Source organism: Podarcis cretensis, assembly GCF_951804945.1.
Source record: "Podarcis cretensis genome assembly, chromosome: 17".
NCBI classification, from domain to species: Eukaryota; Metazoa; Chordata; class Lepidosauria; order Squamata; family Lacertidae; genus Podarcis; species Podarcis cretensis.
The window spans coordinates 30,024,867-30,233,575 of record NC_137187.1 but is presented as its reverse complement, the minus strand read 5'-3'; the positions used below and the strand labels follow the sequence as shown (position 1 = coordinate 30,233,575).

The 208,709-nt window shown below is 45.7% G+C and overlaps 4 protein-coding genes and 2 long non-coding RNA genes across 11 annotated transcripts; 4 read left to right on the top strand and 2 right to left on the bottom strand.

Moving 5' to 3' along the window:
- Window positions 1-17,512: 17,512 nt before the first annotated feature.
- On the top strand, window positions 17,513-81,011 carry LOC307206363 (histone-arginine methyltransferase CARM1-like; the record flags this gene model as incomplete). 4 transcript variants are annotated; one of them, XM_079959579.1, is made up of 13 exons in its annotated part: window positions 17,513-17,702; window positions 40,462-40,587; window positions 44,064-44,170; window positions 44,350-44,454; window positions 49,142-49,252; window positions 56,909-57,086; window positions 58,978-59,068; window positions 66,881-66,962; window positions 69,810-69,895; window positions 70,548-70,637; window positions 72,039-72,176; window positions 77,826-77,915; window positions 79,566-81,011. In XM_079959579.1, the coding sequence occupies exons 1-13, from the start codon at window positions 17,528-17,530 to the stop codon at window positions 79,573-79,575; spliced, it is 1,389 nt and encodes a 462-aa protein (XP_079815705.1). In that variant the 5' UTR covers window positions 17,513-17,527. The 4 variants fall into 4 exon arrangements, with proteins under 4 accessions (XP_079815705.1, XP_079815703.1, XP_079815706.1 ...); XM_079959577.1 differs by having other exon boundaries at window positions 44,064-44,203; XM_079959580.1 differs by lacking the exon at window positions 79,566-81,011 and having other exon boundaries at window positions 77,826-77,919.
- Window positions 81,012-89,859: 8,848 nt separating this feature from the next.
- Window positions 89,860-122,263, top strand: PUM3 (pumilio RNA binding family member 3). The gene is made up of 17 exons (XM_079959420.1): window positions 89,860-90,042; window positions 92,069-92,251; window positions 94,044-94,179; window positions 95,389-95,464; window positions 96,906-96,999; window positions 97,080-97,146; window positions 99,153-99,327; window positions 102,651-102,754; window positions 103,622-103,700; window positions 104,270-104,368; window positions 106,377-106,430; window positions 107,677-107,757; window positions 109,232-109,374; window positions 111,245-111,467; window positions 112,711-112,798; window positions 114,806-114,896; window positions 120,334-122,263. Exons 1-17 carry the CDS (start codon window positions 89,955-89,957, stop codon window positions 120,467-120,469), a joined length of 1,917 nt encoding a protein of 638 aa, XP_079815546.1. The 5' UTR covers window positions 89,860-89,954; the 3' UTR covers window positions 120,470-122,263.
- A 10,650-nt stretch (window positions 122,264-132,913) lies between these two features.
- On the bottom strand, window positions 132,914-142,920 carry KCNV2 (potassium voltage-gated channel modifier subfamily V member 2). Its single transcript, XM_079959521.1, has 2 exons — window positions 141,104-142,920; window positions 132,914-135,018 (listed from the first exon to the last, which is right to left on the bottom strand). The coding sequence occupies exons 1-2, from the start codon at window positions 142,466-142,468 to the stop codon at window positions 134,737-134,739; spliced, it is 1,647 nt and encodes a 548-aa protein (XP_079815647.1). The 5' UTR covers window positions 142,469-142,920; the 3' UTR covers window positions 132,914-134,736.
- Window positions 140,144-143,480, top strand: LOC307206579. The gene is made up of 2 exons (XR_013834375.1): window positions 140,144-140,945; window positions 143,279-143,480. It is a non-coding gene; the product is annotated as an uncharacterized lncRNA (long non-coding RNA).
- A 9,018-nt stretch (window positions 143,481-152,498) lies between these two features.
- Window positions 152,499-177,474, top strand: LOC307206577. The gene is made up of 3 exons (XR_013834373.1): window positions 152,499-152,695; window positions 168,770-169,049; window positions 176,134-177,474. It is a non-coding gene; the product is annotated as an uncharacterized lncRNA (long non-coding RNA).
- A 1,885-nt stretch (window positions 177,475-179,359) lies between these two features.
- VLDLR (very low density lipoprotein receptor) lies at window positions 179,360-207,922 on the bottom strand. Of its 3 annotated transcripts, none has more exons than XM_079959305.1 (19): window positions 207,515-207,807; window positions 199,874-199,993; window positions 196,896-197,018; window positions 196,070-196,192; window positions 193,484-193,864; window positions 193,263-193,385; window positions 192,364-192,486; window positions 191,557-191,676; window positions 191,350-191,475; window positions 190,779-190,950; window positions 188,687-188,911; window positions 187,233-187,351; window positions 186,707-186,846; window positions 186,080-186,221; window positions 184,827-184,976; window positions 183,957-184,022; window positions 182,193-182,273; window positions 181,640-181,809; window positions 179,360-179,972 (listed from the first exon to the last, which is right to left on the bottom strand). In XM_079959305.1, the coding sequence occupies exons 1-19, from the start codon at window positions 207,588-207,590 to the stop codon at window positions 179,937-179,939; spliced, it is 2,616 nt and encodes an 871-aa protein (XP_079815431.1). In that variant the 5' UTR covers window positions 207,591-207,807; the 3' UTR covers window positions 179,360-179,936. The 3 variants fall into 3 exon arrangements, with proteins under 3 accessions (XP_079815431.1, XP_079815430.1, XP_079815432.1); XM_079959304.1 differs by lacking the exon at window positions 179,360-179,972 and adding an exon at window positions 181,004-181,042 and having other exon boundaries at window positions 181,612-181,809; window positions 207,515-207,922; XM_079959306.1 differs by lacking the exons at window positions 179,360-179,972; window positions 183,957-184,022 and adding an exon at window positions 181,004-181,042 and having other exon boundaries at window positions 181,612-181,809; window positions 207,515-207,922.
- Window positions 207,923-208,709: the final 787 nt, after the last annotated feature.

The following is a 208,709-nucleotide window of genomic DNA, read 5'->3' as shown; positions in this document are numbered from 1 at the left end:
ACATGCAGGAAACCATTCCTTTCAGATGACTTTTTTTATTCCATGTCCTTTTCCCCGTGATAGTTCAATCTGCTGCTCTTGTTAAAGATAGTTTATAGGATGCAAGGAATGTAGCAACCTGCATTGTAACTTTGCTCAAAATAATTCCTGGTTCTTAAGTGGATTTCATTTTATACAAAAATGTTTAAAAGGCAGTGAAACTGGCACATGTCACTTGTACTTATTTCCCAATTGCGTAGAATTTGAATAGGTGGCTAGACGGACCATTGCCATTTAAGAATGTACATCAGGGATCATTGTACCTCGGCTATTACATGGTGCCTTAAACAGAACTGAAGCTAAGATTTTCTTGTTAATAACTCTTGCATTGATTCAGCAAAGTGTGCCTGTCTTCTTTCTTTCTCCCCTCCTCCCCCAAGTCCCCAAACAGTAGAAGGGCAGGTTACATAGTTTTCAAAAATCAAGATTTTCTTTATTTATTTATTAGATACACTATCCCGCTTAGAGTGACGGCATATTTCTTCTTTATAGCTGAATTTCACTTTATTACTAATCAGATTTTCTTGGTGGGGAGGGGAGTGTATGAAAAACAAAACTAGCTTTAACAATGTCAAAGGTCAACAAAATAGGTTAGCCAATTTCCAAACAAGAATTTATATATATTTCTAAACCCTTATCTACTTTTAATTTTTAAAAAGTAAAGTAAGCAAAACTTTTTAAAGCAGCATATAGTTACAATTTGTGCACATGTGGGGGGTCAGTCTGCTGTTTCATTTACTGGTTAAATCATACTATATGTGGGGGTTTTTTGTTTTGCTTTTGTCTAATGACCTGTTACAAGTATAATGGATTAAACATGTCATTGGTTGAAAATATACCTGAATTTCCTTAGTTTGATCAAAACAAACCAAAAATGAAGGAAAGCACAAAGAAAATTCACAGACTCTATAGCGCGAGGCCCATGTCAAATATTCAGAGCCTTGTTTGTCATTTGTCTGAAAGACGATATTTAAGGTTAGAGTCACCATATGCTTGAACAGCAAGGAGAAATTGTTGGTATATTTATAGCACACAAGTTTGATCCTAGGTTTTTCATGTTTCAAGAATTTCTAAAGATTTACTAATTTTTTAATTTAAACATTTATACTTCTAAACCAAGCTTTATGAATTTTCTTAAAGTTGCAGAATTGGAGGCCCACTGGCAGAGCGGCCAGGCAATATCTTATGCCTGGTCATTCCTGCCACATTGTTTAACTTATGCTGATATGATTCCATGATCATTCTGTTTCCTCTGTTTATTTAAATGTGTCCCCCATCCCGCAGCTCAAAATCCATCACGTCTGTACCCCTCACCATTTTTTAAAGAAATCTAAGCTGTGATACTTACTCCCTCTCATTGTGCATTATGAAATGTTTACACTTAAATACAGTGAAATTAAATGTAAAAACAAAGAAACACTTTTCAGCATAGTTTTTTAAGGCTCTAGTAAGGAGATTAGATTTATTTACTGATAATAATCCTTTGAGATGGCAAACTTGTATGTTTTCTAATCATTGTCCTTTTCATTATTGTTGAATTTTGTTCATGCAGCGAAATGACAAAGATGCAAATTTAGTTTTCTGAGAGAGACAGGCCTTGTAAATCCTCTGTAAGTCAACTCTTTTCGCCTTCCCACCTTAGTTGATCACTGTATTCAAGGTGCCAAAAAGATCAATATATAATTTTATCTTATGTCAAGTTTTCTGATTAAAAGGTGACATTCTAGTCTGTAATGGAACCAGGTAAATAAGATGGATCTCTGCAGCCACATATTGCCCCAGATTCATCTAAAAATGCTCTGATAAGTTAATATTTTAAAACAATGGAATACTAGTTTTGATCAATCCAAATGTGCGTATTTTTATCACTTAATTTAGTGGCAGTTGATCATTTCTGCTTTTCTATTTATTGGTCTCACAAATCGGGTGAGTCCTCTGCCCTGCGTTGTCCTCACAGACCCTTCCGCGTAATCATGAAGTCACATCAAGGGAGCTTTCTGACACTCCACTCTTTGTGCCTATATCCTTTCAGCATTCCTTGCAAAATGTGGCTGGGATTCCCAGACTCGCCTGCATGTGCCCAAGTGCAACTGTGCCCCTAACCCAGAGGGCTCCCCTAAGTCCCTCTTCCCACCCTAGATCCTTTGGACCTTAGATTCTGTTGCCCCAGAATCCCCCCAACTTGCTTTGGGGAGGAAACCTCAGACCCATAGAGGGCTTTGAATCTTGGAGATGAATTTAAACAAAATAATCACAATTTAACCATCATTCACAACACAAATATTAATATGTCTTAGCACTGACATTACCAGTACTTTTTTTCTGGGGGGACGCAGGCGTACGCATACCCCCCAACATTTTGTGAATCTAACTTTGGCCTCATTGAGGGGCACTATTTCAATATGAACAGGAAAATGAGAGTACCCCTAAACATTTTTTTTTAGAAAAAAAGAACTGGACATTACTAACTCTTGATGGCATTGCAGGAGAATAGACTCATAGGATTTGTGTGGCTCCTGTCTTTAAAAGTTGGTTTAAGGAATAATAAGTTTTAAAAATAGGACTTTTTGGCTCTTGTAGAAGTAATGCAGTGATCAATGTAGATGCTACTCTGGAAACTTCCTACTCAGAGGCCAGGCCCAGTTTTCATAAGCTCTTCAGGAATGCAAAATAGTTGGTGCTGTCACTTTAAACTTACAAATGTTTGTACTGTCTTGTTGAAATTATTTGCTTTGTGCTTATTTTTGTATTACAACTTGGAATTACGACACTACTTTAGAAATGGATCACCTTTTAAAAAGTTACCAATGTGCAATGTTACCACATTTGGTTCACCGTGCGTGGTGATAATTTAAACAGGACTTGTACTAATGGTACCGTCATTCAGGAATGTACAGATCTACATACAATTTCTTTAATTTAAAACGAGGTATTTTTAAGCATCAGAAACACTTCTCTCAAATTATTTTCAGTAAAACATTAAATAACTGCATAGTTTTCTCAAGACAAATCAGCAAGGAAATACATAAGTTTGACTTTTAATTGCAACCTTGTTTCAGTAATGGAATAATTTTATATAAGGAATACCTATAGGATTTTTTTTAAACTTTCATATAACACTAATTTCGGAATATGTAACACTGATTGGTGAGAGTAGTACCCCTACGTGAAAATTGGGCCCTTATTCCTGCATTACAGGTCAGTCTCTTTTATCTATATGGTTAAAATGAGTTAAGAGGAAGAGGAATGTTAGTACTGTTGCAAGGTTGTTTGGTGACTGAAGAAAACTGGAATAGAAGCATAAATGCAGTGCTTAGTTCTAGTGATAGGAAATTATTTTGATGGTAATGCCTTGCATTAACCCTTTGAGCATTGTAAGCTAATGTGATTGGTACAAATATTTCAGAGACCACTGGCAAGAGGAGGAGTGCCGTGGCCCCAGCCCTAACCATTATCTGAGATAATGAACACCATATGCACAGTTTTGCAGGGGAACAGGTCCCAAGGACTCTAAGAAAATCTAAGGAGTTGTGCCCTACTTCAGAGAACTCTGAATGCTCCCCAAATCCTACTGAAGCAATTACCTTTGGGGGGGTGGATATTTTTATTTTAAATTTTGTCATGCATAGGGTTGAATCTAGCCATAGTCATTCTTCAAGTCAGCCCAGGGAAGTTTGTGGGACTTGATTTCAATAGGTCTGCTTAAAGTATGACTAAGTTAGGATCCAACCCTGGTTTGCACTTAAATAGGTGTGTCATAGGAACATTGGAAGTTGCCTTACACAAAGTCAGACCAGGGGTACACCGAGCTCAGAATTGTCTGTCCCAGGGATCTTCAACCTTGGTCTGTTGCTGGACCACAACTCTCATCATCCTCAGCCAGCTTTGCCTGTGGTCAGGGATGATGGGAGTTGTAGTCTAACAACATCTGGGGACCTGAAGTTGATGAACACTGGTCTACCCAGCAGCTCTCCGGGGTTTGGGGCAGGGAACATTCCCAAGCCTGCCTGGATATGTCAGGGATTGAAACAGACAACTTCTGCATGCAAAGCACATGCTCTGCCACTGAGTTATGGCCCTTCCCTATTAGACATTTTAAGCATCAAAGATCTGGATGCATTGCAAATGTTCTTCACAATTTCAATACTTGAATTTGAGGAGGACATCTCTGCTGAATACATTTAGAATACTGCCTGCAGCAAACTAGCATTTATGCTATTTACTGCCTACAGCAAACTAATATTGCTACTAGTTTAGGGGGAAATTATTTGATCCAAGAAACATGAATTGAAAAGTACCTATATGGTCTTAAAATTAGATACTTAACAAGAAAATAACTTTATTTGAGAATACAGTGGTACCTCGGGTTACAGACGCTTCAGGTTGCAGACTCCACTAACCCAGAAATATTACCTCGGGTTAAGAACTTTGCTTCAGGATGAGAACAGAAATCATGCTCCGGCGGTGTGGCGGCATCAGGAGGCCCCATTAGCTAAAGTGGTGCTTCAGGTTAAGAACAGTTTCAGGTTAAGAACGGACCTCCAGAACAAATTAAGTTCTTAACCCGAGGTACCACTGTAGTGGGGAAATCTTGCTAGGCTAGTACATGAGCATGTGTAAATAGGAAATGTATCTCAGAGACCTGAATTTTATAAGACATTTGTGGTTCAGTTACACATGCCCCCATCCTATAAACCAGGGGGGCTGGCCCATGACCCTCCAGATGTTGGGACCCAAGTCCTATCAGCCCCAGCCACTAGGGGAGTCATTGTCCATCGAAATACGGAGGGCCACAGTTGAGACGGCTGTGCTGTAGACGGTCTCCCCCAGGGTATTGCTGTGACTACAGTCCAAGGAGCCTCTACAGGTGTTCCTGGGAGAGAACTGGGTGGAATTACAGGATTTTGTTTTGCAACCACTGTTCAGCTGAAGGCAGGCTGCATTTTGAGAGTGGAAATGGCTTTCCTCTCCCACATGGTGAGCTCTTGTGGTGCTCAGAGAAGCCTTTGGCTGCGCACACAGTTTTCCCGCTAGGCATGTAGTTTTGTTGAGCTGAAGCCTTGATTCACCCCATTTCCCCATTCCCAAGTCTGTTTGTTACTGAATGCAGAGTGGCATATTTCTAAGGAATTCCAAACTTCAGTCATTGTGCAGATAAAAATAGGCTGTGGGCGATAGAGCAGTAGATGGTTTTTTTTACGTAGTCGCATTTGCCAAACCAGCCCAGTCTCTAAATCCGGCCTGTGACCCCCCAAGTTATGAATCCTGTTGTAGCTGAGGCTCCACCAACCTCCCCTTGTTGCTGCTGGACTAGCCCTGCCCCAGTCACCAGGGTGCGGAGCGCCCAGCAGCTCCCAGGAGGTGGCTGGTGAGCTGCCTTTCTCTTGGAGAGTCTCCAGGAGCGCTGGCCTGCTCTCGAGTTCTGCAAGATTCTTGTCCATTGGTTCAATGCATCATCACTAATAAGCAGTTTGCACTGGAGCTGTGGTTATTCTGGAAGGGACTTGGGAGCGCTACGGTTCTCTGACACAAGCCTCTAACCAGCCTTCCCTTATTCTGACAAGCTATTCAAATTAATGTATAATTAAAAACGAATGCAATACTCAAAGGGTTTATGAATTTATTATTCATAATAATTTTACTGTAAATGCTTCTCAGTTTGCATGCCTTGATCATTGCTGCTAGTGATTTTATGTGCCAGTAGAACTGAGTTTACGTTACCAATTTTACTTAATAGTTAAAGCCACTTACAAAGTGACTGCCTGGGGTCTTTTGATTGAAGTAACATGCCTTGATTTCAAAACAATTTGTGGTTGTTTTTTAAAAATGATTTCTCCTCTTTTTTTTAGTTCCCTCCCTTCTTTTTCTTTTGATATATATATATGAAGCCCTGAGTAATATTTGGTAAGAATTCTCAGTTCAATTGATTATGTAAAATGAAATACACCAGAATACCCACTGAATGCAAACCATCATCCTACTAAGCCTCATCTCTGTACATTTCACCAAGCACTGATGCTGGGCAGCCTTCCATACAAATCACATAGGAAACGAGTTGAAATTGCCCAGCAGCAATGCCTTGTGGATTGTGCCTTCTGTACCTAGACTTAGCGGAAATCAGGGAGATCTGGTTTAACTGCAGTGAGAACGGGATGGGGCAACAGGTTGCGATCCAGAGGGAAGCAAAACTGTCGAGCAAAACAAATGTGTGGTCCTTTCCACTTGGTTGCGTGCCACTTTTGCAACAACCGGTCACCTTTTGTGGCCAGGTAAGAGACAAATCTTCAGCATGCATGCAAGTACTATATAAATAGGAATCATTTCATTTCCAAAATTGAAATTTTAACAAGATATATGGCTTGAATGGGTTGTCCACATTAGGATATACCGTATTTTTTGCTCTATAAGACTCACTTCTTCCCTCCTAAAAAGTAAGGGGAAATGTGTGTGCGTCTTATGGAGCGAATGCAGGCTGCGCAGCTATCCCAGAAGCCAGAACAGCAAGAGGGATTGCTGCTTTCACTGCGCATCGATCCCTCTTGTTGTTCTGGCTTCTGAGATTCAGAATATTTTTTTTCTTGTTTTCCTCCTCCAAAAACTAGGTGTGTCTTATGGTCTGGTGCGTCTTATAGAGCGAAAAATACGGTATGTATTATTGCAAAACAGCATAGGAAGTATGGAACCCAGTATAATACTGATTATAAAGAAGGACCCTATTTAGTACTTCTGTGTTATTTCATTACTACATTCCTATCTCCCTAAGCATCTCACAACAATAAAAGTGAGATTCAGGCCCTGTAATCAGACTTATGAACTAAAAAGACATGACATGCAAGGGAAGCGATCTTCTTGTTCTGCTATGGCTCTTCTTTGCTTGACTCTGGCCGTCGCAGGGCAGCCAGCGAGGGAAGCCGCCTTCTTCCTGTGGAGGGGCCAGGCCGGTCTTCCTCTGGCCCCCAAGTTCCCCCTTGCCCCCCTGGCCAATTTCAGAGATCCTGGAGTTCTGCCTTTGGCTCTGCAGCCTCAGGGCAACTTTCAAAAGCAGCCTATTGAAATTCTGATACAGATTTCTTGCACAAGAAGTACAGTCCCAGGTAGTTTAGGGAATTATACCCTTACATTTTAAATCTTAATTACAGTTTCAAAATAACCAAATAATTTTCAACGTACAGTTATCAAAAACAAAAGTCTAACCAAAGCAGGTTTCTCCTTTTATAACTTAATTTTCCCATTTGAAATTTGACTTTTTTAATAATCGCTAGTGAGGCTGTAAAAAAACAAAACAAACATTTGTGTGCCTTCTTAAAAACTTGGGGAATTTGTGCCTGTCTAATGCGGTTAAATTTAGTTCTTACCATTGCTAACTCTACTATCACTCAGGGCTTTCTTACCTTTGATATAAGTTATTTCATTGTTTTATTTTACAATTTGTTTTTGTTCTTCGTTACGTGCCATCATTTAAATTTCACTTAGTAAGTGGCAGGTCATGCTTTTCAGTCCCACAAGCACAGAAATGCAGGAAACACTCATAGAGCATATTGGATCTTTTTATTTTCAAAATTGACTGAATATATAATGTAAATGAGGTAAGCAACTTTTTGTAGATTGTATGTGTGAGATAATGTAATGTTCTTTTCCAGTTTTTGGATTACAGTTGAATATACTTTTTAATTATTTAAAGAAAACATCTTTACAGAATAACGTGATGGGTTTTGTATAATGTATTTGATTTTGTAAATACGTATTTCCTGATGTGATTTTTGTGAAAATGCTAAATCTTTTAGTATATCATGTCCTCTCAAAATTGGCAGGAGCTAAATAATAGTTTGTGGGCAATTTGTATTGTGTACTGTACAATAACTGGGGAACTTTTATAATTATAAAAATATATATTAACTTTTAGTGTGTTGTTTAAACAAATGACTGGAACATACTAAAGATAGTAGGATTTTTCTGAATATTTCAGACTTGAACTCAGGCTAGCTTTCTTGTGTTTTTCAAAACAAAATTGTGTCTTGTCTTTTAAAATCAATAAATTTGTTTTCTTGTTACAAATATATTTCAAATGTTTCCATTTTTATAGAGGGGTACGGCATCACAATGGTTTATAACAATATAAAAACCTAAAACCAAACTTCGAAATCAAAAATTTAAAACAAGTTAACAAGTTAAAAAAACTAATAATAAAGGAAAGTTAAAAGCAAAAATAAATTTAAAACAAACATTAAATAGACCATGGGGGGCGTGTCATGCTAGTTCTGCTTCAGCAAAACTTGTTCTTCTATATGCTTGGTAATTCTACTTTTAACACTAGTTTTCCCAGAATAGGCATTAAACTAGCAGGTATATAATTCCCCAAATTCCTCCTGGATTGCTTTTAAAAATATTGGTATTACATTCTTACCAGTCCTCAGGTACAGAGGCTGATCTTGGAGACATGTTTTTGTTAGAAGATCACAAATTTTACATTTGAGTTGTTAAGGGTGGATGACATCCCAGCCCCAGTGATTTGTCAGTTTTTAATTTGTCAGGAAGTCTTAGAGCTTGACCTAGTATCTCCATTCAATTGTCCTGTGTCTCAGTTCCTCAGATTCCCTTCCCATGAAAGCGCCACATCTGCTGCTGCGAAGACATATGCAGAGAATTCATGCAGCTTCTCTGCAATCTCCTTTTCCTCATTCAAAGATCCAACCACTCCCTCACTAGTGCAAGTACCATATTTTTCACTCTATAGGACGCACCGGACCATAGGAGGGGGAGAACAGGAAAAAAAAAATCTCCCCCTCTCTGCTCAGCGCCCCTTCAGCGAAGTGGCAGGAGAAACAGAGCCCCTTCCATTTCTCCTCCCGCTTCGCTGAAGGGGCGCTGCGCAGAGAGGGAAAACTGTGCAGCGCCTCTCCAGCAAGGCGAAGCCTGGAGACCAAGAGGGATCGGTGTGCACCGACTTCTCTCACTTTCCAGGCATCAGGCGGCTATCTGCAAGCCTTCGGAGTGCAGCGGGAACTCCTGCTGTGCTCCGAAGGCTTGCGGATAGCTGCCTGAAGCCTCCGGAGCGCAGCGGGAGTTCCTGCTGTGCTCTGGGGACTTCAGGCGGCTTCAGCGAAAGCAACACGAAGCCTCCGGAGCATGGGGGGAGCTCTCCCTCTGCGCTTCGGAGGCTTCGCGTTGCTACCGCTGAAGCCAAGGAGCCTGCATTCGCTCCATAAGACGCACACACATTTCCCCTTAATTTTTGAAGGGGAAAAAGTGCATCTTATAGAGCGAAAAATACGGTATTTAGTTTCTAACATTAATTCGTGCATCAAAGTTAATCCAATATTCTTTTGTATGTGCTCTGTAGGATTATGTTTTACTTTGCCACTTTTCAGCAGTTTATCTCCGACACTGTAGAAATTGGGAAAGTGCCATAATATCTTGTTCTGAGCTCCTACAAGTAATCTAAATGCTAACTGGATCACAGCAAAATAACAGAGCAATCCTTTTCTTGGGCGTGCAGTGTCAGCGCCTTATTCATTGTTATGAAACAGCACTATGAGTAGCACTATGGAGTTGTGAGGTCTTTTGAAGAAGCAAAACACTTGTTAATAGGAATAAAGGTAAAGGTAAAGGTACCCCTGCCCGTACGGGCCAGTCTTGACAGACTCTGGGGTTGTGCGCCCATCTCACTTAAGAGGCCAGGGGCCAGCGCTGTCCGGAGACACTTCCGGGTCACGTGGCCAGCGTGACATCGCTGCTCTGGCCAGAGCCAGAGCCAGAGCCGCACACGGAAACGCCGTTTACCTTCCCGCTAGTAAGCGGTCCCTATTTATCTACTTGCACCCGAGGGTGCTTTCGAACTGCTAGGTTGGCAGGCGCTGGGACCGAACGACGGGAGCGCACCCCGCCACAGGGATTCGAACCGCCGACCTTTCGATCGGCAAGCCCTAGGCACTGAGGCTTTAACCCACAGCGCCACCTGCGTCCCTGTTAATAGGAATATCTGACATGTATTCTTGATCCGCATGGATTAAAGCCACAACTGAAAGTTCAGTCACACAGTCTGCACTACTGCCTATTAAATTTAAGCTTTTGGGAATTTCTAATAAATTCCTAAGAGTATGAAAGATGAATAAATAGGTCTTTTGTAAAATGTTAACAGAAGATGTAGATCTACACAGTCCGTCCATGAATTTTAATAAATGGAAATAACTGCAGCCAGAGTGCTTCGGGTTTAACCCAGTTTAGTACCACTGAAGTGAGCACGTCTAAACTGACTGGTTGCAATCCTGTACAAGCTTAGTGGACATATACCATATTTTTCAATCTGTAAGATGCACCAGACCACAAGACGCACCTAGTTTTTGGAGGAGGAAAACAAGAAAAAAAATATTCTGAATCTCAGAAGCCAGAAGAGCAAGAGGGATCGCTGCACAGTGAAAGCAGCAATCCCTCTTGCTGTTCTGGCTTCTGGGATAGCTGCCTGCATTCGCTCCATAAGATGCACACACATTTCCCCTTACTTTTTAGGAGGGAAAAGTGAATCTTATAGAGCAAAAAATACGGTATTCATCTGAACTCAGTAGAGCTCCCTTCTGCATAAATGTGAATTGGACTAGGCTTCCTACCCCCAGGACTTTAGCCCAGCAGTTGTTTAGTCCTCAGGCATCCTGCTGTGAAGATTAACTGAAGTGTGGAATCAGTCAGTTAGATTTTTAGTTTGTAGCCAATGGCCATTCCAGTGCAAGTCACAAAAACAAGCAAAACAATCCAAGAATAAATCAAACCTGTCAATTTTCAGAAATGCATGCTTTTAAAATATGAAATTGTAAAGTTCTTCAAATTATTTTTATTTTATTTTTTTAAAAAATCTGGACATAAGCAAGCCCTAGTCAATATAGTAGCCCTTAACTTTCTTGCTGCTGGAACATGCAAAGATCTTCTACAGGTGTTGCATTTGTCTTCATTAGATCATCTGCAGCCATCTAAAAGATTCTGAAATGAATAGCAGCCTTATGTGTAAAAGGCAATACCGAATAGGCTGCACAATGTCTTCAACCTGTCCTAATGAAGACTGGTCATTTGTTGGCCTATTAAAGAATTTACTGCTCATATTATGTGGGCATCATTTAAAATCTAAGATGACTAAATGCATGCCTAACAGGGGGAAAATAAATTAATTCCCTCAGATTGGCAGCCCTTTTATAGTCAGATTTTTTAATATACTGAAATGAGAACTTGGAATTCTTCTTATATGCAAATATGTACTCTGTGAATCTCCCACAAAGGGCACGTAGGGATTTATTTTGGATTATATTCAGGGGTTCTTTTCAGCCACAACTCGGTTCCAGCAAGTCTCAGGTGGGTGCCATTGCCATCATGAGAGAACAAGGGAGGCGTTCATGGTGAGTTCCAGCACCTCTTTTTCTACAAAAATTTGTTGTTGTTTAGTCGTGTCTGACTCTTTGTGACCCCATGGAGCAGAGCACGCCAGGCACTCCTGTCTTCCACTGCCTCCCACAGTTTGGTCAAACTCATGCTGGTAGCTTCGAGAACACTGTCCAGCCATCTCGTCCTCTGTCATCCCCTTCTCCTTGTGCCCTCCATCTTTCCCAACATCGGGGTCTTTTCCAGGCAGTCTTCTCTTCTCATGAGGTGACCAACGTATTGGACCCTCAGCTTCATGATCTGTCCTTCCAGTGAGCACTCAGGGCTGATTTCCTCCAGAATGGATAGGATTGATCTTCTTGCAGTCCATGGGACTCTCAAGCGTCTCCTCCAGCACCAGAATTCAAAAGCATCAATTCTTCGGCGATCAGCCTTCTTTATGGTCCAGCTCTCACTTCCATACATCACTACTGGGAAAACCATAGCTTTAACTATGTGGACCTTTGTTGGCAAGGTGATGTCTCTGCTTTTTAAGATGCTGTCTAGGTTTGTCATCGCCCATCTCCCAAGAAGCAGGCGTCTTTTAATTTCGTGACTGCTGTCACCGTCTGCAGTGATCATGGAGCCTAAGAAAGTGAAATCTCTCACTGCCTCCATTTCTTCCCCTTCTATTTGCCAGGAGGTGATGGGATCAGTGCTAGAAAAATAGCACTGATTATATATCCAATTCACCTGTACTAGAGCTACTCCGGATTGCTAACAAGCCAGAGATACTTTTATCCAAAGCTGTCTTCTCAGATGGCAGAAGGCAGCCACTGGCAGAAGCGGAAGGAAGACAGTTTTTGGCAGTTCCCCCTCCCCCTTGCAGCTGCCCATCCCTCCCGAAATCTGCTCCGGGAGAGTTGAGAGACCTTCTGGTGCAGATTGGAGGTGGATGTACAAAGGGCTGCAGTGAGAGGAGGGAAACTGAATTTCTCTCCCTGTTCTGCAGATTGATACAGCACTAGAAGCCAGCCAGCCCATTTCAGGGCATTTGCTGCACCTTCTGCCTGCATCCCTGGCAGCCAGGTGCCTGGATGGCCCCGTTTCTGCCCTCCCTCTACTGAGTCAGACCATTGGTCCATGGAGCTCAGTAGTGCATGCACGGACTGGCAGCGGCATTCTATGGATTCAGTCAGGGAGACATCGGCAGCCCTCCTTGGAGAGGCTGGCGAATGAACTGGACTCTCCTGTGTGCAAAGGCTGCGATAGAAACACCTGCAGCAGCAGCAGCAGAATAGAGCTGTGCTTAGCTGCTGGGAAAAAAGGGTGGCCGTCCTGATTCATGTCATCGTGACACGATGATGTCCTTGAAGAAAATTACAGTTGTGTACTTATCACCATTCAGTTCTTTGTTCTCATGGACAAGTGAGAATAAACTATTGAGCATTTTCAAGCGTGGAACTTGGCTCATGGCTGAGATACTTAGAAATGCTGCTGTGAATTTTAATCTGTTTTAACTTTTTGTATGCTTTACAGTGTTGTGGATTTTTCCAGATTCTTTTTGTAAACTGCTTGGAGGTGTGCTTTTTTAACCCAGCGGTGGTATTATTATTATTATTATTATTATTATTATTATTATTATTATACCCCTCCCATCTGGCTGGGTTTCCCCAGGCACTTTGGGTGGCTTGTAAAAGGTAAAGGGACCCCTGACCATTAGGTCCACTCGTGGCCGACTCTGGGGTTGCGGCGCTCATCTCACTTTACTGGCCGAGGGAGCCGGCGTACAGCTTCCAGGTCATGTGGCCAGCATGACTAAACCACTTCTGGCGAACCAGAGCAGCGCACGGAAACGCTGTTTACCTTCCCGCCAGAGCGGTACCTATTTATCTACTTGCACTTTGACGTGCTTTCGAACTGCTAGGTTGGCAGGAGCTGGGACAGAGCAACGGGAGCTCACCCTGTCACGGGGATTCGAACTGCCGACCTTCTGATCGGCAAGTGCTAGGCTCAGTGGTTTAACCCACAGCGCCACCCGCATCCCATCTGGGTGGCTTACAGCATATCTAAAAACATCATTAAAAAAATTGAGTGGTAAAAACCTCCCAATACAGGGCTGCCTTCAGATGTCTTCTAAAAGTTATGTAATTCTTTATCTCCCTGACATCTGAAGGGAGGTATGGAAATAAATGAATAAATAAAAATCTCATGGTAGTTAAGTCAAATTCATATTTAAAAGGTACATGAGACCTCACATGCATTCCCCCCATCACTCTCACAAGCTGCCACCTCTGGCCCTAACTTTCCCTATGAAAAATTCCACCGCACAGAACTGCAGCTCCTGCATTTCAGGAGAGCCCAGGAGGCTGGTGAGACAAGGACTGGAGCACAATGATCTGCTTTATCAGTGCATGGTGTGAAAAAGGCAAACTGATTATACAGTCCCTCCATGCTAGGGCAGCTTCCCTTCTCATTCTGGTTGTGCCTGCAAGGCCTTCCAGGGGAGATGTCCATGTGCAGTTGCCTGACATGCAGGAATCGCACTGCACCAGTCAGCAGAAGCCAAAAACTTCTCCAAACAGCATTAAGAGGCATTGCCCTTGGATAGGCAGTTTCTCAGTAGAAAACTGCTTGACTAACAGCAGTTAGTCAAGCACAAGTACTTGTTCATTTTTCATTTCACTATTTCCAATTATTATTAGCTGCATAACACATGAATATATATATTTTTACTTGCTATTTAATACAGCATAGCCGGCTGATGCTTCCATGTTAATTTACAAATGCAGATTTTGTATGTTTTTCTTACAGCATTTCATATTATGCATGGAAATAATACCCTGAGCATTTTTTTATGAGGGTATACCCTTGCTCTCAAGAACACTAGGACCCAAAATTACCTTCATAATACTTTAATAGCAAGATGCTCCCTAGATAGTCACTAATTAGGGCTGTTTTGCACTGTAGGTTTTTCCAGTGTGGGTTTTAATAATGTCAGTGCCCCTTCTGGCCTGAAAGATAACTAACCACTTCTAGAACGCTTCACTTAACAGATTTTGTTGTTAGTTCTTTTTTTTAAAGCTACTAGATGAAAACACCTTAACAGTGACATCTCCTGGGCAATTATTTTCATACAGACTGTTTAAGGGAAATGGTCTAAAAGAGATTGCCAAGCACTAGAAAATAAAATTCACCAATTTATACCAAGAATTTAATTGTTTCATTTGAAGTCTAAAAAAAAATGGATTTGGATTTGGGAGGCTTCCAAAACACACACACAGGTTCTTTGTGACTCTTTGTTCCATTTGCTATTGATTTTAGGTGTTATTTATTTTTAATCTGCATGGAAGCATTTTCCAGGGTGATAACTGAAATAATTCCTTCTCCATCTTTTGGAATACAGGGTGGTATTCAACTAAGTTTTATGCAGTGTGGACCCAACAGTGTTGATGGACACGACTACTTTGGGCCCATTAATTTCAAAGGGTCCACGCTCAATAAAACTGTCTTGAATATTAGGGGGGGCATTAAAATAAGTTTAAGGGATTTAGGGCATTCCTTGGTAAATCTGTATGAAACTGGGACCCTTTTATGATCAAAAGCACCCCAGAAGGAATGCCAAGGTGCATTTATAATCTAGCACTTTTAAAAATAGTGTCCTAAGAAAAATAACAGTGTAGATGATTTTATAAGAGGCATGTAAATTCACATTCTCTTACTGATTTTCCCCATCCCCAGACCAAAATGTAGCAATACACACACACACACACAGAGAGAGAGAGAGAGAGAGAGAGAGAGAGAGAGAGACACTGAAGTGCAATCAGGGGTACCAACTTGAATAAAAAAATTGGGGGGGGGAGTCCCACTCTGCATAATCTATAGATGCAGCACATGTCTACCATCTGAATGGTGATGCTCATCAACTTGGGGGCAGAGAGCCCCCCTCAGACATTTTATTGGGGGTCCAGTGGCCCCTGGGAGCTGCTTCTTATGAGTGTATCAGTTGTTCCTCTGCAGAGTCATTCAAGATGTTTCCATCTCCAGGTACAGCAGGTTTGGAGGATACCAGAAGGGGAAAAACTAAAGAGGATGCTATAGACCCCAACTAAGTTTACCAGGGGACGCGGGTGGCACTGTGGGTTAAACCACAGAGCCTAGTACTTGCCGATCAGAAAGTTGGCGGTTCAAATCCCCGTGACGGGGTGAACTCCTGTTGCTTGGTCCCTTCTCCTGCCAACCTAGCAGTTCGAAAGCACGTCAAAGTGCAAGTAGATAAATAGGTACTGCTCTGGCGGGAAGGTATACGGCGTTTCTGTGCGCTGCTCTGACCCGCCATAGCAGCTTAGTTATGCTGGCAACATGACCCGGAAGCTGTACGCCAGCTCCCTCGGCCAATAAAGCGAGATGAACGCCGCAACCCCAGAGTCGTCCGCGACTGGACCTAATGGTCAGGGGTCCCTTTACCTTTAAGTTTACCGGAGGGAAAATGAACCCTGAGGCAGACCTGGAACATTTACTATGTTTGCTTTGCGGAATTTATGGAATGCTTTATGTATTTATTTTCATTCTGGTTTCTGTTGCTCCTCTCCTGCTTTCTTTTGAAGGCGACACGCCAACAAATCAAAGGCGTCTTTTGCATTAGAACTGACTCGGGGGTGGAAGAGCAGGAGCGTCCAGTGGGTTTTGGGGATGAGGCCTCCTGGTCCCAAGGGGCCCCCAGCCAGAGGCAAACCCTTCTTGGCCCCCGGCCTCATTTCTCTCTCCCCCTCCCAATTTTTTTTATTGGTTTTCACAACATTATAAACAAACAAACACATAAGACATACAAACATAAATCATAGCCTTATTGAAAATTACACTTGTTAACATTGTTAAGTGACTTCCTCGCTTCCTCTTGGTTGAATTTCATTGCATGTCCTTTTAATGGTTTTCCAAATCACAGTTCTTATAAAATTTAACTTCAACATTAACATCCTTAGATCTTCACATTATGAAATTAAACATATTAATTCAACACTTAACATAAATAAAATCCTAAGCCAATTAAGTGTCTGCAAGCTGTTTTCAGTTAATTTAACTTGGCATATTTAACTAAGTAATCATTAAATTTAATCCACTCTTCCTGATACTCCTCCTCCTTCTGGTCGCGGACTCTTCCGGTTAGGTCGGCTAGCTCCAAAAAATCCATCATCTTCATCTGCCATTCTTCTATCGTTGGTAATTCCTGGGTTTTCCACTTTTTAGCTAACAGAATACGTGCAGCAGTTGTGGCATACAGAAATAATTTAACATCTTTCTTGGGCAATTCCAAACCTGTTATTCCAAGAAGAAAGGCCTCTGGTTTTTTTACAAATGTATATTTCAACATTTTTTTCCATTCGTTATAAATCTTTTCCCAGAAGTCTTTCACCTTGGGACAGGTCCACCACATATGATAACAGGTTCCTTCCTTTTCTTTACATTTCCAACATAGATTGTCACAGTTGTGATATATCTTTGCTAATTTTACAGGAGTCAAATACCATCTGTACATCATTTTCATTATATTTTCCTTTAACACAGTACATGCCTTGAACTTGACCCCTTTCTTCCACAATCTTTCCCAATCCTCAAACATTATATTATGTCCTCATTTCTCATGCCTCCTTTCTCAAAGCTCAGATGCCAAGGAAAGCCCAAAGGTCAGCTGCCCCTCGTCCTCGCTGCTGCGCCCCGTCCGTCCCCCGAGGGCGCTGCGCGGAGAGGGCCACAGGGCTGCCGCGACCCCCGCCAAGAAGGCGCATCTCCTGCGCGGCTGCAGTCCGGCGGGGCGCACGAGAGCGAGCGAGAGCGCGAGAGCGCGCTTCCCGGGGCTGCCGCCGGGCGTCGCTGCTTGCCAACGCGAAGCTCGACGGAGCGCAACTTGGGCTGCGCTGGACGGGTCGGGCGCGCTCGCGCGCGCTCGTGGCTTCTTAGCTGGGGGGGGGGGAGCGGAGCAGGCTGCTTTGCTTTGCGTGGCCGCGCGAGGCGCCTCCGACGGGGAGCCCGGCCGGCGCGTGGCCGCCAGGCTCGTGCCCGCCAGGCTCGTCCGCCCGCTGCAGCCGCGGGTCTGGCGCGAGGAGGAGCCACGGCCGCCTGGGCTGTGCGCGGGGCAGGAGGCGGCATGGCTGCCCCGGCGGGGTCGGCCTGTCCGACGGCGCCGCGCTTCGCGGTGCAGCTGCGGCTGGTGAGCGAGGAGCAGCTGGCGCAGGGGCCGCTCCTGCTCCGCGCCGGGGCCAAGGCGCTCCGCCTGCAGCTGCAGCCCAGAGACGGAGAAGCCGAGCTGGCCGTGACCGACGGTGAAGTAGCAGCGCGGAGGGGCGCGGAAGGGCGCGCGGGGAGGGAAGGAGGGAAGGAAGGGCTGCAGCAGGGCCAGGCGCGCGGCTCCCTCGTCCCCCGAAGGCACTGGCAAGGGCTGCCTCGCGGGGCACGTCCGAAAGGCGCTCGGAGTAATCAAACGCGTGTCTGGGGAAAGGGGGGGAGCCGTTCACACGTTACGCTTTTCCCGTGGAATGGGCAGTTGGCGAGGAGGAGGGGGAGCTGAGCTCGCACCCGCGGAGTCGCGTCTTCACTCCGGGAAGCTGGGAGGCAGAAGAAGGAAGGGGAGAGCGAAGGAGAGGCAGACTCTCCCCGGAAGCCCTGCTCTGCCATTCCGAATCGGAGAGGGTCCCTCTGCGTTTTGTAACTCCCGGGGACTGAAAGGCAGTCTGCCCATGCTCAGAGATAGCTAGGTGATCTCCGGTGATCTCTTTGCAGTTCTGGCAAATGGTTTAATGTGTTGGAAGCCACCCTGAGTCAGATAGGCAGCATATAAATAAATTATTATTATTATTATTATTATTATTATTATTATTATTATTATCTGACCGAATGGCATGACACAAATGTGCAGGGTTAAAGGAGTCTGTTTGTGGAGCTCCCTCGTGCAGAATGTTCTGGGTTCAAAGCTTAGTGAGTCCTCACTTGGCTTAACCCCTCCTGCAGAAGGATTCCTGCTTGAGTTCTGACATTGAACAGAGAGCTTCTGTCCGAGATGGAGGACTTGCACTTGATTGCTCCTGCATTAAGGAGGCACCTATCTTAACTGCATTTTAAAAAGTGAACAAATAGAGCAATCACAGCAGCTTGGAACAAGAGGAGCACCTGCTTTTGCCTGCTGCAAAGCGGGAGAGAAGGGCAGGGGAAAGGGCAGGCAGCCCAGCCCAAGGGGACTCTGCTGGGGGCTTTTTCCTGGCCATCATGGCTTGCTAAGGATGCCCTGCCTTCTTGACTAGCCAGGAACAGAAGAGAGCAGCTGAATGAGGCCAAAGGTCCACCTAGTTCTGCATTCTGGTCTCACAGTGGCCAGCCAGTTACTCCTGGGAAGCCCATAAGCAAGCTTTGAGCTCAAGTGTGTAGGCCTTGGTGGTGGGTGGGCTGTGGAAGGACCCCCGGGGGGGGGGAGAGCGGGGGGAAAGTGCTGTGTTCTAGTCGACTTCTTAGTTTCTTCTGTCCTCTAGAGCTGAGGTTGGTGGAAACACAGAGCAGGGCCTTTTTTGTGGCAGCACCCCAGCTGTGAATGCCCTACCAAGGCATTTCCTAGACCAGGCATCTCCAACCTTTGGCCCGCCAGGTGTTTTGGACTACAATTCCCATCATCCCTGACCACTGGTCCTGTTAGCTAGGGATCATGGGAGTTGTAGGCCAAAACATCTGGAGGGGCGCAGGTTGGGGATGCCTGTCCTAAACTCCCCCCTACTCTTCCAGGCAGCTTTTACTTGTTTTTAATTGGTGGAGGTTTGATTCCATTCCTCTTGGTCTTAATGTATATGTGTGGGTGGGTTCATGTTCTTTATTTGGTTTGTTGCTTAATTTTCGTATTAGTGTTTTATTTTTTATTTTTTATTTTCGGCTGCTAGGGCCAAAACGTGGCTTATGAGTATATTTTACGAGTGAATGAAAGCAACACAGTTTAGAAGAAGCTACCGTGCCTTTTTCTTAGTGTGTTTCCTTTGCTCTGGACTTCAGCTGTCTGGCAGTCACGGGCCTGAGAACATTCTGGCACATGGGGAACCTGGGCTTTCTCCGTTGTCTAGAGCACAGGGCTTTTGCATTAAGGTACTATAGTGGGTGGGGGACGCAGGTGGCGCTGTGGGTTAAAGCCTCAGCGCCTAGGGCTTGCCGATCGAAAGGTCGGCGGTTCGAATCCCTGCGGCGGGGTGCGCTCCCGTTGCTCGGTCCCAGCGCCTGCCAACCAAGCAGTTCGAAAGCACCTCCGGGTGCAAGTAGATAAATAGGGACCGCTTACCAGCGGGAAGGTAAACGGCGTTTCCGTGTGCGGCTCTGGCTCGCCAGAGCAGCGATGTCACGCTGGCCACGTGACCCGGAAGTGTCTCCGGACAGCGCTGACCCCTGGCCTCTTAAGTGAGATGGGCGCACAACCCCAGAGTCTGTCAAGACTGGCCCGTACGGGCAGGGGTACCTTTACCTTTTACTATAGTGGGTTAGAGATATTTTGTGGATCTTCTGTTCATCGTGTCCCAAGTGGTGCTTGAGCCTCAGAGCCAAGGAGACAAGTGCAGGGGCTAGAAATGGAGTGGACCCCTGGCAAAGGGGGGGGGGACCCTCAAGAGGCACACAGGCAGTGGGAGAAACTCAGATCTATAAGCTAGGCGCCAAAACGGCATGCCTGGTTGCCGTTTGGGGGGGCAGACGGCTCAAAAGTCGTATTTTCCAATGCGACTTTTTGCTTCCTGATTGTGCAGATAAAATATGAGAGTTGGAATTCTACAGGATGCGTTGCTGGGGTGTGAAAACAGTCCAGATCCATGGATCCCCAGGCAGGTGCCTCCAGGCAGGGAAGACATCAGGCACATCCTGTCAGTCAGTCAGTCAGTGTGTCGGGGGGGGGGGGGGGGAGAGAGAGACTGAGTGTTAGAGATCGTGTGTAGAGATAAGGTTGCTGCTAAGAGCAGCTGCAGACACTCTGTGCAGCATTCATTTATGCTTAGACCTATTTAGCTCTGTATATAGTTTTGTATTATAGTTGTAGTTATAGAATAAAAGAACATATTCTACAGAGCTGCTCTCCGAGTCGTGTATACACTGCCAGACTCTGCTATACTCTGCTGTGCGACGACTGTATTGTGGAAGTGAATCCGGTGCTCACAACTCTAAGCTGTGAGTCCACAGCACTTTGACCTGTTGCTGTGTAAAAGGTGGTCTCTGGAAGTGCTACCCAGCCCGCCTAGCCCAGTCGGGGTTGAAGTGCATGAGTCCAGTTGGTGACACTGGCTCAAGGGTGATGCTGACACTGGGTACATCCCTTACGGCCTGCTTGTAACTAGGCCTGGGTGATGCATCAATGTCCAGGACCGGTTTGAGGCCCAGAGCAGGATGAAGCCTTCAGCTGTGAGGCTTGCCTGCTTTCTTCCTGTCCCTGGAGTTGCACAGGAGGTGGAGGTGGAGCTGTGGCAGTTTCACCCCAGAGCCTCGCAGGGCCGGTGTTCCTTCCTTTTCAACATAGCAATGTATCACTATAGCATGATGTTTAGCTGGTGATATAGTGATACACCGTTATTTAAAAGACTGATATCGCTCAGCCATATTCATAACTCAGCTCCATTTATGGCTCCTCTTGTCCAGAGTAGATCCCACTATGCAACAGGGTGAAGCGACCTGATGCAGAGGGCAGAAATCGGATGGGGGAGGGAATCCTTTGGTGGTTAAAGGCAGGTAGGGGTCCCTAAAAGGCGCTGCAAGACTTTCAAAAAGTTTTGACTCAGGTTGAGGAAAACAAGTTCAGTTCAACTTCATGCCACAACTTGTCTTTCCCTGGGGCCGGCACTATCTTCGACTGCTACCGCTGCTGGGGAAATCTTTTTGACTTCTGAAATGTGCGAGAAATAAAATATGTTCCATTACTAATATCAAGATTGTGCTAAAAATATAGCAGAAATGACAGTAGATACTCAAAAGCACTATTAGGGGAACATTAGAGGCTTAAAATAACCATATTGAGCTATACTTGAGTATACAGCAGGATATAAACATTGCAAATAAACGGAATAATATTTTAAGATGTCAGACATTAAAAAGGTAAAATTTCAGCCATGTGTGTTGCATTATCCTTTTAGTTTGAACAAGAAAAATAAGCTGCATGCTCAACACTAGAGCAATTTTTATATGTTGCCAAAGAAGACTGGATTGTTTTCTAAAAAGAATTCTTTTTTTAAGTTGATTCCCTACCAGCATCATGATTTGTACAAAACATTTTATTATATATAAAAAATTAAAATTTCAAAAATGTGGGATAATTTTTGAGAAATGATTGCAGGGGGGATTCGCTTTTTTAAAAATCCTCTGTAGCGAAGGGGATAGCAGCCCTGAGCTGTATTGGAGCAAAGTGCCTTTGGCCAAGGTGGGCTGTTTTTCTGAAGTGCTTAATGGAGGGCCAAACCTAATTTTGTGATCAGTGCAGATGCTCCCTAAGAAGGGGGCTCTTCTCTGTGCTAAGGAAGAAAGCTGAAATGTTTTCTGGATTATTATGTGTGTGTGACTTGGGAAGGTTTTCTTCAAAGGTTCTGGAAACGAACCCCCAAGACCTGCTGATCTAGTCCTTTTCTGCAGAATCTGCCCCTGGGCGGCAGCCAAGGTGTCTCTCCCCGCCTGGCCTGTAGCGGCTTCTCCTGGGATGCTGCTCTGATGCTCAGGATCCGGCCGTGCGGATGCCAAATGCTTTGCCGGCTCTTTCACAGATGATGGAAGCAGTGATCTTACCAGGAAGTGTTTCAGAAAACTTCAGCGCCAGCCTTTCCAAGGCTTTAGGAGAAAACACAGCGGCTGTTTTGTGCTTTTGAGTACTGAATGTGGAGGGGGAGAAAGAGAATTTGTGTCTCAGAGGCAAATATTGATCCTGATGCTGGAGCTCTTGGTTTCGCCTGAATTCATAGGAGCCGTGGGATTCTTCACACAGATGAAGTCTGTTTTAAATTGTTGTCGCTGTCAGGTGGATGAGATATTAATTCGTCTCAAGGGAAAGTTGCGTTGACAATAAAAGCCGTGAGGATGAGATTAAACTATCCTTTAGCAACATTATTTTGATCACGTTGTATATCTGTGTGTTCAGGGACACTCTTGGTGCCTGATCTGTGACATTCCTGTGAACGCAGGGCCCTTTACCTTGGGCTGTCCTAGCAGAGCCAGTGAAAATAATGGGCATTTCTAGCTGAGGCTCGTTCATTTCTCTGGGTCTCCTCTGAGTAGGACTAGCATTGGCTACAAAACCTTGTTTGTAGCATCTGTTTTGTAGTGAATGTATCATTATATCCTTTTCTTAACTGCCTGTCTGGTAAGAATCTTCTTTTGATACTTCCCATTTTAATCTCTGTGCATTTCCCATGAAGAAATAAGCAATAAAAATGGAAATAAATACAAAACTTCTGCTGAGAAAACCAGAATAAATGAACCTTAAGGCAAAATGGCAGTGGCTTATGTCTTTTGCTAATATTCCTGCCCATATATAAAGTATGGTTGTTGTTTATGAGGATCTGGTGTAATTTATCTGTGCTGCTTTACAATGTGGGTATTAAAATTGTATTTATTGCATTTGAAATATTTCAATAAAATTGTAAATTTCTTAGAGATTTATTTGAAATATGAGGAGGTATCTAAATTACCTAAAGTTGTTACAGTAAGTGCCACACTTTTTAACAACAAAATAGTTACCAGTACTGCGTACCATTTAGTACCCCTGAAAAGAAGCCCTGATATCATCATCATCATTATTATTATTTGCCCATCTGACTCGGTTGCCCCAGCCACTCCAGGTGGCTTCCAACAAATTAAACACATTAAGCACCCCGTTGTCCACCCCAGACATGGAGGTCCAGCGCCGAGGGCCTTCTGGCGGTTCCCTCCCTGTGAGAAGTGAGGTTACAGTGAACCAGGCAGGGCCTTCTCAGTACTGGGCCTTCTCGGTGGTGGCGCCCGCCCTGTGGAATGCCCTCCCACCAGATGTCAAGGAAATAAACAACTATCTGACTTTTAGAAGACATCTGAAGGCAGCCCTGTTTAGGGAAGTTTTCAATGTGTGTTTTATTATGTTTCAATATATGCTGTGAGCTGCCCAGAGTTGCTGGGGAAACCCAGCCAGAAGGGTGAGGTATAAACAATAAAATTATTATTATTATTATTATTAAGAACAAAACTGTCATTAAACAGAATGGAAATTATTATTTTGGCAATATTATTTTGAGTTGTAATGTTCAGCCTCATCACTGATTGCCAGCTTAAAACAATTCAGCCAGCACATTAAAAGGTATATTTCAATGCAAAAAATTGAAATAATACTATGTGTTAAGCTGATGTCCTGGAATAAATTCCTTTATGGGCTAACATTCTTCATGTGAGTATTGTACCAACCCATCATATGATTTATTCAAGCATGTGGCTGGTAATAGATGTCTTTCTGCCTACATATGGTTCTCTTCTGAAGAAGAATCACAATGCCCCTCACTCCCAGTGCAGCAAACACATGGAAATTATGTCAGATGCTGTTTGTTTGTTTTCTACACAGTTTAAAACACTTTAAAACTGTTTGGAGAATGGGGGGAGCTAAATTTGTGATGGATACAAAGACCAGCCAATGCACACTATGCAAAAATAGTTTGTGGTGAAGCCCATAAGAAAAAACAAGCTTCTGATCTCAGTTGTACATGGTCTCTGCACAGTGAGCTCATGGCTGATGCTATGTTCACAGACTCTGTGTGTGCAAGAGCAGTTATGACTTGCTCATTCGGCATTCAGTTCTCTTATTTATTTCAAGAAATTTTATATAGGTATAGCAAACAGATCTCCAAGCAATTTACAATTAATTTCAGTAGCAGTAAAAATGCAAACAACATTCAGTAAAATTATCTTTTAAAGTGGATAAAAACAAGATTAAAACCACAGCGTTATATCACAAAAGGAAAGGAAAGCTCGTGCCCAGAAAAGCTTAGGTAAACATAAGTTTTTAAAGGTCATGCCTGTCTCACCTGAATTACTCAGAGTGTGTGTGGGGGGGGGGGCTGTTGGCAAGGTGGTTTGTCACCATCTGTACACAGATGTCCGTATTTATGATTAGATTGTTAGTTTTCCAGGCTAAACATGTGAAAGTGTTTTATCTTCATTGTATAGTATAGTCGAAAACTGTTATTTGCATGTCTCACACAGGACATGTTCACATGCAACATTTTCATCCTCCGCCGATGACTTTCCAAATCATTCTGCTCATTCTCTCTCTTTTTTAAAAAAAATATTTTTATTAGGAATTATCAAAAAACATATCCTTAATTCCCCCCCCCTATTTCCCCCCTCCCCATAAAGTAACCCCCCCCCCCGACTTCCCTCAGCTCCTCTCTCTGGTTTATCAACACATGTTATTCTCTGCATGTTACAAAATTGTATAGATCCTTAATTTACCTGACTGGCTATTATCACTAAAAAGTTTGTGAGTGTTTATTCAAAACCTGCCAAGGAGTCCACTTCATTTTGTTGTTTCTTTAGGTACTTTGTAAAGGGTTCCCATTCTTCCTTAAAATCACAGTTGTCCTTATCACGTAGTTTATATGTCAGTTTCGCCAATTCCGCATAGTCCATCAGTTTCTCTTTGGTCAGGACTTTTTCATTCTTCCATCCCTGTGCTATTAAGACTCTTGCCGCCATTGTCGCACACATGAAAATGTTTTTCACTTTCTTGGCAGGTCTTTTCCTACAATCCCTAACAGAAAGCTTCAGGGTTTTTTTTTAACAAATGTTAATTGGAACATTTTCTTCAGTTCATCCCAATTCATCCCAATTCTTCAATATCATTTCCCATAATTTTTTAATTTTACAGCAATCCTACCACATATGATAAAAGGTCCCTCCTTTTTCCTTACATTTCCAACATATATTTGAAGCAGTTTTGTACGTTCTTCCTATTTGCACTGGTGTTATGTACCATCTGTACATCATTTTCATATAATTTTCTTTCAACAATCTGTAAATTTCAAGTCAGTTTTCCACATTCTTTCCCAGTCTTCAACGTTCTGCTCATTCTCTCTTGATCCCTTGGCAGGGCTGTTGTTCAGGATGCTCTGGAATAATGGTGGGGGTCGCTTTCCTCCCATCCGTGTAAAATATACTTTGTACTTTGTACCCACCAATTAACAGACTTTTCATTTGGGGACGAGATGCAATTAATAACCGTGGGTTCCTCACTCAGTTTAATGTTAGTTGTTATATTTTTACACGGTGTTGTCGTGTTGTCTAGGCTGCTCATAATGTGCAGGACTCAAAATATATACCAAGGAAACAATAGTAACCCCCAGTGATAAAAAAGGTAAAGGTACCCCTGCCCATACGGGCCAGTCTTGACAGACTCTGGGGTTGTGCGCCCATCTCACTCAAGAGGCCAGGGGCCAGCGCTGTCCGGAGACACTTCCGGGTCACGTGGCCAGCGTGACAAAGCTGCTCTGGCGAGCCAGAGCCGCACACGGAAACGCCGTTTACCTTCCCGCTGGTAAGCGGTCCCTATTTATCTACTTGCACCCGGAGGTGCTTTCGAACTGCTAGGTTGGCAGGCGCTGGGACCGAGCAGCGGGAGCGCACCCCGCCGCAGGGATTCGAACCGCCGACCTTTCGATCGGCAAGTCCTAGGCGCTGAGGCTTTAACCCACAGCGCCATCTGCGTCCCTAACCCCCAGTGATACAAAACATTGAAAACAGCTCATTTTGTGCCAGTAGAAAGCCCACAAGGCCTGAGAGGACCAAAAAGTCTCTGTCTGGCAACTGCATTCTTACGGGATTTATGTAGACACCGGTAACACCTTTCAGTGCAATAAAACTAATAAAATGGGGAATCCACAGTAGAAAAATGCAAATGCTAAGAGCTAGGTGATCATAGAATCATAGAGTTGGAAGAGACCACAAGGGCCATCGAGTCCAACCCCCTGCCAAGCATGTGATAACATGAGGGATGCGGGTGGCGCTGTGGGTTAAACCACAGAGCCTAGGACTTGCCGATCAGAAGGTCGGCGGTTCGAATCCCCGTGACGGGGTGAGCTCCCGTTGCTCAGTCCCAGCTCCTGCCAACCTAGCAGTTTGAAAGCACGTCAAAGTGCAAGTAGATAAATAGGTACCGCTCTGGCGGGAAGGTAAACGGCGTTTCCGTGTGCTGCTCTGGTTCGCCAGAAGTGGCTTAGACATGCAGGCCACATGACCCGGAAGCTGTACGCCGGCTCCCTCGGCCAGTAAAGCGAGATGAACGCCGCAACCCCAGAGTCGGCCACGACTGGACCTAATGGTCAGGGGTCCCTTTACCTTTACCTTTAGGTGATAACATAGCAATTGCATGAGCACATAAACAAGGCTTTAGTAAGTGCCTAAAAGCAGTCCAGGGTGGCTGCTTGCCTGACTTCTCCCAGGGCAGAGAAGGCCCTTCCTTTGGGTGTCACCTGAGGGATGAGTGCAGACTGCATAGCAGCTCAGCGAAGGATCTCTGTGAACTGGCCAGCCTAGGCAAGAAAGTGCCTTCTCTTGGCTACATTTAACTAGGTGTTGTCCGATTAAAGTCAATGAAGCAGCGTCTGCATAACTGAGCTGTCAATCTGTTGCAGTGAAAGAAAATCAATTTTAGAGCTATGTGTGGTTGAATTTAGTCAGACTTCAGGAAGGATGTACAGTGGTACCTCAGGTTAAGTACTTAATTCATTCCAGAGGTCCGTACTTAACCTGAAACTGTTCTTAACCTGAAGCACCACTTTAGCTAATGGGGCCTCCTGCTGCTGCCATGCTACCGGAACACAATTTCTGTTCTCATCCTGAAGCAAAGTTCTTAACCTGAAGCACTATTTCTGGGTTAGCGGAGTCTGTAACCTGAAGCGTATGTAACCTGAAGCATATGTAACCCGAGGTACCACTGTAGTTTCCTCTTCTGATGGTATATGAGAATTGTAGGAGAAAATAGATTTTCTTCTTCTTAAAGTATCATAATCTCTTGAAGGGCATAAACGTGCTTTGATCTTTAATATCATAATGAAGAGTAAATAAATGTAAGGGTCAACCGATTCCATGTGCTTCTGTCTTTGGAGCACATATTAATGTTGGCTGAGAACCTTATATTTTCAGAAGAAAAAAAATGATGTACAGAAGTAGACAAAATCAGATAAAGGAAGATCACTTTCAGATCCTATTGAAGTCTTACATGAAATTTGAATAGCAATACACTCTTATTTGTGCCGGCTGAGAAGTTCAACAGAGTCCAGTGGCCTTCACTCCCAGGTCCTGCAATTCTGTGCACATCTGCCTTGAACATCAGCCCTACATGGCATTCAGTGAGACTTTCCCTAGTAAATTGTATATGCTGGGATAGCAGCCATAAAACTCCTAGTTTGTAGCCAACTAGGTTTTACTCAAGAGTAAGGTAAAGGTAAAGGGACCCCTGACCATTAGGTCCAGTCGTGACCAACTCTGGGGTTGCGGCGCTCATCTCGTTTTATTGGCCGAGGGAGCCGGCATACAGCTTCCGGGTCATGTGGCCAGCATGACTAAGCCGCTTCTGGAGAACCAGAGCAGCGCACGGAAATGCCGTTTACCTTCCCGCCAGAGTGGTACCTATTTATCTACTTGCACTTTGACGTGCTTTCGAACTGCTAGATTGGCAGGAACTGGGACTGAGCAAGGGGAGCTCACCCCATCGTGGGGATTCGAACCGCTGACCTTCTGATCAGCAAGCCCTAGGCTCTGTGGTTTAACCCACAGCACCACCCGTGTCTCTACTCAAGAGTAGACCCACTGAAATCAGTGGACCTACAGTAAGTTAGTCTTTTCAGTGGATTGACTCTGAGTAGGACTAGCATTGACTACAGCTCGTCTAAAATGTTCATCCTCCTAACCTAAATTGGATCACAGGAGAAAGAAAACATAATATAAAAATCTGGATGATAGAACTTTGTCTCTCCTATACTGGAAATCTTTCGTCCTGCAGCTTTGTTCTTGCTGCTTGCATACGAGCTGCTAGTTTTTCTGCAGAACCATGCCAAACTTGCCGTGCTGTTGTGCCGCATTTTAGCGTTTATTTTCCTGCATGAAACAGCTTCATCATATTCCTTTGTAAGCAAGAGCTGTGGTGTCTTCAGATTTTTGCAGCAAGACGTGCTCTTCCTGTCGCTGTTTCCTATTTTTGGAGAGCTCCTTTAACACGCTTTCTTGCAAAATCTGCCTAAAGGAAAGTAGGGATTTGATGTGTAACCACAGAGTAGAAGTGCATGTCAAAATCATGCTAATCTAATATAATTGTATCATACCACAAACACCAGTTGTGTCTGGCGAATCCACTGTTTTCTCTGGGCAGAAGCTTTCAATCATTAAAACACCACCAGTGGAGAGTGTTACAAATTTGCTGCTAGTTTTTGTAATGTTTGTCAGAATGTTATTGTGGAAACTAGGGGAAGAAGCAGCCAGTGACACAAACTGGATACATATTTAAGGTTCATTTCAAGATGTACAGTATGGGGTCAAACTAGGAGATATGCAAATACTTGATCTAGTCTTAATTCTTTAAAAAAAAAATACCCAGTGATTGTTGGCATGGCAATTCCGATTGGGCCAGGCTGTGGTGGTTAATCCTTTCCTTCTAAAAGCCCCCAACACACACAGACACAAACACACTGTTGTGGATGCAAATAGCACATTATTTTTAGAGGCACACATTTATTTAACAGTATTCTGCCTTCCAGGACACACATCCTTTCAATGTGGCTTACAAGTGACATAAAAATACATCAGTAATGTCACAATAAGGAAGGGAAAAAAATGTAAGAGAGAGAGAAGTAAATGAAGTCATAGAACATAATGTATATGTGTTAAGCTTTTTATTCTGGTGATGGTAAATTCATCTGTTTATCCCATTGTGTTTGTTGTGGATATATAAAATGAACAAAAAGTTAAACAGACAAACACATTTTTGAAAGCTACAGTTCTTGCAGCTTTGCTATGTTTGGCTGAAATTTTTGTTCTCTTTTGTTGCCCATGTGCATATGGTATTTGTTTAATCACAGTTAAGTCTGCTATAGCACACCTGACATCATAATACATGGAACCCAGAGGAGAGTAAGAGAAATAACCAGTTCTTATTGGAAAATAAAGTGGAGACATGTTTATGGAAGTATAGATCTTGCAGATAAATCTGTTTTTCAAGTAAACAAGCGCAGTCTAGACAGACTTTCAGCAAAGGGATAAAGAGTTTTCATTTCAAATATCATTGAGCTGTGAAAGCAAAGTTAGGCACAACTTATTCCTCAGGAGTTTTGCATTAAGGTTTTTATTACACGCAAACATCAGCATTTAGTATTAATAAAAAAAGTGTCAACTTCAATTTTTAGAAAATGAAGCTGTGTGTTGTGTGTCTTCTTACCCTCCTGTAAGAAAACTGAGCACTGTTGTTGCTGAAACATATGCTCAATTTTTGTACTCTGTGGCTGCAAATATCCCCCTGATTTTTGAATTACTAAATTTGCAGCATAGATCACTGGCACACATCCCCCCTATTAATATATGCCATTTGCAGTGAAGGATATTAAGATACTGCAAATGATGCCATTGCACATTAAAATATATGTTTTTAGCTACTTTTGTGTTTGAATCTGGTAAAGCTAATAACACTGGCAAGCTTTGCTGTCAGGGCCCTGTGCTGGTGGCCTTGCCTTGAGATTCAGGCTGCTCTTACTTATATTTTCTTTTGCCATCGGTGCAGATGAGGCCTGGTGCAGAGCAGATGGATTATTCATTGAACCATCTGAAGCAGACTGTGTTCCTATTCTAAAATTCCACCTTCCCCTTTTCTTCAAATCATTTTTCTTTTTTTGCCTGATCAATGTTTAATTTTAAAACCAGCAATGCATATTCATTGCTTTCTTTTAATCTTGGCCGTCCGACACTGTGCGGCAGGAAGCAGGTGGCGCTTGGGGGCCTCTCTGTCGAGTTTATTACTCCCCACCCCAGCCTTGTAATGATTTCCAGTCTCCTGCCAGACATGGTCCGTAGCTCTTACGCTAAAAGGCTTCTGCCAGTTTTCTCCTGTAAATGAAAGCTCCTTTGGGAGGAAAAGAAGCTCTACTTATTTATTGGGGTTATGCCTTCATGCAAAGGTTAACATGTGCGACTCTACTCTGACAGCACGCCACAGCGCTCCTTGCAGCCCAGGCGCTGCTGGAGTTCTTCCCCATTGGCACCTGACATCCACCAGCCAGGCCTGTGTAGGTTGAGCCAATGTTACAGATGCAGTTAGATATTCACATTCAGCTAATGTGTTCGCAGGTGGGGTTGGCAGTAGCATGTCAACAGCAGAAGCATTGGCCACAAAGGCTGACTGGAGAGATGGTTGGCTGGAGCCTGCCCTACCTGGCCCACGTTCCACCGACTCAGCCAATTGGCTAGGCGGAGAGGGGGTGGAGCAACGGCCAGCAAGCAAACCCAGGCACAGGAAACCCGCACCGGGTTGCAAACCCCGCCCACCGCTTTGATGAGTGATTGGCAGATCCAAGACTTGCTTTGTAATCAGGTTTGGCAGTTCAGATCAGAGACCCAATCTGGGTAGAATCAGCTGCTCTCTAACACGGCATATTATTATACCATGCAGCACAGAGAAAAAACTACAAAATCACATTCTGTTTTGTCCAGCAGCGTTTGAAATTCGCAAGGAGCATTTTGTACCTGGCTATTGTCCACTTGGGGGACGCGGGTGGTGCTGTGGGTTAAACCACAGAGCCTAGGACTTGCCGATCAGAAGGTCGGCAGTTCGAATCCCCGTGACAGGGTGAACTCCTGTTGCTTGGTCCCTGCTCCTGCCAACCTAGCAGTTCGAAAGCACGTCAAAGTGCAAGTAGATAAATAGGTACCGCTCCGGCGGAAAGGTGAATGGCGTTTCTGTGCGCTGCTCTGGTTCGCCAGAAGCGGCTTAGTCATGCTGGCCATATGACCCGGAAGCTGTACTCCGGCTCCCTCAGCCAATAAAGCGAGATGAGCGCTGCAACCCCAGAGTCGGCCATGACTGGACCTAATGGTCAGGGGTCCCCTTACCTTTACCTTTTATTGTCCACTCTGAGATTAATCTACCTTCAATCAAGGAAGCCCAGCACACCGAAGAGAACACTACATCACCTTCAATAAGGAGAACCATCCCCAAGGTGAACTCACCAGGCTCTTGGGACAAGCTGAGGTACCTAGACGAGGCAGAATTAGGCCACAATCAGGTACCGGAAGAATACCTACGGAAAGAGATAACACACTTCAGAGGCCCGGTGACCACTAACGTCAGTACTCAACATTTACCAGCCGAAACTATAGAACCTTTGGCCAGTTTGCCATGCATGGAGAACAATGGGACGGCTCACAAAAGAGTAATCCCTAAAAGTTCCTTGGGAAATAATTGACAACGACCAGACCAGAGGCAAACACCAGCCGGTTCCCTATCTTCGCGGAAATTCGACATCATTAGAAATAAACAGGCTCAATCCTCACCCATAAATCAAGTAAAAGTTGTTCTTCCCTTGAAAGGCGCATCCAACCCACCTCAGAGCCTTAAAATTGTTTCCTGGAATGTTAATGGCTGGGCGACAAAGCAAATGGATCCTGAGGCAATAAACTTTATCTCTTCATTTGACATTGTGTGCCTCCAAGAGACCTGGTCCCAACAAAGTATCGCTCTCCCAAATTATTGTTCCTTTAACTCCTGTGCTCACAAACTAGCCAACAGGGGTCGCCCTCAAGTTGGCCTCGCCTGTCTTATTTCAACCAGCTTATCCCTCACTATTTGCGAGGAACTTAAATCTTCCCCTTTCTTTCTCACTATAAAGATCCACCTTCCAAAGACCAAAAGCCCATGGTTGATAACTACAGTATATCTGCCCCCAGCAACTAATGATTCCGACCGTAATGAAAGGTGGTCTGAACTTTCGTCTTGGCTTCATGATCTTCAAACAACTAACCCAGGACTTCCTCAAATCCTCTTAGGCGACTTTAACGCAAGAATAGGTCCCAATGACGATGCTATATTATCTCCCGCAGCACTCCCCTGCAGCCCCCCTGGGGAAACAGATGCTCTCTTGATCCCATAACAAATGCGTCGGGGAGGCTGATGGCCCAATTGGCCATTGAAAACGATCTCTGCATCGCAAATGTACACGTTAGTCCCTTGTCCTCACAGCAGTTAACGTGCATTTCTTCCCGGGGAGCCAGTGTTGTTGACTACATTCTATTGACGCCGGAGCTATTCTCAATCTCTACAAAAATGGAAGTGGCTGAATACTTTGGTGGCGACCACCTTCCATTGACTCTATTGTTAAACCTAATAGAGCCATTTTCAGTCCCCTCAAACTATAGTTCCACGGCACAAAGCTACCCTGTATACAAAACAAAGAAATGGACAAGCCTCAGTTCCTCTCTTGCTCTGGACATACAAAAATCATTTGATATGCCTGCAGTTCTCTCTGACTCAATTCTGCCCGCTGACCAATACCGGAAATTAATTGATGTTTTTTCAACAACTTTCATAACCACTACCTTGCCTACTCACCAACGCTTTTTCTCTGAATCACCGTGGTTTGACAAGGAATGTAAAGCCCTAAGAAGGCGAATTAGGAAAATGGTCAGAATCATCAAATTTTCCAACGACCCCCAAGCCCATGCAGAGCTTTTAGATACTAAAAGGGCATACAGAAACATGATTCATTGCAAGAAACAGCAACACATCTTTGAGGCTTGGTCCACTCTTCGTTCGGCTGTAGAGAGGCATGACTCCCGCTCCTTCTGGCGCTTAGTTAGGCCTTCGGCACCATTCAATTCAGCTACCTTGATTTCCGCTGACGAATGGATTGCCTATTTTTCAGCCAGTTTCGCTTCTCCAAATCATCTTACAGATCACCTTCAATCCCCGTTGGACCTTTGTTCCTGTTCTCTTAGTCCCACCTCCTCAGTAATCTTCACTTCAACCCGCATCTTCAACATCATAATGTCCATGCGAAGGAATAAGGCCCCCGGCCCAGACATGGTCCCGTTGGACCTTTTCCTGACTGATCCTCTCTGGTGGAGTGAACAGCTGACTCCTGTATTCACCGCTATCTCCTCCGCCTTAGACATCCCTGACTCCTGGAGAGAAGCTACAATAGTTCCGATTTTCAAAGGCGGCCAGCCAAACATCCCTAGGAACTATCGCCCCATCAGCTTATTATCTATTCCGGGGAAAATATTTGCCGCTGTTTTACTGAAAGAACTTCTTTCATGGGTCCATGAGAGGAACATTTTACCACCAGAACAGATTGGCTTCCGAAAGTCAGCATCAACCATGGACCACTGTCTAACTCTTTATCACCTTGCCAGTAAATACACTGCACCAAGGCAAGGCCACCTGTCTGCCGCTTTCATGGACTTGGAGGCCGCCTTTGATTCCATTCCTAGGCAGAGATTATGGTCCAAACTCGTCCATCTGGGAATTGATCCGCACCTCCTCTCCCTAATTATTTCCCTTCATTCAAACACCACAGCTCGTGTCCGATTTGGTCCCAACGGCTCCCTTACCGCTCCATTCCCAACGGCCAGGGGCGTCCGACAAGGTTGTCTCTTGGCCCCTTTACTGTTTAATCTCTATCTTCATGATGCTCTTTCCCCTTTGAAGCTAGCAACTAAGTATCCTCCTCATTTAGCAGGCCACCCCGTTGCTTCCCTTTTCTATGCAGATGATGCCGTCATCTTATCCAGAACAGCTGCGGACCTAGCAAATACAGTTAATGCATTTATCGCCTATTGTAAGGCGGAAGCTCTTAATATTAATTATAAAAAATTGAAAGTCATCCACTTCACTCGTTCCCGCAAACTCAAGCTGGAGCCGCTTAAGATCACAGGTGGCTACTTAGAAAAGGTAAAAGCCTTTAAATATCTAGGCTTAATATTTACCTATAATCTCTCCTGGACCACCCATCTACAATCTGCCTCTCTTGCTGCAACCACGACCTCTAATGCCATTGTCCGATTTTACCACCAGAAGGGCGGCAAACACCTTCCAGCAGCAATTCAAATATTTAATGCTAAAGTTGTCCCTAAATTACTATATGGCTGCGAAGTATGGACTACAGCAATATCAGGTAACTTGGATCGCCCACTTCACATGTTTTTGAGATCTCTTTCCGGTGTCCCGAGATGTGTCTCAGGTGCAGCCCTACGACTTGAGTTCGCCCAGCCCTCAATTGAAAAACGAGCATGGAGTCGAGCCATTTCCTATAGCTCCCACCTATTAGCATCGGATGCTCGAATTAGAGGTGGTTTCTCCAACCTGATCCTAAGAGATATTCATAATTCTCCTTGGAAAACTACAATTAATCTCAAATTCCGCTCTCTTCTCAATCTGACCCGCAAAACTGTTTTTAACTCAGAGTGTATTAGCCCAGCGGCCCTACCTTCAATCAAAAAGAAGTTACAGCAACTTGACTTCTCTAACACAGCTTCCCATGCAAGAGGGCCGTGTTCAGGCTTAGCCCTAGCTATTCCACCCCCTGAAGGGATCCCTCCATACTGCTTTACAATTCCTTCGGAGGCTAAGCGAAGGGCCTTCACCTGTGCCCGTCTCAACTGTTTCCCTACAGCAGTTTTGTCGGGTCGCTATTCCAGAGCTCCCATTGCAAATAGAACATGCCCCTGCAACGACACGGCTCTGGAGACTATGGAACATGTAATGCTCTTCTGTACCAACTTGACAGATGAAAGATCTCGGTTTCTAATTCCTCTCGTGAACAAGCTTCATCTCCCAATCCAGCCCTGGATAGTGTCCCTTCTTCTGCAGGATTCTGACTGTTGGATTACCGAGATGACAGCTAACTTCCTGCTTAGTGTGATGAAGAGGAAAGCGGCACCAACTTCTTCTTTAACACCACAGCCGTAGTCGATATGCCGCACAATCGAACCTGTTTTTGCATTCTCTGTCACTCGATGTTTTAAATCCCCTGTCACTTTTGTTATCCTCGTATTCGCCTTGGACGATATCTACCTTTACCTCCCCCCGTATTTTATGCTGTTATTTCTATGTATATTATGCTATGGCCACACGGCTAATGCAATAATAAAGTTGTATATCTTGTATTGTCCACTTGCAAGCAAGGGAAGATGTCCAGGCACCAGGATTGCACCTGAGGTGCGTGCCTGGGGATCCATGGATCTGGACTGTTTTCACACCCCAGCAACACATCCTGTAGAATTCCAACTCCCATATTTTATCTGCACAATCAGAATGAATTTCAGGAACTAAAAAGTCACATTGAAAAATATAACTTTTGAGCCGCCTGGTCCCAAGATGGCAACTAGATATTCCGTTTTGGCAACTGTAACTCTGGTTTAAGGAGCCATTTGGCACTTAGCTTATAGATAGGAGTTTCTAACACAGTCGGCAGTAATACAGTGGTACCTCGGGTTAAGTACTTAATTCATTTTGGAGGTCCGTTCTTAACCTGAAACTGTTCTTAACCTGAAGCACCACTTTAGCTAATGGGGCCTCCTGCTGCTGCTGCGTCGCCAGAGCACGATTTCTGTTCTCATCCTGAAGCAAAGTTCTTAACCTGAACACTATTTCTGGGTTAGCAGAGTCTGTAACCTGAAGCGTATGTAACCTGAGGTACCACTGTAGATCTTGGTGCTTGCCATCTCATCCTTCTCTTAGGTTAGTTGTAACCTGTTTCCATAGGGCTGCTCTCTTGATCAATAAGTGAGGCTCCTTTTCTGCAGCCTAACCACCCACACAGAAATCTCTGGTTTTCTGTAGCATTTGAACAGGATATCAAAGCTCTAATAGATTTTGAATCCAGACAGACAGTTTGACAGCAACTATGCAAAATATTAGTGTCTTAATCAGATGTCACTTTTGTGCAAAAACTCCTTTTGTCCCCCCTGCTTTTGTGCACCTGGTAAATTAGTGGATATTCAGACAAGTTAATTACATATTCTAGCATTCAACTATGACAGTTCTTTTCCTATAGAATAGGAAAAATAGTTTTTGCATGGTGAACTAAACATATATCTTCTTCTTTCTGCCAAAAATAAGTAAGCAACAAAATGGGTTGCATCTATGGGTCTCAAACTACGTGCTAGTTTTGCATCTTGTAAAACCATTTGCAGATAGTTATAGCTATTATGTCACCGCCCCTTTTATTATGTTGTTGTTTAGTCGTTTAGTCATGTCCGACTCTTTGTGACCCCATGGACCAGAGCACGCCAGGCATTCCTGTCTTCCACTGCCTCCCGCAGTTTGGTCAATCTCATGCCAGTAGCTTCGCGAACACTATCCAACCATCTCGTCCTCTGTCATCCCCTTCTCCTTGTGCCCTCCATCTTTCCCAACATCAGGGTCTTTTCCAGGGAGTCTTCTCTTCTCATGAGGTGGCCAACGTATTGGACCCTCAGCTTCATGATCTGTCCTTCCAGTGAGCACTCAGGGCTGATTTCCTCCAGAATGGATAGGTTTGATCTTCTTGCAGTCCATGGGACTCTCAAGAGTCTCCTCCAGCACCAGAATTCAAAAGCATCAATTCTTCGGCAATCAGCCTTCTTTATGGCCCAGCTCTCACTTCCATACATCACTACTGGGAAAACCATAGCTTTAACTATATGGACCTTTGTTGGCAAGGTGATGTCTCTGCTTTTTTATATTATTATTTTATTATAGTGGTGAGAAAATATCAGTAGATTTTATGACCATATGCATTCACTAAGCAAGATTGAGAAAAAGACCTGTGAATTATGTCTTGTCGTATTATTGTCCCATGAAGACCAAATCATGAGTGCAATGTTGAGCTTCTTTTTTGAAGAAGTTGTTCCTTCTTCTGGTGGTTGGGGGGAGGCAGAAACTTTTACAATATTCTGGAGCAGCAGCTCCATGTTGATGGAAGAAAGGAGCTGACCTTTAAAGCCCTAAACGGCCTCGGTCCAGTATATCTGAAGGAGCATCTCCACCCCCATCGTTCTGCCCGGACACTGAGGTCCAGCGCCGAGGGCCTTCTGGCGGTTCCCTCACTGCGAGAAGCCAAGTTACAGGGAACCAGGCAGAGGGCCTTCTCGGTGGTGGCACCCGCCCTGTGGAACGCCCTCCCACCAGATGTCAAAGAGGAAAACAACTACCAGATGTTTAGAAGACATCTGAAGGCAGCCCTTTTTAGGGAAGTTTTTAATGTTTGATGCATCGCTGTATTTTAATATTTTTTTGGAAGCCACCCAGAGTGGCTGGGGAGGCCCGGCCAGATGGGTGAGGTATAAATAAATTATTATTATTATTAAATGAACTGCAGGACAACAAATGGCAGTTTTATTATTAGAAAAGTACCAGGGGGAAGAAAAGCAGCATAGATGGCAAGTAGTTAGATGACAGTGTTTCAGATTAGACATTTCTCATGATGTGCCATGAAGGATTAAAACAGCTGTAATAATAATAATAATAATAATAATAATAATAATAATAATAATAATTTATTTATATCCCGCCCTCCCCAGCCGAAGCCGGGCTCAGAGCAGCTAACAACAGTAAAATGATACAACATTCTAAAATCATTTCATTATAAAATCATTTCAAATCAGATTAATGGCAACCATTGGGCTCTGTGAGGATTGCCAAAGGAGGGGGTCAGACTGTGCCTTGGCCAAAGGCCTGGTGGAACAGCTCTGTCTTGCAGGCCCTGCGGAAAGATGTCAAGTCCTGCAGGCCCCTAGTCTCTTGTGACAGAGCGTTCCACCAGATCGGAGCCACAGCCGAAAAAGCCCTGGCTCTGGGTGACGCCAGCCTAACCTCTCTGTGGCCAGGGACCTCCAAGATATTTTTGTCTGAAGAACGTAATGATGTGTCAAAGAATTACAAATTCCAGTGAGAAGGAATCACATTGGCACCACTTGCAGAAACTAATTAAGGAGTTTCGTATGGTGTGTTTCTCCTAATGGAAAAATTATTGGTGTGGTTGCTCTGAGTTCGGATGGAATTCAGGGAGAATGTTTCTCCATTAAGCAGAAGAAATACAGCAGATCAGGAATGTTAACTTCATCTACATTTTGAGGGAATTATGTGCTTTTCGAGAAGGTTGCTTCTTTGCAATGATGCCCAGGGTTTTCCGATGTGCTGTTACAGCAGTTCAATCCTGTGCTGCACCTTGATGTTTGATTCTCCCTTTTGTGGCAGAGAATTGAAGACGAGAATGTCATGTCATTTGCCTGATTCAAAGAATGTCCTCACTTGGTTCAGCCCAGATCTGAACAGACTGTCTCCTTATTCCCACGCCTGTGATTATTTCCTCAGAAAATGCTACATAAACACGCTCTGTGCAGTTGTACCACCTTGTCTTGCGCGGGAGAGATTGCTTCTTTGAATGGGCCTCCACATCTAAAGATGCTCAAAGAAACATTTTTCTCATTTTGGGGGAAGGTACTTCAGAAAGAGGGACGCAGGTGGCACTAATGGACACAGGTGGCATTGTGGGTTAAACCACAGAGCCTAGGACTTGCCGATCAGAAGGTCGGTGGTTCGAATCCCCGCAACGGGGTGAGCTCCTGTTGCTTGGTCCCTGCTCCTGCCAACCTAGCAGTTCGAAAGCACGTCAAAGTGCAAGTAGATAAATAGGTACCACTCCGGCGGGAAGGTAAATGGCGTTTCCGTGTGCTGCTCTGGTTTGCCAGAAGCGGCTTAGTCATGCTGGCCACATGACCCAGAAGCTGTATGCTAGCTCCTTTGGCCAATAAAGCAAGGTGAGCGCCGCAACCTCAGAGTCGGCCACAAGTGGACCTAATGGTCAGGGGTCCGGTCCATTTACCTTTACTTACTTCAGAAAGAAAGAAGAAGAAGCCCCTCAAAAGCACAGGTTAAGCTGGCTGCCACCCGAGTCCATATTAATAGGAACCTCAAGGAGGGAAACGTGAATAAACCACTTGCATTCCTCCTTCTCCTGCAGGAAAATAACACCCCTAGTGATGCTTCCCCTTTAAAAGGTTTCCTGGCCCTCTGAAAAGAACCCTTCTATGCTGCATTTTATTTTTATCTATTCCACAATTCTTTCATTACTATTTTATTTTCTGTCTGCTGCACATAATTTAGTCCCGCCCGCAATTCCTTCAACATATAATATCTCCAGATGCCCAAATTGGGAGTTTATTCTTCCAAATCCAATTCATCACTTAAACTCTTCTTTGCTGCTATGTTTGCTGTGTCCACGTAGATTTTAAAAATAGTTCTTATTTGGTTGATAATTCCTTCTCCTGGCTGCTGATCTACATACATCCAGAGATTAACCCTCTTCTTTAAAACATCCATTCTTGTTGTTTTCCACACCTCTGAGCATTGGGGGGGGGGGGAGAGGTGAAACTTCCTTAAAGGTAAAGGGACCCCTGACCATTAGGTCCAGCCATGGCCAACTCTGGGGTTGCGGTGCTCATCTCACTTTATCGGCCAAGGGAGCCGGCGTACAGCTTCTGGGTCATGTGGCCAGCATAACTAAGTCGCTTTTGGCGAACCAGAGCAGCGCACGGAAACGCCATTTACCTTCCCGCTGGAGCGGTACCTATTTATCTACTTGCACTTTGACGTGCTTTCGAACTGCTAGGTTGTCAGGAGCAGGGACCGAACAATGGGAGCTCACCCCATCGCGGGGATTCAAACCGCCGACCTTCTGATCGGCAAGTCCTAGGCTCTGTGGTTTAATCCACAGCGCCACCCGCATCCGGAAACTTCCTTAGAGACTTCCTAAAGGAGAACATTGTCCTTTCCTGAGGCAATTGCACCAGGAAGAGCTCCGAGCTGGTGCTTTACAGTACTTCTTTTACAGAGAACTTTTGCATTCCCAAAACAATTAGGTAAAGATGGAGCTCTTGGCATGAATTCAAAACAAAACAAGGGGCAGATAAATAATGAGAAATATATCTGAATTAAAAATGCCACCCACCAAGGCAAGCTGTGGATCATCCGCCAGTAATATATACATATGTATGTACCTGTCTCTGTGTTTTTTAATAAGCGCTAACATGTTTTTTCCCTCCCTGCAGCTGATGGCGTTTGTGTGTTTAAATGCTTGGTCAACAAAGATACCGAATATTGCCGTGTGGGAAAAGAATCAATCTTGATATCGCTTGGCTATAACAATGCCTTACTTCAATTCAGGTCCCATTCTGGTAAGTGATTGGTGGCATTCATAGTTCTGTACATGTCTCAAAGTTTCTCCCCCTCTGTACACTTCCACCCCCCCCAAACCAGTAACTTGGGTGCACTTTCTTGTACACTATTTTGCATGCTCAGAGTTCATAGAACTATAGAATTGTAGAGTTGGAAGAGACCCTGAGGATCAACGAGTCCAAGATATTGAGATTTGCAGAAGTACAACTAGACATGGGAAGGCCTGGGGGGGGGGGAAGCAGAAAAATAACCCTCACCCACCCCACCCCCATTTTTTTCCAAAGCCGTTTGTTTTTGGGAAAATTGAAAAAAAAAACACAGTTTGGTATAGTTTAAATATTCTACACACATTTAGTTTGGGGAGAATGATAAAAGGTAAAGGACCCCTGGATGGTTTAAATCCAGTCAAAGGCAACTATGGCGTTGTGGGAGCTCATCTCGCTTTCAGGCCAGCGTTTGTCCACAGACAGCTTTCCAGGTCATGTGTCCAGCATGACTAAACCACTTCTGGCGCAGTGGGACTCTGTGACAGATCCAGAGCACACGGAAATGCCGTTTACCTTCCCACCACAGTGGTACCTGTTTATCTACTTGCACTGGCTTGCTTTTGAACTGCTAGGTTGGCAGGAGCTGGGACTGAGCAATGGGAGCTCACTCCGTCGTGGGGATTTGAACTGCCGACCTTCCGATCGGCAAGCCCAAGCGGCTCAGTGGTTTAGACCACAGTGCCACCCATGTCCTGCAACATCTCACTGTAAGCTTTCCTTGTTTGCCTCTATGTCTGAAATATTTTGCACATTGGTACAGCCTTTGACATCTGTTGCTCCATGGAGAATTTAACAGAAAGGGTTTCATGCTTCTCTGTAATGGTGGCAAATTCCTTCAAAACTGTTTCAAAGTTTTACACCATCAAACTGTGTTGGAACCAAACAACTGGGCAACATTGTGTTGAATATATGTTGCTTTTTAAGAATACCCAAGGGTGTCAGACATTCTCAGATGTCAGCCTATAGAGTATAGGTATCAAGATCAAAATGTTTTTCTGACAACTTGAAGATGTTTCAGACAAAACTTGAAATCACAAGAAACATGTGCCTTCTGTCTAAAGCAGCTGCTGTGAGTTTATTGTAATGTCTATGAGCCCATGTTTTTTAATTTCCAGGCCCCCATTTGACTTAATTGGCTGCCGCTTGCATGAATAAAAGGTAAAGGTACCCCTGCCCGTACGGACCAGTCTTGACAGACTCTGGGGTTGTGCGCCCATCTCACTTAAGAGGCCAGGGGCCAGCGCTGTCCGGAGACACTTCCGGGTCACGTGGCCAGCGTGACAAAGCTGCTCCGGCCAGAGCCAGAGCCAGAGCCGCACACGGAAACGCCGTTTACCTTCCCGCTGGTAAGCGGTCCCTATTTATCTACTTGCACCCGGAGGTGCTTTCGAACTGCTAGGTTGGCAGGCGCTGGGACCGAGCAGCGGGAGCGCACCCCACCGCAGGGATTCGAACCGCCGACCTTTCGATCGGCAAGCCCTAGGCGCTGAGGCTTTAACCCACAGCGCCACCTGCGTCCCTTCGCTTGCATGAATAGGAAGGCACAAACATGATTTGTTAGTTAATTGGTAGATCTATAGCTCTCCTTCTGTCCTGGGACTCAAGGCAGTGGGAAAGAGGGTTCTCAGTGGGTCTCCCATTCTTGCACTGACCAGGCCGGAACCTGCTTAGCTTCAGCAAAGTGGTGCATCATGTTCTTATGTCCTGGATATTGCAGGGTAGGTATTCAGGGTTGCTCTTTTGGGCAGCAGACTTTCCCCAGCAGTCAAAGATGCTGGGGTCCAAGTGCCTTGGACAATAGGGCCTTGGGTGCAGAGCTCCAGTTTAGTCCTCAGTCAGAGATTGGGCTTCAACTGCTTTGCATCTTCCACCCAGTTTAAGCTTCTAGTTGAACAAGGCATCTTTGAAGAGCAGGGTCTACAATCTTCTGATTGTTTAGAACGAAGTCTAAACTTACCATTGCGTATTACTTGAGAGTTATGCCTATTTAGATTTCCAGACCCCTGTTTCACCCGTCTTTCTGGTGGTGAATGGATGCCTGCCCTGAATTCATGCAGAGGACAGAGCTCTCCTCATTCCTTCCGTTCCACCATTTAGACAGCTATAAATCCTAGATGGTTGTCTCTGCTTCCCGAAGAACATGTGTGCGGCATCTGAGTTGCATCAAGCAAGCCATAAAATCGGCTGCCAGTGTGTCTTGCACATATCGTCTTGTCTTTCCCAAACAATGGCCGTCTATTTAGAGCAGCTCATCCGAGGAATATTTTGCCCGCCGTCTCACGGGGGTTACTTGCTGCCATCTTGAGAGGAGCACAGTTCAGTTGAAAAACAAGAGGATTGGTGTCAACACTGGTTTCAGGAAGACTGGGTCAAATCTTGCAGTACTGATCTCTTTCATTTATGCTACTGTGTTGTGGGCATTGGGTTGGCACCAGAGAAATGCCAGCCTGGGCTGTGGCAAGGGTGGCTGAGAGAGCAGAGGAGGATTTCTAGAGAGCAAATGGATGCATCTTCTATATGCAGGTCCATGCTATTTTTAAGATTCTGCCCCCCTCCACCACAGCCCCCTTCACCACAGCGCATATCATTTGGCAGGAGCTGCATGGCTGCTGCACGGGTCAGGTGAGTCGGGCTGCAGAGTGAAGGGGGGGGTGCTGATCTTGGTGGATTCCCCAGCTGTTCTAGTGACACATAAATCAATGGCGATCTGCTTTCCTTAAGAGCACTTCACCCCAGTGAGTTAACCTGTCTTAAGGGAAGGAACAGGCAGATGAAAGAGCACAGAGTATAATTTGTGGCTTGCTCTTTGCACACTGGGACGCGGGTGGCACAGTGGGTTAAACCACAGAGCCTAGGACTTGCCGATCAGAAGGTCGGTGGTTCAAATCCCCGTGACGGGGTGAGCTCCCGTTGCTCAGTCCCTGCTCCAGCCAACCTAGCAGTTTGAAAGCATGTCAAAGTGCAAGTAGATAAATAGGTACCACTCCGGGGGGAAGGTAAACGGCGTTTCCGTGCGTTGCTCTGGTTCGCCAGAAGCGGCTTAGTCATGCTGGCCACATGACCCAGAAGCTGTACACTGGCTCCCTCGGCCAATAAAGCGAGATGAGTGCCGCAACCCCAGAGTCGGCCATGACTGGACCTAATGGTCAGGGGTCCCTTTACCTTTTTACCTTTGTACATTTAGTTCAGCAGAATGTTACATTATGTTTTGCAGAGGGTAGAGAGCAGCTCAGTGATCGTTCAGTTTCGTTCCTTCCACTGCCTACCATTTCGCATGATGCTGTTTACTTTAATATAAACAGCTGTAGTTTTGCACAGCCAATACCATTCCCCCCCCCCCCCAGGTACCCTAGCCAAACCTGCTGTGAATCTGAGTGGCCCGCCTCTCAGGCCTCTGTATTTAATTAAATTCACCGTTTCTGTTTCAGAATATAGCATGTTTTCAAATGTGCTGAAGAACTGCAGGAATTGGAATAAGGAGCACTCCGTGTTCAATCAGAGAACCGAAGAATTCTCTGCAGCTCAATATTTTCAGGTAGAGGTCCATTGCATCACAAACCTAGAAGAGGTAAATTCATTACTTTCCCTGTGTTTCTGCACTTCCTGCTCAGAGCTGGTTTCTGCAGCCATGACTTTGCCCTTCTTGTGTGAAGTGCAGCAGGCAAGGGGGGAAGGGCACAATTTTATATATTTGTTCCTGTTTTTCCTGTTTAGTTTTATGGCTGCTTGTCCCAGCAACAGAACATGATGCAGGATTTTGTGAGGACGGCCACATATCACAGAGCAATACTACAGAACCATATAGATTTTAAGGATAAGGTAAGCCCTGTTAAAAGTCTGTCCATCCCAATTCTCTCTCTCTCTCTCTCTCTCTCTCTCTCTCTCTCTCTCTCTGTAAAATATTTTTATTGAATTTTCCATTATAACAGACATTGCAACAAGCCAAAACTACAAAACTACCGAAGAAAAACCAAACAGAAAAGATTACAGAAGGAATACAGGAAGAAGACAGTGTTACATGTTAAATAAGCATCCTTAGAGAAGGCATAGAAGACAAAATGATTATTTTAAAAAAGGATCAGTCCATGTTTTCTGGATATGTGTGTCTTCCTCTTTGTGGCTTAATTCTGGAAGCGAATAATCAGTTATGTTGGCACCCCGATTCTAAATATTTGCACTGGCCCACCTGCCTACAGTCTTGTTCATACTATTGTTATAATTAGAGATGGGAGAGACATTCAGTATAGTTTGCTTCTAAATGTGAGCCTTCCTAATTTGTAGTTCCCGGCACAATACACAAACCAAAACTCAGACCTCTTTTATTTTTCATTTATGTATTACATTTATGGACCACCTTTATCTTCCAAGGAGCTCAAAGTGGTGTACGTGGTTCTTCTCCTCCCCATTTCACCCTCACAACAACCCTGTGAAGCAGATTAGGCTAAGAGATGGTGACTGCCTCCAAGGTCACCCAGTGACTTTTGTACCTAAGTGGGGATTCGAACCCTGCTCTCTCCCAGGCCCTAGTCCAACACTCTAACCATTACGCCATTTCCCCCAATGCTGCAGTGCAGTTTGCCAGGCAAATACCATATTTTTCGCTCTATAGGATGCACCGGACCATAGGAGGGGGAGAACAGGAAAAAAAATTTTTTCTTGTTCTCTCCCTCTAAAACAAGGTGCGTTCAAGGTGCATTCACCCAAAGCCTCCGGAGCGCAGCGGGAGTTCCCACTGCACTCTGGAGGTTTCAGGTGGCTACCTTGGAAGCCTGGAGAGCGAGAGGGGTCAGTGTGCACTGACCCGTCTCACTCTCCAGGCTTCAGTGAAGGCAACTCGAAGTCTCAGGAGTGTGGTGAGAGTTCCCTCTCCGGAGGCTTCAGTTCCTTTTGACCTGCTATTTGGGGCTGGCAGTGGGGGGAAGCTAGCCTCAAAGACCAGGTCGCCTTCCCGCTGCCCCCCGAGCTTGTGGGGCTGGCGGTGCTTTTCCCCACCGCCAGCCTCAAAGCGAAGCCTTTGGAGCGCAGCGCAAGTTCCCACTGCGCTCCAAAGGCTTCAGGCTTCAGGGACAGCCTTTGGAGACAGCCTTGCGGAGGCTTTGCGCAGCCATCGCCAAGCTAGAAGAGCGAGACAGAGCACTCCACAGCGCTCCGTCTCCCTGTTCTGGCTTCGAGGACAGCCTTTCTAGCCTCTGCAGGGCAGCCATCCCCAAGCTAGAACAGCGAGACGGAGCGCTCCGGAGTGCTCCACAGCGTGCCGTCTCCCTGTTCTGGCTTTGGGCTTAGCCGCGCAGCCTGCATTCGCTCTATAGGACGCACACACATTTCCCCTTAAATTTTGGAGGGGAAAAAGTGCGTCCTATAGAGCGAAAAATACGGTAATATGCACAGAAAAGCATATACTGCCGTAAAGTGTCAATTAGTGGAAAATAACATACATAAATGCATTATATTCTTGGAAATTGCCTTGCAAAAATGTATATAGGAGGCAAAATTGCTTACAAAGAAGAAATTCACTGTAAAATGCTTGCGAATTTTCACTCCTTTTAAAAATTGCAAGCTATGTGGAATTGTGGAGAAGTGAAGTTTAGATTGGAAAATGAGAAACATAGGAAAACTGAAATGGACAGATTTTGCCCATCCCTACATATAATTCAGACATATGTTTGAACCTGGTGAGATTCAGTGAGCGCAGGATCTGCTCTGACCGCCAGGAGCTCCTGAGGATCTCAGGCTCAGATCTCTTCCAGCCTGAAGCTGCTTCAGATATTTTTCACAAGAAACAGGCGTCTTCTTCTGCCTGCAAAGCGTGTCTTCTGCCCCTCGGCTACAGCCCCTTTCTTTCCCAAGGGCTGCCCTAGGAGACGTGCCCAGCACAGAAAGGGGCGGATCCTGGATCTCTGTGAGCCCCACAGCCTCCCGTCAGGGGCCAGAAAGTGGCTCTCCTCACCTCTTCCCCAAGTCAATAGATGAGAAGCATCATTGAAGTCAGAATCTTTAAACATACAGGAAAACGAAACCTCGCGGTTTCTTTGAAGGCTCCTTCTGCCCTTGCCCATCTCTGAGGAATTTTTGACAGTATCATGATCTCCTGTTTCCTATATTCTTATATTACTTGGCTAAGAAATCGGTTTGGTTTGGTTCTTGTTTTTTGATCTTCATTATTAACTCCCACCCATATTTGCATTTTTTATTTTTAAAAGCCTGACAGTATCACAGCTGCTCTGTGGGGTTAATGGTTTCAAGCACACAAACGGATTGAAACAGGCTGTTGCAGTTTTCCGTTGGTGATATAAAAGAGAGCTCATTCAATCCTGTAGTAGGAACTCAAAATAAGATCACCGTGTTTGCAAGTTTGAGTATCCCCTGAATCTCTGTACCTTGGTTCTCAAACTTCATCCGTTCCAGAAGTCCGTTCCAAAACCAAGGCGTTCCAAAACCAAGGCACACTTTTCCATAGAAAGTAATGCAAAACAAATTAATCCGTTCCATATTTTTAAAAACAACCCCTGAAACAGCCATTTAACATTTTACTATCTAACAAGACCATTTCCATAAAATGTAAGCAATAATCAGTGTACTGTACTATAAAATAAAGAAGGCAGTATTGTAGATGATAAAAATAAAAATTCATTTTTTTCTTTACCTGCAGTGATGACAGTCATTGTTTGGATGGGGGGCTTTTATCCATTTTTGCAGTCACACAATCAATCAATCAATCAATCAATCAATCAGTAGCTGAACTGGGTTCCACACAATCACAAAAACAAATTAATTGAAAAAGCCTCAAAAACAATAACAAAATAAACAGCAGAAACAAAAGTGCCAAACTTAATCTGTTCTGGCAGTTTGTTTGACTTCCGAAATATTTGAAAACGAAGGCGCGGCTTCTGATTGGTGCAGGCGCCCCGGAAACAATAGCTGACAGCTGCGTCAGACATCCAGCTTCCAAAAAGCGTTCAAAAACCGGAACACTTGCAGGTTTTCAGCGTTTAGGAACCGAGGTACCACTGTAACAAAATTGGAGTGATTATAGTTGGAGCTGCGGAAATGCAACAGGATTATTTTCATTAGACTAGACTCCTTTTTATCAAAAGTACACTTTAAGACTGGCATGTGGTACATGGTTTCCACGGTAACATTAATTTTCTGGCGCATGAGGAGAAATTAGTCCTTTATTGCTTTGGTCTTGAACCAACCTAATGACTCGCTTTTTAAGGCCATTAACTCAGCCCTGCTGTCAACTTTTATGAGGAACCAAACTAAAACATTCTGCATGTCAGAAACACATCCCAACACCCCCCCCCAACAGAGCCAGTTGTATCCCCCCCCCATGGTAAGGCTATGTATTTTCCTGGAACAAGAGTCTTGGTGATTTACCACTTTACAAATTTTATTGCTCTTTCGTAGGGAGGTGCAAGCAATTAAGTGGGATTCTGAGATGCTGGCAGAAATTTTGCAGCAGTCACTTGAAGCTTATAATGTGGGTTTATTACATAAGTTGGGACGTGGGTGGCGCTGTGGGTTAAACCACAGAGCCTAGGACTTGCCAATCAGAAGGTCAGCGGTTCGAATCCCCGCGACTGGGTGAGCTCCAGTTGCTCAGTCCCTTCTCCTGCCAATCTAGCAGTTCAAAAGCATGTCAAAGTGCAAGTAGATAAATAGGTACCGCTCTGGCGGGAAGGTAAAAGGCGTTTCTGTGTGCTGCTCTGGTTCGCCAGAAGCGGCTTAGTCATGCTGGCCACATGACCCGGAAGCTGTATGCCTGCTCCCTTGGCCAATAAAGCGAGATGAGCGCCACAACCCCAGAGTCGGTCACGACTGGACCTAATGGTCAGGGGTCCCTTTACCTTTATTACCTAAGTTAGATCCATTTAATGACTGAAGGGTGACCAGTTTTGCTTTAGCGGTTTTCAGAATTAAGCAATTTTCTGTTTAAATTTAATTTACCATGTTTGTATCAGAACAAGCGTGTATATATAGATATAGATATAGATATAGATATAGATATAGATATAGATATAGATATAGATATAGATATAGATGGAAAGGTGTACTTTGATACTGTTGGGTTTTGTTGTAAAACTCGATTGTGCACATCACAACCAGAAGCACACTTCCTCTTCAAAGAAAATGGATGCTTGGCTTAAAGAAATACTATATAGTATTGTAAAAATATATACTATTATAGCTTTTTCGTGTATGCCAGAAGGTTTTTCCCCAGGCTGTGGCCCATATAGCAAGGAAGGAATCCCTTGGAATCCCTTCTAGAGTGGAAAATCTTCATTATGGAAAGCATTTATCTCTTGTGCCCTCCAGCATACTCCTTTAAATCTTTCTTCAGGTGAACAGATCTGGCCACCTAAGCCAGTTTATCTGCTTTTCTCTGATTCTGCATCATTCAAGAATCTAATAGGCTCAGCTGAGTGTGTTTTCTGTTTAGTGAATGCAATAAATTTAAATCTTGGATCACAAGCAGAGATTATTTCTCCCCTTCTTTTGTTTCAAGGTGATCCTAGATGTTGGCTGTGGGTCAGGAATCCTTTCGTTTTTTGCTGTGCAGGCTGGAGCGAGAAAAGTCTATGCAGTGGAAGCCAGCTCTGTGGCCAAATATGCTGAGGTGAGCACATTGGATTGGGTCCCGCGGCTGAATGAGTTTGGCATGCTTTGCTGTGCGCAAGAGAAAGAGATCTGCATCGGTGTGCTGCAAATTGAGGGGGGCCAGCAGTTTGAGTTGCTGTTGCCCATGAAGTGCTGCTTCTGTGCAATCCTTATTATTCCTCTTTGTTTTGGGGTGGAGCCTAGACTTGCTTTCGCTGCAGGACCTCTGTTACCAGGGGAGGGCAGTTCTCTCCCTCCCTCAAGGTCTTTAAGCAGAGGTTAGGCAGCCATTTTTCATCTCCGCCAAGCTAAGCAGTTGGCTCCTTACCTCTCTCGCCCTGACCTAGCCACTGTGATCCACGTGACGGTCACCTCCAGACTGGATTGTTGTATCTAGCTCTACATGGGGCTGCCCTTGAGACTGACCCAGAAACTCCAGCGGGTGCAGAATGCCGCGACGAGACTCCTTACGGGGTCCTCGCTGTGGAATCACATTCACCCGGTGCTATACCAGCTGCACTGGCTCCCGGTGGAGTACAGGATCAGGTTTAAGGTGCTGGTTTTAACCTTTAAAGCCCTATATGGCCTAGGACCCTCGTACCTACAGGACTGCCTCTCCTGGTATGTCCCACAGAGGAACTTACGATCTTCAAACAAAAACATCTTGAAGGTCCCAGGCCACAGAGAGGTTAGGCTGGCTTCAACCAGAGCTAGGGCTTTTTTGGCTGTGGCTCCGATCTGGTGGAATGCTCTGCCACAAGAGATTAGGGCCCTGCGGGACTTGACATCTTTCCTCAGGGCCTGCAAGACAGAGCTGTTCCATCAAGGCGTTGGCCAGGGCACAGCCTGACTCCCTCCTTTGGCAATCTTCACATAACTCTAGCCCAATGGTTGCCATCAATTTGATTTGAATTAATTTGAATTAATTAATTAATGAAATGATTTTAGAATGTTGTATTATTTTATTGTTGTTAGCCGCCCTGAGCCCTGCTTCGGCTGGGGAGGGCAGGATATAAATAAAAATTTATTAGTATTATTATCAGTGGCAGATCCTCCAGCTCTGGATTTCCTTCCTGGATCAAGGAGTTGGGATGGATGGTCTCGAAAGCCCCCTCCCTCTGGTTCTTTAGTGTAGGACTAAAGAACTTTTCTAGTGGGACGTGGGTGGTGCTGTGGTCTAAACCACTGAACCTCTTGGGCTCGCCGATCGGAAGGTTGGCGGTCCAAATCCGCATGACGGGGTGAGCTCCCGTTGCTCTGTCCCAGCTCCTGCCAACTTAGCAGTTTGAAAGCACGCCAGTGCAAGTAGATAAATAGGTACCTCTGCGGTGGGAAGGTAAATGGCATATCCGTGTGCTCTGGTTTTCGTCACGGTGTTCTGTTGCACCACAAGCGGTTTAGTCCTGCTGGCCACATGACCCAGAAAAGGTGTCTGCAGACAAACGCCGGCTCCCTCGGCCCGAAAGGCAAGATGGACACCGCAACCCCATAGTCGCCTTTGACTGGACTTAACCATCCAGGGGTCCTTTACCTTTTAACTTTACCTTTTCTTTAATCCAGGAGTCCCAGTTCTGTTTTCAGAGAGGTGCAGGGAAGGGGAACAGACAGAAGCAGCAGAGAAGAGACAAGAGGAGTTCAGAGATATTTTTTTAAAAATAATTTTGTCAATTGTGTGTCTTGGCTTCTCAGTTTGTATTGTGTTATTTTATGCACTGTGACTCGCTGTTACTTTTATTGATTATAGTTTAGAAATTATTTATTGCAATTAAGAGTGAATTTCTGTTTAATTGTCATTTGCTGATATTTAATTTTATTGTGTGCTATTATATTCTAATGGATTGTTGAATATTACTTTTATTTGATATAAGTTGTTTATTTAAAGCTACGTTTTTATAGTGGCATTTCTGTATTGGATCAGATTTTTATAAGGTGTGTGATCTTTGCTGCTGCTTTGGCTTGTAAACTGCCTTGTGTGCAGTAATATAGAAAGGCCGTATACAGATTAAAAGTGAAATGAAAGGTAGACAGTCAGCCCATCAATCTGTAAAACAACCCATACAACAGATGCAAATCTGGAAGGGTCATGTGTTTCCCATAACAAATGTAACTGAAATTTTACAAAGAGCTGCTTTGACAAGTCTGTTCAGTGGAAAAGTCCACTGAAGATGCAAAAATTTCACTGAATTAGTCCTAGTCAACAAGAGTTGCATATGGCTCAATAATGTAAAAAACTAAATTTATTTAGAACCTCCCATTACATGACTATGATATTTTTGCTGTACCTGAATCCCAGTGAAAGCATTACTGTCTGAAGCACCGATATTGGAGGCCACAACCAGGCAGCTGCCTCTCCTGGTCCTTGTTGGACTTAATAACATCAACCAGGAATGAGTGACATGTCCCCCAGTTGGGTGCTCCTGGGTCGTCCCCAACAACTTTCTTCAGGAAACGAATGATGTCCTTATTGCCAGTTTTGTAGACCAGCCCAGTAGGGACAAAGCAGTAGACTGAAAAGTTACCCAAATCTGGAGTTTAGGAATGGGAAGAACTGAAATCTGCACATAGTGGTTACTACCTTTCACTTTTTAAAAAAGCTATTCAGTGGTACCTCAGGTTACATACGCTTCAGGTTACAGACTCCGCTAACACAGAAATAGTGCTTCAGGATGAGAACAGAAATCAGGCTCCGGCAGCGCAGCAGCAGCAGGAGGCCCCATTAGCCAAAGTGGTCCTTCAGGTTAAGAACAGTTTCAGGTTAAGTACGGACCTCGGGAACGAATTAGGTACGTACCACTGTATATAGATGCCATTCAATTAAATGGCTCTGCCGTTTATCCAAAACTCTGGATATCTTAATATATTGGCTGTTCCTGAAGTTATATGGACTGTAATAGAATGCAAAATAATTTGGATTAGATTTAAAATTATGTGCTATGTTGTCATGTCACAGACATCATAAGGTTGAACATAGAAAATTATAAATGACCAGCTGGTGTTTTCAGTTCAGTGTGCCAAGTTTCCCCCCGCACGACTCCCTAATTTAGACTTACAGTTGAAATGCTGCGATCCTAAGCTCAGTTGGAAATGTGCTCTACTGAAACAAATGGGGTGTTTTCAGACAAACGTGTTTAGGACTGAGATTTCAGCTACTTGTATAAAGATTAAGGAAGAATTTTGTGTCGAGCTGAAGGGAGTTTATGGCAAGCACTTGAACAAACAGGACATGGGAGCAGCTATGCATGAGGAACAGTTGTCTATGGGGAAGAGGTCAACTTGCGCTGGGGATCATTAGAAATAAAAAATTGGCCCTTGAGGAATACAGAGGCTGCTAGGAATACAGAGGAATATCTGAGGCTGGTGGAAGGGGGTGAGATCTATATAGGAGCCTTTATTTTCCAAAGAGGCCCAAAGACAAGAAGTGATCGTTCTTATAGATGCTAATGTCATTGTGGGTGAGGGTTGAGGATGATGGTTTCTATTGAACAAAAGGTGAAATTTGGAAATGGAAAAGGGAATTAAGTTGCTAGTTTTGTTCTGTTAAGCCGCTTTTTCAGAGTAGTCTTCTTGATTTAATATATTTCATCTCCCTTCCTTCACCACATTGACCTGGTTTACGTGATCGAATCCTGTCTTAATAAGACAATGCCTGTGTACGCGAACTAAGTCCCCACCCACAGCTCCTTTGCTCTTTCCTTCCATGTGTGTGAGGAAACACACCAGAAAGCCACAGTTAAACCACGGCTTCCTGTTGTGTGCGAATGAGGAGCTATGGCTTATGGCTTCTACACAACCCAGGATTCCTAAGCCAATTTGAAAGCCAGGTTCATATCCTGGCATAGCTGGAAACTATTAACCATAGTTTTCTGGTTCACACATCATGGGAAACTCTGGTACTTCCTAGTCACCCCCATCTGCCCCCAGATTATAGGAGCTCCCAGAAGAGAGTCTCTGAAGATGACTTTAGGACACGGACATAATTGTTCAAGAGATGGCGCTCCTACAGGTAGCCAAGGACCACTCCGTCAGAGATTGTGCAGTGTAATGTGCTGCATCCAATCAATGCCCTTTAATAATAATAATAATAATAATAATAATAATAATAATAATAATAATAATATATTATTTATACCCTGCCCTCCCCAGCCAAGGCCGGGCTCAGGGCGGCTAACAAGCAATAATAAAAACAAGTTGAATGAATACAACTTAAAAACAAAATTAAAATACAACATTAAAATATTGAAACATTAAAATATTAGTTGCTCTGCATTTTATTTCCATTGGATAACAGTTCAAATGATGGAGGATCATTGCTGAGGACAATCACAATTACTAGAAGCTCACAAGATCAGGTAGTAGAAGCCATTCTCGGCAGGGGCCAACTCCTTCAACACCAGTTGGAAAAGATCGAGATTTGTTTGTAAGTCCACTAAAATTGCCAGTTCTGTACACCAGAAGCGGTCCACATTGGGCTACATCCCAAGAGAAAGAGGAGGGGAGGAGGGTCACGTAACGCCGTAGTCCTTGGGTGGCCCATCTGGCAGTCATAGGATTAGCGGTTCCAAGTGCATCGTCATGCCAGATAAAATAACCAATTTCTAGCTGCTTTATGAAGCACTACAAAAAGCAATATTTTCCCAGCCTCTGCATTTCAAAATCTGATGAGATTTTCTAGTTTGTTTCCCTCATCCCAAGCAAATTCTTAAAAAGTCTGTGGCCTTGTTTCAGCAAGTGATTCGGCTGCAATCATAATCCTTAAAATCTTGAGCATTTTAAACTGAAATGCGTTGAATTTTGCCTGCTTAAGGTCAGGCATGTGATCAAACTGCTTCAGTGCTATTTTATTAGAGTACAGTGCTTCTCTAGCTTGTTTTGCCTGTCAGTAAAATAGATACTGCTCTGGAAATTATGGTTAAGGGCAGGTAAGAAATAATAAGAATAAAAATAATAATAGGTAGTGGTTGGTTTGTTTTTTATATTAATTAGTCACTTATTATCCCAGTCTTCTAGCCAATGTACAACGTAAAATATACAATAAAAATGGAAACACAAATAAAACAGCAAATGATCAAAACAGATAAACTACAACATCAAGATTCTATTTGTTTTTAGCAGGTGTGGAAGGAAACACGACATAGGTGGCTTAAGGCATTATTCTTGTGGGCTTCTACAGTTGTTCTGAATTTGCCTACTTGATACCCCCTTGTATTAGGAGATTTGAGTGTTAGAAATTCAGATATATAAGCTAGGTGCCAAACGGCTCCATCAACCAGGGTTAAAGGTAAAGGGACCCCTGACCATTAGGTCCAGTCATGGCCGACTCTGGGCTTGCGCGCTTATCTCGCTTTATTGGCCGAGGGAGCCAGCGTACAGCTTCCGGGTCATGTGGCCAGCATGACTAAGCCGCTTCTGGCTAACCAGAGCAGCACATGGAAACGCCATTTACCTTTCCGCTGGAGCGGTACCTATTTATCTACTTGCACTTTGACGTGCTTTCAAATTGCTAGGTTGGCAGGAGCAGGAACCGAGCAACGGGAGCTCACCCCGTCGCGGGGATTCGAACCACTGACCTTCTGATCGGCAAGTCCTAGGCTCTGTGGTTTAATCCACAGAGCCACCTGCATCCCTCAACCAGGGTTACGGGTGCCTAAACGGAATGCCTGGTTGCCATTTTTGGACAAGATGGCTCTAAAGTCTTATTTTTCAATATGACCTTTTGGTTCCTGCAATCTGTTTTGATTGTGTAGATAAAATATAATGGATAGAATTCTACAGGTTGTGTTGCTAGTGTGTGAAAACAGTCCAGATCCAAGGATCCCCAGGCAGGCACCTCCAGGGGGGCGGGGCGGGAGACGTCAGGCACCATCCTGACCCCTGGACAGTACCGGATTTACAACAGTCGAACCTCTACTTACCACCACCTCTTCTTACAGTCATTCCAAGTCATGACCACGGCAAACCCAGAAGTAACTGGCGGGTTTGACGCCCTTCGCATATGCGCAGGAGTGGTGACCGCCACCCGCATCTGCTCACAATAGTGTCTCTCCCAGGGACCTCTTTCGACCTGCGGATGGACCTCTGGAACGGATTATGGCTGCAAATAGAGGTTCCACTGTAGAAACTAAACAAGCTAAAGCTTAGTGAAGCCAGCGTGGTGTAGCGGTTAAGAGCGGTAGATTTGTAATCTGGTGAACCGGGTTTGCTTCCCCACATGCAGCTGCTGGGTGACCTTGGGCTAGTCACACTTCTTTGAAGTCTCTCAGCCCCACTCACCTCACAGAGTGTTTGTTGTGGGGAGGAAGGGAAAGGAGAAGGTTAGTCGCTTTGTGACTCCTTCGGGTAGTGATAAAGCAGGATATCAAATCGAAACTCTTCTTCTTCTTAGGGCCCCACTCTCTTGACCCCCCCCAAAAAAAAAAATTAAAGGGGAAAAAGATAAAAGATAAAAAACAAGTAAAATAAAACCTACAGACAGCAACAGTGTTTTGTTGTCATGGGCCCCGCCTGCTAGCCTGCTCCCTCAAATATCCCTGGTTGTCTCCTTTCTATATACAGGGTGAAGGGTGTGGGTGGTGCTGTGGGTTAAACCACAGAGCCTAGGACTTGCTGATCAGAAGGTCGGTAGGTCAAATCCCCGCGATGGGGTGAGCTTCCATTGCTCGGTCCCTGCTCCTGCCAACTTAGCAGTTCGAAAGCACATCAAAGTGCAAGTAGATAAATAGGTACCTCTGGCGGGAAGGTAAACGGCGTTTCCGTGCTCTGCTCTGGTTTGCCAGAAGCGGCTTAGTCATGCTGGCCACATGACCCGGAAGCTGTACGCCGGCTCCCTCGGCCAATAAAGTGAGATGAGCACCGCAACCCCAGAGTCGGCCACGACTGGACCTAATATATACAGGGTGCTTACATTCTGTATGGACTGGTTGCATGGCAACGTGTGCAAGTGGCTTGAGATACCATAAATGACCATATAGCATATATTCAACACAAAAAAAGCAACATTTTGTTGTTGACAAAGGACGGCTGGACATAAAAAGGGCCGCATTACCTTCAGGAGCTGAGGGCCTCATCAAACCTCAATACGGCCCTGCACCTGGGTGTCTTCACTTGGTCTCCAGGGGCTCATAGGTACAAAATGCGCCTGGTGCCTGGCTAATTTCAAACCCTGGGAGCTCTGGGGAGAGGTGTCATCAGTACACAGATGATACTAGCGCTGCTTCTCTGTTAACATTCCATTGATCACGGCGTTCTGCAGGTGAGAGGCATCTGCAGGTGCCATCATGTCTAGATGTGCTTTTTTCAGGGTCTTCAGTACTGTGGCACCTGCCTTTTGAAATTCCTCCTCTTGAATATTTGACAGGGGCCGCCTGTTGTCTTTTGGAGGCCTCCGGAAGACCTTCCTCCTTCAACCAGCCTTTTAGGTTGAGATCCTTCCTGATCCACATCTGCATTGTAATTGTTTTTATCGCCTTATCACTTGTTTGCCATCCTGAGCTCCTTTGGGTGGGATAATAATAATAATAATAATTTATTATTTATACCCCGCCCATCTGGCTGGGTTTCCCCAGCCACTCTGGGCTGTAAATCAAATGAAGAACTATTTAATAAATACATATTATTTATAGATGAAAGAAGCTAATGCAGTTTGGTTGTGTGTGTTTTTTATGCCTCCCCGTTACAGATTCTAGTACAAAGTAACAATCTCTCTGATAAGATCAGCGTTTTGACGGGGAAAATTGAGGAAATCTCCTTGCCTGAGAATGTCGACGTCATTGTTTCTGAGCCAATGGGTTATATGCTGTTCAACGAGAGAATGCTGGAAAGTTACCTCCACTCCAAGAAGTGGCTCAAGTCAAATGGTGAGTCTGTGTTCCACAGGAATGAACTGGAGGAAATAAGAATTTATCAACTTGGATCAGAGTAGTGGTGATTTCGTAGGGTCTTTGGGATACAACCCCCCGCCTCCCACCACTGTCAGAGCTCATGTTAGCGTCTTTCTGGCGTATTTAATATTCCTGATTGCTTCTCGATTCATGCCTTATATCCTCCACAATAAGCTCAACGCAATAATCCGCAGATGAGACCATGTATCACCAAGGAGTTCTGTTTCCACTTTTGTCTCCAAATACAGTCTTGGACTCGCTGCTAGAGAGAATCCCTGACACAAGTCCGCTAAGAGACAGCTGAATTAATATTAGAAGCAAGGCTCTCTGAAACTTTCAAGATGATTTCATTCTAAAACAACTTTTGTCCTGGGAAGCATCTGGACTAGGGAAATGACAGGATGGGAAAAATTTACAGCCCATTTAAATTAAACGGGGGGGGGGGGGGGGCTTCTCTACAGAGCACCTGTTTAGAATGCTTTGTAGAGAATGTCTGGACAATTATGTCTGGATTTTGCAAAACAAAACTAGCATAAACTAAGAGGGAGTTGGGTGCAGCGTGGAAAAGAAAGTCTGGCAAGATGTTTGACTTTAAGCCAAGTCTTCCTCGGGATGCAGCAAATATCTCTCTTAGCCTAAAGGTTCAGATTCTTTGTCCTCCTCCGGTGGTACACTTTGCTGCTTTAAAAGTTAGTGTTTCTTATTGTAATAGATGTCTTAATCTCTGTGCTTCTGATTCAAATCCTGCTTTAATGGCAATGCCGTTTGTACTAATGTTAAGTCTTTTTTGTTCATGATATAAATGCAATGGAGCTGCACTCCCCTTGGTTAATGATTTCTGTTTATAAAGCATTTTAAATCTATGCACTGTGAGATTGCTATCATGAAACAATTTACTCTAAATGAATACTGAATTCAGTGACTACTTGGGAGTAAAGAGTTTTAGGATTTCAGTCTGTAATCTCTACATTCTTTACAATGGCATTGCCTTTTGACAATGCAACTCCCCATCTCAAACTGTGTTTGCAGAAATGGAACAATTTTCCTCCTAGCTAACACTGTATTATTCGTTAAGTAGAAGTATAATTTCCTATACATTTCCTGCATCTCCTTCATAGGGTAGTTCATTTCTGCATTGCCAGGTGCACTGGTTTTAACCAATTCACTTATAAAAATGTATTATCCGGACTTATTTCCATAGTTGTTGGGTAGGTTAAGACCTTATTTAATGGAGGTATGGATGACTGATTCCTTGTCCTTCTCTGTTTGCAGTACAAGTCTGTAATGTGCTCATGCTTGTGTGTTTTGCATTAGATAGTCTGTGAAATGGGCATAAGGTTTGTAAAATGTTTTGCAGTCTTTTGATATCATTGATAAACACACAACATCATTACCAGTTCCTTTATATTGTCAGCCTTGAAGTATGTTTAGTGAACATCTGAAACTGTTGATGGTTTGTTTAGTGGCAATGTATTAACAATTATACGTTGAGTCTGTAGATAGTTGTTCAGAAATATTATCCTTTTCCTCCAGCTGTAGAAGATGAATGAGGATATAATATTGCCTTTGTTTTTAAGGAAGAAATTATTTAAATACCTAATCACAAATGAGTTAAAAACTGCAAGGTTTTATCACTCATGGCAGCATATTTGACTTGCCGTCTTAAGTTCTTTATTGTTGCTAATGGGCTTACTGAAATGTGATCAAGAATTAGAGCATAAATTATTATCCACTCCAGAATTATAAAGAGATAAACTGTTTGAGATGGAGAGTGGATGATGTTTACTGGATGTTTCCAACAAATGTTTAAGTAGGGCTACACAGAAGATTTGAACTTTGCTACTGTATATTATCTTTTGTTCACTAGGAATGATGTTTCCAACATTTAGTGACATTCATTTGGCTCCTTTTTCCGATGAACAGCTCTACATGGAACACTACTCCAGAGCCAATTTTTGGTAATGATTATTTCACTTTTTTCAAAAAAAAAAAAAAAAAAGGAAAGGAAAAGAAAATGTCTTTTGCTCTGCAGCATAACAGAGGTCTCAAAATGAAACTGCTTCTTTGGAATCACAATGCAGTGGTGAATTGTATCTGTCAAAAGAAACTTCCTAATTTCCTAACCCATTTCTGTTTTGTTGATCTGCAACCATGGCGCTTACAGCTGATTCGTGTGGCCATGTTGTTTGTGCATTGATAACTGTTCTCATGTGGTGGCTTGGCACTTCGAAGCATTCGTCGTGTGGTGGCTCTTCACTTGATGGCTTTTTCATTACGAGGCAGAGGCAGGACCTGTCTAGGAAAGAGAAGGGCTTCATTTGATGAGATTGTCTCCGCAAATATAGCCTACAACAGGAGACACGGAACCATGCAGTCCTGCTCCAAGCAGAGAGATAGATGTGATGAGAGAACTCTTTGCCCTGCATTCAAGGGGTGGCAAGAGGGGCATGGCATCAGGATGATGCAGCCGTCGAAGGGCAAGGATGCTCCCATCAAGCAAAAACGAATCTCAGAATTGGCCAAGGCAGCGTTGGGATTAGAGTTGCCATCTTGTGGTGTCCAGAATGCCTTAGGCTTCATGTTACTTGTATGTCAGTCACATGCAGCAACGCTGATTCCTGAGATTGAAAAGGGTTCTGCGATCAGAAGGTCTTGGGGTTCTATCCTGGCTCAAATTGAGGACTGGGTGGATGTGGCCACATCACTTACGTAGTCACAGAACTAAGTGTGCCTTGCTCATGTTCTCATGATGACCCTTCCCTCTTCCGTGCCACTGGATTTGTATTAGGGGATACCTGAGAATTAAGTCAGGGTACCAATCACAACATGATCTGAGATTTGACTTGATCTTTCCTCCCCTTTCCCATACCATAAGATCTAATTTAACTCTGTGTGCCATCGCACTGTACATTGCTCCTCTTTCCCAACCTATTATGTAATATTGGGGGGGGGGCGGGAGGCAGGAGTTTGAGGCAGCATGCTATGCAGTAGCATCTTCTAAAATGTTGTTTTAAATCAGACATTACAAGGGGGCTGTAGGGAAGATGCACAGTGGCGAGAGCTTCATATCGCTTGTGAAATCTAGTTACAATGCAATAGGAATATCCTCTGTGACCTCCGTATACATTGGTTGCCCACTTTCTGCTTTGCAAATTCCCATTTCTTGCGCTTTTCCTTGTAATGGAAAGCACAGCAGGCTAATGCAGATGGAACCAAAAGCTGCTGTAAAATGAATTGAGCCACTGTTTATTATTAGATCATGCAGATTTTTCTTCCATTTCTACCTGAGGATCTGGTTGAATTGTTCAGATTTGAGTTTGCACCATCAGAAGAGAGGTTGTGATTTATGAAATGCTAATCCACGGGGTTTTGAAATCCTGCTTGCATGGTGAGGAACCTATGGCCCTCCAGATATTGCTGGACCACCCCTCCTGCCAGCCCCAGCCAGCTTGGCCAATGGCCAGGGGTCATGGAAGCTGTAATCCAGCAACATCTGGGAGATGCTACATGGAGACGATGATTTGTCATTCCTGCTTTGAACCATCCATTCTTAGCTAACACATTGAACTGTAACTAGAATATTCTATTTTATGCAAATATAAAGGTAGTCATGGGATGCGGGTGGCGCTGTGGGTTAAACCACAGAGCCTAGGGCTTGCTGATCAGAAGGTTAGTGGTTCAAATCCCCATGACGGGGTGAGCTCCCATTGTTCGGTCCCTGCTCCAGCCAACCTAGCAGTTCGAAAGCACGTCAAAGTGCAAGTAGATAAATAGGTACCACTCTGGCGGGAAGGTAAACGGCGTTTCCATGCGCTGCTCTGGTTCGCCAGAAGCGGCTTAGTCATGCTGGCCACATGACCCAGAAGCTGTACGCCAGCTCCCTCAGCCAATAAAGTGAGATGAGCACCGCAACCCCAGAGTCGGCCATGACTGGACCTAATGGTCAGGGGTCCCTTTACCTTTACCTAAAGGTAGTCATGCTGGTCCATAGAAAACAATCCAAATCCCATATTAGGACAGTATCTGTTGGACCAACAAGATGTCACAAAAAAGAAAAAGAACCAAGGGGGGAGAAGAGGAGAGAAGAAATACAGGTGGTCAAACACATGTTTCTCCTTCCCAAGAAGCCTTGACGCAGCAGCCTCTCACCTGCATAGCATCTAAAGGAGCCTCATTTTGAATGTCTGTTACCTCCTCTTGGCAGACTCTGATTGGTTGCCCATCATCCATTCTTTCCCCTCTCTTCTTGCCCCGTTCTGGAGAACTTGAAATCTTTCACACTGTTTTGTGGCATTTTGGTTGGCCTATAAAGTGCTGCTTTAATTTGGATTTGGGGATTGCATTTTTATGTCCATTCAAACTGACATTTGCTTCTGGATGCATCCAAGTGGCAGACTATGCCATGTGCACGCAAGCTCCAGAGATGACTCCTGCTGTGTGCATGTTGCTTATCTTTGGTGGTCATCCCATAGTAGTGCAGACAAGCAGGGCTTCCTTGTGGAAGGAGGAAGCCATTGGCACTTAGCGTTTGCATTGGCCTTGGGTGCCAATTGCTGTGTTCACTGGCCGAAGAGGACACAAACCGCTGGAGGATGTGTTGTTTGTGGAACTGAACCTGCATCTGTTGGTTTCAGCACCACCACGTGGCTGCACCTTCATAGACCCAACTTAGACTTATTTATACTCAAAGCTTGTTTTCTGCACTGGTGGGTTTGCAAAACTTGTCTTCTGTGTGAGCTGTTTTTCTCCATCTTTGTCATTCTTTCTATTTCCAGTTCCTGTAATAACAATGATAAGCTGAAATCGAATGGTGCCAGCCCATCATTTTGGCCTTTTTGTGTGTGCACTGTTTCTGTGTCCCAGCAAGCCAAATAAGCAACTCAGATATTTGTTGCGTACGGATAGTTCATGCTTCGTAATCCTAATGAGCAGCTTGAGGCAGAAGCACAACAGTTTCCTTGTAAGCTTTGGCAGGTTAGAAGCCTCTCTGGTAGTATCAACGCATTGTGCCGTCTTGTGGCCTTTGGGTCTTCAGCTGGAGAAAATGTGAGACTTGGATTTCAGAGGTTTTTTTAAAACAAGTAAAGATTTTGTAAGAAAGTGAGAGAGACTTCACCATTGGTTTTGCCTGTGTTTTGAGTATGTTCTTAACATTTATACAGTGGCACCTCAGGTTACATACGCTTCAGGTTACATACGCTTCAGGTTACAGTCTCCGCTAACCCAGAAATAGTGCTTCAGGTTAAGAACTTTGCTTCAGGATGAGAACAGAAATCATGCTCCGGCAGCGCAGCAGCAGCAGGAGGCCCCATTAGCTAAAGTGGTGCTTCAGGTTAAGAACAGTTTCAGGTTAAAAACGGACCTCCGGAATGAATTAGGTACTTAACCCGAGGTACCACTGTACTGGCAGGGATGAAATCTTCTTACTCCTGCCCTTAAGGAAAGTAACTTACATTGATGTACAGTACAGTGGTACTTCTGGTTACGAACGGGATCCGTTCTGGAGGCCTGGCCATATCCCGAAAATTTCATAACTGGAGGACTGCTTTCTGCGCATGCGTGCAGCGCCGCAGAGCACTTCTGTGCATGCGCGAGTGGCAAACCCACTTCCAGGGTTGCCACATTTACAACCCGAAGATTACGTTACACAAGGGTCCACTGTATTAGGCATTTGTAGCTACCAGAGAGTAACGAGACATGTACTTTATAAGCAAAGAAACAAAGTCAGAAAGCCGTTACTCCATTAGTTTTCAGAAAGCCAATGAAAGCCATGATACTATCTACATGTCTCGTTACGAAGTCAGAACGAGATTTGGACAATTTGCAGGAGGGGTACCAAACTGAAACGTAGAAAATGTGGGTTTTGCAGGGAAATCGTGTAGGTTTTTTTGCAGATTTTCTCCCCAAACCAGATGAACATGACAAAGGAGAATGGCCTGATGTAAATAAAGGCTCCTGAAACCTCCTTAGCTATTAATTCTGAGGTTTGGATGGCCATCTGTCATGGATGCTTTAGTTAAGATGCCTGCATCGCAGGGGATTGGAATAGATGACCGTTGGGGTCCCTTCCTACTCGGTGGTTCTGTGATTCTAAGATTATATGGAGTGTATTGAGTTTCACCTGTTTTTAGCCATACTGCTCCATTTTGCCAGGTTTGGGACAGAGCTAGATGTTGTACAAACTTTTGCTAAATCTTTCAGAAAGTGGTGCCACTGCAACACCACATGGTGAATTTGCACTCCTGGTGATCTCCGCAGCAACATTTGTTTACCCCAATGGGGGTTTTGTTTTGTTTTTTAAATCCCAGGTATGTTATAATTTCTTATCCATTGAAGACAATAGAGATCAGATTCAATCAGATTTGAGTTACTGTATATTTCGCTCTATAGGACGCACTTTTCCCCCTCCAAAAATGAAGGGGAAATGTGTGTGCGTCCTATGGAGCAAATGCAGACTCCTTGGCTTCAGCGATAGCAACGGGAAGCCTCCGAAGCGCAGAGGGAGCGCTCCCTCCGCGCTCCAGAGGCTTCGCGTTGCTTTTGCTGAAGCCTGGAGAGGGAGAGGGGTCGGTGCGCACTGACCCGTCTCGCTCTCCAGGCTTCGGGCAGCTATCTGCAAGCCTTTGGAGCCCAGTGGGAGTTCCCACCACGCTCCGAAGGCTTGCGGATAGCAGCCTGCAGCCTGAAGCCCGGGGAGCGCAGCGCCAACTCCTGCTGCATTCCTCAGGCTTCAGGCAGCTATCCGCAAGCCTTAGGAGTGCGCCCCCAGCCCCACAAGCTCCGGGACCGGCGGCAAGGCTGTGTGCAACCTTGCCGCCGCTCCCGGACCTGTTCTGGGGGCTGGGGTCAGGGGAAGCTCGGGCTTCCCCTGCTCCAGCCCCACAGCTAAAAACGAAGCCAAGATAGCGAGCGGGATGGATTCCGCTCGCTGTCTTGGCTTCTGCCAAAGCCGCGCGCAGCCTCTCCGGGCTGGAGAGGTTGCAGGTGGCTAAAGAGGAAGCCAAGACAGCGAGCGGGATGGATAAATTTTTTTCTTTATTTCCCCCCCCCCTAAAAACTAGGTGTGCCCTATGGTCCGGTGCGCCCTATGGAGCGAAAAATACGGTAAATATTTCTCCAGACGTCATAGGGCTGTGCAGTGATGACTCCTGTCACTTGGCGCCTCTGAATATTCTACTCTTTTGCACTGAGTAGTGACTGTAAATGTCCAAGGCATCAGCTTTTCAATCCCACGAGTGGTCAGTTCTGTTTTTAAGACAAGAATGTTGTCTTAGATGTGTTCTAAGAGCTGTTTTCCTTTCCTTTCTGGATATAATTTCTGTGTTGGGAAAATCAGGGACATCCTTCATGCACTGCCTGGTTGGATACCTGGCATGTGTTTGACTTGCGTCTTGAAGTATGTTTGACCGGGTGTTTGGTGCTTGATCTGACTGTGGAAAAGCGGCCAAGGCCAGCAGGAGTGGGGAACCTTTTGCCCTTTCCTATGCCCCTGAAAGTCCATCAGGGACCAGCGACCAAGTGTTTGCCAGCACTGAAGGACGATGCTACCATGTGCTTTTGCTGTCTTTCACACAGCATATCTCTCTCTGCCACCACATCATTTCAGGCCTCGCGACACAAAGGCAAGAATGGCAGGTTCTCCAAACCACGCTTAGGCTGTGTTTTTCCCTTTTTTGTATTTTGGATTCTTATGGCACAACCAGCTCCCTTTAAATCCTTCTTAACTGCGTGATGTACATCAGTAGCTATTATTATTATTATTATTATTATTATTATTATTATTATTAGTTCAAGCTACAGTGGTACCTTGGGTTACATACACTTCAGGTTACATACGCTTCAGGTTACAGACTCCGCTAACCCAGAAATAGTGCTTCAGGTTATGAACTTTGCTTCAGGATAAGAACAGAAATCTTGTTCTGGCGGTGCGGCGGCAACATGAGGCCCCATTAGCTAAAGTGGTGCTTCAGGTTAAGAACAGTTTCAGGTTAAGAACGGACCTCCGGAACGAATTAAGTACTTAACCCGAGGTACCACTGTATATACTGCCCTTTAACCAAGGATCCCAGGGCGGTGTACAACATTAAAAACATAATTTACATGGAACAACAACAACAACAACAACAGAACAATCACAGAAAATTTCGTGATAACAATCCTTCCACATTTAAAATGACACAGACTGTTTAATAGCCAAAGGCCTGGGTAAAGAGGATTTTTCCATGCGGCACCTAAAGACACGGCGAGAGCGTTCCACAAACAGGGAGCCACCACAGAAAAGGTCTGTTCTCGGGTTGCCGTCCTCTTGGGGAAGGGGGACACTGAGAAGGGTCTCTGGTGAAAAGCGCCGAGTCTGGGTCACTTTGCATGCAGTTGATCAACAACCAGCAGCACAAACACCTTGCCCCAAAAGGGAGTTTGGCAATGGTTGGTAGTTGCATAGATTCTCAGAATACTGTCTGGGGGTGTTTCTTAAGGAGCGGTCTTATCGCTACCCCCTTCAAACAGGTAGGACGCTCCCCCTCTTGTAAAAGGGCATCGACCACTGCTAGGCTTCCAAGGAGTTGCTCGAGAGCAAGCAGGCAAATGCCTCCCTGGTCAGCTGTGAAGCTTTGCTTTTGATGCCAAAATAAACTTTATCTGTCCAGAGCGCCACTATTCCCTGGCTGGCTCATTCGCTGGCAGAATCTGAGAGTGGGCGGTCCTTAAACCTTCCCCAGCAGAGTAGTTTCTTGACGCCCAGTCTGCACCTCCCCTCTCAGTGCGAAAGCTTACTGCGCAGGGAGGTCGTGGGCAATGGAGGACTTCTCTCCTCCCCGCTTTGCCTAGGCAAGGTGTCCTGGCACCGCCTCGCCTCCTCCGAGCCCTGAAGCTCCTCTCCACTGGAGGTGTGGTTACCCTCCTCCGCTGAGGAGGTGCTGCTTCCCACGATCTTTGGGGGCTCTCTGTAATCCATCCGGCTTTTCCCCTCTCGCCCCTGAGCCAGTGGCAGTTCCCTGACAACCACCTCCTTTGCCCAGGCAGCCGTTGTCTCTCTGCTGAATTTTATCAGCCAAGAGGGGCAAGGGTCCATTGCGTCACCTCCCAAGACCCCTGGCTTAACCCGCCTTCCATTGCCCGGCAGCCTTTAAGTCAGGGCTCCAATTTCGGAGCTCCCGGGCACTTCTTTAAATCAGAGTTTGCTTTGAAACATGAGCTTTACATCTGGATGACACTTGCGCCTGAGAAAAGTGCATTTGCTGTTGTGTTGCTTGAGGCTGATGAATGCACGTAAATTTCAAGTTCTTCCTCTCGGTTGTCAGTTCCTGGTTGAAGCTAGTTGGGCCTCAAAAAGTGGTCCCTCTCGGGGCCTTGGGAAATAGTTGTAGGATAGCGACAGTGGTGGGGAGTTCTGTGGTCTGTTGGGTTTCTCAGCTGTGTGTGCTGCCCTCACGTGGGGCGTAAGTTTTTCAAAGACTTCCAGTACATTGAAACTTGAAAGAGGCACCAACGGAGGGCTCTTCCTTGGGAGAATTAAGCAGCAATCTCTCACCGTTGTTTGCTGAGCTCATTAATCCAGTACACAATGAATAACCCACACGCTGCATGCTATTTGAAGAGGTTAGCTGAATGGAAAGACAGTATCTTTGCATATCAAAAAATAGACTTTGATCAGGCTTCATAGGTGGTTTGAAGAATGTGCATGGATCTGTGGCTGTTACATGCAGCTTATAGAGATTTCGTTGTGCAATTTTCTTTTCTTTTCTTTACAACTGCATTATTTCTTCTAGGTACCAGCAGTGTTTTTATGGAGTCAATCTGTCCAGTCTCCGCAATGCAGCTGTAGATGAATACTTTAGGCAACCTATTGTAGTAAGTCATTTTTTATTTCCTCGCTTTTTCCTTTGCCTTCCTCCTCCACCTTCAGGAGCTCAGGGGCTGGGGGGGGTCCCTAAGTTGCAGAACTGCCTCCCCACGGAGGTGCATCTGGCCCTTCATTACGTAGCATCTGGTGAATGTGGAAGGGACACCTCTTCGCCCAGGCTTTTGACACTAGGGGGCGTATATTTGTAGAACCCACCTTACTTCTGTAATTGTAAGATGTTTTAAACTGTTTGTGTGTTGTAATGTTGTATTTTACTCTGCCCTGGGACCTGGGGTGACACGTGGGTAAATGTCAATTATTATTATTATTATTATTATTATTATTATTACTATTATTACTATTATTATTATTTATACATGCATACATACATACATACATACCCTGCCTATCTGGCTGGGTTTCCCCAGCCACTCTGGGTAGCTTCCAACAGGAGATTAAAAATACATTAAAACATCATTCATTAAAAACTTCCCTAAACAGGGCTGCCTTCAGATATCTTCTAAATGTCAGATAATTTATTTCTTTGACATCTGATGGGAGGGCGTTCCACAAGGCAGGTGCCACCACTGAGGAGCCCCTCTGCCTGGTTCCCTGTAACTTTGCTTCTAACAATGAGGGAACCGCCAGAAGGCCCTCGGTGCTGCACCTCAGTGTCTGGGCAGAATGATGGGGGTGGAGACGCTCCTTCAGGTCTACTGGGCCAAGGCCGTTTAAGGCTTTCAGGGTCAGCACCAACACTTTGAATGGTGCTCGGAAACGTACTGGGAGCCAATGAAGGTCTTTCAAGCTGTCAGGTGAGCCCAGGTTGACCACAGGGCAAGAAAGACTGTGAGGCATGGAAGGCAATTAGCTTTTTCTTAACAGAAAATACCAGCTCAACTCGTTCAGCTTGAGGTATGGCTGAAATGGACCACTGTACCCCCCCCTCCCCTTCCAGTCGATCTTACTCCAGATCACTCCCCAGCAGACAAAGGCTGCGTTGAAGGGCGAGCTCCTCCTCTGGGCTTGTCTTGCCTGCTGTTCAGTAACATACAGGACTCTCCTCAACTGGGACTGTCCTGCTACAGGATAGCAGGGCAACCTCTGGCTCCTCTCTGCCTGAGTCTGCGCTCACACTGTGACTCTCAACCTCTACCCCTGTCCTGGAAGGATCTCCCTCTCTTGACACGCGTCTTCTAGCACCTCCCCGAGAGCCAGTGTGGTGTAGTGGTTAAGAGCGGTAATCTCGTAATCTGGTGAACCGGGTTCGCTTCCCTGGTCTCCACATGCAGCTGCTGGGTGACCTTGGGCCAGTCACACTTCTTTGAAGTCTCTCAGCCTCACCTCACAGAGTGTTTGTTGTGGGGGAGGAAGGGAAAGGAGAATGTTAGCCACTTTGAGACTCCTTAGGGTAGTGATAAAGCAGGATATCAAATCTAAACTACTACTACTACTACTACTACTACCACTCTTCTTCTTCTTCTTCTTCTTCTTCTTCTTCTTCTTCTTCTTCTTCTTCTTCTCCTCCTCCTCCTCCTTCTCCTCCTTCTCCTCCTTCTCCTCCTCCTCCTCCCTTCCCCGGACTGTTCTTCAGTGTCCCACCACCACATCCCGGGTCTAAGTCTTCTTCTTCTATGTCCTCCCTGGGGGTTCTTGGGTGGGAGACAGCCACCATTCTTCCTCATCCAGCCAATCCCTGGCAGCTCATAATAATAACAATAGCAGGAGCAATAATGTTATAGAACAGAGGTGGCATCCATGTGGAACAGAGCAGCATGTCACATGTGTTTGTTTTTGCTTTGCTTTCCCTTAAGGTCAACATCAGTGAATGGGTCATACCTCGTAATTCTCAGGGGTCAGCAAACTTTTTCAGCAGGGGGCCAGTCCACTGTCCCTCAGACCTTGTGGGGGGCCGAACTATATTTTGGAGAGAAAAAATGAACGATTTCCTATGCCCCACAAATAACCCAGAGATGCATTTTAAAGAAAAGCACACATTCTACTCATGTAAAAACACGCTGATTCCCGGACCGTCCACAGGCCGGATTTAGAAGGCGATTGGGCCGCATCTGGCCCCCGGGCCTTGGTTTGCCTACCCATGAATTAGCTGGTAATTCTTTTGATCACAGCCAAGTCATTTTTTTCTGAGAGCATCTGAGCAAACAGAAATGTAAAAGTCAAATATTATTCCATTGACCGGTGCATAACCATGAGCAGGTTTTGTGGGTTAGTTGTAAGTGCAAGGAAGGAAACTTAAATTCACGGCTTGCCAGCTTTAACTGGGCAGCCAGTGGGGTGCCTTCCTGTGTTGCCGAACTCCACTCCCATCAACCCCAGTCAGCAGGACCAGGAGTCAGGGATGATGGGAGCCCCGACAACAGCTGGAGGGCACCATATTGTCTCTCCCTGATAGAATCGGTACTGCATTACTCAGTGCTTTTTTCCCTTTAAAATGTTTAGGGGTACTATCATTTTGACGCAAGAAAATACCATTTCATAGTTCAAATCGGGGGAAATAAATACAGTAAATGGACAAAAGTACAAAGGTTCACAAAATGTTTAGGGGTATGTGTCCCCCCAGAAAAAAAGCATTGGCTTTCCTAAAGCATTAACTGGGCGTAGTATGAAGGTCAGAAATGCCCCTCAATATAGAAATCCCTCAGAGTTCCAGATATAAGCAATGTGTATGTGGTGCAAATTTCTTTTAACAGAGAGAGGAACAACTAAAATAGCATATCAAAGGGACCAAGAGAAGGTATATTATTGTGGGAGGAGGAATTTTCTGTTTTGTAAGCCTGCAGCGCTAGAGGAGAGCAGGGGTCTGATTCTCTCTTTTTCTCCTCTTCAACCCTCAGGATACATTTGACATAAGAATTTTAATGGCCCGGACAGTGAAGTACACGGTCAATTTTACAGACGCAGAAGAGGAAGATTTGCATAGGTAAGTGTCTGGAAAAAGTCCTGCCTTTCCATGTCAAATAATTGTTTCTTTCTACACTTTTCCACTTACAAGCAAGCGAGGGACTTCACAGCGTGTGTGTGGATCCCATCCAGGGTATTTTAAGCCTCTAATCCTTAATGGCATTTTAGCCTTGCAAATTGCTGCAGGTGACTAAGCACAGTATTTAGGGTAAAATATAACTTGGTGTGAAGTTTTTGTTGTTTTAAGAGTAATGACATCTGTCAAGATAATCCTAGTAAATAAAATGAAATACAGTCATACCTCGGGTTACAGACGCTTCAAGTTGCGCGTTTTCGGGTTTCGGTGCTTGCGTATGCGCAAAAGCACTAAATCGCACTATGCGCATGCGCAGAAACCCCAAATCGCGACCTGCGCAGACATGGCACTGCGGGTTGCGAACATGCCTCCCGCACGGATCACGTTCACAACCCGAGCATCCACTGTACAAGGTATAATAATTGAGTACATAGCTAGATTTTGTTATAATAAATTATCTTGGATAAAAATCCATTCTACTTTATTTCTGGTAAATGTGTTGTGCTTAAAAGACCAGTGTCTAAATGAATGGTGATATTTGTAATTTTTAACCATGTATTTCAAATGCCACACTGGCAACTTTCTTCTTCTACAGAGTGGAAATCCCCTTTGTTTTCCAAATGATGCAGTCTGGGCTAATCCATGGTTTGGCCTTCTGGTTTGATGTGGCATTTGTCGGCTCACTGTACGTATTCTTCTTCCTCGCTCCCAAAAGTTACCTTGGAACTTCACTTTAAAGGGAAATGACCCTTTTAATTTGGCCAAATTCAGAACCTTGCTCAAGTTCTTCTCTTGCCTGTTACATGGAGGAACAAGTTCATTTTATACATCTTTGTTGTAGAGATAGTCAGATTCTCATGAAGGGATCTCACCATGTTATTTTTGCAGGAGGGCCCACCTGGAGAAAACAGACTTTGCATGAAAAAGCCACTCATGTGTTGGGTTTTTGTCACTTGAATGTGTGAACGTGATGTGGTAACTCATCATAGGTAAAGGGACCCCTGACCATTAGGTCCAGTCGTGACCGACTCTGGGGTTGCGGTGCTCATCTCACTTTATTGGCTGAGGGAGCCGGCGTACAGCTTCCGGGTCATGTGGCCAGCATGACAAAGCCGCTTCTGGCGAACCAGAGCAGCACACGGAAACGCCGTTTACCTTTCCGCTGGAGCGGTACCTATTGATCTACTTGCCCTTTGACGTGCTTTCGAACTGCTAGGTTGGCAGGAGCAGGGACCGAACAACGGAAGCTCACCCCATAACGCGGATTCGAACTGCCGACCTTCTGATCGGCAAGTCCTAGGCTCTGTGGTTTAACCCACAGCGCCACCCGGGTCCCATAACTCATCATAAAGCACCTGAAAAACAAACCAGTAATAAAAGGGCACCACACAGATGAGCAGCCTGGGTAATGGTTTTTTCAACCCTGCCCATATCATGTAGTCAGAACTGCAATGCATAAGACTGGCCTTTTGGGTTTTTAAATTACATCCTGCCTTTCAACCATAGGCTCTCAGTGTGGCCACCAATTAAAATAATTAAAACAATGTGTCAAAAATGGGGGGGGGCAGTGCAGTTTAAATTAAAACAGCAGAAGCAGTAAAACACATGAACATCCTAGGGGCTGAATAAAACCAGATTCAGCTGAAGTTTGCAGAAGCCAGGGAGAATAAAATTGGCTTGAATCCTTAAACTTTTTGCTTTGTGCACAGAAGAGAGTTGCGCTCCTAAAAGGGTTTTTTCCACAGCCTTCTCTGAGTGCATCTCTCCATCCATGAAGAGAAGCTGCTATGTTCATGGACCAAGAATTTGGGATGTGAGCACCTTTGTCTTGGTCTTCTCTGAAGCTGTTTTGCAGCTGTACTAGGTCCGCCTTCTTGATGCAAATTTAATAAATGAGTAAAATACCTATGGCGTTTTAAATGGGCTTGTGGGAGGTAGGGGCAATTGGTTTATTTCTGTTTCCATTTTAGTATGTACTTCGTGTTCTCATTTTGTGCTTACGTGTTGCTAACGGCCCTGTGATCTTCAGATCAAAATTCAAGGCATAAATAAATGTTTGCGTATTTACTGGATTTCTTCTTTCAAGGGTGACTGTTTGGCTCTCGACTGCCCCCACGGAGCCTCTGACTCACTGGTATCAAGTCCGCTGCCTTCTCCAAACTCCTCTCTTTGCCAAAGAAGGGGAAACTCTTTCAGGAAAAGTCCTGTTCGTGGCAAATAAACGGTAAGTAGCAAAGCACAGGCAAATCGCTTTGTTGGCGAAAGTGTTTCCGAAGCGCTTATGTGGGAGAAGATTACTAAAAATTAATTATGTGAAACATCTGCAGATTTGTGTTAACGAACAGAAGCCGCAATAGAAAATATGCTTTGCATCTCAAACCACAGTGCCGAAAATCCATTTGTATGTTCAAGTATCGCAAAGACAACATAAAAAATGGTCAGTCTTAGCAGTTGTGCCAAGTGAATTTCCTTCAGAGATCTGATGTTTTGCTGCTATTAGCAATGTACTTGCTCCTAAATTTAGCACAGCAATATTGATTTGTGCTGTAGGGAATATAATGAGCAAGAGCAAGATTTCCTTTTCTTTGAAGCAGCTTCAATGTAATGATTTTAAATAGGCAATAAACACTCATCAGAGTAACATACACATCTGCCCAGTCTGAGTCTTGCTGTGCAAAGGGGTGAATGTATATGAAATGCTTTGACCTCCTATTTTTCAGCTGATGATAAATCCTTGGTGGCTTTTAGCATTCGTTGTTGGTACTTGAGAGAAGGATTAAAGCAGGGAGGTCAATTTCTGATCCCTGTTTTAAGACTGCTCTGTTTACAGGTCACCAGCCTAAACATGTGTACTAGGTGGATATTGGAAAAGAGGATTCTCAGGGTTCCTGTGGTATTTCCTCTGCAGACTTCTACACACCTGGGCAAAATATACTGTATTTTTTGCTCTATAAGACTCACTTTTTCCCTCCTAAAAAGTAAGGGGAAATGTGTGTGCGTCTTATGTAGCGAATGCAGGCTGCGCAGCTATCCCAGAAGTCAGAACAGCAAGAGGGATTGCTGCTTTCACTGCGTAGTGATCCCTCTTGCTGTTCTGGCTTCTGAGATTCAGAATACTTTTTTTCTTGTTTTCCTCTTCCAAAAACTAGGTGCATCTTGTGGTCTGGTGCGTCTTATAGAGCGAAAAATATGGTAACTGTCTAGAAATGAGATGAGAAGCTGGAGTTAATGCAGATTAAAAGAGAGGGGGCAGGGGAATCTTAGAGCAATCAACATGCCTCGCTCTCAGGCTTGAGTATCCTCTATCAGAAGTCCTTGCGTCAGGAGTTCTTTCTATATTCCTATATATATATATATATATATATATATATATATATATATTAGTTTTTTTAACACATCATTTACAACAATTATTAAACATACTTTTATATCTTATACATTTTTTTTACTTCCATCAATCACATCTGAAAATTTTCCAATCTTTTCACTTAATTTACATTTCTTACTTTCACTATTACATTTAAATCACATAACTAATATCTCTCTTCTTTCTCTTCTTTGCAATATTTCATATACCGTATTTTTTGCTCTATAAGATGCACCAGACCATAAGACGCACCTAGTTTTTGGACGAGGAAAACAAGAAAAAAATAATTCTGAATCTCAGAAGCCAGAACAACAAGAGGGATCGCTGCGCCACAAAAGCAGTGATCCCTCTTGCTAATCTGGCTTCTGGGATAGCTGTGCAGCCTGCATTTGCTCCATAAGATGCACACACATTTCCCCTTACTTTTTAGGAGAGAAAAAGTGAGTCTTATAGAGCAAAAAATACGGTATTTCTCCTTACAAAACTTCTTGTAGTCCTACTAGCGTAATTTGTTGATTACAGTTGCTCTTCAAATAATTCATATGCTTCTTCCAATCTTCTGTAAATCTCTGGTCCCGCAGATTTCGAATCCTTCCTATCATTTTGTCCAATTCTGCACAGTTCATTGATTTTGTCTGCCATTCTTCTTTTGTCAGTGTTTCTTCTTGCTTCCATTTCTGGGCCAACAATACTCTTGCCGCTGTTGTTGCATATAAAAACAATTTAACATCTTCTCTATTAATATCCTCATTTATAATACCAAGTAAAAATGCTTCTGGTTTTTTAAAAAATGTATATTTCAACATCTTTTTCATCTCATTATATATCATTTCCCAGAATTTCTTTTACTTTCTTATTCCATCCAACTATTCTTCACAGTCTGCAGGCACTTTAATTATTCCTCATGGGATAATATTGGTTACTTCCTGTCACCTTCAACATGGCAAAGTCACCAGGAAGAAGCTTGGCCAATTGGGCTGTGGCAGAAAAGGTGTCCTCAACCCAGTCACTGAATTACCTGCAGAAATGCACTGCACATAACAACATTCACCTGCTGGGTTCTTGTTTAAGACTGAATAGTCAAATTTAATAATTTTTGTTAGAATCATAGAATTGCAGAGTTGGAAGTGACTACAAGGGTCTTCTAGTTTAACCCCCTGTGATGCAGGAATCTGAGCTGAAGCATCCATGACAGAGGGCCACCCAGCCTCTGCTTAAAGGCCTCCAAGGAAGGAAGTCTCTTCCACTGCCAAACAGCTCTTACTGTTAGAAAGTTCTTCTTGATGTTGAGTCTGAGTCTTCTTTCTTGTACAACTTGAAGCTATTGGTTTGAGTCCCACCCTCCAGAGCAGGAGGAAACAAGCTTGTTCCGTCTTCCATGTGACATCCCTTGAGATATCTCCTCTTTTCCAGGCTTATTGTTGTTGTTTAGTCGTTTAGTCGTGTCCGACTCTTCATGACCCCATGGACCAGAGCACGTCAGGCACTTCTGTCTTCCACTGCCTCCCGCAGTTTGGTCAAACTCATGTTCGTAGCTTCAAGAACACTGTCCAACCATCTCGTCCTCTGTCATCCCCTTCTTCTTGTGCCCTCCATCTTTCCCAACATCAGGATCTTTTCCAGGGAGTCTTCTCTTCTCATGAAGTGGCCAAAGTATTGGAGTCTCAGCTACAGGATCTGTCCTTCCAGTGAGCACTCAGGGCTGATTTCCTTAAGAATGGAGAGGTTTGATCTTCTTGCAGTCCATGGGACTCTCAAGAGTCTCCTCCAGCACCATAATTCAAAAGCATCAATTCTTCCTTCCACTGTTCCTCATAAGGCTTTCTAAAGCCCAACCCTTCCCACTATGGCGTTGTGACGTGTAGACTCTAGCAGCTTCTCCTTGCAGATCCAATACCCCAAATGGAAGGAAATTTCCCACAGAACCCAGAAAAGGTCATGGGTTTAGCCTAGAGCAGGTAAAGGACATATGAAAAATGAGCAATTGAGAATACAAAACTGCTCCCTGATAGGTCTGCTCCTGCTTCTTCATGGGGCTTTGGGGAGCCTGCGACTCAGAAAGGTAGGATACAGCTGGGTCTTAATGCCATGGCAACCCTTGCACATGCAACATAGCTAGTTTGCATGTGTGTGCATCTCAGTCAATTTCCCCTCCCCTTTGTGCCCAGAATGGGCACCACAGGCCACTTACAATACAGTATGAAACGGCGCTATCATCTTCTTAGAAATGTCCATCTGCAATGGGAAGCAAAGCATTCTCGCCTTTTTATTTTCACAAGCTTCTTCAGAAGCAGAGTGCCAAAATCAGAGGCGCCAGTGATGCGATCAAAATACTTCATTTGTATCGACAGCAAGTGCCCCACACGTGACTTTTCCATTTTCTGGTTAATAGCTTTCCTGTAAAGAAGTCCTCTCACTCATATTACAATACCTGCTCTTCAAAGGTGAAGTATATCAATTACTTGCAGAGTTGAGAGAAGCAGCGGCAGCATTTTCCATCGCACCATGCCACAATTGCTATTGTAATCCCACTTGTTTACAACACCGTCTCTATAGCAATGAAATGCAGTTGCCAAAGCCTTCATTAAAGGCCAAACATCTTGGCTGCCTTGCTGCTGCCTGCAAACCTGATCCAGAGGAAAAGAGCACACGCAGATTAAGAGAAAAACTAGCAGGCCTTTTGGCCTGTGTTTCGTCCAAAACAAAATACGAGAATTTCACGGATCCTTGATAGGGTTGTCGTTTCCGCAACATCTCAGTCTGAGGCTCATAGGCAGGGCCTGGTTTCCAACTCTTGAAAGACCAAAATATAATAATGGGAGAGAGAGAGACAGTAAAAATGCAGAGCCCAACAGTGTGATATTCCAGAAAAATGGAAGGGGTGGGGTGGGGGCAGGACTAAAAAATCCATGTTCCACTTTTTATTTTCCAGAATGGTAAGTTAAATGCTACTTAAGGCCACATTGTAAAGAAACAGTGATACAGCCAATTACCACAAAACTCCCAGAATCAATTCAAAGGTAGTAAAATGAATGATGATAGCATAGTGAATATGCTTGTCATGCTATGGTTTGAATACCAAGGATGGTGAGGTGCTCCACTTCACACACACACCCTGTTGTTGTTGTTATTATTATTGCTGTAGGGCAACAAAAAAACCCCACACACTTTTATTGCAAGCCCCCATTGCTAAACTGTGTGGTTCCCCCCCCCAAAAAAACCCCCAAATGGTTTGTTGAGCACTCATCCTAATTTGTTTATGGGGAGGTTAGACAATTTGACTTCACACAGTTGTTTTTTTCTTGTCCCTTTCCTTGGAGGATGGATGGCGGCTAACAGATTGAGGTTGAATCCTGACAAGACAGAAGCACTGTTCTTGGGGGACAGGGGGCGGGTGGATGTGGAGGACTCCCTGGTCCTGAATGGGGTAACTGTGCCCCTGAAGGACCAGGTGCACACCCTGGGAGTCGTTTTGGACTCACAGCTGTGCATGGAGGCGCAGGTCAATTCTGTGTCCAAGGCAGCTGTTTATCAGCTCCATCTGGTATGCAGGATGAGACCCTCCCTGCCCGCAGACTGTCTCACCAGAGTGTTGCATGTTCTAGTTATCTCCTGCTTGGACTACTGCAATGCGCTCTACGTGGGGCTACCTTGGAAGGTGGCCTGGAAACTACAACTAAGCCAGAATGCAGCAGCTAGACTGGTGACTCGGAGTGGCCGCTAAGACCATATAACACTGTTCCTGAAAGACCTACATTGGCTCCCAGTACCTTTCCGGGCAGAATTCAAAGTGTTGGTGCTGACCTTGAAAGCCCTAAATGGCTTTGGTCCAATATACCTGAAGGAGCGTCTCCACCTGCATCGTTCAGCCCTGACACTTAGGTCCATCTCCGAGGGCCTTCTGGCCTTGCTGTGAGAAGTGAGGTTACAGGGAACCAGGTAGTGGCACCCACCCTGTGGAACGCCCTCCCATCAGATGTCAAAGAGAACAACTACCACCAGACATCTGAAGGCAGCCCTGTTTAGGGAAGCTTTTAATGTTTGATGCATTACTTTATTTTAATATTGTGTTGGAAGCCGCCCAGAGTGGCTGGGGAAACCCGGCCAGATGGGCAGGGTATTATTATTATTATTATTATTATTATTATTATTATTATTATTATTATTATCATCATCATCTGAGGGCGTCCTATTTGTGGGGAAGCGGGCACATTGTGCAAGTGTATCAAATCAGCTTTAATTCGGCTGGATTTGCTGGCGTGTGACTGAAACCTACTAGTTGGAGTCTAGCAGTGCTCAATGTCATCTCTTTTAAATACTTTTTCATGGGGTAAAGCTTTGATTCACATATGTTCAGTTGAACTAACTTACAAGTTAGTGCTTTCAATCCTCATTATGCATGAAAAAACACAAGCAAAAGAGAGTATTAGTATTAATTCAGAAACGTCAAAACTTGTTATGGACATGATTTTAGTTTTTTAACAAAATTTCTTTTTTATGCAACAGGCAGAGTTATGACATCCAAATTGTTGCTGTAGTGGATGAAACGGGCTTTAAGTCAGGCAATGTCCTTGATTTAAAGAATCCATTTTTTAGGTAAGAAATGCTCTTGGATAAGATTTGTAATCATTACCAAACTGAAAAATTGTATAATCCATTACTTGTGAATGTTTAGTCTTTAGCGCAAACCTTTGCCATCTGTTGCAGTGAATGCTACATTATAGCCTATGTGCTCTGCATCTCCCACAGACCCCTCTCCCAATTTTTTATTTTGCTTCTGAGACTCGCTGTCAGAGCTGCCCAAGGTCCCAGCTCACAAAGGACCAACGCCAGTTCTTGCTATATACAAAAGTCTTTATTAAGGTTCAGTTTCCATTTCAAAGCCGTGGCGCGCAGCTCTACGTCTTAACTCTAGACCGCTGAAGTTCCGTCTGAATCTCCTCCCCCCAGACATCAGTTCAAGACCCTAGCCTTGTGATCCTCCTCTGCTCCTTTCTCCTCTGGGTCCGTCTGCCCGCTGGGGTGTCGCCCTTTCTGGACTCTTCTGATGCTGATTCCCCAGATTCTTCCCCCTGCTTCCGGCGTGCTTTAGGACCTGGCTCCCAATCCGAGCTCCCTGCTGTCCCACGCGCCTGTACATTTGAACTTGGCGCGCGCGCCCAGCCGGCAACCTTCCTCCTGACCGTTACACTGCTCCTGTCACTGCTTCTCCCTTCGGGGGGGGCTAGCTGGGTCTGACTTCCCCCCGTTCCCTCACTCAGCGATAGGGGCGTGGTCAGCCCTGACTCATCTTCTCTCCCCACTGGAGGCGAAGCCGGCCCTGACACGTGGGACTCTTCCCCCCCGCTACGCTCTGGTGGGGAAGCTGGTCCCGATCTCCAGCTGCTGCTTTGGGAGTCGCCGCTGGCCCCTTGCTTCTGGTGCGTCCCTCCCGGGACCCCCCTTGCCCTGGCCATCGGTGCCCGCTTCTGGGAATCTTCCAAATCGCTGGAGAAGCTCATGGAATCTCTCGGCCCACTGTCATATTCTCCTACGCTGCCCTCGGATTGTTCCCCTTCGCTCTCCGCCTCCTCTCTCCCCTGTGCCTCTGCTCCCGAACCCCTGCTAAAACTGGAGTTTTGCTGGTCTTGGTCTGAGGCAAGAAGTGTGTTTGAAATAAGGCCAAAATTGTATGCAAAGATCTTTGCATAGAAATGTTGGAAGCTGCCCAGAGTGGCTGGGGCAAGCCAGTCAGGTGGGTGGAATACCAAAAACAACAACAACCTGGTCAGAATAAAAAACATGATTGAACTATAGTTCTTTTAAGTGGCTATTAAAGACATGGACATGCCTGACTGTTCTCTTTTGTATATAAATATAAAATATTATTTATTTATTTATTTAATAAATAATTTTTATTGAATGATTTTATGTTACAAAAAAAAATACAGCCATACTACCACTAAATATAATTAAGAAATAAAAATTACATACATTGATATTTAGTTTATTTGTTATTTTATATAAATATAAAACATTTAATGCGCCGCATTTACGAACATGGTTAAATAAGTGGTGGATAATCCTCCACCATTCCATTCTGGCTCAGAGTGTTCTGCAACTTAAAAAACAGCCACTTTTCCATCAACAGAAATTAATACAATAAAAATGCATAGAAAGAGCTTCAGTATTCGGCACTCTTACAACTTTTTTAAAAAATACTGTGCATGTCATACAGCTCATATTCTTTAAATATTTTGTTTGTAGATATGCTTAGATTGCGATATGCACCTGCTGGAAGAAAAACCAGGATTACCAAACCAAGTAGCCCACGAGAAGTTGAAGTTCCTTCTTCTGTGAAACCTAACTGTACATATCAAAAGGAAATATTTTATGCAAATTGTATAAAAATATGTTTGTGCTATTTCACACACACACCCTTCCCCCCCCCCCCAAGCTGGGCACCCCAATCTTTAAACATGCCTGCCTGGAAGTATTTTTCACTGCGTCCAATGGTATTTTCTTGGTGAGCGCATTTATTTGGAAATCCTCCCCCCTTAAATGAATGGAAACTGGGCTGCAACTCGCACCCACTTCTCCTGCCTGGCAAGGGGTCCGGGCTGCTGGGAGTTGCAGCCGGCAGCATCTGAAGCGCCCCATCTGGTCTCCTCCTGGCCTTCAGGAGGGGAATGTTGGTACATCTTTGAATGACGTTGTCCTTTGTTCCAGAGGTACCAAAATACCGTATTTTTCGCTCTATAGGACGCATCCGACCATAGGAGGGGAAGAACAGGGGAAAAAACATTCTCCCCCTCTCTGCTCAGCGCCCCTTCAGCAAAGCGGTAGGAGAAACAGAGCCCCTTCCATATCTCCTCCAGCTTCGCTGAAGGGGTGCTGCGCAGAGAGGGGAAACTGTGCAGCGCCTCTCCAGCGAAGCGAAGCCTGGAGAGCAAGAGGGATCGGTGTGCACAGACCCCTCTTGCTCTCCAGGCTGCGCTCCCAAGGCTTGCGGATAGCTGCCTGAAGCCTGGAGAGCGAGAGGGGTCAATTCGCACCGACCCCTCTCGCTCTCCAGGCTTCAGCGAGAGCAACGCTTCGGAGGCTTTGTGTTGCTATCGCTGAAGCCAAGGAGCCTCCATTCACTCCATAGGACGCACACACATTTCCCCTTCATTTTTGGAGGGGGAAAAGTGCGTCCTATAGAGCGAAAAATACGGTAGTACTGGTATCTGAGGTTTCCTTTTCTCAGTTTGTCTAAGGCTGATGCTCCTTGTTTTTCTCTCCCCCCCATCCTTCCCTCCCTTAAGGAATATACTTAACCAAGCCTACCTCATGTTTGTACACATACATAGGATGTATGGGAATACTGCGGACAATACACCAAGCTCATACTCAATGTTTCAGTATTTGCAAGAGGTATTTAAAGATCGGGAGCTTATTTTCAACTGGCCAATAATGAACCTTTTCCGCCTCAGAGCGCTGGGCACTAGGCTCACCACCCAACCAACGTCTCCTCTAACCTGCATTGTTTTCAAGCAATCCTGAACGGTCTTGAGTCTTCCGGCCAGTTACCCTCTTTCGGCAAACCCTTTGAAGAAGGGCAACAGCAGACGACTCTGCCACAATCCTTCTGTATGGTTCCTGCTTTCTGTAGATAGCACAGCAGCAATTGTACATTTAATCTTTCCAATAAAATTTAAATACGAAATACAATGAGGTTGTGGTGTTGCTTTCTGTGCGGGGTCATTGTATGAAGTGTAAGGCAAGACACAGGCCAGCCCCAGCCTTCTCACCTCAGTGATTTAGTTGGGCTTCTGATTTTTTGTTTTAATTCCAGACATGAAACAGGATGGCAAGTATCTCTCCTGGGCTCAGGTGTTTAACTGTGACCCTTATGAGCTCTGTGCTGCCATTCCCTGGGACCCTGCCAGCGGTTATTTACAGCAGCACTCAGCGCACAAAAAAGAAAAAAAGAAAATCTACACAAAGGAGGAACAATGAATTGGCTTTGAGCAGCGAGGCTCAACAGTCTTCCTGCTCTTTTAAATTATGTGCCACTTGATCCAGCCGGCTCCTGTAGTGGAAACGCAGCGCTGGACGTGCCGAGAAGTGAATACATTTGCACCCCTTGTGTTACCACATTTGGAGCGCAATGAAAATCACCACTGGCTCTTCAGTGGCAGATGAGGAGAAGGTTGCTCATTGCTGCCAGAGCTAGCCATAATTCATCATCTGTCAGCCACAGCCTGTCTTCTTTCTCCCTAATCTCTGCCTAGGATCTGCCTAGGACTGTTCTGGGAGTCTGTAGCAGATTGTGCTTTGTCTGTTGGCCTGCCTTAACTCTGGGGAGCTTGAATTCTTGGCCACGGCTGCAGCCTCTCTGAGCAGCCACTGAAAGACATGTAACAGGGGGGCTGCTTACAGCTAGACTGCTGATCAGTTGTTAGTTCTGAAATGGCTGATCATTTGTGCAGGAAAGAGAGGGTTTGGTTTATTTTGGGTGAGTGATGGGCAGCACCCTGGCTGGGTGACGGGGCTGATGACCTGGTGGCCATTGCGTGTGTTGTGATTGGAACTGGATCACAGCACCAGGAGGGGGGGAACTCCAGGGAGAAAGAGAGAGTCAAATTCCTGATCCTCATGCAGAAACCTTCCTACACATTAGATTCTCCTTGCTGGATCAAGATGCACATTTTTCAATATGGATTGGAATCCTAGCCAGTCATTAAAGGCCTTGGAGTCAGCAGATCCACTGCACTGTTCCTGGATGATAATGCAAACCGTGAAGTTTTTCAGGGACACACTGGCCCTGCATTATAGGCAGTTGTGCTGGTGTAAATTGTTTTAGGATTGTTGAAGCATTCATGGAATCATAGAATTGTGGTGTTGGAAGGGACTCTGAGGATCTTCTAGTCCAACCCCTCAGTGCAGGAAGATGCAGCTCTCCCATAATGGGATTCGAACCTGCAACCGTGGCCTTATCAGCCCCATGCTCTAACCAACTGAGCTACGTAGCAAACATTTCTGTAGGCACCAACCATGTGCTACCTCTTTGTACACATGAGAAAGGAAAACAAGAGCAGCCCTTCTGGAGCTAGCTATGGCCCCATGCGGTCCACGCTCCTGTTTCTAAAGAGTAGCTAGCCAGATGCCTCTGGGAAGCTCAGAGTTAGGCCCTGTAGTGCTCAGAGCCGGTCCCCAGCCACTAGCATCCAGGGGTATACTGCAACTGTACCTGGAAATTTATTCAGTTATCACAGTTAATATCAACTCGTAGCGGTGCCCATAAATTTGTCTTACGTTCTGCTGATGTTGCTTCCCCTTTCGCTATGAGCTCCACTGTTCTCTCCTCATTTACAGTCTGATCCACAATCTAGTGAAATCTATATATGCTTAGGACACAGCTCCATAGTTGCTTTTTTCAATCTGATGCAGAACTTGCCGTCTCAGCTTCATTGCTTTGAAAATGGAGACAGGCGAGCAAGACTGCAGCTGAAACTAGCCAGGCTGTAGCTTTCATTTCATATTCCTTGCTGAGCTACTTTTGCTCCTCCAGCTTAGGTTCTGTCTTGACATTTATAGCCAGAATAATAACATAGGAACCTTTTGTAAGATGAATTTCTTTGGGTGAAGTTTGACATGCCCTTCTGAGATTCCCTCCCGATCAGATTGCGAGCTGTGAACCTCAGAACTTGGCTTTGAAGGGAAAACTGGTCCTGTATCTCTGTGGTTGGTCACTTAGGCTATAGGGTCAACACGGCATCACTCATCTATATGAAAGTATCGCCTCAATAATGGCTTCACACACCCCAATACATATTTTAACCCATGAATCAACTTGGTCACCAGGAGGTAGGTGGATACAAATATTTTTTGTAGAACAATTGCCCCCTTGAGAACTTCTGAGGCCCTGCGAGTCTAAATAACTTAGTAGTTGCGGTGTGAGATCAGTGGACTAGGGGGCTAGGCTAGGCCCCTGAATGTTCTCCTGGCGCCTCCATCCCAAATTCTGGGAAGCTTCTGCCTGGCTTAGGGAGGGAGGTGCAATGCTCACGTGCAGGTCATTGTGATGTATCACCTGCAATGTTCCCCTCTCCATGTCACTCTTGCAAGCTGGCACCTCCGGCCCTAACACTTCCCCATGAAAAATGTCACCGCACATCACTGCTTGGATGCTTGGATGCATTATAGGTAAAGGTAAAGTACCCCTGACAGTTAAGTCCAGTCGCAGGCGACTCTGGGTTTGCGGCGCTCATCTCGCTTTACAGGCCGAAGGAACTGGCGTTTGTCCACAGACAGTTTTTCCGGGTCATATGGCCAGCAGGACTAAGCCGCTTCTGGTGCAACGGAACACCAAAACCAGAGCAGCGCACGGAATCACTGTTTACCTTCCCGCCGGAGTGGTACCTATTTATCTACTTGCATTTTGACGTTCTTTCGAACTGCTAGGTTGGCAGGAACAGGGACCGAGCAATGGGAGCTCACCCCGTTGCAGGGATTCGAACTGCCGACCTTCTGATCGGCAAGTCCTAGGCTCTGTGGTTTAACCCACAGCGCCACCCGTGTCCCTTTGGATGCATAATATCTCACCTGTTTTGAGCAAGCACGCTGCCTGCCACTCCATGTTCCAGCACCATCCAAGCAGATGGCCTCCCCCCCTTTAAAGCCACAAATAGCTCAGGACAGGGGAAGGTGTTACTGCTATTCCCATTATCCCTGACCACTCCCCATGGCAGCCCGGACGGAGGGAGGCTGAAGCCCAACATCTGGAGGACCACAAGCTCCCCAGTCCTGCCTTTGGAGTCGCATTCTTTAATGGCTGCGTGTGAACTGGGCTTGCTCCAAGTTCTCTCGTGAACCCAGAGGGAGGTGCCAAGGGAGAGCAAAAGGGGAGGGCGGGGGCTGGTAGTGAATTTGGGAATTTGGGAAATTTGCTGCATGCTCCCCCCCACTAGTAAATGTTCACCCCTTGGTACAAGGGTGTTTGTATGGATAGATCCACATTCCACCTCTTTCTCCACCCCCCATCCGTGTGTTTTCCTTATCCAAGTTACCATGGGCATTGCCCTCCTCAGCGGGGCACATGGCAGTTACACAGCATTGCTGTGAGCTTGTTTTGTCTCTATTCAGCAACTGCATGAAGTGCCCCAAAGAACTACAGGTACAGTTTTGATCACAAACATCCCGGGACATAAAACAGGAATGTGAGCCCCACAGGCAATGACCCGGAATAATGAGCTCCAGAGCAGATGGGCTGCATTTTTTTACCTTCAGTAAATGATGCAATTTGCATTTATTATTTGGCTAATTGTACGAAGGGAGCCGTGAGTCTATGCGGCTGGTGCTGTGCTTCAAAGTCTTCTGAGAAAGGAGGTTTCCTTTTCTAATGTGTACAGTGGTACCTCGGGTTACATACGCTTCAGGTTACATATGCTTCAGGTTACAGACTCCGCTAACCCAGAAATAGTACCTCGGGTTAAGAACTTTGCTTCAGGATGAGAACAGAAATCGTGCTCCGGTGACGCGGCAGCAGCAGGAGGCCCCATTAGCTAAAGTGGTGCTTCAGGTTAAGAACAGTTTCAGGTTAAGAACAGACCTCCGGAACGAATTAAGTACTTAACCCGAGGTACCGCTGTATTAAAAAGGGAGCCACCTTCTCCTTTGGAAAAGAGACACCAGGGTCACATCCATACCATAAATGCCAAGCATTCTGGTGCAATCCTGGCAGCTGCAGGTAAGGCAGCTGGGAACTGGGTCCCCGGGGAGTCAACCCCCTTTTCAAACTCAAGTCCCCATGATTCTTTGTGGGAAGCCATGGTTGTTAAAGTGGCGTAAGAGCACTTTAAATGTATGGGGTGAAGGAGGCCCTTGGCACCCAAACATGTTATTCTTTCCATAGCACTTTGATTTCAGTGCAACCTGCAAAAGCTTTTAGGTAAGATTGAAACAGTATATTTAGCTCTACAGATGGAATGGCTGCAAGAGAAAGCACAACCAGCCGCCACATCTGGGTGTGTTATGAAGGTGCCCTTTCAAGAACTCTGTCTGGGCGTTCTCTCACACCATCAAGTATAAAAGCATTGCTCTCAAAACACAATCAAAATGACTATCAAAATGGCAAATAATGACTACTGAAAGAGCTTTCGGCACCTAAAAGCCTGCACCGTGACGTTTCTAGGCACCTATCAGGAACATTTCATTTGCTGAAGCAGCCTTTGCGACAACAGAAATTGTACATGTGAGGAGGGTGTAATGGCCTTTTCACATCAAAACCTGTCTTTGGAGCTCGTTAAATGTTACTTACTGAGAGACCAAATTAAGCCTTCCTAGAGCAAATGATACATTGGGAGGCTTAATTTGGTCAGAATCGAGTTGACACTTCCAGAGTTAACGCTAAATGCGTGACTTCTGGAGAATGGGCCGCATACCCAGTAGAGGGCTGTAAAAATTTGTGCCCCGGGCTTTTTAGGCTCGTCAACCCATGTACTGAAAAGGGGCACCTTGGTTGCCAGATGTTAAATATATCGACATTATTTTCCACTCTCCTACCCCACTATAAAGGGATGTGGGTGGCGCTGTGGTCTAAACCACAGAGCCTAAGGCTTGCCGATCAGAAGGTCGGTGGTTCGAATCCCTGGAATGCTTCAAACTCTACAGTTCTGTGATTCTATGTAGGGGAGGGGAACAGAAGAACCATGTGCTGCAACACCCTGTACATGACTGGGTGTACATTTATAGATAAGGGACGCGGGTGGCGCTGTGGGTTAAACTGCAGAGCCTAGGACTTGCCGATCAGAAGGTCGGTGGTTCAAATCCCCACGAAAGGGTGATCTCTCATTACTCTGTCCCAGCTCCTGCCAACCTAGCAGTTCGAAAGCACGTTAAAGTGCAAGTAGATAAATAGGTACCGCTCCAGTGGGAAGGTAAACAGCGTTTCCGTGCACTGCTCTGGTTTCACCAGAAGTGGCTTAGTCATGCCACATGACCCAGAAGCTGTACGCCGGCTCCCTCGGCCAATAAAGCGAGATGAGCGCCACAACCCCAGAGTCATCCGTGACTGGACCTAACAGTCAGGGGTCTCTTTACCTTTATCCTTTACCCCACTATAAAGAGACAAGTACACCAGTACAAGCCCATTGTATTTAGCTTGGTAGCGTATAGCCAGCCAGTGCCATTCTTTCCGCAGTGGTATAAAGAGTGTTTGGAGGTGGGACCCAGACAACTGGAATTGACTCAATTTGCTAGGTCATGGAAACATTATTCCAGCCATTGAAAGGCCACACACACACACACAGCTAGGGTAACAAAAGACCTCCCTTTGATGAGCATAAAGGTAAAGGGACCCCTGACCATTAGGTCCAGTCGTGGCCGACTCTGGGGTTGTGGCGCTCATCTCGCTTTATTGGCTGAGCATGACTAAGCCGCTTTTGGCGAACCAGAGCAGCACACGGAAACACCGTTTACCTTCCCGCTGAAGTTGTACCTATTTATCTACTTGCACTTTGATGTACTTTCGAACTGCTGGGTTGGCAGATGTGTAGGGTACTTTCAACAGTGACTTGCTGATTCAAATAGATACTGCTAGGAAGTGTTCGTAAACAGCTGAGAAAAAGCCCTTTTCCCCCTTAGTTTGTCAAGTGTGAATCTGCAGTGAATTCTAAACTAAGCAAGAAATGAAGCAAAAGAAGAAGAAATCTCAGCCCGATTGGGACAAAAAGGGACAAAAGTGTGCAAACGATTTACATTTCTAGCTACAACAGGCACTATTTTGCACTGCCAACCAAAAGGGAGTATGTGGAATCATTAGTCTTCAGTGCAATCTTGCCCAAGGCCTCACATTTGCTGAACTGCTTAATGATAATTTTTTAAAAAACCATAAAAACTAGGTCTGCTGTACATGGGTCTTCCTTGTCTGATGCAGCTACAGCCTTGGCTGGTTCTGCGTGCTATTAACACAAAGGGGTGTGTTTGTGTGTGTCTTTAAGCCATGTACTAGAGGGCTGCACATAATCACAGCAAAGTGAGTAATCCACTAATCCTCTTTTCTCTTCCCACTGTAGAGAAGGCTGCAGAAGAATTTTAGAAGCTTATAAATTGAATCCTGGGGTTGCTTTATTCTTATAAATAAATATATAAAGTGTTTACTAAGAAATGAAGGGTTCTAAAGGTTGACTACCAATGATGCCATCTGCAGAAGCGAAGAGCAATGAACAAGAAGTTTATTTTGGATAATTTCCCACCACACTTTTCATTTAAGAGAATCATCCTATACCTGGAGGTGGCTTTAATTGTCCAGATATTAGCCTACATTAACATAAGCCATATTTCTTTACATGTATAAATAACTGCCAAGTTTCTCCTTCTCTTAATGCCCCAGCTTGGGTAATTCTAGTCATGGTTTATTTCACACCTCTGTTTGGATGGCTCCTGCTGGGATCTAAATATAATGAAAAGAAAGGCTGAATACATTGATCTTCCTCCCTGGCAACTGTAGTTCACCCCTCCCAGAGCTACAATTCCCAGCACCCTCAACCCAACGACAAATCCTAGGAGAGGACGAAGGGACTTTCAATGCACTGGATGCAGCCAGAGGAGATTCCAGATGCAATCAAGACCCGCTTTGCAGAAGGGAAGGCGGCGTCCTCGGCTCTGGCAGGATAAGCGACCGAGAGTCCGGCAGCACCTGAAAGATGAGCCAGTGGATCCCGGGATCTGGATCCGATGCAAAGGCGGGACCTGATGCCTGCCAGCTGGGAGCTCCTGCTTGGGCTCCGTGGCCACGACCCGAGGCTGGGCACCCCTTGGGGGCCCATCTGCTACTCCCAGCTGGGTTTGTCTTTTTTTTCTTTTTGGACTACAACTCCCATCCTCCCTCACCACTGGGGCTGCCAGAAGGGGATGATGGGAGTTGTAGTCCAAAAAAGACCCCTTCTTTGGCCCCTTTGGGATGAAGGGGAGGAGACTCTTGGCTGACAGGAGAGCATAGCTGTCAACTGTCCCTTATTTGGTGGGAAACTCCCTTATCCCAGTGCCGTGTCCCGCTGCTGTCCCTTAAATCTCCCGGGTTTCAAAGGAAGCAGCTCCTCTCCCTCCCTGCCGGCCAGGGAGGAAGGAGGCTCCAACTTTGTTTCTTGGCTGCCCAGCCCGCCCCCCTCCGGCCTCCTCTCACCAGCCTCGGCCTCCGGGAGCCTCTCCCCGGCGGGAGCCTCGGGCCCTTCCGCCGCCATCCTCCTCGCAGCCGCTGAACTGAGCATCTCTGCCTGAGGCCTCCCCTCTGCCTGTCGCCGCCGCTTCCGCTAGGCTGTACTGCAGCTGCGCTGCCGAAGGACCCGGATGAGATGGGCAGCCATTGCTGAGGAGCCTTGAGAGGAGAGCGAGGGCAGCCATAGAGAAAGCAGTTCAGAGAGAGGAGGAGGAGGCAGAGGTGGAGGCGCAGGCAGGTGTTCCAAGGGCTAACCATAGAGGGGGAAAGCGGAGGAAGGACCGCAAGCGCTTCTCTCATAGATTTGTAGTGGTGGGCTAGCATAGATGGCCTGATCTACGGGTTTACTTCGGGTGCTATTCCCCCCCTCTCCTCCCGCCCCACCTGATGGAACTGAGAGCTGCAGATGGAGCACGAGAGAAAAGGTGCAGAACTGCAGCCGCATCTTTGTAGCTTGGACTTGGTTTTGCGCGAAAAGTGGTTGCTGCTTGTAGTTATTAAATTGCAGTGTTTCATCAGCTGGTGTCTTGAGCAGCAACCTCTGGAAACGAAGGGCTAAAAACCGGCGTTGCTCTCCTAAATTACAGTGGTACCTCGGGTTAAGTACTTAATTCATTCTGGAGGTCCGTTCTTAACCTGAAACTGTTCTTAACCTGAAGCACCACTTTAGCTAATGGGGCCTCCTGCTGCTGCCACGCCGCCAGAGCACGATTTCTGTTCTCACCCTGAAGCAAAGTTCTTAACCTGAAGCACTATTTCTGGGTTAGCAGAGTCTGTAACCTGAAGCGTATGTAACCTGAGGTACCACTGTATCTCCCTTTTAACTTCGTATTTCAGCTGGTTGACTAAAATCCCTTATTTTGGCTGCTGATCCCTTATTTTCGAGGCTGCTGGTCCCTTATTTTCAAATCTGTAAGTTGACAGCTATGCAGGAGAGGTGCTTCCTCTCTCTCCCCTGAAGGCTCCCTACTCCCGAGGAGGCTTCCTCCTCTGCTCAACTGCATAGGGATGAAGGCGCAGCCATTGCTCCGAGCGCGGCCGCCTGAGGGTGCCGCCGCCACGCAGCCCCGAGCGGAGACTCCCCTCGGAGGGAGCGCGCAAAAGGACGCGACCGCGCAAGGGGGAAGCCGGAAGACGGGCGCGCGCGTGTCACTCTGCCTCCTTTCTACGTCTATGGGCCTCGCCGAAGCCGCAGCCACGGCCGTCACTTCCGCTTCCCCTTTGGACAGCGGGAGAATGGCGGAAGGCGCCCCCTGCCGACCACCCCGCCGGCGTTCCAACGGGAAACGGAAGTGCTGGCAGGTGTGTCCCGCTGCGCGGTTCTCGCGAGGCCCCTTGTCCAATGGGAGCGAGCTTCCGCCGGAAGGAGCTGGGGAAGAGAGCGGAAGTGCGGCTGGAGACTTCTCCGGGAGGTCGGCACGTGGGGCTGAGCGAGGAAGCGAGTTTTCCCTCCCATGGAAGCCAAGCGCCGACGGAGGGGACCCGCAGGCGGAGGAGGAAGAGGCCCCGGGAAGAAGAAGCTGGCCAGGAAGGCGGAGGAGGGTGAGGCGGGGGCGGGAAACGGGCCTCCCCTCCGAGGGCGAAGGCAAAGGGGTGGGGGGGGACGTGAGTGTGTTTTATGGCCCCTCGCCTCCCTCGCATCGCCCGGGTCTGGGGAAGAGAAGAATTCTTGCTGGGAGTTGGAGGTCGCTGGCCGAGATCTTGCGGAGGCTTTATTATTATTATTATTATTATTATTATTATTGCTTTGTGTACCATCTGGTGTGGAGGGACGCAGGTGGCGCTGTGGGTTAAAGCCTCAGCGCCTAGGACTTGCCGATCGAAAGGTCGGCGGTTCGAATCCCTGCGGCGGGGTGCGCTCCCGCTGCTCGGTCCCAGCGCCTGCCAACCTAGCAGTTCGAAAGCACCTCCGGGTGCAAGTAGATAAATAGGGACCGCTTACCAGCGGGAAGGTAAACGGCGTTTCCGTGTGCGGCTCTGGCTCTGGCTCTGGCCAGAGCAGCGATGTCACGCTGGCCACGTGACCCGGAAGTGTCTCCGGACAGCGCTGGCCCCTGGCCTCTTAAGTGAGATGGGCGCACAACCCCAGAGTCGTGTCAAGACTGGCCTGTACGGGCAGGGGTACCTTTACCTTTACCATCTGGTGGAAAAGTGCAATACAAATTTAACACATACAGAAATAATTCTGTGAACCGCCTTCAGACCTCCGGGTATAGGGGGGTAAAGGTAAAGGGACCCCTGACCATTAGGTCCAGTCGTGGCAGACTCTGGGGTTGGTAGATAAATTCAATTAATAATAATAAGGTAAAGGGACCCCAGACCATTAGGTCCAGTCGTGGCCGACTCTGGGGTTGGTAGATAAATTCAATTAATAATAATAAGGTAAAGGGACCCCTGACCATTAGGTCCAGTCGTGGCCGACTCTGGGGTTGGTAGATAAATTCAATTAATAATAATAAGGTAAAGGGACCCCAGACCATTAGGTCCAGTCGTGGCCAACTCTGGGGTTGGTAGATAAATTCAATTAATAATAATAAGGTAAAGGAACCCCAGACCATTAGGTCCAGTCGTGGCCAACTCTGGGGTTGGTAGATAAATTCAATTAATAATAATAAGGTAAAGGGACCCCAGACCATTAGGTCCAGTCGTGGCCGACTCTGGGGTTGGTTTAACCCACAGCACCACCCACATCCCATAATAATAATAGAACACCACAATTTGTAGTCCCTCTGATTTTATTTTTTAAAAATCCTTTCTTCACCTTATCAGAAGTAGTGACAGTGTTTTTGTTTGCTGTTTTCTTTCCAGCATGGCAGTATGTCCACTTGATCCAAATTCTGTTCCCGTTAAATAATGTATCCTGTTATGTATTCTACATTTCTAATGATGAATAGACAGTGTGGAATTTGAATTCATTCTCACAGAGGGTGGGCCATTTTCTAGTCACCATAATTATATGAAGAAACCTGACTTGGAAAGTGGAAGACTGTGTTTTGTTTTGTTTTTTAAAAAATCATGTAGGCACTTTTTATTTATTAAATTAAGGTATGAATGTATAGAATCAATACAGTTCCCTACCCCCAGGAAGTGACAAGCCACATGTTTCATATAACTGTTTTAACATCACTGTTACAAAGTGGAAGACTGTTTGATGTGAAGTTGCCCACAACACTTCCCTGTACTTTAGCATATAATTCTGCTTTAAGCACACCAGTGGCAGGGATAAAGGGTAACTCAAAATATATCCGCTGGAAAAAAGTTCTGTCATATTAGCTGTATGCTATGTACTGTATGTAAGTCCACCGAATGGTAGGGATCGTTAGATAAAAACTAATCTAATAAGCGGTTTCTACCAAAAAAGTAATTTTATTTTATTTTTTACAAAATATACAGGTACATTATGCATTTTCCATCTTAAGGTTTTTGTCCCATGTTGCCTTTTTCTCTTCTATTTATCCTCCCTGAATTGAAATTTCAAAGTTGGACTGAGAAGAATATAATACATATTGAATACAAACTGATCGGTTGTTGATTTTGTGAAATTATCTCTTTTGAAAACTTGAAATAGATACTGGTCCTCCAACCAAATTAAATAGAAAAAGTGGTGAAGATGGCAAGCCGAAATTTAAACGTAAGAAATTTGAGAGAGGAAACAAAAAGCCTGGTAAAACTGGAGTGAAACAATTCAAGAGTAAACAACCATCAGAAAAATTTACCAGGAAGCGCAAACTTCAAGATGATAAAGAAGGAGGTGAGAATAATACTTGGGTTCGTTTAAAGATATATTGATCAAAGAAAGATAAATGTCTCAGTGAATCTGCTACTTTTAAGATATTTGAAGGCGTCTACTGTCCACAATCTATTGATGATGTGACAGGGCCTTCTCTGCCCTTGGCCCTGTTTGTGGAATGCCATCCCCATAGAAGTTGCCATTTTTTTTGATGCCAGTTCAAGACCTGTCTTATTTCTTCAGGCTTTTGAGTATTTTATCTAGTTCGTTTAGCTTACTGAGTAGCTTTAGTTGTTCCTATTTGAGGTGTTTTTATGGTTTTATCACTTTGTATTGCGTGATTTTTTAAAATTTAAGTGTTCCAATCCACCCGGGTACCTATACAGATGATGAGCTATAAGTAGTTCACATCTTAATGATGAATGTTTTCTTTTAAAGAATGTGTGAATTGTGACCAGCCTGCATGCTGTAGATTCATCTCTGCACAAAACTTGCATTTAGAGCTGAGACAGTGGTTTGAAGCAGGGTCCCACAGCTGGCCTTGGCAGCTGGCCTTGGTAGTGAAGTAAAACATTGTGGTTCGTAGGTCCCGCCCAGTGTTCAAATTATTATATTGTCCACTTGCAACCCAGTGAAGATGCCTGGGCACCTGGACGTCTTGATTGGATCTGACCTGTTTTCACACACTAACAACACATCCTGTAGAATGCTACCAGTTATGTTATCTGCAGAAGGAATTTCAGAAATCAAACTGCTTTTTCTGTGCCGCCTGAACAGGAGCAGTCACCATTATGAAAAAGATGTCGGAATAGGCCAATATATATGTGGACTGTTCCTGGATCACGTGACTTTTGTTCTTTAGCTTCTCCAAGCTCTAAACGCTGCTCAAGGTTGTCATCTGAACTAGCCAGCTGTTTAACTGAGAATCAATCACAGTCAGTCCATCCTTTGAAAAATAAGACTTTGGAGCCGTCTTGCCCCCAAATGGCAACTAGCCATTTGGCACCTAGCTTATATATCTGAGTTTCTAACACTGACTGGTAGGTCCCACCTCCTCCTAGCTTGGCCACGGGGACGGGGGGTGAGGACGGGCCCCGCCTGACTTTCTTGCAGGGAACTAGACAGTTTGGCTGCTGCTTGGCTTGTATCTTTGTGCCTCAGTGTCACAGCAGCCAAACCATCTCAAGCTTTCCTCCTAACATGGGAGTGAGGAAAGGTGCAGCAATAGCCACACAACTCCTGGAATAATACCCAGCCAGTCACGATTTTGGCTCCAAAGTTGATGGCAACATGCTTGCCATTGTAAATGTAGCAAGGATGGATGGTCAGGAGCATGAGTTATGAGCCTGAGGTTCAGATTTTAGTTACGTCATGAGTTTTCAGAGCTTGCCTTGGGCAAAACCCACACTTGCAATATTGGGATAAAATGGGTCAGAGCTCCATGATGTTTTGTATGGAAAAGGTTGCTAGTTCAACATTTGGCATTTGGAGATTAAGGAAAGGTGGAGAGTCACTGGAGAGCCTTTGTCTGAGTCTACTGGGCTATATGTATCCATGGTTCAACTTGGTATCATGTAAATGAACGAGCTGCTGTTTCAGAATAAACTGTAACAGTTTTAAAAAGCTGGTTCTTTCTTGGAATTTTAAACAAAGGCACAGCTGACCAAAAATGATTAGGGAAGTATTGCTGTCAGAGAGGATCCCATGAGCAGAGCAGTCTGCATCCAACAGTTGGCACTATTTGTTAATTAACTTGTGTGACGTTTGATGCATCTTAAAGTGTGCTACAATATGAATGCATTTTTGTCATCAGGGTCGGCGCCTAAGAAGCCTAAATGGGACGACATCAAGAAGAAGAAGAAGGAGCTGAAGCAGAGCCGACAGCTGAATGACAAAGCCAACTATGATGTGGTGCTTAAGGGAAAGCAGATTTGGGAATCTCTGAGGCAGTAAGAACGACTTGCGCTGCATTTTCCTGAACTTAACACTGTACTTGTTTTTCCTTCTCACGAAGGAAAAAAGTTTGTCCTGCCTTAGACTTCAGTATAACGCGCACACAGACATGGTTTATTGCTGCAGTTGTCTGTGTGGATTATAAAACTGAGGCTGTACGTCAGTGTTTTAGGTTCATTAAAAAAATAAAATCATAACTAGATGAATATGTGTCCTTCATTAAAGCATGGATAAAGGATTACATATTACAAAAGAACCCTTGGACAAAGAGGCTACCTGCGAGTTGATCACTCTGCAGTGTTTGTCACCTGCTGTGAAGTGTTTGGCTTGAGTGTAGAAGCCCAGGCCGCCTCCACACCTTGCATTTGCAGTGCTATGATTCTGCTTTAAACAGCCATGGCTCCGCACCAGCTAATCTGGGGGCTGCAGTTCTCAAATTGGTTTGGCAACCCGTCCCTCTTCCCAGAGAACCCTGGGAATTCTAACTCTGGGAGAGGAGAATAAGGGCCTCATGGTAACACCCAGCACCCTTAACAAGCTACAGCTCCCAGAATTCATTGGCAGAAGCCATGCCTGTTGCAAGTGGTTTTGCTTTAAAAGTGTGGTGTCAAATCTCTGCTCAGTCTTAACCCACTAAATGGCCTTGGTCAAAGGGCAGTCTCTTCACCTAATCTACTCGGTGGTTGTGAGAGCTCTCCTCTCCCTCCTCAGCCATCTGTTGTGCTGATCATGCTGCACTCCACTCTGCAACCAAAGTGGCAAGGATCTAGTCATGTGGTATAGGGGGTTGGACTAGATGACCCTGGTGTCCCTTCCAACTCTACAATTCTTTGACTCAATGCTGTGTTTCACTAAAAGGGTGGGTGCCCTTGTCATTAGAGTTCCCAGTGGAAGGTATACAGCACTGTGTCCTTAATAAAGTTGGGCACCAAACCTCTTACCTGCCATATTTGTGTGGAGGCATTCCCCGCCTCCCCAAAGAAAATGTTTTTGATTGTAGTAAGGGGATGATGAGCTTTGGAACAGAGAAGAAGCAAATACTGTAATCTGTTACGCTTCTCTCAGTTGCTTCTGTACAGCACTTTAACATGTTAGCCTTCCAACATTGGATGCCAATTAACTTCTTAAAGTCCAAGATAATTCAGTTACTGTATCAAGAAAAATAATAATTGTTGCATTGTCTAAAGATTTTCTTGTTTTTATAGGAAAAAATGTGAGAAGGAGAAGCGGGAAAAGATGTTGAGTGAACTCCAAGAGCTGCTTCGTGGGAAAATAAAAAATGTAAGAAGGATAGCAGAATACAGTGAAACATGACTCTCAAATGGCTGGATTTGTTGGGGTTTTGTAATGGTGGGGAAAGGGCATGTCTGGTTCTGCTGCCCCTCCATGTGATGGGGGCTGGGGGGGCAAGTGGAATGTCTGTTCCCAGGCCCAAGGGTCATCCTAACAGTTCATCTACCTGTTGCATCACCTGCCAAGTATCTCAAAGGTCTCCAAGCCCAGGACACAGCTTTTCAGCAGGAGTAGGAAGAGGAAGCAGGAATACAGTGGTACCTCGGGTTAAGTACTTAATTTGTTCCGGAGGTCCGTTCTTAACCTGAAACTGTTAACTTGAAGCACCACTTTAGCTAATGGGGCCTCCTGCTGCCGCTGCGCCGCCGGAGCACGATTTCTGTTCTCATCCTGAAGCAAAGTTCTTAATCCAAGGTACTATTTCTGGGTTAGCGGAGTCTGTAACCTGAAGCATCTGTAACCCGAGATACCACTGTATCCCATTCTCTGGATCCAATTCATTGCATTGTACTGGAATGCTTCACCTGTTTTACCACCACCATCATCAATGTATTATTTTTATTTATTAAATTTGTATACCGCCCTATGCCTGCAGGTCTCAGGGCGGTTCACAGGATAAAATCACAAAATAAAAACACAAAGCAAAACAAAACAACCCAGTAACATCTGCCCCCCCCCCCCTGCCGGAATAACCCTCCAGAATCGGATCCCATGATGCCTGGTGCACCTTGTAAGGAAATGTGTTGCTGCGTTGCAAGTGTTTCTATTACATATACATAATAATGCAGGTTGTAGGTGCTCTTGGTTGTAGGGATGTGGGTGGTGCTGTGGGTTAAACCACAGAGCCCAGGACTTGCCGATCAGAAGGTCGGTGGTTCAAATCCCTGCGACGGGGTGAGCTGTTGCTCGGTCCCTGCTCCTGCCAACCTAGCAGTTCGAAAGCACGTCAGAGTGCCAAGTAGATAAATAGGTACCGCTCCGGCGGGAAGGTAAACGCCGTTTCCATGTGCTGCTCTGGTTCGCCAGAAGTGGCTTAGTCGTGCTGGCCACATGACCTGGAAGCTGTACGCCGGTTCCCTCGGCCAATAAAGCAAGATGCGCGCCGCAACCCCAGAGTCGGCCACGGCTGGACCTATTGGTCAGGGGTCCCTTTACCTTTAGGAGCCTTTGAAATGGCAAATGCTGGAACGGTAAAAAGTACAGAGGCATTTCTCCCCCCAAATTGGTTTAGCTGGTTTAGTGTCTAATGCCAGCACACTCATATGGTTCATTTCTTTGGGAGTGTATTATGTTTAGCTGTTAGTTAGCTGCAGACAGCTTTTAGGAATTTTATTAAAGCCAACCGTGAAGATAAATCTGTTGAAATGCAATGCTGTCTAAATGACTTAGGGGGGAGGATTCATCTCAAGGGAACCATTTATCCCCACAGATGGCGTTTGCTCACGATTCGACCCGCGTCATCCAGTGCTACATTCAGTTTGGCAACGCAGAGCAAAGGCAAGAAGTATTTGAAGAACTGAAAGGTACAGTTTCCAGAAACAAATGGCTTGCCTTCAGAGCTCTTGGTGTTTACAGCTTCTTATGGTGGTTTCTCATCCCACAGATAGTTTCACCGAACTAAGCAAAGCCAAGTATTCCAGAAATATTGTGAAGAAGCTTCTTGCCTATGGGTAAGTATTTCCTTTTTCTACGCTTCTCTCCACTTTTGAGGGAAGTCAAGCCAGAGAACGGAGTGTAAAGGAGAGAATGAGGGAGCTGGACTGTGGTGCTTAGCTTCAAATCCTTGCTCAGCTTACTCTCTTGTGCCGCACTGTTGTCAAAAAGATGAAATGGGCTTTGACAGAATGCGATAATGATCCCACTGAGATCATGGCACTGCTCTGGGAAATGCTTGTGCTGTCTAGCTCCAAAAGACAAAGAAATTGGTTTCCTCTTTTCCAAGTCTCTGGATGCTACTGATGTCTGTCCCATGTCTGAAAAATGCCATTTTGGTTGATATGACTTGGATATGTGAATCTAAAGCAGCTCATAGCATCATCATATTTTAAAAAGTCATGCCATGTCATTTGTAGGCAACTGCTTTCTTTTTTTCCAAAAATTTTTTTATTGGTTTTCACAACATTATAAACAAACAAACACATAAGACAAACAAACATAGCCTTATTGAAAATTAAACTTATTAGCATTGTTAAGTGACTTCCTCGCTTCCCCTTGGTTGAATTTCATTGCATATTCTTTTAACAGTTTTCCAAATCACAGTTCTTATAAAATTTAACTTAAACATTAACATCCTTAGATCTTCACATTATGAAATTAAACATATTAATTCATCCTTTAACATAAATAAAATCCTAAGCCAATTAAGTATCTTCAAGTTGTTTTCAGTTAATTTAACTTAACATATTTAACTAAGTAATCATTAAATTTAATCTACTCTTCCTGATACTCCTCCTTCTGGTTGCGGACTCTTCCGGTTAGGTCGGCTAGCTCCGAAAAATCCATCATGTTCATCTGCCATTCTTCTGTCGTTGGTAATTCTTGACTTCCACTTTTTAACTAACAAAATAAGAGCAGCAGTTGTGGCATACAAAGATAATTTAACATCTTTCTTGGGCAATTCCAAACCTGTTATTCCAAGAAGAAAGTCCTCTGGCTTCTTTATAAATGTATATTTCAACATTTTTTTCAATTCATTATAAATTTTTTCCCAGAAATCTTTCACCTTGGGAAAGGTCCACCACATATGATAAAAGGTTCCTTCCTTTTCTTTACATTTTCAACATAGATTGTCACAGTTGTGATATATCTTTGCTAATTTTACAGGGGTCAAATACCTATAAAACTTAGCTCAGTGGATGAGACTCTGCTTCTCCCTGAAGTTTGGTGCACGTGCCAGGAAGCCCTGGAGAGGGGCAGGATTTGTACCAAGCAACCAAAAACTAGGGTTGGCTACCAAGCAGAGCCAAACTGTCACTCAGTGATTGGCCTGCTACTAGTGTCTCTCTCTCTCTCCTATGAAACTATGTATATTAATACACATAAGACACTCACACACAGTGAGATAAAACGTGGGCTGGATCCAGACTGCCTTTCATGAACGGAATGGCTCTTCCAGCTCACAGAAGGCTTCTGATCCAGCAGAGGGATCCAGCTGTCGCAAGAAGGGAAGGCAACGGCTGCTGCTTCATCCCTCCCCCTGCAGAAGAAGAAGAGTTTGGATTTGATATCCTGCTTTATCACTACCCGAAGGAGTCTCAAAGCGGCTAACAATCTCCTTTTCTTTCCTCCCCCACAACAAACACTCTGTGAGGTGAGTGAGGCTGAGAGACTTCAGAGAAGTGTGACTAGCCCAAGGTCACCCAGCAGCTGCATGTGGAGGAGCGGGGAATCGAACCCAGTTCACCAGATTACAAGTCCACCACTCTTAACCACTACACCACACTGGCTCCCAGCACTATTCCACAGGGTCCCGCAAAGGAAGAGGAAGGTGGCAAAAGTTGCCGCTCCTTCTGACATCTCAGTCCCGTCAATGTTTGGATCAGAGTCTTTCTTTTCTCCCCACCATTGAAAAAGAATAAAAAAATTGGTTGCGTTTAATAAGTGATTGCTCAAAGTCTCTGGTCCGCTTTTCTTTTCCGATATGTTGAGCCGCTGTCCGTGTTTATTCCTGAAACAGAACGAAGTCACAAGTTGCAGAGATAATCAAAAGCTTTAAAGGAGAGGTCAGGAAGATGCTGCGCCATGCGGAAGCGTCGGCTGTGGTGGAGTACGCCTATAACGACAAAGCCATTTTGGAGCAGAGGAACATGCTGACTGAGGAGCTGTATGGGAACACATTCCAGGTCTACAAGGTGGTGTATCGAGGCAGCTTTTTGTCAGCTTTCCCCCACAGTATTGTTTTTAGATTTTAAATGCAGTGTGCCGTGGGAGAGAAAAGGAAGGGTGGCCAATGGGAAAGGAAATACAGTGGTACCTCGGGTTACAGACGCTTCAGGTTACAGACTCCGCTAACCCAGAAATAGTACTTCGGGTTATGAACTTTGCTTCAGGATGAGAACAGAAATTGCTCAGCGGGAGGCCGCATTAGCTAAAGTGGTCTTCAGGTTAAGAACAGTTTCAGGTTAAGAATGGACCTTCGGAACGAATTAAGTTCTTAACCCGAGGTACCGCGGTAAAGGTAAAGGGACCCCTGACCATTAGGTCCCGTCGTGGCCGACTCTGGGGTTGCGGCACTCATCTCACTTTATTGGCCGAGGGAGCCAGTGTACAGCTTCCAGGTCATGTGGCCAGCATGACTAAGCCACTTCTGGCGAACCAGAGCAGCACACGGAAACGCCGTTTACCTTCCCGCCGGAGCGGTACCTATTTATCTACTTGCACTTTTGTGTTTTCGAACTGCTAGGTTAGCAGGAAAGTACCACTGTACTGCTGTTTTATTTCCAGAGCTGGAGCTCTGAAGGTGGGCCCCTCTGCATCTGTGCCCTATACATGCAATCAGTGCTGTTTGTGTCTCGCCCCGACAGAGTTTTCTTCCTATATTTGAAGTCCTTCAGCAGAGCAGAGCAGAGCATAAGGTAAAGGTAAAGGTACCCCTGCCCGAACGGGCCAGTCTTGACAGACTCTGGGGTTGTGCGCCCATCTCACTTAAGAGGCCAGGGGCCAGCGCTGTCCGGAGACACTTCCGGGTCACGTGGCCAGCGTGACAAGCTGCATCTTGTGAGCCAGAGCCGCACACGGAAACGCCGTTTACCTTCCCGCTGGTAAGCGGTCCCTATTTATCTACTTGCACCCGGAGGTGCTTTCGAACTGCTAGGTTGGCAGGCGCTGGGACCGAGCAGCGGGAGCGCACCCCGCCGCAGGGATTCGAACCGCCGACCTTTCGATCGGCAAGTCCTAGGCGCTGAGGCTTTAACCCACAGCGCCACCTGCGTCCCAGAGCAGAGCATACTTGGGGCTAAAGGATCTCTGTCTGATCTACACCATGAAGAGGTGGTCTTGGGAATACTGACTTTGCCACTATGGAAACTAGGAATTCTGTTTATAAGCAAACCTGCCATTCCCGTGGTTCTAGTTAACATCTTGATAGCTTCATTAAAACAGGGATACATAGCAACCTGATGCATAGATCTAAGCTAGCTGTTTCAAAAATGTATTGGCATCTGAACACATGTTTACTTGGTCCCTTCTCTGGGGGTTGACTTTATTAAGAGAAGTTGGTTCTGCTTAAATGACAGAGGCCAACTTGAAAGACCTGCCGCCATGTTTTAATTTGTCTGGTGTGAAACTCTGAATGCAAAGACTTTATAGACAAAAATAGGTATTTGATTCCTGCAGAATTTAGAGATCTCTGGAGAGCATTGTTTAAGTAGATTGGTTTGCAATTATTTATTATTCAGGTACAGTATAAAGAAGTCTTACAGTTGAACTTGCTATACAACTTTTGACTTCAGTTTGAAGTGGTCTAGTTCCATGCCCCCCATTGCCGTTTTTAAGGATTTAAAAAGTAATCATTCGCTTACATTTGAAAGGGAGTGGTTTTATTAGGAATTTTCATGTTTGAAAATCTGGATAGAGCCATTCCAATTCCTATTAAAAAATTAAGCTTAATGAAGTTCTTTTAAAAGCTTTGAAACCACGAATACTAATACGCTATTACTTGAATTCTCCTTTCATTATGTGCTGCATCATACTCTCTTAAAGACTCACAGATCACACATTGTGGATATCTAATGAGAGACCAATTAACAGGAGTTCTACTTGGCACACTAATTAGAAACTGCCGCCTTTTGGAAACGGTAGCTCAAAGTGAATGTAAGAAGCAGTTATACCTGCTGCTTTAACCCTTTTAAAAGCTGTGCGTGAATAGGAGCTACTTCAGCGTTTTTTAATCGGACTCTTTTGCAAATTGCACTGTGATCCTTAACCTGCTTGCAAAGAAGTCAGATTTTGTCACTACCTGATTTGTGGTGCTGATGGGCACTCAAGTGCAACCGCTGGCTCCTCTATCAGTTCAATTTCAGGCACAGCTGCCCTAGTTCTGTTGGGGATGTGTGAGTAGGAAGCCAAACCCTGCATTGCTCTGAATTGGGATATCGTATGTTTGACCATCTGAATGAGTCAAAGTCTCTATGCTGGAACTGAGAGGCAACAATAAGGCAAGAGTGTCTCATATTTCTTCAGAACAAAAAAGGTTGTACCCAGTTAGGATGGATCTTTGCAGAGCACACTTGAACAAAATACAGTGGTACCTCTGGTTAAGTACTTAATTTGTTCTGGAGGTCCGTTCTTAACCTGAAACTTTTCTTAACCTGAAGCACCACTTTAGCTAATGGGGCCCTTCTGCCGCTGCCATGCCGCCGGAGCACGATTTCTGTTCTCATCCTGAAGCAAAGTTCTTAACCTGAGGTACTATTTCTGGGTTAGCGGAGTCTGTAACCTGAAGCGTATGTAACCTGAAACGTATGTAACCTGAGGTACCACTGTAATAATGGGGCAGTTCTCATTTGCAGAAGTATTCTCCTCTGTATAGGTAAAACTGGGTGGATCAAAAAGGTCAAAAGTGAGGCTGGATGAATACACAAATATAATGAATTAGTGCATTTCCCTTCTTTTTGTCCCAATTACAGTATTAAAATAGGCAGGCAGAGCATTTGACACCTGTGTGTGTGTTTCACCCTTTAGTCGCATAGTTTTATATACCTTGCTTTCTCTCCAGCATCAACACAAGCTTCAAGATAAACTCTCTCAAATGTACAGTGGTATTGCTTCAGGTTAAGTACGGACCTCTGGAATGAATGAATTAATTACTTAACCCGAGGTACCACTGTATCCTTGGAAACGGAGTGCAGTTCAGGCTGTTCATAAAATGTCCTTTTCTGGTCACTAGGTACAAAATGCCTTTCGTCTAGATCTTTCTAGAGACTTCAGTTCCCTCTTAAATGGTAAAATATGAGGTGCCAGCTGGACCATCCTTCACAGGTCATCTGAGGTCCGTCACAGGGAAGCCAGTGGCTTATCAGAGGTTCTGTGTCTTTACGGAACCTCTCAACTGAGTCTAATGAGGCCATAGTGTCAAGATACGATGGCAGACTTGCTTTATACTGAAGATTCTTCATTGTGCTTTTGGCTCTTTAATGTCATTAAAATTCATCGTAGCGGCTTTTCTTAATTTCAGTCATCAGAGCACCCAACTTTAGAGGAAGTGTTGAAGGCTCAGCCTGAGAAGCGGGAGGCCATTCTGGATGAAATGAAACAGATCCTGACTCCAATGGCGCAAAAGTAAGGGCAACAATTTAGCATGAGGCGTATCACAGCCAACTGCGGAGCATAAAGTGTGTTCTTATCCCTTTTAACGTCTTTTGTTTTGTTTTGTTTTTCAAAAATTTTATTAGTTTTCACAATATTATAAACAAACAAACAAACACACAAGACAAACAAACATAAATCATAGCCTTATTGAAAATTACAGCTACTAACTTTGTTAAGTGACTTCCTCGCTTCCCCTTGGTTGAATTTCATTGCATATCTTTTTAACGGTTTTCCAAATCCCAATTTTTATGAAATTTAACTTAAACATTAACATCCTTAGATCTTCAGATTATGAAATTAAACATATTAATTCATCACTTTTAACGTCTTTTGAGATAACTTTGCAACTGTTCCATTTTGAATGTAAATACTTAAGCTGGTGAAAGCCCAGCAGATCTTTCCAAGATGGCTTATTTAATGTGGGAACATTGAAGGCTCTTCAAAAACAAAATCAGTCCCCAGTGCTTCTTCTTGCCTTTTGGGTCTCTCTCTCTCTCTCTCTCCTTAAAAAAGGAGTGGGGAAACGGGACCCTCCAGAGGTTGATGGGCCTCAGATCCCGTGATCTCTGACCATTGGGTTGGGGCGGATGGGACTTGTGGTCTGCCAACATCTGGAGAGCCACAGACTCACTGCCTAAGAGAGAGCCAAGGAGACACATAGGAACGCAGCCAATTCCTGTGCACAGATTGGTTCTCTGGCTTGACAACTAGCCTGTTCTGGATGCAACTGCAGATGTATCTATAACTTCCGTTACAATTCTCTGCACATGCAGTTCCATGTCATGGTATTATGTAAGTACAGACTTCTGTTTGTTTCCCCCCTGTTTCATCTTACAGGGAGGCTGTGATAAAGCATTCGTTGGTGCATAAAGTCTTTCTGGACTTCTTTATCCATGCTACCCCAAAACAGAGATTGGTAAGTATTGGCACAGCTATGGGTTTTGATCTGGTTTCATGTTAACGAATAAACAGTACAAGTGCATGCCAGGCATGTCTACTCTGCAGAGCTGTGCCTCTTAGCAGCTCATGTGTCTTCTCCGCTTGCTGGATTAGGAATCTGAAGCATAACGAAGGCACTTTAGAGGATCCGCATGGTCTTGATGGGATGCGCACCCTTCCCACTTCCTGGCACAACTTGCCAGGCATCATGTCTTGAAGCAGGTCAGGGCTGAATCAGGGTGCTCAACTCAGTTTCTTCCAGCTGCATTTGCATACCTGAAGTTAGACATTCTTCCTTATTAAATGCTGGTAGCCCTGGGATGATGGTGACCGAAGCACACTGTTCTTTGTCGTGCCAGTGGCCTCGGGCTTCTCCTCTTTAGTTGCTCTTATGTTACTCTGGTTCTGAGAATTTGAAATACTTTCCATTCCTGGTTGTAAGGAAAGATAACGCAGGCCCACAGAGCTGATCAGAATAATACCATTTATATTACGGTAGTTGATTTGTGTTAAATTCATTAAAACCATCTCCTTAAATCTGTCTAGGAAATGATTGAGTCAATCAGAGAATCTGTAATCTACTTGGCACACACGCACGATGGAGCCAGAGTCGCCATGCATTGCCTGTGGCACGGGACCCCCAAGGTTTGTATGCAGAGTCGCTGGTCCGTGTGGATCAAATGAGAATTGGTGAGAACTTCACTGAGTTTCACTGAGGAGCCTTTTCCCCTCGCTACTTAGCTGTGTCTGACTTTGACAAATGGGATTGTGAGACATAAAAGAATGGAAATGCCCAACCCTCTCGTTAGAATTAGTATCTAAAAGGTACTAAGGAGGCTTTATGACTAGCCTTGCGCCTCAAATGGAATGACAGTGCTTATCATGGTGCCTTGGCAAGCATGCTGAAAATTCAAACTTGAGAGAGAGAGAGAGAGCTGTGCCTTCATTATGTAAATGCTTAAAGCTGAGACTTGTACATAAGCTGAAGTGCTGTCAGGATCTCTTCCAGGGCTTTCCCAAAATACTGAAGACTTACAGGCTGGTTGCAGCACTCAGCTTGCTTATTTTGCATCCCATAGGGCAGGGATGTCCAAGTGGTCGACTGCGATCGACAGGTCGATCCCCTGGTGCTAGCAATAGATCGCGGGCTTATTTTCCTCTGGTGGGGGGGAAGAGCATCTGTCCCCACCCAATCCCTGTTTCCTTGATTTGCGCACGATTGCAAAGAGAGAAGAGGGAGTTACTGCAGTCAGGTGATTAGCAATGTCTGCTCCCCCCCCCCCACCCAAAGCAGCTGAACAACTTTGGTTTGGCCTCCTTTGGCTTGCTACCATAAAAAAAAGCTCAACAACATTGGTCCCCATCCCCCCCCAAATGGGTAGATCACTGCTAGTTCCCACCCCATCCCCGGGAGTAGATTGCAGTCTCTTGGGAGTTGGATGTCCCTGCCATAGGGAGTTAAAATGCCTCTTTGTGGAACATCGAAAGGTGTCCCAAGCCCATCAGCGAAGAGAGGAGAGATGGGAGAAGAAGGTCTTCCTCTGTGTCTGCAGTGCTCTTCCTCTCCCTGGATTCAGGGGTGCAACGGGGCCGTGGTCCCAGTCTTTTTCCAGCATGTCTCAGCCAGCCAGGCATGCTGCCTTGACCTGCTGTGAATTTCTGAGAAGAGATTGCATGTTGTAGTTGAACTGGACAAGGGGAGGTAAAGAGACAATAAACAGCAAAAACAGAATGAAGTGAGGAGGTGGGAGCAGAGATGAGATTACAGAGAAATATGGAGAAAGGGGGGCAGTTAATAGAGAGGAGAATGGGGAGGGCAGGGGGAGAAATGGGATATTGCATGACGTACTTCCTCACGGAACCCTGATGGACACAGGAGGCTTAATTGATCCAAGTGGGATCACCTAAGGCAGGGGTGTCAAACTCAAATTCATCGGGGGCTGCATCAGCAGTTTGGTCACCCTCAAAAGTGACACGGAAGTGGTCAGTATATCCAAAGTTTACTACTCAGACTTTTAAGCAGAATAATAAGCAGAACCCCCTCCCCCCCATACATCATATGTACTTACAGTACAGGAGAGAAGGGTTCAGGCAGCCTTTGGATCTGTCACATCACAGGATGGCATGCGCTCAATATAAAAACAAGTGGAGGTTTCCTGAATGCATGTAAAGTGGAGGTTTCCTGTGTAGAACGGCCGGCGCCGCTAGAGGGCAGATGTTCTCTGGCTTGTAGGCTGCCGCGCATGCGCTGAAGAGGCGGCTTTCTTGTGTCAAAAAAAAAAAAAGCGAGAATAAAAGGTGAAGGCTGGCGGCCGGTGGCGGCTACACGGGCCACATGACGAGGTCTGGTGGGCCGGATTCGGCCTGCGGGCCTTGTGTTTGACACCCGTGACCTAAAGGATCTTCTGCAGCAAGCTTTGCTTTAACGGTCATCTGCAGGGCGGCTTTCCATCCTTCATATAGAAGTGGGGTTCAAAAGGATCTCTAGCTTCTCAAGGACTCTTTGGCCTCCTCCAAATATTTGGGTATATTTGCTGGAATGTTGCACATTCTGAAGTCAGAAACCCGACATTATGCAGTGGCTCTGCGTTCATTTTAAAGCTTGTTGACCTGACACGCTAATTTATTGCTTTTTCTTCATTTCTCTTGTCAGGACAGAAAAGTCATTATGAAAACCATGAAGACTTATGTTGAAAAAATAGCTAATGTGAGTATTTTTAAAGATGTGTTTGGTAATTTTGAGCAGCAGAATCCTGTGCATATTTACTCAGAAGCAAGTGTGTCTTAGGAGTGCGGCTTAAAAATATCACTGTTGTGGCCTTATTTTCAATTGGAACTGCACGGATTGAGAAGTTTTATTCTCCAGTGTTCATGCTTATGTATGAAACATCAATATACATGACTTTAAGGAAGAGATTTGAACCTAGACAAAAAAGCAAATTCCATAGCAAAGGGCCAAAAATAGAAGCAGGACTTCTGTGCAGCATTCACTTCTGTTGAAAACACATTCACTTCTGTTGAAAACTTGTGTTTGTGACATTTGGCATGACTAAAACAAACTTGTGTTCTACCAATCTTGATGCCAAATAAGACTTTACTCTGTGGGATAATTCTTCATTTGAAATAGCTCTGCTTTACACAGAAACAACTGAGGGATGATGACGGGGCCCGGTTTTTGTTTTGTTAATACAGCATTCCCCACAAATGAAACCTTCAGCACATTTACTCAGATCTAAGTCTCTCAGAGTTAAGTAATAATAATAATAATAATAATAATAATAATAATAATAATAATTTATTATTTGTACCCCGCCCATCTGGCTGGGTTTCCCTAGCTACTCTGGGCAGCTTCCACAAATACCAAAAATACACTAATATGTCATACATTAAAAACTTCCCTGAACAGGGCTGCCTTAAGATGTCTTCTGAATGTCAGGTAGTTGTTTATCTCTTTGACATCTGATGGGAGGGCATTCCACAGGGTGGGCGCCACTACCAAGAAGGCCCTCTGCCTGGTTCCCTGTAGCTTTGCTTCTCGCAATGAGGGAACCGCCAGAAGGCCCTCGGTGCTGGACCTCAGTGTCCAGGTAGAACGATGGGGGTGGAGATGCTCCTTCAGGTATACTGGGCCGAGGCCATTATGGGCTTTAAAGGTCAACACCAACACTTTGAATTGTGCTCGGAAAGGTACTGGGAGCCAATGTAGGTCTTTCAAGACCAGTGTTATGTGGTCTCGGCGGCCGCCCCCGGTCACCAGTCTAGCTGCCGCATAGTGAGGCTTAATTCCCAGTAATTGTGCATAAGAATTAGTATGATGGAACTTGTTATTGTGTGAGATGAATAGTCGTTGTTGATCTTTAGCAAATGAACTTGTTGGAACATGTTGGACCAGCTGCTTGGTTAATCGGGCTTCTATGTCTTATGATGTTCTTGCTTTATGGTTCCTATTTCAGGGCGAATTCTCACACTTAGTTTTGCTGGCAGCATTTGACTGCATTGATGACACTAAACTTGTGAAACAGCTAACTATATCTGTAAGTAGTCTAACTTCCTAAAATTCTCAAGATTTCCCGTTTCACTTAGTAACAAGGTGTAAATTACACTGGAAATGCTCACATGTTTTTAGGCCTGGTTTTCAAACATTTTAGGTTTATTTTCTTGTAAGAAAAAACTAACTTCATTTTGGTGGTTTTGCTGTTGCTTGGGATGCCATAGCATGCTCCATTTACTCACTGCTTTGATTTGAGATGGTATGTGTGTTGGAAACTCTCAAGTTATGCTGAATCGCTTGGCTACCTAGTGAGTGATTATGCAAAGAATTAAAATATTTCTCCCGGGGCAATAGTGCTCTTCAGTATCAAAATAGATGATACTTCAGCTTGCACCATTTCAGACTATATGGTAAATTTCAAGGTCCAATGTAGTGCATTATCTATAAAGGTAAAGGGACCCCTGACCATTAGGTCCAGTCGTGGCTGACTCTGGGGTTGCGGCGCTCATCTCGCTTTATTGTCCAAGGGAACTGGCATACAGCTTCCGGGTCATGTGGCCAGCATGACTGAGCCACTTTTGGCGAACCAGAGCAGCGCACGGAAACGCCGTTTACCTTCCCGCCAGAGCGGTACCTATTTATCTACTTGCACTGGTGTGCTTTTGAACTGGTAGGTTGGCAGGAGCTGGGACAGAGTAATGGGAGCTCACTCTGTTGCGGGGATTCGACCACCGACCTTCTGACTGGCAAGTCCTAGGCTCTGCGGTTTAACCCACAGCGCCAACTGCGTCCCTTATCTATAAATGTACACCCAATCAAAAACAAGGTGTTGCAGCACATGGTTCCCCTCCCCTACATAGAATCACAGAACTGTAGAGTTTGAAGCATCCCAGGGATCATCTAGTGATCTCCTGCAAGGCAGGAGGAGCAAAGCCTGTGATTCTCCAGGAGCCTGCTTGTTTGTTCTAAGCCATGGTTTGGGTTAGCATTACACGCAGACCATGATTTTGTTATGTAGAATCTAGTTCTCCTGTGCATTGAATTCTTCGGCAAGTTTATAACTGCAAAATGCACCCAAAGAGGTCTCCACATCGTTCATAGAAGGTGGTAACGCTGCATGAATCTATTGACAGCTACTTCATTAAAATAAGGAACGTGAATGTCTTTTGCAATATTTCATCACTATTTCCCAAACTATCCTCACCTCTCTGTCTAATAAGTGCAGCGATGCCACCAGTGTTAGATTAAATGGATGAATCCATCTTCAGGCAACAAAAAGAGAAGAATTACTGAACAATACAAGGGAAGGAGGTGGAAGGGATGGCTACTGTCTGTCTAGTGCACATGGTTAAGTCAGTTTTTGTCTGTGTTTGGGATGAGCGTCCCTACATGGGTGTATTGCATGTATTACAGCAGCAGAGAAAACTATGAGCCAAGATTGTGATCCCTCTCCAAGTAACTAAAAATGAAATTGGTTGTTGAAAACAATCTTTTCAATGCTTTTCCTCTTTTTTTAGGAAATTAGTGATTCCTTAACCAGCATTGTAAATAACAAATATGGAAGGAAAGTCCTCTTGTACCTGTTAAGTCCCAGGGATACTGCGTATTTCTCACCAGCAATAATCAAAATCCTGGAACAGGGTGATGGAAATGCTTATAGGTAAGCAGAAAATGCCATTTCCACAGTTTTGTGGACGTCCAAATTTAACATTGTCTGCCAGTTGTGCAGAAATGCAGTTATTTGAACGAAAGGAAACTAGCAGAACAGGGCTTTCCCCGTGGCATTTCTGTTAACAAGAGTGGAGGCTGGAGAGGAAGGCTATGAGATGATCACCATTTGTTCACCCTGCTTGTGTACATTTGCATCTGCTCCCAGGGAGTGGGAGTGGCTGGCTGCACCCAGGTGGAAATGTCTTGCATTGAGCACACGTTTACCCTGCTGCATCCTAGAGTGGCTAACCCATGATTTAAACATAATAAATATGCCTAGAAATACTGTATTTTTCGCTCCATAAGGCGCACCTAGTTTTAAGAGGAGGAAAACAAGAAAAAAATATTCTGAACAAAACAGTGGATGTATGGTTTTTGTGGTTCATGCTGTGGCCACAGACATGTGATCTGATGGTGAATTTGGGGTGACCCAGTGCAAAAATCCCGAAGATCCCTGTGGATCCTTGCTTTGTAACCATGTTTCTGGTTGCGGCCCCACGCAACAGTGGGTGCTTGATTTTTTTTGGTGCAGGCTGTAGCCATGGACATGTTATGTGATCTGATGGTGAATTTGTGGTGACCCAATGCAAAAATCCTGAGGATCCATGGGCTTTTACCTCCCCCCTCCCAGGCAGCCTCAGCTAGTGTCCCTTATCTTTCTTCCGATTCCACCGATCAGCTGTTTCCTTTCAACACTCCCTTCCCTCTTGTTTGCCTTAATGAAGTGTCTTTTCCTTAGAAGTTTTTTGCTCCTCCTTTTCTTCTAATTTCTCTCCTTATTGCTTTAGTCTTCCTGTTTTCCCCCTTTGCAAGTTTGCTGTCTTTACCTCCCCACTCCCAGGCAGCCTCCTTTATCTCTAGCGTCCCATATCTCTCTCCCCGATCGGCAAACAATCAGTGGCTTTGTTTCAACACCCCCTTCCCTCTTTTCAAAAAAAAAAAAAAAAAAGCATGATCAGCTTTTTGCCCCTGGGCAATTCGGCTCCAGGGACCACGCTTTTGCTCCATAAGGCGCACAGACATTTCCCCTTACTTTTTAGGAGGAAAAAAATGTGTCTTATGGAGCAAAAAATACGTACTCCAGACACAAAAAAAGGAAACTGCCCTCGTTGTCATAGTATGTGCGCCCCCTGCGCATCCCGCCCCCCCCCACAACAGGTGGAAGGTCCCCCCCCTGAAATACACCATCTGTGAATAAGGGAACCATAACTGGTTTCTCTCTACGAGGGCCACATGCAGCCACCATGAACTGTGTGTGTGGCAGCTTGTTTCTCCCTTGCAATTATGGCACTTGCCTCGGTCCCACGTGTAGCCCCCCCCCAAAAAAAAAGCAGTGCTGGTTCTCAGAAAGGGGCCTCTCTGTGCAGATGCAGCCAGGCTTGTCCCCCTCAGTGGCAGGTGGGCGAGGGTCTGCTATTAATGTGAACAGGACTACCTGGGGGTGTTTTGATGATTTCCTGAAGGTTAATCCTCAGACCCAGCTATTTCTTAAGGGATGGAAGGAATGTCGGCCTGGAGCTCCCATACCTCTCAGCTACGATGTAAAGAAGAGCAGTTCTGCATGCTTATTTTGTGCTTGTCGAACAGTTCCCTCTCATCGCAACATTGCCACGTGTATAATCACCGATGCTTCTGTGGCATTCTGAATTGAGGTGTAAAGGCGTAACCAATTTTCCATTTATGCAGGTTATATTTAGTGCGTTCTGGGGAGAAAGCAAGAGGGCTATGTTTGGATTTTAAATTGGACAATTTGGAATGACTGGATTATGTTGTACCAAACCAAATCCCGTCAGTAAAAGAGCTGCTTTTTATTCCAACAGTAAAAAAGATGTAGACGTTCGCCGCCGTGAACTTCTGGAAGCTGTTTCTCCCGCCTTGTTAAAGTACCTGAACGAACATGCTGAAGAAATGGTGATGGACAAGGCAACGTTCATTGTGGTGACGGGGATCCTCAAGGCGGCCGTTGGCGACGTCCAGCCAGCTATGAAGGCCATTGCTAGCCTTGCGGCAAGAGAGATGGTTCCAGGGGGCAAAGATGGAGAGGTAACTGTGCCTGAAAAGGAGCAAACGGTAGAGTTATGAATTGGGGGCCCCTCTCTGGGGGGGGGGACCTCCCTGGGATCTGCTGCAGTTTGGCTATCAAATTGGGATAAACCAATTTATCCTGCTTCAAGCACTGGACTACAGCAAAGGGCTTGTCGAGTCTCATGCAGGATCCTGGGATCCAGCTGGAAGGAACTGCATAATAATTCTTCCATGCCAAAGGAATGATAAGTAGATAATGAGATTTTTTTAAGGACAATTTTTGGATCATTTTTAAATGATAAGGAGCAAATTGTTGGGCTGTTTCCAGAACTGCAGCTCCACTTGGGCAGGAGGCTTTGTGCAGGCAACACAACGTCCTCTTTCTCTCTTGTAACCCTCTGCCCTTGCTCAAAACCAGGCCTGGGGGCCCCTCTGGAGAAGGTTTACAGGGGTGGGGGTGATGAAGGAACGGAAGCCCCATCGTGCAAGTGGAACTCGGCTCATGCAGCGTTTGGTAGAACCCATTATTTTTAACCTGTTCCTGAAACTTAGGATAACATCGTTTCTTGTAGCTGAATGAGGTTGTAAATGTTCTAGCTTGGAGTAAGTAGACTACTTTTGTGGTTTTACAGCTGTGTGAACCACTGACTATACTATGCCAAATATACAATTTATTTCCATAATTTCGGCGTGTGGCATATTTTGTCACTTGCCTAAATGGTACTTTCCTACAACCTCGGAGCACACTGGCATTTTAGGAACGCATTTGGAGAAAAGAAGCTGAGGGCACTGCATATAATTTATACCTAATATCTTAAATTTTGTATTGGTATATCTGCTTGTAACGTCATTGTAAGCACTTGGCAGATAAAACCTTTGCGTATTTTAACCACCTAAAATATTTAATTCAAGCACTAAAATTGCTTAAGAAATCAAAAGGCGGGAAAGATAGCTAGTTAATGAAGTGAAAGTAAGATGATGGGTAGCTTAAATTTAGTAGACACTCCAGTGCTTAATGTCTAAACAAACAGCCAGGCCTCTAAACTTATTTAAATGTTCTGAATGGCTTTCCATTTGGCCACCCCTGATTACTTAATGTACCACTTAGTCATGTGGAGAAAACAGATTTTGTTTGTAGGCAGCATTTCTAAATATGCCTGAGCCTTGATCTGATTCCTGGCATTTCAAAAGGCACAGATTGTGATACAGTGAGGGAAGTAAAAGCACTGCAGGGACTTGACTTTTCCTGTTCTTTTCAAAGCTTCATATTGCAGAGCACCCAGCAGGTCACCTGGTTCTGAAGTGGCTGGTTGAGCAAGACAAGAAAATGAAGGAGAGCGGCCGGGAAGGTATGCTAGTAATTCTGCAAAAGACAGTGGAGTCTCTCGTCACAGTCTGTCTAAATGCGTAAGGGACAACGTGGGAGGGATGCAAAGGCTCGTCTGCACTAACTGTTAGTTAACCTTGAATCGCTTTGCTTGAAGTGTTTAAATGCATGCTTCCGCCCTGGAAGCATCCAGGAGATTTTATAGACTTCGCATCATCCAAGCTTAAAAGCAGCACAGCTTGGAAGGGGCTCTCCTTCACCCTTAGTGGGCCAAACAGCTGTCATGTCGGTGGCAGTGCAACCCTATATACCTGTTCCGAAGTAAGTCCCTCTGAGTTCAGTGGTCCTTGCTCCCAGGAATGTGCTTAGAGGATTGCATCCTAAAGGTAAAGACCCCTGACCATTAGGTCCAGTCGTGGCCGACTCTGGGGTTGCGGCACTCATCTCGCTATATTGGCCGAGGGAGCCGGTGCACAGCTTCCGGGCCAGCTTCATGTGGCCAGCATGACTAAGCCGCTTCTGGCGAACCAGAGCAGCACATGGAAACGCCGTTTACATTCCCGCAGGAGCGGTACCTATTTATCTACTTGCACTTTGACGTGCTTTTGAACTGCTAGGTTGGCAGGAGCTGGGACCGAGCAACGGGAGCTCACCCCGTCGCGGGGATTCGAACCGCCGACCTTCCAGTCGGCAAGTACTAGGCTCTGTGGTTTAACCCACAGCGCCACCTGCGTCCCTGGATTGCATCCAAAGTTCCATTAATTGGGCATCTTGTGTACTTCTTCTGTGGAAGTCGGGGGCTGGATACAGAAGGGGCATTGCTGACAGAAGCCAAAAGAAGGTTTGTGCAGCTAATACAGAGATTGCCTAGTATTCTCTGCTAGTGCAATCCAAGGGTTCGGTTGTTGTGCTTGCAGTGCCAGGTGAGTTCATGCACTGCTGCTAGTGGGGGAGATTGGGGGGCACAGGAGAAAGTCAACTCCAGGCAAATGGGTTCTAAACAAATAAACTGCCGTCACGCAGAGTATAATCTCTGTCACCTATAGCTGCAGTTGATTTGATCTTGATAACATGCTTTCCCATTTGAGTCTATGAATTTGTACTAGGGTGAGGGTTGTTTTGTGTCTCCACCAACCACTCACAATTTATTCAAACTCTTTCTGCTTGCAAAGCCCCCTTGTTAAACCGACTGAAGTTTCTGGACATTTTCTTTATTTTGCAATATATCAGAGTTGGTAGGGACCCCAGTGGTCATCTTGTCCGGCCCCTTGCAGTGCAGGAATCTTGACTAAAGCATCCATGAGCATGGCAGGTGCTTTCTATGCAAAGAACTGTGGGGGTATTTTAAGCTCTTGGTGCTGTGAAATATGGAACTGCCCCACTATTCCATAACTGGTTTTGTGGGCCTGAAGGTTTCAGTTTGTCTCAGTGGTCTCCACACCGGAAATAGCTCTTGGTATCCTGTCCATTAAATTGAGATAGAGGATTCTGCTGTTACAGTCTCGATTATTTCTTAGCATCGCTCAGAAATTAAGGCCTGACTATTACAAATGTGGGACGCGGGTGGCGCTGTGGGTTAAACCACAGAGCCTAGGACTTGCTGATCAGAAGGTCAGGAGTTCGAATCCCCGCGACGGGATGAGCTCCCATTGCTTGGTCCCTGCTCCTGCCAACCTAGCAGTTCGAAAGCACGTCAAAGTGCAAGTGGATAAATAGGTACCACTCCGGCGGGAAGGTAAACGGTGTTTCCGTGCACTGCTCTGGTTTGCCAGAAGTGGCTTAGTCATACTGGCCACATGACCCAGAAGCTGTACGCCGGCTCCCTCGGCCAGTAAAGCGAGATGAGCGCCGCAAGCCCAGAGTCGGTCACGACTGGACCTAATGGTCAGGGTTCCTTTACCTTTATTACAAATGTATTCTATGGTTCTAAGGTGATCTGTGAATATACAATTTACAGGTGTTAAAACCCCTTTACGAAAAGTTTTAAATGGGTTTGTGTGGTGTCTAACCTGGTCTTTATTTTTAACAGAATGTTTTGCAAAAATACTCGTAGAACACGTGGGCATTGATCTTCTGAAGACCTGGGCAAACGTCAATCGTGGTGCGATTATTTTGTGTCGGTATGTACCGCATTTAATGACTGAACTAGCAGTAAAATGCTACATATGCTTTAGGCAGCAAAACAGCTTCATTGTGCTTTGTTACTTCCTTGTTCTTTCTTCTTTCTTATCTGCTACAGTCATAGATGCTTTAGGCTGGTGTTCTGTTTGCAATCGGGATGTAGCCTTTGCTTGACTAGTTAAGCATCACTGCATTGCCTTGAAAGCTAAATCTTCCTCCTTGCTTTTTACTAGCCTGACCAAAAAGTGTCAGGAAATCCTTTCTGTGCAGTACTCTTAATCTGGAATTGCTTTCGAAAGACTTCCCACGGGTTTCTAATACCTTGTCCTATTGCACCATCTCATTATTTGGTTTATCTTTAGAAAGCAACAAGCGTTTACATTCAGGAGCAACTGATGATTGCCATTTGTATGGTAATTCCACCTACCTCAGTGAGTCCACACCATAGAGGTTGCCCCTTCAAGGCGTATAATTTAGCCAGCATTGACTGAGAACATGAGATGCATCGTAGCGGGAGCAATGGGGCTCCTCTTCCTCTCCTGTGTGCATCTCAAAGTCTGCACAGAGGAGGGGGCGGGGAGAGAGAGAAGTGAAATCCTTCTGCAGAAATACTGTATATTTTCGCTATATAGGACGCACTTTTTTCCCTCCAAAAATTAAGGGGAAATGTGTGTGTGTCCTATGGAGCGAATGCAGGCTCCTTGGCTTCAGCAATAGCAACGCGAAGCCTCCGAAGCGCAGAGGGAGCGCTCCCTCCGCGCTCCGGAGGCTACGTGTCGCTTTCGCTGAAGCCTGGAGAGTGAGAGGGCACTGAAGCCTTTGGAGTGCAGCGCGAGGTCCCACTGCGCTCCAAAGGCTTGAGGCAGCTATCCCTGAAGCCTTTAGAGCGCAGCAGGACCTCGCGCTGCACTCCAAAGGCTTCGGGTTCCTTTTGCTGAAGCCGGGAGAGCAAAATTCTCCTGGCTTCAGCAGAGAGGGAGAGCTGCGCGGCGCCCCTTCAGCGAAGCGGGAGGAGAAATGGAAGGGGCTCCGTTTCTCCTGCCGCTTCACTGAAGGGGCGCTGAGCAGAGAGGGGGAGAATTTTTTTTCTTGTTTTCCCCCTCTAAAACAAGGTGCGTCCTATGGTCGGGTGCATCCTATAGAGTGAAAAATACGGTAGATTCTCATTGTGCAAGCAGGTGGGCACTTTGGGGTGTCGCCCAGAGCGATGCTGCAGCCCTTTTTGAACCGTTCCCTTTCCATCGTTGGCTCACACCTGAAGCAAGCAGCTCAAAAGGAGCCGCTTTGCTTGTTTTATGGTACTGCGTTTGGCAGCCCAGTTAAACAGAAGTATTTACAGCCCCCCCTCGCTCACAAAAGTGTCTTAGCCGTAATCGGTGGCACATGAATGACTTGCGCTAATGAGCCCCTGCTTTTGTGTGCAGAAATTCCCTTTCACAGCAAATCCGCCCAAGATGTTTCCAAGTTGGGTCTTAATTTCTGTCTTGCCTTAATTTGGCAGCCCAGCTCCTGATGTTGATCACTATGGCAACGTGTACTGTTAAATGAAAGCGATCGGTGGACGCGTTTAGTGCGTCACAGAAACAGAGGAATGGAAGGGGAACTAAATGCCACATCTTCCTGCCCCCTTCAACTAAAGCAGGCTCCTTAATTCCTCCCTCTATTAACTTGCCCCTTCTTTACCCAAAGCAGATAGATGCCTTCAGGTCTAAGGGGTCAGCTGGTAAAAGCAAACTGAAAGGGCACAAATCAGCAAAGGTGCTGCTGGAGGGACAGTTGAACTGAAGCCCTCAAGTGACCAGCTCCTCTGACATCTGTAAACGGATCTGGCCTTTTCTGCATAAGTCCTTGCTTTCCAGTATCCTATCTCATAATTCACCACCCCCATTTTTAGTGCTTCTTCTGACACAAAGTAAAATAACCTCCCTGACTCTCTGGGTCACTACAAATGCAGCAGGCTTAAATCAAGCGTCTGCCGATAGGTTTATTATATTAATGTGGAGTTTTAACACTCAGCTGCTGGCTTTCTAATATAGATCTATAGGGATTTTTGCACGACACTTTGGAACAGATCCCTTGCATTTGACAAGCTTAATTCCTTTGAAATCTCTAATCCCGCATGCAGATGTCGCATAAAGATTTGGGAAGAGCTCTTTCAACCTTTACTGTGAAGTTTTCTTCTTCTACAGAGATGTGGGAAATCCTGGTATAGAATGGCTCAGTTGCTCTGCAAAAAAAATGCTGAACTTTGCTTAGAATGTGTATATTCCTATTGTCCTGCAGCCCTCTCAAGTACGGCTGTCGAGTGTGCTTTAAATGAGTGATCCTCCCAATTTTTGATTCACATAAGATATTTGGCCAGTCTTCAGAGTTTCTTGGTGTTCGGCTGCATCTCAAATGTTTCCTTTTCCATTTTTAGAGTTCTAGTCTCTCTTCCTTTCTTTCAGTGGATTGCTGATGCAACTTAGCAGGGGCTGCCATTGACTGAGCAGCAGCTTTTCTGAAAGTCATATTAGTTTTCAAATGGACCTGTGTCTGTCTGTCTGCGTGTGTGTGTGTGTACATATGCATCAGTTAGTAGATAATAAAATTTCAAGATTGTTATATTGCAGTACGACGCTTGAACTGCAGTGTGACGTCTGATGAGCAGGTGGGTCCCAAGGCAGGCCCTCCAGGTGAGCCACAGAGGAAGAGGCAGGCCAGGCCAGGCCAGTTCCTCTGTGACCATAGAACCCTGGAATCTTAGAGTTGTGGAAGGGACCCCAAGGGCCATCTAGTCCATCCCCCTGAAATGCAGGAACCATGTTGTGTTTCTTTGCTGCCACGCCCCTGTTGCTGCTGCTGGTAAGGCAGGGGATGGAGGAAACTTCTGCCGCTGCTCCTCTGGGAAGCAGCGAGAAAAGGCAGCATTTTAAAGCACAGCCTTTTCCCTTGCCTTTCCAGAGCAACAGCTGCACTCCTCTTGACACCCCCACCACTGGCAGGGGGGGGGCAGTAGGGTGGGGGTTGAAAGGAAGAAAGTATTTCTCCCCTTTGTCATCATCCTCAGCCCCTGGCTGCTCCCTGTATTGCTGCCACCATAGAGGGGGTGCAGTGTGGTGTGAGGGGCCTGTTGGTGAGCAACACAAGCAGAGGCGCAGCCCATAATTTAAGGTTACCAGATGTCCCCAGATTTACAAATCAGTCCCCTGGCAAAATCCTACCATTCCTATTGAAGTTGAAAAGTGTCCCCAGATTCACTGGAAAAAATTCTGGTAACCTTACCATAATTCATTGCAGGATCTTCAGGGCAGCACGGCTTGGGGCAGTATCCTGAACTGATGACAGGGTTCGAAGCATGAGCTTGAAATCTGTGGGCTCTAGGTACAGATTCAGCCCGCCCCTCCTGCCCTCCGGAAGAGAGGCCAGTTTCTCCTTTGGGGTGACACCAGGGCACAAAAAGGGAACGTGAACTTGTCTCTCTGCTCAAGTCACCAGCTGGCTTCCTACAGCTTTGGCTTCCCTTTCCCTAAGATTAATAGCAAGCCCAAAGAGGCACCAGGCGTCCTGGATGTGCCCATTGCCCCTGCTTAGCAAGAGACGGTTCATCTCTAGAAGGGGCAATGGCGGGGGTGGTGGTGGCGAAAACTGCTGCAATATCTGTTCTGGCGGGGCACATTTCCACCTTCTCTCTGGGGCTGCTGCACCTGGTTCTTGCCTGTGTTTGTTACCAGGGTGCAAAACTGTTGTAATTATTATTATTATTATTAATAATAATAATAATAATAATAATTTATACCCCACCCATCTCCACCTTCTCTCTGGGGCTGCTGCACCTGGTTCTTGCCTGTGTTTGTTACCAGGGTGCAAAACTGTTGTAATTATTATTATTATTAATAATAATTTATACCCCACCCATCTGGCTGGGTTTCCCCAGCCACTCCGGGCGACTTCCAACAAAGTATTAAAATACTGTGGTCTGTTAAACATTAAAAGCTTCCCTAAAGAGGGCCGCCTTCAGATGTCTTCTAAAAGTCTGGTAGTTGTTTTTTTCTTTGACATCTGGTGGGAGGGTGTTCCACAGGGCGGACGCCACCACCGAGAAGGCCCTCTGCCTGATTCCCTGTAATTTGGCTTCTCGCAATGAGGGAACCGCCAGAAGGCCCTCGGAGCTGGACCTTAGTGTCCGGGCAGAACGATAGGGGTGGAGATGCTCCTTCAAGTATACTGGACCGAGGCCATTGTGGGAGTTTATTGGGATAGTGGCCTGACATGCATGCCAATGTTGAAATCAGAAATGCTTCCTCTGATTAGCAGGTTTTTTCATCTGCTCCCAAACGCCCCCCAAAAGATTCCAAATAGTGGATAAGGTGAAACTAGAAGCAGGTCTTTAGGCTCGCGGTGATTACAATTCCTGCTTCCCCCTGGGAAACTGCCCTGGGGGGGTTAGGGGTTGATCTGTCAGGGATGGGGAGGTGGTGCGCTGATCTGCAAGGGGACCTTGTGGAGCGGACTTTCACCTTGCTTCCTGCCACCCTTCTTTCAGCGAGGTCCTCTGCTAGCTTGGAGTCACTTCCACAAATGGAAGGAGCTCTTCTCAGGCCAGGGCAAAGCAGGTTCTCTAATGTACCGAGGCATTAAAGGCATGCAAACTCCGCAGCATACCACTTCAAACTAACAAAGCTGTGCTTTTGGGATAAGGCAGAACATTTTGACTCACTTGCCATCCTGCTTTAGGTCACATTGAGAAACAGATTTCTAATCACTCCGCAAGCCACATTAATTCTTCTCCCATTCTGTTTGGTTTGGCAACATAATCCTTATTATGTATCTAAAAAAAAAAAACCCTGCAAGGCGGGGTGTGTGTGCTCATTTAATCAGAAGGTTATGATAAAAATAACATTGCAGTTCGAAATGAATCTGCCACTCCAACTTCCGATCAAGGCACAGAGCTCCTTTGTCAAATGTGAGGCTGCCACTCGCTAACTGGGATACAGAAAAAGTTCTCCAAACTGGTCTGTGTGGTTTTCCCTGGAACTATGCCTGGATCTTCCTTTGCAGCTGTGTTTTAGCCCTATTAATACTACTGTCAGTGCAAACATTTTCTTCTTAAAACCATTTTCCTTGATGAATTAAAAGTAAGATACTTGGAAGCTTTTTTTCCTTTTTTGCAGTTTTGAAGAGCAATGATTTATATTTTGTAAATTCTTTGGCTGCTCACTTTCCTGTGTGTTCTGACAGCCCAGTGTCCATGTTAGCCCGTGTTGAGATGGCCAACGTCGAAATTAAATGCTTCAGGATTTAAGAAAATAAACTGCTGCTATTTGCTATTAGGCAATTATCCCAATGGATGCTTTGGCAAAGCAGATGGACTGCCAAGCATTGACTTCTCTGTCTGCTTGTCACATTTCATTCCGATTGTAATTCTGATTTTTGATATTTTCTTTTTGTTTATAGCCTTCTTCAGAGCTCCAATCAGGAAGTGGCAACAGAAGTAAAAGACGGACTAAAAAGTATTATTCCAAAGCTTAAAAAAAGGACTAAAGATGGCACAGCAGCAGGAAAGGCACTGCTGGAGAAATTATCGTCATAACCTAAAGAAGTTATTAAGTGGACAACTTTTCTGTTTGTGGAAGTGAATCTTCCTTTTAATACATCTAAAGGACAGGTTTTTGGGGTAAAGATGAGTTAACCTTTTTAAAAAACAACACAACACACAATATGTCAATAAGCACTTAGGCTTTTTCAGAATGTTTGGTTATCTTTTTTCTCTTCTTTGACATCAGTTTAATTGTCCCTGGAGGGGAAGATCTCTTTGATTAGCCGGGCAGCTGAAAACTGTATTACCATGTGCCTGCCTTCTGTCATCATTTTAGTCTCCTTGTCCACATTCAGCTCCAGGCAGCAACCGCTTCCCCCCCTCTCTTCCTCCCCACCTTTGGTTTCCCATCGTTCCAGCCACCTGTTTGGCTTTCCTCCTTTTGACTGCCAACCTTTCCTCCAATGCTTGCAGATCTGCATTGCAAATTCCCCTTCTGCCTCCAAGTTCCTCCTTTTCATCGGTTGCCTGCTTCCCAGTCCTCCCACTCCACTGTCTCTGCCACTGGTGCCATGGCTGCTGCGCGTTTTCCGTCTCGATTTCAGGTGACAGGAGCCCCACTTTAGCCAAGAGCTCTTCAAGGCCAGAGCTATGAGATGGACTGGGATGCTCCTTAGTGGGAGAGTGGTTGGTGTTCGCTTACAAACCACTCGGAGTCTGAAACCTGAGTTTACTCAGTTGTCACAGTAAACTCTGGTTTCTCCTTAACCAGGGAAGGGAGAGCTAAGGGCAACGGGAGGCCAAGGAAGGACATGTCCTGTTGATTACCCAAATAATCAAGGAGCATGACGCTTGCACTAAGTGAATAGGCTTCCTTTTAATACATCTAAAGGACAGGTTTTTGGGGTAAAGATGAGTTAACCTTTTTAAAAAACAACACAACACACAATATGTCAATAAGCACTTAGGCTTTTTCAGAATGTTTGGTTATCTTTTTTCTCTTCTTTGACATCAGTTTAATTGTCCCTGGAGGGGAAGATCTCTTTGATTAGCCGGGCAGCTGAAAACTGTATTACCATGTGCCTGCCTTCTGTCATCATTTTAGTCTCCTTGTCCACATTCAGCTCCAGGCAGCAACCGCTTCCCCCCCTCTCTTCCTCCCCACCTTTGGTTTCCCATCGTTCCAGCCACCTGTTTGGCTTTCCTCCTTTTGACTGCCAACCTTTCCTCCAATGCTTGCAGATCTGCATTGCAAATTCCCCTTCTGCCTCCAAGTTCCTCCTTTTCATCGGTTGCCTGCTTCCCAGTCCTCCCACTCCACTGTCTCTGCCACTGGTGCCATGGCTGCTGCGCGTTTTCCGTCTCGATTTCAGGTGACAGGAGCCCCACTTTAGCCAAGAGCTCTTCAAGGCCAGAGCTATGAGATGGACTGGGATGCTCCTTAGTGGGAGAGTGGTTGGTGTTCGCTTACAAACCACTCGGAGTCTGAAACCTGAGTTTACTCAGTTGTCACAGTAAACTCTGGTTTCTCCTTAACCAGGGAAGGGAGAGCTAAGGGCAACGGGAGGCCAAGGAAGGACATGTCCTGTTGATTACCCAAATAATCAAGGAGCATGACGCTTGCACTAAGTGAATAGGCTTCCTCTAGGCTTGCAGGTGGTTCATGTTTAAAGTCCCTCTTCACTCTGTTGCCAAAAAAATCCTCTCCAATCTCAGCATGCTGTTTCTATGGAAACACCTTTTTAAACAGTGCTGAACACAGCTCCTAGATTTCTAAAAAGATGAGTTTGGTGGAATAACTGTTATTAGCAGTGTTCTTTTATGGAATAAAGTATTTGCTTTCTTGAATCTGAAGGTATGTGGACTGTTAATGAACTTGAATGGTAAGGCTAAAAACTAGTTCGACGTTTTCTCTGCAATTTGGCTGACAGCTTTGGGCGTGCCGTACTCCAGTTAGGACTAATCATGCATAGGTGGCAACACGTGACTCTCCTCCCTCTTTGCCATAATTCCCTGGAGGAAAATTGCTTTACTCAGTGGACAGAGGAGAACGCCTGGCTTTAATCCCAATACTTCAGCTGGAGCAATTCAATTCCACCTGAGTCCAAAAGAAGCTTAATTGGCACTCACACATATGAAATAACACAGTGGTTTTAGAATTAATAATGTGAAAATATTATCTTGCAGACCGTAGCGCTGCACGTACTGTATTTTTCTGGGTATAACAGTGTATAAGACCCCTATTTTTTTGGGAGGAAATGGAGGGAGATTGCCCAGAGTTGTTAAACTTTTTTTGAGGGGGGGGGAGGGATTGCCCAGAGTTGTTGAGCTTTTTTTTGGGGAGGGAGGTTTGCTAACAATGGCTCACCTGCCAGACTGCCACTGACAATCGCATGCATCAACGAATACACCAATTGTCTGCCCACTCACCACCAGCAGCCGCCAATCGCCCACCCAATTCCCACAGCAGCCACTCACCAGCAACCCTTGCCATAAACACCAATCACCCGCCCAAATACCGCTGACAATCTCCTGGTCACGGCAGCCACCAATCGCCCGTCCCACCTCTGCACTATCCGTTTATAAGACGACCCCCAATTTTTAGCATTCTTTTAAAATTAAGAAACCTCGCCTTATACATGGAAAAATATCGTAAGTTAGAAGTAAATATTAAAAGCTTGTCAAAGTGGATCATGTAGATGGAGTTCTTAGTACGGAAGGGAGAGGTCTCTCCTGCAAAGCAATTGGCTGGAGCTGCTTTGGCACTTAACAAGCTCAGAGCTGTCTGCTAATGAACCCTGACATATACCTGCTGCATCGCCAAAAGGAGGGGGACCAGGGAAAGCCCTTGTCTGCTGATGGGGCAGTGTGGTTCCGACTGCGCTCCCCCAATCTGCCTAAGCGTCATTACCCTGTGTCACACTTAAAGGTTAATCTCAACTCGATCTAATTGGCAGTGACAAAAAGTATTTGCCCACACAGCCGCTCTTGCGGCTCATCAGTTCCCCTAACAGGATTGTCTCTTGTGACAGTGAAACAGATAACTTTGATTAGCATCAGATAACCAATTTAAAGGCCAGCAAAAATGGCCCTGGCTGGGACAAAGGGTGGCGGCAGTTTTGAGGAAGGAAGTTTTGAGCTCCCCTTCAGATTTGCAGTCCCAGAGCAAATGCAGTTTTTCCAAAATATCAACATAAAGTTTACTCAGTGGCCCCATCCTCTGCGGAGGAGCCAAAGAAAGTTTAATTTAGCCGAAAATAAATATTGGAGGTGTGCTTCTCAAACAGCAGATTATGAACATGCAGTTTTGTTAACAAGTAATTAAATGATGGTTAACTTGTGTGCTTTCATTAGCTCTTATCTCAGTTGTCTGTTGTAACTGCTTTTTCTGCCCTTTCCAGACTCAGGAAAGCAGTGTGTGTTTATTTGCCTTTTAGATGTTGCTTTAATCCAAATAAGTTTTCCTACAGACACATCAAAGATCCAAGGAAAAAGTGTTGGCATTGTACATTTTGTGCCTTCCAAAATTTGGATGTGGACAAAGTGGGACTTGCAAGTCTGTTCTGCGATCATGGAATGATCTGTCCATCTACCCGGACATAAACACGGACATGAAACTATTTGTTTTGAATAGATCAGTTTTCATCAGTGTTTAGCAATGGACTTGATTCTGTGACTCTTTTGCTGTGTTGGATATCTCTGGTTTAGATATCTTTAAGAACTGCTCTTAGTCACAGAAGTGAAACGGAAGCTCATGGTGTTGGGAGGAAACGTACAGGGCTGTGGCCTAGAAATTTCATCGAACGGGTCCTTGGTGCTGCTGCCATGCAGGTGGAATAGGAATCCTGCTGACATTAGGATGCTTTCTTAGCCATGTCAATCCCCACACCCATTGGCCATCTCTGGACCACCCATTTTTCCTTTTGAGATGGCAAAGTCGCAACAAGACTCAACCGTGCCAGTGTCACGCATACGTCCTGTGTGACTTCAGATCTGGAGCTTTACCGTGGTCATAAAGGTAAAGGGACCTCTGACTATTAGGTCCAGTCATGACCGACTCTGCGGTTGCAGCGCTCATCTCGCTTTATTGGTCGAGGGAGCCGGCGTACAGCTTCCCGGTCATGTGGCCAGCATGACTAAGCCGCTTCTGGCGAACCAGAGCAGCGCACGGAAACACCATTTACCTTCCCGCCGGAGCAGTACCTATTTATCTACTTGCACTTCGTGCTTTCAAACTACTAGGTTGACAGGAGCAGGGACCCAGCAACGGGGGCTCACCCCGTCGCGGGGATTTGAACCGCCGACCTTCTGATCGGCAAGGCCTAGGCTCTGTGGTTTAACCCACAGCACCAGCCAGGTCCCTACTGTGGTCATAGAATCACAGAATTGTGGAGTTGGGGCCCTGAGGGTCATGCAGTTCAGCCCCCGACAGTGCAGGGATAGGCAGCTGTCCCTTACAGGGATCGAACCTGCAGCCTTGGTGTTCTCAGCATCCCACTCTCACCAACTGAGCTATCCAGGGTGGAGGACCTTAAGGTCCACAAATGACAACACTTTGGAGGTCCCAAGTCGCAAGGTGGTTAGATTGGTCTCCACTAAGGCCAGGGCCTTTTCAGCACTGGCCCCGACTTGGTGGAACGTTCTGTCACAAGAGACTAGGGCCCTGTGGGACTTGACATCTTTCAGCAGGGCCTGCAAGACAGAGCTGTTCCACCGGGCCTTTGGTTTGGACTCAGTCTGACCCTTATGTTTCCCTCCCCTTATGGTTTTGATCTATGGGCTACTGTTAAAAGGAGGCTGCATTTGAAACTGCATTTTAACCTGTATTTTAATTTGGTCTTTTTTCCCTATTATGATTTTATTGTAATTTTACTGGTGTTAGCCGCCCTGTGCCCGGCTCTGGCCGGGGAGGGCAGGGTATAAATAAAATTTATTATTGTTGTTATTATGATAGCAATGAGTAAGAAGGGAAAGCGCCCGATTGAATAGATCACAAACTAGGTGTGAAAAGCTATTTGCGAGAGTTGTGGGTGGTGGGAGCTGGGTGGGCATGGAGATGCAGCCCAGACTTCAGCCGTTTATGGTCCATTCATTCCACTGGAAAGGACAATGTTGTCTCCCCACCGCCAGCTTCCCATGGCTCACTGGGACAACCAGTTAGGGCAGAGAGCAGAAGGCACTTAACTGGTGTCACCAACCCTAAGCTCTTTGCAAACCTGCTTAGTGTATAGGCGTGGAATGTTGCCTTGGGGTTGGGCCATATTTGTTATATGTATTTTCAGAAACTGAGAACGTAAGTTTAAAAAGACCACTCAGCAGTTGGTTGTGTGCTTTAAAGCAATATGTCCGGCATTTCTGTCTCTGCTCTTACAACTCATTGTTCATTTGTGTGTCCGTTTTAAATTGCCTTAACAGACATATTCCTAAAATATGATTCCTGTAGCATTTGGAAGCCGTAATCCGGGATAAAAAAGGCAGATTACACTGGTATGTTGTGTAATTTCTGTACTACTGCATAAAGAAGTTAATAAAGGTTATGTAAACAGGGGATCAGCGCAAGCCAAGTATTTCTGTGCATTGCAAGTTAAATGGGACAAAAATCCAAGGTTCTAAATATAGCTGTTAAACCAAGTTTAAAACAAGCGCATGAGATTGCAGCCCAGAATTCTGACACTGTCCGGAGTATTGAAGTTCCTGGTGTTTAGGCCACAGCTGCTTTTGCTGTTCTGAAGCTAAAAATGATGCAGGATTTAGGATCAAATGTTACTCTTTGCCTCAGGGCTCTGCGGATAGAGCCAGCTGCCCAGTGAACTGTGGCTGCTCTTTAAGCACTCCTTCAGCAGCCAGGTTTCCAAACTGGGACGCCTAATGCACTCCTCCTCTTTCCCCCTGGGGGGGTGTGTGTTTTTGCAGTACAGTGTCTAGGCAAACCCCAGTTCAGCCACAGCCCCTTTTTAGAGGGGGGCTTCCAATGGCGCCACCAGGAAAAAACAACATGCATTACCGTATTTTTCGCTCTATAGGACGCACTTTTTCCCCTCCAAAAATTAAGGGGAAATGTGTGTGCGTCCTATAGAGCGAATGCAGGCTGCACGGCTAAGCTCAAAGCCAGAACAGGGAGACGGAGTGCTGCGCAGCGCTCCGTCTCGCTGTTCTAGCTTAGGGTTAGCTGCACAAAGCCTTCGCAGGGCAGTGGGGTGAAGGCACCCCACTGCCCTGTGGAGGCTACAAAGGCTGTCCCCAAAGCCAGAACAGCGAGACGGAGCACTGCAGAGCACTCTGTCTCGCTGTTCTAGCTTGGGGGTGGCTGCACAAAGCCTCCGCAGGGCAGTGGGGTGCCTTCACCCCACTGCTTTGCGGAGGCTTCAAAGGCTTCGCTCCAGGGGCTTCAGGCAGCTATCTGCAAGCCTTCAGAGCGCAGCAGGAGTTCCCGCTGCGCTCTGAAGGCTTGCGGATAGCCATCTGAAGCCTGGAGAGCTAGAGGGGTCAGTGCACACCGATCCCTCTTGTTCCCCAGGCTTCGCTTCACTGGAGAGGCGCTGCAGTTTTCCCTCTCTGCGCAGCTCCCCTTCAGCGAAGCGGGAGGAGAAATGGAACCCTAATCAACACAACCTCTCCAGGGGTGGGGGTGTCTGCTCCCCCAGGTATCACGGAATAACCCCACCACTTGGCCTTCCATCATACATGTCATCTCTTTCATCTGTACCACACCAACTTGCATTTATTCGTGCAAGGTTCAATGTTTTCCCATCGAACCTGCTGAGCCACAGATTTTCCAAGGGTTTGGTGTCTCCGCTATGCGAGTGTGACGGGAAAACAGTTGAATCTCTTCCACATATAATGTTCAACTGTCCCTTACATAGCATAGCCAGGACTAAATTCCTGGGTCCTGCTTTACTGCGCTTGGTTGGCAGGCCTGTTGAGTCACATGCCGCACTGCTTTTGCAGGACACAGACCCTTCTGTAACTCTGCAGGTGGCGAGATTCCTGAATGCGGTTATTTCACACACAAAAACCACCAAAAAACAACAACAACAACAAAAACTAATCGGACAGTTATGATGAGAGTGCATGACGGATCTCGCCTCCAGTTTTCCTTTCTGTGAACCGTCCTTTCTGTGAACCGTCCCTTGGATCTTTCCGGGCCCCAAGCTGTTATTTGTCACTGCTCAATGACCCACCCTTGCATCGTCGTGTTCCCCTTCTGTTGTTAGATGTATTGGTTTTTTATGCTTCTGTGCTTTTATGTTTGTACATATTTTATGGGCTAATAGCCGTAATAATAATAAAGTAAAGAACTGGAAGGGGCTCCATTTCTCCTGCCACTTCGCTGAAGGGGCGCTGAGCAGAGAGGGGGAGAATCCCCCCCCCCGTTCTCCCCCTCCTATGGTCCGGTGCGTCCTATAGAGCGAAAAATACGGTAATTTCATCCTTTCTGAAAGTTTTCCATCGTGAACACGTCTGTCTTCTCCTTTTGCCTGGAGTGAAGACGATCAGCCAGAATCAGTGAGCTATATTGCTAGACTTTATTATCTTAGTGTCTCTTAAGAGTTTCATTAGTCTCTGCAAAAGAAAAGAAAGAACAAACTTAACCATGGTCATAAAATGCATCACAGTGTTAATTTTCCATTGTTGGTTCACTGAGACAGTAACCATGCTTGCCTGAAGTAATACCTTATATTTGGGTATTATTTGGGAGGCAGGGAGAAATAGGGAGATTTGGCAGCTGAACTAATGAAAGGCACTGCCTTGCATATGTTGTGCATCTCATGTTGATCTTTTGTTTTTAAATCCCAACATCAAATGGCAATAAACCGGTGTCTCGTGTGTAATCACATGATAAAAAGCTCTTCCACTTTTCTTTTTAAATCCTTGTACATAGAAAACCAGATGCTTTGGAGGAGGGTGGTAGCCTAAGCTTTACTCTGGCATGCTCGTTTTCTATGCCTGTCAATGCTTTTCAGGGGTTTTCTTCCCATTACAAGAGACCCTTCTCACAATCTGAAGTGGTACATTCCAGACACAGGTTGCCACCCCACCTGTGAGGTGGTTTGCTCTACACCTGCAGCAGGAGGACGTAACATAGAGCGCGCCATTTCAGAACACAGGTGGGGATCATGTTTTGGGATGCTCTCCATTAAAAGCTGCTTGCAAGCAGAGTTGGGCGAATGCCCAGCCTTATCATCCTTCTGCTTGAATATGCTGCTTTTTCCTTTGAAGGTGTGTGGCTTCTCTCCCTGCACATGAGCATTCAAAGTTGTTTCTCCCTCTGCACACAAAATGTTTCAGTCCATTCTGCATCCTGTGTAGCTGGATGACCCTGAGAATATAAGGGTCGTAGATTGTATGGTGTAGATTGTGATAAGCTCTAAGAATGATTCCCTCTTCAAAGGGACAGGACACTTTTATCACTGGTCAGTATTTACCGTATTTTTCGCTCTATAAGACGCACCAGACTACAAGATGCACCTAGTTTTTGGAGGAGGAAAACAAGAAAAAAAAAAAATTATGAATCCCAGAAGCCAGAACAGCAAGAGGGATTGCTGCGCAGCGAAAGCAGCGATCCCTCTTGCTGTTCTGGCTTCTGGGATAGCTGCGCAGCCTGCATTCGCTCCATAACACACACACACACACATTTCCCCTTACTTTTTAGGAGGGAAAAAGTGAGTCTTCTAGAGCAAAAAATATGGTAATAATCCTTGGCAAGAACACTATTTTTCTCACTCGTATGTTCAGCTCAGTCCGGCCTCCTCAGCACCCAGCGGAATCAAGGACGGGCCACAGGCCCTGACACTGGGTGCCTGCTTTCCTTTCTTAAGGATAAGAATTAAGGGCCACAACACTCATCCTGGCACCATGACAAGAACTGCAGGAAAGAGAGGACTTTCCCAAAATGTCTGAGTCCTCCTCTTCTGGACGCGGCCTCAGGAAATGAAGGACTGCTCTCCTGGTCGTGATCTGCTGTGGAAGATTCCTTTGCCCAACCCAACCTACACACCAGCTCTTTTTCAAAACTGCATTTTGTGTTCCTACACATCTATTCCTTACATCTGTGGCAGTCAGAGGCAATATGTCTGAATGCCGGTTGCTGAGTGGACAGATTTGTCCATTTTGGTCTTTCCGTTTCTCATTGTTCCAACCTTACAGTAAGTTCCAGTTTGTAACAGCCAGGGGTGGGGAGCATGTTCTCCTCCAGATGATGTTGGGTTTCAGTTGCCAGTGGTAGAGCCAAGGATGATGGGAGTTGTAGCCCAACATTTTTGTACTACAGTTGCTGTTTTTACCCCAGTGCTCTTCCATCCTGTCCAATGCTTCTCTGGATAGCTGATTTTTTTAAAAGAAAACCCTATCTACTAATGTCATTTTTTGCTGCCCTTCCTTGCCTGAATGGAGTGCACTGCATCAACCAACCACAATGTTAACTGTATTTGTGCAAAATAGTAAATAGGAATGTGTTGTTTTCAACAGGCCATTTTACCTTTAATGCGGACAAGTCAGTCATGGTTTTCCCCAAAACTATTATAGGAGGCATGGATTTTCTTGTTTTGCAGACTGGTACATTTCCCAAGCTCTTCAAGCAAACAATCCTCCAGCCTTGATCTGGGAAACGGGAACACTTTGTGAAATCACTATGTACACATTGACTAGCCTAACGCAGCAATTAAAGTCGTGGAGAAATCCAGGTTCAACTCCTGCGCAGCCAGGAAGTTCATGACATTTTCATGAGAATGTATGCAGCTATTCTCATGCAATTACCTTTGAGCTCCTTAGAGGAAGGCTGGGCCACTGCACATGTGTTCACTCTACCCCCATGAGAATGTCTGCGAGTGCAAATCAATTTGGTCTTTGTAGGCGCATTTGTGGATTCTCAAATTGGACACGTGCAGGTGTGCTGTGCCGGGGAAAAAACCATGCTGGTACTTTCCCACTATCTGACAGATTACCCTTGTGTGTTCCATGCATGACTGAAGAGTTTCCAAATTTCATGACAATCATTTTTTCCATGGTGGGGGGGCATAACAAATTGGCTTTGTGCCCCAGAACAATTTTCCAAAGCTGGGTTGAACCACAACACAGCATACCACAATTTGCTTGTGTGTTTGCAAGCAGTGATGGACATGCCAAAATCTACCTGAGCTGTCAACTTCTCAATATGCAATTCTGTCCATATTTACTCAGAATAATTTCTGCTGTAAAATGTGTTTAGGATGTTCAGTAAGATAGTGTGGGATAGTCTCTAGTTGGTCCACGATCACCCGGCAAACTTCCTGGCTCAGCAACAATTTAAACCCTGCTCTTTCCAGTCCTAGACCAAAACTTTAACAACTACAGGAGACTGTTCATTTCATGCTTTTGTCTGTGGATGGAATCAAATGTCGCACTCTTCCAATTGTTACATTTGCACAAGCATCCTGGTTTACCAGATGGAATTATGCTCCCATCTTCACCCCCCTTTGCTGTTCTGGGGGTTGCTCTGCTCCCCTCTCCTGCCAGTCACTTGGTGGACACCCCCATTGTGCAAGTCCTTTCTCAGGGCTTCTGCTCACACTGGGGGTTAGGGACGAATCTCACACACTTTGTTGCGTCTTCAAATACTTTGTAAAGGGTTCCCATTCATCTTTAAAGTCACAGTTATCCTTGTCCAGTAGCTTATATGTCTGGGCAGAATGACGAATCTCATCATTCTGCCCGGACTCTGAGGTCCAGCGCCCTCGCTGTGAGAAGCCAAGTTACAGGGAACCAGGCAGAGGGCCTTCTCGGTAGTGGCACCCACCCTGTGGATCGCCCTCCCGCCAGATGTCAAAGAGAAAAATAACTAGCAAACTTTTAGAAGACATCTAAAGGCAGCCCTGTTTAGGGAAGCTTTTAATGTTTAATAGGTTATTGTATTTTAGTGTTTTGTTGGAAGCCGCCCAGAGTGACGGGGCTTTAAGAGAGAGTTTTGCTTTCTTCATCTGAGAACAGAAGACTCTTGTGGCACCTTAAAAATGAAAAGCTTTATTGCGGCATAATCTTCTGTGGACTGGAGCCCACTCTCGTCAGCGGCAAGAAGGCTATATACATAATTATGGGGTAGGGCATAATAAACAGTAATGCCAAACAGCCGTGAAACTCGAGGGGATAACAGTAGTTCTGTAGCCTTTTCGTGCAGGTTCTGGAAGGGGAGTTAACAACACATGTGCAGATTCTACAGTGCCTGCAGGTGCAAATGAATGCACAACTTAGCCTGTGAACAAAATCAAATCAGCACTTGCATAGATATATATTTGTCACTGCGGCTTGCAAACCCATCCTCCCCCATTCAGAAGATCCCAGTCTGTCACAAAGATGTCCTCCAGCTCTTTCTGTCAGAAACATCCCTCCGTGTGCTGTTTTTGACATGAAAAACAGCAGATGACCATATTTGGGGTAAAACAAGAGGTGATGCTGGTTTAATTCATTGCTTCCCATTGATAGACGAGTGTCGCCTCCCGCTGTCTGCCAAACAGCATTTGATTCTTCATTTGATGCATCATTTCTTGTCTTTGCTCGGCTTCCGGACGGTGCTTCATTCTAATTTCTAGAATGTGATGACATAGATTCAGCAGCTCCAAGTGAATTCAATACGTACGGCTTGCCTGTGCTGCTTGCCTATCAGTTCTGCTTCTGCGCTTATTAATAGACACTGGCTGTTTATAATCACCCTCCTGCTTTCTGGCAAATTGTCCCCCCATCAGTTTTCTGCATCCGTTCTTTGCACTCTCGCTTATCGTCAGTTCCTACAGCTTATATGGTGCCTTCACCGTTGCACTTTAGAGGACAGGAGTGTGTTGCAAACAAACCCCAGTTTTTAGTGATACCACAACGATGCAAAGGAATGGCTACTTGCTACCTCTTTCTTGGGTTGCGATTTTCAGGCTCTTTACTTTCAAAAACCATCTATTAGCTTGACAGGGAGATGGTAACATGCAATTCTTACTATATAAATATTGGCTGGATTTCTTAGACAGAGAAGGAGCGTTGTGTTTTGTCAAACCACAGTTTCTGTTATAGCCAAATCAGGAAATTGTGGTTTAACCACTGTTTGCAACTCAAGATATCTAATACAGTAGGGGGGCATCAGTGGGGCCACACAGGCAATTGCCCTGGATGCAAATTTCTTAGGGTCACTACAAAGTTCAAAAGGGGAATCTCCTAATGTCCATGTGGATGGACTGAGGAGCAGAATTGGGCACGGTGGGCGGTTGCTTGGGTGCCCTCTGCATTGGGTTTAGAAGGATTGCTCCTGACCAGTCCCTCATCCTGCTCTCCATCATACTCAACACTCATGGGGTGACGCAGTTGCCACTCAGGTCAGTTGCCAAGCTATTGCCCCTTTGTTCTAGCCCGCCGGCAGGTGGTACTGAGGATGCTTAGAATAGAATCATAGAATCATAGAATCATAGAGTTGGAAGAGACCACAAGGGCCATCAAGTCCAACCCCCTGCCAAGCACTTGCCTTGCCCCGGGCACTGGCAACCCACGCTAGGCCACTAGCAAGAATCCTGGCTTGGTTTCACAGTTAAACCACAGAGTCTCTGTTTGGCTGTCCTGTGAACCTTGAAATTACAGTGGGAAGGAGAAGAGCAGGGAGTGTAGAAGCACAATGCTCATCTTTGTCATGTCTGAACTGCCCTCCCATCATAAGATACTGGATACCGATGAGCATAATTCCTGTTAATGACAGAGATGCAGCTAGGTGGAAAATGGACACTTGGAGAGTATTCAAAAATAAAAATAATTACAATGTGAACCGTTGTAATATTCATCACAGAGTTTACAGAGCTGGGTTACAAGCCAGACATCTTTTCTTAAAAAAAGAAAAGAAATGAGGGGTAGGAACCATATTTCAATCTTCATTCAAGAATCCCAAGTTGTAACCTGATGTCTCAGCTCCTCGGAAGGACTTAGCCTACAAGATCCCTCCCAGGGGGCCTCCAGACTGTGGCTAAATTTGTGTGGGATTCAACCAAATTCTGGCAAATTCAGGTTGTGCAGTTCTTGTTGACTGGGAGGTCTTGTGGAACAAACCAAGTCCCACCCTGTGCTTTGTGAGATAAATAACATGATGGAGACAGACATCCCAACTCTAGGGGGGGGGGGTGAGGGGTCTTTGGCCCCTTCAATATTTGTTTAATGTCTGCAGAAATGCTCTCATCATCCTGATTTAAGCCACCAAGCTGCAACAGACAAGCTGCTCTCAGCTGGAGGTGTCTAAGAGAGTTGGGATGGGAGCACAGGCAGGCAGGGAGAGGGGATTTGATTCAGTTTTCAGTTAAAGACAAATCTGCTGAATTTTCACTTTATGGAACAAAATGCAAACCAAACCACAGCCGTCCTTCAAAATTCACAATTCTCCAGATCTTGCAGTGCAATTCTCCAGCCAAGTAGTGTGCACAAAATTCACACGCCAAGTGAAAATAACACAACATACAACATGCAATCAATTAGGAGAAATTGCTTTGCAGAAATGTGTATAATAGAAGAAAAACGAAAACACTGATGAATTTTCATCAGGGCTCTTTTTTGTTTGTTTTAATGGCAAACCGATGTGGAAATGGGGAGAACGCAACTTAAGATAGGAAAAAGTAGAAGCTGAAATGGACAGACTCCACCTCCCCACGAACAAACAAGGGTGAAGCAGTGGCAACTCAGTGGAGGCTACTAGCACTTGCTTCCTTCTCTCTCCACTGCATTAATACTCAAGTTTCTTACAATGACTTGTTTTTGGTACCTACAGATCCATTTACAGGACAAAAGGCGCTTGACGCACCCTCAAATAATAAAATTCTGGTACAGGACACAAATATATTCCTACTTGAAAGTCTACTAAATTCTGGTTTTGAGGCAACATCCATTATGCTGGCAAATATGTAAATACCCAGAAAAAGCAGCACAATCCTTTGCACATTTACTCAGATGTAGGCCTCATAGGATCAACTGGCTCTTGCTTCCTAGTAATAGTGCTTAGCCTAAGTTAGTTGCCTTCGATTCGGTTGTGGTGGTGCAGCAATTGCAGATCAAAGAAACAACTGCATTCCTTCTCATTTCCTCAAGAGGATCCTTATTTGGAATCACTCACTGGATCACAATACAATGGATTCCAGAGGCTGCTTGGACACCAGCTATAACATTTATCAGACAAAATATTAAGAGGGATTATCTTCACTTGTATCTTTTTTAAAAAAGAAAATGTTTTGCACTATACCCCAGTCAGTCTTTTCCTCCCAGTTAACTTGTGGACAAACCTGAGGGAATCTGTTGGCCTCTCAACTCCCAATCCCTCTTTTCCGTCCAAGGTATTAATTGTATCTGTGTCTTGGTAATCGGTTTGGCCTGTTTCCACAGCACTCAGACATTTTCTTCATGGCTCGCCGCGCAAAATCCACTTTGCCCCTGTCTTTGCGTATGGCTGTGTATTCGTAGGCTTTCAGCTTGATGTAATAGTCTGAGAATTTGTTGTACAGGACGGAGATGGGCATTCCGTTCAGAATGATCCCGAAAGCGATGCAGAGGAAAGCAAAGAGCCGTCCGAGGTGGGTTTCCGGACACATGTCTCCATATCCAACCGTAGAAATGCTTACCTTGAAAAGCAAACACAAAACAAGGCAGTTACTCAGAACATCCAAGCCACCTTTCTATGCTGAGGACAGAGGGGTCATTTAGAGACTGGTCTCTGAAGGACAGAGGCGGAATTTGTTCCTCTCCATTTCAGTGTTGGAAAGAGAGATTCCTCTGCAATAGATATAAGAATCTGCCTCTGCTCTTCCCATCCCTGAAGACCAGAGATGGTGTTTGTCCTCCCCATCACAGTGCACAAAGGAAGATGCCCATGGGGGGGATTCTCAAACTGCCACTTCTTCCCAACACAGTGAACTCATGCATGCATAAACCGCACACCATTTAGCTGCCTTTCTCCCCCTTATGTGACAATGATCTCTTTCTATCAATGATGGTGTGTCTGAGAAACTTCTGAGCCACAGCAGTGTCCTCAGTAAAGATGGCCAAGCACGTCAATGTCTGTTTCTCATTTCCCCAATCCTAAATTCAGTTCTCTATGGTTATACATCAGTTTGTGAATTTTCCAAACAAACAAACAAAATCCTCATGAAAATTCACCAGTATTTCCTTACAATTTTCTCGTGTGATACCATTTCATATACAAACTTGCCTAATCTACATTTGTTTTTTACTAAGCCTTTTCCACTAATATAACACATTTTGTATGCCATTTTCACAAATTACTTGGCTGGAGAACTGCATTGCAAAATTTGGATTGATGCGAATGTCGAAGGATAGCTGTGTTTTCGTTTGGTGAATTCACCTTTAAATGTGAACTAAATCCAATGTTCCCCCCATCGCTCCTTGTCAGCTGCTGATTTGACACCTTGGTTTTCTGGGAAGCAGGCAGTGGCAGCAGGCAGTGGTGGACTGGGCTGGGGGTGACAGGAGCAGGTCCCTCTGACCATTTATTCCCCCTCTCTACCCATCCGTGGTCCTAGGAATGTCTTTCCCGAGTGTCTTTTTCAAGATCTATTGTTTAGGTTTGGACCACCGTATCTTGGTGAGTAGGGACGTGGGTGGCACTGTGGGTTAAACCACAGAGCCTAGAACTTGCTGATCAGGAGGTCGGCGGTTCAAATCCCTGCGACGGGGTGAGTTCCTCTTGCTTGGTCCCTGCTCCTGCCAACCTAGCAGTTCAAAAGCATGTCAAAGTGCTAGTATCACTCTGGTGGGAAGGTAAACAGCGTTTCCGTGCGCTGCTCTGGTTCGCCAGAAGCGGCTTAGTCATGCTGGCACATGACCCGGAAGCTGTACGCCGGCTCCCTCAGCCAATAAAGCGAGATGAGCGCTGCAACCCCAGAGTCGGTCACGACTGGACCTAATGGTCAGGGGTCCCTTTACCTTTACCTTTACCTTGGTCTATACTGGTTGAAAACTGCAACCAATTCCATGCTGGCATTGAAGTCAATGTTGCTCCATCTGCCTGTTTCAGAATTATGGTGGAGCTTCGTTTATTTTATGAGTCATTTGTTTTAAGACATTTATTTGCCACCTTTTGCCAAAAAGGCCACAGGGCAATTCACATAGGAATGTAATAAACAACAAGCCGGTCACCTTTTGTTTCTGCCAGGTCTCTCATTCATGAAAAATGACAGGGCAGCAGCACCTCCTTCCCGTAATATAATAATAATAATTTATTATTTATACCTCGCCATTCTGGCTGAGTTTCCCCAGCCACTCTGGGCGGCTCCCAATCAAGTGTTAAAAACAATACAGCATTAAATATTAAAAACTTCCCTAAACAGGGCTGCCTTCAGATGTCTTTTAAAGAGAAGATAGCTGCTTATTTCCTTCACATCTGAAGGGAGGGTGTTCCACAGGGTGGGCGCCACTACCGAGAAGGCCCTCTGTCTGGTTCCCTGTAACCTCACTTCTCGCAATGAGGGAACCACCAGAAGGCCCTCAGCGCTAGATCTCGTGTCCGGGCTGAACGATGGGGGTGGAGACGCTCCTTCAGATATACTGGACTGAGGCCGTTTAGGGCTTTAAAGATCAGCACCAACACTTTGAATTGTGCTTGAAAACGTACTGAGAGCCAATGCAGATCTCTCGGGACCGGTGTTATGTGGTCCCGGTGGCCACTCCCAGGCTGTCAAGGTTCTTGGTTCTGCTGTCTCCCTAAGTACACATTGGGCTCTCCCCCTCTGCTCTACCTATCTTCAGGAACGCTTGCCAGGAAGGCGGCTTCTCCTGTTGATACTCCAGCAACTTGGAGAAGGAATGTTTGCAGGGTGGACGGGGTTGGTGGAGGAAGACGAGGCCAGAACGAAACAAGGAGCTGAATTTCCCCCCTGTTTTCAGGGACCCTTAAAGCTGCAAGAGATGGGGGATAGCAGAGATGGGTGGATGGTGGTGGAAGAGTCGAGTGTTGGGAACCCGGCACTGACCTGTTTTGTCCGAAGAATGGCGTCTCACTTTGCATTTGTCTTTCTGCTGACCTTATCCTGCAATTGTTATTATAGCCCATGCCAAGGTATTATAGGGATATTGAGAAAACAGTGAAAGAAATGGCTCCAGATGGAATGTGCATTGGGCTCTCCTTCCCTTTTTAGTGCCTTGGCTTCTGTCTGGCAGCATCCAGTGCAATATTCACTGGAAAGGCAGCCATGCAGTGGGGAGGGCATTTTTCTCTTTCCCCCCAAAGAAAAAAGGAGCCTGATGTTTCAGATGAGTGAAACGTCCTGCTTCCTCCCTGAGCCTGCAGCAAGCGAGCTTATTTGTCAGATGCACCTGGCGCATATGATGGTCTAAAAGGGATTAGTTTTGTGGCCTGATGGAAATTAACTCACTGGAATTGAATGTTAATGCAGGAGATCTCCGAAAATAAACAGCCAGATGAAAGAGCAGGAGTCCTGGTGGGGAAATTTTCATGTGTGTTTATGCCTTGGTGGGATGAGGATCGGAGGAAGGATAGGCATCAACTCTGTGGGGCCCTGGTCCCTTTGCCCCCCAATAAAATATTTGGGGGGGGTTAGACCCCAATATTTTCTGCAAGTTGGTGCCTCCCTCCCCAGCCACTTTCCCCCACTTGGGCACCACTCTCTTTTCCCAGCTTGTCTCCCGGCTCTTGGCACCTGCTTTGGTCCTCCTCACCTTGACTGCGCCAAGTGAAATATACGCATGTAGAACTAGGTGCTGCTGTTGTCTACAGGTGTCTGCAGCGGTGCAGGATTCAACCATGGGGTAGGGGCGTCTGCTCCACTGTTGGAGCATGGGGAAGATGAAGGAGAGTGGGATTTGGAGTTTGGGAGGGTTCGTTATGCCAACAGCCACCAGCCCAGACCAACCAGCAGGATTATCATGAGAAGATGGGTATAGATAGACATTCCTGCAACCAGTGCTTTTTTTCTGGGGCTTCTCAAGGACATGCAATACCGGCACTTTTTTCCCTAGAAGAAAAGCTCTGCCTGCAGCCTCATGCTGGAGTTGTTCCCATTGCTGGTGTTCATTGGTCACACCCACAACATTCATTTGAAACACTTCTACCACTTTCAGAGTGCTGCCTCCCCCCAAAGAACCCCGGGAACAGTTTATAGGTGCTGGAATCACAGTTCTAAGAGGGCATCTCCTACCCTGATTCTTTGGGGGAAGCCTTGACTGTTAAAAGTTGTGCAAGAGTGCTTTCAATGTATGGGGTGGTTGCAAGTTACCGTGTGATTGTCGTTTTTCTTCCCAGAATAATACCTGCTAAGCCAGGGGTGGGAAACCTTTGACCTCCAAGCAGGCCACTCCCTTTAGAACAGTGGCCCTCCCGATGTTGCAGGACGTGAGGGTTCATTTGTGGAAACAATATACTTCTTTCTAGATTAATCACAATTGCCTAAAATGAATATACTTAGCAGCTAATGGATGACCATTTTCATAATCTCTCTCTCTCTCTTTCATCTATCTATCATCATCTATCTATCATTTATCTCTATCATCTATCTATCTATCATCTATCTATCTATCTATCATCTATCTATCTATCTATCTATATCTATCATCTATCATCATCATCTATCTATCATTTATCTCTATCATCTATCATCTATCTATCTATCTATCTATCTATCTATCTATCTATCTATCATCTATCTATCTATCTATCTATCTATCTATCTATCTATCTAACATCTATCTATCTATCTATCTATCATCTATCTATCTATCATCTATCTATCTATCATCTATCTAGTGTGGTGTAGTGGTTAAGAGCGGTAGACTCGTAATCTGGGGAACCGGGTTCGTGTCTCCGCTCCTCCACATGCAGCTGCTGGGTGACCTTGGGCTAGTCACACTTCTCTGAAGTCTCTCAGCCCCACTCACCTCACAGAGTGTTTGTTGTGGGGGAGGAAGGGAAAGGAGAATGTTAGCCGCTTTGAGACTCCTTCGGGTAGTGATAAAGCAGGATATCAAATCCAAACTCTTCTTCTTCTTCTATCATCTCTCTCTCTTCTATCTCTATCTATCTATCTATCTATCATCTATCTATCATCTATCAATCTATATCTATCTATCCATCTATCTATATCTATCATCTGTCTATCCCCACACACCATATATATTAGCTTCAAAGGGGAAGGGTTATCAGAAGAGCTTTCCAGCTAAGCTCTAACATGCTTTCATAAATTGGCAGGATGCAATTTATATTCTATAGCTTCTCTAGTTTCTGTAGCACTTCTAGCTTCTGCTCACAAGTCTGTTTACATAATCTGCTGTCCAAAGTTAACACCCCTGAACCTGCTCCAAACTTGGATTTATTTACCTATCCAAAGGGGTCAATCAAGGTCACGTCACACAGAATGAGTTTGATCACAGGAGATGTTTGTGCTGCTGAAAACTATACGAATCCCATGCACCATCTTTCACACGTGCCAACATTTTGCCCTATGCAGGGAAGTTCCCATGGGAAGAATGTGGACTCAGGCACAAGGAACAGGGTTTTTCGTTTTAGTGAAGTGATCGGCTTGTTGCCTTCACATTTGATTAGTGCTGGTGACTCAGCAAAGACTTTGGACACCAAAGCAATATGGAAAATCCAAAAACTCAGGGGGCAGAGCTCTGTATGCAGCTTGGCGCTGGCAACTCCAGGTAGGAATGGGGAGAGACCCTGTTTGAAAGCCTGAAGATCAGCTGCCAGTATAGTCAACCCTGAGCTCGATGTCCCAGTCAATGGAAGGCTTTGTTCCTGTGCTCTTATTGCTGAACTATTTGCAGGATGAGCCTCTGTCCTTGGGCTACTAAGACCTCCTGATTCCTCCAGCTGCGCTAGAAGGAATGTCCATTTCCCCATCCCTGGTGGCTTAGGATGCATTTCAACTAGAGACCTATAAATTATAAGCTCCGTATTGCATTACAAGCAACTGAGCCAGAGGGTCTTCCCGTTTTGTTATTTTTGTCTGCGGCTGGCTCAGGGCAAACGCAATTTTAAAAAAATGATTTTGGGCTCTGCTGTAGCTGCGATCACCAGCTGTCTGGAAAGCCTTGTGACGGTCAGCTGCTCTTATTTTCCTATCTCGAAATTGTTCATCCACAGGCACATTTGGAAATGAAACAAAACTTCTGTAGGGACAGATTCCCAGCCTCACCTTTTTCCCAGATTCCCAGCCTCATCTTTTTAACTGCTGGGTGAGAGCTAATATGTGCCCCCTTCTGATTGCATCGCTAAACCGCTGAGCAGAGCTGCTTTTGTAAACTCACTTTGGAAGGAATGTGAAACCACCCCCGCAGCCTCCCTTATGTATCTGCTACAAAAATACCAGCAGCAAGCTGTCAAGTAGGCACAGATAAGTCACGGCAATGTTAATGCCAGGCAGACATGTGCTTGTCCTTCTCGTTTCCTTCTTCCCCTTTCTCAGCGAGAAGCAGCACAAAGTCTGTGGCACAGCCGCAAAGAGCTCTCCGGTTCAAGCTCAGCTGCACTGATTTTAGCCTGATCTACTATAGGAAAGCATCCAGCTGACGGGTGTGTGTGCATGCATGCATGTTCTGTAAAGTCAAGACTCTGAACAGATGTTTGGAAAGCCAGGCATGGGGGGGGGACCCTGCCGCTTCCAAAACAGGCATGCTTGCAAGCAAGGGGGGGGGGAGGAACGAGCATCACATTGCTAGGGAGGTACTTACGGCAGCCCACCACCAAGCATGGGGGATGCTGGTGAAGTTTGTGCTGGAGACATCGTGTTCCACGGTGTAGACCATGGCGGAGAAGGCAAAGATCCCCAGCGCAATGAAGAGCAGGAGGCAGCCCACTTCCTGGTAGCACTGGCGCAGCGTGAAGCCGAATGCACGCAGGCCCGTCGAATGGCGAGCCAGCTTCAGGATACGGAAAATGCGCATGAGGCGCATGATGCGCAACACCTGCCCCACCTTCCCCACCCGCCCCACTTTCTCTATGTCGTTTTCGTGCTGGGAGCCTTGCCCGCGAGGCTGGTCCTCGTCCACGAAGCGCTCCAGGAGGAGCTGGAGGTAGAGGGGCAGGATGGCGATGAGGTCCACGGCGTTGAGGGCGCTGCTGACGAAGCAGCGGATGTCCGGGGTGGAGACCAGCCGCAGCACGTACTCCAGGGTGAAGAAGGCGATGCAGAAGGTCTCCACGTGCTCCAGCAAGGGCCTCCTCTCCTGGGTGGCCTTGTCCCTGTGCTGCATCTCCTCCACCGTGTTGAGAGCCAGCGCCACCACCGAGATGAGCACGAAGAAGCTGGAGGCCACCCCCATGGCTTTGGCCGTGGTGGAGGAGAAGGGCTTCTCCATGAGGTTCCACAGGCGCCAGCGATGCTCAGCGTAGCGCATGTGGCGGAAGAGGTGCTCGCTCTCCTGCACGGCCGCCTGGGCCCGCAGCTCCCGCTGCACCTTGAGCTGCTCGTTCAGCTCATCCCGCCTCTCCTCGAAGCAGATGCGGCAGCAGCGGGGCGTGTACTTGAGGCGGACCCCCCAGTAGCTCAGCTCCTCCAGGAAGCTGCGGGGACACAGCTCGTCCCGCACCCGCAGCACCCCGGAGGCGTAGAAGTTGTAGACCAGCTGGAAGACGGCCGGGTCCCGGTCAAAGAAGTACTCGTCTCCCTGAGCCGCGTAGTCGTCGCAGAGGCCCAGCTGGCGCCAACGGTCGGTGGAAGTGGCCAAGCGGCCCAGGCGGGTGGTGGGGTAGATGGCCACTGCCTGGTATGTCAGGCGGTAGCTTTGCCCGCCCACGTTGATGTTGAGGACGGAGGACGACGTGGTGGCTCCAGCTGGGAAGGCTGGGCTGAAGGGAAACATCGAGGGGAGCCCCTTCTCCTCTTCCTCGCCCTCTTCCTCCTCATCCTCCAAGCAGGAGTAGCTGCTCTCAACGTCCTGGGGCAACTGCAATGGGGATCCCCAGTCAGAAGCACCAAAGCCCCCAGTCCCCCCAGTTTCATTGCTTCCCATGGTTGCATCCCAGGTGGCCCCTGGGCGAGATTCAGTTTTATAGTCCGAGATCAGAGGCTGCTTTCTTTGCTTAAGGTTCCACATGCTTCTCTTTAGCGTTCGGTGGTGGGTGCGAAGCTTCTTCTGGTTGCCTTCTCCTTCCTGCCCGAAGCATCTGCCACCAGAGCCGTTTTACGTTTCTTTTCCGACCGACCAGCAGCTCCAGTTGTTGCAAAAACTCAGTGTGGGATCCAGGCACATGGGGACTGCTGTTGACCGCTTTAATCTTGCTGACAGGGAAGATCTGAGTGCTTAGAGAAGGGGATTTAAAGGCTATTATCCTGTTTCAGCCTCCGCTCCCTCTATCTGTGACGTGAATGATTATGGATCCAGAAATCTGTGGATAATCAGTCGAAAAATAATAATAAGTGTAGCAGAGTCATTACTGCTAATAAAAATAAAATCAAAGGGCTTCTATAGCATATACTCAGAAAAGACTTTCCTATGAAGGAGCAACAATGGATATTTTTCAGAATTATCCAAGAGACTTTCATCTCATCCCCGATTTCCTATCTTTTCTTCTTCTTCTTCTTCTTCTTCTTCTTCTTCTTCTTCTTCTTCTTCTTCTTCTTCTTCTTCTTCTTCCTCCTCCTCCTCCTCCTCCTCCTCCTCCTCCTCCTCTTCGTCTTCTTCTTCTGTATATCAACTGCTCTTAGAGCCGTTCCTTATGTTTACAGCCCATTTTACAGGCAGAAAAACCAACACTTAAATTTGCTGGTTTTCCTGAGAGTCAGTGCAAGTGTTAATGTCAAATATTATGTAAAACAAGGGTAGCAAACATTGCTGCGCATAAATTGACATTGACTGCCGAACTCAGCAACTGCAAAATGCCAGCTTTCGTTCTTTTGTTTTTAGATCAGGTTTCTAGACGTCAAGGCTATGAAGACAAGACTTGAAGTTGACAGCGATTTGACAATGCCTGGTCAAATCTCAGAGGCCAGAGGCCGACGATCCAGAATTTCCAGTGCCAGATTCATCAGGTGGAGCTGCAGAAAGGTAGCTCTTTTCTCACTGCTTTGACTTGCAAAAGGGTGAATAAATTATGCAAAGCATGTCATTATATGCATCCTTGCTTAATTATAAAGGATTACAATTCCGCTTCTCGGAATTTGGATTAACTTGCTTCTGAATTTCCAGGGTGTGTGACTGTTTGTGTGCTGAGGAGAGAGTGCTCTGATTATCATCCAGCCCCTTGTGTGTACCTAACGGAGCTTAAAGATGAACTTGTCCACCTGGAGAAAACACCTCAAGGTGAAGCATCCGAAGTGGCAGGCAAGCATCGTGCACAAGGGAAGGGCCAGAACTCAGTGGACAGAGAACACACTCTGAAGGCACAAGGTCCCAAGGTCAATTCCTGGCATCTCCTGATCCAGTTGGGAAAGACTCTTCCTTGAAACCCTGGAGAGCAGGTGCCAGCCAGAGCTGGAAGTATGGAGCTCAATGAACCAACAGCCTGACTCAGTATATGGCAGCTAGGGGATGGGGATTTAAGTTGGGTTTCATTTACAGGTGAGCTTGCCAGATTTTCACGTTCTGAAGCAGTTACATGAGCAGACATCTTTTGAAATCTGCAGTGCAGTGCAGAATCTCACGAAAATGCATACACTGGGGCAGATTGTGCATAAAAATCCATATATTAGTGAGAGTAAATACAAAAATGCATTATTTTTATCCTGTATTCTATTCTGGGAACTGCCCTGAGATCTTTTGATGAAGGGTGGTATATAAATTTAATATATATATATATATATATATATATATATATATATATATATATATATTAAAAAAAGAAATTGCAAACATTTGCATTAAGCAGAATTGCAGACAGCGTTGCGTTATAGAAGGAGAAATTTGCATGAAGAATTTTTACGAGGATTTGATTTTTATTATTATTATTTTTGCAAACTGATGTGGCAATGTGGAGAAGTGAATTTATGATTGGGAAAGGATGCTCTACACTAACTAGCAAAGCCTCTCCAAAGTCTCAGGTGAGAAGCCCTGGCAGTGCTGCCTCTAGGGATCCATTTCGGTGGAGATCTCGTTTAGCGAAAGTCCTGGTACTGGTGACATGAGGCTGTTTTGCTGAGCTCTGGCTCAGGGGGAATTTTGTGTCAAAACTTGTATGCCATATTCTATCGAAGATATTCTGCTTGCAGTAGCAGAGTGTGTCATAGGATTACCATATTTTTTGCTCTATAAGATGCACCAGACCACAAGACACACTTAGTTTTTGGAGGAGGAAAACAAGGAAAAAAATATTCTGAATCTCAGAAGCCAGAACAGCAAGAGGGATCGCTGTGCAGTGAAAGCAGCAATCCCTCTTGCTGTTCTGGCTTCTGGGATAGCTGCGCAGCCTACATTCGCTCCATAAGATGCACACACATTTCCCCTTACTTTTTAGGAGGGAAAAAGTGAGTCTTATAGAGCAAAAAATACAGTAAGCTGGAAGGGAATTTTCTCCCACCCCATTGCTTTTGATGGAAAACTATATTTGTGCACGAGGACTTAGTGCGGACGGCAAGCTTTTCTCCTGCTCCCCCCTCACTCTGACACAGCTGCTTTGCGGAGACTGGGCTCCCTGGCAGCTTAAATCTGACTTGTGGGTTGGACTGAATGTCAAATATTTACTGGCACAATTCCCCAAATGCTTGCCATGAACAAACTCTGTAATATTTGATCACGCAAGTGCCCTTTTGTTTGGTGCCTATCTTCTCTCTGTTTGGGGCAGTTCTTGTTGAATTGTTCATCGCAAAGAGTCTGCATGGTTTTTGTTGCCCTGCTCAGATTTTAAAACACTCCTGGGTGTGTTTGTTTGGTTTTGGCAGTGGGGCTGTGTCGGGAGGCATTGAATTTCCATGTGGCTCTTTGCCCCAGAGAGATGCTCTAGATAACAATGCATTGTGGGGAGATTTATGGGTGATGTTTTCCTGCCCCCTTGGCTTTGTTGTGGGTAGTATACATAGGGAAGCATTATTCAAATAAAGCAACCGTGACTTGGCAATGGAAATAATTCAAGAAGGTGCGCACTGGCCTAGTGAATAGTTATGGGGCATCAGAAACTAAAGCACTGCTAAGCAGCTGAAGATTTGATCAGCCCCTTGGACCTCTGGAAGCCCCATCTATCAGCAAGATGTGGGGGAAAGGAAAGAAGAAAACCTGTAAGATCCATGCGGACAGAACCAAAAGTGTCAAGAGGACGAGGAGGGAAGGAATTATTTGACACAGTTTAGGTTTCTTCCCCCAACCCCCAAAAAGGCTTGCAATGAAAGCTCAGCTGAGCTGAGGACAGTTCTCCCATTGCTCGTTTCATGTGCCGTGATGCTCCCTGCTATTTTCCCTCTCTTTCAAACGTCACACAAACCCCTTCTGGGATAAATATGCTTTCTTACATTTGCTTTGGGGAGGGCAGTTTTCCTCCAGGCTGGACACAAGCCTATAAAATGAGTGTGCTGATTTGATCTCTTGGGTCACACTGAAAGCTGGCCTGTTAGATTTGCACCAAAGAGAGTGAATCTTCTGTGATTCAAAGGGCACATTCACAGCATACATGGAAAGCACACGCGTTCCCTCCAAAGATTCCTGGAAAGTAGTTTGTTAAGGCAGCTGGAAATTGTAGCTCTGCAAGGGGAAAACTACAGTTCCCAAGATTCTTTGGGGGAAGTGGTGAGCTTCAAACGCATAGTGGGAATGACCTAAGATCCTGGCCTCAACTGCAGGCTTTGGAGAGTAAGATGGGGTGTCCCTCATCTTTATTTATCAGTTTTATTATCTTGCTATTTTATCTGGTGCTGAATTATTCTGTTTGTTTTCTTGCTACACTGCCGGGTGAATGATTTAGTTGCTGCGACTGATGTTTTTAACTGATATTTCATGGCCTTACCAGCAAACTTGCTGGGAAAATCTGAAGCCTCCCATATTGGTAAATACCTTCTAGAGGATAGGTCAAATGATATTACACTGACCATGGCAAAGTTTATTTCTGAGGTCGCAAGAAACAGACCATCACACTCTAGACGTAACAAAATGACTACCTCACTCTCTTTTGCCTGTTGTTTGGTTGTTTTAACTGTATTTTGTTTTGAAATTGTTTTGTGGGTCTATGGACCACAATAAAGATATTTGATTTGAATTAAAAAATAATATTACAAACTGATGTGGATAAGTGATGAATTGAACTGAAGGCTGGGAAAGTGAGGAAGCCGAGAGAAGCCTAAACTGACAGATTCACTTGTCCCTCATGACTGCCTCTTCCCAGCAAAGATTTTGTGCTTTTAGCTGCTGCCAAGCAAAGAGAAAGACAACAAACAAAGCTCTTTTGAGTGTGGCAATGCAGGGATGGGAAAGCTCTGCCTGTTGAATTTCTGCCTGTTAAAAAGGTAAAGGGACCCCTGACCATTAGGTCCAGTTGTGGCTGACTCTGGGGTTGCGGCGCTCATCTCGCTTTATTGGCCGAGGGAGCCGGTGTACAGCTTCCGGGTCATGTGGCCAGCATGACTAAGCCACTTCTGGTGAACCAGAGCAGTGCACGGAAACGCCGTTTACCTTCCCGCCAGAGTGGTACCTATTTATCTACTTGCACTTTGACGTGCTTTCAAACTGCTAGGTTGGCAGGTTGGCTAGGTTGGCAGGAGCTGGGACCAAGCAATGGGAGCTCACCCCGTCACAGGGATTCGAACTGCCGACCTTCTGATTGGCAAATCCTAGGCTCTGTGGTTTAACCCATAGCGCCACCCACGTCCTGCCTGTTACTCACTAGCTAAAGACTCTGGAAAGTGGCAACTTCTCTGTTAAGTGTTGCATAAACTTCTACTAAGGCAGTAGACCAATGCCCAACACACTTGTCTTTGCCCTGCAGAGTTTTAAATGAGCTCTGCCAGGGAGCCAGACAATCCATCATTCTCTGCATGAAGGCTTGTTATCTACATGGTGATGGCAAATACGAGACCCACCGATCAGGACACAGAGCCAGCAAACACTTGTGAGCAGGTGCTAAAGAAGCCAGGGGAAAAAAATATATACATTGCTTTCTCTGAATTAAGGCTCCGGGCAAATAGGATATTCCCCTACTGCCACTCAGCTGAGAAACAGGATTAGCTTATATCAGTGCAAGAGGATGATAAACCGAACTGCAAATGTCAGTGCAACATGTTCCCGCAGAGCAGATTCCTCCATTTTAAAAGAGGAATATTTGAAAATGTCAGGTAGATCTGAAGAGGTAAAAAAAGCCAAATAAATAAAAATTGAAGCTTGAATTGAGAAAGTTCTAACTTCTACGCAGCTGAAAATGCCGGGAAGAATTCTCTAATTTTCTTGCGTGCTTTGAGTCGCTAGATCACACACTGGTCCCTTTTGATTCCAGCAAAGATAAAGCTCTTTATTTCAGCAGTTCCAAACATTCTGGGGTGTTTCGGGGTTTGCGAACAGTATGAAAACAGCGACATAGCACTGTCATTCCAAGGGACCCTGTGAGGTAGTGATCTGGGTGCTGGCCAAAGTTTGGGGAGACCAAGGTTCAAACCTTCCCTCAGCCTGACCTACCTTGCACGGTTGTTTTGAGGATAGAATCAGGAGGCACTAGGTCTCCTGCCTCGAGTTCCCTAATCCCTGCCCTTTGGCCGGACTTCCTGGGGTTGAGAATAGCTGAAGCTCAGCAACATTTGGAGGGCCAAAGGTTCCTCACTCTTGGCTTCAAAAATGTACATTTGTGTGGGAGGAAGAATTACTCCATTTAATCTAAGGGTGTGCACTGAGAGACTTTCTTGTTTCTGCAATCGTTGTCCAAGCAGTACTCAAGAAAATACAGCTTTGCTCTCTTTTTCCTACCACCAGGGGGAGGCTGACAGTGCGAAATGCAAAACAGGCAAAGCAGAGCTGTGGTCTCTGTCCCACTTGCGGCTTGTCATCGTTCTGTGTGCAGCCATCAACTCTAAAATTTGACACGGGGGAAACAGCAGCAAAGGCAGAGGCAGAGAGGAACCTTGTGCTTCTTTCCTTCTTGCATCCTTAGGCTGAGTCACAGAAGCAGAGCCTGTGTGCCCAGTTGGTGTCCTCAAGGGGACTCCAGCTCCAATGATAATGATGGTGGTGGTAATTATTATTATTATTATTATTATTATTATTATTATTATTATTATTATATTTATACTCCACCCATCTGGCTGGGTTTCCCCAGCCACTCTGGGAGGCTCCCAACAGAATATTAAAAACACGATAAAAGATCAAACATTAAAAACTTCCCTAAACAAGACTGCCTTCAGATGTCTTCTAAAAGTCAGATAGTTGTTTATTTCCTTGACATCTGATGGGAGGGTGTTCCGCAGGGCAGGCGCCACCACTGAGAAGGCCCTCTGCCTGGTTCCCTGTAACCTCACTTCTTGCAGTGAGGGAACTGCCAGAAGGCCCTCGGTGGTGGATCTCGTGTCCGGGCTGAACAATGGGGGTGGAGACGCTCCTTCAGGTATACAGGACCGAGGCCGTTTAGGGCTTTAAAGGTCAGTGCCAACACTTTGAATTGTGCTCGGAAACATACTGGGAGCCAATGTAGGTCTTTCAAGACCGGTGTTATGTGGTCTCGGCGGCCGCCCCCAGTCACCAGTCTAGCTGCCGCATTCTGGATTAGTTGCAGTTTCTGGGTCACCTTCAAAGGCAGCCCCACGTAGAGCGCATGGCAGTAGTCCAAGAGAGAGATAACTAGAGCATGCACCACTCTGGCCAGACAGTCTGCGGGCAGGGAGGGTCTCAGCCTGCGTATCAGATGGAGCTGGTAGACAGCTGCCCTGGACACAGAACTGACCTGGGCCTCCATGGACAGCTGTGAGTCCAAAATGACTCACAGGCTGCTCACCTGGTCCTTCAGGGGCACAGTTGTCCCAGGGAGTCCTCCACACCTCCCAGCCACTGCTGGGAAGCCCAATGGTCAGGGATGGTGGTAGGCAGAGGGCAGCAACATCTGTAGTGCAGAACACTGGCTGCTTCCGGAATCAGAGCATGGGCACAAAGGGGGCCGAGTCCAAGATTTTGGGGAAAGGGTGGGGTTTGGAGAAGGACTGGAAGGGCGTGAGAGAGAGGGCAGGCCTCCTAGCAGGCACTTCCAAGCCCACGGGGCAGTGAGGAAGAAAGGGAAAGAATTCGAGAGAACAAGCGACTGTCAAACAGCGGAGAACAGCCATCAAGAGAGAGATGTTCATGAGAAAAAGTGTAAGGAAAGCAGAAAGACCATTGAGGAGATTGAAGGTAAGCAGCACAGCAAAAGAGGAGATTGGAAGATCTCCAGAGATCACGTCTACAGAGGGCTCCTTGTACTAAGAGACTCAGCAGAGCAGCATCCCAGGAGATACAAGGGGCTCCTGCTGAAAGGGGAAACCAGCATATAAAACCAGGGCCAGATTGAGGTTTGATGAGGCCCTCAGCAGCTCCTGAAGGTAATGGGGCCCTTTATACCCGGTGTGGTGTAGTGGTTAAGAGCGGTAGATTCGTAATCTGGGGAACTGGGTTTACGTCTCCACTCCTCCACATGCAGCTGCTGGGTGACCTTGGGCTAGTCACACATCTCTCACTCACCTCACAGAGTGTTTTTTGTGGGGGAGGAAGGGAAAGGAGAATGTTAGCCGCTTTGAGACTCCTTCGGGTAGTGATAAAGCGGGATATCAAATCCAAACTCTTCTTCTTCTTCTTTATATGTCCAGCTGTCCTTTGTCAACAACAAATTGTCATTGTTTTTGTGTGATGAATACAACTATATGGTAATTTATGGACCTAATAGGTCCATACACAACACAAAAAACTGCTGCTGTATGTAGTTTTTATTTTATTTGTTTTTTTTATCCTTTATTTTGGAAATATACATCCAGTTCCCCCCCCCTTTAGTTTTTTGGGGGGGACCCCAAGAGAGTGGGGCCCTAAGCTAGAGCTTGTTTAGCTTATACGTAAATCCGGCACTGTATAAAACCTGTTCTCAGCAGTATTATCAGCAGGAAAACTATGCTCTGTTTGCAAATCCCTTTAACAGCCGATACTCCGACCATGGTGTTCATGGGAGTTTGTCAGCCTGCACTTTAGACAGGTTTTTGGCATTATCCTTCAGACTTCGCTTGAACACCCTGTGCTGCTTATCTGATTTTCAGGCTAGACCACAGCATTGTTCTGAGAAGTTCCCTGTCAGATTCGCCATGCCTCTGCGCTCATGGCACTGCCAAAGAAAAAGGGCTGGGCTGGGGAGACGCTTAAGTTCAACTGGTTCTTTTTTTGCCGAAATTCCATTCATACTTCCATTTCTGCAGGCATTGACTTGGGCACTGATAGCCTGCCTTGCTGTGATGAAATTGAACTCGTGGCAGCTTACACATAAATTATAAAGCACAAGAGTGAGAAGCAAATCTTGCATAATGAACAGCAATACAGACAGCAGCACAAAGCATCAATTTGCAGAGAGGCAAACGTGTGTTGTGGATTCGCATAGCCCTTTTGGAGGGGTTCTTTCTGGTCCTCTACATTATTTTGAAATAGCCTGCATTGGATCCGGGCTGTATCCAAAGTTAGTCCTACTCAGAGAAGACGCATGGAAAGTAAGGAATGTGGGGACTTGAGATCCATGAATTTCAGTGGGTCTACTGTGATAGGAATTTTGAGGTCTTAAATATATGGTAATGTTCATAAGTGTACCAACCAAACACGTACATAGATCAGCACAGGAAGACTGACCTGGAACCATCTTTGATTCCCAAACTGTCCCCAACTGACCAAATGTTTTCTCTGCAAGGTCAAGGAAAATGGAAAAGCCTCTCCATTGTCTTTTCCTTCACAAATCCTGTCTTAAGGGCACATTTAAGATATGAATAGGGTGTGAGCCTGTGACCTGGCCCAGGAATTAAGTATTTATAATTACAAAAGACTGGCCAGGCTCCCCAGGCAATACAATCAAGTAACCTGCCAGACAGGAGATAAACAATGACAAGAGAAAAAACAACATTCAGATTTCTGTTTTAGACCGCCTTTTCCGTGATGTAGGTATGATGTATCTGAGGGGTGGTCTTAGGTTACACCCCTTCTGTGATGTATGTATGATGTTTCTGGGGGTGGTCTTGATCTACAGGATGGCAATTTCAAAAGTCTTTATAAGGCCTTGCGCGCCATTTTTCTGGGTTCCTCTTCTCTCCTGCGGGTGAGGGGAGCACCCTGTTGCAACAGATCAATAAAGATCAAGTTTACTAGCTGCTTTGCTTCTCAATATTCTCTGGTTGGCCTCTGTTATTCTCTCCTACCAATAGGGAACCTATGTAAGGACTCTATATGGGCTCTTGGATACCCCATAAGGGAAAAGGGCATTTTTTTGTTTACAACACTACTCAGAGAAGACGTGTCTGAATGTCCAGTAAGCAGGACCTGCCAGTGATTATTGGCAGCTCCAGGGCTGCAGCTTAAATGCTTCCACAAGGTCATGGGAAAGTGTCTGGGCTTAGCATACCAAGCCATCTTGTTTATTACTATTATCAAACAGCATGCAAGGGGGAAAAAACCAACTTAAAATTCTTCTTAGCTGGGGAAAGGCACCAACCTTGTCCTTTTAATGCAACGAAGTGCTAGTTTCCATGCTGTGGCATTAAAAGCAAAGGGCGCAATGCTAACCATGTCTACTCAGAAGTAAGCCCTACTGAATTCAGTGGGGCTTACTCTCAAGTAGGTGGCTTTAGGATTGCAGCTTGTGGGTGCAGCTGCTTCTTGACATTTAAAGAAGAAACCTCCTTCGCTCACACGCTGCTAAATACTCACAGCTTGCCTGACAGACAGTGTTTAGCAAGTAAGCTGGGAAAACTTTAATCTTATCATTTCGTTAATTATGGGCTGGATCAGTGAATGCACCTAATGGAAAGGAGGGGAAGAGAAAGTTTTTGTAAAGCATCTCTTTTTTATGAAAAAGAAGTTTCTTTCGCATTTTTCTTCAGCAAAGGAGCTGATTGCATTGCCCATTTGTTGGGAATCTGCCACCAGAACTAATCATGTTATGTTACGTTACATTACGCTACGTGGGGTGTTATGTGGACCCCCCCCCCTGAATTCTAGGTAGCCTGAAGCTGAAGTACTAGCAGATGAGGCTCATTGCCTTTTTAAAAAAAGATGTCAGAGGTTTTGTGCCTGTTACCAGTGGCATGACAGACGTGGACAGATGCCTCTTTGCCCAGGACTGCAGGGCTAAGGAAGCTTCCCCTGTGGGTTTTATCCAAATCATGCTGCTCCGAAAGTCACAGGGGCCCTATCCATGCAGAAAGCAATGTGGTAAGATTCTATGGGATTTTGATATTTGGAAGTGCTTCTGAGAGCTGCCCGGGAGATTGTCATTTCTTTGGAGACTTCTAGCATGACTTTACGGAAAAGTAATCTAGAGGGCCATGCCTTCCCATCAGATGTCAAGGAAATAAACAGCTAACTGACTTTTAGATGTTATGGCTGGGCAATGGACACTTTCACGTTGTTGTTGCTGTTTAGTCGTTTAGTCGTGTCCGACTCTTTGTGACCCCATGGACCAGAGCACGCCAGGCACTCCTGTCTTCCACTGCCTCCCGCAGTTTGGTCAAACTCATGTTGGTAGCTTCGAGAACACTGTCCAACCATCTTGTCCTCTGTCATCCCCTTCTCCTTGTGCCCTCCATCTTTCCCAACATCAGGGTCTTTTCCAGGGAGTCTTCTCCTCTCATTAGGCAACCCTAATTGTTTGAGGCGGGGTACATTGCCTTACCAGAAAAAAAATTCTTTACTTCAGGAGATAAGGAAAGGGATAGCTCCCTGTATCATAACTAGGGGTGGGGGCAGCGGCGTAGCGTGGGTTGTCAGCACCCGGGGCAAGGCAAGTAATTTGCGCCCCCTAACCCGGGGCAAGGCAAGTAATTTGCGCCCCTAACCCCTAACCTGCCACTGCTGCCAGCTTCTTCTTGCTGCTGCCTGGGCTGGTCGGGTGTAGTTCTCTCCCACGCTCAGCGCTGCGCTGGGCAGCCGCTGCACTGTCCCTCCCCCAGGTAGTCCCTCCCTCGCTCTCTCTCCGCTCCGCACCGCACCGCACGCCTGGCACCCTCCCCCTCCACAGTGGGCGGCGACCCGGCAGCTCGGATCGGATTCGCACAGCCAGCACTGCAGTGAGAGAGAGTGAGTGAGCCAGGTAGGGGCAGAGAGCTGTGAGTGCGCCCCCCCCTGAATGTTGCACCCGGTGCGGCTGGCCCCCCCTGCACCCCCCACGCTACGCCACTGAGTGGGGGAATATGTCAAGTTTGGCTTTTCTCCATTTCCCATTTCTCCAACCTTAAGTTTAGTTTTCCACATCATCACATGAAAATTCTACATCTTTTCAATGTGAGTTTCTCCTAATATTCACATTTTGCAAAGTAGTTACCCCTAATATAATGCATTTCTGTATGTAATTTTCACTAATATACCTGTATGCCTTTGAATACACATCCTACCCTAGTCACATTTTAGTGCATGTTACTTGACTACAGAACGACCTTGCAAAATTCAGATGAGGGCAAAATTGAAGGATGGCTGTGGCTTGGTTTGCATAATGTTTCAGAAAGCGGGAATTAAGTCAGTTCACCTTTAAATGTGAACTGAATTGACTTTCTCTTCCATTCATAATCGCAACACGTGGGAAGGTTTGTGAAGTGCTCAGTTCATGGTATTTGTACATGCAGGTAAGTTTGGCATTTCATTGAGGAATACCTCAACTTTAAATGGTTGAGGAGGCAAGATCTCTGCTACCAGGCGTTTGGCTAGTACTTATATTTCAGGAAAACCACACAAAAACAGCAATACTGGACCCACTTATCTGGGACTTACCTGAACTCAATGGGACTTACTTCTGAGTAATGTATAGGATCATTCTATAGCACTCCCATCTGTGCAGTAACAATTGTTGTTGTTATTGTTGTTTAGTCGTTTAGTCGTGTCCGACTCTTCGTGACCCCATAGACCAGAGCACGCCAGGCACTCTTGTCTTCCACTGCCTGCCGCAGTTTGGTCAAACTCATGCTGGTAGCTTCGAGAACACTGTCCAACCATCTCGTCCTCTGTTGTCCCCTTCTCCTTGTGCCCTCAATCTTTCCCAACATCAGGGTCTTTTCCAGGGAGTCTTCTTTTCTCATGAGGTGGCCAAAGTATTGGCACCTCAGCTTCAGGATCTGTCCTTTCAGTGAGCGCTCAGGGCTGATTTCCTTAAGAATGGATAGGTTTGATCTTCTTGCAGTCCATGGAACTCTCAAGAGTCTCCTCCAGCACCATCATTCAAAAGCATCAATTCTTTGGCGATCAGCCTTCTTTATGGTCCAGCTTTCACTTCCATTCCTCACTACTGGGAAAACCATAGCTCTTACTATATGGACCTTTGTTGGCAAGTAACAATTAAGTAGCAAGTATACCCTTCAACCTGTATGCCAGACAGAATAATGCCCGCTTGTTTTACAGGTGCTGAAATGCTTAGGATCACGAGCATTGATCTTTGTTTCATCTTTCATTTCTCAGAAGTTTCCCCCCCTTAAAAATCTGAATAAGCAGAAAGGCTGAGAAAGTTCATGGTGATGTGAGCTTCCTTAGAAGTCACCAGAATTGTGTAATGTGTTTTAAAGCGATGGTGTGTTGCTTTCTGGGTGTTTAGAAAGCAGATGTCCTTAACAAGGCTGGGCGTAGAACCCTGTTGCTCACATCTAAGGCATGGACGCTGTTATGTACTGAAGTTCTCACCCTGGGCCAGCAGGGGGATACTGTAGATAGTTCAGGTCCACATATGCAAATAAGGGATCGAAAGTGACATTCAGTGATTGGATAGTTACAGAAAGTTGTTACAGTTACGTTGTACTGGAGCTCTATATAAGCAGGCTGGCTGAACCCTTCAGTTCAGTTCTGTTCTGACCTGTGAATAAACAAGAGCTGTTTGGAGAATCGCTGTGTCATCTGATATGTTCACCCACAACTTAACAGACGCCTCTCCACCCTCTTTGCCCCCACAGTGGCCTAGCAGATGCATCTCCAAAGCCCACAAGCAGGCGTCTTCCTCTATTGCTCCACAGTGACTGGTATTTCTGGCTGCAGTTTCCATTCAAGCTGGAATAAAGTACACTGGGAGAAAAAAGGAAAGGCGATCTAATCTCGCATAACTCCAGAAGCCCAGAGGGGAGTGAAGCCCAGACAGATAAACACAGGTGACTGGTCTTAGCAAATCTTTCTAGAGAGCAAATTCAAAGGAGAGAAAGGCGACTGGGGATTAGCTGATGGCTGTGCAGATGGTGCCATGAGAGGGAGAGTTTTTGCATTCATGGAGCGGCACAGGGCTTCCTGCCCCGAGAAGCAATTGTCTGGATTAGACAGTCGGTCTCCATTTCAGCAGATGGGCCTCCAAACCTCCAGGGTTCTGAATGGGCAAGTGTTGTGAGGTGGATTTGAAGTGGAAGTCAAAAAGAGGGAAGCTTCTCTGTGTTAACTCATCGTCCAGGGAGCTGCTGTCAACGTTGCACACAAGATAAGACAGAGGAAGGAACTAAAGGCAAACTGTCAATGGAAAAGAAGAACTGAAATATTATATGTAAAGGACTAGGAAGGCTGGTTTTTCTGCTGCATGCAGGAAACGGGAAACTGCACACAAACACTTGTTAACACATGTCCAGATGACTTGTTGCCAATTAGCTGAGTTCAACTGGAACTCTGCACATATCCTGTGATTTGGGGAGTCCCTTGCCATGGACAGAGCTGCAGGTGTGAAATATACTCAGAGTAATTGATAAAAATTATTTTAAATTTAGAAGTATAATATTTGGAAAGTACATAATAAGGTATGAAATAAGGTAATAATTTGCTGACATTCTGATTATAAATAATGCAGGGTAAGGAGATGCGAGGAAGTCCAGTTAGTTATATAAGAAAAGCTTTATTGAACGGTTGGTTATACTTTTCTCTTTTTTCTTGTTTATTATGTATTTTGAAAATTTAATAAAATATTTATAAAAAAAAATAAAAATGAAATATACTCAGAGTCGAGGGTGGATTTCATGCTCTTTATTCAGCTCATAGCGGTGAGGAGGGATGAATGTCCCCTCAAAGTATCTGCTTTATATACATTATTTACACAATGGGCTGCACGTGATTGGCTAATTCCGGAATTCTCCTGTAGGCCAATCAGGTTGAGGATTCACTTCAATCTGGAGCCAGATTGGGTGGCTCCTGCAGACCAATCATACTGCTGCATTGTTCTAGGACCAATCAAACTGCTGCATTCTGAATCCTATTGTTCTAGGACCAATCAGAGTGCTGCATTTTGGATCCTATTGTTCCAGTACCAATCAGACTGCTGCATTTTGGATCCTATTCAACTCAGTACATAACAAGGTGGAAGTGCTGAACTGATGTCTTGCCTCAGTAATGGACTGGATGAGAGCAAACAAACTGATGCTCAGTCCAGAAAAGACTAAGGCCCTGCTAGTTGGTCGTTTCCTCGATCGGAAGGATGGAAGCTTGCCTGCTCTTGATGGGATTGCAATCTCTCCAAAGGAGCGGGGACATAGCCTGGGGATGCTTCTAGATCCATTGCTGACTTGAGATTCAGGTGGCTTCAGTGGCCCGGAGTGCCTTCCATCAGCTTCATCTGGTGGCCCAGCTGCACCCCAATCTGGACAGGGACAGACTAACTTCTGTTGTCTATGCTCTGGTAACTCTAGGTTAGATTACTGCAGTGTATTATACACAGGGGTGCCTCTGAAGACGGTTCGGAAACTTCAGCTAGTACAGAATTCGGCAGCCAGGCTGCTCACCTGGGCAAGGTGGTTTGAGCATACAGAATTAAATATACTCGGAGCGGCGTAGTGATTTCATGCTTTTTATTGCAGCTTGTAAAACAGTGAATGAATCCCCCCCCCCGCGCAACCCTCAGGCTTTATATACATTATTTACACAACGAGTTCCGTTTAATTGGCTGATTCTGCTTCCCTCCTTGAGCCTGATTGGTTGTTGCATTCTAGGACCCTACCTGCCTATTGTTCTAGGATCCAAGCTTAGTACATAACACTGCACTAACCCAAGCCCAACTTCACAGGCTACCAATTCATTTGCAGGTGCAATTCAAAGTGCTGGTTTTGACCTGTAAAGCCTTAAATGGCTCAGGACCACAGTACCTCAAGGACCACCTCTTTCCATATGAACCTACCCAGACCCTGAGATCATCATCTGAGGCCCTTCTTTATGTGCCTTCTCTGTGAGAGGTTTGGAGGGTGGCAACACAGAAAGGGGCCTTTTCTGTGGTGGCTCCCCATTTGTGTGATGTTCTCCCCAGGGAGGCTTGCCTGACGCCTTCATTCCATATCTGAAGGTGCCAGATGCTTCTCCCAGGCCTTTGACTAATATAACCATCTGTGGCCTTTTAAACTGGGGAGTGGGGTGGTTTTATTATTTTTGTCACTATGCTGTGTGTTTTTATATGTAAACTGCCTTGTGATCCTTAGACAAATGGTGATATAGATATTTAATTAATTTATAGTAAAATAGTGCTGTCTGTAAGCAAATTTGTTCAGCCAGGTCAGTCTGTTTGCTCAATCGCCGTCCCCTGCGCTTCTGATTTATGGAGACCCACATGATCCACTAAAAAAAGAGAGAAAATGTTATGTACTGAGTTGAATAGGATTCAGAATGCAGCAGTCTGATTGGCCCTAGAACAATAGGATCCAAAATGCAGCAGTCTGATTGGCCCTAGAACAATAGGATCCAGAATGCAGCAGTCTGATTGGCCCTAGAACAATAGGATTCAGAATGCAGCAGTCTGGTTGGCCCTAGAACAATAGGATTCAGAATGCAGCAGTCTGGTTGGTCCTAGAACAATAGGGTCCAGAATGCAGCAGTCTGATTGGTCCACAGGAGCCACCCAATCCAGCTCAAGTGGAAGTGAATCCGCAACCTGATTGGCCTGCGGGAGAATCCCGGAATTAGCCAATCACGTGGGGCCCATTGTGTAAATAATGTATATAAAGCAGACATTCTGGGGGAACTTCCATTCCTCTTCACCACTATGAGCTGAATAAAGAGCATGAAATCGACTCTGAGTATATTTCAGAAAAGTACGCGTCTATGATAGAAACTGATTTGAAGGAGTGGAAAACATTTACCGAGCTATTATTTCAATGCACAAAATAACTCCTCCAGCCCCAGCCCTCTTAGTTTTCGCTGTTGCTGACTCTTCTGCCCAGGTCCTCATCTGGATGAAACAGAACTTCTTTTTGGTGCTACAGACCAACATTTGCGGGCTCCTCATAGCCCATGTGTTTGTGGGAAGACAAACAAGGAATCCTAAGGGTATTTACAAAAGGGGTGGGCGGGCGTTTTCCTTTGTGTGTTTCCTAATAAGATGGTGGGCTCTTAACTGTGCAAAAAATGCCACACTCCATTTTATAAGGAGGCTCTCTCTTGTTTTCAGGAGAGATTCTGTCCTAACTAATGAACTGCAAAGAGAGGGGGGGAAATTGCTTCTCCCTCTTAATTTGTTGTGCTGACTGTAAAGTTCAATTACATTAACGGTTTGCAGTGTTTCTGAGATCTGAAGTACTCCAGCTAATTAATCACCCTGGAGTTATATTGTGCACAGTGCAATGAAACACTTAATACGTTGATGAGACCCAACATAGTCTTTTGCACTTGGCGGAATGAATGTGGTGAGATGAATGAATTCGGGGGAGGGGATCTCAAAATCTCTCTGCCTTTGAGGAGTGGTAAGAAAAATAGTGAGATAATAAGGACGATTATGGCAGGGAATTCTGTATCTGTATTGTGATTTAGAGTGCTCCAAGTACTTTTGCATTCGTTTTCTTTTGCAGAATTGCCTTACCCCAAAAGAGCACACTCAGTTGCATCAATTTGCAAAACTGGCACTGTTACAGGTGCACAAAATGTAGGCTTGAGCTTTTTCTGGCAAAGTTGTTAAGCTTTTTTTTGTCAAAATCTCCATAAACAATTGAAGTTTTCCCCTATTTCTTAGGGAAATCACCCCCAAAATCAACACTTCCTCTACGGGCTGCCATATACCTGGGTTTTCCCACACATTTTTTGCTGCTTTTCAAAAATTCTGCCTGGATGCCATTTTTGACACCTACGTCTGGGATATTCTGGACATAGGGCAGCACTAACATAATGCTTGTTCCTTACTTGTAAGAAATTAGTATTTAAGTCTGGCAGCAACTACCCTTTGGAACTCCCTACCTGTTGACACCAGGCAGGTGCCTTCACTGTACTTTGCTGTTCCAGACATGTGGAAGTTGCATGTGTGCTATTTCTTTTTAGCTACTGTTGATTGTAATAATCTTTTGTTGTTATCAATTGTTGTTATCAATAATTTCAATGTTTTGTTTCCTATATTTGTAAACCGTTAGGTGGTTACAATCTAGCGATATGTTGTTGCTGTTTATTCGTTTAGTCGTGTCTGACTCTTCGTGACCCATGGACCACAGCACGCCAGGCACTTCTGTCTTCTACTGCCTCCCACAGTTTGGTCAAACTCATGCTGGTAGCTTCGAGAACACTGTCCAGCCATCTCGTCCTCTGTCGTCCCCTTCTCCTTGTGCCCTCATCTTTCCCAACATCAGGGTCTTTTCCAGCAAGTCTTCTCTTCTCATGAGGTGGCCAAAGTATTGGAGCCTCAGCTTCAGAATCTGTCCTTCCAGTGAGCACTCAGGGCTGATTTCCTTCAGAATGGAGAGGTTTGATCTTCTTGCAGTCCATGGGACTCTCAAGAGTCTCCTCCAGCACCACAGTTCAAAAGCATCAATTCTTCGGCTATCTGCCTTCTTTATGGTCCAGCTCTCACTTCCATACATCACTACTGGCTAGCGTTATGTACATTTTGTTAAATAAAAACAGAACTTCACAACCTCGTAAGGCAGATCGGGATTATTATCTGCATGTTGAAGCTGGTGGGGCTGAGTGGCAACAGATTTCCTGAAAGTGCATAAAGAATTGAAGGCAGAAGCAAGACGGGGGGGGGGGCATTCCTGTCTCAGTGGGTGTTCATTCTGCACTGGACCATAAATGGAAGGAAGTCCTGCCATATTCAGTGGTGCTTAGTCCTAGTTAAGCGTGCAAAGTACTGCAGCTTTAGTCACTGTGCTACACTATGGCTGCATGTGACGGGTATAACGATAAACCATAGTTTGTTGTGAGAAGCCAAGCTTCCCTTGGGGTTCATATGTGGAAAGGCAAAAGGTGGAGTTCAAAAGCTTCCATTTTTGCTTCCATTTTGCTTCCATTTTTGGTCAGCTGTAGCTTGTCATGTCACCCAACCTAGCAAACTGAGGTTATCATGTAACTATAAATCGAGCCACCTTCAAGCTGCAGTATAGGAAGTTGGCTTGTTTCACAAAATACAGTGGTACCTTGGGTTAAGTACTTAATTTGTTCCGGAGGTCCGTTCTTAACCTGAAACTGTTCTTAACCTGAAGACCACTTTAGCTAATGGGGCCTCCTGCGGCCGCCGCTGCACCATTTCTGTTCCCATCCTGAAGCAAAGTTCTTCACCCGAGGTACTATTTCTGGGTTAGCGGAGTCTGTAACCTGAAGCATCTGTAACCTGAAACGTCTGTAACCCGAGGTACCACTGTATGGTCAAGTTCAACCACATTAAATGGTTCAGATGTAATGTTAACTGAAAGCAAAAGCTGACAGCAGGAGGGAGGTAGGCTTGTTCTTGTCAAAATGAGCCACAGCTCATCACTGCAGCCACATGTCCACTGCCCTAATATCACAGAGCGATCACTCCAATCCTTACTCCCACATCACAAAGTTGCATTGTAACTTTTGAATTAATATTTAAATAATAATAATAATAGGGATGCAGATGGCGCTGTGGGTTAAACCACAGAGCCTAGGACTTGCCGATCAGAAGGTCAGCAGTTTGAATCCCCACGACGGGGTGAGCTCCCGTTGCTCGGTCCCTGCTCCTGCCAACCTAGCAGTTTGAAAGCACGTCAAAGTGCAAGTAGATAAATAGGTACCGCTCTGGGGGGAAGGTAAACGGCATTTCTGTGCGCTGCTCTGGTTCGCCAGAAGCGGCTTAGTCATGATGGCCACATGATCTGGAAGCTGTAAGCCGGCTCCCTCGGTCAATAAAGCGAGATGAGAGCTGCAACCCCAGAGTCGCTCATGACTGGACCTAATGGTCAGGGGTCCCTTTAAAAATAAATAAATAAATAATAATAATAATAATAATAATAATAATAATAATAATAATTAAACAATTCCAACTATAAGCAGCCGCTCCCTACAACTCCCAGAACCATAGGTGGCAGATCAGGGGAAAGCATTCTGATCAAATAGAGCAATTGATCACAAGAGGTTGCTCACAGACACCCCATTGGAATGGCAGTGCCCCTCAACGGGGGGGGGGGAGGCTCGGTCTCCTCAAATATTTTATTGCAGGAGCGAAGGGTCCTTGGGTTCTATGGCTCAAGTCTGCCTCTGCTTCTGTTCGTGTGTATTCAGATCTCTTATTTCTTAGAACCACCCCCCTCTTTAAACTGTCTATTTCCCATTTGAATAATTGTTTGCATGTGTAGAATGGACATTCTCAGAGACCAAATCCCTCTCGCTTTTCAGCCATCATCCCTGCCACCGCAACTTATTATGGAAAACTGCAGTGATTTTGACCAGTACTTGGCATTCGTTATTGGCATGATATGCACAGACTATAGTAAGAGCACCTTGCTGTTTAATACCAGAGCTGTACAAATATTTATTTATGTCTCCGGCAGCATCAGAGTACGACCTTTAAACGGATTGATGGTTGACTGCAATGCTTTAAGGATAAGTATTAATGCTCTCACTTGTCAATATTTGCTCCATGACAAGTTATAGCTAACAGGGGTGAGGAAGGGTTCAGACGGGCTGTGCTGAAACATCAACATTAGCTAATAACAATAATCCTTGCAGAGGTTTTGGAACATATATCGCGTCCAAAAGTTCTGCAAGCTATTTTTAGCTTATTTTAACCATCCTTTTAACGCTGCTTGTGTTCGGCAGGCCAGGTCTATTCACTAAATATATCTTCCCAAGTTTTGCATGCTGCTCCAGGAGTAGTGCATTCTGTTTCACTGAGGCGAAACAGGAAGTGCCACCTGCTGCTGCCACTGCTGCCATACTTGCTGCTATTGGCCCTGGCACCAGTGCCAATTTCAGGCAACATGTCACTCAATTTGGGCAAGATCTTGTGCAATTTGGGGTGTGAATTTGGCCCAAATCTGTGCTGGAGGCTGCAGGGCTGCCGCCTTGGGAGCTTTTGCCACCTGAAGCAGCTGCCTCGGCCAGCCAGCTGTGGGCTACCCCTGTTTAACCACAAATTCCTCCAGGTATTGGCATCTAATGTGTGTTTAAATCCTCCTGGCAGCCAATAGCACCGATGCCTCAACTCCCATGGCCCAACAGAGCTCAACCTGGAGCAGAGTTGGCTTTCTGGGCTCTTTGCATCCTGCCAGGTGGCAAAGAGAATTTCACAGGTGCAGGCAGCAGTTACCTGGGTGGCCTTTGGGACCTCACCTGGGAAAGTCAAGTAGCATCCAACATATGCTGGCTTAGGAACAAGTAGGCTGCAGATTACATTTTCCAGTGGCAGCTTGAAAACAGGGGCAGAGCAGGGTGGGGGCGGTGAGTGCGGACCCCCCTGGATGTCATTTCCTTTTTCTTTGTTTAAAAAATACATTTTTATTAATTTTGACATACAATTTATAAAACGTACCACACAAATTATTACAAATACAGTCTTTTTGGACTTCCTTCAGCACCTCCGCTGATCTTCCGTCTTAATCACTTTATATGCATTACTTAATTTTATATTGTCTTTACCTCTCTTAACATATCATCTCCCCTTCTCCAATTTTACAATGTTTCTAACAATACTCCTCACAGAACTTCTTGCAAACCTACAAACGTCATTTGATCATCACAAATACTTTTCATATAGTTCATAAATTTACTCCAGTCTTCGGTAAATTTCTGGTCCCATCGGTTTCGGATCCTTCCTGTTAATTTATCTAATTCTGCATAGTCCATCAACTTCATTCTCCATTCTTCGATCGTCGGCAATTCTTCTTGCTTCCATTTCTGGGCTAATAATATTCTAGCTGCTGTTACTGCATATAAAAAAAGTTTACATTCTTTTCTGTTTATATCACTTCCCACCATTCCCAGTAGGAATGCTTCTGGTTTCTTTATAAATGTATATTTCAACATTTTTTTCAACTCATTGTATATCACCTCCCAGAAACATTTCACCTTTTTGCATTCCCGCCACATATGATTGAATGTTCCCTCTTTTTCTTTACATTTCCAACATTTACTGCTAGATTTATACATTTTCGCTAAATTAACCACAGTGATACACCATCTATACATCATTTTCATTACATTTCCTGGGTGTCATTCCCGAGGGGCGTGACATTCGGCGATCCACCCGCCCGTGACTCCCTGCTACCCCAAGCCATCGGGGGAAGAGGGGGAGCTGTGCTGCTTTGCTGGCAGCCTTCCCCTCTTCAGATTGACAGCCCCACGCTCCTGGGCTGCTGGAGGAGGCTGGCGGGGAGAGAACGGGAAGGGAAGGAGGCAGGCGAGCGAACAAGCAGAGGGTGGAGGGAAGGAGAGAAGCAGAAGCTTCCTCTACTCAGGACCCAAACCCTGTAACCCCCAAAAAGCTCAACAACTTTGGCCAACCCCCTCCCCTGAACAACTCCTGGCAGTGACAATGGGTAGGTCACAGCCAGTCATTTTATACTGTGAGTAGATCACAGTCTCTTGGGAGTCCAGCTAGATTTCAATGAGTGTTTGTGTGGGGGGGATGACAAGATATTTTCCGCCCCGGGTACCACCTGACCTTGCTACGCCACTGCTTGAAAAAGCAAGCCATGCCCAAAGTGAGGTCTAAACCACTTGGAAAACTGCCTGGTCCTGCAAGGCCACAAAATGCCCTTTCTCTTCACCAGCCAGTGAGCTGGCAGTGTTCTGCTGTCTCTGTCTCCCCATCACTTTGCTCCCCTGGCATGCCTTGCCTCTTTCTACTCCAGCCATCGCTCCACCAAGATGTTTCTATGGCAACGCTGTTGAGCCGCGGATGAGACATTTTTATTTAAACCCGAAAGATAACAGGAGACCATGCCAGACAAATTACCTCCAGCCAAGCTGCATCGCCTTGTCAGACAAGGAGGGCTTCCTCACTTACGCCAGGGCTTTGCACACACCACACGTTGAAAGCATGTGACTTCTCCCGCAAAGAATCCTGGGAAATGTAGTTGACAACTCAGCTCTGCAATTCCCAGCACGCTTAAGAAACATCAGTTTGCGAGAACAAGAAATATAACAGGTGATAACAAAGTATTATGTACAAAGAGCAGAATGTAGCATTTGATGTAATAAACCAGAAATGGAAGTTGGGGGAAGTCAACAGGGAGGGGGGAAATTGGAAAATGAATGTTAATGCGGCAAGAGTATTGCTAGCCCAGAAATGGAAACAAGAAGAAATTCTGACGAAAGAAGAATGGCAGACGAAATTAATGGACTATGCAGAATTGGACAAAATGACAGGAAGGATTCGAAACCTGCGGGACCAGAGATTTACAGAAGATTGGAAGAAGTGTATGAGTTATTTGAAGAGCAACTGTAATCAACAAATTACGCTAGTAGGACTACAAGAAATTTTGTAAGGAGAAATATACGAAGTGTTACAAAGTAGAAAAAGAGAGAGAGATTGGTTATGAGTTTGAAATGTAATAGGGAAAATAAGAAATGCATACTGAGAGATTAGATGGGAAAATTTTCAGACAGGATTGATGGAAATCAAAAATTTGAATAAGATGTAAAAGTATGTTTAATTACCGTTGAAAATGATATCTTAAAAATAACCTAATAAAAATATATTTAAAAAAGGAAAATGAATTTTAAGTAATGATATTGGATATTTGTTCTGAGAAAAGAAAATCAATAAAAAATATTTTTAAAAAAGAAACAACAGTTTGCAGGATGCTTGAACTGGGCTTTAAATGTACAGTGTTGTTGTTGTTGCTTTCTTTAGTTTTCGAATGTTGATTTTTGTGTGTTGTGTATTGTTATTTTTAGATATCTTTCGTGTTGTTGTTGTGTGGAAAATACTAATAAAATTTATTTTTATTTTTTTTAAAATGTACAGTGCTTATCAGCCCAAGTGCAGAGAGGTGGGAAACAGGGCTGGGCTACCCATGGAGACTGAGTGAAGCAGCCACCTCAGGTGGCAGAAACCAAAGGGGCAGTGAAGTCATGAGACCCCCACCCAGGGGCAGATGAAGGGGGGTGCGGTGGGGCCAGGCCATCTCTGAGAGGGGTGACAAAATGCCGGGAGGCACTCACCGCAGGACCTGAAGTGCGCCTCAGCCACGCATCTCTCCTGGGAGTGACGCGGTGGCTTGGGCACCCACAGGCTCCACGCTGCCCTATACGGTCCGTCCGCCACCTCCCCCTCAGCTGTAGGGTGGCTGAGTGGGAGGAGGAAGGCAGATTCTTCGAAGGCCCAGTGGAGCGTCCTGCCCTGGCTGGCCCTGCCGCAGATGCCTGATCAGCTTGCTCCACTGCTGCCCCCCGCGCCCCCCCCCCCCGGCAGAGAAGCGGTGCCAGCAGCAGCACTGGTTTCTGGCGAGATTTCACTGGTGTGGCTTTGTGAATGCCACCACACAACCCAGATAAGGGAGGCTCAAACTCGGCTCCGGTTTGTAAAATGGGGGAAAGCAGCAGAAACTAGCATCCAAAGGTCATCACTGGCACGGCTGATTGAAATTGCTACGCGAACAGGATAAGTAAATTATTAGACTGTGTATAAGTACAGGATTATCTTTTGCTCCAGCTGTGTATGCACAGGGCTGCTCAGAAAGCACAGCTCTGGTTGTGGAAAATATCTTTCTTCAGCTGGTCTTCACCCACCAGGGATAGAAATGGCATATTGTATTTTAATATTTTGTTGGAAGCTGCCCATCTGGCTGGGGAAACCCAGCCAGATGGGTGGGGTATAAATAATAAACTATTATTATTATTATTATTATTATTATTATTATTATTATTATTATTATTTGTTGAAGGTAGCTACTGTTTATGTATATAGTGAAAAATTCTGAAAATAAAATAAAAATAGATTTTATTTGTAATTAGTCATGACTAAACTTTAACTTTAATCCACTGAATAATGTCCTTAGCTTTCGGATGGAATGGAACAAAAAGAACAAAAGTTGATCCAGAATTTATTAATGGAAAGAATCAAAATTTGGAAACTTGCCAAGACAAACCAAACCAAATGAAACCCAGCTAGATGGGTGGGGTATAAATAATAAATTTTATTATTATTATCATTATTATTATTAATTAAGCAAATCCTGAAAGAAAGAGCAAATCCTTAAAAAACCCCAACCTTGGCTACCATTTATTCATTTTATGAATCTGAAATTCAACTTGGATGTTAATATAAATGTAATCTTTGATCTACCACTCTAATTGTTTTGCTTTAAATAAAAAGAAGTACATTTCGTTTAGCTTCCCAGTGAATAAAGAACCTTCAAGCTAAATAAACTTGCTTATACGCTGCCCCATTTCTCAACTATACTTGAAGAGATTAAGAAACCTATATTCAGTGTTCTATAGGGAGTGATTTGGGAAAAAAAACCTTAAAGTGTACTGAGAAATCCAGAAATCAGCTTGTGACTACTGCTGTCTTCCATTGATTCCATTGATTAAATCTGAGATGCTAGAACAATAAACTAGAACAGCATTTTCAGCCTTGGAGGGCAACTCCTATGCCTCTTCCCCATGATTCCATCCGCGTTCTTCCAAGTCACTAACATCTCAAATGACATCTTTGTTTTCAGTGCCTTCAGGCAGATGGAAATTTCCTTCCTTCCTTTGAGAGTCAGTAGAGTAGGAGACTCCTCATTTCGGAGTTGTGGGTTCAAGCCCCACGTTGGGCAAAAGATTCCTGCACTGGACCAGATGACCCTCATGATCTCTTCCAACGCTACAATTCTATGAAATTCTAGGGAAATTTTATGTATGGTTCAGCTTTATAGATAAGGGCCTTAAAGCTTCGATGACTTCCTAAACTCCTCTAATTGGTGCAAAAACCTATCAAAAATCAAGCAGATTAAATGGTTAGGCAATGAGCCCTATGTTCTCAAGACCTTTTAGAGTTGAATCTAGAATTGCCTGTTGTACGAGGTTGCATTGTACCCCAAGCAGAACACTCAACCAAATTTCTTATAATTAAACAAGACAGGAAGTGCATGCTGTAAAATTTAAGTGACATTTTAATGGCTCACTTTATAATATGAGGGAACAAAGAAGTCTATTCCAGAGGTCATGAGGATCTCATTTACATAATGTATCTCTTGTAGAAATTAAAGTATTACACAGCCCTTATATTACAGCAACACTAGAATGGTTCAAACTGCATGGGGTGTGTTTTAAAAAAAGGAATACTCTCTTCTAAGAAATACAATGGAATTACAAGCTGAATCTCAAAAGTCTATTTTGTGCAATTCACAATAATCACAGCAGAAATCAAACCTGGGAGCTGTTTCACATATTGCATTAAAAAAAAATGCACACCTAAAAATTTATGTATAGATCTAAACCTATAAATTATACAGAGACAAATGTGTTTGGAAATACATCATTAGCAGTGGGGAAGAAATTCAGTCTAATTCACATTTTAATGCAATATGCACTTTCTAAAGCAGCACATGAAGAAGGAGCTATCCCTCAAAATTCACACTGCCCTGAAATTTGCAGTGCAGTTACTCAGCTGAATAATGTGTACAAAAATGCATAGATTGGTTAAAATAACACCCTCAAAAACATTAGGTAAAATTACAGTGGTACCTCTGCTTATGTATCCCTCCGGTTATGTAAACTTCGGGATACGTAAGCGGCAAGCACAGAAGTATATTTCTGGGGTTTTGCTGTGCATGCATGCGCAGAAGCGGTGTCTCCAGTTGCGAAAACATTGGGATCCGGCCAAACCTCTGGAATGGATCCCGTCCGCAACCGGAGGTACCACTGTACTTGTAAAAATGTGTATATTAGGCAAAACTGAAGAAAAATTGGTATGCTAGGAGTAACACACACTAAAATGCTGGTGGATTATTGTGCGGGTTTTTTTGGGGGGGATGCAAACTGATACAGATAACACTGTGCCCCCAACGCCCGATGGCTGCTTCATACAGATGTTGAATAGCAGCGGGGACAGAATCAAACTTGGTGGCATGTCACAGGGCAACTGCCAAGATGTAGACAAGAGGTAGACATGTGTCTCAAGGCTGTTTTCTGGTACTGGTCATACAGGTAGGAGCTGAACTGCTGCAACATGGGGCCTCCAACTCCCAACCCACAGAGAGGGCCCAGGAAGATGCTGTGGTCCGTGGCATCAAAAGCCGCTGAGAGATCTCCAAGCCAGCCTTCGTGTGGCCCTCTCCCACCTCTCCCTTGAAGGAGGTCGCCTGCCAGGGTGACCAAGGCTGATTCCTCACCAAACTCAGTCCTAAATCTCTGCTAACATAGGTCCGGATAATCTGTTTCCTCCAAGGGGGCCTGCAGCTGAATCCAATGCCATTTATACAGGAAAGTAAGGGATCTTTTCTTATTCCATCTGCTTCTTAAAGGTAAAGGGACCCCTGACCATTAGGTCCAGTCGTGACTGACTCTGGGGTTGCGGCGCTCATCTCGCTTTATTGGCTGAGGGAGCTGGCGTACAGCTTCTGGGTCATGTGGTCAGCATGACTAAGCCGCTTCTGGCGAACCAGAGCAGCGCACAGAAACGCTGTTTACCTTCCCGCTGCAGTGGTACCTACTTATCTACTTGCACTTTGAGGTGCTTTTGAACTGCTAGGTTGGCAGGAGCAGGGACTGAGCAACAAGAGCTGCAGGGAAGCTCACCCTGTCACAGGAATTCGAACCGCCGACCTTCTGATCGGCAAGTCCTTGGCTCTGGGGTTTAACCCACAGCGCCACCCGCGTCCCTTCTTCTTCTGCTTCTTACTGGACCACAATTCTGGGTCTTTGTTTTTTTAAGTGCTGCATACTCTAAAAAGCGAAGGTTGAGAGCTGCTATGGAGCCATTGCTGTGCACTTCTGTGAGTTTACAGAGCCATAAACAGAGGCATTTTGAAGAAAATGTGTGAAGGGAGAAAGGTCAGAGGGCAGCAATGAGATGGATAAAGAGTGATTGTTGTGGAGGCTTCTTATAACAGGTCAATGCATTGGCTGAGATCCAAGAAACACGTGGGCCCATCACATGGGAAGGAGATTGTCTTCAGGTTCTAAAACAAGAAACGAGCAAAGCAAGGCATCCAAGCAAGGAAACAGGAGACATGCTGGAAGATGAATGCAATACCTGCCAGTCAAAAGCTCTCAATATTTAATGCCAGCCTCTATTCCTCGTGATTTTAGAGCCCAAAGGAAGCCCAAGGCCAAGACTCTGCTGGCAGTTGCCGTCTTTGTCCAGCACAAGCAGTTTGGTTGCCAACTAGGCTTCTCTTTAAGACTGAGGGAATGTCAGAAGATGCTTGATTTGGGCAGCAAAGCTTAAAATACAGCAAATACAGGTGACACTCGGAAAAGTAGAATATCGTTGAAAAGTTCATTTATTTCAGTAATTCAACTTAAAAGGTGAAACTAATATATGAGATAGACTCATGACTTGCAAAGCGAGATATGTCAAGCCTTTATTTGTTATAATTGTGATGATCATGGTGTACAGCTGATGAACCACAGTGGACCAACACCAGCTGATGACATGGCTCTCCAAATCTCTTTTCTGATGAGAGCAGCTTTTGCATCTCATTTGGAAACCAAAGACCCAGAGTCTGGAGGAAGAATGGGGAGGCACACAATGCCAGATGCTTGAAGTCCAGTGTGAAGTTTCCAGTCTGTGTTGATTTGGGGAGCCATGTCATCAGTCCAGGGTCAACAGAGCCATCTACCAGGAGATTTTGGAGCACTTCATGCTTCCTTCCACAGACGAGCTTTATGGGGATGCTGACTTCATTTTCCAGCAGGACTTTGGCACCTGCCCACACTGCCCAAAGTACCAAAACCTGGTTCAGTGCCCATGGGATTACTGTGCTTGATTGGCCAGCAAACTCGCCTGACCTGAACCCCATAGAGAATCTATGGGGCATTGCCAAGAGACAGATGAGAGACATGAGACAGAGCAATGCCTTTCTGAGTTTCACCTGTAACTTAGAATAATAGAGTTGTAAGCGACCCTGAGCACCATCCAGTCCAACCCCTCCAATGCAGAAATATGCAACTGTCGCATACAAGGTTTGAACCTGCAATCTTGGTAATATCAGCACCACACTCTGACCAACTAAGCTTGGGAGAATCATTTAAAATGTAGTGAACCTAACAACATTGCTTTTTCAGTTAGATTCTTCGTTTTCATTGAAACCTTGTCTTACCAAGGGGTGAGGAATCATTTTTTGCTTCTCACTTTTTAAAGTTGTTCTTGTTTCTCATTAGATATTTTTCCCCTGCTGTTCCTACTTAACTTCCACCTTCCTTGACCATTGGTCCATGATGACTGGGGATGATGGGAGTCATCTACAAAGTGTGTGTGTGTGTGTGTGTGTGTGTGTGTGTAGGGATAGGCACACTTCCCTCTTCTCTTTAAGTTACCAGGTTAAAACCATTTTATTCACTTGAGCTCTTGGTGAAAAACAGCGAGAAACAGTTTCTATCCAAATGCTATTTTGGTTTTAAATGCAGTGTAAGGAGTCTCTCCAGTAGTGATGTATGGAAGTGAGAGCTGGACCATAAAGAAGGCTGATCGCTGAAGAATTGATGCTTTTGAATTATGGTGTTGGAGGATACTCTTGAGAGTCCCATGGACTGCAAGAAGACCAAACCTATCCATTCTGAAGGAAATCAGCCCTGAGTGCTCACTGGAAGGACAGATCCTGAAGCTGAGACTCCAATATTTTGGCCACCTCGTGAGAAGAGAAGACGCCCTGGAAAAGACCCTGATGTTGGGAAAGATGGAGGGCACAAGGAGAAGGGGACGACAGAGGACGAGATGGTTGGACAGTGTTCTCGAAGCTACCAACATGAGTTTGACCAAACTGCAGGAGGCAGTGGAAGACAGAAGTGCCTGGCGTGCTCTGGTCCATGGGGTCACAAAGAGTCGGACACGACTAAACGACTAAACAATAACAACAAGGAGTCTCTATGGGAGTATATTATATTTTAAAAATGGGGTCTCATATAACACCGGTCTTGAAAGACCTACATTGGCTCCCAGTACGTTTCCGAGCACAATTCAAAGTGTTGGTGCTGACCTTTAAAGCCCTAAATGGCCTCGGTCCAGTATATCTGAAGGAGCGTCTCCTCCCCCATCGGTCTGCCCGGACACTGAGGTCCAGCTCCGAGGGTCTTCTGGCGGTTCCCTCACTGCGAGAGGCCAAGTTGCAGGGAACCAGGCAGAGGGCCTTCTCGGTGGTGGCGCCCGCCCTGTGGAATGCCCTCCCATCGGATGTCAAGGCGATGGACAACTACCTGACATTCAGAAAACATCTGAAGGCAGCCCTGTTCAGGGAAGTTTTTAATATGTGACATTTTAGTGTATTTTTCATCTCTGTTGGAAGCCGCCCAGAGTGGCTGGGGAAACCCAGCCAGATGGGCGGGGTACAAATAATAAATTATTATTATTATATTATTATTATTATTTTTAGGGGGCTAACCAGGTTGGGATAGCTGGGATAGCATGCTTGTTGGTTTTGAATGTCTTATGTAGATTTTTTTTTCAATTTTGTTGTTCTGTATGGGACTATGACAGTAAAGATTATTGTATCGTATCGTATTGTATTGAGTAACAGCAGGTTCTCCAAGGTCAGAGCTAGCAGTCTTTCCTGTCATCTGTGATCAAAATTGGGGTGCAAAGCTCCACAAGTGAGCTCTGGCCCCCTACCCTGGTGCAACACAGTTTCTTAAAAAACCCCACTTCCTTAAGAGTGTAGAATGCTGAATATTTTCTTGACAATTCCTTGCTGTTTCTTAGATCCTTAATGATGCACCCACGTTCATCGGAAATCTTAGAGACCTGCTGAAATGGTGCTGCTTGGGGGGATGGGAGGAAGGGAGCAGAAGAACCATGCAGGAAGAGACGATGAGCAGCTAAGAAGCAAAGCATGCCAGTGGGCTTATTTTAAAAAATAAAAGGGAAGTCTGCTAGGCAGCAGCAACCCTGTGGCTTCAGTCACTAGAGCGGCTCATGCAGGAAAAGGCGGCTATATTTAGCACAGCACCACAACCTTCTCAAGCCCAAATCCAGGCACGTCGTCAGCAACACAGCATTAGCAAAAGCCTGACAAATTCCTGCTGGTTTTAAAATACTGTCGCGCACTGTTCCCCCCCCCCCCCGGTGGCAGATTTTGCTCTTTGCGGCCTCTTTTAATGTGGCAACAGATGGTCAGGTCGGTACAGTACATCCAGATTCAGTGCTGGCCTCCCTCTCTGTAAGTCGGCAAAGCGGTTCAGCCGGGTCTTGCTGCCGGCGGGATTTTACCAGGCACAAGGTCTAGGATGACAAAGGAACTGATTAGCCAGCACAAATTTCTGATCTCTGGAGGCTTCTGGGTGCAAAGGATCACCCCTGCAATTGCTGGGGAGTTTCTGGACCGGCTCCCCAGAATTACCGTATTTTTCGCTTCAAAAGACGCACTGGACCATAAGGCGCACTGCACCTAGTTTTTACAAGGGGAAATAAAGAAAAAAAATCTTAAAGGCTGTACGCAGCCTGTCCACTTCTCCCAGAGCTTCTGGGGCTGCCAGGGGAAGCCCAGGTTCCCCCCCCCCACACACACACCAAAGAGTAAAGAAGCCAAGACAGCGAGCAGGATCCATTCCCAAAGAGCAAAGAAGCCATAGCCGCGTGCAGCCTCTCCCGGCCAGAGGGGCTGCGCGCGGCTATGGCAATATCCCCACCTCCCGCAAAAGCCCACAGGAGCCGCGCACCCTTTAAGGAGTGCACGGCTCCTGCGGGCTTTTCTACGAGAAGGCAGAAGGGACTGACTGGCCACGTCAGTCCCTTCTCCCTCTTGGGGGCATTTCCTGCCTGTCTCCCCCCTGCATTCGCTCCATAAGATGCACACAAATTTCCCCTTACTTTTTAGGAGGGGAAAAGTGTGTCTTATGAAGCGAAAAATACGGTACTTGGGCAAATCTCGCTACTTACCTGTGCTTTGTGGCGCAGGAGGACCCCACATGTCACAAAGGCCTTGTGTGGAAACAGAGGGAGCTATGCAGTCCTTTAGATCTGCCAATTTGTCTAATAAGGGCATTTTTGTGTGTGATAAGTGCCCTATGGTACATTAAGGACGACTGTGGGTCTTTATGGGCCCTGCTGCTGAAACCCCAAAGTTCACTGCGCCAATATTCTGCTCCCAATGAAGGCATTTTTTGTTTTGTTTTGCTGCAGCAGCAGTGGCAACAACTTCCTGGCTGCTGCTGCCTAATGGCAGAATTAGAATGGTAGTTTCAAAAAGTACTACATATAGTGCTATTTTATCCTGCAGTCTGTTTTCCAAGGCCAAAATCCTTTTATTGTTCACTCACAAATCCCATTTAACTAAGCCCCCCTGCAATGCTAATTAGTAGCTTTCTTATAGATTCTGCCCATTATTATTATTATTATTTGCTTTTAATTTAGTGCATTTGGGGGATTTATAATTTACCGCCCCTTCTGTCAGCATCTGTTGCCAACATGCAGCTTTTATTACTTGCTTTCTCTTCCCCATCAATTTTTATTTGATAACATTTTCCCCCCTCTTATAGCAAAATAAAACTTATCTGAAAGGAAACCAGTAACCAAAGCCACTTCTCCAATGAGGAACTCAAGTTGACTGACCAAGGAGCAATTAATCACTAATTCCTCAGCTGCATTGAACAAGAGAAAGCAGTAAAGGGGGAAGAGTGGGTAAGGAAGAAGCTTTTATCTAATCAAATTACAACTTTAATTTAAGTAGCCTTGAAAAGCCTCAGAGCACTGCCCAAGTTGGAAAGGCAGGCAGTGTAATGGCATTTTATTACTGTGCTGAAAAATAGACATAAATCAGCTATTAAACATGGCAGGAGACCACGCCAGAAAACCAAAGGGTTGCAAACATTTGGCCACATCACCAGGATTCTCAGGAAAGTGGAGAAAGAATGACAGGGTCAGGGAAGACAGCTAGTCTTATAAAGAACACAAGTAATTTATTGCAATAAGGTAAAGGTAAAGAGGCCCTGACCATTAGGTCCAGTCGTGACTGACTCTGGGGTTGCGGTGCTCATCTCGCTTTATTGGCCGAGGGAGACGGCATGTGGCCAGCAGGACTAAGCCGCTTCTGGCGAACCAGAGCAGCACACAGAAACGCCATTTACCTTCCCGCCGGAGCGGTACCTATTTATCTACTTGCACTTTGACGTGCTTTCGAACTGCTAGGTTGGCAGGAGCAGGGATCGAGCAACGGGAGCTCACCCCGTCGCGGGGATTCGAACCGCCGACCTTCTGATCAGCAAGTCCTAGGTTCTGTGGTTTAACCCACAGTGCCGCCCATGTCCCTAATTTATTGCAATAGTGCTAGGATAATTCAGATAATAAATCTATCCTCCCCCAGCTGATTTTAACTGCACCATTTTCACCGACCTGTAGAAGGTGCCATTGAAGTATGTGATGTTACATTAAATGTGGACAGAGAACAGTGAGCATCTGGGCTTGGTTTTTAGGTTCAGGAATCGGACAAGACAAGAACAACAAACTGGTAGCTGGCCAGCCCTAAATCAATGCCCCCAGCAAGTTTAAGAAAACCACCACATCCATCTATGGAAGAAAAGAGCAGTTACAACTAGAGTCCACTACAAGGAAGAATAACCTAGGAGCAGATATGTCTTCTGTATAATAGCTACCAAGAACTTTATAAAATGAGCTGCAGAATGGGGGGAAAAGTAGTAGTTTTAACCAATAAAGAAACTTGTATCAAAGTGAGTCAGCGAGACTGCATGCGAGAGAAGGAAACAGAAACAATTTTTTGCAAAGAGGAAAGGATTTCCATTCTCAGAGCACGCTGTGGACCGGGGTGTTTTGTTCCCTTGAACACTTGCACGTTTCAGAATATTCCTGGACCAGACATGTTCATTTAAATGGGAAAGAATGAATTCCAGACATCGCCATACAACAGAGCAAGGCAGAACGCTGTCCTTCTCGATGAGAATACGTTTGATTAATAGTGAAGAGGGTGTGTCCATATGGTGCTCAATATCACTTGCCCTAGAACAGCTGTGAGATGCCACTTTACTCAGCCTCCTGCAGCTCAGAAGCCAGCAAGAGGCAGCGAGGTATTTTATTTCTGCTCTGCAGCACATCAGTATTGTTGAACGGATATCCATGAAATGCCAAAACAGAAATTCTCATGTTCTGTGGAGTTATAGTTCCCCAAAAACAGATGGTGCCAAAGTTTCAAATTAAATATCCCCCTAGACTACCCAGAAGAATTGTGGCAGCCATTTTTTTAAAAAAACAACCATAAAAATATGCATGTCCCAAGCCTTTAATCTGCTGTTATTGCCCCCATTTCAGGAGGAATCTAAAATAATCCTCAATTCGGTCTGATGTTTTACTCTTCCATAATGCTGCACTTCACAATGCTGACCACAATGATGATTTTCTTCAGGTTAAAACCCAAGGAAAAATCTGTACCAGCTGCCTTGCGAAATATCTTTGGGAGAAGAAAAGGCTAAATCCTACACAGAGCAGAGTCCCTAAGGCAGTTTGATGGCACCTTCTAAGCCTCCTTCCTGCAGCCAAGCGGGTGCCGAATGTTTTGCTCTGCTTTCCTATGGACCACGTCAGCGAGGCTGAGAGGGGGTCTTGTCAGCTGGGCAGCCGAGGACCTCCAGACACACTGCCCAGACTTGCGCCCCAGAAAGGTCCCTTCAGGAAAAGCAACGCAGGAGGCAGCAGTTACGAGTTCCCGGTCTCTGCAGCCATAGCAGGCGCTGTGATTCTCCAGCAGTCTGACTTCACCCTCGGAGGCGCACTCCCATTGTCTCTCGAGACAGGAAGATGCCAACAAATGGTGATCTTCTACATAACATGAGATAATAGTCAAGTGTGTTCAAGTCATCTCATTTACCAAATCTCTGGTTTTAATTCTTTAGGTAGCCAAGCACATTGTTAATTTAAAAGGGCATAACGATATCTTAATTTTAAGGCCTCTGAATAGTTAGACGTCGAAGCGCTGCAAGCATGTTGCCCCACCTACAGGAAATGAGAGTTACATTTTCTTTGCTGGAGACAAGAGTTCTCTTTGCCAGGGCGGGGGGCATGTATCAGTTGGTAGGGGCAGCAAGCATGCCTTGCCAGTGTGCAACTGGGAGTGCGTTTGCTCCTGATTTTGTGTGAGCTGTCCTCTCTCCACAGACCCATCGCTCGACACCACACATGATGCGAAGATGGGAGGAAACGGCCTCATGAGATAAAAGCTCCCTTCCCTTGCTTGATTCTGTACATATACTTAAACACCAAATAAAATAGCCAGCCCCCTCTACTGCAGACCCAGTTGCAGAGCCCACCACTCCCAGAACTGTTTGCTAGGGGAAAGCAACAAACCCAAGGCGTGTTTTCTTTTCATTACAGCCTCCATGTTTCTAACCCGTGCAAGTTAGAATACAGATTGCTATATGGTACTACTAAACACATATTTATGGAGGCAGCTGAGGCAGGTTTTGCTTCCAATATCTACATCTAACTAATCACTGTGCTTGGAGACAACACTTCCCCCTGTCACATCAGATTGACTCTCAATGTCTTTTGCATCTTCTACATAGCTTTGGCTCAGCTGTTTTAAGGTTTTTAGGTTTGGCACAGGCCTCTCTTTGCAGTCGGCTTACAGAAGCCAAGATTTTGGAGGAAGACCCATTTATAAAGGCTTGACCAAGAACAATCCACTCTTAACACAAAGGAAATGTTGTCTGCCTACATCCTAACCCTAATAAAACACTTTCAACCATAAGGCTGCATTTTAATGTATTGTTGCAAACAACTGTTATGGGCAATTCTTTGTTTACCTTGGTTGGCAAGATGTCAACAGATCAAGTATCAGGAGAGGGTGAAAGCATGTGTATCCCTCTGAAATTCGGCACTGGATAGAAAAAACTATTCCCTAAGGGGATGAGAAATTGCCACACTTGGCTCATAGCAGATGGCAAAAAGGGCATTTGGAAACTAAGGAGGATAGAGGATACAACATGGAAGCAAGCGTCACAAAGACATGCCAATATCATAACTGTGTCAGGCTGGTCATAATTCCCTTACAATTATAGAAGCTTTTGCAATGACAACAGGAAGGAGATTCTGCTGACTCAGAAGATTGGTGATTTGTAGACATCTTTTGAGAGCAAAGCGAATTGAGAGCTTTCTTTTAGACATAGAATCGTGGGAAAAGGAGGGCAGTCTGGATTTAAAGCAGCAGAAAGGGCACTTCTGATACCTGATCTCAGTTGAGGAGAGTACTGTAGGAAATGGGGGGTGGATCCTGCCATACTTTAGACTGACAGGAGCAGGTGGAACTTACACTCCTGCGATTGTGGGCAATTTGGATGAAAATGGCATACCTAGAGGTTGCCTGGTTCCTGATGTATCACTTGAACATCCCTCCCCAAAACACCATGACCAGAGAGCACTGGCAAGTTGTTTACTGCCATAAGAAATCAGGACTTATCACAAGAGACAGCCTCTCCCTGGTGTTTGCTTATGTGGAGTGCTGTGTGGTAGAAAGAGACATTTTTCCCAGACAAGCTTTATCACTCACTGAAACCCACGTTCAGTCCTGTTGGGCAGATATACCAGCAGCAGAAGCTCATCCTTTGCTTCAATATCAGGTGTGACTAGGTTAGTCGTATCACTGCAACCCAGCCCCTCCCTTTGGAGCAGGGATTGGGACCCCAGGACCCTCCAGACATTGCTGACCTACAAACCCCATCATGCCTGACCACTGGCTGTGCTGGTTGGGACTGATGGGGAGTCGGAATCCAACGATAGCTAGAGGGTCACGGGATTCAAAACAACACATCTAACAGTCAACTTGGGTCGTGGTGAGCCTACTGCTTGGAAGGAAAAGGGGCCACACACCCCCAACAAAAGTGGTTTCCACATACTGGGAGGTGGGGGTGAGTGGGACTATATTATGTGTATGAAAGAGCATCCCCAACCATATCATTCTGCCTGGACACCGAGGTCCAGCTCTGAGGGCCTTCTGGCAGTTCCCTCCCTGAGAGAAGCGAAGTTGCAGGGAACCAGGCAGAGGGCCTTCTTGATGGTGGCACCCACCCTGTGGAATGCCCTCCCACCAGATGTCAAAGAAATAAACAACTATCTGACTTTTAGAAAACATCTGAAGGCAGCCCTGTTTAGGGAAGCTTTTAATATTTGATGGATTATTGTATTTTAATATTTTCCTGGAAGCTGCACAGAGTGGCTGGGGAAACCTAGCCAGATGGATGGGGTATAAATAAATAAAAATTATTATTATTATATTCAGCTGCTTATAAATCAAATACTCATTTGGCACCATAAGCACCTCTGACATCCAAGGACTGCCTCTTGAGAGTAGCTGAGAGAGAAATTGAAAGGCATCAGGCAGACTCAGCAAAGCAACAGCTGAAGCCAAGTGTTTGGATATTAACTGAGGGGGCAAGTGAGGGCTGCGTGAACTGGGCTGCTCAACCCTGCACAGCTTCTGGCGAGAGCTACACCATTCGCAAGCAGCCCTGCCGTTCAGATTTCCGTGTGCTCCCTTCATTCCAAGCAAAGTTCTGGAGCTCTTCCCCCAGCGAGTTCAGCTGGTGTCCAGAATGTGTCAGCAGCGGGATCAAGCAAACGGCACGTCCAGCCCTGTCTATAGCTTTGCTTCTCTTTAATGTCATTTCAGTGTCGAAATTTACAGTGGTTTTCTGATACAGAGCAATTGTCCTCTGCACACCCCTGTAGGTGGTTTGGGGAGGACAAATTCACAATTCATACAAAAGTTAAATTTTTACAAATTTTTGGCAATTAGACTGAGTAACCCGTTTTCTCCTATTGCCATTGCCCAACCATTGAAAAAAAAAGTTATACAATAATTTACATTGAAATGTGTTTCTTCTCCAAAGTGCTTGATAGACTATCCTCAGGAAAATTTACAGGGGCCTGTACAATTATTTACAGGAAGTACTTCTTGCAGCGCTTGTTCCTTCCCTATGGCTTCTTGGAAAGTGCTTTATACAGGGCCAGCGGTGGCAATACTTATTAAAAGGGTTACAGGTAACCAGTGACTTAAAAGCTGAATTGCTGTGGACAGACGTTGACAAGCTTCGTATGAAAATGGTTCGTGAGCTTGTGCCATCTTCATTCTCCCATGACAGGAAGGAAAACTGTCCAGCCACTGGCTTCTGTCCAAAGGATGTAAAACAAAAGTAGACTAGGAGATGGCTGCCTTCATGATAAGTCATCGTCCGTGCTGACGACTGATATCTGTTCGGAGGAGAAACGAGGATTAGTGACAATGCAATCCCTCCTGTTTCATGCAGTGAAGTTTTTGCAGCACGTGGTTTGCGTTTAACACAAGATGCTCCCGGCTTTCAACTTTGTATGACAGGAATAGTACACAACACTTACCCTGCTTTACTTATCCACAGAGCCAGCAGAGCTTCCTAGCCAATAGCTGCCACAACTTTAGCAGCTAATGCAAAGTCATCTTCTCAAACATGACTTAGGTGGGTGCTGAGACAGAACCAGTTCCAAGAACCCAAGACCTTTGGCAAAGGGTATCAGTGGTGCCCTGGTCACCTCCCATCGCTCATTCTTTCCCCCACAGGTAAAACTTAAGATGACTCCCAAGATAAAGATTAGAAGAGGGGGAGAAGTCTACACTGGAGGCAAAGGAGAAATCCACAAAGGGACCTCCCATTTTCTGCCTCCTTCCACCTGCTTGCTTTGCAAGTGATCCTATGCAGGCCACCTGCAAGTGAGCCTCACTGAGCCTAGCGGGTCTCCAGAGGAAACCAGCCGAGAACCAGCGAGGGCACCTTCTGAGCTCCTGAATCCCCAGACAGTGCTTGGCCCATGGATGGATCGGCAGCCGCGTCCAAAGTTCTGCTATGCAGTTACCAAAGCTAGTTTGAGATTTAAACCTTAAGAACCAATTTGGATTAAGGACTTGAAACAAATTCTGATTTTCAAGAGTTGCTGGGATCCATTTAAGGCAGTCACTATACAGTAGTACCTCTGGTTACGAACTTAATTCGTTCTGGAGGTCTGTTCTTAACCTTAATCAGTTCTTAACCTGAGGTATCACTTTAGCTAATGGGGCCTCCTGCTGCTGCGTGATTTCTGTTCTCATCCTGAGGTAAAGTTCTTAACCTGAGGTACTACTTCTGGGTTAGCGGAGTCTATAACCCGAGGTACCACTGTAGTGCCCTGCATTCCCCAAAATCCATGACCCCTGGGACCACACAGCCCAGGGATTATGCGTCAGGAGGACAACACATTGATGGCACCACTGTTTCTAGGAGTACTTATTTCTGGTGCCTAATATTTACTATCTTCAGGAGACTTCCGGTCGGCGCCAGCGTTTAATGGCGGTCCGAGCCTCGAGCTCCGAGGCAGGACTGCTTTGCTAGTTCGGGTCTTACCCGCTACGGCGAGCGGGGGACCCCTAAAATCACAGGCGCGGAGCCTGTGAACAAAGGAGATTCGGTGGGCACCTTTTGCGCCCCCCGGCACTGTGAAGGAGCCTTTTTAAAGGCTTCTGAGCGGCATCGGGGTAAGCGCGGTGCTGAGAGTCGTCACCCAGCTAGCGGAGTGAAGCCGCGTCGCCATGAACGGAGAGCGCCGATTCCTTCCTGTAACTGGAAATTGACTACAACACCCGTGAGTAAGACTGGAAATTGACGGGACTTTAAAGTAAGAAATTTGGCTGAAAACGGGAAAGGCATAAATTAAGGAAGTCTGCCTCCCCGGAGCTGCAGGAGAAACAAAGCAACGAAAAATCAAGCTGCATTTGAAGGGAACCTTTCTTTTTTTTTTAAGCTGTCAAACTGATATCGGACTAAATCTCCCCCCTGAAAGGCAGGAGAAGGGGGGAAGGGATTGGGACATTGTTAATATTTACTATCTTCAGTTCCACCGCCTTCACTTACAGCTGGATACGTGTGGCCCACTGAAGCGCTGTGTCTTCCGATGTCTATAGAGAGGTCTTCTTCCGTCGTTTTCAAGTACACTGGATTGTCAAAATTCATGCTTTTCATGTTCTTGTGTTGCCAGTTGCGCCACATGAAGTAGCTGCCTGCCGCCGCCATGGTCAACAACACTGAAAGAAATGGCAAGGTGACGTTCCTTTGGAGCATCTTAGCCCAGCTCAGACTGCTGAATAGCCTTCGGTGGCATAAGTTGAATGCAGCCATCATAAGGAGCAAGTGTGCCACCTTGCTCCCACGACTGAGGGGGCTGCGGCTGCGTGGCTTCAGTGGAGCATGCGTGCATGATGTCAGCATGTGGACGTGTCATGCGCACACCCCGTGGCTTGTGCATGTGACATGAGCACATTCCATGGAGTTCACACAAGGCTGCCAAGGAATTTTAAGGGGGCCCACCCCTCTCCCTGAACATGGGGTTGGGCCCTTGACCCCTTGATCAGGAGGGAGGTACAGTGGAAATACCTCGCACGATTTCAGGGCAACGTCTTCTACTTACATACGGGAAGAATGGCCCATGCTGCTGAAGAACTTCTGGATGAAGAAAGCTCTTCTGAAACTGGACTGCTTAGATTTTGTCCTAGGAAGAAAGAAACAGCCATTTCATTCACTCCCAAGCGCAACCCCAGTTAAGTGTTTTAAAACTTTCCACATCTGGTAGAAAGCTTTGTCTACTAAACAGTTTAAACGCTAGGGGAGGCAAAGTTGCCTGAACTTTGGCGGAGGAAATTGTTGGAAATTCCATTCCACCCTTGCTGCAGATATGTGAGATTGTTACATGTCACATGTCTGCTTACAGATTGCTGGAGTCCTGTGAGCGGAACATCAGCTCTGTATTGCTTTTGTTTTTTCTCTCTCTCCGAGAAGAACAACAAGGAGAAAGGCCATGTTTTTCTGTGTCCTGATTTATGTATAATAAATGCGTAGTTTCGTATAGTATCCCTGCCTCGAGCCTGATCTGTTGTGTGTTTACTCTGCTGAGTAATGTGTGCTCTTGCATGCACAGCAGAATGAGTCGCGGATGCACGTCGGAGGAGGATGACTGATTGATCTTTGCAGCAGCAAGACTGAGAAGGGAGACGTTCGGGCTGGGGCCAAGCCAGCTGGCTTTCCATCCCATAGTTCCGACAGAAATGAGCCGCTTGCCAAGCTGGTTCCCACTCAAAAAATTGAGGTGCGCTGCCATAAATTCCCTTGTTTTAAGATATTGGCCAGTGCATCATGGCATCACTACCTGGTGCAATAGCTCTGCTGGCCAGAGTCAGAAGGGGATATTCCAGTTCAGGTAAGAGAAGGATCAACTCTGAAGGCTCCAAGGCCTACCCAATGGGCATTACAATTCTGAGTGGGAAATGGTAGCATGAAGCTTAGGACAGAAAAGACCAAGTTACTGTTGATTGGGAGGGGGGCGTCTAGAGGCCTCTAAGAGTCTGCACACTCTCCCTTGAGGTCTGCAGCTTGGGGGTAATCCTAGATTATTCTTACACTGTAGCAATTGCTAGGAATAATGCCTGTTGTCAGCTGTTTCCTTAGCAAAGAAAGGAAGTCAATCCAGACCATAGATTCAGGTAGATAGCCGTGTTGGTCTCACACATACGAAATAAATAAAATAAATAAATAAATTGTCCAGTAGCACCTTAGAGACCAACTAAGTTAGTTCTGGGTATAAGGTATCTGAAGAAGTGTGCATGCACAGGAAAGCTTATACCCAGAACTACTTAGTTGGTCTCTAAGGTGCCAATGTGTTTGCATTATAGTCAACTCTCGGGTTGTGAATGTGATCCATGAGGGATGCACATTTGCAACCCGTGTCTGTGCACGCGTGGGTTGTGATTTGGCGCTTCTGTGCATGCACGACCGCCGAAACCCTTCTTAATTGTATTTCACTATTAAAATACTTCTTAATTGTATTTCAGTTCAATTACTTTGATAACATACATATTTTGTTATGTGCAAATGGCTTGAGATACCTATGAGGTCCATAAATTACCATATAGCATATATTCAACACAAAAAACAGTGACAATTTGTTGTGGACAAAGGACAGCTGGACATATAAAGGGCCCCCTCCCATTACCTTCAGGAGCTTAGGGCCTCATCAAACCTAAATCCAGCCCTGAGTTTAGCCCAGTGTTCCTTGGACTAACCCAAACACACAAGGTCTGCATAAAGACCTCTGTGCCCCCCCCTTGCGCTGAGCAGAAGTGGTGGGATCCTTCACTTATTCTGCTCCACCACCAGCACGCTGCATTAGGACCAATACCTCCAGAAAGTGGTCCAGGTGGTTTTTCTGTTCTGCTGTTCTCTTTTGCCTCAGCAGCTCCTGTACCTGAAATTATAGATCAGCAACTTTGAAGCCCAGGATTGACTGGGTCCTTGTTCTGTGGAGGTGGCGCATCTACAGATGAGCATGTTCATGCACGTCTCAAATTAGCTGTGGATTGCAAGATGTCAGCCGTCTGCTGCAGCTTCGTAACGCAGTAGATCTGTCATCAGATCAGCTCTTAAATGCTTAGAAAGTCAGGCTCAAGTTATCTAGCTCTTGGCCACTTAAGCCATTTTTAATTTTTTGCATTTTTAAAATAAGAGGTCGAGAGGTCAAATGTATTTCAGAACTATGCTGGAAAATAAAAGCCAAGGCTGAAGTCTGAACTATGTTATGCTTAGAAGCAAGCTGCAGGACCAGTTGAACACATTGCTCTTAGGAATGCCAATTATGCAGCGCTCCAAGAGATGCTATAGTAGGTTGATATGTGAGGTTTCATACTTCAACTAGCAAACCTTTCCCACCTAGAACTAGCATTCTGGATTAACAGAGCTTGCTTTTTCGAGGCACTTTGCCTCCCAGTAGGTCGTATGTCAGCATACATCCCACTGCGGAGATTATCTTTTGTCCAATGCCGTCTCAGAAAAGGAAATTGAGGCAGCTCACAATGCATTACTGCAATTATTATCAGGACGACATCTGAATTTAACAGATGCCTACTATAGCTTGTGAAATCCATGAGTATGTAGATGCCAGCCAGAATATGCCACTGAACGACCACATCGAAGCATTTTGGACAATATTAATGCACAAGATGGACGGGGCAAAGACTCACGAGACGCAACTCCAAGGAGCATGCAAGTGTACCTCTGCATCTTAAGCCATTATCTTGCAACGTGTCGCCATCGGGACAAATGCAAGTATACTTTGGCGAACGGTCATTGATCTGGGGAGCAGGCAAGCACAGATATTCGCAGCCTCCGTTTGTCATGTTCTCATCTTCACACCAGTTCTTTCCTGTGGAGAGATGTTTCCAAGCATGTTCATCTCGCATCAGAACTTAAACTTCCATCAAGATGACAAAGGCTGTGATCAGTTTACTAGGCGAGCCATCGCAACGTTTGGCTTGCAGTCAAGGCTATACTCAACATGCTGCTCATCTTCCTATAATGGGAGTGTCTTCCAAGAGAAAATGCGAGAACAGAGGGTCTTTATAGCATAGGATGCTATTTGTCCCTTGACTTTTGCCAAAGTAAACCATGGACTGAGAGCAAGTTACAGTCAGAACTTGGATGACTGAAGGCAGAATTTGGGCCAACCATTCACTTCCCTCTCAGATGCACTGTGGCAACTTTAAACAGATTCATTTCTGAAAGGGGACGCAGGTGGCGCTGTGGGTTAAACCACAGAGCCTAGGACTTGCCAATCAGAAAGTCGGTGGTTCAAATCCCCGCAACGGGGTGAGCTCCCATTGCTCGGTCCCAGCTCCTGCCAACCTCATAGTTCGAAAGCACGAAGTGCAAGTAGATAAATAGGTACTGCTCCAGCGGGAAGGTAAACAGCATTTCCGTGTGCTGCTCTGGTTCACCAGAAGCGGCTTAGTCATGCTGGCCACATGACCCGGAAGCTGTACGCCGGATCCCTCAGCCAATAAAGTGAGATGAGCGCCGCAACCCCAGAGTCGGCCACAACTGGACCTGATAGTCAGGGGTCCCTTTACCTTTACCTACCATAAATATATATCACAACAGTTTACAACTATATAAAACCATGAAGATTAGAAAAAAAGTTAACAAGTAGTAAGCAATGGAAAGGGAAGGGATCATCTAGTGTAGGCTTTCCCAAACTCAGCCCTCCAGATTTTTGGGACTACAACTCCCATCATCCCTAGCTAACAGGACCAGTGGTCAGGGATGATGGGAATTGTAGTCCCCAAACAGCTGGAGGGCTGAGTTTTGAGATGCCTGATCAAGTCCAACTGGCTGCAATGTATTGTGGGAGATGTACCCTTAATTGCCTGCCTAGACCTGGTGGAAGAGAAGTTCTCAGATGGCATTTAAAAGTTGGCCCGGAAAGCTTCTTGAAAGCTTTCTTGCACTGCACCTGACGACTCCTGTTACCTGATTGCTGTACAAGTTCATGATACACAATGATGTCCCGAGCATCATACAAGTTGTTGACTACGGTTTCCAGCTCGGCGCCTGTAAACTTATTTGCACCGTACACAGCTTCGTTTTCACCATCTGTCCAGTAAATGGTGTCCTGGGGGGGGGGGGGAAGGTGGTTATATCAGACCGAAGGATTATTCTTTGAACTGCCGAAGTTAAAAAGAATGCAAGTGAGGACCAGGCATGTTTTCCATCAAATTCCACGAGTCAAGTTAAATGGAGCAACCTTTCAGCAGCCATTTAGTTCACTAGCCACCTGGCCCAGCTCCATTATCACGGAAGACAACAGCATTTCTGAAGCTCAAATGACTTGTCACCACTCTTAGCTTGCTAATTTATTTCTCACATTCACAGACCACCTTTTCTTCCAAGAAGCTCAATGTGGTGTACTTTTCTTTTCCCTCCCCAGTTCACCTCTCAACAGCCCTGTGAGGCTGGTTAGACTGAGTGACTGACTGGCCCAAGGTCAGCCGGCGAGCTTCATGGCCCAGCGGGAATTTGAACCCTGGTCTCCCAGGTCACAACCTGACACTCTACCCATTAAGCCACGCTGCCTCTCACTGAGACCTTGGTTCTTACCTCAAATATCGTCAGAGCAAGGGGATGAGCAAGGAATTCATGGGATTCCAACACGATCCTTCGGTCGTGCCCATTCAGATCAACACTGGACAGCTTGTGCAGCTTAGAATCAACCCAGTAGAGACGATTCTTCACACGATCTGAAGAGAAAACATCTCAGAATGCAGCCAAGTTTTGACAAGAGCTTGCCTAAATGAACTCCTAAGCCTAGATTTCTAAGGAGGTTTTGCAGTAGCATCCTTGGCTATGCAATGGGTCATTAAGGCACCACAAAATGCAGATTACAGGATCCTGAAGTCAATGGCAATGATCATAGAGCGAAGCCATGGAAGCATGTCAAATACCCCCAAGGCTGGGTATTGGCTTGATTTGGGGTGGGGAAAGGTCTCATCATGTTCTGGCCCAAAGCAGTTCATCCCAGAAGACTACTTGCTTTCACACCCTTAAGGCACTCATCCCAATTAATCCAACTCCAAGAATTCCTTCAACAAGGAATTCCAGCACGGTAGGAAGAACATTTATATACCTAGTGCAATCCCATTAGGCCTCTCAATATCTGTTGTCACAAGTTGTTGCCTGTCAAGTCCATTCATCCCTGCTTTCTCAATTTTGGCTGGTTCACCCCAATCAGACCAATACATGAAGCTGTAAGAGAAACCAGGTAAAAACTGTCAGGAGTCGACTCGGCTGCCTAGATCGTTTTGCATGTTTCTTCCTCAGCAGTTGCACTCACTAGAGTTTCGCCTCAAAACTTTGGCTGATTTTGGCTAACGGGCCTTTTTATGCATCAGTTCCTGGCAGGCCCGGGCAATGTCTTGTCTAAAACCGGTTTAAAGTTAAAAATTGCAAGAACAAGTTTGGAATTTCTGATCAGGCAACGGATCACAAATCCCTGCTCACCTCACTTGCAGTGAGCTTCGCACCCTGCAGTCGGGTTGCCTGGTCCACCCCCTCCCTCCACAGCCCAGCAACCCACCTCACGAGTGGGACTTTCCTGCCTGCCACCCGTGCCTTTGTTCCTTTCCCTGGCTGTGGGAGCGGTAGCATGCTGCCTCCTCCCTCCACACCTCCTCGTGCAGAGTAGAATGGTGCCTTCTGGTGGCCAAGAGAGACTCCGGTCAGAGGGAGCCACGGCTAGCGGTTCCGGGGTGGCTGGTGGTGCCACAGTGCCCAGCAGTGCCCCAGCTGATGCATTCTGCCTGGGACAGCACCACACGCCCAGCCTCACTAGCAAGAGGTAGAAGCTACACACGGTGACGCCAATCATCTACTCAGCCGGCAACTGCTTTCTTCCTCCCTTCCAACATCATAATATACCGCCATATCGCAAAGTTTAGCTGGCGATCTATTACAAGGTTGGAAAGCAAGTATCGCCCACCCCTAGTTCCTGTTTGTACCAAATTACAGAAAGGACAGGTATCTTCCCTCAGGGTCATTCTTTTGTTGCGCAAATGCACCAAAGCATATAGATCAAACTAGAAAAACAGTCCCTTCTCAACCAGGGTGGTCAAATACAGGCATAGGCAAACTCTGGCCCTCCAGATGTTTGGGACTACAATTCCCATCATCCCTGGCTAACAGGACCAGGTCAGGGATGATGGGAATTGTAGTCCAAAAAAAATATCTGGAGGGCTGGAGTTTGCCTATGCCTGGGTAAGTATCGTGGGCAGCTACTCTGGCATTAAGTTACTAACAATTCTTCCAGTACCACTTCCTGTCTATTCAACATAGATGTGCTTACATTGGCAAAGATATAAAGGTTTATGAAGCAAGTTATTGCTGTCTTTTCTGGATTCCTCAATGGAATCCTCAATAACGTTCTCTCAAATTGAGGGTTTCCTCTCTCTCTCTCTCTCCTGCAAGTGCTGCTACACGTCTTGGAATGCTGCACCCTTGTGAGGATAGGTTATATGAGAGTGCCTCAAAAATCATCAAGGTTTATTCAGTTAAGATGATCTCAGACATCTAAACATTGTTTACCCAGTAAGGGGATCCACAGCAAGAGAGGCGGGCTCTTTTAAGTCCGTGTTGAAGAGGACCTTCCTTTTAGCACCGTTCAGGCTCGCCACAGAAATAGACTTGAGAGAAGAATCCGTCCAGTAGATGTTCTTGTATATCCAGTCAAAAGCAATTCCTGCAGGATTCTGCACATTCTCTATGATCCGGCGGTGCTGTAGTGGCTTGTTATTAGAAGTGATTGAGGTGCTGGGAAGAAATATCTCATTAAGTTGAGTCCCCAATGGATACACTGCCCAGACTGCCCCAAACCCAGTGTGTGGGGCTCCAAGTTAATCCTAGACTCAGATTTAGCTAGAACAAGCTTGCAGCTTAAGGGGTACATTTTCCTCATGGCGAACCTACTGGGAGCTACATGCAGGGAATGTTCCCATGTGAAATCAGCTAATTTCCAACCATACAAAAGCTGGAGACCCTCACGCAACACATTTTCCACCAACTCAAGCGAGAGGCAGCCCAGTTCTACAATACATTCAAGCTAAGGAGAAGCTGTGAAGGATGCAGATCAGAAACATGGCCTGAGGAGAATTCCCAGGGCTGGAGGCACCTTTGGCCTATTGGCTGGAGATTACTAACCCCCTGATCTACAAGTTGAGACTCTGAGATGGTGGCTACTTAACACCCCAAGGCCACCCATCTAAGGAAATTGATGTTGGCCATCAAACTTGCCATCTAGTATGTTTTGGCAGTCACACACAGTAAGGTTTCAGCTGGGCTTCCCTCCCAGGTCTGTGTGCCTGGTACCAAGCAAAAACAGATGCCCAGGACTTTTAGTTTGCTCACGTATCTGCTCAGCTGAATTTGAAACTAAACTGTGTTAGTGACATCTTGCTAATTTGATAGCCATTTTTAAACTGGGTACAGTGGTACCTTGGTTCTCAAACTTAATCCATTCCGGAAGTCCGTTCCAAAACCAAGGTGCGCTTTCTCATAGAAAGTAATGCAAAACAGATTAATCCGTTCCAGACTTTTAAAAACAACCCCTAAAACAGCAATTTAACATGAATTTTACTATCTGCAGCCTTTCTCAACCTGTGGGTCCCCAGATGTTGTTGAACTACAACTCCCATCATCCCTAGCTAGCAAGGCCAGAGCTCAGGGATGATGGGAGTTGTAGTCCAACACCATCTGGGGACCCACAGGTTGAGAGCCACTGATTCTAACGAGACCATTGATCCATAAAATGAAAGCAATAAACAGTGTACTGCAGTCACACAATCAATCAATCAATCAATCAATCAATCAATCAATCAGTAGCTGAACTGAGTTCCACACAGTCACAAAAACAAAACAAAAAAGTCAAAAAAGTAAAATAAATAGCAAAGAGAGACAGACCTCAGCGCAACACTCAAAATGGAAGTGTGCAACCCAAATTGGAAGCATAACACTCAAAATGGAGCACGTTCAGCTTCCAAAAAAAGTTTGCAAACTGGAACACTTACTTCCGGGTTCGCAGTGTTTGGGTTCCAAGTTGTTTGAGTACCAAGGCGTTTGAGAACCAAGGTACCACTGTACAGGCATAGTAGCTCAACACCTTAAGGGAGCCCTCATTATTAGAAGGTTCTCTCCAAGTACAAAATTTTGCACAGCGCTGTTTGGTAGATTGTGCTTTATGGTAGCAGCCAGCACTGCAGAGCTCAGTTGGTTAGGGCCTGGTGCTGATAACATCAAGGTTGCAGGTTCGATCCCTGTATAGGAGAGCTGCATATTCCTGCATTGCAGGGCGGAGGGGAACCAGGCAATCCTCAGGGTCCCTCTCCAACTCTAATTCTATTATTCTATTCCTCTATACTTCCCCCAAAAGAAATCCAAGAGTCTGTTCTTCAGCTGAACCTGTGTGTCAGGTGACCTGAAAGGCCCACACTGTTGATTATCCATTATCAAGTTGAGGCTGAGAGTAGCGTACAAGACATTGTCTTCACCAAAAAAATAAGCTGCATAGTCTTAAGGGGAGGTTTGGTGATCTACTGCAAGTCAGCCAAGTCAAAAGTTGCTACTCTTTAGGTAGGAGTGCAAGCAGCTCTGCAGTTCCATCACCTGAATGGAAAAAGCTTACCTGAGGAGAGCATTTGGGCCAATGTCCGCCCAAAAGATGGCATGCTCAGCCATGTCCGCATCCAAAGCCACCACGTTCCTCAAGTCTCCGATGAGCTGGGTATAGTCCTGTCTTTCCAGGGCAAACTGCCTGATGTTCCAGCGATTCGTAAAAAGCAGACTTGGTTCTCCACCTGCAATAATAGATTAGTAGGTGAAGTGAGCAGCCAGATGGTGCAGAAATAGCTTTTTACCCGGAGCGCCCACTTTCAAACAAGTTCCTCCATGGACCTTTTTCCCCCCATCTGCAGGCTCTGCACAACCATTCATGTCTCCTCATTCCCATTATGCATTTCAGGAATTCAGATCCCAGCTGATTAGGCTTCAGAGGCAACCAGGGGCACCCAATGTCAATTACAGCAGTCCTCCTGGGACATTTTGCAAGGTGGACAACTTTCATTCATCTCTCTGAGACGCAAGGCTCTGGGAAGGTGCCCGGAAAGGAGTTCGTGATTGTTTTACATCCTCAAGAGGAAAATTATGGACACCAGGATGAAGAGTTGCTTAGTGCCAGAACCACTCAAGCTGCTTACCGATTGCCTTACATACTAGAGTTTGTGGGTCCATCCGGTAGCCCCGGCTACATTCGCATTTGTACCCCAACTTTGTATTGATGCAGATTTGGCTGCAGATACCTGGGTTCAAGCATTCATCAATGTCTGGAAGAGAAAAGCTACTTAGCATTGCACTACGATAGGAATGCAAGTTTCAGGAATACCATCTTGTCACAGAATGCTCACCTCCACACGTTTTTCTGTCTATCAACTCAAAACCAGCAGGACAATCACATTCATAGCCTATAACCAGGTCCCTGCAGATATGAGAGCAGCCTCCATTGTTCACAAGGCACTCGTTGACGTCTGGAAGAAATGAGAAGGGCCACTCAGTTGTTTGTGAGATTTGCTTCATGTGCTTAGAACATGGGTAGGCAAACTAAGGCCCGGGTGCCAGATCCGGGCCAATCGCCTTCTAAACCCGGCCCACAGATGGTCCAGGAATCAGCATGTTTTTACATGAGTAGAATGTGTCCTTTTATTTAAAATGCATCTCTGGGTTATTTGTGGGGCATAGGAATTCGTTCATATTTCCCCAAAAAATATAGTCCGGCCCCCCACAAGGTCTGAAGGACAGTGGACTGGCCCCCTGCTGAAAAAGTTTGCTGACCCCTGGGCTTAGAAGCAATACCTTCCCTGATGCTGATGCAATACCTCCCTAAATCTTCTAGAGATGCCCGTTGCAACAGAGAGAGAATTGGAGGCTGAGTTGTTGAATTAGCACACGACCCATTAAAGCTGTGTGACACTTGATTGCTCTAGTGGGGAAATCGCTTTACTCGTGATATGCAGGTAGCAAGGAGCTTTGCCTTGCCTGCTTCAAAAAGGACATGGAATGCATGTTGCTGTTGAATATGGTTCAGCTACGTTTAAAGTTCCAACCTTGAAAGGAAGGTGGTTTGTTTGTTTGTTTGTTTGATAGATCTAAGAAGAAACAGACCTATTCAAGTGTCCCGGGTGCCAACAATCCACGCTACGCTACCTCTAACTTACTGCATTCTTTGAGTGGTTCATCACTCCAGTCTTTGCAGTCCTGCTTCTGGTTGCAAACTTTGCTGGACTCGATGCACTCGCCACTTCTGCACCTGAACTTGCCAGGTCCGGTACACTGATTCGCTGAAGGTCACAGAGAAGAGACAGACCACGTTAAACAGCTGTCGTACCAAGCTCAAAATGCTGTGGCTGTTGTCAACAAACTTATTGGTGTCGACTTAAAACATTCTACCATTTAAAGTATGCCACCTTCCCACGATTGCTTATACTATGCAGAAGCACTTAAAAACCACACGACATCTAGACTAATAAAAATATGAGCAGCAACACCTTAAGCCCCCCTTTTTAATTCAATGTTGAGATATTGCCCTTTGATGATATTGAGGCACTATATGGGCATGTAACTAAGGACGCGGGTGGCGCTGTGGGACTTGCCGATCAGAGCCTAGGACTTGCCGATCAGAAGGTCAGGAGTTCGAATCCCCGCGACGGGGTGAGCTCCCATTGCTCAGTCCCTGCCCCTGCCAACCTAGCAGTTTGAAAGCACATCAAAGTGCAAGTAGATAAATAGGTACCACTCCAGCGGGAAGGTAAACGACATTTCTGTGCGCTGCTCTGGTTCGCCAGAAGCAGCTTAGTCATGCTGGCCACATGACCTGGAAACTGTACGCCGGCTCCCTCGGCCAATAAAGCGAGATGAGCGCTGGAACCCCAGAGTCGGCCACGACTGGACCTAATGGTAAGGGGTCCCTTTACCTTTATGGGCCTGCAAGAGCCTTCAATAGGAAGGTCACCAGAGCCATCACCAAGTTCACTCCAGATTGCATTTTGCATAGCATTTCTTGAGGTTTCAGGTCTCAGCCCATCATCTTCCCTGCTCCGTGATGCTCCCCACTTACCTACTTGGCAGTTCACTTCATCGGATCCATCTATGCAGTCCCTCACACCGTTGCACTGCCTGGTCCCATGGACGCAGTTCCCATCCTCACATCTGAACTGGTCGGGTCTGCATGTCTGGAAAGCTGGGGGGGGGAAGAGGGTGTTCAAGAACTCAAGCTTACAGCCGAAGGAGCCCAGGAGCCACTTTCTGCCGTCCGCGGACCAACAGCCTGCTACTTACAGCAGTTGATCTCATCGCTGCCGTCTTTGCAGTCCGTGTCGCCGTCACAGCGCCACTTCTTGTGGAAACACTCGTCTCCTGAGTCACAAAGCATTTCGCTCTCCCCACATTTCACGGTCCGGACTGGCTGGTGGCCGCACTGCTCCGAAGACTCGTCCGACCAGTCGGTACAGTCTGGTTCGCCATCACACACCCAGTTCACTGGGATGCAAGTGTCGCTCTCGCTTTTGCACTGGAACTCGCCGACCCGACAAGTGGGCGCCGCGCAGCCGACCTCGTCGCTGCCATCACTACAGTCTTCGTGCCCGTTGCAAGCGAAGTCTTTGGAGATGCACTGGCCGTTGGAACACGTGAACTCTTCCGGGTTGCAAGTTATGTTGGCTAAGGGGAAGAAAACACAACACGGCTTTTAATTTTATTTGCTGGGCACTGCTGCTTGACAGGAAGTCACCATGGGGAACTGCCAAACACCAAAATATTACACTGATCAGGTTAATTTTGCACACCAAGGGAACTCTAGTACATCTTTTGATTTACACTGTAGTATACAGTCATACCTTGATTTTTGAACAGCTTACTTCTCCAACATTTTGGCTCCCGAATGCCACAAACCCGGAAGTGACTGTTCTGGTTTGCGAACTATTTTTGGAAGCCTAACATCTGATGTGGCTTCTGATTGGCTGCAGGAACTTCCTGCAGCCAATCAGAAGCCGTGCTTTGGTTTCCAAACGTTTTGGCAGGCGAATGGACTTCCAGAACAGATTCCGTTCATCTTCCAAGGTACGACTGTATTTAGCACTAGCAGGATGGGTTTAACAGTTAAGTTTCCACTTCATCTAGGACCTAAATTAATGAGCATTTTAGTACCGTAGCAACCGAGTTATTTATTAAGGCTACATTTTGAAACTTAAGCAATTGGTGAATAGCAAAATTCATGCTGAAAGAAAATCATCTATCTTTAGTGCAGTCCTGAAGTTGCCATCTACATGTTTTAATATAAAATGGCAGTTTGCAAATGCAGAGATTTTAATTTAGATCATTGTCTCTTCTTGGTACTTTACAGTTTGCTGCTTTGAACAAGTGGCATCCCTGCCTGAGATTCAACACCAGGGCTGAGCACCCTGGATTCAGCTGAGGTGTGAGTCAAACTGGGCCTATTCCCAGGGCCTCTGGCATTGGATGAGTTGGGTTCAGGCAGCCACGGATCATGACAGGTCTGACGGGATGGCCCAGAATGATCCACGGTTGTCAGGGGGCAGGAAGGAGGAAAAACCTGCTTGCCTGCCTGATGCCCTCCTCCACTCAAAAGCTGGTGTGTGGGCAATGTGAGGGTGACACAAGTCCTGCAGAGCACCACTCTTCCACCCAGATTGCCTCCTTTGCTCAACTGTGGAAATGAGAGGGTGATCCGAGGGGAGGTGGCGGAGGAGGAGATCTCTTTCCCCAGCCCCTGGCCTGCCTTGCACTTATTTAGGAACAGGACCAGGGTGGGCTGGGGGTGGGCCTCAGGCAGAGTGAATCCAGTGCTCCCAAGACTGGAGCCATGGGGCAAGTTTGGGGCCTGTGCACAGCCCGACTCAACTGCCCCTGGAAAATGTTACTGGGGTATTTGCTCAAGTCCCTTTTGTGAGATGTATTATAACAAGAGCAGTCAAGTACAACATTTTCCCATTGCCTAGAATGGACACACACGGGAATGTGGCTCCAGACAGGAAGGACTTCCTGTCATACCTGCTCTGGAGCTCCTCCCCGTGTGTGTGACCAGGTAGATGGGCATGACCCTGGCAGGCCAGATCAAAGGGCTGCCCACGCAACCATCTCTCTCAGTCTCTCGGACTCCTCCTCCTGGACTCTCCTGGCTCTTAGCCAGCGCATGGCTCGACCTTCACACAGGATGGAGCCCAAAAGCAGAAAGTCTGAGATGTAGCTCAGACTTCTTTTCACTGTAACCACAAGATAAAGCCTGCCTTTAGATTACTGCTGGGAATGGAATGTGAGTAAAACTTTATTCTTACTTTTAAAGAAGACTGTGTTGTGTTGTTATTATTTTAAAAAGGTAAAGGACCCCTGACAGTTAAGTCCAGTCGCGGGGATTCGAACTGGCAACCTTCTGATCGGCAAGCCCTAGGCTCAGTGGTTTAGACCACAGCACCACCTGCGTCCCTATTTATTATTATTTTAAGAGGGAAATAAAAGGGAAAACTGATCAGGAACAATCCAGGCTGGACAATCCAGACTGGATTGCTTAATTAAAGGATTCTAATTAATCATCAACTCCAACAAGTTGCAAAGGGAATGTGCTCTGCTGTTTGCTTAGTGTAAGGAGGGATAATCTCAAAACAATATATCCGCTCCTACCTTCCTTAACATTCCCACACCTTTAAGTAGAGACAAGAAACCACAACCACCATTTTACTGAAGCTTTGCTCAACTGGATACAGGAACTGATGCTTGCATTATCAAGATGCTAAATCAGCTGCAAACACTGCCTCTAGTGTGCATTTGCATGGCTGGGTACTAATACAATTCCTGTGTGTTATGGGGTGTGATGCGGCCAAGTCATCCACACAGCCCTGAGGAACTTACCACAATCGTCTTCGTCCTCAGCAGCATCGCAGTCGCTCTCTCCATCGCATTTCCAGGACACGGGGATGCAGCGACTTGACTGAGGGCCACAGCTGACTTCCCCTATATCACACTTCCTTGTGTCTGTTGAGAAACGATCAAGAGTTCACTTAAAATAATAATAATAATACCCAGAATACTGAAAAAGCTCCCATGCAAGTCAGTGCAGGTACCAGTCAAGTGAGGCTTGGTCTATGCCCTGCTCCGGGATCTCCAACCCTACAGGGGGAAGCCGATTCTCCCTTTCAGCATCTTAGGCAAGACTTGAGCAGCTTAACCTTTTGTGGGGGAGAGCGGGGAAGAGAATCTTGCATTTTTAATATTTCACAGATTTGGCTTGATGTTTGTTTACACATTTAAAACAAATACCAAACGCTACCACAACACAATAACCCCGTTTGGGGGTAATAATGCATTGGCTTATGCCAAGTTATTTGCCAATATATAGCTAATGGTTGGTTTAATGCTAAAAAGTTTTACGTAATTGTGGAGAAAGGGGCTAAGGCCCCCAGCATGGCTTCCCCCAGAAATCTGGAAGCCTAGCTTTGTAGCAAAAGTAGATGAAGGTTTGGATTGTAGGCCAGACATGGCGATCTGAATTCGAATTCCCCCCTGCCTGTCTCCTGGCCAACGGCTTAAGAGCATGTCTGCAACTTCAGTGCAAGAGGTTCTTTGTCTCAGCAATATGGAAAAAGCATGGAAGCAGCCTGCCCTGGGCACAACTTGGCTCCAGCTTTAAGGGAAGGTGGCGCAGTTGCCTTGCGGCGTTAAGGACTGGGCTACTCACAGCAAAGTTCAGATCGCTCGTCTGACGCATCTTCACAATCGGGGTCCCCATCGCACTGCCATCGGTTCGGTATACACTGCCCACTTAGGCACACGAAATCGGATGCGGCACACGTCTTCTTCACTGCAAGGAAGAGCATTTTGCTGAATTTGTCAGGGAAAAGACCATCGCTTGCTTTCAACTGCTCCGTTCAACAAGTGCCCTAGCCCAGCTAATGTGATAGTTGGTGCCAAGTGTCCTCCACAGGACCAGTGCACAGGATTTCATGCTCCTTGGAGCTGCCCTGTTGCAGAAGTCACAGCACAGCTATGAAACCCTAGTTAGGATTCTGGCCACTTCCTCAACACGAAGAATACAGGAAGCAAAATGCCAAAGGATGTGTATGGAATAAATTTGGTAGGGATGCTAAGTGTGTGTGCTGGACCTCAAAGAAAACATGGTAGCAACCTCTAGCAGAATATTTTGAAGTGCAGCTATAGTACAAGTTGGCAGAATGACATAGGCGCCCTGTTGCTCCAAGAGATGCAGGCTTGCTCCACTTCAACATTTGGAGGAGGAATTTTCTGTTTCCCAAGAGGTCTTTCAACAAGAGTTCCCAAACCCAGGATGGACGGTCAATGTATTTCAATCCTGTGTCGTTCATATCTTTATGAAACCAGCCCCATTTCATCCAATTCATGGGCAGGTTTGTTTTTAAGGGAAAATCCTACAAAATAAAAATACCACCCAGTTTTAGGAACAAACAAAAGCAACACTTATATGAGGTGGTTCAAGAGCTGCCCTTTTCTCCTTTGAGATTTTACAGCTGCTTAGAGCAGCTCTGTGGCTGCATTGTAAGATTTGTTTTAAAATGCTCTCACAACATGCAGTCAAGGAATTGTATGAAGAGAAGACAGCTGCTGCCATGGGCCTATGAGTGACACCATCTTCCCCCCATACAATTCCACCCCATCATTCAGTCCAGACCCCGAGGTCCTCTTCCAAGAGTCTTCTGGCAGTTCCCTCACTGCAAGAAGTGAGGTTACAGGGAACCAGGCAGAGGGCCTTCTCGGTGGTGGCACCCACCCTGTGGAATGCCCTCCCATCAGATGTCAAGGAAATAAACTATCTGACGTTTAGAAGACATCTGAAGGCAGCCCTGCATAGGGAAGTTTTAAATATTTGAGGTTTTATTATGTTTTGGTATATGCTGTAAGCCACCCAGAGTGGCTGGGGAAACCCAGACAGACAGACAGGGAATAAATAAAATTAATAATAAGGCATGGACCTATTGTGCACAGAGGTTCACTGACTGTGTGGTCTAATCTGTAGCCATCAAGGTGTCTGAGGTGAGCACACTAGGAAGACTCGCTTCAGTATGCAGACAGAACTGCAATTGTCCCCATCTCTATATAACAATAAATTGAGTACTGTGTTACTAAAAGCTGTTTTAAAGCACTTTTCATCTACACAGGTACTAGAGCAGGATATAAGAAAGGCATGAATAAAACCAAGTATACAATACACTAAAACCAATCAATCATAATGCATATGGAGGTCATAGAATACAAGCAGAGCAGATGAAAGGTTGGTTAAAAAGCACAATAAAAGTCCCTGGGCAAAGTAGTAAGTTTTGATCTTGTGTTGAAGTGAACATTGCAGCATGACTGCTGTCAATAAGAAGGCTATTGCATAGACAGAGCCACCACCAAAGGATGCTCATACACTTCACTGCCTGTTACTTTATTACCTCTCCGTCACCCCAAGGTCTCAGGGCAGGTTTCAATGATTGAAAATACAGTTTTAAAAAACACAATCATGACAAACAGGGTCTTGAAAATCTAACGTTCCCAGGTGTCAAAGGAGAAAGGGATGCAACTACAGCATTTGCCCCAAACTGTATAATGAAGTTGCAATACACACCTCTGTGGGGAGGGAGTCCCCCAACTTAGGGGCGGCCACAGAGAAGACCCTCTCTTGGCCTATTGGCACCCAAGCTCCTGACGGTGGCAGAATCTCCAAGAGACTACAAGTTGTTTATGTATTGACCATTACTAAATAAACAAGGAAGCAACTTAGAAGAGTCAGGCAAGCCAACACTTAAGATTCAGGTTGATCTAAGTCAGATGGCGCAAAGCACAGAGTTTTGAGCACACCTTAAGAAAAAGAAGTAACTGGGCCTGGGAAAAGACATATAAAGATTTGAAGGAAATGTGGAAAATGACTGTTAAAAAAAATTGAAATTATGATACTGAGATGTACAGTACAGATGTACAGAGATGTACAGGATTGTTTGAGCAAAAGACTTTGTTCCAATACATGAGACTGGATGTCAGGCCAAGTCCAACTAGCCCCTATAGGAGGAAGAAGCCCTGGCCAAAGAAGATAAGAAAAAGAAGACTGGTAAAATAAATTACTGAACTGTGCAGGACAAATTATTATTAAAAAGGGCAACTGTTTAATGCATATTTTTTTAAGCTTTGTGTATAGATTTTTACATCAGTATAACTTTTAAAAGTCACTTGCAATAAGATGGAGGTTTTAAAATTGGATTGTCAAGGATATAAGATTTCATGGACGTGCATGAGCAAGTATATTATAATGGAACCTAGAGGGGGAGTGGAGGGAAGTCAAACAAAAATTATCGTTTAATTTGGTTATGATTTTTTTCTGTCCCCCCCCCCCCCATTTTGTTATTTTAGGAAAATCAATAAAATGTTATAGAAAAAAAAGGGGGGGGGAGAGAAAAAAATAATAATTGCCCAATTGCCTTAGTCAAAACCAGTGGCCCATCCCACATGCAACCAAGGAACTGACTCCCTTGATAGGGATGCATGCTTTGATAAGCCTGACGTGAACCTCTAACTGCAGTCATTTTGCTCTTCATGGTTTGCTGCCAGCTACCCAAGCTCAAAGCATGTCAGAGGCAGGCCAAAGGACCTGCTGAGCTACTTTGCTACTCAACTACGGGCTCAGTGGCTATGCAAGACCTTCCTTACCACAGGACAGTTCATCACTGCCATCGGTGCAGTCTGGATCTCCGTCACATCTCCATAGCAGCGTTATGCAGCGGCCATTGTGACACTGGAACTGAGAGTCATCACAAGTCACTCTTGTACCTTGAATTAAGAAACAAGCCTGTTAGATGCAGAAGCAGTAATTCAGAGTTAACCGATCCAATGCATTCTTTTACAGGGACAAAGCTTTTTTGCTTTTAGTGTCAGCATTTGGCATCGTCCTCTGTTCAGCTGTCACGGGATGCTCCTTCTAAACATGGCAAAGGGAGGATCCCATGATATCCAACGTACAAATTCCTTAATTCACACAGCTCAAGTCCTATCACTCTTCTGGATATGACTAGCAACTAAAGGTAAAGGTAAAGGTACCCCTGCCCGTACGGGCCAGTCTTGACAGACTCTGGGGTTGTGCGCCCATCTCACTTAAGAGGCCAGGGGCCAGCGCTGTCCGGAGACACTTCCGGGTCACGTGGCCAGCGTGACATTGCTGCTCTGGCCAGAGCCAGAGCCAGAGCCGCACACGGAAACGCCGTTTACCTTCCCGCTGGTAAGCGGTCCCTATTTATCTACTTGCACCCGGAGGTGCTTTCGAACTGCTAGGTTGGCAGGCGCTGGGACCGAGCAGCGGGAGCGCACCCCGCCGCAGGGATTCGAACCGCCGACCTTTCGATCAGCAAGCCCTAGGTGCTGAGGCTTTAACCCACAGCGCCACCTGCGTCCCATGACTAGCAACTAGCTTTGATTTATTCTGTGCTCAGCAAAAAGAGATTAACAACCAGCCATGTTAGTAAAGTAAGGCCACAAACATTGCTAGCCTGCAATACTTACCAGTCTGCTAAGAGGCTAGTTTTAAAATGGTCTTTTAGCAGGAAAGCTGGCGAAAGAGGACTGGTAGATTCATTCCCTCCTTCCACTGGACTGCTTTCCCATTTGCACAGAATCTCATGTCACCTGTAGCTACAAGGGGAGCCCTTAAACCACAGGTCCACTTTAGCAGCAAGTAGACCCCATGGATAATGATCTTGCCATGGAATATCACTCTCAATCACAACCTGAAAGAGTATTAATATGGCTTTCTAGTCCCTGAAAGTCAGGCTATTTTACTTTTTTATATATATATATAGCATTTTAACTATACTGAGCCACTTAAAAGACCAAGATACATGTACACGTATCTTGAAAAAGTTAATACAGTGGTACCTCAGGTTACATACGCTTCAGGTTACATATGCTTCAGGTTACAGACTCCACTAACCCAGAAATAGTACCTCAGGTTAAGAACTTTGCTTCAGGATGAGAACAGAAATCGTTCTCCGGTGGCGCAGCAGCAGCAGGAGGCCCCATTAGCTAAAGTGGTGCTTCAGGTTAAGAACAGTTTCAGCTTAAGAACAGACCTCCGGAATGAATTAAGTACTTAACTCGAAGTACCACTGTATGGCCTAGCTCAGCTGTTCAGGTTTCAGGTGACAATAGATGCGTCAAGGAGATGCTGAGATGCACAGTTCTATCACTGATGCAAGTTTTGCTGTCATCTTGGGAGAAAGCCCCACTGAATATTTGGGGAGCCTATGCTTTTGAATTATGGTGCTGGAGGAGACTCTTGAGAGTCCTGTGGACCGCAAGAAGATCAAACCTATCCATTCTGAAGGAAATCAGCCTTGAGTGCTCACTGGAAGGACAGATCCTGAACCTGAGACTCCAATACTTTGGCCACCTCATGAGAACAGAAGACTCCCTGGAAAAGACCCTGATGTTGGGAAAGATGGAGGGCACAAGGAGAAGGGGACGACCGAGGACGAGATGGTTGGACAGTGTTCTCGAAGCTACCAGCATGAGTTTGACTAAACTGTGGGAGGCAGTGGAAGACAGAAATGCCTGGTGTGCTCTGGTCCATGGGGTCACGAAGAGTCGGACATGACTAAACGACTAAACCACAACAACAATACTTTTGCCAAACCACCAAGCACTAAACATACCGGTAGATTATAACACCCCCTGGGCAGATAGTTTCATCTAAGAGAAGATAAGGCACACACTATATAGCTGAGCAAATTCTGAGTCGACAAAGCAGGGAGCAATGGCCAGTATCAAGAAATGAGTCACCCTGAAAAGACTTTGCAAGCATGCATTCAAAGAGTGGGATGGTTGAGAACAGGCTGACATCAGAGAAGACATGCAGGCAGAGTTCAAGAGCAGTTCAAGACTGGAGGGGCCAAGTAATAGCGTACTTAGGGTTTCTTTAAGGAAGATTTTTAGTTCCAAAATGCTAAAATAAAGCCTACACATATAAACCAACATGTATACTACACAAACATGCAGAAGAGTATACAGAATGTGAACACTACCAGGAATTTTTACTTGTGAAGCGACTTTTATCAGAATTTAGGTGTGCCAGATCAGCCTCCTAGACTCATATGTGCAAACACACGCTATATAAATCACCATGGAAGAAGCAGTCTGAATGCCATGCGCCAAAACTTATGCTCCTTAAGTTAGTTGTCTTGATATGCTCTGAGACATCTTTGTGAGGTTCCTTTGGGGTCTCAACTCAAAGTTCATAGGATCAACTAATTCTAGGAAGATGTTCATCACCCCCTGAAGGCTAAGTGGAATTTCAGCACTTGCAGATACCATTTTTATTATGTAAAATATATTTATTACAGTATGCGGGTGGCACTGTAGTCTAAACCAAAGAGCCTAGGGCTTGCCGATCAGTAGGTTGGCGGTTTGAATCTCCACAACAGGGTGAGCTCCCGTTGCTCGGTCCCTGCTCCTGCCCACCTAGCAGTTTGAAAGCATGTCAGTGCAAGTAGATAAATAGGTACCGCTCTGGCGGGAAGGTAAACGGCATTTCTGTGTGCTGCTCTGGTTCTCCAAGCAGCTTAGTCATGATGGCCACATGACCCAGAAAAACTGTCTGCAGACAAACGTCAGCTCCCTCGGCCAGTAAAGTGAGATGAACGTCGCAACCCCAGAGTCATCCTCAACTGGACTTAACAGTCAGGGGTACAAAAAAAACCCAACAACAAAAAAAACCACTTCTCCCCCACCCCAGATGATAGCAGGGTTGGGAGAAATGGAGCAAAGTCAGGAATCCTGCAGTGGAAGTTTCTAGTTTCCAGTACACAATACATAGAAAAGGAAAAGTTTAACTAACTTAACTAGATTTGAAAACTGAAATAAAACAAATTCAATATATAAATAATAAAACTGAGCAATGCAACTGAGCCAACAACTAGAAACGGGGAGACCCAAGAATTCACCCCATGACTACAGCAAAGAATCACATCTCAAGAAAGTGTTATCCCTGGTTCTTTTGAGTCAGGGGATCTTGAACCTGCAAAGGGGAAGAGAGATTCTGTTTGGCCTTCAGGATGCAGCTACTCGAATTTTTTGCTTGCACACATTCTGAATGCTTGTACTGTAACTGGGAAAATAATTCCCCATGGCCTGCAAAACATTGCTGAATTGGAAACAGGAGTGCATTTAAGAGAGGGCTTGGATGGGTAAGGGCATAAGGGGGAACGCAAGACAAACAGCCACCATTTAAAATGCAGTACTGAAACTATGATTGGTAGCAGAGGCTTAGCCATGGCACAATGGCATAGCTGCCTGCTGTTGACCCAAACTCCATTATTTGATGTAAAGGTGACATCTAGCACATGAAACCACTACTCAAGGCTAACCAGCCATACACAGAAGCACAGAAAGCTGCTTGATACAAGGTCAGACTATTGGTCCTTCTAGCCAAGACCAGCATCTCTCCAGGATTTCAGACAGCAGTCTTTCGTAACACCACTTAATGTGTCTGGGATAAAATGGCAACCTTCTGCATGCAGAGCATATGTTACTCACCAGTGAACTACAACCATCCTCACATACAATTTAGAAGCTTATAAACTATAAGCAGGTTGGTGTGGGGGACTCCGTGCCCCCAAAGGACCAGGTGTGCAGCCTGGGAGTCATTCTGGACTCACAGCTGTCCATGGAGGTGCAGGTCAATTCTGTGTCCAGGGCAGCTGTCTACCAGCTTCATCTGGTATGCAGGCCGAGACCCTTCCTGCCCACAGACTGTCTTGCCAGAGTGGTGCATCCTCTAGTTATCTCCCGCTTGGACTACTGCCATGTGCTCTACGTGGGGCTACCTTTGAAAGTGATCTGGAAACTACAACTAATCCAGAATGCGGCAGCTAGATTGGTAACTGGGAGAAGCCACCGAGACCATATGACACCAGTCCTAAAGGATCTTCCCTGGCTCCCAGTACATTTCTGAGCACAATTCAAAGTGTTGGTGCTGCCTTTAAAGCCTTAAATGGCCTTGGCCCAGTATACCTGAAGGAGCTTCTTCACTCCCATCGATCAGCCCAGACACACAGGTTCAGCGCTGAGGGTCTTCTGGTGGTTCCCTCACTGTGAGAAGTGAAGTTACAGGGAACCAGGCAGAGGGCCTTCTCGGCAGTAGCCTTCTCGGCAGTGGCACTTGCCCTCCCATCAAGGAGATAAATAAGACATGTGAAGGCAGTCATGTATAGGGAAGTTTTAATGTTTTATTATATTTTTATATATGTTGGAAGCTGCCCCGAGTGGCTGGTGCAACCTAGCCAGATGCGTGGTGTATAAATTTTGCAGCATTATTACTACTATATTATTATTATTATTATTATTATTATTATTACAACAACAACAACAACACATCAGCAGGTCTCACTTTCCACAAAGTGGAACAGCTTCCTTTTGCAAGTATAATTGCGGTAAGGAAAGTGCTGCCTGACATGCAAAGGAATCAGAGTAGCTGACTTTTATCTAGTACTGTACTCCAGTTTTTGAACTTATTACTTCCAGAAGCAAGGAATTGTGCTCCTCCTCCCAGCACGTACTCCCAAGCCGATCTGAAGGACAAGAATAAATTCTCTTCTGCGCAGGCTCTAGTCAGGCTCATCTGTCTAGAAGCACAGTGAAACATGATCCAGGCATTGTAAAGGCCAAGGAAATGCAGCATGATGCAAGACTCTTCTTAATTTGTTGCATCATTTCCATGTTTACTTTTGCCACCTGAAGGTTAGTAAAGAGCATTTATTTTAGTCCTCACTAAAACAGCAATTGGTGATCTAAGTCAACTCCTCTTAGCAGAGCTTGCCAGTATAATGTACAGTCAGTGCTCAGAAATAAACTTCTGGCTGGAAGTGGCATTTCCTGATTAGATACCTAGAAGTGAAGACTTGGGAAATGGGTGATATGTGCAGGGTCCCAGCCTCGGGCACGACAAACATTACCACCACCAACGCAAGCTCCATCTTTCTATTTGGTTAGTTGATGAACTAGCCTGGTAGTAAAAAGGTAAAGGGACCCCTGACCATTATGTCCAGTCGTGACCGACTCTGGGGTTGCGCGCTCATCTCGCTCTATAGGCTGAGGGAGCCGGCGTTTGTCCGCAGACATCTTCCGGGTCATGTGGCCAGCATGACTAAGCCGCTTCTGGTGAACCAGAGCAGCACACGGAAACGCCGTATACCTTCCCACCAGAGCGGTACCTATTTTTCTACTTGCACTTTGATGTGCTTTCGAACTGCTAGGTAGGCAGGAGCTGGGACTGAACAATGGGAGCTCACCCCGTCGTGGGGATTCAAACCGCCGACCTTCTGATCGGCAAGTCCTAGGCTCTGTGGTTTAACCCACAGCGCCACCCGCATCCCTCAGCCTGGTAGTAGGCCAATGCTAAATTGAACTACACAGAAGTGACAAGCATTCACCACCTGATTGGAGAATGCATTAGCCGGTGACCCAGGTTAATGCAGAGCCAACACATTTAAGGCCTTGTGAATTAGAATCTCAAAGTAGTTGCTTTGAGGTTGGTTTGTTCTTTGCACAATCGAGGAGCACCTCCGTTTTATGAAACAAAAATATATAAAATAAAGTTTCAGGGTCTATATTTATATTCCCAAGGGAGGACCTCTTCTAAAAGTTGGCACGTGCCCAAATTAAGCAGGATTTATTTAAGTGCCAGTGATGCGGTATCTGAATGGCTGGTATCCCTGCTCCACCAGGGATAGCTAACAGCCCCCTCCCTGCCCAGACAACCCTCCCCAGCCATAGCTTTCTCTCCAGGACTTCACCCTGAATTAGTCAAATGGGGCTGTGCATCTATAGGTGTTCTCAAGAGTATAGCCCCCAAGACGGATGACTGGTCATAACAATGTGGTCCTTAAGCCAAGAAAGTCTTAGCCATGCCCATTTAGGAGGACCAGCTGCAAGGAGATCGTTAGGACAAGAAGGTCCTTATTATACCAAGTTCAGAGTTTCCAGCACACATTTTAACTACACAAAGTACTTCTGAAGAATTCAGGTATCCAGTCACTACAGTTTTCATTAGCAGAAATTCAGAATTTAGGTTTGGGGTCATGGCAGATTTTGTCTGCTGGTGTCCCTGCTCAGCCCTTTCTGGCCTAGAGGGGCCAGTTATAGGCTATTCTGGCCTACTTAAACAGGATAGCCACCAGCATCAAGTACTTTCAAGTGCAGATTTCCCTTTAACACCAATGGCCTTCATTGGAGTTGTCTGGTGCGGCTCTTCTCGAAGCTGTTACTCAAAGTCTCATTTAACTCTCCAGTTGCTCCCCGTTTATCTTCAAGCCACACACACTTCAGGTTAGCAAAGCAAATTTTGAAAAAGTGTCATTTTAGGGAGCGGCTGGTTCATAGTTTAACTACTCAAACAAACGCTTCTGTCCCAGGTGTTACTTATAAACCTTCGCAGAGCCACTGCTTAAAGAGCAGAGAGCAGTTGCCACCAGAGGAGACCCAAATGTCAGCCCAAATTGCGCAGAAAACACGGGGGTTTGTTCACAGGCCACGAGCAAAGGCGGCACTCCAAGAAGCTTCACTCCGCCCCCCCAAGTCCCCCTGTTTCATTCTAGTCCCATTCCGGTATCTTATGGACGGAGCTCCGGACCACCAAACAGTTCACCTGATCCATAAAGGCAGCCAGAGCAATTAGTTGGACTATGGAGTTTGGAGAGCCTTTCAGAGAATCTGAAAGCGGGGTCTTGAAATGGGTAAAACGCGCCTGGGATGGACCCTGCAAGCAACAGGGGAGCAGCAAGAGGGAAGCCAGCTGCTCTCTCTCTCTGCCATGGAAATCTCCTCCCAGGGCGAAATGGGGGAAAGATCCCAGGTGATCTCTTCACCGGCGGAGTGGAGGCAGCAGCAGCAGCCCTGGAAACAAAGAGCCTCTGCCTGCCCCCCTCCTCCCGAGGCCTGCCGGCTTCTTCGGCCGTGGCACGGAAAGGAGATCCCGTCCATCTCTCACCAGGGCTTCCCTCGACGCCCCCCGCGAAGCGACGTCCCCCCTCGGGTGCCCAGAAGCAGCCCGCGGCTGTGGCTACTCCGGCGCGTCGGGCTGCGTTTCTCGGGCTGCTTTTCCGAGGGGGGACCTTATTCCACCCGGAGACCCCCGGGAGGAGGGAGCGCCCACCCAGACGCACCCCTTCCTCACCCACGGGAACCCCCAAGCCTCCTGCCGGCGCGCGGTGCCTCCTCGTCGTCCCTCCTGCTCCTCCGCCCGCGGCGCTTCCCCGCACCCGCGTGGAAAAGGCCCCGCGCAACGTCTCGCTGCCGGCTACTCACCGCGCGCCGCGGGCAGGCCAGCCGAGGCCAGCAGCAGAGGCAGCCAGACAAGAGCCCAGCCGGGCAGCGCGCCCATCGTGCGGCGCCTCCTCGCGCAGCTCCGCGGAGCCAAAGCAGGCGCGGGAGCGGCGGACGGGCAGGAAACAGCAGCAGCGGTGGCGATGACCGAGTCCGTCCTTCTTTCCACCCGCGCGGCTCCTTTTTGGAAAGCGGAGCCGGCAGACTCCCGGACGAGGCAGGCGGCGCAAGGACGGACGAGGCGCGTCTCCGGGAGGCCCCCTGGCTTGCGCGCACCCGCGTCCGGCGGCGCGGGCGAGGTTGACGGGGCGAGCAGGCGGGGAGGGCGGGCTGCGCGTCTCCGGGCGCTCTTATAGAGGCGCCGCGCTACCTCCGCGGCCGCGTGCGGGCGCTTGGCTGGGCGGCGTCTGCGGGGCTCCTGCCCGCGCCTCCAATCGCCAGCGCCGCCGCTGCCCTGATTTCCTGATGCGCCCAACCTGGCGCCGCAGCTGCGCCGGGCGCGCGCCCGACGCGCGCAGCCGCGATCCCGCGCGCGCCGCCCAGCTGCGAAGGAGGGAGCAGGCGCGCAAGGGAGGCTCTTGGGCGCCCGCGCCTCCGCCTGCGCGCAGGAGAGCCGCGCGCGCCCCGCACCTCCGCGCAGTAAGTTGCGCCTTGACCGGCGGGGGTGGCGGGAGGAGATCCACGCGCGGAAAGGCAGGATTGTCCCACATTTTAGTGTGATACACTTTCGTCCTGTGTTTCAAGTCTTCTCTCTTTCTCTCTCTCTGCCAAGTTAGGAACCCTCTCCACAGGCAGGTGTTTTGAAAAGGTGTAGCAAAGACCCCAGGAACCCTAGGCTTGGAGGGGACCTCCTGGTTCGTCTAGTCCAACCTCTTACAACACGGGAACCTTTTGCTCCACATGGGGCTCGAACCCACCACCCGGAGACGAAGAGGCTCACGCTCCACCAACCGAGCCCTGCGTGGCCAAACATAGAGGGGGAAATAAATTCGTGTGCACGTGCGTGCGTGAGGAATTCGAGAGGGGCCGCAGGAGACTGGAATGGATTGCTTTGAAGTTACTTTTGGGCGGACGGAACCAAAGGGACCCCTGCCCCTCGGTTGGTCCTAATAAAGGCATGGCCCAGATATGGGGATTCTAACCATGTCTACTCGGAAGTAAGTCCCATTGTTGAGTA

Excerpts from the sequence above, each read along its gene's own strand:
- PUM3 (XM_079959420.1), top strand. The coding sequence starts at position 89,955 with ATGGAAGCCAAGCGCCGACGGAGGGGACCCGCAGGCGGAGGAGGAAGA. Across the intron at positions 94,180-95,388 it reads ATTTGGGAATCTCTGAGGCA|GAAAAAATGTGAGAAGGAGA; the intron begins GTAAGAACGACT and ends TTGTTTTTATAG. Across the intron at positions 97,000-97,079 it reads AGTATTTGAAGAACTGAAAG|ATAGTTTCACCGAACTAAGC; the intron begins GTACAGTTTCCA and ends CTCATCCCACAG.
- KCNV2 (XM_079959521.1), bottom strand. The coding sequence starts at position 142,468 with ATGTGGAACCTTAAGCAAAGAAAGCAGCCTCTGATCTCGGACTATAAA. Across the intron at positions 135,019-141,103 it reads ATGCTTGGTGGTGGGCTGCC|GTAAGCATTTCTACGGTTGG; the intron begins GTAAGTACCTCC and ends TTGCTTTTCAAG.
- VLDLR (XM_079959304.1), bottom strand. The coding sequence starts at position 207,590 with ATGGGCGCGCTGCCCGGCTGGGCTCTTGTCTGGCTGCCTCTGCTGCTG. Across the intron at positions 186,222-186,706 it reads TTGCTCTGACGATATTTGAG|GACACCATTTACTGGACAGA; the intron begins GTAAGAACCAAG and ends CCCCCCCCCCAG. Across the intron at positions 181,810-182,192 it reads ATGGGCCATTCTTCCCGTAT|TGTTGTTGACCATGGCGGCG; the intron begins GTAAGTAGAAGA and ends CATTTCTTTCAG.